Below are 229,478 nucleotides of genomic sequence, written 5' to 3'. Positions count from 1 at the left end.
ATCCATCTGACAGTCACTATAGACAGCCTTAAATGAGGGTCATCATATCCCTTACATATGCCCATAGCTGTCCAGAGCAGACAAAACATCTGTTCATTTTTGACTTCAAAAGAGAAGTGAAGATGCTTTGTTCAGAGAAACAAATTTGGCATGTGTATTAGTAGTGCCTTGAAGCATAAACAACAACAACAAAAAAGGTCCACTGCATTAGAGCCTGAATTTACCAAGATAAACCTTTCTCCTGAAGAAATTAAAAAGAGGACAGGAAAAAAGGATTCTTGTGCCAGTTTTGATGGTAGAAGAGCAGAGAGACTGAATGAGCAAGAAGGAATCTGTAGGAGCATCTTCTGAGCCCAATGTCCAATGACCCAGCTGTAGTGGTTTAGATTTGTTAATTTCAGTTTCTTGGCTAAAGTATTGGATAATGTGGTGCCCACTTCCACAATTCCAATTTCTTAAATTCCTCCTTTCAGTAGCTTTGGTGCTCATGGGGACACTTGGAAAAGCCTCTGAGCCAGGTAGGAGCTGGAACTGGCTGCAGACAAGCTAAGCCTCAGCAAACCTTTGCACATTTGCTCTTCCACTCATCTGTTCTCCAAACTTGCTTCAATTATTACTTTGAAAAACACATCCTTACTAGATGCTGGAAAGCATGTGCATTACTTGTGTAGCACTACCAGTTGCTACTAGGGCATTGCTGCAGGGCACCAGCACTCGCTGAGCTCTTCGTCCATGGAGACCTCCTTGGGTTCCCCAAAGAAGTAGCAGAAGAGGTAATTGTGAGAGAAGAAAATACCCAAACCCCACTCCTGCCCCCAGTATCCCAGTCCCACTGATTCACTTCTAGCCCGCCTCATGTTCACTCCTCCATGGCTCTTCCTATTTTCTCCACTGACTTCCCCCAGCTTCCCTTCAATCTTTCAGGCCCCTGAACCCAAACACCTTCCCACTTTTCACCCACTGGAACTTGAACTTTGTATCAAACCAGACATGAACCCTTTCTGTGATGAGTTCAGTCACAACTGAATCCAAACTGGATGGTCACACTGTTCTGACCCAGGTCCCCTCACCCCAGACCCAGCCACCTCCAGGGCCAGCTGAGGCAGCCCCAGTTTTGGTACCAAGGCAACCTGTAGCAGCTTAGCCCTGTCCTGGATCTGTCCAAGTCATCACAGCCCTCTGGACTCCACTCAGTGCAGGTTACACATCATAAACAAATAAAGTTGAGAAATCCCTGGCACCCCATGGCTGGGTGGGGTGACACAGCCTGGGTTCCTGGAGAACCTCAAACTTTTTTTTTGTCTCTTTTCTCCAAAATTCTGTTCTCTTTAAAAGTTGCCCATCTCTGCAGTTGTCCTAAGTTTCCTCATGTTTCCTTGAGTCACCATCCCATTCTGGATGGCAGAGGGGCATAGGAAGGTATGGCTGAAGAGGAGGAAGGAAACCTGGCACAGGGCCATGTGCAGAGAGCATGAAGTGTTGGTCAGTCCTGGACATAGGATGGATGTCATTCCCTGCCCTCTTAGAGACAGATGGAGGCAGCCTGTCAGCCTATTCCACTCTTGGATCCTCCACTGGAAGATGTTAAATAAGTGGCAATGAGTATGAAATCAGACCCAAGGACCAAGCTGCCTCTTCTGGCCTTTTTTCTGGCTGTCCTCAGCTGGATCCTTGCCTTTGGTTTGAAAACAGGACCCAAGATTAGCTGTTTACAGCCACCAATCTCCATTCTTTCCCAGTACACACATGCCTTCAACACCAACAGTCCAGCTTTTCTGCACTTAGCTTTTGCAGCACCTCTTAAAAATCACCTCAGAGCTCACCAAGGGGCCAATAATTTGGACCACTGCACACAGACACAGCCCCTCCTGCCTCCCTAACCCTGCCTCGTGCATTCTCCTACTTGCTTCTCACAAAGCCCCTTCTTGGCATGGTCAAGCTCCCAGGTTCTCAGAACTGCTCCCTTTTATAAGGCAAAGGGCAGATTCATCAGCTTCCCTGGAGTTGCTGGAATGAGAAGAGCAAGGTCAGTGTGGATCTGCCTGGTTTGCCAGCCCTGAAAGAGGCCTGTACACTACAGGGCACTCTAAGACTTCTCTGTATCCACCCAGGATTAGGTGGAGAATGTAGCAAGGGTGCAGCTTGAGAGCACCCAGGGATGGCCTTCTGCCTCCTCTCCTCCTCAGCTCTCTGGCTGACCACATTCCTTGTTGTCCCAGCCACACATCCCTGTGGCTACATCACTTGCCCTTGCAGGGGATTCCTGTGCTCCCAAGCTCTAGCCAGGGTTTCAGCCACATCTCAGAGTTTCTTCCTTTCATCTTGACAGTGCCCCACGTCACCCTGCACAGAAGTGCCTGGACACAGTACAAACAGGCTGCCAGAGGAGAAACTTGAAAACTGCATAGACTATCCCTGGATTTGGGTAGTTATCTGTGTGTTTCAGATGCTACAGGAAATAATAGAGACACAGGACCTCATTGTGGCTTCTTGTTTTAAGGATGTCCTAATATGCTGAATTTTTAAAGCCAAACTTTCTTCACTCACAAACAGCCTGTACACGTACATGTCTTGCTTTGACTCAAGGGAACCATTTCTTCATTAGCTTGACCAAAAACCCAAAACCAGTGTCCTCAGTAATAAAAGGCAGAATTCATCTCATGGAAATGCTCACAGAAAGTCTCTTCCACAACAGAGCAATGCACCAGGACAACCCAACACTTACAGCAAGGTTGTTTTGCTTTTTAAAGCCACATCCTTAAGGATCTGGAAAGAAACTGTATTTGAAAAATAATCTGGAGAATCCTTTCTCCGACAAACATTAGTTTATAGGATCTGTACTGCCCTCAAATCCCACCCCTTCTGTACCATACTGCACAAACCTGCAGCTTCAGCAAGTTTTGCAGTCTTAGATATAAGCTTTAAAACTTATAGATACACACAGACACAGAGAAATGAGATATCAGGTTTTTAATCCTTCTTTTGATGATAATGAAGATCTTAGGATGACAAAAGATCTACAAAAAACACCAAAGAAAAAATACTTATAAACTCCCAATGCAAAAAAGTGCAGCTGCTTACAGTGCTTTGCCATGCCCAGAGAGGATGGGAAATGAGTTCAGCTATTATGTGGGTAGTTGGACTTGAAAATATTCTACTGCTCCCACAGTTCCTCCCATCCAAAATAACCCATCCCAGAAACTCAATCTGCTGGATGTGTACCCACCTGTACGTAAGGTAAACTCCCTGCTACAAAGAACCCTGGGGAGTTTCAGGAGCTTTGTTCCTGATGAGAACCATGTACCAAAGACTCCTGAATCCAGGTTCTCCTGGGAAAAGGTGGTCTGAGGCCTTAGTCTTGAGTTTTTCTCACTGTTTCAGTTTTGGGACAGTTTAAAAGCGAGAGGCTTTCTGGCCTGCTCTGCTTCCCTCTCTGCTGACAGTTTTCTTAGGGACAGGTATCTTAGGGACATTTTGATAATCAAGCAAGGCATTTCATGCAAAGCAGAAACTCAGTGATTTTTGATAAAAGTTTCCCAGGGCAGATTGTTCAGTCAATGCAGCAAAAAACTCTGAGCTTTGTGGCAAGGATAGTGTGATGCTGAGGACACAGTGTCCCCTTCTGGCAGCAGGCACGCACTGAATCTCATCCATGCAGAAGGCCTGGGCAAGTCACCAGGAAGGAAGCATTCTGCAAAGGGACATCCAGCAGGACAGTGCTAAAACCAACCTGACAGATTCTGCTGCCCAAGGGAATTCATTCTCCATCTGTCTTTGATACCTTCTCTTCCCTACGTTCAGGGAGAACTCGGCAGTATCTGAGCTCTGGGAGTGAAATAACAAATGGCTCCTGGGAGTCAACTTCTAGGGGAAGAAACACAAATGATAGAAAAACACCTGGCACCATCCTTTCAAAGCTAAGGCCTGTGGCCGCTCAAAAAGGTTGGCACATCCCTCCAATGAAGAACTCAGGGTCAGTGAAGTTGCGGAGCAGTTATCAGCACAGAAAGCTCCAGCAGGAAGTCAGAATTGCAGTTCTTACAGTTCTTTACATTCTTGGAAATGAGCAACATTTCCACTTGCTATATATGTTTTGGGGCAAGGAAGAGCCAACACCATCTGACTTGGAGGAGGAAACACACCTGGCTCAGACACATTGTCCATCCCCATCCCAGCATGTAAACCCCCATTCTAATTTCTGGCTCATATTACCTACAAGGTTCAGCTTTTCCCTCTTGTATCTGAATCCAGCCAACAAACACCACTTCCATCTACACTGTTCCTCAGACTCTGCCCTGAGCACGTTTTTGTGTCCCTTATCCCTGTGTTTAGCTGTGTTACCCAGTTACCTTCATGGTAGTTCAAGGCTTCTCTCAGTGCTCTACAGGCAGCTTTCTTTGCCTCCAGAACACTTCCAGGCTGGCCCGGGCTGTAAATTGCAGTCTCCACAGTCAGTTGCAGGGCCCCATCCAGCACACACTGCATTCTCCTCAGCGCTCTCACTGCCTGGTCCAGCTGCTCCTGGGAGTCAGGACGGATCATCACAAGCACCAACACATTCGGCAGGCAGGGGAGGAGGTTCCTCACATCCCGGACAGCCTCCTCCAGGTGATCCCACTGCATGAGCCTTTTCAACACACTGGCTTGCCATAGCATAAAAATCAGATGTGGGGCAACCAGGTCCTCTTCTTCCTTTCCCTCATTCTCTGCCTGCTGAGGTTTGTGCTTAATGTCCACTGTGCCACACAGGTCCTGGGTAAAATCCACCAGCAATGAGGGAGCTCTTGACTCAGCATGGTCCACTTCCATCACACCCACCCGTCCATTCCGGCTCCCCAGCATGTCCAGCAGGTTGAGGAAATCCCAGGTGGTTCTGTCCACAAAGGAGGCCGGCTCCTTTGACGCCATAGTTTCCTCTCACACGTCTGTTTACTGTGCTGCTGGGGAAAGGAGTGGAAGAAGCACTTGCACAGCACAGGCAACACCTCCTGCTCTGAGCAGCCAAGGCTGGGTTGGGTGGGAGCAAAAGAATGTGAAAATTGCAGTTTTGATACAAAGATTCACAAATTGTAGCCATGTGCTATTTGGGGTTGGACCTTCCAGAAAAAGGCTTTGTACCTTTGCAGTCTGGTACAATATAAATAGGTGACAGGGGAGAAAGGATAATTACATATTTTTGGGCATCTTTTATCAAGCTCAAAAGGACTTACTAACTTCTCATCAGCAACTAACTACATCATAGTGACCACAGGCTTACAAAACTGTTGTTACAGTCAACTTTGCTCACTACATTTCTTCCTCCTTAATGCTTAAAGCTGGAAATCCCATCCATCCTTAAATCCATTGTGTCCAACCTGTTGGTATTTGTGGAAGACTAAAAGCCCTACCTGACCTGGCCCAATATCCCATAAACAGCAATTTCTCTCCACACATTAAAAAAATGCATTTTCCACTTCCTGCCGTGAAGGACAGCAGTTGAAGCAGGCTTAGGTCTCAGCAAAATAATTTCTATACCAGAGCTGAGTAGTTGGGTAAAGTTTTTTAATTCCAATTAAAAGTAAAGTTTTGATTTACCCAACAATGTATCCTGCACACACAACTACTCCACCTGTTTCTGACAGGATTTTTCAGAAAGAAGAGGATTAGCTGTGAAATACCAACCCACTGCAGGAGACCTGCAAAGCCAACAGCTCAGAGGGCTCCCTGAGACACACTGGCAGCAGGGCCAGGCAAGAAGGAAGCTCTCATGCCCTGGAAAGGAGATACTGCACTGAAATGCCCTCGAGGTTTGGTTTACCCAACAGACTCACCTGCCTGAACCACTAGGGATGCATTGAAAATGATGGAACTACTTGGTGTATGTGGAACTGCCCTCACAGGGTATCCACAGGTCATTTTGGGACTGTGACATCAGCAGCAACCATGACAACCTGTACCTGCCTCAAACACCCCTTTAATCTACCCAGTATTTTGGGGGGATTTTCAGATAGAAGAAACTCTGAGCCTTGCACTTCAAGACTGTAAACTCATTTTTCATCACCTTACTGTTGAGCAAACCTAAAAGAACTATGGAAGTGCTGTGAAGATGCTCACTGCCCTACATGATGTGCTGGGATAAGGCTGGCTGAGAAAACAGCATTAACACTTGGACACTGCAGAGCCATGCAATGAAAATGTGTTTAAAGAATTTACACAAACACACTACTGGCACACATGCTGCCCAGGTACACATGGGCTCATTATCTGGGATTCTACTAGAACTACTATTGTGAGATGTGAAAGAGGTTTTCAACTGCCAGGATGTAGTGTCTCTGTCTTTGCTGTCAACTGATACGCTACTGAGAAAGAGGTCTCTCAAAATTGGTGGAGGCAATAAAACCACAAATATACAAAAGTTAAACAGATTCTCCATTTTATTTTCAATAAAAATTTAGATCCTAGATGGATACAGCATCTGTAAAACACAAAAACAGACAGAATCATATTAGAAATCTTGTATTCCAACATGAGTTTTGCAGTTACAATCTAGACCATAAATCTCATCATCTGCTATGAAAGCAATCCCCAGTTTATACAGAAGAGGTGTGAGAATGGAAAAGCCCAACAGCTGTTCAGTGACTTGCAGGAGCACTTTGCTGGTGGCACTGACTCTGTGGAAGCCAGCCCCTCAACACCAACAAGAGTTCCAATAGCTCTGGATTTCAGGAATTATCTGTGCTGCTCCTACTGTGCTTTTTTTAAGGCACAGGAGAAAGACAGAAAGGAAGGACTGCACCCCTCTTGTAACTCCTTTTGACAACATCACTAAGAAAATATTACATCACAACTCTGGGTGAGACACCTAAAGGGACAGTCCCACTGAAGCACTGTCACTAAAATGCCAACTGTGGGAGCAGGCAGACAGGACAGCACTGCCCTCAGTTAAAACATTTGGGAGGTAAGAGAAAAATCAAACAGGTAGAGGAGCAGAAGGGTGCAAAAATACACAGAGCAGATTGGTGGAAAAGAAATCAAGGCAGCTTTAGAAAGGAGCTGAGTCCTGGAACTTGAAGAGCCTTTCCAGACAACCTGAACAAGCACACAAACCCTTGACAATGAGACAAATCCCCTCAGCACAGGAAGCCAGGAAAAAGCCCCTCCAGGCTCCAAAAGGAACAGTCACTGAGCCATGCTGGACACCCAACAGCAACAGAAAAAAAACAGAGTTCAAATGTTCGCTCATGCTAAGTGGAATTAAAAGGCACCTCAAAAATTGCCAATAATGTCTTGTTGTTAAAACACATCCACTTACCACCCGGATTCTGTGTCCAATGGCCTTGGCAGGAAGGTTGGAGCGGAACTTGGCACGAACCATGCCACTGTTCCCATGGGCTCGGGTCACCTTCCCCCAGATCACGCGTGTCCTGTTGGGTTTGCCTCCGGGGGTTACCGTGTTGCTGGGGAAAAGGAGGCAAAGAACAGCTGAGCAGGGCAGTCACAGCTCTGCTGTCACCAGCAGTGACAATGTGGTCTCGCTAAGGCACCTCAATAATTTAGCTCCATAGCCTTCTTGAACTAGACCAATGTCCACTTTTATTTAACCTGTGAAATTTTACAGGCCTGGGATTTTCACTGTAGCTTTCAAAGGGGTAATTACAGCTTGCAATTTATCAGAAGTTCCATCAGATAACTATTAACAGCTTACAAAGCTCAAAAATTTGGAAAACACTTTTGCTAATATGATTAAACTGAAAAATCAACAATATGAAATTGCCAACACCTTATTTCTCTAGACACACTGAAGACAGGAGAAGAATAGGCCATTGGGATAGATGGCAGAAATTGCCTTAAATGAAGAGCCATGTGCCACGTTGGAAATCATGGTGGTCAAGTTATCAGTCTGATCAATTTTATCCAAGGCAATTCTGAACTCTAACAACAGCATTCAAAAAAAAAAAAGGAAGTGGAAATAATAGGAAGCTGTTGCCAAGGTGTCTACCAATGGCAGCAGAGCAGAAGTGACAGAAAGTGCTCAGACATGGGCACACAAAAGTCAGAATAAAAATTCATCCAGGCTTCACAAAATCACTTTACTGTTTAAGTAACTCAATGGTTCATAGTATTTAACACAAATTCAGCCAGCTCAGTTTACTCCATCAACCCGCCTTCAGTTTTTGTCAATCTTAGGCAAAACTTGTTTCTCATCCCACTTGCTCTCTAACATATCATATAGTATCATTATCTCCTAAGCATTTGCAAAAGCCGATAATTGGAACTGGCTAATTCAGCACAAGAATAAAACATCACTTACTTTTTAGCTTTGTACACATAGGCACACCTCTTGCCCAGGTAGAAGTCTGTCTCCTGACGGGCATAAACACCTTCAATTTTCAGAAGGGCCGTGTGCTCCCGCTGGTTTCGCAGGCCACGTTTGTAGCCAGCAAAAATGGCCTTGCACCACAGCCTATAAACATGGAAAACATCTGCAAATTATAATTCACTCCAAAGTAACAAAAGTAAAAACAAATCACAGGCAGTTTCAGCAGAAGCTAATTCCACACTAATAGAAATTAGCAGAGGAAAGCTAAGTATGTGGAACATGAAGTATTTATGAGAACATTGCATTTTTTACTTATCATAAACTCCTGACATTACAGCACAGGCTTCACATTAAGTTTCAAATGCTTCAGCATTAGCAAATATTTCCAAACGTCTACTAACACTGGTGAGTAGACATTACTTTTTTTCTACACACCAAAGGAAATGTCCTGTGTTGCAGTAACTGCTGTAGAAGGGATGAACTGCCCCTAATTTGTAGCCTCAGAGGAATTACCAGCCAGAACAACAGCCTGACATCCACTGGATACAGACATTACACAAAATCTCCAGCAATTCCTCAGGACAAAGTCCTGCCTGCACTTCTCATGTAAAGTTATTTTAAGACTTGTCCCACACACTGAGTAGACAGCATGGTGCATTTGCCGGGAAAATGAAATTAGCAAATCTAAACCTCTACAGCATCCATCACCTGCCCTGGGATACAGCAGGATCAAACTGAGATATCCAGTTCTACCTGCCACACGTGTAACAAGACAAACTCCAGAGACAGATACTAAGACATAAAGCTGTGATCCACAGAACCATTAAACGGTTTGTGTTGAAGGGACATTAAAAACCATGCAGTCCTGACTCCCCTGCCATGGGCAAGGACACCTCACACTAAACCAGGTTGCTCAGAGTCCCATCCAGCCTGGCCTTGAACACTTCCAGGGACGGGACAGCCACAGCTTCTCCAGGTAACTTCAGAGCATTCGGATTTAATCCCTCCACTTACAAACTCAATCCCTACAAGCTTAAGAAAATTCGGTGGCACCACAGGAAATCTACCCATGAGAAAACCACGTTGCTTCCTTTACTCAAGGAAACAGTATATGTCAAAGCTCCACTATACACTGGAGAGACACAAACACTATCCTAACAAACCCATATGTTTTACACTAGTATTTACTGACATGCCAGGGAGAGCGTGGTACATCGTAACAGCAACTACAACCAGCTCAAGAGACTTCAGAATAGGGACACCCAACCGTGGGCGTTCAACAGCGCCCAGCAGGACACTGGGCAGAGGAACACCGCTCACTGCCTACTGCTCCAACAAACACTCTCAGGAATGTTTCAACAGGGGTACAGCACTCGGGCAGTCACTCACCTCCCGGTCATGGTGTCCTCCCGCAGACCCGGTCCCGGCAGGCCTGGAAACGACACACAGCCATGAGCCTCGGGCCAGCATCTCCGCCCGGCCCGGCGAGCGGGACCCCGAACACCCGGGGTCTACCCGGGAGCCACCCAGAGCTCCGGGACCCTCCGCCCCCTCAGAGCGCAGCCGCCTCAGCCCCGCTCCAGCCGAGGGCCCCAAGCCGCAACTGGGACCATCCGCCGCGCATCGGCGCCATCCCGCCTTGTCCCCGCCCTGGACCGCGCCACCCGCTGCGCCCCGGGAGCCCCGCGCCCGTCGGCGGCCCCACAGCGGGGCCGGCATCCCCCAGCCCCGTTCCCGGCCCGGGACCCTGCTCCGCCTCACCCCCAGCGCTCCAAGATGGCGGCGAAAGAGACCCGCGCCGCGCTGCCTGCCGGGAAACGCGCCGCCAGGACCCGAGCGGGCGGCCGAGCGCTGCCTGAGTGAGCAGCGCCGATTTGATGAAAGTGCTCCAGCGGGCCCGCGCCGCCCGTCCTGTCCCCGAGTCTCGTCCCCGCCTTCCCCGGGAGCGAACCCCGCAAGAGCGAGCCCGGGAGGGGCGGCCCCAGCCCCAGCCCCGTTGCGCAGGCACCAGCCGGACAGCCCCACGAGGCCCCCGAGCGTGGTGGTTGCCATGGAGACGGACGGCGCATCCCGGTGAGGGCGGGGGGCGGCCGGGACCGGGGGAAATGAGGGGGATCCCGGTGAGAGGTTGAGGGGAGGCCGGGCCGGTCTGGGCAGGGCTGAAGACGGTCCGCGGCAGTGGAACGAGCGGAGGAGCCCGAAGAGAGGCAGCGCAGAGGGAGAGAGCAGCCCCTGGTGTTCGGGGTGGGCTCCGGGCCCTGCTCGTCCTCCTCTGTTCTCACCCTGAGTCAGTGAATCATCTCGACATTTCTTTTACTCCCGATATGGCCTTGCAGGCAAAAACAATATTTCGACACTGAAATCCCTGTAATCAAGTCTCACATTCCTTTATTTTCCTAAATATGATTAGGAAGCATGTGCTTAACCCGTGTGCTCAGGTCAGGGTTATTCACTCCCGATTTCTGTCACTTCCCTCACACTACCAGAAACTCAGGTGCATTTTCTGAGCACTTGAAGTGATTTAGGGGAAGGGAAACCTTGAGGAACCTTGATGGTCCTTTTCTCTTTCCCTTTCCTTCTCTTCCCATCCCTTTCTTCCCCTTCCTCACTCCATTCTTCCCCTTTCCTTGCCCTTCCTCTTCTCCTTTTTATTTTTCAAAATGAGCATCTTGCTGTCCTAATATTTCTAGTAGGAGGCAGAGCTGTGTAAGGTAAGGCCACACCTATTTTGCTTTCCAAGAGACCTTTATTTGGTAAAAATCAAGTTACTTGTGATTTCTGGCTCAGTTGCTTCTCCTGTGGATATTCAGAATCTCTTTGCCAATCATTTGCCAAACTGAGCTAAAGGAGATGTGAAATTCTCAGCTATGCATTTTCTCACTGGAATTCACTGGAGTCTCTGCTTGACTACAAGGAATACTGCACAAAATGCTGCTCTTGAATCCATGTTCATTTCTCAGGCAGCAGGGTGGGAGAAATGTACATCCAGAACTCTCACACAGCAGAGGGAGTTGCAATCCCCAAAGGAACAGGAGGCCAGACCTTTTATACAGTTGTTTTAAAAATTACTTGATATGTTTTTCTTTCCCTTTAGATCAGCAGGGAAAGAATGTCATCCAAAACTCATGGGGAAAGCTGAATCTTTCACATACTCCATTTAAAAAAAAAAAAAATTGTTAATAAGAGTTTAATGAGGGAGTTCAGTAAACACAACAATGCAGGGCAATGCCAGTGGATGGTCTGAGGGCACTTTGTTGACACTAAAATCCAGAGCAAGCAGCTCCTATCTGCAGTGTTTGCTAATGCCCCAGGCAGTGGTTTCCTTCCAACTTAACACAAGCACAGACCCTACTGCCTTGGCACATGGACCTGCTGAGCAAGGATATGGATGTAAGAGAAGATACACACGAGGAGCAAAGCAGCAAAGGGGCTTTAGAGTAATATTCCAGCTGCCAGCTTTCTTAAAACATATTAATATCCTGAGTTAATTCTCTCCTGGTCAGAAGCTGCTGATGGAAAGAGGAAAAGCTGTTGCATCCTCCTTTGTTTCCAAATAAGTCCCTTTTTCTTATGAGAGCTGCACATGTTATTTCTTCTTCCAAAAATGCTGCTGTAATCATCTGTCACAGCTATCTCCCAACACATCTTTTTTCACCATATTTTTAGCATTAGGACTCCACATTAATAGATTATTCTTAGGTTGTTTAGACTCAAAATATGTATCATGGATTTCTGAAAAAGATAAAAAATGAGTAAAACATTGAAGACTATTTTATTAGTGCCTGTTGACTGGAGACACTGTCTGACTTTCTTGTTGTGAAAATACTGCATCTCCACTTCTATCACTGATTCCAAGGTTAAACAGAAATGTGATGGGTTTAGTGTATTATACAGATCATTTGCCATTTTTTTTGTTAACACTATTATCAGATTCCTCTCAAGTTGTTACATATTTTTATAATTAAGATAAAAGAGAGAAAAAAAAATCTCAGAAGCAAAGGGTTGAAATCAGTTTCTTCTTCATCCTAAGTGATCATCAAAAGCCCTACTAAGAGTAATTAGAGGTAAGTGGGTATGAAAAATACAAGTATAGTGAACATATTAATAATGTTCAGAATAACTACTTTGCTGTTATCTTTTCCTGCCATGATTTAAACAAGCTTCTTGAAATAAATCTGCTGCCTCTAAAAGGCTGTTCTGTATTTTCATCTATTCAGGAGTTAGAAACCTTATCATAACTGCCTGGCTTAGGGGAAATTACTCTCCTTTGACCCAGAGCATTATTATCCTTTAACTTAAATACCTCTGTCTTTCCCTGGTATCTGCCCTTCCTCTGGATTTAATGAGAGCAGTTCCAGTCACTGCCCTGTGCACGCTTTCTAATCTTATCTCCAGGGAGAGCTGTGCCCTCTTCCAGCACATTTCAACACGTGTCGCATTAAACAACTTCCTGCAATAGACAGGGACATCAGGAAATAAATGTGGGAAGTAAATCAGGGAAATGTGGGAAACAAATGTGTTACTTTTGTTTGTTTTACCTATTCTGTACTAACAGACATCAAATAAACCTGCTCTGAAAAGTGGCCCTTATTTTCCGCCAAGTGAAATTAACTTCATGGTCCAACTGTAAATTACATATTTTCTTCAACAGAAACAACAAAAAAGGAAGAGAACAAGTGATAACAGCTTCAGTACAGCTGTATCCAAACCTCTTTAATTTTCATAGAATATGGCCATGTCTTATGCTAACAGGGACTGCCTGGTGTGTTTCCTTGGCATGCTTACAGGTTGGGCTGTAATATTTTGCAGGCTTAGCATATGTTTATGCAAGGGTTTTATAGATGGCACAAATCCAGTTGTAGGTAGAGCAGCCAAATTAAAATTTTGTTAGTGGCTGTTGATACTTCCATTGCAATGACACTCAGAACCTCAGTCTGCAGTTGTGCTACGTATTGTACAATAAATACCTGGTTTGTATGTACGGGTTTTGGAGGGATTGTCCAATGGCATATCAAAACATTAAAATTCTGAGACATTTTCCGTTGTTGTGCAGGTGTTTTCTTAGGTATTTTTGGATTAACAGTGAATTTTCACTTTTCCTTAGATATGCTTTCACAATATTCCATCTGTAGGCAAGGCAAAGGGGTGCTCAAGTGTATGTCAGAGCAGTTTCATGTTAGAAGTGCAAGTTAAAATAAAATAATACAGGAAGTTAAAGATTGTTTACTCAGTCCAGGTATTGGTTCTTGTTTAACTTTCAGCATCTTAAGATGGTAACAGTTCCTGCTGAGAGGGGACTGGGATCACAGAAGTGTGAAGGCTACACAGTAATATGGAGGAATGATTAGAGCATGAGGGTTCATCATCTGAGACTTTATAGGACATGGATTTCTTTTTTCCTTTTAAAAAGGCACCTTTCTTCTGTTGTTTCCCAAAGTCCACTATGAACCACTGCTCTCCCTGAACTGAATAAGGAGGCACCTCACCCAGTTTGTGCCCTCCATACCCACTCCCTTCTCAGCCTGTCTACCCAGATCTGCTGTAGGAGGGACCAGGACCTCTTTGTTTTGTGAAAGCTAAACATTCCCACTGTCCCTGAATGCAGCCATTAGCAGAGCACAGCTCCTCTTATAAACATTGTATGGAAGATTATAAACAAAGCCAGGGAAGTATATGTAAGGCTGCAAAAAAGGCTATTTCGGGTCTACCTTTAGTTTAAACTACTGTTACTGACATTACTAACACCATAGCATTTTTTTGATTGGTATCTTTTATCTTTGTTCCTCCTAGTAAGAACAGACAGACTAAACAAATGGAAAAAATCACTCATCTGGAAGCTCTGATGTTTAGTGCTGTGCTGGAGAACTGTGTGGATCAACTTGCAATTATTGGATATATCATGCCGGTTCCACATGATGACAAAACAGACATCAACCATGTATGTGCCACTGCTTAAAAAGATGTATATCATATCTTTGTTTTTTCTTTGTCTTATATCTTTTACCAGCATTTAAAAAAAAAAAAAACTCAAATATATTTTCTGTTCTATATCTAATTCTGATTCTATGACTCTTGGGTGAAGAAACACAATAAAAGTGACCTAATTTTAATATTTATACTGCAGCATCACTGAGAAGCCTTGGTCAAGAATTTGTGCAAAGGACCCTTCTGATCCAAGATGAGGTTTCTGAGATTATAATTTTAAAATCTCAGTGGTTACACAACATGTAAAGAATTGGGGAGAAGGAAGCAACACACATATAGGTTCTTTGGTAGATACAGAGCTATTTTAAAAGTAGAAATGTATAGGTATTTCAAAGTACTCAAAACCAGGGTAATTCAATTCCTCTTTAAGTCCATGCCAAAGTTCCTTTTGTTCCCACAATATATTAAAAAAGATGCACTTCAAAATATATTAGTAACCACCCTTTCTCAGTGATCATTAATTAGTAGTTGATTTCTAATATGCATCATAGCTAAGATGGTTGGACAGAGATATGGAGAACAGGGAATTCCTAATGCTCGGGCAAGGGTTTGTTGCTGTGAAGGAAGGTGGTGTGACATTTCTGGTAGCTGCTAGACATAGGAATCAGGATGGGAACATCCTGAGGGGTAAATGGCTCTAAGTACTGTGGTCTATAAGTGACACAGCAGGTTCTTTCCAGTTTTAGCAGGTTTGAAACCTTTTTAAGATGAGCTCAAGAAAAAAGTTCATGATCAGGATGAAAATAAAAACTGGGATCTGAGTTTTGACATCTAATGGTGTTCACTCTGTCTAATGTACCACGTAAGAATGCCAGAGGAAGTTAAATAATGTTTTTCTACGTGCTTCCTTTCCATATTACCTTTTCAAAAAACCCATGGCAAAGCCGCATCAGCAGCAGCTGGGGTTACAGTGAATTTCAGGGCAGGAACGATGCTGAGACTGTGCCATAGAGGGCACTGCTCCCCTGAAAGACTCCTGGGAGCCGGCCTCAACTGCTCCCAGAGGATGCTTCTCCCTCTCATGTGCCAGCAGCAAAACAGAGCAAGAGCATATCTTGGGACAGCAGGAATTGTCCTCTTCAGACACACAGACTCAGGTTGACAGACCTGAAGGTACACATAAATTATAGAGAAAACAGCTTCGCTTTTCTCTTCAATCACAGATGCCCATTTTCACTAAGTCATTTCTCAGAACAAAACTTTCTCACAGGTTATAAACCCTGTGTTCTTAAAGATGTCAAAACAAATTGAGGAGGAAACATTTTAGAAACAAGAAACAAGAAAATGGCTTAGGGAAGCTACTTGCTAATTTCGGTGTTCTGTAATTTGCTACTCCTCCCTGTTTCTCAGTTTGCATTTGGCTGTTTTCATTGTATTTATACAAGATCTGTATTTGCAAAGTACCCTGGAGTTCTATCAAGCAGACAAATCAATGGTATCTTCAAAGACTGACATCTAAATTTCAGTTGATGACATTTTTGAGAGGATTAATCACAGTGTTGGCCAGCACCTCACTGATTTTCCAGACTGGATGCTCTTGCACATTGCTTCACACAGTGCATGCCCCAGAGGGAAGCAGCCTTTCTATTTGCTGAATTTTGGGCAACAGACAAGCACTTAGGAGATAACACAGATGGTAACACATACAGTTTACGAACTTACTGCTTTTACATAGTTATTTGTTGATTATTAGTGTTTAAGTCTCAACTGTTCACAGACAACCCAGTTATTGCCTGTGCTGAACTTTCCCAGACATTAAAAAACATGTATCAGAACATTCATAAAATCTACATGATATTAAAAGTTTGTCAAAATTAGTTCTTTCTGAAGTACAGTTGTCACCTACCAGCTATTTAAGCCCTTTTTTTTTACTAATTAACAATGCAATTTTCATTGGTCTGTGTATGCTTTGCATGTGATTCATTGAACATAAATTTAACGGCCCAAAAGTTAAGCACGTAGTCACTTAGCCTCCTTCTCTAGTCACTGGTGAGTCAGGCACTGCCAGAGGCTGATCCATCCCAGTCCAGAGTTGTCCGAACCACTCAGCATGAGGCAGTCCCTTGCAATGTCCTCACAGACTGCAGCAGCACCTCAGACCTCTGACAGAGCCTTGCTTGACTTGCCTGACAAGTAACTTTTTGGAAGTACTCCTGGCATCCACAGCTGCTGCCCTGACCACTTGTTTTAACTCTGCCCTCTCTGCTCTGCTGGCACAAATGTGTGCGTGGTTGTGGAAGAATCTGGACTGAGAACTGGTGCTGCTAAAAAGAACTTTTTTTTTTTTTTCCTTTTAGCTGGAAAATGTTTAATCACAGTGAGTTCTCTGTCCACTTCCCCAAGCAGCCAGGGTGGGGAGCAGGCAGCTGCAGACAGGGAAGGGGCTGGCAGAGGCTGTGTTAGCTGCAGTCAGCAGTGCTGTTGTGAAGTGTTCAGCCACAGAAATGCTGGTAGGCAGGCAAGAAAATGTTCTCTTTTAATGTTCCAGTATATACACCTGCATTTTATCCATAACACATAAAGCAGAGAATTTCCTAGAAGCAAGAGCTTAGCTGATTTTATAGTGTGCTTTTGCATTTTTGGAGGCTTTTCTTTTTTTAATGAAATTGCACTCAATCACAAGATACCTTTCCATGAAAAAGAGAGCTGCCAATATTTTGAATTTTTCCTTTGAATTCATGTTATATTTCCTCTGCCATTACTCTCTCAAAAAACCTGCTAAGCAGATAGCAGACAGAAAGTCTATCACCTTTATTTCCACACAGCTCTAGTTATAACAATAATATTGTAGGGAAAGGCTGTGGTGACAGGCAGTGGGAAATACCCAAGCAGAGAAGGAGGAGAAACAGGCTAACAGTCTTCCAGTTTGTAAAAACTGCTGCAAAAAAGGAGGGAACAACTTGTTCTCTGTGCCTACAGAGACCAGGACAACAAGCCAGGGATTCAAATGCTGTTGAGGAGAAAAAAACTTTCTTATGGTAAAGAAAGTTGTGAGGTGCTGGCACTGACAGGAGGGTGTGTAGTCTCCACTGCTGGAGGCCATTAAGAACATGTCAGATTAAGAACAGTGTGAACCATCGTCTCTTGGAGTGGATGAATTCACCTTTTTTGGCCTTTTCTAGTCCTGTCACTTTAGGACTTTTGAGCCCATAAGCTTGAATGAGCTACACTGTGTGCTCAAAACTAACCAACATAAATGTTTCTGATCTTCCACTCTTTGCAGAATGTAACATGCACTATCAGCTGCTCTCAGTATAACCTCATTCCAGTTTATTACTGATTTTCTTCCTCTCACATAATGTTGCAGAGGGCTTAGTTCTGCTGTGCAATGCAAGCAGGTCTCTCTCATTCCCTTTCCCCTCTTTCCTTATTCTCTTATTTCCCTTATACCCTTTCATTCCCATCCAGGAAATGAAAGAGATGGTCCAGAAGGAACTGGATAATAAACCCTCAGAGCTTATGTCAGCAAAGCAAGAGAGTGGGGAAACAGCTACCTCCACGACCCTGAAAAACACCGAACACAAGCAGCAGCAGGAGGAAACTGAAGATCAAAAAAGCACTCGCCATTCTTCCAAAAGGCCCAAGAAACGCACCACTCGGGCTGCACAGAGGCTCAAAAAAGTTTATGCTGACAGGTGAGTAAAGCACCTATGAGGGATGCTCAGAGCTGTAAAGTTCTCAGTCTACCTCTTGAAAGCAAAAATACAAATTCCTCACTCTCCCACTTCCAGACTACATCAATCTCTGTCTGGAAGGAGTTCCTCTAAGGACAGCAGTGGTATCTTTCATAGATAATTTCGTTCCAGCCTTTGCTTGTCTCTGGATGCTACCTAATGACCAGCAGTTATTACCAGTTTATTTTGTATGGGGATGTAAAACATTACCCCATTGATAATGGTTGCCTGGGTAGAAATCATACCAGGCACTAATCAGTGCTCACGTTCTGGTACCTGGAGTCAGGTTCCTTTAGCAGATCCCACATGCAAAGGGAGATTGGAACCTTGTTTTTGAACTCAGTCATTCTGCAGGGCACACAGAGCTTCTGTGGCAGTTACAGCCATTATAGAAAAGGTAATCTATATAAAGACTAAAAATTTTCTTTCTTTTTTGAAACAAATTTTATTCCTGCACCTAAACCAATGCCCTGATTTGCCGAAATACCAGAAGCCTTTGGTTTGACAGAGATTATAGAGCTGAATGCTCAGTATGCATTTTTCTGCATCCTGGCTTCTGTCATTTAATATCATTTCAACAATGGATTTAAAGAAGATTCTAACACAAATGAGGGAAATGCAGCTAAAATGTAAATGCCACATGCATCATGACATTCAATAAACTGGACAAGCCCATGTGTTGCATCACCAGGTCTCATTTTCTAAGGTCCACCTGTCATTACTACTGCAGGCCAGCAGCTTTCTTAATGGCAACACATTATCCAAGCACGGATATGTTTGTGCCTTTTTGCAACTTCCCTAAGTAGTATGCAGGACAGATTTTTAAATTATAAACTTCAACCAACTCCTAATATTGAGTTCTACAGACATATAATAAGCAGATACCATGGGAGAAGCACTTCTGGGTTTGATAAAACCAGAAAAGGGATCTTTTATTTCCTTACATTTTACAGTAAACAGTAATGGATAAAACTGTCAGACACTGTACTACCAGCACCTGTAAAATATTGTTGTGTTCTTTTTTTTTCCTGGCAGGCAGTATGCAAGTAATGTAATTACACTCACTATTAAAAAGATGGAGGAATTGGGAACATTTAGTAGCCTAACAGATGCTAATGAGAGAGAGAAGGCAAAAAAGAACAAGTTTTTTGACATCCTTATCAGGTCAGTGTTGTGTTCAGTTCTTCCCTGTTTAAATGCTGCAAACCATCCCCACTCAGTACATGCTGAAAAGAAAATAAGACCCAATAAAACCCAAACACAGAAAGGATACTTTTTAAAAATTTAATTATTCTGTTTGCTTTGCAAACTGCAATTTTTCCACTTCGGAAAGAAACAGTGGATGGGTCTGATACTGATCTGAGCTAGGAATTGCCTGAGCTTTGACCATGGTGGACACCAGTGGCTGAATGAGTGCAAATGCCTCATTTCAATTAAAACATAATGTGATGTAGGAGCTCCTTGATCTTTTACTCCTGTCCCCAGTGAAAGCCAGAGCAGCAGAGAATCTGTTCAAATCAGGGCCAGTAACATATGGCCTTTAGGTTGTCTGATGCCCAGGAGAATCTGCTCTGACCCATATGCTAATAGGCTTCCTCTTCCCAGCAGCAGTGAGGGGTTAGCACAGATGGTGACAGAGGTGTCTTATTTAAGGCTAATCCACCAGCCACTGTGCTGTGATTCTCTTCTGTCCCAAATCTTTCAGGGTACACATTTGTTATCATCTCAAACTGGTGAATTTTTAGCTCAAACTTCTGAGCTCTAGAGGTTTGGTGGTTTTTTTAGCATGCAAAGCTCTGGTTCAGTCCAAAGACTGTCAGAGAGAATTTCAGTCATCAGACAAATATTTGATCACTTTACCTCAGTGTAGCAGCTTGGGCCCATCATTGAGGGTGCACAGCAAAGCTACTCTCAGTCGTGATTTGTCAGGAGTCCAACCTACTGGAACAGTTCCTGGCTGCTCAGGGATCTGCCCCCAGGGCAAATCCCCAGCTTCAGTGGAATGTGTGACTTCAAGCATGAAACCCAACTCTTCCACTGCCTAAAACCAAGGGATTTATTGTTTATCAATGGAAGGGACAGAAAGCAAGAATGAGATTAGCAGTTGGCTGTGGAGTAACTATCCAATACTGAAAGGTAGAAAAGAGCAAACTAAATCAGAAAGGACATAATCCTTTTTATCCCCTTCTGTCAATCATATCTAGCCATGTTGTACTATACATTGTTTTCATGGAATGAACTTGATCTTCGTACAAGATAATAAATACTTCCCTGGTCTTGTGTAAATACACTGTTCTGAAAGCCATATGCAGTGAGATGACAGGGACTCCTTATCAGAAGCTTTTGTTCATCAGTCACCCAGATAAGGACTCTGAAAATGAAATGCATGTGTGATTGTAAGGTTGGGATAGGATACAAAGTTTCAGGGGCCAACTGTAGTATTTACTGGGTTTAAAACTAATCATAAGCATAAAAGCTTAGAGAAGCACTCTGAATGAAATAAGATAATAATACCTAGAATATTTACTACATCTGTTTTGTTTTAGACAGATGAATGCTTCTCTAGCTTTTGGTCTTCACTCAGATTACTTCATGGATCTCAGAACCTGGGACAGTGTTCTTTGGAAGATTTTAGGTCTGATATGAAAGAAACAACATTCTCATACACATAACACAATTTGGCACTCTTTGCTGCTCAGGCTTGCTTCTGCATAGATTCATGGGCATTTTTGCCTAAATCTAGAAACCGTGACTCAATGACAGGCATCTTCCCTCTCCACTATAGTAATTGCATTGTCCTCGAATTCATTCCAGGCTTTCAACAAGAGCATCCCCTGTTTTTTTGGCTTGTTCTCCCTTTTGTTCCCATCTGCCTTGCTCAGTCTGTGCACCTCTTCTTTCAGGATTTACTGACCAAGTCAATAGTTTTGGTGAGAACTCTGTTTAACTTACCACACTGTATCAGGAGACAGGAAGTTCTCCTTCTAGGTAAACAGCTCTTGTCTTTTTTGATACATTCAAGTAATTGTATTTTCCAACTTTAGGGAGGAAAAAGGAAAGAAGGAGATAAAGGCACTCCAGAAACAGCTGCAAGATGTCAAGAAACAAACTGATAATGACCTTCAGGTGAGAGCACTTAGCACTGGGCATCTTGCCAGGGGGAAGCCTGTTAGGAAGCTGGCCTCTGCTGCCCAGGAACTAGCACTCAGAGAGGCCATGGCCATACACAATGAGCCACCACTTAGGAGTACAGAAGTAGAATAATTACAATAAAGATTTGTATTTGGAATAAGCCTACTAATGAGTTCAAGAGTAGTGTCTGATAGTTTTCAAATGGGAGCTCAAAATGCTCATAATCATGAGAGACTGTGGTCAAATTAGAATATCCCCAAAACTCTGCTGGGAGTGACAAAGCACAGATACCTGCAATCAGTAAGAAAGAGGTTATCTGCAGATAACAGTATCTAAGGTTCTGTCATACTCAGTCATGGTAGATCATTTGGCACAGAAGGAAGTGTGCCAAAGGGAGCGAGAAGGACAGAAATCTATCATAGGGCAGGCCATTTTTCTGCTTACATTTTCATCTGGGGAAAGTGTTATTCTATTAATCTATTTTTTCTAGGCTTCCAGACATCAGATAATCCCAAACATGCCTACACAAGGGCAGATCAATGTTATTGCACATATGCTGTCAACTTAATCTTTCTGAAAAGCTTCAGCCCTTCTGTCTGCATCATGCAAAGGGTGTGTGCATGCAGAGTAAATTTGGGGCATTCTGGAAATGTCAGACTTGCTACACAAGTGCAGATCAATTGAATGGCTTATCACTGGTCACTTTGATGCTCACCAGACAGCTCATACTTGATGCTCATTCAACATGGAAATGTAGCCTGGCCCTGCTGAGGCAGGAGATGTGTGATAGCAAAGAAGCAGGAGGCAAGCTGGGGCAAAGCTGTACAGGGGCTGGGGGAAGGAACAAGAATCTGACACTTGGTTCAGTAGTGAGCAAGAGGAGAGCAAGGGCATCTGAGGAAAGAATTGGTGTCACTGAATTTTGTCTTTGGACAAAAGTGTGGACAGTAATTAAATCAGGATATAGCTGAGAGAAATTTTAAGCCCCAGACATGCTGGTAAAGTTTGGTTTGTAGAACACAAAAGTTTTGTGTTGGCAGCCTGGATGCACATGCAGTGGAAAGTTTAATTGTAAATACAGGACAGTTGTAAAAACACAAGGGACCTATTTGCTTCTCATATTGTCCCTTCTCAGTCGGACCCTGATGGCTCCTGGGAAGTTCCTGCTCTCCCAGGCTGGTGAATGATGAGGTAGTTCTCCATCTGTGTAGTGCTCTTCAAACCTCACCACGTCTGTACACACAATATACGGACCCAGTCCTGGTTTAATGCCTTCCCAGGGGCTGTAATCATCCTGTCTTATACCAGCAGTAATGTCCTGGCACTCCACAGTCAGGAGGCCACTTCTCTGTGTCCTGCCCTGCACCTCTCCTACCTCCTGCAGTCATAAAAATGTGTGTAGCTCCCATGCTGAGAGGGGTCTCTTCTTTTTGTCCTTTCAGTGCTAATTCAGTTTTTGGGTTTTGCCTCATCAAGTGGGATTTGCACTCATCTGGGATTTTTTTATTTTAATATTTCAATCTTAAAAGTCCTTTTCTGAGCTTCCTTATAGTTTCAGCTTTGATAACAAATCAAAGACAAGACTACTTTAAAGTACTGCTTTCCTCCTGTGCCAAAAATAATGGTGTCTCACTGTGTCTCCCAAGGGAGAATAATTTCTATTTGCTTCATATGGGATTTTCCCATAGGCAGCTTTACAGACACTTGCATGATTTGTCACCTTGCCAACTAATTAAAAATAAAAATACAGCTTTGCTGACTGTGGAGTACTTTGAACAACAATAATAATGCACAGACCTGTAGACAAAAGCCTACATGGCTGAGAAAACAAAAGCGAGCAAATCTAATCCTAGAACCAGAAAAACACAGCTTTTGTCTCATTCATGTTGCTGTGAATTTGTATTTTCAGCCTTTCTACCTCTTAATAAAATGCTAATTAATAGTGTATTAGCCTGCTCAGCTCATTTTTCTTTCTAATGGGACACAAATCAAATGCTAAATATTCCTCTATTTTGTTTTCTCTTGGAAAGCACTGATGCCTCTAAAGGAGCTGAAATGGTACATCTGGTTTTGCTCTTACCTCTCTATGCAGAAGCAGCACTGGTAGCTCAGATTTGGCTGCAGGGGGTCTGTTTGCTGCTGCAGTGTTCATTTTCTAGTTTCTATAAAAATACTTTCTCTGGTTTCCTGGACAAGAAACAGCAGTGTGTGTGGGTTCTGAAGCGGATTAATATCATATAGGATTATATGGCTTAACATAAAAATTTAGGAATGTAAAATGTAACATTCATGCATTGCTCTTCATCTGAAGACTTTTTATGTCCTGTAGGTTTTGTGGTGTACTCATGTCATACATGTGTGCAGGTAGTGGTGTAATTTTATAATAAGCAGTAATATTACAGCTACCAGACAGAAATCCAAGCCATTGCACCACAGTACCAGTGAAAACAGGTCTGTAACTTTAATTGTTAGTTGTCATAAGACACCCAGATCCACTGTATCAGTGCATCACTCAGTCATGCTTTTAGAAGAAAGATTAAAACCTACCATGTTTCTTCTCTTTTCCTCTCCCAGGAGGACAAATGCATCAATGGAGTGTTCTGTGGAATGTTTTAAACACATATACACACCCACTGGTGCATGTTTCTACTGGAGATATGCACAGGATGATTACAGTAAAAGGCACATGGTTTGTGATGGTTCTTCACTGCTGGCAGAGCCCTAAGGAGCACTGTAGGACCTGGAGCTGGTGCACTAGATCCAAACCTGTCTCCAGAGGGGCAGGATTTTCCACAGGAGCGCTGTTGCCAACAGGTCTGCCCCCTCTGCCAGCAAACTGCCCCTCCTGGGGCTCTCCTGCAGCTGCTGGCATCAGCACTGCGCTGCCCAAGGGCTGCAGGAGCTGTTCTGTCAACGCCAGGTGACAGCCAGCCCCGCTGTCCCTTGGGCACAGACATTCCTTGAGGGTGTTCTGGAGCTGGGACAGTGGTGCAGGCAAAGCCTTATTGAAATGCCTGCAGGGCTGCCTGTTGTGGTTTCAGGGGAGCGAGCCCAGGCTGCAGCAGGTGTGTGGATCCAAGCACATCTCCAGGCCCTGCAAGCTGAGACGCCACAGCTGCCAGGAAGAGCCTTGAGCTCTGAGCACTCAGCACTCCTGCAAGGCAGAGCAGGGCCCTCTGTCAGCACAGAGCACAGCACTCCTTCCCCTGCCAAATGGGCAGCATGGGACTGCTGGAGAATTCCTCAGACTGTTTACTCCTGTGGGCTATTTTTGTAACCAGCTGTATTTTATGACTGTAAACACTAATTGCTGTGGAAGAGCTGGGAGATCTTGGTGGCACTTACAAGAGAGATAAATCAAAGTAAATGAAAACACAGGAGCTTGGATAAGGTCTCCAGCTAAGTGCAGCTGCTTTTGCAGCCAAACAGCATCTGCAGGGAAAAATCTGTGGTACCAGGTGACAACAGACAGGCCCCTGAGCTGATGTCTGTAAGCTGAGAGATCAGAGAAAATCAGCTTGTTTACCTGCTTGTGAAGCAGACTGGCTCCTGACAACTATTTCCTGGGTTTTGATCTTGGTCTCTGCCAGTTTTCTGATAGTTTTGGACATGAGGGATGGTTTGGCAGATTTGATGCTGAAGTCATCCCAGACAAGCAGCCCTGAGATTTACTGCATCAGCTATGAAAGCATTCCGTGTTCTGGCATGGACCTTTGCTATGATAAACCATAACGAATAAATACTAACTCATTTTCCCAGTTACTGTCCCGTAAGTTCAGGGAACAGCACACTCTGCAGATGGTACCCACAGCTTGTGGGCACTTATGGCTGCATTTACTACCTTCAGCTAAATCCCAAACGTGCCCCAGCTCTGCAGCACCAGGTCCTGCAGCAGGAGCTGCCCTCACGTCCTGCTGGCTTTCCCTGGCCAGGCAGAGGCTGCTGTAAACCAGCAGTGGGTTTTGTATTTCACTTCCTGTCTGCTTTGGATTGCGTAACCAAGCCCCCAGACTCCCCACCTCTAACCAGGATGTTTTACAACACCACAGACCAAATCCAAACCACACACATGCCATTCAACAGAGAAAACAGAGCAGATGGGCCCCCATCCCAGCTGAGGCCTCGGGCACTCAAATCAAAAGCACATTTTTTTTACTAAAATGTGAAATGGAAAAGAAAATAACCTGGTGAGAAGTTCATGCTCTGCTCCAACTCTCTGAGTACCTTGTAACCTAGACTGAACCCTTATTTTCTGGCCAGTTTGCAGATCTTGAGCAGATAGCAGTAACACACTGACATCAGCAGTGTTTGGCTTCCCTGAGCCACAGCACCACAAAAAGTTGTGGGTTTGCTTTGTTTTAATTAGCATCTCCTCGGTCTCTCTGCTGGTTCTTCAATTTAGACATGATTATGTGACACTATGACACAGGAAGACAATCTCAAAATAGAGTGGTACACTCACATCCCCTGTCTACTGACCAGGAACACAGCTCCTCCCAATGGCCACCAAAATTCCATGCCAGGGAAAATAAAGGCCGTGACCAGAAACCTTAATAAGGCACAAACATGTCTGTAGCTGTCTGCAGTCATATGATGATATGGCCATAAAAAAAATAGTATCTGGTTTTGAAACCTTCAAAAACATGTGAACACCTTTGAACCCACAAAACAACATCAGCCAAGGCTCCAATTATCCTGAGCCTCATAAATTTACTCTTCCTATGTATGACAAGGGGTGCAGAAGGAAGGATTTTCGTTTTAACTGTTCCAAACTCTTCTTATAAGGAGACCTTTTCCAAATGAGTCATGCTGCAAAGGCTTTCAAACACAGCACTATTGAGCTGGCTTCCTCCTGTGACATTTTTCCATGTTTACACAGCTAAGGAATGTGAGGTGCTTCAGAGACAAGATATGTGGGCTTCAAAAAATGCCAGCACTTTGGTATTTCATCTTCAGAGGTTTGGCTGATGAATATCAAACTCACCACAGCATGTCAGAGAAGCAAAGAGAAAGGCTGTAATGGAGCAGTTGGGTGCATTCACATTGATCTTGCATAATTACACAGGAAGCTTTGATGACCTTTTAACTTGATAAAAACCTCTTCATTTTAGAGGCATTTGTCCCAAGTTCCAACCCCAGGGTAATGCACCTTTATCTGTTATTCAAATAAATTAATTAAAAATAAGTAAACAAAATAACAATCCCAAATCAAGCAAATGCACTTTGCTTCCTAAGCATGCTCCAAAAGCTGGACAAACCACTCAGGATTCTGGCCTATGGTAGTACTCTAGGGAACAGAAAACTTGAGTTTTCTGCCCCAGGAGAGCTCGGCTCCGTTGCAAAGCAAGGCATGGGGAGAGGCTGGGACCTCATAGCCAGCTTTTCCTTGACACTGCTTCCTTGCCCTGGGTGTATGTTTTCATAATGAAGTGAGCACCATCTACCTGGTAAGATTTCAAGAAAGAACTGTTTGAAAATATTAGCAAGTCAGGATTAGATTTGCACCTGTTCCTAAGGCTGTGTTTATACAGTTGCTGCATATCTAGAAAAAAAATAAATCCAAGGAATAGAGTATGCTTTATTATAACAAACTTTGGCTTTTGTGGGGCTGATACATTATCCTCCTCTTACAGATGCTCCCTCACTGAGATAGTCTTATGCAAGATGTTAGTAAAAGTAAAACCCAACTTTAAGTGGTTAAAATTCTTTGGCTTTTTTAATATTTATCCTAAGCGTGACTGAATCAATTTCTTGACCAGAGAGCAGGCCTGCCTTGTCCCACTCTGTTCCTCACTCTGCCCCCTCCAGAGGCAATCACTCCTTGCTGATGGGTTTATTGCTGTCTATATGGGTTACAGATCAAACTAACCTTTGGAATGCTTCCTTGCAATGGAGCAACATTCAGGGAAAGTGAAGCCTATAGCTTTGTCTCTTCTGACCTTATCAGGGAGTGGAGAGATTAAGAAATGGTGAGCTGACCCCAGTCTTCAGGCTTCCTTTTGTGCTGCTTTTGTCTCCACTAGAACCGAGATAAGGTTATTGATCACCTCAAGGATAAGCTTCAAGAGATGACAGCCAAATTGAACACAGAGAGTAACTACATGAAGAAAAACACGGATCTCCAGATCCAACTAACCCAGAAAAAGTGCAGCAGTGCAGAGGATGCCCTGGAGAAGGAAATCCAGGTAAGCCTTTCCCCGTGGCCCATACTGGAAGGCATCTCCATCTAGAAAGGGAAAAGCCCTCCCTCACACCTCAGATGCCCTCTCTGTTCTGCATTAGAGTCACCAGCACAGCTGTTTGAACTGGATCAGGAAACTCATTGGGGTTAGAAACCTTTATCTCTTCTATTGTTTCTCTGTACATTGCTGCAAACACCAACAACAAGGATGGCATGGCTTTAGGAGACGGGGAATGCTTAAAGTAATGCCATGATCAGAAAACCAGACCCAGAAGTATATCCAAAGGGGTGGTTACAAAGGTATTAGCAATCTGAGCTCCCAGCAGATTATACAGATAGAGCTGCTTATGTGGCTCTAAGGTGAACTGGACTAGAAGACTGTTCTGGTTTTGCAAGCATCTTTCTTTGACTGATCAAGGTCTGATCTAATGGTTCCTTTTTCATGGATAGTCCAGGAGCAGGGACTGCCTCGGCTGATTTTATCACTGGAAAAAATGTCTGTGGACTACACAGAACTCCAGCATTTTTACTCAGCTTTCAGCAGCAGTGTGTGCACACACGTACACTCCAACATTGTCTCACACATGTTCTGTCTGCTCTGATCACAGAATTTGAAGAGCAAAATTGATGAGGAGATTCACCTCCACATGGAGACTGATAATTTCCTCACACAACAGTATGAGGTATGTGTGATTGTCAGCTATTGCTTAAAAGAGCAACCTATAAACACCATATAATTGAGAAGTGTCTAAAGGTAACCAGTTATTGCTCCATCAAATGTACCAGGTTAATGACTGCTGCAGTATGAATGATTACTTGTCCTCAAATCTTAATTAATTCAGCTGTCCCAGGCTTGGGATTTGCTACATATAGATATATTTCCTTAAAATTAGGGTTCATGTAATTAATAGCATTGTTTATTCAGGTGGTATGGATTTTTCCTCTCTCAGATAGTTGCATTTGGCAAATTGGACTTTATTTAGGTCCTCCTTGGCAGTTACTGGGGCTCCCAGCAGCGCAGTGAAGAGCTCAAAGTAAGGGCAGCAGCTTCAGAGACCCAAGGGCTGAGCAGAGGGGAGGGACACTGAGGAGGGAATGGCACAAACTGCCAGTCCAGTTGGCCAAAAGGCTGATCAGCTTTATCTGAGGAAGAACTGGGGTTGGATCACTGCTAACCCACAACTGCTGTACACATTTTCAGCAGCATGACTGCCCTTGTGGTGTTGATTCAGAGGTTCAGAGCATTCCTATCATTAACAGTGAATAACTTTACACTGCAAAGCCTCTCATAAATGGTATGATGGAAAGAAAACCTGGGCTACTGCAGGGTACCTGATGCCACTGCCAGTATAGAATTTAATAGGAAACAATAGGTTTTTAAAAATGTAATAATTTGAGTGCAAACCAGTGCTGTATCACGGGAGCAATTGAACAGTGTGCTCTGCACCCCAGAGCTTTGGTCTGATCAATGCTTCCAGCAAGGGGACTGCCTAAGTACATACTGAGCCTGGCTGGCCTCCAGCAGCCGGCCCAGCAGCAGCCCCTCAGTGCTCAGACAGCAGCTGGTGGCTTTGCAGGGGCCCCAGACAGGAGGATGACCATGCCCTCCATCCCCCTTGTGTGTCCAGCTGTGATGCCATAATGAGATTGATGCTTTTCCTCAGATTATTTTTCCATGGAAGCAATCACAGTGGTTGCTATGGAAAAGTTATTGGTGAATAGGAGGAAGTCATCTGGGTGACTGTTTCAGAAACACCTGCCCTATTCATGAACACAAAGCCAAGTTCACAACCTGAAATAGCGTGAAGTGCTGGCCCCTGGGACCTTATTCCTGGTGTGCTGAGCTTAATCCAGAAAGTGGGTAGGGATTCAGGCAGAGGATAAAAGCTCTCCCACTGACAAATTGTGCTTTTTAATGCCCCCTCCTTCTGTATACACACAAAGAATGGCTTCTGGCTGTCACTTGCTTCATCAGGACTGACTGCACAGAACTAGCCCTGCCGTAATTTATGAGTAGTCTTAGGGGTTTGATCCTTTCAAAATGAGAAGGAAACACTGACCATGCACAGTTTACAGGACTCTCACCACCATAATGAAAGCAGGCCATATAATAGTAGCAAACCTCTGTGCACTCCTTGCACCATGCTGAGCACCACTCTCTCCCCATGCAGAAGGTGAAAGAGAAACTGGAGTACTGGATGGAGAAGTATAAAAAAGACACTGTTGCAAAAGATGAAGAACTGGGTGATCTAAGGGCATTAAAGGCAGAGAACTTGGAAACGATGCAGAGATTTGCCAAGGAGGTAAGACATCAGCAGCATCACAGTGTTCAGCCATGCAAAATTGCATTGGGCTTTTTCCTACAGTCATTTGGATAAGGAACCAGGACCACGGGAAAAAATCAGTAATTTTGAGGCAGAGGCTGTGATTATAGCACTTGTCTCAGGAAGACAATGGCTGAGATGTCATCTTCTATTTGCCACCTGTGACATCAAGGAGGGATGATGATGTTTCTCCTCTAGCAATTTTCAAATACCAGCAAGTAATGAGAGAGCTACTGACAGCCTTTGTGAGGGGCAGAGGTACTGTCCCATCCCATCAGTATGCCTCACCTTACTTTGCTGCCTGAGTCTGAACAAATCTGCTCCTTCTAGGAAGATCAGGGTAAGACAGGCTGAGACTGGAAAAGGCAGTTCATCCCTTCCTGCAGACACACATTCCCAGCTGCACAGAGCTCTGTTATCATCTGGGTAGAACCATTCCTGCCCTACTGGGCTCTTGGTTAACTGCTGGGCTCTGATCACAGCAGAACAGCAGCACAGAACAGAGAGAAGCATCTAGAAAAATGTGTGTTTTAAAACCAGAAGGAATTCACTTGTAAACATTCCTTACCATCCGTGGGTTGGAGATGATGGGACTGAGCTGGATGTTTCCCTGCTTGTGGGCTCATTTTTCACTCTACACTGTCACGTCAGTGTCTCCAGTGTGTTCGTACATCATCTGCTGCTTAGCCTGGGGGACCAAGTGTCCTCCCCACCACCAGCTGTTGCCTGGGAAGCCATCAGCCAGCCCTTTTACAGCACAGGATCAGGGGTTAATTACACCCAGGCCGTGGTGAGAGGTTTCACTTTGGCAGCAGCTCCAAGTGCCTGAGGACTGACGGTGGTAATGAGCAACATTTGCCATCTGGACTTAGGAAAGACCAAATAATGGAGGTGGGGGAGGAAAGCCCCCACTCACACATTATCCCTGGGCTGCCCTGGAGCTCCCTGGTGCAGAGGGACACCACAACCCACGGGCCTGAGCAGTCCTGGCAGGGCTGTGGGAAGTGTGTAGCAAGGATGAGACCTGTCGGCAGCAGAGGGAAAGAATCCTTACACCAGGGTCCAGGTGAGCCCTGCCATGGCAAATGGCTGGACACAGTGAGCCCTGAAGGCTGGCCTTGCAGTTTAGGGAATATCTTTGTCATGGCTTTTGCCACCACTGTGCTTTCTTGCAGTGCCTGATGTTCCAGGCAACCATCATCATTGACCGGACAGAAAAGGAGGACAAGAGAAAACAAAGAGAGCGGGAAGCCCTGGAGCTGAAGAGTGCTGTGAAGGTAAAGGGGAGCAAAGCTGAGGCAGTGCTGCTCCAGCAGCAGCTGGGAGCTAATAATCTGTGCCACAGGCTTTGTACAGGCAGAAAACAGCCCAGGGAATCTGGCTGGTGTGTGGTGGCACAAGCAAAGGACAAAGCTTGTTCCTTTTGCTGGGGCACACTCAGAGCTGGCAGCTGGCTGCAGCTTTGAGATGGTAAATGAAAGGGGAGCAGCCAGTCTCCTGCAAATATCACTGCACAGGTGATACAGGGAGGGTCATGGGCTGGTGGCCCTGCTTGTCCCTTGCCACCAGCAACAAGTGCCCTCAGCCCAGCTGTGGATGCCTTCAGCACAACCAGCACAGGCCCAAAGGCTGCTGCATGGGCTGGGGATTCCCTTCTGTGGATGGGGAGTACAGAAAAGACTCTCCAGGCATTGAATTGTATGAAGTACCCAAGCAAGTGATTTCCCCTCAAGCCTCTCTCTCTCTTTCAGGTGCAGGCCTGGTGGAAAGGTACAATGGTCCGCAGATTCCTTGGCCGCTACAAGGAGCTTGAGAAGTATTGGAAGGCACAGTTAGCAGAGAAAGAAACAGGCAAGGAAAAATCTGGAAAAAAGAAGTAAGAAAGTGGCCACAGATGTGCTCCAGGACTGTTGCTGGGCAGGGCACTGTGGTACGTCTGACAGGACAAAATAAACCATGTAATGGAGCTTGGGCAATTCTGGAGGACACAGTTCCTGCAGACACAGTTATGGTGAAAGCTGCACTAAGATCTCAAAGCTGCCCTTGTACAGCCTTTTTCCCAGCAGAAAGGGGATTTGCATCAAAGCAGTGAGAAACACTATATCCCGAGAGGTGCTTTATGGAACCAAGATAGTGGGAGGTAATCCTGTTACCGGCCCCGTAACTCACCAGCATGGGATGCTCTGCACCCAGAACCGCCTCTGCTGCCCCCAAAGCACCGGCCCTGGCACCCCCAGCTGGGCTCTCTCTGTGCTCTCCATGCCTCCAGCGCTGGCATCAGGTCAGCAGGGGAGAACATGAGCAGTTTGCAGTGTAAACACAAGTGCAGTCAGAGCACACAGGTTTCCATTCCCACAGTCCTGCACAGTGTCAGTGCACAGACAGAACAGCTCCACATACCTTCTGACCAAGGGAACAAAGGGGAAAGGCAGCCAGCCACGCTGCCTACAGGAGCTGGTCTGTCACAGCCATCCCCACCGCCCAGCCAGCGCCACTGCACAGCGGGATGGGGCTGAAGGCAGGGAGCAGAGCTGCTTTTCAGCCAAAAGGGAGTCTCTGCTCCTCACACCACTGTCAGTCCACATGCAGGTCTGTGCACAAAGCCCTGTGGCTGAGCTGCCCGGTTTCAGACTCTCCCATGTGGGAGATGATCTCAAACCACAGAGTCTGCCCTGCTCTGTGATCAGGCCGTGCTGGCCCCATCCAAACCTCCTTGTGTCCAACCTAACCGGGCCAAAAGCTCTGAAGTTCACATGAGATGGCTGAAACAATGAGCAGAGAGCCTGTGGCTCAGAACTCCCAACAGAAGGTGCTGGTGCCTTATCAGGCAGACTTGGCTGTCAGGGGAGTGCTGAAGTTTCAGATGTTCCAAACAAACTGCATTAAAAGTGCCAGTGTTCCCATTGGAGCATGGACACTTGTTTGAAACCTGAACAAATTCCCATTCCAGCACTGGTACTGAACAAATTCCCTTGCTTCCAACGCTTCTCAGGCAGTGCTAAGACCAGGGATTGCTCCGTCTCAGTGCTGGTAGGAACAGAAGCAGGACTGTGCTTACAGCCCACTGCAAGAAGTGCCTCAGTGCAAACCTGGGACTTAAGTTCCTAATTTTAACTCTTCTTTTTCATCTGCTGCTGACTCAGTACTCACCCGAGACTTGTGTTTTCTGTATGTGATGGGGGTGGTAACAGGTGACCTGCTTGGGTGGAAGGAATGAGGTTGATCATAAAACTCTCCAGAGGCTTTGATCTAAGGAAAAACAGGATGAGATGGAGGGCAGCAGATCTCTGCTGTTTATGTCAAACTTCAGGCACATTTTATTAATGCAATCAAACAACTGAAATCTTACACTGGGCTGCACTTGCTTCTCAGCAGAGAATGAATTAGCTCTGGAAAGAAAGAGGCAACAGTGGAACAGAGTTTCCCCATGAAGTTGGGGTGCTGAACCTCAGGTTCCCACGAGGCCACTGCAGGGTAGTGATGGGGGCACAGCTGTGTAACCTGTGACCTGCCACACACTCTGGGCTGGGGGCTGTGGCCACAGTGCCACCCATCCAGCTCATCCCAGCGTGCTGCTCTGTGTGAGCCTCCCCTCGCTCCACGGAAACCGCAGTGGAGTTTGTGTCTGGGCAGTGCAACTGCCAAGCAAACAGCCTGGCAGAGAGACAAACCCAGCGCTTCTGAGGAACTGTGCCACAGTCAGTAATGCTGCATTTTTCCAGCTGTGGAGAGATGGGATCAAAATGTACATCCATGGAATTTTCTTCAGGGAAATCATATGCCCTTTGGAGAGGGTTTTCTTGGGAATTAAATGCAGAAGAAAGGCTGGGGATTGGGAAGCTGGTTAGGAGGAAGCTTTAGAGTGGAGAAATAAATACCTGAAGAGAGCTGGGCAGCCTTGAGAGGCAGGAACGGAGCTGACAGAGTAACCAGGTCAGACAAGGATGCTGGAGCAGCCTGGTGAGCAGGGAAGAGCATCACAAGGGTAACACAAAGCAGGGTGGGTTTGTGTATCTCTGGCAATTTCTAGGCTTTGCATTTTTATATTTAAAGAAATAATTAAAACTAGTGATGAGGAGGGATGAAAAGAGGACTGAACATTCTGGCTAAGAATAAAACTTTCATATGCAGCACGGTCAGGAGGCAGGGGTGAGTTTTGCACTTCAAACCAAAGACAGACCAAAAGCAAAGGACAAGAACAAGGAGCAATAGGACCAGCAGCAGAAAACCCCAACCCAGAATGTATTTAATTTATGTAGAGAAGGAAAAAACAAGGGGCTGTGTGGAGGGATAAGCAAAGGATTCTGTACAAAATTGGTATCTGTGAAGGTTAAAAATACCCCCAAGAAACAGCTTCTGATGTGGCTGCAAAATATGTGTAAAAATACTGGGATTTTCCTGTCCCAGTTAACTACGAAAAGTAGAAAATCAAAGTAGGTCCATCAAATGCCAACTGGGATTATGTAGAAGGGGAATAAACACCTGACACAGAGGATGTGACATCTGTTGGTACAACAGAAAAACAGCAGGAAGAAATACTGCAATTCATGTAAGTTTTAAAACTTTATTTCAAATACCCATGGTTTCCTTTTATATTATCAATGTGCTAGAAGGTCACACTACTGGCAGAATACAGGCAATTTAAAATATACAATATTCAGACACATTTATATGTAACAGAAATTATGGAATGTATTTACAGACATACAGCATGGGATGAAGCTTTAAAATCCTTTACTCTATTACTTACACGTTTACACTGTTTTCAGAAATAACAAAATTAGATCACTTTGTAGAACTTCACAATATCTATACAAAAGAATTTTTGATGTCCAAATTCACCTTACAAGTCCTCTGTTTCTAAAACAGTTTTTCCAAGAACCATTTATAGTCATGAAGGAGTAAGAATACCATTTGCCATCCTGCTGCTACCAAGAACAACAGAGGTGCTCTGGTGCTGTAGAGTTGTCCCTGGTGGATTTGAAGCAGGGGAGGGGCCTTTACAGGGGAGAAGGCCTCTCCTTCAAAGGGGGGACCCCCAGCTCCACCCTGGCCCCCAGTGCCATTAGGGGCTCCCAAGTGCCTGGGCCGCTCCACCTGGAGTGTGTGACCTTGCAGAGCCTCAGACACTGCTCAGGGCTCACCAGCTTTGAGGATGGAGTGTGACACCATGGAGTCAGAGTAAGAACACCAGCAGCACGAAGGTTGAGGTGGATCCCTCCCACATCCTCCAACACAAATGCCCCAAAGAGGAAAGACCGTCTCTTCTTTGCTTTAACACACGGAACAGACCTTTATACATGTTTTATTTCAAATACTCTTTTCATGGGACACAACAAAAATTGCACATATCTACACTGAAAAATCCCAACCTATTTTGCAAGAGAGAACTGAGGTGGGTTTGGTGTAACACATTAAATAAACCGTATGATGAAACTTCAGGTTTGGATTTTTGTCCTAAGCATCTGGACAAGATTTAGTGCTTGCCAGCCTGAAAACATAAGATTACAAATGTCAAAGGAACACAATTAACTACACTGAAACTGCCAGAGTGAATGCTGCTCACAACAAAGTAGCCTGGTACCAGGGGCTCTCTGCCTGCCTGGCCTCCAGCCACCGGTGGCCATGAGCCACTCAAGGCTGTGAGCCACACATGGCAATAGGAAATGGCTTTCTTTCAGGCCACACTCAAACCCCTACCCCATTAAAAACTACTGTTAATCAAATGACAAAATTTCCACCAACCTGAGTACTGACTGTTAAAGTTTCATTTTCCTTAAGTGCTGGAGCAATCGCCACACCCGCACAATTCCATGAAGGGAATGGTTTTCTTCAAACAGGGGTATTTAAATAGCCCATGATGGGTGTGCTGCTAAATGCAACTGTCCCTGTAACAACAGGTGACCTAATGTTGGAAACTAAGATGAAGTCAATGCCTCCCTCTCTCCAAATTATGTGCAGAGACAAACACACCAGGAACACTGTCTGTGCCTGTGGTGTTGCCTGCAAGTGGCAGCATCTTCCCCCCAGCAAACTGCAGCAGACACTTCAGACACCTCTGTGTAACCCTGTAGGAATGACCAACACTCCTCACCAATGGCATTAAGTGAAACACAGAAACTACTTAAGGGGGTGAGAATGCCTGTGTGGAGCTGCTCTTCCTGTGGGTACTGTGAGTTTCTGGCACTTCCATTCCCTGCAGGACTCAGGGCACTGCATTTGCCCAGCATGAGGAGGTTTCTCTTTGCATCTGGGCACTCTTAAACACCTTCCAGATGTTCTTCACTTCGAATGTGACCAATCAATGCCAATAAGAAGCAACTGGAATAATTATGAGAAACAGGGGATTCACCAATCACCACAATGGCCCTTGAAAGAAATACATGAAGCAAAACAAAATGGAAACAAAATCAAAAGGGGAAAAATGCAGCTAAGACCAGTCTTTGGCAGCTCCCACAGCACGTTTTACTTCTGCAAAAATGACTTTTAGCTAATTAGTTCCTATTTCTTCTTCCTTTATCTGCATAAAATCCTCTCGCTGTATTCTGCTTCAAATAGACCCCAGAGAGAATATGGCTGATTCCTGGAGTTGTTTTCAGGACCCTCATGTACCATGTATTAGTAGCATAATGTTCAGGGATGCTTTAAATTGGGCAACACCTGACAAAGGAACTGCAGGGGTGGAAAGCTGGATTTTGTGAGGCCTTTTTGTGGGGGAGGAAAAAAACCAACCTGTTAATTGATCTAGGTAGTGAACTTGGCCTTGTCACTAGGACCAAAGCATACAGACCTGTCTTTAATCTGCACATCAGCTTTCCAGGAAAATGCAAAACTTGTCAGCTGCCCCCATTCTGCACACTGAATTTCCATTTTTATGTTAAGGAAAGAGGAATGAAGCAATAGCAGTTCAGTAAAACCAGCATATCTCTCTACATAAGCTCCAACCAATAAAGGGCTTTATTGAAAGCCTTGTCTAACCCTTCAGAACTTCAGAGCTGCCTTAGCACACACTTCTCTGACAACACCCAGCCCACCTGGGCAACTTGAGAAGCGTGCTCTTAACATGATTCATTCTGTGCCTGCAGGGGATGCTTCAGCCCCTCATAAATATGTTAGCTCGAAGGGCTTCTAATGACCAGCAGGGCAGCCTGGCACTGTTCCCACTGCAGGGAAGTGCACAGGATTCTGGTGATCCCACAAAACCACCACAAGGGGACAGGGGAAATCTCCCTCCACTGCTGTTGGAAAAATGTTCAGATAAAGACATGTTAAAACCCAAAGAGAAAGTGAACCCAGCAAGAATGCTGATGGGATTAAGCCCATTTGAACAGATCTGACTTAGTATCTTTTACCAAGGTGTTTCTGGCAGAGAAAACATGCTGTAATTTTTCCATTGGGGGGAAAAAAAAGTGGGTTTTTTTTTTCTTCGACTTTTAGTAATGAGGACCTGTCAGAGCAAGTGACAGTTGTGTGAGGTTCAACCCTGTTATTAAACACTGCAGGTTAAGATAGTGTGATGCAATTAAAAAAAAAATAATAGAAATACCCACTCTTTGGAGGCAAAGAAATTCCATTTCTTTGCACCCTGTGGGTAAGGAAAGAAATTTAATTCCCTGTGTGCCCACTACACAACACCTTTTTTTTTTTCAAATTTCTCTAGGAATTGCTTTCCAAACTCTAATCCATTTCTTCATCCTGCAAGGTCAGTTTCCACAGCTAGCTCCAAATAGCCAGCCACTGGAATTCCCTGCCCTCCTCCCAATGAACTCTCATTTTTTTAAATAAGGGGCAAAAATATTAGTAATAAAAAATGTTACTGGAAACTGTTGTGATCTCCAAAAAAATGGAGAAATGAAGTAAAACATTCCTGTCAGGAATCACGGAAACTCATTTCCTTAGAACAGAGCTCTGTGTGTTTGGATGCACTGCATGGGCAGTAAAGTCTTCAGGTCCTTCTGCTTAGCCAAGGTAACCCAAAAGGTCCCGGAGGTCTTTACACAGCAGACAAGTGGTGAAGTGGCTGCTGCTTTGGGGGTGCCAGCTCCAGGAGCGCCTGGACAGTCACAGCTACCTGTGTCAAACCCTTCTCTTCTAAAATATGCAGAGGCAAACATAATTGCTCCTGAATGGGGAACAAAACAAAGACAAAAACAAAATGGATGAAAACCACTCAACTGAAAAGAAAAAAAAAAATTAAGCAAAAGGTGACTGAAATATGAAATGTTATGGACAGGCAGCACACACATACAGGGGTAGGACATGAGACTTCTGCTTGTGACAAAGGAACCATGACCTTGACCACTCAAGAAAGGTGGCCTTGGGCTAATCTCTTGTGTTCTTTTAATAGAAAACTCTACAAATAAGAATTTGAAAAAGGATTGTGGGAGAAAAGAGGAATAGCAAATTGTCCTCCATCTCTGCCCACACTGAGATGGCAGCGGTTTATGAAACCAAAGTAGATGAACTTGAGGAGGGGGAAGCTTTGCTTCAATACGATCAATGTGCTACAACACAGAGCAGGAAAGGAACCACAGCTTCCTTTCTAAATCACACCTTTTGGAGAAAGTCCTCCTGGGACAAGCCTGTTCAGCTACAGCCACGAGGGAAACCCTGGTGGGGAGCAGGGAATGAGTCACTACCACTCATTCACCTCCCCAAAGTGCTCCCACTTAACAGGTGACCCCCAAAATCATCCTGAGGATTAACAGTAATACGCAACATGCAAAAAGAGGTTTCAAACTGTTTATTAATACTTGTGCTATTCTCAGTCTAAGATGTATTTAAAGCCTCATCCTACAGAAGTCCTTGGCACCTCCTGGCCATCCTCACTCTACAACAGTCAGGATACATATCCAACAGTTCTCTGTATCTGCAGAAAACAACCCAAGTGTGTCCTTCCTAAAGACCTACAGAGACTATCTTTCATGTGTTACTTTCACATCAATTGGCATTTCACCACTTGAGTATTTACTGATTTTTGAGGTTAAAGAAATCCTTCAGCACAAACAGCAGCCAACACTCCTCCCCCGCAAAGCTCCGAGCAGAGAGAAAACAAGCGAGCCCCGACTGCAATTCTCATAGAAAGCCATATGCTCAGGCTAAAATACATTTTTCTTCCAGCAAATGTATACTACTTTGAAAAAGTGTGCTTTTTCAGAAAATACTTGTAAACTTGAGGAAATATGCCTTATCTTTTTTCTAATGTATGCAAACAGATAAGGGGGAAAAGCTTTGGAATGACTCCATACCACACACAGTAATGACAAACAAAATTTAAAAACTGGAAGGCACTATTAGTGTAAAACCCCTTGCAGCTTTTATCACAGTGTTCATTAGAAGTTAAGAAACACAGGAACCGAGTTCATTTTAGTTCATACCAGTAAACAGTACAAAAATAGCTTACTTAAAAATAAAACAATCTCCCCCTGTCAAAAGTCCCTTCTTTACTCAGTGATGTTTGGCTTGGACAGAACATTTTGTGTGACTTGGACAGAAGGCAGCAGCTCTTACTTGCTCCTTTGATAAATACTCATTTCATGGTACAAGAGCTTGTGAAACCCACATACAGATAACACATTTTTACTGGTAGTGACCCCATTTTCAACTGAACTCCTGTGTACCTTAAATTGTGCTTCAGAGGTGTTCCATGTTATGGCTGGAATGCCAGCATCACTTGTACTGGGCTTCCAAGCCATTTACTGCACTTGCAGATATAACAGAATTTTATTGAAGACACATTTGGAACAGCCATCTCCTGAACACTTACCTGTCACTGGTCTCTGAGCAGAGCTCCCTGAATGGATCTCCACTCTGAGGAGACATGGTCTGTTACACACATGGGGAGTGCCCTGAAGTTCTGAGGTGTCCCTGAGACATTAAAGCACCAGGATGCTTTCCCTGGGGAGGGAAAGGCTGTGAAGCTTTATGGAAGACTACCTGAGTTTTGTAAAACAGTGAAGAGTGCTTGTGCAGCCAAGACTTTTATTTGTGCAACTGCATGATACAAGCGTTTCTGAAAATGACAGGTAAGAGGAAGAAGGGACTAAGCATGGAACAAGCTTGGGTTGGGGTTCCCAAGATCAAGTGACAATTCAACACATTTTTGGTAAGTCTTATCCAGATCACAGTAAAATGCTATGACATTCTGTAGCACCTGACAAGATCAAAGATTTTTTATTCTGTTCCAGAACACTTTTTTCTTAAAGCTGTTGAAGAGCTCAATTTCTCTGAAATTTTTCTGCTTGAACTGCTATAAAGTTCAAGTAGTTCAGGATTCATTGACAGTTGTTCTAAAAAATCCTGACTCAAAGTAATACAGCAGAGTCTATAAATTTGAGAAATCAAATGCGCTCAGAAGCAGGATAAAGGACTGGGGATAAAAAACCAAACCAGTTAGAAAGCTCTGTGGACAACACCAGACCATGTCTCCTAAGACTGTGAGATCGCAACAAGAACACTGACATTGAAAAAAATACTTCACATTGTTAACATTTTTCATCAGATAATCCTCAGGCAATTTACCAAAGTGGTTGCATTTCCCATTATACAGATGGGGGAACAGAGGCACAAATAGACACTGCAGTTTTCACTACACCACTGGTCAGCAGACTACAGCACGCACCACATGTCCTGACCTCAGCCCTCACTTGAGCCCAGGGACAGCACCTCCTCCCTTGGAAAGCATTTAATCTGCTCAATGTAACACAGCAAATACAAATGGGAATTGGGTCACGGATGGTGGTGTGGGTGCACCAACATGTTTCCACATCGTACTTGTCACCTCTGTCCCATCCATGGGAAACAAAGCACTTCATACACACAGTCTTGGCAAAGCCCAGAATCTGTTCCCAAGCACTGGAGTGACGAAGGGAGGAAGCAGCACCACTATCCTTCACTAGAGAAAAAAGACCCAGCGATAGAACATACAGAGCGTTAGCATTAGAGTACAGTAAAACACCACAAAGCCCCAGAGCTGAACGGAAAGAAACACGAGACTGGATTCTTCTGAATCTGTCCCCAGGGAAAGAAGAGTCTCAACTGTTCTTTTAACGCTGAGGTTTAGCTGGAGAATGTCAGAAGGGGAACAAAGATTGTCCTGTCCAGAGTGTGTGAGCAGGAAGGGAAAACAGACAGAAAAAAAAGGTCAGTCAGTTAGCCATAGCAACATCCACGAAGCAGTTATCAGACATCTCAGATACAACCTACACATTTGAGAAGCACATCACAGCTGGTTAATTTTCACATAGAAATCTGCAAGACTCTTATTGCAAAGAGCTCAGTGTCAGTGTTTAGTGTTCAGTGAGGTGCCTGTCACCTCTCCAGCTCCAACATGTAACTACTTGTTGTTAAAAACAGCAGTTTACACAAGCCTTAGTGAAACTAATTTTTCTCTAGAAGTGAAGATGTTACAGCTATCTGAGATGCTGCTGGCATTGAGTACTCACCAAAGTTCAGCCTCCACATGTAACTTAAGGAAAACAGCAGGACAAGAAATTATTTATGTGTAACTGATGCTTGTATGCAGCATTCTGCAGAAATATCTGTTACTAATTAGAGTTTAAGAGCTCTGTAACTATTCCCATTGTGTGTCTCTTGTGTCCCTTTCCCACAGGTAACTGCTAATAATCAGTGAAATCTAGATGCATGGATCAAACTGTTCAGGGTTTCCTTTGATCCAAGGGCTTTAAAATCACCAAAGTCCTACACAAGTTGGTTCTCTGTTGTGGTGCCTGTAATTAGCCCTTTCTGAAAGTAGCCTTCCCCTTAAAAGGCAAGTATTCCTACATGGATCTATGCTTTCAGAAATCCTATTATTTTTGTAATTAGAATGGAAATTAAATTAAAAACCTGCAGGCAGTTTTTCAAGAAACACATACTAGGCTGCCATGCCACTTTTACATGCAGGTATCTTATGTTCACATCTCAACAGAGATGTAATGCAGACATATGAGAGCAGCTTTGGAGTTCAGGGAGGGTATTTTCCTAAGTTTTCCCAGACAGACCTTCCTTGAACTCTTTCACATTAAAACAAGATATATGAGAAAACTGTATAGGGCCCTACACAGTAGGGCTAGCAGATTGAGCAGCCTGGGTTTACAGGGGACTTTTTCTTGATTTGCCTTTGTGTTTGGTTTTGTGTGGGTCATTCCAGTGATCTTCTTTGTACTGCAATCCCATAAAAATTTTATCTTCATACTTGAGGGAGCTATAAATAGGGAAACTGGGATGGAATTGCACAATGCCCCAAATGAATTTATATTGTACAGTTCTGCTGGGACTGAAAGTCCAAATGTTTTTAGAGGACCAAAGCAGTGCAGGATCTTCCAGCATTAATGATCACTTACAACTCCCCAGCCCCTTCCAACATGATTCACCACAGAGCCATGTGAAATTGCCAGGCAGCTCAATAAGTAAGTCATCCTAAAACCCCAGTGGCTCAAATGTCTGCAAGTGATCTGAAAACATCAGAAAATTCTACATGACTGACTTAAGAACTGCCTTTAGATGTAGCTGGGAAATGAGTCACAGGGTCTACTTCTCCCTTTCAGAATACAAAAAAAACAGCACCTACAACAGAAACATCAATGCTCAGCAATGTAAAAACCCAAATCAATTAGTGCACTGGAAGGGAAATTAGGAAAAATATAATATAGTAAAACTATTTGTACTGAGACAGCCACTGAATAAGACAAAGTGCAAAGGACAGGACAGCATAAAACAGGATAACTAGACCAACAGGATAAAGATGGACTCTAATATGTGTCCACCTCCTAGATCTTTCAAGTTTCAAAAGGGGACAAGGAAGACAGACTTTTTACCACCGGTACATAACAAAAGAAGTAGGAACTATGCAAAGACAGCTATCATCAGAGAAAGGCAAATAATTCTGTGACTTGCTGGTAAGATGGAAGAGACATTCATGTAAGAGAATTATTGTGAAGGAACATGAAAAGCTTTGGGATAAAAAAAAACCCACATGCAAACCATCGTCCAGATTTTATCCCACTTTGAAGCTTTCACATACCTAATATTGAGAAAATGTAACTGCCAGTTCTAAAGGCAGACTTGAAGTCCATCAGCTTTTATGAATTTGATGCTCAGTATTTAAATGAATCTGTACTAAAATATAAATTCTATCAACTATACTCTGATAAACTGTATCTGGCTTCATTTTGCTCTGGAAGACCATGCAAGGTAAGTCTGATCTATACTGCAGGACAGCCTGTACCTGAACCTTCTAAACTTTTAATAATTTTGTTTTAATCTAATGCTCCAAAGAATGTTTTATTTTCTGAAGCACCAGACAAAACTGCATTTGAAACATTTTATCAGGACAGCAGAAATACATACCTGAGGCACTCCAATCCTTCTGCAAGCTTCCAAGAAATTCTCCACGTTTCGTCTGCACTTTGCCATTGTAAGTTTAGGCTGCAAAGGAGCAAAGGCATACAGTGTTCTTAACTGGCAACGTTTTAAAAGGTTTTGATTTTTTTATTTAAATAAAACTCTTAATAAATCTCTTTGCCAAAAACACTGCGCTGACATAAGCTCATCTAATTCAAAGCAGGCTCTGCTGAAGTTTGCTTTTCTTAGAAAACCATCCCAGTTTTTAAAGCTGTTTTATGAAAAGCTAAGTTATGAATGCTGGATGATTTAAAAAAAAGGACAGTTCTATGTTCAATATTTATATACATGGTGTTATATAAAACTGGCTATCACTTTTAGTGACTATAGTATAATCATTAAAAAAACGTCTTTTATGAAATGCACATCCATGGCTTTCATGCTGTGATTTCAGAGCAATTTCAAGACATGAAGCATTCTAGAATCTGTTCTTGATTACTATAATGCAAAACTACATAAATATCAAACCATATCTCAATTAACAAAGAGGTAAAAAAGTAAAGGCTAAATGAAACCAAAAAAATAATGTCAGAAGACTGAAAGTGAAGCTTGCTGCTTGTCAGCCTCTGGTAGATGTGTTTAATAGAGCTGTCTGAATTGCACTCATTGGCATTTTTTCTACTAAGGTTTTTTCCTGCAGCTTTCACAGCTCTTCAGACATACCACAGCACAGGCTCTGTCTTGCCTGCTCTCCAAGCTTATTCTCTTCTGGTTCAAGAGACACTAACTCCCTTCGCTGTGAACATGCTTTGGAGCAGCAGGCAGCAGCCTCCAGGTGTTCAACACTTCCGTAAGTGATGGGGTTTCTTCTGTCCCCTTCACGTGCTGTGTTTCCCCACCAAGGAAGCAGGTTAAAGGCCAGCACTGGCTTCTTTCTCCCAAAGGTGCAAGGGAGTACAAAGATCACACTGTGCCTGGGGCAGGATGTGATGGCCTCTTCTGCTCCTGGAGCCATGTGACTCCAGGCTGCCTCTTCCTTGGGATTCACATGACAAAGCCGTGATTTAACACAGAACATTCAGCTTCACATCAAACCAGGCCATTGAAAAGATCTCACTGACACAAAGTCTCCTGAGCAGTGGCACCCTGCCTTTGCTTGGAATGATCCCACAGTCTGCCTAAAATGTTGGTGTGTCCAGTTCAGTTGTTCTCAAAACAATGGGCCATCTGCCTGGTCACATCAAGTCCCAGGGACACAACCACAATGACACACTTCTCAGCCTTGAAAGTGCCACTTCAGATTCCAACCAACATGAAGACTCACTTCAAACGAAGAGTAAGTGAAGACCATGTGCATGTTTCAACTTCTTCCCCAAGGAACAATCTTGTTTTTTTTCCTTATTCATACAATTTAAAGGTGCATAACAAGCAATCTGCCTGTCCATATTACTTTCAAGTAGCTGATCTGAAACATTTTCATTGAACTTCCTGACTTCCACAAACACAAACTGAATAAATAATCTGTTGTTATCTCACAGATTTTGACCTTTCTCTAACTCTGTGCTTTCCCTACAAAATAGACTGCAATACTTCCCTGCTCTCAACAGTCCCCTGACACAGCCACCTTTTTTTCCTGTTATCGCAAAGGTATGACGAGATTTGTTTTGTTCCAGGAGATGGTGTTTTCCAAGTATCTTGAGTGTGTTCTGCTAAAATTCCTAAGCAGAGGAATTCATAGTGCTATGAAGTGGACACAGGAATCAACTTGGTCTCTGCCTGGTTTCACTGTCTTTTGTAGTGAGATTCTACTTGTAATTCCCTGCTATGTTTTCCTGACCTTCTCAGACATTTTCATCTTTTAAAATATCCTGTTTCAGTTTTCATGGTGAACTGTCTTGTATTTCACTAGTTTTGAAGTTAATGTGCTTAGGTAGCACATGAAAATGTTAACATTTGCTTAAAAGCTGTTAGAAGTAACCTCCTTTAAATGAAACAAACCCAAACAGAATTTCATTTAGTGACACTGCAGACCTTTTTTAAACAGCACAGATGGTTAGTTTTTGTCACGTACATTCACTGAGGAGAACGCTGAGTTTAGCGTCTGCCTGATTACAGGACTGTGCAGGATGTCACTTTGGACAGCTCTAAAGCAGTGTCAGTGTTACACACTTACAACAGCAGGTGAGGGCACGTGGATGCTGGGGACAGAGCGGGGCCGCACGTGGTTGGCCAGGTGGCACAGAACGACGCCGTCGGTGAGAGCCGCCCCGAGGTCGCTGGGCAGTGACACCTTCAACCGCGACTCGATGTTCTGTGGGAAACCAACAGGGACACACACGGGGGAGCTGAGAGCTGCATTCTTCCAGTTGGGGCATTCTGCACAAGCTCGTATGGGGCAGAGTTCCTGCATCACAACTCTGTCTGTCCTCATGGCATTTCCAACCAGCTTTCTGAATAAGCCCAAGGAAAGCCCTGTGCCTTACTGTGGCCCAGGGGTGGCCACAGTCTGGGAGCAATTGAGTTCAACAAAGAACAGTTTTCATTGTACAGCACAGTGGACTAATACAGCCATTATTCAAAAATAATGGAAATCAGGATCTAGAAACAGTATTCCTAACCTTACATATTCTCAGAGAACGGTTCTGCCAAGAGAAGTGAAAATAATTGTCTTTGTGGGTTGGAGGAAAACACAATTAACAAAAGTCAAGACAATATTTTTGCCTTTAAATAAAAACTGAATTATTTAGCATAAGCATTCCTGTAAAAAGAAGCTAGCAAGCATTTTTTTAAGAGAACGAATATAAATTCAATTCAAGCTTTCAAACTAATTTAAAATGCTGTGTGAATGTCACCAAGTTGTAATACTGTATCTAATTTTTTAAGTATTATAAAAACAATAAAGCTTAGCTGGGGAGCAGAACAAGAGACAGACTACACAGAAAACAGTCTGAGATAACATAAGAGAGGTTTGCAAATATCACCAAGTAATCTTTCTCCTTTAGAAAAAGGAGACTGTCCTTACTTCAACACCTCCTCCCAAAGAGAGGGAATTTTCTCTATCTGGGACGCTTATGGCTTTTAAGATTAGTTTCAACAAGTATATTCTTTTTACTTGGAAAATTCAAACAATTAATTACAACACCTCAAGAAATCCCTTCATGCTCTGCAGAAACAAGTCTGGGGCAAAGCAGAGCAGTACCTTAATGCCATGTAGCATTTCCAATATTCCTGTTTATTGTCATTGTACCTGGACAAAAACCAGGAGTGTCGTGCCCCTGGGCAGACAGAAAGCATAGAAACATTTGTGGCTCAAATGTTCTGGACTTAACTCAGTATAAGGCAAGACAGATCTAGAGCACACGAGGAAACCATGATGGCAGCATGACTGGCAGCAGTCTCTGCACTCCATCTGCTCTCCTGTCAACTTCATAGCAAAAAAGAACTTAGAAAAGATATTAAAAGGGGACAGTAAAGGCAACTTTCCAGGGAGCTCCTTACTGAAAGCTGATAAGGAAGAAAGGAAACACACATAAAAGCAGAGTTCACTAGACATTCATGAGCAGGAGTTGACATAGTTTTTATACAGAAGTTGAAGCTGACTTTATCTACCACAAACAACCAAATGAACACCACTGCACCCATCTGAAAGAAGTACATAGACTGTACCACACCATTTAATTTTGGTCAGTTGTGCCCCATATTGGTTCAGTGAAAGTGGTCCATAAGACAACTTTTAGGAGATTTAGCAGGGTCACAAAATGCATTTCCTGCTATATCCACATTCTGGCTCCTGCAGCCCTTACCTTGCGTAGCTGCTCTATCAGCTCCAGTTCTTCCTCCCGCTGTTTGGAGTTTTGTCTCACTCGAGGGTCTGCAGAATCATTAGCAGGAGACAAGGCACAGGTAGAGGATGAAGCAACAGCTAAAACAGCAGCACGAAGGAAAGAAAATCACTAAGCACAGTTTGGCTCTGTGTTGTTTGCTACTGCACACAAAGTTCCAGAATGGGGGCATTACATTCCTTTCCACAAATCTCTTTCTTACCTTCGATTATTTATCAAACTAATGGTCTACCAACCTAAATGAGATGTCAACACAATTCCCTCACTGTTTAGATTCTGATCTTTCTGTCGGATAACAGTCATGCACAAATGACAACAAAGTTTTGCCACATGGAGTATGTTGAAATGGTTCTGTCTTTCTCCAGAAATTCCAATTCTGTTACAGGCTACTGGGCGATGCAAGAATTATCAAGTTGCTGAAGGCTAGTGTGGCAAAGGTGTAAGTGCAGACTGGTATGAGTGAATTCTCACACTTCCACAGATGTGACAAAAGAATATTAGACGGCTCCAAATAAAACTCTGTTTGTTCTCAACGTATATGATGTCATCTATCTACAAATGGAAAAAGTAGTTTTATGAGAAAGACCTGAAGTAACAAAACACTGCAAGCCCTAGGTAATGCAGATGTCATTATAATGTAGCAAAACTAGCTGATTTCTGAGCTATATAACCTACCTTTCTTGGCTTCATCCCTGACAGCTGTTCGGAAAAGGAAACTCTCAGGTCGCTGGGAAGGGTTTCTATAGGAAGGCGGGGCTGCATGGCCAGGATATGGAGGGGAAAGGTGGACTAAACAAATGTGGAAAGGCACAGGAAAGGAAGGAGGAAGAAGGAAATGGTTAGAGTTTAAATAGGAAATGGGTACAGCAATGTGGTAATTAAAAAGAACAAACCAAAAATTTTAATGCAATGATGACAAAATAAATTACAGCCGTGCATGATAAAAGCAGAGCAGGAAAAGGCACTTCCAAGGACACTTGCATGCAAAGCACATTCCACATACCAATTCCAACAACTGTTCTGACTCTTGCTGAATGCATCTGTGTGCCAAAGCCTCTATGAAGGCCTAAACCAGCCGAACCCTATGCTCTGCCTAAGGACATGCTTCACCCGTCTTGTCTCTTCCCTTGTGTTTTTTTCTAAGAGGCCCAAGTAACTGGGTAAATTCTTGCACACAGCAGTGCCACAGAGGCAGGAACAGATGCTCCCCTCTATTCATAGGACAAATAAGCAATCAGGCATTTTGATCTTATTTTTCAGATTTTTTTTTTCCTGTCCCTGTTACCTGTCTGAGCGGTAGGTGAGCCAGGGGAGATGGTAGATCTGTCATCACTCTGTGAACAAAAAAGCAGAAGAGTGTGAATGGTCCTAATCTAGAAAGACTTCGACTATATTTTAATTTGCTGTGTTTTAAGAAAAGCTCCAACCATCTAAATGTGTTTCAGAGAAATAAGAGAAATAAGAAAAACCACTGTATGCTGACCCAAGTCTTATCCCTGCAGAGACAAAGTTTTTTTTCTTTTACAGAAATTACACAACTGCTTTTTTTTTCCTTAGGAAAAAAGAAAAATGAAACAACACTGACTATGCAATGACAGATCATTCTTAATTCTTCCTTCTAACCTGAAGTGAAAGGGGACACCAAAAAACAGGTCTTAAGCAACAAGCAGAATTGACAATACAGCAGCCCTGACAAAGATACTCCTCTGACACCTTTGCTAATGCAGAACTGCTATTTACTGAACATCTGTCCCCAGTGAAACACACTGTGGCTTCATCACAGTGCTTACACAGACTAATGATTTCTTGTGAGGAATGCATTCAGCACAGCAGTTTCCACAGAAAAGAAAGAAACAGGAAAATAACACAAGTGTACTTTCGATGAACTCAACTTGATCAAGAGTAAATAATCTTGTACAGAAAAAGCAACATCAAAGACAACCAAGAATCCCTTAGAGCAGAGACTGGTTACCATGTTTTATAGATCAGGCCTCCTGCAGACACAGCCTAAAGCTAAGATGAGGTAATACCTACTACAGCTTAATCAGGTGAATCAGGTTCATACCCTACCTGAACTTTTGATTAGATGCTGACAGACTAACACCTGTTAAAACCGATGAGCGGATCCGAGATTTTTTTGTTGGCTCTAGTGGTGAATGATAATAGCAAGAGATACCTTGACAGGACTGAAGGTAGAGGCACTAGGCAGGGTAGTAGCACAGCTTTCTTGGTTCAACCCTGAAAGTGACTGAATGCAGAAAGAAAGAGAAGGCAGCAGCAGAGTTAGTGAGTAGCTGACAGGTCGTACACAAAGGTGGAATGCAGCCAAGTTAAAAATTAAGAGGTGATCACGATCACTCTCAGAAACACTCAACAAGCAACACATATAAATGCTTGCTGAACTATAGTCAAAGCCTTCCTACCCTCCTGAACTTTCTGGGAGGTACAGTGCTTCTTTTACATATAATACAGCGACATTAAAAACAGAATTAAGAACAGTAACTGAGGCAAAAGCTTCTTTAGTAACACCTATGCCATCAGAAAAAAAGGAATTTTACCCTACAACAGTTCATTCTAGGCCACCATTAAAAATAAATAAATTACTTATTTTTTTAATGTTTTGAGGATGCTATGCATGTCTGAAAAATCAGAGAAACCCACATACAAGAGGCTCAGTAATATCCACTTTGTATCTGCCACAAACACAACTGGTCCTTGTGGTTACAGACAAAGTAAATGAGATTCTGTGGGTAGAATCTCACTCTTAGGGAAGATGTCAATGTCAGGATTTACAGTGTTGCCACAAATAAAGTGCAGTCGCATTTCAATTATGATCAATATCAAAACCAGCCAAATAAACAACTTTTCCTGTTTATAGAACAGGGGCTGTAGTTGTGCCTATTTGTCACTGACAGGTGGCTCTAGAAGGCCAAATCCTGTGTCCCACTGATAGCACCATCAAAACTTTAACATTTGAGGACTGAATGGCTCACTATGGTTTCTGAAACAGCACTCAAACAGCTAAGTGACATTTCAGCACAGGAAAGAACATCAAATGACACCTAGAAACACTACAGGGAATGGAAGACATGTAGGAGTTAGTTTTTAAAACATTTGCAACTATTCTGCCACTTCAGAAGAGCACAGCCAGAATGAACTAGAAGGGAAAGTTTACACTCATGGCAAGCCTTAAAACACAAATGTTTTTAGGCTCTGTACAGACTTACAGCTGATCTTCAAGACTGCCTCTTTCTCCAGAGCAGTGTAGAGCCAAAATGGTGGGGATTTTTTTATTTTTTAAGAGTTTCAAATATCACTTGACTTAAACAACACATTAGCTAGCACATGAGAACACTAAAACAATCCAGAACTAGGTGGGGTGTAACAGCTGCTTATTCCTGTAGGAAAAGAGCAGGGCAAGCTTGACACAGACCACCAAGAAGTGGTCACTATGCACAAACCCAGCAGTGAGCAGAGGGAAGGGAACACAGCACAGAGAGGGACAATCACAACACCAACACACCACATGCTCTTCACCTGTTTGCGAGTGCCTGGCCTCCTTTTAATGGTATTGGTGTTATTGTCAATCTCAAACACAAAGAGAGGCTCAAAGCCATTCTGTCAGGGACAGCAAGGAAAGAAAGAGAGGGAAAAAAGGAAGAAGTGAGGCAAAGAACGACTGTGAGGAAAGGCAGCCACAACACAAGGAGCCAGGATGCTGCAGTTCAGACTGACACCACCCTCTGCACATGCTGCACGCACTCTTTAGGTCTAGCACTGAAGTCATAAAAATTTCCCTGTGCCAGAAACAACTGCAGATACAGGCAGTGCCAAAGGAGAGCCCAACCAGAACTCTGCATGGACCAAATAAGGATATTATAAGGGAATTTGGTTATTAAACATTTGAATACACAAATGAATACCAATGGTCTGAGAGAAAATTCCAGGGTACAAGTTTGCATAAGTCAAGTCCTGCTTACTTTACCCATACCATTATTATTTGTAACACTCTGGTGCTTAACTTAAACTTAGTCTTAACTTAAAATGTTTCAGAGATCCTATGTGCTAACAGTAATATGACATCCTCAGGCCACATTTGAGACCACCACAAGAAAACAACACAAGGAAGGGAGCACAAGGCAGCAATGACACAAAGATTGTGAGAGCAAGAGGTCACAGCATCTGCCTGATGCTTCTGAAGCAGCTTGTGGGCTTCACAACAGAGAAATGCAGCAGCAGTTAGAGAGGATGTTTTGGGTATTTCCCCCCCTTTAATAGTACTAACCTTGTAAGGGACAGTATAGGAAAAACAAGAAGATATTTGGAAAAAAATGAGATTTAGAAGCAAGGAAGGCTGAAATCATCAGTCAAGTCTGAAAAAGCCTGATACCAGCTCTACAAGTAATCTCTGCTCTAATGAATGGAACTATCCCTGTGAGAACAGCAAGAGGTTCTGACTAACACAAAACTTATTTTCTCAGAGAGGCCAGTGACTACGTTTCTTCAACAACCTTTTAGTCTGGTTATCTATCACAGGTCAACCCAAAGGAATCTACCACAGTGTGCAATGAAGTTCTACAGCCAGACTCCACTTCAAATCACAAGTATACAGGAGAAACTACAACTAAACTGAGCCATTAACATTCACAGAAGGTATGGGCGATGATTCTGAGACTTCAAACCAACCGTCCTGACATTGTTTATAAACAGAAGGAAAAGGTCAGAGTAACCTGTGCAACATGAATACATTTTAATTTTAATTAGTGATTAAAGACAGCAACAAGATGACCAAAAGAAACACTAAAGATTCTAAAAAGGAGATTCACAACTTTGATTTTTTGTTAAAGCAGTAACAATGCCAGAAGAGCAAAGCAGTAAAACAAAAGCTGACTTGCTTTCTAACTACATATTAGATTTAGTACTTTTAAAAGCTTTTCCTTATTCAGAAATTCAGAAATTGGACCTAGCTAAATTTCAAACCTGTAAGGATAGGGAAAATGTCAAATGAAATGCAATAGAATATAAAAAAGTAAAAGCAATGTAAACCCTTACTTTTTTTTTAAAGCAAACTGATGACTGTTTCCTTGATGCTGAACAAGTTTTTACCACATAAAATACATTTGTGTAAACAAAAGATGGTACAAATTCATGAGCTAGTATGGGCCTGATGTTCCAGTTACAGTAATTGCCAGAAACTGCTGCCCTGACATATGTGATCATTACGCACAGTGTGGATTTCCACCATAGAAGAGAGCTGCAGATCAGAAACCGCAGCATTTTACATAATACTGTAACTTAGCGCTGCTGAAAAATGTGAGGAATCAAAAGAAAAATGAAAAGAGAAATTATTGCTTTCAATCCTTCCCTGCCAGCCTGGCCACTCTTTCTGTGAAGTTAGAGAATGTAACTTGGTTAAAGACAAAAAAGGAAACAAATAGCAATGGAAGCCAGTTTCAGGGTAGTTTCTGAAAATTCTGTATCTTAATTTGCAACAAAAGTAATGTGCTCACGCAATCAAATAGAAATGGCGTTCTTACAGGTGTGTTTAAAGTATGTTCCAAAGACAAATTCACTGACAACAGAAAATCATCTCAACCCAAACTACTGCTGTTCTCCTGCTTTTCATGACCTAACTATGAAAGCACATTTTAATATGCTCATTGATAGGGAGTTCTCTAAACAGCAACATGATTATTAAATTTCTCTCTAACATTTTAAGCTTTCTTTCTCACCCACAAAGTGCTAGTCTTATGAAAGCAGAAAACCCAAAAAGTCTGAATAAAGACATAGTAAACATCTTGACCAACACATTGAGGAGAGAGACACTCTAATCAAGAGCACTGCCTAAAGAAAATTTAGGCAGATAATGGAAGCACATAAATCAAGAAAATAAATTCTAGGCATGCACTCATGCAACAGCAGGCAAATCAGGTGTATTCTTAATTTTCTAGACATGGATTATGACATTAATTAGATTTTTAGTCATGCTACATTGCTAAGATGCCACAAAGGAAGAAATAGCATAAAACATGAATTATGTGCATACCTGTTTTTATTTTTGATAAGTGTTCAAAAGAAATTATTTTAAGACATTTGCACTAATAAACAATAAAACTGTATGAGGAGTATTTCATGATTTGTAGTATTCACAAGCAGAACACTTCTTTTCTCGTGCCAAGTATTTCTAACCCCCATGTGCAGGACACCGACAAGTTAAAATAGAAGGTTGTATTCTATAAAGCATTAAAATCGCTTACTTGGCACTGAAGAGCACATCAAAAAGCAAGCTGGATGGAGAAGAAATCGAACCAGAACAACTAGAGGTGAATTTTTCATTTTAGAAACTGTTCCTTACTATCAGTAACTTTCTTCTGCTCTTAAACAAAATATAAGCTTTAATTATATTGCAGAAAAACATCATAGTATTATTAACAAATGTCTGACAGCAAAAGTGTCGACATATTCATAACATCATAGTTAACAGCTAAGCTACTTTTCAAAGGAGATGGTCATGTTTTATGCTATTTAGATTAGCTCTAAAACAGTTGGTCTAATCTGAGACAATCATAACATGCTGTCATTTCTATGCTCTAGAATCTGCTACAGAAAAAGGCCATTACGTGCAGGATCTTACCACTAACAAGGCACTATCATCAGTATGCTGAGACCTTCTGGATGGAAAGGGACACTGGGAGGTGGGAGAGATGGAGCAATGTCAGAAACACACACAATGTCAGAAACACGGTATGTGAACAGACAGACATTTTGGAACATGTACTGCTTGCTTATAGCACTGTGAGGCTCTTTAAAACAATCCATGAAGTATCTGTAACTCTGTAGGAATACACAGCCACGTGACCCAGGAATTACAGCGCAGTCGTATTGCTTAAGGAATCAATTATTCTGCTTTCTGTCTTGTGTCAAGCAAATACAGAACACTATGCATTCACAGTGCTTACTCTGGTAGAACAAAGAACCTTTTAGAAGAATAAATTAAGAACAGAAAAACGTTAAGAAGAAAGAGGAGCAAAAACTATTTCAATTACCCCATGTTTTGGTAATTTTTTAACATGAGTTAGTTGGAAAATGCTGCTGAAGAACTATCATATTTGTTATTATATTAAAAGTTTTGATCTGATTAACACTACCAAGTGAATTATCTTTCTCTGGATGAAGGTGGGGATGGCAACCAGTGGAAGAGCTGTCACTATGCAGAAATCTGATGCAGAGAGTGAACAGATGTCATTGGCTCAGCTCTGTATATTCTAGAAGATTGAGCTTTGTATGATTTGTATTCCTGGTTTTGATTATAGAAACTATATTATTATAAAACTATAGCAGAAAAAAAAAACTTTAAAAATATTTATTCCTTTTTCTGATAACCCTCAAAATTCTAAAGCTTAATATTTCTGGGACAACTGGTGATCTAATAACAGGAAACCAGGAGAAAAACTGATCCGTGAAGGATGACTGTAGCACAGCAACTTGACTGAACACTCCTGTTAGAATATAAACTGTACTGCTCACAAGGAGCAGGTTAAAATGGAACATTAAATGTATTTTCTGCAGAAAACATAGAAAAAGTACAAAAACCAATAAAACAACACACTTGGACAGGCAATCTACATGAACAGAAGAAAAGTAGACTGACCCCATTAAAAAAACCCAGCCAAGGCTTAATAATATGTGAAAAAACTATGCTATAACCCAGTTTTGAGGTGTTTTCCCCACAATGAGGAAAATAACTGTGATGGAGAGCTAAGAATTTAAGTGCTGACATCCCTACTAATGCTCTTATCGGACTCTTACCTCACTATCCATTGGACTTTGTTTCTGAGGACTTAAGGAGGCTTTTTGCTACACAAAAAGAGAAAAAATTAAATTTAAAATAATTTCATAAAGAAACAAAAGCTAAGAACAAACCATCATAACTTAAAAGTGTTTTAAACCAGAAGTCTTAATTTTAAAATAGAACATGCATTGGGAAAACTGCAAATTTCACTGAGCTGAAACTTCCCTGATATCAGCCTTTATTCCACATTCAAACAACCAAAAATTTCTAATTATGCATATGAAAGATGCATAATGAACCCAAAATACAACCCAAGGGAGGAATTTAACTGCTGAGAATAAAGCAGTCATGAATAAGAAAGAAACAGATGAAAAATACCCAAAAATCAAACCCAAACCAAAAACCCCAGGAGACTCATCAATGAACAACATGCATCCTATAAGCTTAATCTTTAACTAAAAGACTGAGCTGAATCTTTAATAAGCAGCTTTACTACAAAATAGTGCCAGGGGCTTGGTAATAGTTGTTGCTATGAAAAGCCTAGTTTCAGGCAGCTAAGACCCTTTTTCTAAACTAACTTTATACATTAAATATAAGCAATAAACCATCCTTTGCCTCTCTGCAGACCACCCTAAACCCAAAATAAATATTAACCATAACATTTCTTACATTTGTGATGGTGAAATTCAGGTAAGTGACTAGAGCAGCAATCAGTAAAACAAATTTAAATCAACTATCATATAAATAAACTGGCATGTTAAGCAGAAGACTTCATATTGAATGCACAGATAGCGAAGATAGAGTGCTCAGAGTGAGTGCCTGATGTACCACAGGTCTGCACCCACACTTTACAGAACTTATTTTATTATCACAAAATAGCAGAATAGATGAGGCAGCATTATATTTCTGTGTGTATGATTATTTACTCCCTGCCAAATCTGTCTTCAAAATTAAACTGCCTCTGTGCCTGCTCAGATAAAGGCCTCTTCTTTCTTAAACCAATCCCATCACATCTATGCAAATGAAAATTGAGAAAATTAGGTGAAATATCCAAAATCAGAATTCTTTTCAACAATCACATTTTGGGTAAATCTTCCATCTTCTTCCCCAGTTCTAGCTTTGCCTGTGTTAAGCTACAGCATCAACACTTAAGGGACTTAAATGCTATTTGTCCAAATTCCTTATAAAGTACCAGGAGCATAACATACAAGCAGTAATTACCATGGCAATTAGTTATAATTAAGGGATTTAGAAAAGATGAAGTATGAAGTAGGTACTACAAGGAGGCACCTTAACAAAGTCAAGGACAGCTTCTCTCTGAATCTGCTTAGTTCTCATCCTCTCCTCCTCGTACTGAAGGGCTGCCAGCTGGGCCTCCCGACGGGTGCGCTCGATGTGCCGGCGGTGCAGCTCAGAATCTGTGTTGGGCACCTGCAATCAAACAGGGCATCAGGCTGTGAAGTCAGAGCTGCAGATGGGTTATGGAGAAACACCCCGTGTCTATGGATAACATCAGTTCGGTTTTGCCACAAACTCATTTAAAACTATTTCAATTCTATGTGTTACCTGGGTGTGGTGACTTGATAGCGAGAGAAAATAAGGTGAATCAGGCAGGGGTCTGACAAATGCAAAAACAGAGAGTAAGTAGACTTTTAAGCTTAAATATAAAAATTTTGCAAACATGAATTGTCAGTGACATACAAGCATCTGATCAAATCAGAAGAGTAACTGTCTACTAAAAGCTGTGTAGATGATTTAACTCCCTATGAATGACAGATTTTGTGAAGTCATTTCTATTTCTTCTCCTGAATTGCAATAACATTTTTTCACAGCACAAGATGTACCAGTGGGATTGCACATTTGGCCTACTACATTGAGACACTCAGTACTTTATACCCATTCTCTAAGAATAACCAAAGCAGGAATTTCTCACATGATCCTCATTTAGAGGATAGTATGGTTATTTGAGGGAGGGGAAAATAATAAAATGAATCTGCAGAAACACTCTGTTTCTTTTTCCCTACCTCTCTGTCCTGTCCACATAATTCCTTAGTACTTGGTGATGCTCTCTGTCCTGCATCAAATTTAGAGTTTCAGGTCTTCGTAATTCATCTGTATCCCTGCAGGTAAGACAGCAGGTGGAAGGGGATTTGGCCACTGATGCACATAGACTACTGCCAGGTTAATTCCACTATAGATTACAACTGCTTTTGTGAGAGAAATGCCCAAACAATTAGCTTCAGATAATAACAAAAGTGAAATTTGGACTAAAGAAATCACATTGTGATACCAAGTCAGATCACAACTACTGCAGTTTGTAACTAAACATAACTTGCTAAATTAACAATGGTTTCAAAATACGCAAAGATGTATTCTCTCTTTTAAAACAATATTTGTATTATTTCAGGCCTTATTCTGCTCTGGAAAGACCAGAATTATTTTTAAACATCAGGACCCTTTGGTATTTTCAGCACAAACCTGCTCGCCTCAACAATCAGGTGACTGCCAGGGACACAAGCACTCAAAGCCACAAGGTAAACAAAAACCCATCTGACTCTTATCCATCGTATCAACAGTAAGAGAGAAATTTTGCAGTCAGTTCTTTGCTGGAAGGCAGACGTTAGCACTGAAACAATTCCCAAGGTCCACAGCCTACAGCATGTAGCCTGACATGTTGCTGCCTAGAAAGAAAGTTGATGTAAATCAAGGAGCTTACTCTTGACAGCCTAAACTCTGTGACCTTCGCTCCTGGGGCAGCCATGGAACACAGACACACTTAACCATGCATTTCCAACACAGCTGACTGTGCGCACACTTAGGGCCTCTTCCTCATGGAGATGAGATGTGGAAGACCCATATGTTACATGTCTCTTCTGTTACTTAAATTAGCACTGAAGCACATGACAAACCCATTACTTAGAGCTGTTTTAAACAGACAGGACTGGGTTCAGCTCAGTGCCAAGGAGTGTCTTCAGAGCAGAGTACACACAGCTTTGTTGCATCAGGAATGCACCACAGTCTGTCCAGAGGCATAAACTGTATTTATTTAATTGAATCAACTAATATAAGTACACTAGAGATGAAGTCTGTGTTACATCCAACTTTCAGAGTTTTAATGGCTCCAGCATGCTAAAGAAAAAAAAAAAAAAAAGAAAAAGAGGCTGCCTGCCAAGGCATTTGCACAGAATAACTGTGGAAGCATTTTACCGCTTGTGGTTGCCACAAAATAAAATATTTGACTAATACAGGTTTAAAATACAAAAAATTACTCATTGTCATATGTCTGTTTTGACACAATTTTGAAGGCAATAACAACATGTTCTGGTTTTAGTGCCTTAAAAATTTCACTCTGCTGCAGCACAGTAAGCTACAATTCATTCAGATCGCTGATTAACTACTTATGCATGGAGATCTGCTGCTATCCTTAGGTTAAATTTTGAAATCACTGGATACCTTATTGAACTACAACTTCCTGTATCATTAACATCTGTCTGTGTAAACAGCAGCTCTCCCCAGCTAACCAGCCTTCTCCTATTTCCTTCAGATTTATCATGGAAAACAGTGTTTGTAAAGTCTAATTATTTCCATGTTGACATTTGAACAAATGTTCAAATAAAAAAGTAAGTAAACAAACAAGTAAAAAAATCAATCTTTCAAACCAAGAACACTCACTTTTTTGGTGGAGAACATGGCAGAATTGCTATATCACTTTATACCTGACTTGTGGACAGAGTAAGGAATGCTGACATGCTGAAATAGTGACCCTCCCTTGTATCAGTACAGGTACTGTATCTGCACATTTTCTCCACGTTTCAGAATGCCTATTAAAATGTTGACAAAATGCTAGGAAAATTTACACACTAATCTTGGTTTCATTTGTTCTCTCAGTACCATTTTAGAATCCATTAAAAACTGGTTTCTACTGACAGCATAAGTAATGACATACATAGGACTACCAGTTGTCCTTTCCACCACTCCCCTGCCCTCTCCCCCAAACATTCCAAGTACAACTGGGCATGTTTTCTGTTGAGTCCCTGCAAATTCACTCTCACTCCACAGAACACTGAAATGCCTCAATAGTATAATAAACGTTCTCTCAATTTTCATTTGCAAGAATTTGCTTTTTATCTTTTATTTGCTTATTTACTTTTCTATTAACTAGACATCCAAAATTCTTTTCAGAAACCTAACCACCCCTCATTGATACTCTGTCCAGTTCTGACCTTTATTTTACACATAAGCATTCTCTCCAATAAGCCAAGTAATCATTAAAGAGCATGGGCATACTTCATCAAAATAAGCAACTCGTCTTCAGAATTGATTTCCATTCTATCCCTTCTGCTGCTGTAAGCCCATGATTATGGCCAGAAAGATACTTTTTAAAATAAATTAATCTTCGACAACACCAAAACCAGCAGGAGTCAACCAAGAATGTGTCCTCGTGGCACATTGGATATTCCTTAGTATCTCTATCCTTCCTGCAAGTACCTTTATCCCTTCTGTTCTCTATGTAATACAGCTTAAATCAACTATTTAATCAAAGCACAAATGAGATTTAATCAAACCACAAAAAGCAGATATTAAATCAGTTTAAAAATATGTACTTTAATTATGCAGATTTCTTTAACCAACTGATTTTAAGTCAAGCACTGGCATAGAACAGTTATGCCTTTTGCTCACTGCCATTATTAGAATCCCAATTCCTAATTTGGAGCAGTAACTTATCAAAAAAGTGCCATACACATTCCCAGCGAAGCAACAGAAAACAATGACATTTTATAAACACGTTCAGTAAATACATGCTCTGCATTCATCATGAAATTCTGGATAAAATTACTGTAAACACAGTAATTCTTACCTGTTTTGATGTAAATGTCGTCTTGTATCCTCTGTTCTCTGAAATTCTCTGATGGATACAGGTTTTACTGGTGAGCTCTAAGCAGAAAACCACAAAAGACTGTACATTAATGCCAAACAATCTCTTTGTAGAGCTACATCTGTAACTACTGGTATTTTAAACATCTGAGAAGCACAAAATACAAGTTAGGGATGTTAATTTTCAACCAACCAAGCTCACTCTTATTTTTTTCTCCAATTTAAATAAATAATAGTTTCAATATTAAATATGCCTGCTGATAACTTCAGGAGTTTTAAACCTCCAGAATTAAGAATCATGCAGAGAAGTTCATGTAGGTATACAGTTTCTACTGAAATGTAAATACATTCTTTGGAGTTTAACTCTCTAAGTGTAGAGCAGTGAAGACTGGATTCTTAGAAAAAGAGAACAAAGGAGCTGATGGTCTTTTATGATATTCTAAAGACAGGTCCCAGAAGACCTAAGAAAGCAAAACATGGGATTAATAAGAATAAGAAGAATTTAGGTTTAACTTGAGCAATGAAATAATTTATCCTATTGGGAATAGAGACATATTGACTTTGGTGTTATTCAAAAACTTCCACTGACACCCATTAACGCAGGAAAATAGAAACTTCTCCAGATTAACTTGCTAATTTTCACTCATGCCTGCATGCATGCTGCTATACTGCAGTCAGCCTTCTTAAGTAGTAGAGTATTTTGGACTTTTTAGAGAAGTTACTCATTCAGCTAAAAGCAGTTGAATTGTTAAGACTAGACAGACCCCAAGAAATAGCTGTTGTGAGCTGACTTTTCCCTATCTACAGCAAGGAGTCCTTAGGTTGCATTGCCTACAGTTGACTTTTCTGAGTTTTGCTCTAGTGTCTGTGCTTCAGTTTCTGTGATCTGATATTGAATTTGTGAGCTTTGCAAAATGAATGCATCTCTCATATCTGTGTGACTGATTTTAAACACAGTACTATGAAGCTGACAAGATAGGGACCAAGCTCCTACATAAAAGCTAAAGATCCACCTTTTTTTTTTTTCCTTTCTTCAAACAGCAAATATCTTTCTGCTTCAAAACACGCAGAGTTTTTAAAGGACACATCTGAATCACGGCACCACAGTTACTGTTTAAGCAGAGGAGCCACGAAGATTTTTTTCAGACAAGTTATTCATGTAATCTGTACAGTGAACCACTGAATTGTGTAACTTTATACATAGGTATTAATTAAGACTGACAGAACACAGAAGGAAACATGATGTGGCTAAAACTCTGCTTCTGTAGGTTCAGTTTCTGAGGACTCTCTCCAGAAGTGTAAGATCCAAATGACTTAACTGGGGAGAGTTTTCACAAGGCTTTGTTGGGGTGTGTGAAGTGAAGAAATGCAGTAAAAGCACCACCTCATTGGAGATCCGCCGCTGGTCTATGTATGCCATGAACTGGGAGCTGAGGCTGTCTGATTCCACGCACTTGGGCTGCCTCACCTCTTCCTCCTCCTCCTCCGTGGCACAGCTGTCAATGTAGTCGATCTGATCGAGATCATGTTCCACTTGACAAACATACACAGAGAAAACACACACAATTAGGTAAGCCACGAGAGAGGAAAAAAACCAACAGTGCAGCAAGGTCAGGAACTAAGGCCCTGCTTTTTCTACCATCTGGGAAAGCCCAGCCTGAAAGCTCTTGGATTTTGCCAGGCCCACTAACATTAGACAAACAAATTTTGAAATAATGAGGAAATTTATGCCTTTTAAAAAGCAACAAGGAACACGTAGCAAGTAGGTAGTTTTATATTGCTGGTTGCAGATACTTTTGCAGTGACTGAAAAAGTAAATACTGTGATTTCCTTTTCAAAAACTATATATCAAAATCTTTCAGCTTTTATCAAGACTGTGTAACGACCTGTGTACAGTCTGGGATAATTTCTCTTGGTTCTCTGTCAGAAAAATCAGAATGGACAGATCCTTCTACTAGTATTACTACTACAACAAAATAGAGCAGCATGTCTAAGTTATCTGAGTGCAAATACAATAAATATGAGAAGTGTATGTGGAAATAATGAACAACAGTACAGAAAACAACAAAATCCCTCTAAAACAATATAAGGCACCTGCAATTTTATTTTAAAAGAAGAATGAAAAAATAAATTAGGAATCACTGAAATGAGAACAAGAAACAGCACAGTTTGGCTGGTATTGATTTTCCTTTGTGTGGGAGATACTATGTAGGGCAATTTTTTCACTTGTCACTGCTTTTCCACATTCTGCCCAGGGATTCTGAGAGTCATGACATTGAGCAAATGCCTCTGGTGAAAAATACTGCACTGGGGATGCAGGGGAAAGCGTAAGTTCCCTTTCAGAGCACTAGAGCTTTCTTTTATTCTTAAAACTCTCCCCAAACTTGCTCCAGACTCTTCCAGACATTCTTCTTTACTCCCCCACCCCTTTCCTGCTTGTCTGAAACAGACTTCTCTTTGCCTCACCACACAATCTAGCAACTGTTACTGCCAAAGCCACCCCCTCTGCTACTACAACCATCCAAAACTACATTCCTGTACACTGTAGCTTCATTAAATCTCCATCTCAGTTTCAAATCTTAAAAGAAAACCAAACTCCCCTTCTTTCCAGGCTTGCTTATTAAATAATGATGATGATAATAACAACAGTAATACAGAAAAAGGTGAAAGACACTAGTATTTATCTTAGGAACACAAAACTGCAAATCATCTGGATCTCTGATAGCCACATGCTACGGTTTGTGCTCCTCTCAGATAGACCTACTCATGAACTCATCATGCTCCAGCTTAAAAGTCTGCTAGGCATTTTGAAATCCCTGGTGTACAAAACCCAAAGAATAAAATAAAGTTAGTCTTGGAGGTAGAGCTGGCAGCACTACCTGTTATTAAGGTTGCCCAGAGCTCCCCATGACACCATGTCCTCAATTCTTTTAACTGCCAGAATTTAACTGTTTGAACTGAATTTTTTCCCCATTAATGTGTGAAAGAGCGTGAGACAACTAAAGAGTTTCAGGTATTTCTAGAAGGTGGCAGAGAAAACAAAAACTTGTGGCACATAAGACTAAGACCAAGAAGATGACAAAAGATAAAGATGGGGAGGAGGAGGGAAGAGAGAAGAAAAAAGTAGGAGCTGGGCACAGAAGATTAGATGTAGCTGAGAACAGCAACACTTAGAAAAAATGAACAGTAGCCATCAGGGAAAATGAAAAACAGGGAGCAGCTGAGAAAGAAGAATCAATTGAAGTATATGCAGATGAGATCTAATAAGTGGTGCAGAACAATGGAGAAGAAGGAATGATTGAAATAACAAACCTGAAAGACTTAAAATTAAGGTATATAAACAAAAGGAGACATTGGTAGAAGCAGATTACTGGAAGTCAAAAGGAAGGACGACTGTGGAGATCAAGAAACATGGAAAGCATGATCACCTTTTGAACAACTATGAAGGTGATCCTGTATGACTGCAGGACACCAATTGAGAGAGTTTGACAAAGCACTGCCACTCACAAAAACCAGCGCTCCTGGATGATAAGTTTGGATTAAAATCCCAGACTGGAACGAGACACTTGTACTAGTCAGAAATACAAAATTCCCTGACAAAACTGCTCATCTTGTTCTGACAGCAGTCAGCACAGAGCACTGACAATTTACTACGGCAGTAAATTTTCCCCAGAAGCTCAAACAGCAAAACTCCATGCACTGAAACCAAATATTCAAAAATACCATTTGAGGCAGTTGGAGACTTTAACATAGGATACAGGCAAAAGCTGACAAAGTTTTCAAGAAAATACCAATTCTGCTATTTGATTTTGCTTTTAACATCCTTAAAACAACAGTATTTTTACAGTTTCACAACATTGTTTTTGTGTAATTACACCTAGATGTTTTGGGCTTTTTTCCTCCTTAAACAAGTTACTATCCATAGGAAACATTCTGGAACTTTTATAATGATGACAATAAATACTTTTAGCCAAAGGTCACTACTTACCTCCACCATTAGTTACAACTGCACCCCCTCTGTTTTCTTGGTACTGACTTTCTCTCCTCAGTCTCTGCTCTTTGGTGATCTCTGCCACACGCAACGGGAGATCTGAGAACTCATCTGTTGGCTTTGGAAAACAAACAGTGAAGTCTGGAAACATTTTTCTTCAGAAACATAATTTTGTAATCTATTACTTCTTGATTTGTACTTCAATTGCCCTGTTTTACAACCAGGAAACACTAATGTAAAGCAAAATACAGCTATAATGTATTATTTTAAAAAAAACATATAGCTTTGTTTAGAAACCAGCTGCCTACAGTTTTGATTACAGTAACTGCATGTGACTGAAAATGTCCCAGGACAGAAAATCCTAGCACCTTCTCTAAAATCAAATTAAGAGTGCAAGTATGGAGTACAGCTCACTGCGACACTTTAGGTCTTGGCTATTTTCTAGCTGCCCCAAAAGGAAAAGGGAACTTCTTCCTGGCAATAATAACTGACAATCTTTTTGCTAAAAGATCTCATTTTCCTGCTTCTAAATAGCAAACAGATTTTAACATTTTAAACAAAGGAAGAAGACAAAATTTCCAGCTGATTTCCAAAGATGAATTTTCATATTCAGATTTATTTTATGGAAACAACTTTTCATTAATAATTACTGTTGACTCAGCATTGTAATACGTTACTGTTACAAAGATTTTAAAATGAGGAACCCTATTCTTCTCATTTTCTATGCTCCAGTAAATTAATCTCTCATTTTTATAAAAGATCTGTTTTATAAATTTTTGTTAATACTTCCAACTTGGGGTCTGTCCCATATAAAATTAACCTTGTTTTTACTCCAATAAAACAAGTAATATTGGCTCAAGGCAACCTGCACACCAGTACATGCATGTTACCTGTGGAATGTACTTCCAGATGCATACATTTAGTTCTCTTTCCTGTACAATACTGCACTCAACAAAAATAAAGCTGCAACACTTACTTCATTCCCTGACCACCTTTTGTCTCCGCTGTCCACGCTATTGAAGCCAGAATCGAGTGCTCCATACGGACGACTGGAATAGAGTTCCTCGTGGCTGTCAAACACAGTTTCAGTTACTGTGATATAAACACCACCAAAAGCTTCTCAGCTATTACAGAACAAAAGCAGAATAAGCCACCAAGCACACTTGCAGCGTGTTCAGCATGTCTGAAAACCTCACACTGCACTTGCTACAATAGAGCAGGAGGCACATGCTGACAGCTCACCAGCCTTGTCAGTCAGCTGTCACCTGCCACTGGCCTTCACAGCTAAGCTGATTCAAAGGATAGATCCACTCTTCAAACATTTCCCTAAGAGAAATTATGACAAAGCAAACTGCAAAGTGGTCTCATGTTGCTCTGTTTAGCAAGTCAAACTTTCATTTTCTACTACTCACATGTTTCGGCTGAAAAACACCATCAAACAAACTTTTACATAAATAAACATAAATATGTACAAAAACATTAAAAATAAAGAATATACCACTTCTACTCAAAACTATGCAGCATGTATTACATAAATGTCTTCTGTGTCATAATTACATAAGAAACTGCAGTAAGCTGAACAGTATTTCAGATAATATAACTGTAGAAGTACAGTTTTCATTTACAGAGCTTTGTCAATGACATGTCTAGACAAAGGCATTAGACATTCGCCCAGTGTTACAACACATATAACCAAACAGCCATACAGTTCTTTAAATTTCTGGGCTTAGAAACTATGTAATTCAGCAGTATAGCCATCACAGATGTCAACTCTGGCAACTGCTGCAGATAGCTACAGTAAAAGAGACAATGGGACTTGTCTGATGCACTGCAGATGGCATTTCACAATGGCTCAACTGTCCTACTGGTACTCGATGCCCCAGGGAGAACTGCAGCAGTAATTACTACATAATGCACAAGGAAGAATGAATTTCAGAAAGCTAATTGCTTCACCCCATCGTAACTAAATTGCAGGTCATTTTCTCACTGACATTGCTCTCAAGTTGCTGCTCTCTCTGAAACTCCACTTTCAGGAAACACTTATTTTCAAATTATTACTATTATTATCATCATCATCATAGAAAACTGGCAGACTACTATCAAGTCTATTTTAGTTTTCAGGTAGACATGAAATAGCAAAGAAGTACCAGGAGGGATGGAGGCTACAGATGAGAAACATTAAGCTGTGCATCTGTTTCTATGCAGACATAGACTAAAAGACAAGCTCTTGCATCTGCATGGAGCTTTGATTAACTCAGAGGAGTTCCACTTTTACAGCCCTGTATTTGAACAGAAAGATCATCTGCATAATAAACTTCCCTTCTTCTGGGTGGGAATTAAAAAGAACGACCATGAAGTCACCCAGTGTAGTTAAAGAAAGTTACTAATTTGAGTAACTGACAGTAGAACTATAATTTTACTAAACGTTCATAGAACTTACATATATTTTTAAAACACGGGTCAAAAAATATTGATTTGCAGTATAATTCCATTTTAAATTAATCAATATTTTCAGCATCTCCTAAGCACCCTGCTGTAAATTGAACAATTACTGAAAATTAAGGGCTCAAAAGTGAGGAAGTGTTTTGATACAAATTTTCTTTTAGCCTCCCTTTTCAATTGGAGAATTTGAAAAGCTTTACATCTAACACTAAAATTAGCTGGAAGCTCAAAAATATGTAAACACTGTCCCAGGACTTCTCCTTTTTACTGAGGAAGCTGCTTTCTGTCTTCCTGACTCTCACAACTAAACCCACCTATCCAATCCTACACACTTTACACATTTATAATCATACAGCAGCCATCCTAAAATCAGCCGAGACTTAAGATTTTTATTCCTCCCTGACCAACAAGCCACAAGGAACAACCATTAGGCACTTGGACAGATCATAGCATTTTGGGGCAACTACAGCTTATAGGAAGCTGTGTAAGGCATGAAATCAAAGGATGAGAAGCCAAATGCCTGCTAAAACCAACAATGAAAGACAATACTTGCTGCCATTTCCAAGTCACACTAAAAGCTACATCTTTACGTCCTGTAAGCCAGAACAGTCACAGAATATTCACTATAATGGTTCACCTGTGAGTACTTGGTATTTTAAAGCTTCAAGTTCCAGACTATACCAGTCTGCCAACAATTGCTACACAGCTTCCACAGATCTGCCTCCTTTCAATCTCATCCCCTCCAGCACCAACCTGAGATGCTCTGAGTTTCACTGTTGCAAATGAGACCGGCTTGTTGCAGCTGAACAGACTTGCAGCAAGATAAATTTCACATAACTTATGCTTAGAAAAGGACTGAAACATACAGTTTCTGGTTAAACAGTTTGATATAAATTGACAAGGCTAAAACAGTCAATTAGCTGTGCTAGAACCTCCAACCCACACTTACTGCCATGATATTTCAGAGTATCTTGTTTTATTAGAAGTATCAATAGCCTTGCTATTAAAAATGCTTGATCAAGAGTGAACTGACAGCATGACACAAACTTCCTTAAACTTTAAGAGTCTCTACCACTTAAGACTCTCAACCTGCATGGTATTACACCAAGCTGATCTGATAAACCAGCAACAAAGTCTAGGTGGACTGACTGATACCTTAGTTCTACTCGTCACCTTTAAAGATTACAAACACAAAGTTCTTGTGCCTTGCCTGGGACTACTAACAGTATCACAGCTGAAGGATTTTATTTCTTTCATCACAAATTACATAAAAATATAATAACTGGGAATTCTCTCTTCCACTGGGTCATTCTATAATTTTCTCCTAATACGTGCTCTGCTTCACAGACAGTTCTTTCATACGTACATGAAGATGGAAGGAATCAGCTGCAACACTAAATGCCCTAAACAGCACAGTAACAACAAATAATTCTATCACCAACTCTTATCTCCTCTTGGGTACAGAAATACAGCTAAAGAAAAGCCAGCTGAAGCTCATTTCATACTGCTTAGTCTGGTAAAAATTCTAAACAAAGCATCCTCAACTAGTTCCTTCATCCTTCTGCCCTTATTTTTACACTTACAATTCCAAGCTATGATTAAAATATATTAATTCTTCTCATTTCACAAAAGCAATTTATGAAAATTTCCAGAGCAATATACAACTACAGACAACAATCAGTAAAAGCATACAGCTTGATTTTGAATTTCTCTTAAAAATTAACAAACTATTTTAGAGCTAAGCAGATCATGACATTTTCTCATTTAGAGCCTTTTCCTTCCAGAAAAAGGACAGTTATCTTCAGTATTATGCAGAAACCATCTGCACCAACTTGTACTGGAAATCGATTAACCCTTGACATGCTCATATGTTGACCTCATCTAGAACAGGAATTTATGACATTCAGTGCTGATGAGGAATCACTCTGTCAGTCCCTCATGCAAATTCTTCTTTCATAAATCTGACTCATGATGATTTATTGTGCAGCTCCCTGATTTGTGTTCTATTGCTGCTAAGGCAGCAGTTCATACTTCAGCAACTTACTCCTCCACATGTTATTACTACCTTCCAAGATGACTGAAGTAATTTTTATATATATTCAGTTTCATACTTCACTGACTCCTGTACCATGTAACAGAAATAAATCTTAACTCCTGCTTTTTGCTAGACATCTTAATTGAGTAGCTGATATGGCTGACTGTTCCAATATTTGTGTTACAATGCCAAGCAGCAGTGCCAAGTGAAAGCTTGCCAAAAATAACAGTTTACTAACAGGGTGAAGATCAGCATTTACACCTGCAGTTTGAGCACAGCCATTGTAAAATTCTGTACAAAAGGTTAAAAATCACAGCTGGGATATGATTCAGTAAGTCTGTGGAAAATTTTAAGATCCTGTAAACTAAACACACAGGTTAACAACATGGGAGCATGCCCCCTGTATTGTTTATTATTACTCTCTTTTCACTGCATATCAGCTCTGACACTGCCTTTCACATCACACTGCCCAGGTCATCTCCTGAACCACTTCTCACTTCTTGCACACTGGTACGGTGCTATAATGCACCATGAAATACCATAAACAATATTTTCAAAGCCACCTCAATGCACTTGCCAAAAAACAATCCTTGACTCTTTTTTTTAATAAACTCAGGGTGGACTGACAAAATTTTCCTGAATGCTATTAAAACTGGGAATTGTGGCTTGTGCAAAACTTACCATGATCCAAATCCCATGGGTCTCCTATCATAATCAGGCAAGTCTGGAGCTATCTTGCATGCTTCTATGTTCAGGTATTTAAATATATGAATTTTTCCTTTTATACATATCTGGAAAAAAATTAAAAAATAATGTAAGTATGACTTGACAGTGCATTTTCGAAGTCCACTACAGACATTCAAGATGCAGTTGAGAATAATAATAAATGAGCACATTTACATCAACCAGTGTATCTTTTATTCCAAGCTCATGGCATTTTAGAGGAACAGCTATAGTGGAGTATCATGGGATGCCTGTAATAGACAAATGGAAGCTGTCTTCCAAGTACATCTGGTCTGCAGGCTACTCTGTAAGCTGGATGCTGAAATTTCATCATGCAAACAAGACACAAGCATTTACAAGTACTAGAATTTATACCCTTGGCATCAGAACAGATGCATCCCACCCTTACCCAGATTTGAATGGCAGTGGCAGACTGCCAAAGCCAGCTCAAATTTATAGTCAATGAAGGCAGTAACAGCTGTCTCTGCTTTCACAAGGAAAGCAAAACCCCACTGAAACTGCAAGTTTCATCAAGTGCCCCTCTTGACTCTGGGGCAGCAGCTCACAGTAGAACCTGTAATACTCAGAGGCTCATATACCCACATTGAAAATCAAATTAGTCACTAAAAATATTGCAGTTTCTAGCTCAAAGGCCAATTTAAATACTCTGCTGCAAAGTGGACCAGCAACCTGCATCACCAAGGCCTCAGTCAAAATTTTGACATTTGAGTGGCAGAAAATCAGTCTTGCCTAGCAGAGCTTCCTCTCCCCTATGCTGAAAGCAGAAATATTCAAGCCAACATTAACAGAATTTTTGTAATACTCCACACCAGAAACTATGAATACAGTAAAGGGATTTTTCAAGCTGTGCTGCATATTTAACACTTACAGACAACAGAATTTATTTTAAGTCCTCTTGTTCTTAAATAACAAATACGTAATATAATCCTTCAATTTATGACTTAGTTCTGCCCTTGCTAGCTGAACTAGTTTTCTGATTTTGTAGCTGCAGTTTACCTGTGCAGGGGGGGACTGGAGAGGGTTGTTTTCTAACATGATGGTTTGAAGATGTCTGAGGTTCCTATAACAAACTGGTATTGTTGTTATTTTATTGCAGGAGAAATCTAATCGAATCAAAGGCAACTCAGCAAGCTCTGGAGATAGAAAACAAAGATAAAATTCAGAAGGTTAAAAGAGTGTGAGAAAAAAATGAAAGTATAAAAATATGTGTTTCACAAAACAACTAGCTGCTTTCAGCTCTCAGAGGAAAAAAAGGGAATGAAAACAGAGAAGTTTGAAGTTTCTGCTGCTATAACTGACAGCTGTTTTCTCACCTTCAGGTAAACGCACCAAATTATTTCTTCTGACATTAAGGTCTCGCAAGGATTCCAAATTGCCAATCTGTGGAGGTATTGTCTGTATTTCATTACAGCTCACATCCTACAAAGAAGAGCAAAAAATGAGTTACCACTGTCTGAGTGCCTGTTAATTAAAATATGCAGCTCTGTTTAGGAAGTGAAAGGAAAAGGCAGCTATTTCTCTAACACCTCAGATCCATATACTCATTCAATCTCACTTCTGATATGAAGCATTGTTCTCATTTAAACACAAGGGGAAATAAAACCTTTAAAATATTAAGCATTCAGATTTATAGAAATTTATTTCAAGTTACTCCATAGTATTTCAGACCGCAAATCTTGCTATATAAAAGCTTTCTGCCAGAAACAAACATATCAAGAACTCTAATTCCACCAGGCCTTCCTTTCTAGAATAGAGAAGGCATTTAAATTGACATGGATCATTTGCTCTCCAGTGCATCTTTCCCTCACATAAAATTCTTTTAAAATCTCTGAGTATTTGAAACTCTTTTCTAACACCTCTGTACAATACCAAACACAGTTAGAGAGACACCGTGGCAGAAACAGATCATCCTTCGGCCAAGAGCAGAATAATAATAGTTGGAAATCAAGTGTATACTCACAAGCTCTGTCAGCTGTCTGAGCTGTCCAATTTCTTCAGGTATTGAAACCAACTTATTATTACTTGCTATCAAAACTTTTAGTGGTAGACTACAGAGGTGTACTGGCAATGTTGAAAGCTGGTTTCGACTTTTGGACAGAAAGAAAACAAAACAATCAGAAGTCTAGTGAGAAATATTCATACAATGTAAGACACATAAAAAAAGCACACTCTACTTAGATGATCAAATCAGTTTTCATGCAACTACTTCAAAAGTAGCTCTATGAGGCTGTTCTTCATTACTTGCTTTATCTAGTCATGTGTGAACAAACTCTGAATATCAAGTATCAAGGCTGATCAGAGGCTTCTGAACTCAGTGTGTAGGAATGTGATGTTTTTGTGCCCTTTCAGGTGCCTCTGATAACTGGCCATGCTCTGTCACAAAGGAGTATGTTTGGATTGAGTGCAAAAGCTTTCCTCATGGGTAGCACTACAGGTCAGCACACATGAAATGCCACAGAGAAAGTCATGAGACACTGAATATTTGAAGTGTATTTCTGATTAAGGATAATAATGGTACTGTACCTACTAGAGATACAGCACTAGAAAATCCATATCTGATTCACAACCTATTTGTACAATTTTCACATCAATAGAAAAGAAAATAAAGAAATATACTTTTGTCAATTTAGTCTGCTTATAACAGCAGAAAGAAATAGCCTGAGAGTTTTTAATTGGTATCTCAGCCAATTTCTGAAGAGAAACTTTCCACATCTACTAAAAGACCCTCTACAAATGGAAGATGCTGTACATATTTGGATTTCATCAAGAGGCCAAGTTGCAGTAATTTGCTTGTAATGCTGGCAGAGAAGTTTTAATGCTTGAGAAAGCTCTTCCAAAGCCACCAGTACAGTGAAGGTAAAGGGATATTGCATAACCCTTATTCAGCTGCTGAGAACAGCTTTGCAAAGACTATGCATAAGCTCTACCACAATATTTCACATGGAAACTAGTAGAATTTATTTATTCCTTCAAGCTGGAATTAGCTTTTTTTCTTCATACTCCTCTTCTACAAGCTGCTGCTTAATCCTCATATTCCCTGATCCACTTAAGTGGGTAAGACTGGTTCAGGTTGCTTTGATCAAATTATATACAACACAAAAAGTTAGCATTACTTATGGATGCACCAAAATGTATATCATCATGCTAAAGCAAAATTTTTGAGACAACTTTTACCTGATATTTAGAAATGTTAAAGACTGTAAGTTCAAAACAGCCTCTGGGATATAACGAATGCAGTTCTGGTACAGATTAAGAGTCTCAAGGGAGACAAAGTGACAGGCTTCTGCTGGAAGCTCCGACAGTCTGTTCCGTGACAAGTCTGAAGGGAGGGAAAAAAAGAAAGATTCAGTAAAGCTGCCTTAGAACTTTGACTAAGTTCCTTGCTTAGCAAGGTTGCTTTGGTTAAAGAAGTTTAACCAAAATACCTACCAAATGTTAATACTTGAAGAATCAATATTTTTCCTTGGACAGTTCAAATTACCAGTCTATGGGCACAAAATATCCATGAGCATTACTCTCCTTCACAAGCTGCACTGTGATAAATAATGCTTGCAAAGGGCTCTTTTTTCCTTAAAGATCAAGGAAAGCTGCTGCTTATAAATGCCAAAGGGCAGTTCTTACAGACACACACCTACATTCCCCACTTCCTGACACTCCCAGCTCTGAGCTCTGATAGAAGCATTACCCAACCTCCAGCTATGACAAAAGCTCGGTACAGCAGGGACTGTGCTGGATATAATGTTCAGCAGGGTACACACAGGTAAGAAAGCATGAAAGTAATGGAAACTTCTAATCCACCAATACAAAAAGCTCGTGCGGAACATAACGAAACCCCTTGTCTGTCCACCAATAAATTTTTAAAAGAAGAAATAAGCGAAAAATTACACCCCCCATACACAAACACAAAGTGCTTCTTTCCAGCTGGTATCAGGCTCAAACATGACCTCAGCTTCAACATGTCTAAACTTGATTTCAAAAAAAACAACATTTTAAATGAATATTTCCGACAGCTCTAATAGTGGGAGTTACAACAACAAAATGATAGAAGTCAGCAATAAGTTTGCATTTCATATCTAGAATAGTTTTATTATTTTATGATAGAAAGCAGTTTGATATCTTAGCCCTACTTTTCTACTTTTTGTGACAAAGAAAACATTTTTCCCTTTTTTTTCCCTTTTCTTCCAACAGTGAAGAAAAACCTGCACTTACAGATTGCTAGACAGATTCTATAAACATTCTGATCTTACCATTTGCTAATCCAGATAAAATAGCAGATAAATGCATCAGTGCAAATAAAGATCATTGTGATGGATCCTGCTTCCTGCTACTGCCAAAGCAGAATTTTCCTATCTCTACAGCTTGTCCTGGGTGTTTTGCACTGCCAGTGTGTGAGAGAACCTGATCAGAAATATACTGGTTTTCTGATCACCTCTCCCACAAACCCTATGCCAGAACCAGGGAAAAATGCTGGTGCAGGCAGAAGAATCCCTATTTTGCTGGCAGAGAATATTTTCGGCATTTTAAAGTACTCACTGAACTCCAGCTTAAGTGGAAGCAGCAAATTAATTGGACTGATCAGAACCTGCTTAAGAATCTATAGGTAACAAAGGAGTCAATAAAGTAATTGTATATATCCTGCAGAACACAGCATACTCTTCCAAGAATTTAAGCAGTGAATACTTATTCTGCACTATCTCCCAGAGTGCTCTAGCATGTCCTAAGTTCCCTATTGCTTTACTTCCATAGTTTAATTCTAATTAATGATTTACTGAAAATGACAGCCACTCTAGCCCTCCCCTCCAAGCTGTAGAGCTTCAGCAGATTTAAAGCAGAGTTTTAGCGCTGCGCTACAACGTGGTGTCCAAAATTGCGCCATGCCTACTGGGAGCTCTGTGTGCCAACATTGTTGTAAAATGTAACAGGAGAAGAGAGGTTTCAATCATACTGTCCCAACATAAGCCATCCTGAAACATTGCTACCAAGCGCAGCTAACCACATTGGAATTATCTGCCATCCCCACAACTTGCTAAGAGGTTTCACAATACAATTGTATGTGCAAGAAAGAGAGAAGAATGCAAATTATTTCAGAGAAGACAAGAAACAAGCAAGAGAAGTTTAGAAAAAAATACTTATTTCCCACATTGACTTGATGTTTAACAACCTATTTAAAGAATTATTACAACACTGGTTTACATTTAAGTTGTAAAATTTTCTGAATTCCAGCACTTCTCTCACAACATACGAGCACCCCTCAGCTCACAGCTTTATCCCTCCTTCACACAGCTGTGCTGGCAAAGGCAGTTTGAATTCCACCCATTTTACCAGAGAAACGGGCTTCCCAAGTAGTGAGCCCTATTTTCTGGCAGAAAAGTGACAAAAAGTTTCTTTCTACTCTGTTTTGGAAAGGGTTTAACCACAAATATGAGAATTCTCATTTGCCTTACCAAATTCACTTTACCTTACCAAAGAACATTTAAAATCTATTTTTTACACATTGTGCTGACCATAAGGCATGAATCAGTCAAGAACTTCACATATTCTGAACCATGATTTAGTACTGCTACAGAAATAACTCCCTGCAAAAATAACGCTAGGTATGAAGAAATGAAAATACACTTTTTTAAGCAACAAATGAGCTCAGAGTGTGATAGAAGAGAGACACCAAAGCTGGTTAGCACCAATGAATAGGTTTTTCCAGACTTCTCTCACTCTACAGTGATTTTAAAAACTTGGCATTCTGTTTTAAAAGTAGACATTCAATGGAAAACAGATTAAATCAGCTGAATTTTGATGTGGCAGTACAGTCTCTTAAATCATTCCAAACTGGTCTATCCAGTTACAAGTTTGGTTAATAAGTTTAAAGCATTTTTACTCACGATGGCCACGAGAATGCTGTCTTATACACAGCATCTGTGATTTCATGTGCCCAAACAGGGAACCAAGAGGGAGGGTCAGCCAGGACCATAAAAACAGGCAAGCACTAGGAAAAGAACAACTAAACGAAAACAAGAGTTGAGAATTGATTTGAGAATTAAACAGAAGCAACATATGACAAAACACAGTGTGAATTCAGAATCTGCGAATTGAAGAACTGCTTTTGGTTATTTGCAATCCCTGCCTTGTCCCCCCACAACCTTCAATAAGTATTTGAATGTCCCAAAGTCCAGAACACTGCATCCCTAAGATTCAGTGACATTTTAGAATTTTGTTCAATTTCTCCAGAATCCTCCCCATGCCAGAAAAGTAGACCTTAAATGTGACTAGAAACAGGGCAGAATACAACAGTCATGAAACAATTCAGCAATTCCATCCTCTCTCCCATCATCTTCCTCAAAAACACCTGAATGAGAGGCACAGCTATAACAAAACGAGAAGATAAGGAAAACATTCCACTGAGTGGTTATTCATGTATTTGTTGCTCAGCAGCACAGCACTAGCTGGTGTTTTTTCAAAAGAGAAAGTGGAAGTGAGGTAAAGGAAAAAACTAAGGTATTTTATTTAAACTACCAATTAATACCCTGATTTAATTAAGACTTATTTTGGTCATTTTTCTGCTAATGTGTGCATGAAAGAACTTCAACAACCAGAAAACAGAAAGGTATTACAGCACAAATTATTGTGTAAACTAAAATTTCTGTGAAGATTTCTATTTCTCAGAGAAAATAACAGATGTTGTAGTGAGATATTATTTAAATTTTCATATTTTTCAACAAGAAGTAATTGAGGCGATGCAGGTTATTTTTTTTTTAACATGTAGGTGCACACCCTTGCTGCTTCTCATATCTTAAACTACAAAAAACAAATTACTACTTCCCCCCTTAAAAGCACAAATACTGAATTTAATTATGAATAATAATATGAATGAAATACAGCTGTTATAATTTGAGCTAGGATTAACTCATTTGTGTCCACCTTTCGTGGTTAAAATCACTGTCATCTGAAATATTTTTTTCTAAAAAAGGCTCTCCTAGTTTACTAAAAATGGATGTGTTTCCTTGAAGGCAAGATCATGTGGCATTTTGGCAAAGGGGAAGCATTCTTTGGAACTAAGCTCTTTGTGAAAGATAAAAAAGCCAACAGTACAGATATAAAATGAAATCTCAGAACAGTCAGATCACTAACCTTTTCCATCTTAATTGGTATTCTGTGGAGAAAGCCAGCAAATCCAATGTTAAATGTGACTAGAGATACACTATGCTTCAAATTCCATCATTTAGCATTAAATGCAAACTCCTCCTGTTCAAAGAAGAATGTTCCTCTAACATAAAACATTAGCAGGGCTCTGTTCACACATTTTTAACTTCAGCTGTAACACAAATCCTGTCTCCAGAGGATAATCAGTGATGCATAAAGATGCAGTGTGCAAGGTATGGGGTATGCAGTGTTGCTGGCACTCACACCAGCTGGGTGGTGGTGAATTCCAATTCACCACGAGATGTTAATGGGATCAGTCCACTAATCCTGTTGTGACGGGAATAGGGGCTTCTGCTCTCATTCCCATTAGATACGACAAAAGCAGACAGCTCTAGACCTGGGCTTTGATACAAAATTTTGTTGATAAAAATCTGCATTTTATCATCAGAGATCTGCACGTGTTTCCCACACACAATGAATTTCAATTTTTTTTAATTTTAAACCAACAAAGCCCAGATTTTGGCTGTCTATTCAAAACCACAACACCCACTGGCAACACTGGTGTAGCCAGAGAGATTGTGACACTGTCAGCTGTGGGCTCCCACCCATGATGTAAGATGGCTCCAAAACAACCCCTTTTTAGCTGTGTGATGTCAGCCATGAACTTGCTGCAGTGATGCAACAACCCTGGTATCTGTGAATTAATCTGAATCCCAATGGTGACACTGATGGCTATAGACTGCCCTCAGCTAGAATGACTTCATTTGTATTGCAAGTAAATGTTCTATTTTCCCAAAAACTATGAGATGTGTTGTAGCATGAAAGCACATTAATGGTTTTCCTTTAATAACAGACAAATCTAAGACATATGAGCTGGCAGCTGACAGAGGAAAATGTATTTTTTTATGAATAATTAAAGAAGCCAATCAATGACCAGGAGGCTGACAGCCAATACAGTGACAGAAGGCAAAAGGCATCACAAACAAATCACATCCATTTTAGGAGGAGAAGGCACAGCTGTTTAAGAAAACATACCAGAATCCAGAAATCTGTAAACAGCCTTTTTTTTTTTTCCCACATACACAACTTAAAGACCAGAAGCCAACTCCACAGTTCCACACTGATAACAACAAAAACACCATCAAACCTAAGAATATCCTTGAATTGGGTGATGTAGTCTCAATGACATGGAAAGCAACTCACTAGAACAGCTCATTTACAGCTACTGCTCCCTGGAAAGTGACTGCTTAGGTTCGGCCCAGATTATGTCACTAAAACAATCTTTTGAGGAATCTGATGCCATCTGATTGCTGAATTCTGACTTTCAGAATCAAGTCTATTAGAACAATATTTCCAAATGGAATTGAGGCACATTATTATTCAAGCCTCAGCTCCACTTTTAGTCTGTCACTCATTCTACTAGCTAAATAAATGCATGCGTATTTATCCTGGTTTTATGAATTGGTTTTTTTCACTTCTCAAACACTTGATAACCTAAGAGCAACAATCCTTATGATGCTGCTGACTTTTAGGAAACAGTCCCATAAAGCTAAGAGAAAATGAATATAATGAAAGCATAGCCCCAGGCAGATGAGCTACTGGTATTATGGTAGTGACTTTTCTTGCACAAGGAAACCAGAAATCATCGTAAGAGAATACCTCTGTGATATACTTCTGATGCTGTTGGTCCCTGTACTCAGTTACTGGGAATGTTTTTCTTTCTAAACACTGAAAATGTTGGCAACCTTTGAGCTTCATTTCACACCTGTAGGATTTCCTGACACAGGAGGGATGACTTTACCTCTTCCTGCCTGCTGTGATACAAGACTACCACTTCTGCCATACCCTAATTTAAAACAAACCTCAAAAATGTCATCTCCTGACTCACCTTCTACCTGCCAGCCCTGTCAAACCTGAACTTTTCCCAATTATTTTCCCAGGTATCAAGATACCATTTGTGTAAACTATTACGGCGGCATTTACTGTAGCAAAATGCATTTGTTCCTTCTGTGTTTTCCCCAGGTAAACTGCCAATGACAGCCACACTGCCCAAGCCAGAATACCCACAGAACAGATTTAATGAAGACTCTTTTCACCATGATTATTTCTGTAGCCCTGTAATGAAATATAGAATTTCCAGTTTCAATTTCCAGCATTTCATGAAGGAAGATTAGGTTCAGACATGATCCATCCTTGATACATTTATCACATTTCAGTTTTCAGCAGATCCATGCTTGATATGCATGATCAGATTCCTACTCAGCAGCAGCACCAGCAGCATTAAACTGCACTTTAACCATTTCCATGAACTAACAGTTTGTAACCAAGAATCTCCAACCTGCTGGTTTTGGCACTATGCCCAGGCTGTGATTTCTGCAGTTCCAGAAAACAAGGCAAAGGTTTCTTCCAAATGTTGATTTGGTGGTGCTACATCTGGAATGCAGAGTGACCACCAAAACTTGTTCCACCAACCTGAGAATTCACTGCATGACATGCAACACACATGGAAGATTACACATCACACTGAAATGGGTCCTCTGGATTTCCTGCCTTGAGTGCTGAATACAAGGTTTGTAGCTTTTAACCAAGGTTGCTAAACTGTCCTTTATAAAACCTGCTTCAAATCACTGCCAAATCATTGTCAATTTTCACATGTGTGAATCAAGGTTTCACAGATGCTATTTCCTCTGGCTACGTTTTTATTTTGGAACATTCAATACAAATAACAAAGCTTCTTGCCAAAGCTTTTAAAAAACAAGAAAAACCCTCACTTCTCTAAAGAGCTCCCTCAAATCCCTTGCTTGAAGCAATTTTAATGAAGAGAGAAGTATGGCCAAATCCTTTACCTTTTCTTTTCCTTCAGCACCTAGATTACCAGATGAAACCTGGGTGGCTTTTTTATTTTCTAACACAGGAGCATCTTAAGAACAGTCACACAAGGGAAATTTGTAGAATCCGGTTTCCAAGTTACTTGAACTACACTAGGGTATTTTGGCAACCCTTTTCTGTTAAAACACATCACATAAAACCAAAAAAAAATTAAACAAGTACAACTCTCTTACCTGGCCTAGTCTCTGCAACATTCACCATTTGCTCTTAAGACTAGAAAAATCGATATACAAAGATCTGTAAGAACTTTCATTATACTAAATAAGAAAACTCAATTAGACCTGGGATCAAAGAGGAAAACAGAAGATTATGAACACCACTCCTGTGGGAGGTTACTTAACACTCCCACTCCAACACCAACTCCCTTTTTTCTCTCCACATGATTTTAATGCATATTTGCTGTAGTTTAGCTTTCTCTTTTACACATAAATGAAAACCTCACAGGTGTCACTGTAAAAAACACTGACTAAATACACACACATATTTTACAATCCTGCCCTTAATGTAATCTGCTGTATAACCACTGACAAGAAAGCACATTTCCAAGGAAAGCATGATGTCTCACTGGAGCCACCTGAATACTGCAAGAAGAGGATAAACATTCTAACGAGGGTAACAACCTAGAATACAATGCCACTTCCTCTGCAAAATTATTTCATTTTCCTTTTGCAAGGAATGTTTGTTTATTGAAAACAAAAAACAGACAGTGATAACTACAGAACACCATTACATAGTCGTTCTTGTGTGGTTACTGGAGAGTAGGCAAGCGTGACAAGCTCCAGGCTCTGCAAGGAACTGAAAACTCTTCATATTCCAACTCCAGTTGCTTTTTCTCTAGTGGGCTCCAGAGCAGAAAAATCTGTAGCCTGAATGGATCAAACTGTTACTTTAACTTTTACTTATTCATTATTCAATGAAGACCCTGGCTTCAAGTCAGCCACTGGAACCCAGGGAGCAACTCCTCACAGGCTGTGTTACCTCCTCTCCCTTGCACCAGCACTCCTGACTGTGCAGCCACACTGCCAGTTGGGTCTCATGACTGAGAACAAATCCTGAATAAAACCAAAGCCACAAAGTTTTCAGCCCTTCTGAGACATGATCCAGCTCCTGCTGCAGTTGAATAATCTCTAACACCAACACAATGGAGAGGATGAGAATGTGGCTTTACGAGTATCAAACAGTAAGACCAGGACTTGTGGCACTAGCTAGGATTTGGACTAACTGGTTAGTAACAACCACGAAACTGCTTTTATTTTTTTGTTGTTCCGTAATTCACAAACACTTCTAATAAGGTCTAACGGTCTTCTAACAGGTCTTTTCAGAGTAGCAAATACAGGACTGTGATCAGGGATTTATTCCCAAATTTTGCTCATTATGGTACATACCTCAGTACACAGCATGGTATGTCCTTGTGTGCACACCATGGTGTTTTAAGGATGGCACACAGTGGAACAAAGCAAACACTTTGAGAGTGAGATGAAACTACTTTTTAGATGAGCAGGGCGAGATTTTCAGTAGCTTTAAAAGGGAGGCAGAAGGAAGTCAGGTGACCTGCCAGCTGGGCCTTATGACTGGCCAGTAAACAACAGGACAGATTACAGACTGAATACAAACTGCAACTCATCTACTGCTACAGCAGAGATGATGCAAAGTGGAACTGTTTATCCATGTCTGAAAACAGGAATTAATTCTAACCCCTTCACATGGGGTTTGTGATTAAAGAAGTTTTCACATGTGCTCTGCTTCCAACTTCCCAGAGAAACGTACCCCCCCCCCCCAATCTTCTCTCTTCTAGCAATTTCACTGCCTTTCCTCACTAAACTTGGCACCCAACCAACATCAAAATCACGCCTATCTTTCAAGTAGCTCCAAAACTTAAAGCCAAGCAAACTAAACTAAGCGAAAGCTGGAGAAGCAACGTTGCAAAAGACCTAACACTGAGTAAATGAACTGGAGTCTCCAGCTCACCAAAGCTGGTTAAATTGGGGAAGCTCAGTTCCTCAGTGTCCAGCTGCAGCGCAGGCCCCTCTGCTTTTTTTATGCAGAAACACAGACACGGTACTTATCTCCAAGGAAAGCAGCCTTTGGACTACACTGACAAAGCTGGTATGGCAGCACACACCCCTTCATTGATAAAACTGGTTTAAAAGAAGCTGTTTAGGTTTGACCCAAAACTACTCCTTGCTGATTTAAAACTAAAACAACAACAAAAAAGTCAAATCATAACATGAAACCCTCATGTCTGGCCTTTTAGACAGTGTAATAAGGACAGTTTAATGATATCTGAAAGCTGTGGAGATCCCCACCCTCTGGGATCTGACTTTACTGGTTTAAAACTATCTCTTCTCCTGGGTCCTCCCTAGTGGCCCTTTGCTGTGTGCTACTGATTCTGCAATGCTTGTGTGAGCATTTCACAATTCACATCAGGAAGAAAAACCGTCAAGCTAGCTCACATGATTTTTGAAGTTGTTTAATCTACTCTTGCAAATTCTGCCTGAAGCTAACTTGGGGAGGACTTAGATGAACTGTCTCTCTAGTGAATATACGAGGGCAGTGGCTTCCTTTGGCAGCACAATTTCCTTAAATTATCTGTTATCAGCACTTTGACAAATAAGTTGAAGCCTTGCCTTAACAAAGAGTTGAGAAAAGGAGAAGTAAGAAAACAACTTTTGAAATAAAATCTTTCATCAGGATTTTCTAAGCAGACATTACTTTGAATTGAATTAGATCAAAGTCTTCATTATTTAAGCATTCAATTTTCTTGAAGCATTATGCAACCATCTTGGCTAAAACAAAGGAGACTAAGCTTGTTTTGTGTCTCACTGCAACACAATCATTTAAAATCATTACATGGTTCAGACTTGCTGCTTTGATTCCCAGCATACAAAAAACAAAATTTACCTCTTCTGTATTTCTTCATCATCTATTTTTATCTAAAACATCTGCTTTTCTCAGTTCTCACACTCAGGACCACGGAGAATAAATATCACTATATGGACTTGCTCCTCCAAAAACATCAACGTATCTCCCCCTTATATGGCCTCTCCCAATCAGGAAACAATTCCTCATATTTCTTGACATCTCTTCACTTTTCAATGAACACTTCAAGACAACTGATGGCTCAGGACTTGAGCATAACTTGTCATGTCCACAGGGGCAGAACTAACCTGGCTGTCAGTCTGTAACTTACAGCAACTTGTTCTTAGTGATCTGGTTTGTAGTGCAGGGGGGAGCTGAGCTGTCATGCAGAAACAGGAACTAATGTGGCAAGGTGCTGAGAAAAAGCTTGGTTTAAGACATTCTTTTGCAGGCTCGAGTTGGAATGATGAATTTGAAAGTCAAGTCAATACATATTTTTTGTCTTGTTTTTAATTAAAAGCTTGCTAATGTTGTTATGCTTGTCCTCACATCATGGTAAGTTGTATTCAAAAACAAGCTTTAGTACAAGATACAGTGCAAGCTGCCACCTCCAGAGCAAGGGCTGAGCCAGTGAACGGGGAGATAGCTGCTCTCAGCAAGAGGAGAGAAGGCTCTGTGCTCTCTGGGCAACTTTACATTTCCTTACTTCTGCAAGTTAAAAGTACCACTTTTTTCTCATGATCCAGAGACTGGTCATGTAAGCACTCAGAGGGCTTCAAGGTCTTCACGCACATTATCATCTCCTCAAACCCATTTCTCTCTCTTTTCTGATTTTACATGGAAAACATAAGAGCATGCAGTATGAATGAAAGGCAATGCACAGAAGCAGATATGAAAAATAGAAAAGACTCCTGCCAAGAAACTATACTGCACATACAGCTTCTCACAAAACAAAGACAGGAAATCAAGAATATGATAAATATTAGTTCCTCCATTCCATGATAAGACTTTCAGATACTATGCTAGATACCATAGTCTGTGGTTTAAAATCCATAGCCAAAATTCAGTTTTTCATAAAAAGGAGGGGAAGGAAGGGTCAGATAACCAGGAAAAAGCAATACCACAGGTTAATATGAAATCTAATGCAGAGTGTGCAGCCATAGGCAATGACGTTGCTGACAGAAAGTGTCAAGGACCTCTAGGAAGGACTGAGCCAGGCTAGAAAAACCCTGCAAGGCAGTGCCTTTTGAATACATTTACACTGTCCAAGGTGGTCCTTCCACACCCAGCTTAGGCATCGCAGGTACACTGACTACATTGATAAATGACCCTCAGTAATCTGTTCATGACTATCAGAGTCACACCTGAAGAGACTGTGAGTGAGGAAGCTTGTGTGGTACTGTCACATTGCTGGATGTTCTGCCCTGGCTTTCATCTCAGTAAATCAGTAAAATATCTCATATATATTCAGCCATTCTAATGGCTCTGTGAGTAAACTGTAACTTGGGGAAGGACAACCTGGCATGGAATAAAAGCAGGAGGAATGTGTCAGTCAGGAGGGCTGGAAACACAAAATGCAACTAACAAAGACTTCTTATTTCTACCATTAATCTATTTATTTTACTAAAAGATTCAATTCATCTTAATACTGGACATAAGATTCTCCATCTACAAGCATTTTCACATATAACTAATTCAGCTAATATAACAGCTGCTATTTACTTATTGTCACATTAATTCTGCATATTCCCCCTACATATTTCACCAATCCAATCAGTTCAAAATGTATTACTATAGTACTTTTTTTCCACAACATTTTAAATAGAATTATAGAATAAAGTATGCAGTAGATGGACAGACAATAAAGAAAAAAACGCTAGCTGTGAATACATTTCAAAATGTCTTAAGGGAAGAGTTAGAAACAAAACAGAACTGAAAATTCAAAGGTCCTAAAAAGCAAAGTGAGTAATTTCACATAAAAAGACCAATTACTTTCAGAGAAAGACAAGCATTTCTATAAAATTTTATGCCAGTTATTACTGCATTTCTCTGACACTCTTAATAGAGTGACTCTGTATTTATAGCACTCAGATACAGCTTCATCAGTCTGCACAGTAAAAAGTCACCAAATATGTCTCATACCACTGCAGACACTGATCCGTCTTCTGCAGAACTGTATTTTACTGAGGAGAAAAGTCAATAAAGTCCAACAGTCAAAAGTCCTATGTTCTTTTAATGGCTCCTTGAGGCCATCTCTCATGCTGACATCATCCCTAACAAAAAAAAGCCTGTTACACTTTACACAAGCAGTGTTTCAATTTCAATAGGACAATTATTGCCAGAATTCTAGAAAGAGAGCTGGAGTCTTACAAAGTCATCTGTGCAGTACAAGCCATTTTAGTGTCAAGAAATAAAACAACAGTATAGGATATGCATGGAAAATATCCCATATCAGAGGGAACAGTCAAACCAGGAGATAAATGGCAGCAATTGCCAAAACATATGTTTAAAATATGAAATAAATCTTGAATCTGGAATCCATAAAAGTCACCTTCAGTCAAAAATACACCATGCAGACATTACTGGGGATCAAGGCCTATAGGACCGGTGGTCACCATTTCATACATCTTCATTTTTTTATAAAAAAAAAAAGCTAAGGTTGCTAAAAACTAATAGCAAGGCTATCAAAATGATTGTTACATTCTCCAATTAGTATTTGAGGTGAATTGTATGCATTTCTTTCCGCAAAATAAAATTAACATTATGAATGTTGGAAGCAAACATATCTTATAAAACAAAATCCAAACTCATCTGACCACAATAATTTTTTTATTTCTTTTTTTCAAATCCAAACCAAACTGATTCCTCTTCAGGGAAATGCTTAAGTTGAGGTTTAACAGTAAACATTGCTCTTAAGCCGTAATGAGAATTAATCTCTAACTGCAGTAGTCACTTTGAAAATTTTTGGTTGGTTGGTTCTATCCCTCCAGCTCCTCCAGTGAAACAGTTTTCTGCATGTGACAACTTTTATCTATACCAGCTCAGTGCAAACAGATGAAAATGAAAACTTTTTGCCCTACTAGGAAAATTCTTGACAAACACTGCACCACAGAAGAGAAGCTGCACAGCCACTGCCCACGCAGCACAACAACGAGGAGAATTCCACTTCCAGAGATCTCTATTATTCCATTTCATAATGACTATTTCAACTGCTGGTATTTTTAGCTGTACATGTATATAAAACTGTAATTTAAAAAGTGTTCATTTGAAAGCATGTAAGAATTTCAAGTGGAAAAATCTCCAAGTTACAGAGAAACTGCCTCACCCCTGCTAACACAGGGCCACAGGCACGACACTCAAGATGTGTGAGAGCATTCACTGCTCCTCGGCAACACGACACTGCCTTCTGCCCGCTGCTCCTGAAATACTTGACTGAGTTCCAGCAGAGCAGGGTTTCATTTTCCAAGACTGCTTCACAAAGCTAACAGTGAGGGGAAGTGTGCAGTAAATGAACTCATCCCCCTAGCCCCTTAGATAAAGCTCCTTCTGGCACAAAAGGAATTACCCAACTAAAAAAAAAATCAACTTTTAAAAACATCAATTTAAAGCAAAACACATAAAGAAAGCTTTGAAAATGGAGCTAAAACTATTGGCAGATTGTAAGTCCATGTGTGAACCTCTGGATCCATCTATTATTTTTTCTTATCAAAAATTATGAGTATTGTTAAAACATACATTTGATATTTATTCAATCCACTTACTGTTCCCAAAAGCTCATTAGGATAACAGGCTTGTGTAGAAAGAGGCTAAACAGCCTCCAACTTGGGTGAAAAGGAGGCAAATTAATAGTCAGAGACTGCAAAAAAATCCCAAAGAAATCCAACCCCAAACAACAGAAAATAGTCCCAGTACAAAAATCACTCCCTGAATTTTAGTCAATAGATTTATTGGAAATAATTTAGCTTTAACAACTTCCTGATGTCTGCACAAGCTGTGAGGAGGTAAGAGGAAAAGGACTTTGATGCAGCAAGGGTACTGGAAAACTTCAGAGTCTTGAAATCACAGATTGGATATTCACTTATTTGCATAGCAAATAAGCCATTGAACCACACACAGCAAACTGGAAGGACTGATTATACACTGAAAATAATTGGCCCTGATATGCAATATTTGAACATCATAAAAATGGCACGGTATTAAAAGATTAATCTAACTTCAGTATAAATATGGAAGTGATCAGCAAAAGAAAAAAAAAAAGAAATGAGTAGGAAAATGTGAGTCAAGCAGGATATTTGAAGTTATATTAAAAAAAATATGATAAAGCATTAACAGTAGTGGCAGTACAGAGTATTTCTCTTGCTCTGAAAGTAATATTGAGTTCATTACTGTAAGCACAATCTGATGAAGAAATGCATCTCTATCTCTAACAGAAGTAAAATAAAACTCCCTGGCCATTATAAAGAAAGAACGAGAAAGTTGTGAAAAGTCTCATCACAAACTATATTTGAAAATAAAACTATTTTAGTGTGCATTTCTTGTGATAGTATTTAACAAGATTTTTTTATTTAAACAGCACCTACAGCCAAGGAAGAAACAACTGCTGTAACTGACAAGGAACAGAGTAAAGAAATAAGAAAAGTAAAAAGAAATAGTACTCCATTTCACTGATGCAGACTAAGATAGCAAGAATGGCAAGATCATAAGACAAGTTACCATAAATTGAGAAAAAATTTGGTAATGAGTTTGCCATTGGAGTTTGACATCACCTGAAAAAATTAATACCAACATTACACTCAGAATGACAATGTGCTATTTTATAATATTACGTAATGTAGTCACATAACTTCAAATGGCAATAAAATAGCAAGGCGTGTGAAAAACCTGTTTCAATGAATTCACTTATATCCGATATAAAACTTGAAATGAGATTAAAAAAGTCCCCCACATTAGATGGATGGCTTATAACTTCTTTTTTCCTCCTCTCTTCATGGAGCACAAACTGCGTTTTCCAGCTTTAAAATTATATGCTTTTGTCTGAGAAGTAAAACAATACACCAAACAAGGTCTTCTCTAAATGCCTCTGACATAAGGACGTGTCGTGGTCCACACAGGAAGGAAGCAGAACATGCCACACAAAATAGAGAAAGCAACACACAGAGTTGGGAAATGCTGTGATAGGAGGATTTCTTTATGGTCCAAAGCAGAATGGAAACGGAACAGGCAAATCTAAAAAGCATACTATAAGCATGAACACACTTTCTTCTAATAGGATTAAAAACCAGACACCAGTGTTCAGCAGATTGAAACACTTCCAGCTGAGGAAAACAGAAGTATAAAGTGCTTCTCCAAGGGTGAAGTGGCAGCCTGGCCGCAGATGGGAAAACAGAAAAGCTCAAGGTTCTACTCAGGCCTGTTTGTTTGCTTCTGTTATCCCTAACAATAGTCAGGTACCAGACACATATCACTGAGAAAGCCCCAAGACATGTGCTGTAGACATTCATTAGAAGAGGAAACCCCTTCCCCAAAACAAAGAGAACACCTCATTTGAGTTATCCGAGATTCTGCTCATACAGTTTGCAATGTATGCTTCTAAAATCCCTTGTATTTCTATTTATAACATTTTTAGCATGGCTAAGAATTGAAAAGAACTGTATCATATGGCAAGGATACTGCTGAAGCTATTTTTTTAAAAAAAATAAAAATATTTCTGTATGAAAATCTAATTAGAAACAATAATATTCACTATTAAAACTGTTAATTTTTTTTTTCCATTTATATACTGCAAATCTGGCAGCACTGGGGCAAAAATTGCATTGTTGATGAAAATCTGTATTTTTGCCTTTTGTTTTATGTATCCAAAGAGGAAAAATGTGTTTTAGGTGAATGGAATATGAACTGAATAGTATCTCTTTTTATTTATACATGGAAAGCTACTTAAGCAGTCTGGTTTCAAGCTGACATCATATTTTTCAAGTCGAATTTCCACAGACTTATTTCTTAACCACTACAGGGCAATACAGGGTCTGTGAACAGAAACTGCAGTGCAATAATGTTGATAAAAGAACCTAACAGATGCATTTCTCATTTCAGTGTACTTGTGAAAGCAGAGATGGCAGATGTTTAAAGTATCACATCTGCATTACTCAGTTACATAATTCACAGCCAAATCACAAGCACTAGAAATGCGTGTGTGTGTGTGTGATTTCCTTCATGCTCAGAACTCAACACTAGCTCTAATCACCAACACTGAGCTAATCACCAATGAAGGTTTGATGACTGTTACCAACAGGGAAGCTCCTGGGATTTCCATATTAACTTTTAATGGTAATTATAACTATCTTCTGACACACAGCCATCCCTGAATGATGTGACACAATTTGCACCCAGCAGAACAGAGCCATCAAACATTTAACATCTGAATACTTGCAATAAGTTTACAGCTCCAATGGCTGACCTGCTGTTTTAGCATAGATGGGTTCCAAAGATAATTTTTTTACCTTGCTAAGCACAAATCTCCATAGTCCTTTGCAAGCCAGCAGAATGAAAGGAAATAGCAGATATTTTATGGCTCATAACCACATTCAGTCGTGGCCCTCTACAAAAACATTTATTCCACAGCTGAGCTTGGGACCAATGTAATGACAAGCTCCTAACTGTCCTGCTATTGTTGTGCTCAGTGACTCTCAGTCCCTGAGAACAGTGTGACTGACACCAGCTCAAAGACCAGTAAAAGCCTTGGTCTATGACTGAACTAAAGGGTAATATATGCGACCATAAATAATAGTAATCATGAATTAAGCACGTTCAAATTATTACTGGTCTCATCAGCATCCCAAAATTATTTTTCTCCTTGGCTTTAAAAGGTATTCATTCATCATTTTATCATGCTGACAGCTTGGATGCTAAGACTGGAGTTGGTGATGAGAGAGGCATTTGAGACCAGGCAAGGTTAACAGGAAAAGAAGAAAGTGTTAAGACATGGAAGCTAGGATAAAGGAGATGAAGAAAAAATGTGGGCAACAAGAGACAGAATTGAGATAACAATCACTGCTGGGAACAAGACACGTGACAAACACAGGGAGGAACCTGTGTAGAACATAATCATCTGGTAGAGCATAATCACCTCCAGAACACCCAAACACAGAACCTAAGATCTGCTCAAACCATCACCTCTGCCCTCAAACATCTATACAACTTCGAAGTACAGCATCCCACCCTACAATCAGTTTCCAGGGAACAACCTCCTGCTATCTTGCTGGCTCACGTAAGAGAAGAGTAAAGGTTTGAACTGTCCTGATGAGTCACACAGATGCCAGCTTTATTCCATTTAACCATTCTAGAAAACTGAGACTGCATCTCTGACTAAAATTCAGTCTGAATTTAGAATTCAGCATCAGGAAAGCAACCCAGAAAACACATTAATATTTTGTAAAGAGAAAACTCAGTTAAAAACTGACATAACACTGCTAAATCAAGCACAAGCACGATAAAGTCTATCATCAGAGATGCCCACAGAACTTCAATTGCTCGTTTCCTGTGCATATCTACTGTTCACATGTCTTAAATTAAAAACCACACACCACTTTTCATTCTTCTTCAAAAGTTTTCTGTTCAAACAGACTTTTTCAGACATGATGAAATTACTGTAAGAATCAGGACTGATCACAGTCAAAGTCCTATAAAAGAGAATGCTGAAGAAAAATCATTATGGAAAAAACCCAGGGAATTATACAAAGAAAATTAAACTAATAGAAGTAGTCTAATCTAAAAAACTAATCTTTCAAAAATATAGTAATAAATCACATTTTTTTCTAGTTGTTGGGCTTGATTCCCAGTATTTTTAAACAGTTATTAAAAGCTACATTTAAAAATAATGCCTCTAAGTTCAGGCACTAAGTATTTTAAATTTTGATACCCCAAATCAGCAGATGCTTTCAAACTCTGTACCATTCCAAGCTTCATATATATAAAATGCAGTAACATTATCATGCTTCACTGCACAAAGATTACATGAAAAATAGTGTTTGAAAACTTTTCAACAGTCTGGAGCACTATCCAAAAGCCCAAGGCAACAATAACACGTTTCTATATTCAAAGCTAAGTTTCAACAATAAGGTGAATAAAGAGACTAAAATTCACATGGGTCACTGAACAATGTGAGAGTGGTGGGTGGAACTGAATAGATGCTCCCTAATCCTCCTGCCCTCTGCACAGACCACATTATGGTTACAAACCATATGCTCCAGCAGCCAACACCTGGGCTGTATAGCAAGTTGGGGGGTTTTGGCATATTCTCATTCTGAAGTGCCTGAAGCTCATTGGGAGAAGGCTATGAGTGTAAACACTTTAACTTTCAAATCACTAACATTATCAGCTAGAAGAGAACAAAGACTCCAGAAAGACATGTGGACTGTCAATGGAAGCAGCAGTTTGTAGTGTAGAGCTGTAAGTGAGGCTGAAGTCAAGGGCTATTGGGACAGTTTTGGGGACTTCAAGCGGAAACATTAAACCCTCTTCCTGCACACGTACAGCAGTACTGACTTCGGCACAACAGTCCTGTAAAGAAAATACCACAATGTTGTACCCTTTGCATCTTCTCTAAGTATCTGTAATTCAGAGAATTAAGGCAATACTTTTAACTCTGATGCACTGATAAATCTAACCACAAGACATTTCTAACATGAATGGATTTCCACCCCTCCACTTTGGAGAGAGGGACATAGCAGATGAAGAAAGCACCCTGCACAGCCCATGGCTTCAGATGAATACACAACTGCAATTCATTCAAGCTGTTTGGCCAACATCAGAAACCATGAGATCCAAGCCTGATTAGTTATTAAAGAGAGAGAAGAACCCTTGAATTGAGTTATAGCATTTTTGTTAGCTACTAAGTAATTTTATTTTTAACACATGCTACATAATTTGCAGTGTTTGTTGTAACTAATTCTTTACTTCTGGTTCTTCTCCTGAAAAAACTAATTACATCTACTGCATCAAATTACTAAAACTACTTACATAAAATAATGTATTTTGCCAAATGAATGCACGAGAGCCAAACCTATCAGTAATAAAGTTTCACTGAATAGAATTCAATTCTACAAACCATACTATAGAATAAAAAAATTCTTACGCTCACTGAGTCAAAGGCCAGCACACTGTTTGACAGAAAATGATTACCAAATTTACAACAGGTCAGTGGTAAAAGGTTACAAAACAGAGTTAAGGTGTGATTTCACAATTGGCACGAGTCATTTTAAGCTTACACATCTGCCAAAACAGACCTTCTCATTATCCACGCATTGCTTCCATCCTTTCCATCTGCTGGCATTCACACGCACCTGAAAACCTAGCGAGCTGTCCAGAGATTTTCAGCCAGGTAAGTATGAAACAGCTTGCTGGAAGGCACTAGGATTGCTGGTGTTGACTGCGTAGCAGGAGATGAAGACAGAACTTTCCCTTTTGGCATCAGCATAGAACTTGGATCACATTAGGCTGTGTATTTATGATGGTCTTCAAGGAGTATTTACCAGGATAAATTTTCTGCCTCCAAGCACAGGTACAACCATGGTAGAACAGGGCCAGAAACACCATGAAAGTAACACAGACATTTCCTTTTTTCCTTAAAATCTAATTTGTCCTTCATATGACTGCAGGGCTCAATATATTCAACTATGTATCCCAACCCTCTTTATTTTTTATGTAGTTATAGTTATATTCAAAAATATAACTACAAGAGCATATACAGACAGGACAGTATTAAAAAAAAATAAATCTGATAATGATGGAGCCAAGGAAGTGAAGTAACTAGAAACACATGCAACAGCACTGAACACTACTTACAAGAGCTCACTGGTAGTAAAATTTGATGGTGGGACTTTATTGTTTGTTTTAAAAGATAAACTCACTAAACAAAGGTATTCTGAATGTAATGTATTGCTTTTATTACCACAAGGATTAGAAACTACAGGCTCAGATTGCATTTTCCAGTTGCCATAAAACATTAGGCAAAAAGACTTCCTGTGTGCCAAGAACAGTTGAGCATTACTGCAGTCCTCAGGTCTCCATCCAAACCCAAAACATCCAACAAAAATGAACCATAAACTACCGCAGTCTACTGCTCTCCATGTTTTCAGGGTAACAAAAACAACAAAAAAAAAAAAAGCCAGAGAACTGACCTGACCTCAATTTAGCAATTTACCAAAGCACCACTCTCAGACAACTCCATTAGACCAAGAATTGCCAGTATTTATACACAGACCACACGAGATCAAGACTTCCCAAAAACAGAAACACAAGAACAAAGAAAAAGGGAGCAATAATCAAATTAAACAAGGACTGACACAAGTAAGAGCTAAGACCAAAAAAATGCAGCTGAATGGAACAAGCTAGATTACAGGAGAATGGTCGTGATCCTCTCCCCTTCTCACTCCTACAGCTACTAGCACCTATAGACAGGGCATTTCTCTTTGGGTTTTGGTAAGGGTAGACATAAGGACACAAATGCAATCATAAGACTCTGAACAACCCTACTGACATATTAGGTTTTGGGTTTTAATATTGAAACTTTAGATAATCTAAGTATCAAAACTTTAAACTCTGCTGACAAATAGTCTGAGGTTTGAACAAACAATACCAATTCCTTCCAAGTTACCTTAAAGATCACTATAAGTTTACATTCAAAACACAGTAAACCCAGAGAGATTAAAAAAAATAAAATACTTTTAGGCTGGTTTTGACTGTGCTGTTGTGACTTTAAGAACAGATGTTTGGGTAACAGGGCCACTGCCATCTCAGCCATGCTGTGCTTCTCAAGCCATTTCACATTTCATTAGGCAGAATCAACTGAACTTCCAGCAGGAATGAAAAACACCAGGGCGACCCTTTACTGCAGAATACTCACATACTCGCTGCAGTCCTTCTAGATGCATGCAAGCACTTGGCATATTGAAATTTTACTGACACTATGGTCAGATTTTACCATTTCTATGGAGAGCTAGTAAAATCAAAACTACAGAAATGCCTTACTGGCACAGCCATTAAAAAGGCACAGCAGATCATTTTATTCTTCCCGTTTTTTACTACTAATATATTCCAGAAACAAGACATAGTGAGCTGCATGTAATTATCTTACTCAATTTCCATACAACGGACATTTCTTTTATTGCATAAACCCACATATTCCCATCTTCTCCTTTAAAAATGGAGACAGTGAGTGGTTTAAGTAATTACAGCTGTCATGGATGGTTTGACAAATAACTTTTCTGCTCAATGTATGCTTTAGGCCACTGGGAAAGCTGTCAAATAATGACATCAGACCTACATTAATGCTGGCAAAATGCAACTGTGCTTCCTTTCACATTTCACTCAGGTGGTTTATAGCCCTTCCTTTTCCTATCCCGTGGTCAAGAACATGAGTGGAATGAACAAGTGGGTTATAAGTTAGATAAAATGAGGAGAGATAAAGAATGTTAAATGAATGCATGAAAGAAAATTGAAAGAAAAAGTATGAAAGCATGTTGTCCATTTGATAATGAAGGAGCTTGCTCATTCTTCATCATCAATGAGCTTTGTAAACCTGAGTCACTTCCTAAAAGTTCAATTAAGGGAGGAATATAAAATAATGAGATACTCTTTCAGTATCTTAAGTTATTACTATACTGAATTTCTTGCACATCCCCCACATATGAGAACATTAGATTTATTATTGCCACAAGGATTATTAGCATCACACACTGTAGGGACTTACCTTCCTGCTAAACCATGCCAAAGCTTTCCAGCACAGACCATCCCATCTTCAATTTGATTTTATCTGTGATCTTAATTCCAGTCGAAGTACAAAACAACTAGAAACTCACTACTGCTTTTACTACCTGTGGAAGTTATATGGTCCGTTCTGAGAGTAACCTTGAGCATTGATCTAGGTTTTAAAGGTCACATGTGGGTTTTCATCATCTGGATGATAGTGCCCAGAAATAGCCAAGGCTCTGACATGACTAGAGAATCTACTTTCCAGTGAAAAGTTTAGGGACTATAGAAAATTATTAATGAGGAACTTAATTTTTCCGCCTAAAAGAAATGCTGTATTGAGTTCATAAATAAAGTGCAGCAAACCTGACCTGGTTTTGCTGCTCTGGTGACTGTTTAGTGAGTGGTTAACAATGGTACCTAGAAGCAGTTATGGCCTGAGCACCAGGGTTAGTATTAGTCAAATCTGAACCCATACAAGGTACAAAGAAACGTGATCTTCCCATTGATTTAACATCTGAAAATGCATCTTATGGCTGACATCACCCACCATCAACCTCAAAATCCACATAGAGCACCCAACTAAACTTGATCAAACCTCTGATCTCTAACACCCTGTTCCTACTGACCCCCTTTGCTGGTTCACCTGCATTGAGAACAGCTTCCAAGCAAGGCCAGTGGCTCTGTTGGGGCTTCAGGCAGTGTGAGATCCTGGTTTTCCAGAAGGATAGTTAGGTTAACAAGGGATGTGATTCATTCCCACCTCATAAGCATCAGGGTGGTTACACTGATATGCAGTTACTTTTATTGCTACAAGAATGGGATTGAGCTGTATCAGTATATGATTCACACTAGAGAGGTGTCTATTAAGGTACACACGGAGGAAGGATTCTACATCATTGTTTCATCGCCAGTTTTGTAACTGAATCTGTAATTTGGGAGCAATTCCAGTCTTTTTTATGAAACACAGACACGCATGTCTCATGTGCTTGGAGTCTGTGGCACAGCATGTAGGAATGCTCTTGGGAGTCTAAAGTGTGGGCTGTTGTTTAAAGTGTTTACTTTAAGTGTTTATAACACCTAATACACAAATACATTATATCATATTATTTGTGGCTAGTCCCATACAAAAGAATTGTAAGCCTCCCATGAACAAAACTCTGCCAAGCATTATTTAAAACAAAAAATGCCACAGAACAGACCATGCTAAAAAAAAAAAAAGCAGCACAAAATGAAGTTATTCACAGCAGCCTTCAAAACAGAGAATTTGAACATAATGTGTGTCCTCACACACACTCAATAAGCTTTGCTTTTTACAACTTAAGAACAGTTCTAGCTTTTTTCTAAGGTTCATTGTGATGATAAATGCACAAAAGTGTACGCCATGCACTGCTGCTTATTAGCATTTAATGCTTCTTGAACAACTACAATGCAAATATTCATCACAATAGATGGGAACCTTGGTGGGAACAAGAATTCCCACAAATTGTTTAAGAGTACAGTAAATGAATAGTATTATAAACAAAAAGCCCAAACTCCTCACAAATGTGTATGCTGCATTTGCTTACAGATTAGTCCCCTACACATTCATTGTGCAACTGTACTCGTTCACAAACAAAACAAAAAACACCCCAAAAATTTATATCCCAACAAGAAGTGTTTTCTATGTAGAGATACGTTCAAGACAAGTAAACCACTGTTGTCTCAAGGTTTGCTTGAGTTTCCATGAGTGTTTGTTAGTGACAGATTTTTGCATAAGTAGGATGCTACAGGACAGAACATGAAGTCAAGACAATTTCAAAGAAAGTTCCATTTTGAATTACTTAACTTACAGTGTAACCAACACACTTACTAACAAACATGGTAACATATAAAAAAAGTGATGATGGAAGGTTATTTCTAAGCTTTCAAGCTACAACTCAATACTAAAAAGTCTAAATGACTAGATTTCAAAGCTACAAACAGATGGCATGCTGACACCTTTTAGAGTTACTTTGACTTCACTTATGCAACTGCACAATCAAAATAAACTAAATCTGATCTATATCATGTATTAAGATTTCTACATCCTGCACAAACTCTCATTTTCCAAGTCTCACCTCTCTATTTAGTACAGTAATATGCAAACACAAATATGTTTTCACTTCTGATCAAAGTACTTACAAAGTATACATTTTTTAGTCTATTTGTATGAATACTTTTAAGGAACAGAGAGGACAAAAGCCCTATTGCTTACTATACCTTGTAAAGTAATTAATTATCTTTAATATCCTTAAATCCATGTTATAGAGGAGAAAAAACGAAAGGGCTGTGATTATATTCACAGTATCTTTCATACCTTCTTATGGCTGTTTGAAATTACAGTAAGAGATGCATAAGAGCTTATAGAGCTTACAATAAATAGTTTCTTTGGCACACACACACCTGACAGCCCTTCTTGGAAAGCTGTTTTCCCGTGTCAGCAGGACAAGATGAGAGATTGTAAGGGTACACATATATGTGTATACACCTTCACGTATAGATGTATCAGAGCAAGACTGGCTTAAACCACAGCAGTAAGCAGCAATACTGAGAAAAACTTCACAACACTTTTTAAAACAGTTCCCCATAAAAGAAACATTTTACAGCAGAGATAATAAAGAAAAAAAAAAAACACCTAGAAATGGGAGAGATCTCATCAGACGGGCAGAGGAAGAACCCTGCCACAGCTCCTCCATCCTGCCTCAGCCGAGGAGAGGAAGGGCGGAGAGCGAAGGAAGGAGGCGAAACCAGCTTCACTTTAACGAAGAGACAGCAAATCGGTCACCTCAGACTCAGTCCTGAGCGGGGGGCTGGGTGGGTAGCCCAGTCCAGCTGGACCCCCAGACCCTCTCGGAGAGCCCCTGCTCCCCTTCCCCGCTGCCTCGCCCCCCTCACGCCCTGTCCCTCACCAGCCTGGGTGGTGTCGCTCAGATCGTGATTGGCGGCGCTGGCCCGCGGATAGTCCCGGAGCTTCCTGCCGCTCAAACTGAGGGTCCCGCTGACCGCCGCTTCTTCTAGGGCTCGGTCCAAGGAGCGGCTCCAGGAGCCGGGAGCCGAGGGACCGGGCGGAGCGGGACAAGCCGCGGGCATCGCGGCAGAGCCGCCCTCCGGCGCCGCCATTTCCCCGCCACAGCCCGGCCGGACAGCGCATGCCAGAGCGCGCGGCAGGGGCGCATGCGCAGCCGCCGCCCGGCGGCCCCGGGACCGCGCGGGCAGCGCGTCCGCCCGAGCCCAGCGGAGCCGGCCTCGCCTCAGGCCGCGTCCTGCCGCCCGCCTCGGGCCAGCCGGCGTGCCCCGGGCCCCCGGACACACCTGGGCACCTGCTGAAACTGCTAAAAAATGATAGTGGTCCCGCCAACGTGCGATGTCACAGGTTGGTTTCTGGGTGAGCATCGCTCACAGCTGCTGGGTGTCGGGTCCGTTCCAGCAGCAAAACAAGGATAGAGCGCGCAGATCTCCGCTACGTGGGAAATGTAACAACTGCTTCACGTTTTTTAACTAAAGGATTGATGACATTAAAAGGCCACACCCTTTGCGACATGTTAATAAATGCCATCTTTCCCAGCTGCTTCCACTGAACCCACCTGATACTGCAGCCAACACACCTGAGCTGATAATGAAGAACAAAGGCAATGCAATAATCAAGTAACAAGACAATAACAATTTTTAACGCATTATCAAATATATTTACAGGCAGTATTTTGTCCTGCACTGACAATTAATAGCAGCATTTCCACTGCTTTGTGCCTCCTGCTGGCACAGCACTCCCACAAGGCGTTGATGACAGCGACTCTCGCCATCAAGACATGTCCCAGCAACAATCGGTGCTTAGGCTGACACATCTGGTACTCTCACCACACCAAACCACTGAATTAGGCAGTGCTACTGAAACATTAATTAATAGCTGACACATTTAAATACAAGTGAGCCTCTACAGTGACACTCCAAGAAGTGCTCCCTTGTCAGTGTATAAAGCTGAGCAAGGAGTCCGAGTCCCCTTTTAAGTTAGGTTGCTTTCTGCTGTATTTTTCAGAATATTTACTAAGAATTTGATCGGTAAGAACCCCTTGCAAGCTATCAGAAAATTCACATAACCAGTATATTGCCCATGTGGTTATAACAGGAACAAGACAATATGAAACCTGTAACTTTTTATTAAAAAAAAATTAACAGCTTCAGAATAGATCAAATGTAATAACTTCTCCAAAAAATACCAAAAGGTACAGTGTAAAGCATCTTCTCATTAAATACAAATTAGCATTTTTGATGCACTGCATCAATGTTTTGCATCTAGGCCGATGCAAAAGAATTTTTTTTGTTGCATCCTGGCACATGGAAAACGTATACACTGAAACAGGATGACTGACTACACTTTACCTACTTAAATTTTAACAGTGGGACATTCATTAAAAAAAATAATTCCTACTAGTCATTAAGAAAGAAACCTTAACACCATTACATTTAGTTTACTTCTGCTAAGGTATATTTTTCAACATTGAAAATATGGGTTTAAGTCCTATTTAGCATCAGAGTGCATTTTGACTTCAAAACTATACAAAAAAAATGAAAAGCCCTTCTGCTGTCAAGTGCTCTTCAAGGTTGAAGTTGCCAGTATATGCAAGTTAACTTGGAATATGAGATAAAAATGCAAGAAAACCAACTCTGTTCAAATGTAAATTCTTCAAGAATGTGAAAATGAGTTAAACCTGCTTCAAACACCATAAACATTCCCGGATGCAGCAAGCCAGCCACTCTTCTACCTGACTGTACCTAACCCTCCTCACCAAAGAGCAGTGTCAAGATCATCAGTGCCTGGTCTCAAAGCAATTCTGAAGATGTGCCTCAGTTTTGGGGATTATATAAATATATATTGAGGATGCCCCAGTTGTTACTGTCCTGCAGATTCTGATACACAGAGCTATGCTTAAAGCAGGTGGCTACATGTTCCTGCTAACACCTTACATGTGCTGGCAAAATGAGGGCTTTTCTCCAGCAACATTCCTCAGTTTCAATTTCCAGATGTCTTACCACTTCAGATCAGTTTCACATCTTACCTCTCTTTGGTACAAACAAACAAGTGCCATGAGGTTGCTTGCCTCCAGCTACTTTTAAGAGTTAGAGAAAACCCTCTGGGGCAAGGTATGCAGAATGAGAATCCTGTATCTGGGAGGGTAAGAAACTCTACTGTACTGATGACTTCCTTGTGAATTGCTATTATTTTTTCCTATTGAATTATTCATGAAGTTATTGCATTAAGTTTGTAAAAAACCTTTCAAAAAGAAATAAAAATCAAAAGTTCAAGAAGGAAAGGAGACAGAGAAGGATGATGCAGTTGAGCTATTTAGAATATAGAGGACTCTCACACTGCCTCTGCAGTATTCCTCCAATATGGTATATGATCTGGACCACTTTTAAGGATAAGAGTAGAATAGTCTCCATCCCAGTTACAAGTTTTGGGTCTCAGCTAACAGCTTTATTTGTGAATGTGAGGATGCAAAACAGTTTTCAAGAAAGGAAAAATATGGAACTTTAAAAGCACAAAGAAGTACAGAACCAATGCTCCCATGAAAAATACCGCTACATCGCTACCAAAGTATCCATGGACTGAGGCTCTGTGCTAAACTGGGGTCTGAAAGAGAGCTCAAAGGCAGTCCCTAAAAAACCCTAAAATGGGGTTTGTAATTAAACACTTAAACAATCTTTACCATAACAGAGGGGTCAAAGAACTCAGCTGGGCTACAGAATCTTTTCCAACCAGGTGATGGTGCCACTATGCTGGATCAGTTTCTCTCCACTTTTTCTCCCTCAGGGTATCAAGTCTTTTACCATTCCAAGTAAAAGTAATAGACATAGCTCTGCAACCATCTTAACAAGATGTCTGGAGAATTCTTGTGACATATGCTGTATTCTTCTGCCCACTTTTATCTCAGGGTTCTAGGTAGGTGGGTTCAATGCCCAAGTCCATCTGCCAGGTTAGCCCACTGTTACAAAACGGCTTCCTTTGTTCTGAGACAGTGCTGTCCTCTGCTCCTTCAGGATCCCAAATCGTTCATTCAATGTCATCCCTGTCTGAAAAATAAAGTAATTTAACAAAAACCTTAAAGGTGTTGGGTTAATTTAATCAATGTGATGGAGACAGAATACTTTTTTCTTCTGTCTGTATCATGACTTGACTCTTTAATTTCCTCACTTGGATTTTTTGTCACTTCCCACACCACTTAAAAATCAGATTGGACACATCAAGAACTTGCATTTTCAGAATTCATTAAGAGCACAAGGTATGTAATGTCAATACTCAAAGCCTACTCAAAATATTTTAAGTTCAACTGAGGACAGACAGAAAAATGGAACTTTCAGTACACATTTCCCCACACAGATTCTATGCAACTTTAATAAATGCAACATGTTCACCATTTTAATGCAGGTTGCTTTCCAGTTTACTCAACTAAGGGAGCAGGCTGGAGTCTAATCAAGAAGTTCGATAAATTTTACACTACAGTAGTAAAGTATTTTTGAAACAGTTCTTATTCCTGGGTGGAACAAACAGAGATCAATGCCTTGACTTCCATGCAGTTTTCTACAGCTGGCACTAAGGAGCTGATTACAAGAACAACAGCAAACTCTGTCACCCTGTAAGAATTCCTTCAATGACAGCATTAGGATTGCTGCACCAAATCACCTGTCTTCATGAAACTCGTGAAAAATTGCCCACCTTTCAAGCCTTTACATGATCACATTATTATTATTTTTCCTAGATGGACAGCAAAAGTTGCCTTATAAATTTGGCTGTCAGGGTTCCAGGTAGGTCTCACAGCTGAAAGCAGCTCATCACTGAATTATTCACAGTTGCTGATGCAAATACAGCAGGAACACCAGAAGCCTTTTAGAAATATTCAACATTTTAAATCCCATTTAAATCATGTGGGCATGCAAGGCATGAACTAGAAGAACAGGAACAGTGAGTTTAGCTACTTGCTTGAAGTTACACAGTGAGTTAGCGGAAAGACTGGAAGTGGAAACAAGAAGTAGTCACTAGTTCTCTCTTTCTGTCACTTGTGAGTCTAGGAGGAAAGTGCCTCACTGGCTTTTACTGGTCATGAAACTACTTCCACAGTTATGAGAGGAAAATTGCATTTACCTGTTTTCCAACACTATTTATATCAAACTGCAATGGAACCCCTTTTGGAATCTTCTTCTCTTCAGATTGGTCCCTCTTCATCAGAAATGGTGGAACAGGACTACGAGTTAATCGTAATTTCTGGGAACTGTAAAAGAAGAACGTTATAAAGGACATGATGAACATGTGTTTTATGCAAAAAAGACTTAAGGCTCACAGAGGTATGAATTTTTCATCAAAATATTTGATCAGGCTGGCTAAAGAGCTGGAGGGCACAAATTCAACAAGGTAAGTCAGGCTGAACTAAAAAAGGGACTATTTGTTATTGTTATCAGACAGGAAGATCCCAGCAGGAAACCATCTTACTTTTTATCTGCAATTCTACTGACAAATGTGTAATTTGTGGTTAATTAATCCTATAAATACAAAAAATAAAAATTGGTACAGTATTCCTCACTGATAAAATGCTACCAAGTAAGTGCTACTCAAGACATTTTTAAAATATATCACCTGTTAACAACAGTACCATCAACTTCCCAAACACAACACTCTCTTTAAGCACAAGTCCAGCAGTACTTTTCTGAATCAGGGAGGAACTGTTACCATCATTCATCAAGTAGGTGCTCATTCATTTCCACTCAGAGGCAGAAAACAGCTGTGAAATGGCCTGATTTGGAAAGGACAGACAAGGTGAAAATCTACCAGCCCACCACTCTTTCACTCTGTACATATCCAACTCCCAGCTGGGAGGTGACGTGTAAGATCCAGCTGTGATATTCAAACACTGCTCAGAAGTACTCAGAAAGGGGCCAGACTTAGAAGCTTTCACAAGAAGCTGTGACTTTGAGGTCACCTGAAACATGACTTGTAAGGAATGTACTAAATGATTCAAAGCAGCAATTTAATTTATGTTCAGAACATTTCAGAACTTATCTGAAAACTCACATTGGGCTTATGATTGCTCCTGGGTTGTCAATAGACACAGTCAGGATCCCTCCACTTGTGCTAGAGGTTCGCCATCTAGTTTGAAAACACAAAAATCACTTACAAAAATTGTGCAGAGATTTCAGTCACAGTATCTTTAAAGGTATGTCCAAAATATTGGCCAGCAATGAATGTGAAAGGTTTCAGAATTCTGGCCAGTAAAAAGACCACATGCAGCTACAAGAAACTTGGCTACTGATTCTTGTACCTTTTGCATTACTCACACCTATTCAGGAGAGCACTAAATCACATGCTGTGGAATGCACCAGAACTACAGCACTGACCCAAGAGTTCACTCTTTTAAAACATTCGGTTTCCGTGCCACAGGTGGGGCCAAAATGGCCAACAGAGCAAATTCAAGAGGTGACAGACTGCACTCTGTAGCACCTGCTGCTTTCCTCAGCCTGCTGTGTTCCCAAGAAACACCCTGCAAAGAGCCCAGCAGGCAGAGAATGATATGGGAAGAGCCGAGTGGCCTCATTTGGCTCTGCCTTTTTCATTTCTAAACTGCTTCACAAGCTTATATCCATATTAAATAAAAGGAAAATTACAACAAGAGCTCAGGAGAACACTGTAATTTGAATTTTTTTTCCCGTCTATGCAGTATGCATGAGGGCTAGAGATTAGTCTGATCCTCTTACCACCTTCCCCCTCATTCCTACCAGTATCTTATGCAAACCAACTCCTCCTGGATAAATTAGAAGATAATTTAGGAAATAACTGAGAATAGGGGGAGGATCACTGTCACTCTAGTTGATGCGCCTAGAGGGGAAAAAACCCACCCCCTTCTATTATCATAGCCAGGAAGTCTGAGCTAAAATGAGAATCTTATGTGTTACAAAACTGAAATTCTCCAAATTAGATACTTACTGACGAGTTCTCTTTACTGTCTGATTATCAAGATCATCTGCTGACTGCACTTGGGCCTGCACCTGAAAACACATCAATACAGACACCAGATTTGAATACTGTTTCAATTCCTATTGCAGAAGCTGGAAACACGGAAGTGCAAAACCAGAAATTTAAAACTGTTTGTACACTCTGCACAAACAGTCAGAGGGACTTCAAAGACAAGAGTCCTGTTACCTCCGTAAGACATTTTAAAGAAATTACTTTAAGAACACAAAATTATTTAAACAAAACTGCCAACAGAGCAATAGCAACATTTTGGAGGACTATGTCAGCCTAAGATACATCAAAATGTTACTACACTAGCAAGTAAAGTCTGTCTAGCTTCTGATCCCATCTGTAATTTTGCAATCCATCTGGAAGGACAGCTACTTACAGTCACAGCTATGGTAGATGTAGAATGAGGGCACAAATAAAAACCAAAACCACCACTCTTCATTCACTGTGCACTCTCTAAGCTCTTCATCCTACTAAAAGTAACTAAGAAATCCTTAAGTAACCAAAATAAATGAAATAAACAACCCCAAAATAACTAAAAAATCAAAGCAAAGCAAACCATAATCAGATTCTAAAATGCGCTTCTGCTCTATTATTCACCTGAAGGCAACTTCTGAAAGCTGGACAGTGCTAACAATAACTTTTAAAATGAAAAATTACTACCTTGCAATTGCCCTCAAACACTGACAAGTTCCATGCCCTCAGAATTGTTCAATTAAACTGGAATGTGAAGCAAGACTCAATGGATTACAGTAACTAAAGAGAAGGAGTGAACTTCCCTAGAAGAACCTGTAGCTATTTCCCAGTGCAACTAAAGTTTCTGCTCAGATCTGATATTTGAAGTTGATTCATTAATGTCAGTGTTACAGGTTAGCTTAAAACCTGTGGCCTAACTGCCTTGTTCTTTTGGGAATTTGTATTACCTACCTTCAGGCCCCTTCTAAACAGGAAAGTTGCTTGACGAGTATCTTTCTGCTGATTGAGTTTGTTTCCAATTCTGACAAAAGTGGATGGCAAGTTATTCCTGTAATATTTATTAAAAAATATAGTTATAAAAGGCTCCACAGGGAACACCTTAGAGAGACTACTATGGAAGTCAAAAAAGTGCCCGAAACACCCATACAGAAATCTGTAGCACTGACTCTTCAAGGCTCAATGCTTCAGTTGGGTTAAGCTCATTGTCCACTAGGAATGAAACACATTACTCATAAATGGTGAAATCACTGCTGGTACATAGAGGCCTAATGTTCATAATCACAGGACAATATGGTAATTAGTTTTGCTTTTCATTTTGCTCAGTAGCCTCCAGAACTTTAAATATTGTTATGAATATTTATATTTATAAATAAAAATTTATTTATATACATAAACATATATTATATCTAATATAAATATATAACAAATATAAATATAATATTCATGAATATTATATTTATAAATATTAGATGAAATAAAAATTAAAATTGCTATGTATAAAGGAAGTTTGTTTACAGTTTTTACGATACAGTCAAATAGTGAAACCCTTTATCATGGAGACCATTTCAGTTGCAGTTTATAACATGTTAATTCCAACACAAACAAAACATGCAATGGCTTCCCTGAAGCTGCAGATGGCACCAGTTTCCACAAAAGTGTTTAGAAAGTTCACTAAACCATGGCTGACACTTCTGAGATATCAAAATCCACAGCAGCCATTTCCATATAGAATCATAAAACACAGAATGGGTTGGGTTGGAAGGAATGTTAAAGATACTCTAGATTCAACCTTCCTGTCATGGGCAGAGACACAAGATCAGGTTGCTCAAATAAAGGCTGCCTGTGATTGAAGGCAGAATACCAGGTGCTTACAAATAGAGGTACTTCCTGAGTGCTCTACATCATAACAAACATCTGGCTTTGTATCGAGACCATGTTTGTCACATTCTTGGCTTCCAGATTCGTAGAACTTCACACACAAGGGAGTCTTGGCCATATTGCTACTGCCAGTACCTACTGTCTTCTCTGAGCCTCAGTCCTGTCAAACAAGATTCACTATGCAAAGTTGCCAAGTAGTGTTCAGAAAGCAGGCTTGGTATTTTACCTCCTATTTAGCAGGGTAGGCCTCCTGAGGGCAGGAGCTTGTTTTCTCTGCACTTCAGATTGTCTCTGCAGGTTTGTTTTCCTTTTCAAGACCTGGTAATTCCGCTGTGCATTCTTAAAAAACAATAAACATATACAGCATTATGTATACTGTATGTACACAAACACTTCCTTTTAGTTTCCATTTACAGACTGTGATTAGAATACACATGGTTTTGCCTACCTTTCACAATCTAGTGTAATTTGAAAATACCTTCTTATCATTTCATGAATTCTATATTCTCCACATCCTCAGGAGAAAACAAAAAGCAGCAGACCTTAGCAGTCATTTTTTTTCATTATCATATCTCCCTAAACTGACAAAAATCCATGCTTAGTCTTAATCCATGTCTTAAAATTAGTCTTCTTCATAAATCCAAAGGCAATCCCCATTCTACAATCCTGAATGAGGTGAAGCAGGCAACAATGCACTGGAGCAGTGCAGACAAGGGACCCTACTGATGGAGTTCTAGTATTCCACAAAAACTTTCATTTTTGTTAACAGCAAGTGATTAGCACCTGCAGGTTGGCTGAATCGTTAGTCTCTAAGAAAAGTAATTTTCCTTGTAAAAATACAGTAACTCAGACATATGTTCACACAGAATATACTTCTGTACTTCAACTCTCATGACTTGCAACCCAATTAAGTGTTAGAAACTATTTTCACACCTAGTCGTTATCCAGCCCACTCAAAACAAACAAGAACTCAGCTAACACATTCCCAGTTTGAGAAAAGCTTGTACCATTTGTCTCCATTTCATATTTCGGTAGTCCTGTACTGAAGCACTCATGTTTCATGTTTTTAACCTGTTCTGACATGAATCACCAGGGTTGCATTAATTACCTTCTCACTCAGTGGCTGTCTGTTCAGAGGACTGATTCCTTTGTGTGAACCCACAGCTTTCTTGGCTGCCAGGCCAGTTATGACTCCATAAGAACGCTTCTTCCCTGCTATCTTCTTTCTGCGCCCCAAACGATTCTTACCATAACCTGCAACAAGCACAGAAAGCTCAACAAGTCCTCCTGAAAGAAAAAGATTAATGCTTTAAGATGCCTTGCATCTTAGCACAGCTTATAACTTAACACAAGTTATTTGGCTGCACACTTCAAGCTTTAGGGCAGAGGCCACCACTACACTTGAAGACAATTTGATCACTCAGTTTTTAGCAACTGGCCCAAGCCCAAGCACAACAATGATCAGCTTCTCATACAGAGCACAGTTTTGCTCTAATTAATTACATTAATTTCTGTTGAAAATTTCTTATTTGACGTGCCTGCAGGAAGAACTTAGGAGTCTTCCAGCACAGAAAACTACTAAAATACTCTGAAATAGAACTTCATCAAGTAATGAACAATATAAAACCAAACCAGAGAGTCCCTTAGCTTCCTACCCATTCAGCAAACTTCAAATTACCAGTTTAATTTAAAAGGAAAAAAAACCAAAACAGCTTCAAAGATTATTTTTTTAAACCAGTGGTTCCTAAGACATGACTTAGTTGGAAAGAACATAGCAATTGGCCCACAAAAGCACATCAAACAGCACATGAATTATATCACATTTGAAGTGTTTTCAATTAGAAGTCTGCATGGCAGTGCAGCCAAACAGAGGACTGAAAGCAGCTTTTGAATATAAAAGGCTTCTAAGTCTGAGGTCTGTAGTATCTCCAGTTACCAGGGCTTGATTTACCCTGTCTGGAGTCATTTAGCTTCATGCTATGAATACAGACCATGCTCCAATTTTGTCCCCAAGCAACCTCCCCTCTAGAACCTCAGACTGCAAACAAATTTAAGACTGAGGAGTCAGCTCTCCAGCAACAGACCCATTTAGTTTTAACATATCTGACTTAACAGCATTGATAATAAATCTGTGCTTCCTCATGAGATAGGAGCCATGACATGAGGTAAGCCACTGTTCAGAACCCAGCTCAGATCAATTTGCCATGGAGAACTGCCGTGTACACACATTTTTTGTGTGGTTAGCAAATGTTCTTTTCCAAGAGAAAAGCTGAGAAACAGGGTTGCTTAGGCTGAAAGGGACCTCATGAGTTCTATAAACCAACCTCTGACTGAATAAATGAAAACCTCCAAGTTAGCTCAGGGTGCACAGGGCTTTGTGCAGTTGCATTCTGTGTATCACCAAGGACAACTTCTATTTAAATGAACAATGCTCATCTCTCTGTTTTTACCCCCAAATGCTGAATACAATCTCAGCTCAAGTTCCTCACTTTCCAGAAAGTTTGGCAGCCACTTCTAAAACCACAAGGAACTGAACACTGTTGGTCATTTGTAATTTCTGCAGTTGTCCACAGAGGATTTGCTCCTTATCAGAGTAACTTCAATAACAGAACAACTTCAATAACTTCAACAGAATAACAATAAATCTACTGGTAAGCTACTAATAACTAGAATGCTCACAAGAACTGTTTAATGACACCTTCTGCTTAAAAACAATGTAAGACATTTGTTTTCAATGGGAGAAAATATGCCAAGCTATATAGGAGGGAGCAGTTGAAACTATTCACAATGTTTCAAGATGTCATGAATCTGGCAATTTTACAAAGAAATTGTTTGCTTTTTCCTAGAACACAGGCAGGCAAGCTGGTAAAGTTCCAGTAGAGAAAAGTAACTGCCCAAGACAGTAGTACTTAGAGTCTCCTGTTTATAGATCAAGTTTCTCCTAAAATTCTAAATCATAATACTTGTTTCTTTTGTGCCCTTTTGGTGGTAAACAACTGCACTTGACAACTGCAGTCATAAACAGAGCCTACATGTTTGATAAGCTAGAACTTAAATTCACTTACTCTTCACCCACACAAATATCCTCACACTTGGGCTGAGAGATGAAAAATTTTTTCCAGCCCTGCGACCAATTTACTGGAGATGTACAAGTAACACAGTTGTGTGGGCCTGCATAGATACCAAAACTCCTCTGAGTCCTGAGTAACACAACATTCCACTGATCCTTAAAGACATTTATGTCTAAGACACAAAGGAGGAGCTGCTGCTACAACAAACACTAAGCAAGACAAAGATAACATAGGGATCATTACGAGTACACCAGACAGTTGTGTCTTTGTTTTAAAGGAATGCTACTAAACAATAAATTGCACGTATTAACCTAAACACCTAATTAGCACATACTGAGGTGGTAAGCTTTCTTATCAGGCAATATTCTTCCATATTTTGTTCATCCTGTACTAATTAGACACTTTTCAAAACTAATTGCAAACAAAACCAGCCTGCACTTTAAGCAGGAGCTATTCATGTACTGAACTAAAGCCTGGGAGTCATTTTAAAACATCTCCTCTTTATCAAAAAAACCCACGAGTTACTCAGGGGAACCTACAGCCAAGCTGTTATTGCACACTATTCCTCTTCTCACTCTCTGCCTATATGACTTTTTCCCCTTTTTGTATTCCGTTGTTAAAACACTGCCTTCCCCTTTTTGTATTCCACTGCAAAAACACTGCCTTAAGAAGGCTGACACAGTACTTCCTTTGCATCTCAAGCTCTTACCAAGAAAAGCCAACTGACACTCACTCTGCACTATCCATTTAAATATTCCTGAGCCAGGATCACAGTCTGCAGTAACAGATACTTTGGGGAGTCCTGTAAAGAGAATTCTACCCAACAAATATGAATATGCTTTTCTTTTGCACAAAGCTTTGAGCTCTGGCAGGGCCTCCACATCTCCCAATAAACAAGCTTTGGCATTAGCACTTGTTCTGTCCGTCTCTGAGAAGGGGCAAGGTATCATCACAATTTCCAAAATTAAAATTAATTTGAAGAATCAGAAAGCAAGCAAATTCTTCCTTGAGTCAAAGACAGTCCCTCAAGCATCTAAGCTCCCTGGTGGCCAAATACATCAATTACTTTCTCACACTGAATCAGAAACAAAACCAAGTATAAATAGATTTAAAATATTCCTGAATTATAATCAGAAGGCACTGTTTGAAAGACACATGAACTGACATGTCAATCCACACATTTCATTATGCCACCTTTCAGCTCAAAATAGATAATGTGGATTCCGTGTTATGTTTGGCACACGCACCTTTCTGCTGTTGGATTCCCCACTTGGAGCCTTGTGAACTGAACTGTTGAGCTCGATTCTGCTGAACACTTCTTTTTACTTTGGGAGAATATTGCTTTCTCTCTTCTTTCTTGTTCAGCTTGATTATATCATCTACAAGAAGAAAAAAGAAAAACTGACATACTGTATAAAATTTGACATAGTGAATAAAAACCCCAAACAGCCTGGAGTCAGAGGAGACAGACCAGTCAATCCTGCAAAGGCAGCACATACAAGTTAAGGTTCCAAAAACATTAGCACTATAAACATCCAGTCCCTGTTCCATCTTATAGAACTTACTTTATAACACAATGCCCCAGCAAAAGGGAAGAAGTTGCATACATCCATAAAATGCAAGACGCGTGTAAGGTCGTGGCATTCAGCCCAGCATTACATTTTAATTTGAATGACTCCATTAGTTTTTGTACACTGTTAAAGAAAATGTAAATCCAATCTCATGCCCAGACTTTGCAGAGTCCTGATAAAATTCCAGCCTTAGTTCCTTCATCCTAAGCTATTTAAAAAAGATCACACAGAGACAACTTGGGCCATCAGTTATCTTCAGATGTTCACCAAGACTGAAATGACAGGGAAAAAGCAAGCAAGACATCTCTCCCCAGGAATCTACAATCCAAAGCAATCACCTAATCTACAGTCCAGGGGAACAATCTCGGACAAGTTATTCATTAGTTCAAAAATATGTGCATGAAACAAGCTAATGAAAAGTGAACATCAGGTCTGTCCAGTGCAAATTATGCTACACCAGTTTGATTTCCTTCACTAAGCTGGTAGCCAGCTCAGGAAAGAAGAGTAAAGCAAGAGGTGTGGCAGCTATTATCTGTCAGCTTGTTTACAAGAACACCTTAAAGGAAACTGTCAAACTGTGTTTACTGCATCTTTATCATGAGAGCACAACTGATAAAAGACGTCATGTTTCAATAGGGAGCCACCCCAAATATGTGGATAGTCTTTTTTCAGTCAAGGAAAGATGGAAATGGGGTTACTGTGTTTGCGGACGAGTTCAAATGGACTCATAAGGGGTAGAACACAGAAAAACAAACCAACAAAAAAGTATAAAAAACAAAAACCAACAAAAATCACAACACTGTTATCCAATGGTTTGTATGCTGTCAAAGGAAAGCTAAGAAAAAAATGAATTTACTTTGCCACAAAAATCTACTAGGACAAGAATACTGGTACAGTTCACTCAGGCTTTGATATCTACACAGTCTTCTTTACCAAAGGGGTTGTCCCTGGAAAAAGAATTCCAAACTCTTTTTATACACAAAGGAAAACCAAAGCCACTTCAAACACTGATTCATGCTTCACAGTTCATCTGCTTCATCTTAAATCAAATTTTTGCAAGTTGCTGCACATGAGGTTACAACTGTTTAAACGAAAGGACTTAAGTTTCAGCTATTCTCTTATATGGGTAAATGAAGGACATTTGGGACTTCATGCATTAGTGGAGTCACTAATGTCACACAATAGTTAGTGGAGTCACACTGAAGCAGTCTTCTGTCTTGCGTGAGATCAGAGACTACAGCTAGAACAGCAGAGTTATCTGGGAACAGTATCAAACTGGAAGCTCAGCTGCACATGAGCTGCACATAACACAACCAAAATGTGTTTAATCTTTATTACTATATGAGAATTTACTCAACATCATGATATCAATCTTAAGATTTCCTAGATTAAAGTCATGTCAGCTTCTTTGATATCACACTAGATGTGGGACTGCATCTTCTCTTTGTTTATACCCGACACAAAGCTTTTACTTAGGGACAGCAGCTGGGGTGACAATGGTCTCATAGCCCCAAAGAAACTTAGAGACACATCCACATCACACCACCACTTTAAAACAACATCCTCATGACACTACAACAGTCCTTTGCAGTCTGCTATTAATTAATGCATTGCTACAGGACATGTAGCAATGACTGACTGAAAGGTTAACTCAGCCAGGAAACATTAGAATATGTGAAAATACAACAAGCCAGGATCAGTAACTCTATTAGCAGCCCTGAAAACAAAGATTCTGTGCAATAGGTAAAAACAGATTTTGTTTTCTATGAATGCTATAGCACTAGTCTACATTCAGACAAACTCTAAACATCATTTCACAAGTTCTCCACTGCCCAAAGAACTCCACTGAATTACTTATAGAGGGAAAAATTGTACAAATCCTCTTATTTTACTGTGGCCCACAAAGAGGCCAAGTCCACCACTAATAATTTCAGTTCAGACTGTGATTCTGCTTTTTGAAGAAAGTCTCCTGATAACACAAATCTATCATGCTCTGGTAGTATCACAGAACAGTCTTGGAGTCTACAAAATCAATTAAATTTTTTTTTCTAATAAAAGTAAACTGGAAGATGCAGTCCATGAACACACCAAATTGTCCCTGACTGTTAAGGGGACTCAGTACACAGCATCACAACAGAATTCTCTGAGATACCTCACTGAAGTATCTACTGTGTGGATATCAGCTTCTCAGACACACTTGAGAGACACAGCTCTGCAGGTTTGTAATGAGTCTGCAACTTCCTAACACACACACACCCCGCAATAGGAGGGCAGAGGACAATGTGGTAGATTGTCACAGGAAACTACGTGGTAGAGGCGATGTCATGCTTGGTGTGACTGGTCTTACACAGCAAAGGGGTTAGACAGGAGACTTGCCACTGCTGACTTCCAAACCTGAGAAGAATAAAAAGGCCAGGCCAGCTGAGAGACCACCAAACCTCACCCATCCCTGTAGCTATGAACGCCAGGTGAGGCCCTGGGACGCTCCCCGAGAGCCACACAGCCTGAGGCTTGCGTATTGAGGGCCTCACTGGACCGAACGCAGGCAGTGTCCCCTTTTTCGGCCTGCTCAGCCCACCAAGCGACACAAAGAGGCCCTGGCTCTTCCCCGCCAAGGATCGCGACCCTCGGATCGCCGCTGTTCCCGGTGACACGCCCGAGACTCGCCCCCGTGCCCAGCCCCCGGCGCCACCCTCGCCCCTCCTGCGCTCTCGCTGTGGGAGGGTCCCGTCCTTTCCCCTCCCCCCCCCCGCCCTCGTTGGTTCCGCCCGCGCCGGTGCCCGGCACAGCCCCGTTGGTTCGTTCCGCCCCTCCCCGTCCCCGGCGCTTGGTTCAGCCCGAGACCCCCGCCCGGACGCCCAGAGCGGCCGCCCCAGTCCCGCTCCTCACCCAGTGACATGTCGATCTTCTCCAGGCTCTCTCCGCCGCCGTGCCGGGCCCCCGCCGCGGCCGAGGAGCCCGGGAGCTGTGCCGCAGCCCCGAACGCGTTCATGGCCGCCTCCCTCAGACCGGGCCGCCCCCAGCCGGGCCCGCGCATGCGCAGCAGCGCCGCCCAGCCCCGGGCACAGACGCCCGCGCCGAGGAGCGGCGCAGCCCCGCTCTGGCACCGCGCCTCCTGGCGGCCGGGAGGAGCAGGTACAGCGGGCGGGGGGCGATGATGCCGGGGGGCGATGATGCCGTGGGGCGATGATGCCGTGGGGTGATGATGCCGGGGGGCGATGATGCCGGGGGGCGATGATGCCGGGGGGCGATGCCGGGGGCGCGGGGACCAGCTGGATGCTGGCGGCCGCTTCCAGAAGCGGCTTGTCCAGGGACAGTGTCCTTGAGAGGAGAGAGGGCCCGGGGAATGGCGGGGGGCGCTGGGAAGCAGAGCTGCAGGCAGGGTGCGGGGTGCAGGGGGCTGGGGACAGGGAAGTTGTGCTGTAGGACACGGAATCCTGGGCTGGCTGCAGACCTGATGGGTGCTGAGAGGGGCCACGGAGGTGACTGGAAGCCTGGAGCACCTCTCTTATGGAGACAGGCTGAGGGATTTGGGGATTTTCAGCCTGGAGAAGAGAAGGCTCCGGGAGGTCTCATTACAGACTTCCAGTACTTGAAGGGACCTCTAGGAAAGATGGGGACAGATTTTTCAGCAGGGTTTGTTGCAACAGGACAAGAGGAGATGCTTTAAACTGAAAGAGGGTCGATTTCGACTGGATATAAGGAAGAATTTTTTTACAGTGAGAGTGGTAGAACACTGGCACAGATTACCCAGGGAGGTGGTGGATGCCTTATCCGTGGAAGCACTCAAGGTCAGGCTGGATGGGGCTCTGAGCAGCCTGATCTAGTTGAAAATGTCCCTGCTCATGGAAGGGTGGTCAGAGCACATAATCTCTAAATGTCCCCTCCAATCCAACCATTCTATGTTGCAGGGTAAGGAAGAGTGTTCAGCTGAGAAGCTGACTGTTGAGATGCCTTTGCCTATGACCCCCATGCAGTTGAGAGAAATAATCTGTTCTGTGAACAGCAAAACCAATGCAGGGTAGTTTTGAGCAGAATTATGTTTTCAAATGTCAAACAGCTGAGTTCAAACTAGGTTCCTATTTCAAAATACCATGTAAAGCTTCAAATTACTATTTAAACCCAGAACACTGTGTCCATAGATATGTTGTTCTCTTGGGTTCCTTTCAGAGTTGTTATCTTCACCAGTTTTTGGTCAGACTCATGTGATTGAGAAACTCAGAAGAGAAATTGTTTTTTGAAACAAGGAATCTAGCAAAGCCTTTCCCTCCTCCCTGTATATTTGCATTCTTTGGAGCTCTGGGTATTGGCAGGTCTGCAGTACACAGGTGCCTAGTTGTCAGCTGGCTGCTGCTAAACAAGTTATATGTAATAGAGCTTTTTTACACAACAGCACTTTCTTCATTTGATACTCTATTAAAGGATAATAATTATCTCTGAAATCTCTACATCTTGCTCATGGTTGGTTGAAATTGGTCACTGAGTTCCAGAGACAGAAAAGGAGGGAGCATATGGGCTGACAAGGTGATCACAGAGGACAAACTTCCTTCAGAAGCCAGGCAGTAAACGCTGAAAGGAAAACCCACATCCTTTTCCCCTGCTCACAACGTTCACCTGGCATTACTGTCCACATCTCCCTGAGTTTTCTCTGGGACCTGTGCTGAGGCTGCCCTCCGAAAGGTGCCTTCCTTCACCATGACTAAAAGATAACTTGTTTTAGGGTCTGCCTGCTTGCCTCCAGAGGGGGAGCTCCATACCAAGACTGCAGGGACTACTATAAATGCCCTTGGGTAGGGATAATTATTTCCATACATGACCTTGCACACACCTCCCACATTTCTTTAATTACCCACATATTCCATATGCGCATTTGCTAAAATAAACATTCTGGGGCAAGTGCAATATCCTGAGTACCTGACACACAACGAGCTCTGATGTGTGTAATCCCTGTCACAGCTCTGTCCTGCTGTGCTGGGAGCTACCTGTACTGAAATACTGTGCAGGCCTTAAGAATGGGAGATCTTTCTAGCACTGTTACTGTGAAAGGCAAGAATGAGAGGAATGAATTGAGGCTTTCTGTCCTCAGCTGTGTCCTGTACTACAGACTGTTGACAAAGCCTTGCTCTCTACATTTACACTCTTTATCTGTCTCTTTTTAAATAGGGCAAAAAATGTGTTTCTGGATGTTCCTCTTGCTGCTCCCTACTGTCTAGAAGAGAATGGCTCAGTTACTGTCACAGGACACCTCCAGCTAGTGAGAGATTTTCCCTTCAGGCAGGAGAAACTCGTGACCACAGTGCTGGAGGCTGACAGTTCCACCCTGTTTTCTTCTCTGTGTTCTCCATGGGCAGCAGAAGTTCAGACATGGAGTTTTGGAGCCACAGATGTAAAAAGTTTTGATAACATATTCCCCCAGGTGAGATTGGATGACAAGTGATTGATGACGAGTAGGAGGTTCTTATAATCAGTCTGTGTTTCTAAAGCAAATATGCTATTGCCAGATAACCAAGAACTACTAAAAATAGAGGTGCCAAAAGTATTTTAAAAAAGTATTAAGTCAAATTCCCATGAGGCTCTAGGGTCCAGCTCCATCTGGGGACTGTGTCACACCAATAAACAAATGCTGTTTACCCCAAACAAACACACAAACTGCAAAGGTGGCAGATGCTACTTGTCCTCGTGACAAGTGGAAATCTGACAAAATCCAGATTTTACCACATCCAGGAGTTGTGTTTATTATACAAACAGGACACCAGCTGTCTGCTGCTCAGCGCAACAGAAAACCAGGCACAACTTGTGATCCTGAAGAGTATTTTCTTTCTGTGTTCAAAATGCCTGCGGATCACAAAGGCAACCATGCAAACATCAGCTCTTGTTTTGCTGTGTGGCTCTCGGGAGTGTGTCAGCATCCAGCCAAGTGACAAAGCTTCCACGTGGCACTGAGAGCTATAAAGAACCAATATTTTAGCTGTATGAAGTCCAGTATGACTCAGCTGTGCTGAGTGTGTAACACTGTGTGTCTAAAGCACTCACAGGCTGTAGTAAATTTTGGGGCTGGTTCTTTCCTGGGCTTTTCCCACACCTTTCCTAAGCACCAGTTGTCTCCTCACAAAAATGAGACTTCTTGGCTTTTCTGCCCAAGTAACCCCTGCTGTTTCAGTAGGAGGAATTGCAGAGTAGATTTTACCTGCTGAACACGCAGAAATTCCCAGGATGAAGTGTTAAAATTACCAAGCAGAAACAGCACCCAAAGGATCAAATGCTAGGTGTACTCAAAGATTTAAAGCCAGAGGGGGACTGTCTAGTCCAAGCTCAATGTTGTGAGCTGTGGAATATCACACATGCTTTGATCCCGTATTTATAGATATATGTAACATACTTTACAATTGTTGACCTCTATTGGCACTCCTTAAATTTTACACTGGAGGATTAATGTCCAGTTTAACCTCAGTGCAGACCCAGTAGTTCACATGTCTGTGTGTGACCACAAGCTTTTTATTGATGTTTTTTTATATGCTCTCTAAATTGATGTGGGTATTGACAGGAGTTAAGTAAACAATGACTATAAGTAATGTATACAAAACAACATAATGAAGCAGAGGAAATGGAGATTTTTCACCTGAAGAAATTTAAAGTCACCACTGAGCAACATGCAGGCTATTTCTAACTTGTGGAGCTAGGAGAATCTTGTAATTCCTGATGGAGGAGCTAAATTAGATCTGTTAGCTTTATCTGCATGCTTCATTTCACCAGACATTACCATCCAACAATCACAATAGTCTGGATGACTTGATTTCCTCCAGTGTTTACTGTGAGAGTCAACACAATCTGATGGCCTGAGACCTAACATGCCATGTACAGGCAGTATTTTCAATCAGTGCAGTAGGCTTCATGAAAGGAAATTTCTGCCTGATGACTGGATTCAAGTTGTTGTTTCACACTTCTATACAATTACAATGCATGAGGAGTCCTGGTCTCTTCATTAAACACCTTCTGAAAAATACATTATCGTTGTTGTTATCAAGAAGAGCAGTATAGAACCTTGTGCTGCAGAAGTACTGTGCTGGTAAATAAACCACATAGAAAATGTCAGGTCAAGAGGTACTTTTTCATGTATGCAGCACATAGTTATCATTTCAAGTAACAGTTATAGGGAAATTCCATTGTACAAATGCCTGGCTTTGGTTTCTGAGGCATCAGACAGCTGAGACGTATCTAGGTTTTATCTCCAATAATAATTTGTCATTGACTATTCTCAGTCGAAAGACAGCAGCATCACTTTTTCCTTCTTGAAGTTTCATTTCACTGCATTTCGGCGGAAGGCACATCTTATTCTGTTGCAATTTTCACATCCTCCTTACAGTGGGCGATAGAACAGAACCCTCTTTCCATTTCTGTCTCTGCAGGTGCGATCAGTGCATGAGCTGTCCCCCAGGGACACGTTGGTTGTTTGCTTTTTTTCCCCTTGCCATCGCATTTTCCTCATCAAGTCCAAGGCAGGATTTAGTGACACTTATCTCAACAATCACTGTGCTTTTTCCCAGCGCTTTGAAGCCGGGGGGACCCCGAAAGCTCCGGGGCGGGGGAGGCTGCAGCGGACTGCCCGTCATGGCGGCGGTGCACGCTGGGAGCTGTAGTCCGCCGCGGCGCTGCGTGCGCCGGCGAGGCGCGGTGCACGCCGGGAGCTGTAGTCCGTGGGCGGGGCGGGGCGGGCGCTCGCCCCTCCCGAGTGACGGCGTCGCGGTGGCGGCGGCGGGGCCGCGCGCGCCCGGGATGGAGATCGGGCCCCACGCGGGGCACGCGGAGAGCCGGTGGGGCCGCGCGCGGCGGGACACGCGCGGGAGGGGCGGAGCGAGTGCCCAGGGCACGGCCCGCAGGGGCGCCTGATGGAGGCTGGCACCGGACGGGTGTGGTGCGCAGTGGCAGTGCCGGGGTGGGGTGGGGCAGCGTGTGTGTCCCCGGGAGCGGCAGGGTCCCCTGTGTGCCCCCGGGAGCGGCAGGGTCCCGTGTGTGCCCGCGTGGGGTGGCGCACAGCCGCGTGTGTGTATCTGGGACGCGGCTCAGGATGTGCGTGCAGGAACGCGGGTGGCAGCAGTGCCAGCAGGCGCGTGGTGCCCGGGCAGCAGTAGGGATGGGCAGCGGATGCTCCTGGAGAGCTCATGTCCTGCGTGGGAGTGTGTGCACAGCCAGGGCACAGGTGTGGGGCTACCTGGGGGCGAGCAGGGAGTGAACAAACCCCTCGTCAGTGGGATCACCGCTTGCAGGGCATGACACTGCCCCCGGCTCGGTCTCTCGTGGGAGGAAGCACACGTTGGGTCGGGCTATCAGAGCCATCAACCACCCGAGGCCAGCACATCGCTTTACCCATACCCTGGGAAGGAGTCTTGGTCACTGAGGGGGCAGTGAGGGCCAAGGATGTGCACCCTCGGTAGCTGGTGCTCTGTCCCACAGCAGCTGCCAGGCCTCTGCTTCACCAGCCTTGAGCTTAAGGGTGAAACCACCCCGCCCTAACGCCACGCTGCCACCGAGCTCTGCAGCTTGCTGCTCTGGGATCCTATCTCCTCTCCTTCCTGGCAGATATCTGCATCCCCTCTTCTAGGTGCTGAACAGAAATATCCTTATTTATCTCTTTATTCCTGATGGTGAGGCCCCGTGTCTGTGCATGGCTGGTGGTGAGCATGGTGACCTTGGCTGCAGGGTCTTCGTATGTGCTTCAGGCCTGGCTTTTCTTGTTAGCATTTATGAGCAGCAGAGGCTGTTTCCTAGAGCTGTTTTGATGGCAAGTCCTGTTTACTTCATGTTTTCACAAGTGCATTGGTTTTGCCCTGGTGCTCACAAGCGTGGGGTGAATGTTGGATGGAAATTGAAGTGTTGGCTGGGGAGGAAGGAGCAGCTGAAACTTGATATAGGAAAGAAGCATTCCTTATCTGAGGGGCTCAGCCATTCCTGCCTGCCATATCAGCTGGGAAAATGCTACCGGTGCTTTTAAAGCTATAGCACAGGTTTGGGATGCCTTCTGATTTGCACAGTTCGAGCTGTTCTCCCTTTTCACTAATGCTTCAGGCACAGCGGGTTCCAAAAGGTAAAAGGAATTGACTTGCATTCACTGCTTTGTCTTTCCAGGCTCATCTTTGTGTGTTTTCTTGCATTTGCAAGCACAAGTCGTGCACTGCCAGACTCTGCCTTCGTGTGACTAATAGGGCTGGGGTGGTGCCACCCCCAGCACTCCCCCAGGGACATGGAGGGCATCATCCCCCACCTGTGCTGGCTCATGCAGGTGCCTGCTTGTTCTCCTGGCTGGCACAGGGAGGATCCCGCATGGGCCTTACACTGCCTTGTCCTTTGTGTGAGGCGCTCGGCATTTTTATTCCCAGTGAGGTGCCATTTCACACTGGATTGTGGCAGTTACTGATAGTGATAAGACAGAGATGACTGGATCCATCTTCCTGTGGATTACAGAAAATGCAGAAGCAAAAGTTATTTTGCTGAAGTCCATCCTGCCAGCACAGGAGAGGAAAATGAGGATCTTGTGCTGGATTTTTCCCTCCTAGCAGCAGGTCTGAAATGTATCGAGTGGCAGGGTTGTAATGCCAGTGTCCAGGAAGGACGTTGTCCTTGGAGGCAAGAGGATTAGTGTTGTCCTGCTGGGCAGAGAGCAGGGCTCTTGGGGTGGTGCAGAGAACACAGCAGTCCTAGGGGGAGCAGATGGGCCAGTGGTCAGCTGGGCAGATTAGCAAAGAGCTGCCACCTTTGTCTCTGGCACCAGCAAGACCCTCAGGGACAACAGGGCCAGAGGAGAGGGTTCCTAAAGGGAACCTGTGCTATGAGCAGTGGAGGGATGTGAGCAGCTGCTCTCAGAGAGGTGGGCTTCTGTGGTGCCTGTCCCTGCCTCTGGCTGCGTGCGTGCTTGTCACAAGCAGGTCCTGTGCAGATTGAAGTCCAATGGACAGTACCCTGGGTCCACAGATTGTGGTCATCTGCTTGTGAGAGACTTAGCCAGATGAGCAGGTAAAGCTATCTGCCATCGGAAGGTTGAAAAACACCTTTAATCCCTATTTTCTTCCCTCATCCTTTGCCAGTGTGGAGCAAAATGCATCAGCAAGCAGCACTTCTGGGCTTTGTTTGCTGGAGGCACCTTTAATGGTTGTGCCCCCATTTTATATCAGTAGCAGCTTTTAGTATGGATGCAAGTTACCCTGCATGCCCCTTTTCCAGCCAGCCCACTCAGCTATTCCTGCCCATCCCTGCTAGGCTGGCAGAGCTCTTCTGGCTTCCTCTGCCTCGTCAGCCACTCCCTGCGACTGCAGATGAATTGCACGAAGCCTGGCTTTCTTTAATCCCTTTTCCCAGCAGTGCTGAGCCTGCCGGAGGAGGAGCAGGCGGAGGAGTCCAGAAAAGGGGCTGCTGGTTGTCTGGGAGATCTGGGGACAACGAGGCGGGAGCAGGCTCTGCGCAGGGCAGGTTATGTGACATCTTTGTTTTCTGCAGGAGGAATTGACAGCCAGCACAGGAATGAGTGTCCTTGGAGATTTGTCAGAAGTCCCTCTATAACCTCAGCATCCTTAGCCCAACCTCTTTAGTGTGCTAAGAAGGATCAAGAGAGTCTTCCAGGTGGAGGTCAGGATTCAAGCAGCCATTGCTTGGTGCCTCCTGCAGAGCACAGGAGATACACAGCAGATGATGCTTGCAAGAAGGATGAGCTTCATTTTTATTTTTAATTTTTGAACACTGGCTACCTGTGTGATTCTCTTTCGGAAAGTATTCCAGGTTTGGTTTTATTTTAAATGAAGAAGTCAGCAGCATGGCTCCCTCCCTTTGCTGTGAGTCATGTTTGCTGACTTCGACTGAGAGAAGTTCCTACCCTTGCTGGCATGGAGGGGCTGAGAAAGCCTTGGAAGAGCAAGCAGCATTCCCTGTTGTCAGCAGTGTCAGCATTATACCATTTTTTGCTACGAGGCTGGATTCTGTCTTTTATCACTCCAGTGCAAAAGGTTCACTTATGTTTGGGACTGTTCCTGATGGCAGGTTGATGTTGCTGTGCTTCAAGATGGGTTTGTTGTGGAAAAGAAAGGAGACCCACTGCCAGGTCTGTGGAGCTGGTGATTAAAATTGGAGGCTGGATCAGAGGTTGTCTTTAAGGGAGGAGAGGGATGCAGCTGAGATCTCACTGCTGCTCCATGCTCCTGCAAACACCCTTGGCCCTTCTGGCTGGGGGAACCAAGCTCTGCTAGATCAGGGGAGCAGAAGCATGTGTGGTTCTTGCAGGGGAAGCTCTGGTCTTGTTCTGGGGATATTACTCACTTTGCTCTTATTGTAAATTGGGGTGTTTTCATGATGTAATATGAATTGGCCTTACCCCATGCCAGGCTTTCTATAGCACTAGCAAAGGAAAGTTCTTATTCAGGTCTTAGTAATCCTCTGAACACCAGCAGAAAAGGGAATTTGGGCTTTCTCCGTCCCTCCTGGCAGCTGAAACCCAGGCTCTGTCAGTGGGAGGGGAGCAAACCCTGCTGCTAATTCAGGGTTGCCCCAGAGTCCAGTCAAAGCTGGAATGTGGTTAGCTGTGGTCTCTCAATTTCCCTGGCATCTGCAGCCAACTGTATGGGTTGTCATTTCTTCAGCCTTGTGTCGCTGTATGCTTTTCAGCAGAAACGCCAGAAGCAGCTGTGGTTTGGGTATCAGAAAGGTCTTAGGTCTTGTGTGTTCAACTTGTGAACTGCTTTGGGCCAACAAGTCCCATAGGATACTTACTGTCCTACCAGGATTTAATTCACTTTTGGTGGGTTCAAGATCGCCTCTGCAAAGGTGCTTTAATTATGTGGCTTATTTTCTGTGTGGTTCTGTGTTCAATGTTTTAACATTTTGAGATTACTTTGTTCAAGGATTGCTTACCCTTAGTTTCTCCGTGCTAGGAAAGAGCCACGGATCCTGGTTTCCTGCCTCTTCAGATGCACAAGTTCTTTAATGAGACCGTTCATTTGGAAAGGCATATCTCTGCGTGTGCTACCCTCACATCCTTGTGTGCATCACCTGCTTTTTATAGCATGAAATAACATGGGAGGGAGTTCCCCGACTCACTGACTTGGAATATCAGTGGCGTGGCTGAGCTTTCACTTGCATTTCCAAACTCTGAGTGTTAGAGGTATCTTAGGGAGGAGCTGCTGATGTTTTGAGCTCAGTGCTACAGGTGCTCTTTGACCAGGCACTGCTGATTCCTCTCTGGGCATCCACAGACAAAGAACATCTGCATCACTCAGGGCAGAGATGGGAAAAGACCATAAATTCAGCAGAGCTGGATAATTTCTTCGTGTCTCCCCAAGCTGTATCTCTTTCAGGAAGCTGCCTTTGATTCATATCTGTGCATTTTTTTTCAGTCTCTTCTGAGATAAAGCCCTGTGCCTATTTATTAGTCTAAGTACAGCATAAATGCACACATGGTGCCAGATGCACTGCAGGTCTGGTTTAGAGCTCTAGTGCCGTCAGGGTGACAGGCTTTGCTGGTGGAATGGATTGGATTCTGTGTGGTTTAAGCTTAGGAGGGCATTGAAGGTGGTGATGTTTTCCTCATGAGAAAGGGAAGTGAATGGGGAGCTTGAAGTAGAGCCAATAATTAATGATCTGCTTGTTCAACTAATCAGTTTGGCAGTAGTGAGCAAGTCTCAAAAAGAGAATATTGGTGAGAAAATCTTTGTTTTAATTACCAGAAATATGCAGCCCACACTTTGATCCCCAAGGGATGAAAATGAGAGCAGTTTTAAATAATGTTATTTATTTTAAGTTTTTTCGTTCTTTTTCCCCTTGTGCTTTGGAAATCCAGTTTGGCTTTGGCTGTGGGAGTGACTAACTGCTGAAACACCATCTTGTTTCTTGCCAGTTAAAAACCTGAACTTTCATGTTAAGGTGTCAATTACGGTGCTTTTGTTACGAACTCTGCAGAGACTTTCTTTTTTTTTTTTTTTGCTATTTACACTCCTAACTGTATCTTGCAGCATTCCTGTTCTTCTGAGAGGGTGTCTCCTACTTGAATTTGTTTTTGACAGCTGCTGTTCATCTGGCAGCATTGTCAAGCAGCTTGCATGGGAACCTCAGTCATCCAAAGCTTCCTTCCCCAAAGCTGCTTTTGCATAGTCAAATGATGTTACCTCTCTGCACCATCGCTCCTGCTTTGTGGTAGATAATGGTGATTTCTTGCTGTATGCAGGGCAGCCAAGGGAGATGATACTGATGAACTGTTGTGTACACTCTAGAGTTCACCAGCAGTTTTTCAATATCTGTCCATAAGATGATAATGCTTTTGCAAGTTATGCCTACAGCAGGTCAGCTACAGAGAGTGGTACAGCTGGAGATGCAGATGAAGTGTCACCTCCCTGGGAGAGGAGCAGCTCTGCATCCTGACAGGGCTGGAGCTCTCGAGGTGGTGTGCATTGCTTAGGGAATGCTGCTCTGTAAACACAGGGTCTGCTTGATGTGGTGGCCCTCACACCCTTCCATACAGCTGCTGTGCTCCTGAGAGGCTGCTGCTCTCTTAGAGAGAACATGTCAGTGAAGCAAGAGCGTGCTAGAAAGTTAATCCCCAGCTTTTTTGGCCCAGACTGGGCACGTGGTACATTGCAGGAGCCATCAGTCTGTTTGCCTCTCTCCTGGTGGTGGCTACCACTCAGAAAAATCATTACAGTATGGCTTGTTGTCCACAAACCATGTGTGGGAGACCACAGGGATGCACAAAGTGCTTCAGCTCACCTTTGCTAGCTCCTGGACCACCAAAGGTTTCAGCCTGAACAGAGTTTCCTTCAAGAGAGTGCAATACCATGTTCCTGTTGTGATGTACCTTAAACCTTGTTGTATCTCTGATATATGTTGCTGTGTTCCTCTGCAGGAAGGAGCACTGGAAGCTCCTTGGCAACCTGAAGACCACAGTGGAAGGTTTGGTGTCTATAAGCAACCCAAATGTCTGGTCCAAGTATGGCGGCTTGGAACGGCTCTGCAGAGACATGCACAGCATCCTCTACCATGGGCTCATGCATGACAAGGTGTGACTGTCCTGCCAACACAACTGTCTGTCTGTCTGTCTGTCATGGCCTCAGTGCCTGTCACAAGCAGGTGCTGCAGCTCACTTCGGTGCTCACAGCAGAGTGGGCACAGTGCTTGTAGCAGGGTGGGAAGTGGTCCAAGCAGGGACTGAGCTTGCCTGGTAAATGTTGTGGTTGTCAGAGAGACCTGGAGTTCTATCTCATCTACGTTCAATATGGTTTTCCTATGTACTTGTGCCCCCTGTGCTGAAGCCAGCCCCTCTCTCCTTTCTGCTGCAGCCAAGTGATTAAATTGCATTTGCAGTGAGTCAGCCCCGTATCATCTGCACTTGGACAAGTCCCCAGCGAGGCCTGGCAAGAGAAACCTCGCATCTTTACTGTTTCTGGTTAGCTGTGTTAGTAACAGGAGCTGGCAGCCAAACCCATGCTGTGCGTGAATGGGATCACTCTTTCCAGGCTCTTGTTGTGCCTGCAGTTGCTCACCCAGCCTTCCCCCCTTCCATGGCTGCCTGGAAGAATTTCTCTTTCCTGCTTGTGTGCAGAGGCTTGAAGATCTCCCCTTCAGCTTGCAATTACTAGTACAATTAATTTACAGTGGAAAGATGAAGTAAGGCTGCAGGGTTTGCCTGGGGACAGGCTTCCCATCAGCGGCTCTGCCACACAGAGAGAAGAGAACAGCACAGAGGAGCCCCAGGCAGTTTGCATGGGCCAGCTGGGTCCCAGATCAGGAAAACTGCATCTATGCAGTCCTGCACCCAAGCTGATAAACTTCCAGGAAGCACCAGACTGGCAGGTTGTCCGAGCAGGGAGCTTTGCTCCCTGAATTTATTAAGTTTGCAGACAGCATTAGTTGAGGTGCTGCTCTGTTCCTGTTAGTCCCCAGCTTGCATGGACCAGGGACCTTCTCTGGGAGATCAATAGAGACAGGAGTTACCTTTTCCATGTGAGGAGTGCCGTGCTCCCTTCTGACAGACCTGTTATTCACAGGCTTCTGGAGTGAGGTTAAAATGATTTATGCTTGTCTGTCTGTCGGTAGCAGTTCATGCCAGACCTGCAAAGCAGGATGGTGCGTTACCTTCCTCAGTGCTTTTACTATAGGCAAAGACAGCTCTTCTACTCAGGAACATCTCTCATCAGGCATGTGTGACACCAGTCAAGCTATAGGAGTTGCAAAAGGAGGCCCATAAAAATACAGCTTCCTAACAGCAGTTGGCTCATAGTTGCTCCAGCAAAACATTTCCATTTACTTTTTTATTTTCTTGGCAACTTTTTCATCTACGGTTGGGAATTAAAAAGAAAAAAGGTAAAAAAATCCATATGTACACATTAAGAAAACTAGGGTTAGAGGTTTTTAAACTTTTGAATTAATTTTATTCGTTTGTCCAGAGAACCGAGTTCAGTCTAGAAAACTAAAATTGTCATGTTAGTTTTCTAGTCTTTTAAAATGAACTACTGCCCTGCCAAACCAAATAAACCACCAAAACAGAAGCCATTCCTCTGTCACTTGCGAAAGAGGAAATAGCAATGGAAGTAAAAATAATCAGATTTTTGGTGAAGAGACACTTTTTGGGTCTGTGTTTACGACCAGTAGGGTGGAGAGGAACACAGAAACTCTGTTGCAGTTCCTCTCTAAAGGGAAGAATAACTAAGAAAACCCTTCATTGTCTGAATAAAGCTCAGGCAAACAGCCTGCTGTGGCAGCAAGGGACTAATGGGGATGTGCTCATTTAACTGGCACTTGGGAGGTGGTACCTGACTATGCCTGTCCTGGGCAGGTGTGCTGCAGACAGAAGGATTACTGGCACTTTGTGAAGGACATTCGCTGGCTGAGTCCAGGCTCTGCTCATCATTTGGAGAAGGTGGGTTCTGGTGGGGTGGTCTTGTGTGCCCAGTGGGAGGGCAGAGGGCAGCTGGGCAGGAGCCCGTGGGACAGCAGTGCCTGGGTTCTTGTGGTTAAAGTGGCTCCATGGCTTGTGGAGGCTGACACAGGTCTTGGGTACAAGCTGTGTCCTGGGACCTCAGTGTGGCTTGGGCTGAGACAATTGGCTGCTTATTTGTCCCAGGCCAGTCTCCAGCTCTGCAGGGCGGGGTGCAGCAGGCATCACCAAGGGAACTGGCACAAGCAGTTCTTGTGTATGTGCAGGGGTAATTCATGTGTCTCTGCAGATCTCTAAGGGTCTGGGCTGTCCCATTTCTGCGTTGTGACTTCACCATGCATTTATTCTCCCATTCCTTACGCCAGCTGCTGGTGTATGGGGATGCTCCTGGTCCTCGGCTGCCCCGTGCTGACACTCATGGTTCCTGCTGTGGATAGGCACAAAGAGCTGGCCACTGGTGATCCCTGTGTCCAGCCTGCTGCTGCGGGATCAGGGGTGTAACTCCAGTTACTGCAGGCTGCAGCAGCTCAAGCATTGCCATAGCCTTTCCCAGTTAATGTGTCAGCAGGAAAATGACTGTCACCACTGGGGTCAGATGGGATTTGGGAGCATGCGGTCCCTCCAGGTCATGGGGGAGAGAGTGTGCAAGAGAAGTTCATTGTGCTGGTGGCTCTCAGAGGACTTTGGTCACTGGCTGACCTTTGAAGCATTTTTCCTGCCTGGTGCTTTTGCCTCCCTGGTGGCTGGGGAGCTGCTGGGACATGCCTTCTTTCCTGCGACTGGCATGGGAAAGCTGCTGTTATCAAGGGGACCAAAGCCATGCGTTGGAACAAGCCCTGGTCCCCTTCTTGCCTCTGCCTGCCTTAACCTGTGCCTGACATCCCTTTCCAGTTCATCAGCCTGCAGGAGAGTGGCCAGCGTGACCCCGAGGGCCCAGGGGACCAGGCCATTGCGCAGCTGTGGCTGCAGCACAGCCTGCAGTGCCACTGCCTGTCAGCGCAGCTGAGGCCGCTCCTGGAGAACCGGCAGTACATCAGGAAGTTCTACACAGGTAAAGAGCAATGGGCCTTTTCCTTCTTACTAGGAAAATACCTAGCTGGTGGCATTTCAAAGCTGTGGGAGTGAGGGAGGACAGCAGAAATGTTGGTTTGCATGTGAGCAACCGGTTTGTCAAACTGTGTGGGTGAGAGGGACTCCCTTGAGCAGCGTTTTTTCTCCCCAGATACTGCCTTCCTGCTCAGTGACGCCCACGTCACGGCCATGCTGCAGTGCCTGGAAGCTGTTGAGCAGAACAACCCCAGGCTTCTGGCTCAGATCGACACTTCCATGGTGAGTTGAGGTCCCAGATTTTACATCTGGCTCTCTCCAGATGCCAACTGGTTGTGGCTGCTCCCTCGAGGTCACATTCAGGGCATGCAGAGCCCTTGGACAAGGGGCTGGACTTGGAACTAGTAAAAGTTGCTCCAGGAGAGGAGGAGAGTGGGGAACTGGTCCTTGTCCTGCCAGCATGACCAGGGTGGGTGAGATGGCTGTGTGGAGCCTGTAGTGGGGCACTTTGGTTAATGCTTGCACCAAGGATTTGAGTAGAGGACCTGAGGACCAATTTCTTGTAAGAGACATCTTTAAAGCTCTCTCCAACAGTCCCAGGCTTCAAGGCCAGCACACAGAGCTGCCTGGTCATGAGGGACAGTCACCCTCTTGAGGGGATGGGCAATGCCTCAGGACACCTGGGTGCCTATTCCTGCTCATTATACCAGTGACCCTCTGTGCAGCCCTGTGCCAGCTGCCCCCTCTCCAGAGGAGGGAAACAGCAGCTGCCTTCTTTGCACAGAGTCCCCAGAGGAGAGCAATCAGTGAGGCTTCATTAAATGGGGGCTGTGTTCTTTCAGCTGGCCGGCACGTCACTGCCGTCCCTGTGCGCGTCAGACCCTTCTGCTGGGACAAGAGAGATGTGTGATCACAGTGGTGAGGGACACAAGAGCCATCTGCCGGGAGCGCTGGGCTGCCTGGATCATTTCACTGAGAGCCTGGTAATTTCCCAACGGGAATCTGTCCCATAGCTGTGCACAAAGAGCTGCTTCCCTTCTGTGCTGCCGTGTTTTTCCCTCCCTACCCTCGCGTTCCCAGGGCTGCCACATCGTTTGTGGTTGGTGACCAGGCATTTGAAGGCTGATCCCCTTCTGTTGCTGCTCTTTTGACATGTAGCCCCATAGATGCTGATTTATTGATGGTGTCACCTCTCTTCAGCTTACCAGGAAGAGTGACAATCCATCTCCAGTGACAAAGAGTCAGAGCCTGACTGCCCTCCCTGCATCCCCGAGTGTCCCTGCTGCCACCTGTGCACAGCAGCGCTGCTTTGGGTCCTTCTCCAGCCTCCAGCATCCAGCCTCCTCTGGCCTCTCAGGTATCAAGGCTGGGTTGGAGAGCTTAGGGTAGACCGGAAAAGCCTTTGCCTTTTTATCTGCCTTTGTATTTGTTGGTGTGGATGGGTATGGAAGACTTCTGCCCATGATGGGAGGGAGGGATTTGCCTGTGATGGGTGAGCATGTTGGTGTGAAGCCACGATCTTATTGCCACAGGATATGTCTCCTTGTGCCAAAGTGTGTGAAATCATGCTCCTGCCTCTGTCCAGACAGGAGACCAGTGAGTTCCTGTGGCAGCTCCAACTCCAGCCAGCCCCAGGAGCACTGCCCGTCCACCCGGTCCTCCTCCTTCAGTGAGGGCAGGTCCCCTCTGGAGCAGCCCAGCTCTGTCACCCGCTTCCACGTCCCCTCACCCAAAGACCCCGTCTTTCCAGCCAGCGAGATGAGCTCCAGCACCACCAGCCAGAGCGAGGACACTTGGACAGGGAGTCAGGATGATCCACAGAGTGATGTTAATGACGGGCCGGAGTACCTGGCCATTGGGAACTCTGGACGCCGGGGCCGGGCATGCAGCAGCACCAGCACCAGCAGCACCAAGAGCAGTAGCTCCAAACTCTTCTCCTCCAGCAGCTCCCAGAAGCTGGACTCAGTATCATCCCTGGGGGAGCAGGGAGCAAGTGGAGGTGGCAGCAGGGGCCTGAGCCTGTTGCGCCGGTCCAGCTTCTCAGAGGGACAGTCTTCAGCTCCACAGGGCATCCTCAAGAAGAGCCATGTGCGCTCACACTCTGACACCAACGTGACTTCTGGGAAGTTGCACGGTAATGGGACAGCTTTTCTGGGAAGCCTTTTGGGCATGGGCGTCCCTGGTAACAGAAGGCTGATGCTGGCCACCCCCTTGATTGCATGGATCACATTGGAGAGAGGGACAGTGGGCAAGTGGTTGGTCTTTTCCCTTAGCTTTTCAGCTCCACACTGGAATGATGGGATGACATCTTATTTCCCAGAATGCCCTGGTCTGGACTGTTACTGGTATTGCCAGCTTTTACTAAAATCTTAGAAAATGGCAGCAATGCTGTGGCATCAGCTGTTCTTCTCCACTGGCCTTGCTTGGCTGGGATGTGGGACTGGGGCCTGGGCTCATCCAACTGGTAGGCTGTTATCCCACTGGTGACCTGCTGGGTTCTCCTGTGGTCTTGAGTGAGTGAATACATGGGGCTGGGGAGAGTGGGGTGTGAGGGGACAACCAGTTTGTGGGAGTTTGCCCTGATGCTGCCTTCACTGGAGAAGTGGAGGTCCTTGCTGAATAGTAACTAGTATGTCTCTGTTTTCTCTCCCTTAATGCTGCCCTTCTCCTCCTCTGTCTGCCCAGGAGGCCTCAGGGATATCACCATTATAATAGAAGATCCAGTGGCAGGTTTGGGAGACAGTATAACAGCCCTTCATTAGTGATCATTGCATCAAGTTCAGGATTGCCATCAATCCATTAGTGTTCATTCAGAAAACCAAAAAAATCTTTCTTTGCTGTGTCCCAGCTGATGCTTTCAAGTGTGGTCTGGTTTATGCATGTGACCTGACCGAAGATTCCAGCTTGGTTTGCGGAAGCAGTGGACCAGACCCAGAAATGTTTCCAGCTCCCCTGCATGGCATTAGGGAGTGCTGGCCACCAAGTCTCTGAGCTGCATCCCCTGCCCTTCCCTCCATCCACTGCCTCAGAAGCCAGGAGAGGTTTCATCTCTTACCTAAAGAATAAGGGCTGGCAGTTAACCAGGCATGGGCTTGAACATCTAATTTTTCCTTTTATTTCATGGATCTGTGGCACAGGGAGGTTTGATATTGACTGATTTCCAGTGTGTGTAACTACAGGTGAGACTCCTGGATGCTCTTTTGGGCTCAGGACAGGTTTTACCCCAAACAGAAATGCTGGGGTGCTACCATCCCTTTGCCCCATCTGCAGAAAAAGTCAGCAGCTCAAAAAACCAGGCTGTTTTGTTTTGCATCCACTGAACAGTGGCACTGCATTTGTTGAGCTCACATCTGGGTGCTGAGGGTTCTGCATCTGGGAAGGCTCATCCCTGGGGGTGCTGAGTGTTCAGAGAGATGTGTCCAGCCTTGTGTCCTGCTCCAACAGATGATGCTGAGCACTGCCTCACTTTACCTTTCAGCAGTAGGCTCTGCTGTATGTGGCATCCCCAGGCATCCACCCCATGAGGTGGTTTCTGTGTTGAGGTGGCTGCAGGACGCCCTGTCAGGCTGCAGTGAGTAGCTGTGAGAGTCTCCTATCCTACCCTCTCGTCTCCCAGCCTGTGGGGTGGGTTGATCCCAGACTCCATCCTGGTGGCTGCTGCTTCATGGCCTTGACAGGGAGAGGCTGGTATTGGTGGGCTCAGGAGCCTCCAGCCACATCAGTTATGGTAAAGCTGGGAGCAAAAATTAATAGGAGGTTGAGAGGACAGGGTTGCCCTTCTGTTATGCTCAGGATTGTCAGCTGGCACCTCCCTGTATCCAGAGCTGTATGCTCCTGTCCCACTCCAGGCAGGGTGTTTTCAGTCTCCTTCAGCAGTCCTCTGTCACCCAGCCACTCCATCCAGGTGCTCCCTGGGGCCATGGCTCTCTGTAGAGCACCACCTGTTCTTGGTCTCTGGTCAGGCCAGCTCCTGGCAGTCTCCACTGGCTCAGTCTGGCAGGGAGTTGCACCACAGTGTGTGCATGGGGCAGAGCCCTGCCCACAGCCCGTGTAGGTCACCTTGAGTGCAGTGTGTGGGGAGTCCTGGCTTACAGTGGAGCAGGAACATGTCCTTCAGATGTCTCCTTACACTGGTGTCCAGGCTGTTTTGCAGGGTAGAGACCCCCACAGATCCTTTGACTGCTCATGTTTCCCTGCATCTCCTGTTCTTTGTTCTGGGGCATAACTCTGCCCTCAGAATGCTCCCTCAGGAAGAAAGAGCTGGCAAGAGGTACTTGCTGGAGCCTGTTGTGTCCCCCAATGCTGCTTTGGGGTAAACTGAGGAAGGCTCAGGATGTGATTGTTCCATGTCTTTCATGATCTCTCCTTCATTCCCCTTCTCTTGCCTGAAATGCCTTTCTAGTTTTGTCTCCTCCTGGGCTTGCCCTCAGCTGTGGCATGGAGCAGGAGGATGTCTCTTTATTTCATCCATTTGTGCCTGTGTGTGTGATGCCAAGCCCCTTTCATTTCACCCTGTGCAGTGGCAGGGTGCCTCTGAGGTACTGAGGTGTGCCTGGTGTCTTCTTCCTTTCCAGAGTCCCATGGTGATCCAAGTGGAGGGAGAGGGCCGGTCTCCGCTTCCACACAGAGCAGTGAACTGAGTACACCCAGCTCCCTCTACATGGAGTATGGTGAGTACAGCCAGCCTCAGTGGGGACACTCAGCCCTGCTCAGGTTCCTCCATGGGCTGCAGTGGCCTCAAGTGCTGGCACCTGCTTGTGGGATGCTGGCAGGGTGCTGGCAGGGCTTGGTGGCATGGAGATAGCACGTCCTTCCCTCATACCTGTGTCCCTTGCTTTTCTAGACTCTGGACAGTACCTGAGCTCAGGGGAAGGGATGTTCAGGAGACCTTCAGAAGGGCAGTCCCTCATCAGCTATCTCTCTGAGCAGGACTTTGGCAGCTGTGCAGACCTGGAGAAGGTGAGGGAAGCAGCAGCAGCCTGTGTGCATAGGGGAATGTGTCTTACTGCAGGCTCAGGGATACTTCCTGTCGTGGGGACAATAATGCTGTGTATTCCCTGTTGTAGAGCTGTGCACAGAACTCCAAGGCTGAGCTCCTCAGTGGTGTACAGTAGCTGGGATTTGTCCATCTGTCATATGCATGGCAGCTTTGCAATATGTTAGGGCCCCTCAGGGCTGTGTGCTGCCCCTCCAGAGTGGATGTGTTGCACATCCTCTTTGTAGGATGACTCTTGTGTTTTGTGGGTATTCTGATGCCCAAGAAGGCTTTGTTTTCTAGGTCCTTATACAAGAGTCGTATTTTGACAGAGATTAACATCTTTCTGCCACCATCCATGAGTAATAAGCTCTTTCCTGGGATATGTGGGGAACAAAATTTTACCAAGTCTTGCTAGTGTGTCCATGCAGAGCCTTGAATGCTTTTGCTCTTGCAGGAGAATGCCCACTTCAGCATCTCAGAGTCCCTGATCGCTGCCATTGAGCTGATGAAGTGCAACATGATGAGCCGGCAGCTGGAGGAGGAGGAAGAAGACAGTGACAAGGAGATCCAGGAGCTTAAACAAAAGATTCGCATTCGGCGCCAGCAGATCCGCACCAGGCACCTGTTCCCTACCTGCCAGGAGATGGGCTCAGACAGTGGGTGATGTGTTCTGGGCTCATCAGCTAGTGGGATGTGGGTTTTCTGTCCATTGCCTATCCTATAGCTGTTGGCCTTCCTGCCCATTCCTTGGAAAGAGTTAAATTGCTGCCAAGGTGGTGCCAAGATTAGTGAAACTGCTGCTATTGAAGACCATAATGTGACAGATACCATCCATTGATAACACTGCTGGCCCTGAGCTATGGAATGTAATTTCATATTGAACCCACAGTGTTTTCCATCCTTGAGCTCCATCCCTCCTGTATCTATCTCCATCTCCCATAGCTGTCAGTGGCTTTTTGGAGCACTTTCACTGATGACCTAGCTGTGATGCCTTTCTCCCAGGTCTCGTGGCAACAGACAGCGGGTCCCAGTTCAGCTCCCATGGCTCCATGCGGCTCTCTGACTCTGGCTCTGCAGAGGATGTGGAAGAGTACGAGATCCGAGGTAGGAGGGAATGGCTGTGTTGCCTTCTTTCATAGAAATAACTCCCTGGTGTGGTTGTGTTGGGATCAGTCCTGCTGAAGAGGACCCTGTCCCTCCGGCCTTCAAGATGGCTTTTCCCAAACAAATGGCTGAATTCTGAGTATAAGCAGAGCAATCAGTTTCCCTCATGTGGTAGCATGACTGTCCTTCAAAATCTTCTGTAACCCTGTCACATTCTGTGCCTCTGGCTGGTAGGTGGTTTCTATTTCATTCCCTGGTACACATAGCTGCTGTCACAGCTAGAGAGGTGGGAGAGCTGCCAACCTCTCTTCTCCTCCCCAGGCAGAAGGAGCCATAGCTCTGACCACTTACCTCTTGGATGGTGGGTATTGGTCACATCCTGACCTGCAATACCTGTGGTGTCTGCTCCTGGCAGCTTGGGTGGCTGAGCTTGTCACCCACAGGAGACCAGTGCAAGTTCCTGGGTATGCATTTTCTTCAGAGCCTCGTTCATCCTCTGAAGTGGATGACTGACTTCTCAGCAGTACCTCCATCTCTCTTACTTAAAAGAAGATGGAGTTGTACAGTCTTGAGCTTTAAAACTGCTTGTCTCCTGACTGTTGATAGCAACTTCTCCTTTCAGTCCATGTGAGGGTAAGGTTTTGGGCTCAGTTTTGTAGCCCATGGAGGAGTGTGTGAATTCAGTTCTGGGCTCTCCTCGTGTGAGTGCTGCTCTTGTTTTATGCCCTTTCTCTCTGGCCTGGCTGAAGCACTGAAGTCAACTGTTTTGTCATCACCATGTCATACAGATGGTAACGATGGATCTAACCTGATTCAAATGTCCAAGAACGGCCTCTCAGTGTCAATGGCTTCCTTGTTCTCAGGTACCCTGCAGTGCTCCCTGGGCACGCGCGCGTGTGTGTGCAAGGTGTGTGTGTGTGTGCACGGGCACACTTCTTCAAAATCTGCCTGGCTTCAGAACTGGGAATTAGTTCCAGTATCATGCAGATGTCAGCAAGGAGAGCTGTGGCAGGATGATGTGGCAGGATTGAGTGGAGCAGATGCAGAGGAGTTCTGCTGTGGGCTCCGTCTCCATTTTGCCATGCAGTATTCTGGATGTATCAAAAGTGCCTGCTGTGGTGAACACCTGTCTTGCCTGGGGTAGGACTTCACAGGACAGTGAAGCTCTGTAGGTGTTGAAGGCTGAGCCTGGGCTGAATGAGAGCAGAGTCCTTCGATGTGGGACCAGGTCTCCATCCCAAGTGCCTTGGAGAGCATTATCCTGCTTGACTTGGCAGAGCTGGCATGCCGTAGCTTTGATCTGAACCACAGACTTCCTGTTCTGCTCAGACTTGACTTGGAGTGGAACCCTTCTAGAAAGAAGTTCTAGAGAGAGAATTAGTGAGATCAGACAGGGCACAGGCAGTTTGTTCATGCTGGAGGTCCTAATCACTGGGATCACATGCAGCTTAGTGTTTTTATTGTTTACAGTAGTACCAGGTAATCCTTCTGGTCTGCTGGCTGTGTTTAAATAACCTTCATATGCTCCCTGTTTGCTTTAGCAAGGGAACAGCCTGCTGGGCTGCTGCTGATCTCTACTGTCAGGTGTTCAGAACCAACATGTTGCTCCTGATGGACTTGCTGGTGCTCAGATCTTTCCTGTCAGCCCTGTTGTGTTCACAGACCAGGCTGTGATCCTGGCTGAAGCTTGGCACATGGGGTGTGGGGTGATGCCCTTAGATTTGGGGGCTGTTCTCAAACTTCCTGGGGACTACCCCACTTGATAGCATTGGCAGCAGAGATGTTTTGGGTAACTAATGAGGATTTGGGGAGTGTTTGCAGTTGATGTTGGGAAGCGAGTGGTGTCAGGGTCACAGTGCTAGCTCCCTTGGAATCCTAGGGTCAGATCTGGCTTCCTCTGCCACCTCTGAGACCATGTCACTGCCTGAGTGTGCTGGCTCTGCCTCCCCATAGCACCTGGCCCATTCAGTGCTGTGTGTGCCCCATCTGCTCGTGTTCATCATAGTCTAGGACCATGCGGGACCTTCCTGTGCAGAGCCGAAGGCACCAGAGCATGGCAGGTGTGTCTGGCTGGTGCCCTACGAGGTTGTGAGGCTGTTTGCCTGAATTTCTTGTTTTCTGCAGCTGGAATTCAGTTTGCATGACATAGGTATGTGGATTCCTTAACATTAGGACGCTTTCCTGTGCCTGTTTTAGCAATGGATGTCAAACAATGAAGGTCAAGTGTCCAAGCTGAATTCCAGTAGTGTGAGTCTGTAAATTTGCAGGACTTGCTCCCTTTGTTGCTAGGGCAGTCCGGCTCTCTGTAGAAAAGCTTGGGGCAGGGGAACACTCTTTGCTCAGCCTGTGATTCCCTTGCATCACAGGCTGTGATTCCTTTGGCCTCAGTGTGCAGTTTGTGCCTGGCTGGGATCGTGTGGGCTCTCTACAGATTTGTGTTAGTCAACCTACTTGGGGTACAGGAGCAGGAACCCTGAGCTGTGCCTCCCCATGCCAGGCACTGGGGCAGGGGAAGCTACAGGCTTTTGTTTGGGGGTGGTGTGGTCACTGCAGACCATTCCTAGAGCTCTCCAGAGGTACAAAACAGCAGACCTATTGGAATAAAGGTTGTGGCTTTGGTCACTCTTCTGTCCTGACCTGTAATACTTTCCCCTCACATGCCTTCTTCCCTTTTCTGGGAGCCTTATCAGCCATGAAGCAGTTTTCTGCCTGCTTCTGTCTGCGCTGTACAACTGAAAGTGTCCTGACACAGGAGTCTTGTACTGTTGAGATGGATTCCCTGTTAGGGTTTAACCTGCTGGAGTGAAAGAAAGATGAGTGGTGAAGGTACCACTGCCTGGTACCTGAGCTTCAGGGCAGCCCAGGGCTCTTGGGGAGCTGATGGAGGGGTGTAGGGAGCAGGACTGCAGTGTCCTGCTCCTTATCTTGAACCCCTCCCTCCTCAGGAGATGAGTCTGTGACCTCTGCAGAGGTCATGGCTGCTGGCCCTTTCTCTGCAGGGATGCTGATGTGTCTGGGCAGTGCTGGGCACAGGCTGCCAGCCCTGGCTGTGCAGTCTCTGACAAGCTGTCAGTGTGGCAAATGTCTGATCTTACAGGTTACAGTCAAGTAGAGAAAAGGGCTCTGCATCCCATTGCTAATCCCTTCCAGCATCTGTACTGTGTGTAGAGAGCTACTAAACCTTGCTAACCCTGCAGTCCTGCTCTCCAGGCTCCTGTGTGTGTTCTGTTTCAGGCCATGTTACTGCTAGGACTTGGTGTGTGACCTATACCAGCAGCCACTCCCCCCAAACTTCAGGCTGGCTGTCCACAGCATCCCACCATACCTTTCCCTTGTAATTCTGACAGCTGACTGATTAGACTGACACCCCTCCTTGCTGCTCAGTACCACTGGTAGAAGTTGATGCTGTAGTTCACTTGCTTTTGAACAGCTTGATGAGTTTTACCTTGAAGCTTTGGTTTGAAATGAGTGTATCCCCCTGCCCTGTCCCATCTGTTCCACCTTGTCTGTTTGTGATTCAGATGCAGACATCAAGAGGAACCCAGACTCCAGCAGGAAGTCCTTTCTCTCCTCAGACTCCATGTACGTCTTGAACCTCAGGGTGACACATATTGGTACCATGTTCTCTTTCCTACCCAGCTCTGCTCTTCCATGTGCATCAGCTTCTGTTTTGCAGTGGAGTAGATATGTGTCCCCCCCTCCCTCCCTGGGGACCCCTTTGCTTCATGTAGTGAAGTACAAAGCTGTGTCCATGGTTGGCAGCTGCTTGGGTGGGTTCATAGTGGGAGGGCAGTTGTTTCTGACTTATACAGGCACTGGCTATCACTTTGCAGCTTCCCTTGCAAACAGGTACAGGTTTTGCCAAGTGGGTTAAGTTTTGCTTGCTCTTCTGAACTGTTGTTCTGGTGCCATTAGCCAGCTTTGCTTGGGGACAGCTGCAAAGACAGAAATCAGTCATGTGTATTAATTTTAAGCCTGTGTAGCAGTGCAGAATTAAGGTATCAGAGCTGAAGGGAGGATCTTTGACTTGAGCTGGGACTACCACGGGGCTGCAATAACGGCACAGCTGTGACATCCAGTAGTAACCATTCCTTTGCTGTCTAGATCCCACTCCTTCCTCAATTCAAACTCGGCAGAGGCAGTGGCCATGGGCTTGCTGAAGCAGTTTGAGGGCATGCAACTCCCAGCTGCCTCTGAACTGGAGTGGCTGGTCCCTGAGCATGACGCCCCACAGAAGGTAAGGCTGTGAGTTCCTGTCACTGATTGCATTTGATCTTCCCTGAACCCTTGGCTTCAGGGCACTGGTGAGGGGGCTTTGCTTATCCCAGTGCTCCCTGTGTGGAGCTTGAGGAGGGGGTTTGTCTGGGCTTTGGAGATGGATGCAGCCAAGCAGGGCTGTGCCACTGCAGCCTCCTACACTGGTGTCTGGATCCCTGGGGACACTGCTGTAGCCCTTCTTCAGCCACAGTTCAGCTGGAGGAGTGTCCTGGTGCCTGGCAGTTTTCCAGAGGGCTGCAGTTACAGGATTCTGGCAGTCCAGCCAGGTGCACTGCCTTTGCAGTACAAGATAAGGATCTGACACTCTTGCCTGCCTCTCCCAGCTCCTGCCCATCCCTGACTCTCTGCCTATCTCTCCCGACGATGGAGAGCACGCCGACATCTACAAGTTGAGGATTCGGGTGCGTGGAAACCTGGAGTGGGCCCCGCCGCGACCGCAGATCATCTTCAATGTTCACCCAGCCCTAGCGTAAGGACCCGTGTGGCTGGGGGCTCTCAGGGGACCTGCCCTTTCCATCGCTTTTCCATCAACACCAAGGTTGATTATCCTCTGGTTGCTGGGGTTTCCCTGCTCTGAGCCTGGTAAATCCACAGTGGTCACCACTGTTAGGTGGTGAGAAGGAGCCAGGGCCTAGGGTTAGTGCCTTTGGTGTGACCCAGGACACTGCAGGGCTTTTTCCCTTGGATGTGTTGTCCACATAAGCCTCCCAGGCCTGTGCTGGTACCCATCTTGTGGTGCCAGGTGCTATCAGGGCTGGGTCATGCATGTTGTCTTCTGTCTCTGGGCAGGAGGAAGGTGGCTGTGGCCAAACAGAATTACCGGTGTGCAGGCTGTGGCATACGGACTGATCCTGGTGAGTGCTGGGAGCCTGACCTATAGCTGGAGTGTGGTTGGGAAGAACCTGCACACAAATGGGAAGATGCTGAGTGAGTGGGTGGTGGTAGAGCTCAGTACAAGGTCCCTGGAGCAGTGCTACATTGCCTTTGTCAGCTCTGTGGTGCACACACATTGATGTGCACCATCCACAGAGGAGCCTCCTCTTCTAGGAGGTCACAGAGCTGGTGGAGGCAAAGAGCCACCAGCCTGTCCTTTAGAGGGCATTGCAGATGTTGACTCTTGTAAGGTCAAGTCTTCTGTTGGGTCCTCAAACTCCCAGCAGGTTCTGCAGCTGCAGAGCTCTTCCCTGAATATGTAGGTAGATGTGGCTGCATGAGACTGGACTATTGGTCCCAAAGGCTTTTGCGGTCAGAGGGTGCTTTCAGACCCCAGTGTTGAGCACTCTGGGCTGGCAGAGATGCCAGCAAGGCAGAGTTCCTTGCTTGTTGGAAATGCTGAGCAGTGTTGGGAGTGCAGCAGAGGTCATGCCTAGGCTGACCCTGCCTGTCTGCCTGCGTTTGGCCAGATTACATCAAGAGGCTGCGGTACTGTGAATACCTGGGCAAGTATTTCTGCCAGTGCTGCCATGAGAACGCCCAGACCGTCATCCCCAGCCGCATCCTGCGCAAGTGGGACTTCAGCAGGTACTATGTGAGCAACTTCTCCAAAGACCTGCTGAGCAAGATCTGGAGTGATCCACTCTTCAACGTGCAAGCTATCAATCCTGCCCTGTACCAGAAAGTGAAAGCTCTCAACCAAGTGCGGGTAAGACCCTTTCCATGCCTTCCCGAGTGGAGTTTGGGTGAGGTGGATGGCTGACAACTGTAAACCCTATTTCAGGGAAGCTGGGGAGAAGAAGATATTTCAGTTTTGGAAGCTTAAAACCTCATCACTGTGTCTTTCCATTTGCCTCTTCTGATTTCTTCAGTGGCACAGGAATGTCAAAAGGAATTTTTGGCTGGTATCCAGCTGGGCTTCAGTTTATCTCCTGGAGCACATGATGATGGCTGTGCTCGCCTTGCCCTGTGTGATGTAAACACTTTGGAAACAGGAGAGCAGCAGCTGAGCAGCAGTTATTTCAGCAGCACAGGGAAGGGGGAAGACCTGTTGGCTGAGGACCATGCTCTGTTTATTGATTCTTTGTCCCCTCTTCCTCTGCAGCTGCTGCGAATCCAGCTTTTCCACATGAAGAACATGTTCAAGACATGCCGGCTAGCTAAAGAGTGAGTTCTGGGCTGTTTTGCTGTCCTGGTTCTGTCCCCTGGCAGTTTGCACTGGGAATCCGTGCAGCTTCTGCATTGAGTTCTGGAGAGAAGAAGGGCTGGAAGGGGAGGGAGAGAAAGCATAAGGAGTGAAGCAGGGGGTCCTAGTGGAGTCACTTTGCTCTGAGCTCTGGTTTCTCTGTCCTTGCAGCCTCCTAGACTCCTTTGACACAGTGCCTGGCCACTTGACAGAGGATTTGCACCTCTACTCGCTGAGTGACTTCAGTGCCATCAAAAAAGGGGACCTGATGCCTCGCCTGACAGAGCTCCTGAAGGCAGGCAGCCTGCACATTGACAAGTGCATGGTAAGGTCTCCTCTCCTGCCTCCCGCATCGCTCTGGACCCTTGGGAGCAGGCTTTGCTGCAAAGATAAGTGATGGGGAGGCTTTAATGTGCCAGGGCAGCCACCAAATTAACTGATTCAATGCTAACTGTTTCTGCCTGCTTCACAGAGCTCCTACCCAGCACAGATAGGATATTTGCTACCCCATTTTAGCTCTCCCCCAGCCCTGACACATGTTGATTCAGCCTTCCTGTGCTCTGTGCTGGGGAAGGGCTGTCCCACATGGTTAGAGCAGGGCACTGTGGCTTGCTGTCCTCTACCTTCTGTCCTGCTTGCCATGGAGGTGAACATTTAGCTGCTTTTTTCTCATCTTTTCTCCTTCCAGTTGTGCCAAGCCAAAGGCTTCATCTGTGAGTTCTGCCAGAATGAGGATGACATCATCTTCCCCTTTGAGCTCAACAAGTGCAAGACATGTGAAGGTGAGATACTGGGGAAAAACAGGGGCAGACCCTGGGGCCACCAAGGTCTGCTTCCAGTTTGCGTGGCATTTGTGTTAGCAAGAGGTACAGGGCCGTAGCCAGCCAGACCAGAGTGCCCCTGTGCATGGCCTGTGTCTCCACCATGTTAGCATAGCAGCAGATGATCATTGTTACAGTGTTTGCTGGCCTGGTAAAGCATGTAGGCCCCTCCTGACCACACTGTGTGCTGCCTGCCCTGGCAGCTGTGGGCAGTCACTGCAGTGAGTGGGTGTCTGGGAGCCTTGTCCCTCCTACTGTGGTTACAGGACAGGCTGCAGCCTGCACACAGCTCCCCTGCCCCTGCTTGGATGGCTGGAGCTGACCTTGCAGAGCAGAGAGAGCCTGAAGGCTTTATCTCTGCGCTCTTCCAGCCTAATAAGAAATCCCTAGGCCCTTTCAGGAGACATCCTCAATAATGCCCACTGTTAATGACTGAGTAGAGCTTGGGACCAGACTCTGAACCGGCATAAAATGGCTCCTGACAACATGCAAACCTTGGTTTGGCAGGTGCAATGCCAGAGAAAACTTAAGGCAAAGTCACTGTTTCCTTTGAGTATCAGGAAAGCTTGGGGAGGGACCTTGTGCAGAGCAGAAATCCTCTGTCCTGTGCTTCCAAAGCTTCATGTGCTGGTGCAGGGACCTGGGTTATGGAGTGTCAGGCGGTCTATCAGCCTGTACCAGCACTCAGCCATGCTCTCCCTCACAGAGTGCAAAGCATGCTACCACAAATCCTGCTTCAAATCCACCCGCTGTCCCCGGTGCGAGCGTCTTCAAGCCCGGAGAGAGCTGATGGCCAAGCCAAGCCTGGAGTCCTACATCTCGGACTACGAAGATGAGCTGGAGCAGCCGGAGGCAGTGGCAGCCACATGAACATGGTGCAGCCAAGGAGCAGATCATGAGTTTATTTATGTGCATGGCCCTCATCACCAGAGACTGAGCCACGCAGATTGGGGATGAGGAGGACTGTTGGGAGGCCTGGAGCACTGTCTTGAAGGGATCTCTTTTTCCCTCATGCAGTAGTGCTGGGCTGGGAAAGGAGCATATTCCACCATGTGGATCTGCTCCAGGTACCACTCCCACTTCCTGATGCCTTTGCTTGGGGGGAGGCAGCTGCTCCTGCCTTCACTGCAGGCAGAACAGGGACCTTTCCCAAGCAGTTGTTCCTGCTGGACCTGGCAGGGTTGTGCTGTCCATCCCTGTGCCCTGCTCTGAGCTGAGCAGGATCCCCTGAAGGGTCAGCACGCTCTGGTCACCTCTGCTCCTTGGAGGAGAGAATCAGATCTCAGTCCTCTGATCCTCCATTCTGCTGCTGGGGGTTGTGTGCATGGAGGGAGGGTGGGGTTTGGGGTATATTTAACAGCTCCCTTTCTCAAATGTGCTGTGGGACACTGCTGGAGGGCAGTTACTGTCACTCCAGGATCAGAGCAGAGGAGGTAGCAATGATGAAAATGCCAGATTTCCCTGTGCTACAGAGGGACATTGCTCCTGGAGCAGCTGCACAAGTGGATGTGCTGATGGACTTTTGGCAGGCAGATGCTCATGGCTCCATGGAAATCTGCCTCCATGGGATGTGAGGCTTCTGACCCTACTTCCTTCTCATGCTGCCAATGTATCCTACCAGGGAGATAATGTCCTTTAAGGATGACATGGGACCTCACTCTGGTGGCACCAGGACCTGCCTTGTGTGGAGCTGCCTCTGCCTGAGACCTGTCAGGATGCAGGTGAAGGCTCATCCCTCCAGCTGCATCCCTAAGCCTCTGTCTCAGTTTGTTTTAGGTTTTGGGGTTTTTTTTAATCTGCTGGACTTGGTTTTATTTTTTTAATGTGGTTGTTTGTGTTTTTAACTGTGTGTTCCCCCGAAGGAGGTGCTGCTTGAAATGCCTTCTTAGCGGGCATGTGATCTGCTTGGGACTCAGCAGTATAAAATCTCCAGGGCTGTCCTGCTTCTGGTTCCTCACCCCTGGATGGAGCTGGTCCCCTTTCCCAACAGGATCTCCTGCTTGCCTTGGGGGAGGAAGGGTCCCTGAGCCGGGCAAAGCCTTGAAGCTTCCCAGCTGTGTTGTGGTGGGATGGTCAGACAGACTGCTTGCAATGGGGATACCTGGAGGGGAGGGGTTTGGCACTGGGGTGCTGCCAAGGACTGGTTCCTCACTGATGCAGAGCCACAAGTGACAGCTCTGCAGGGTCAGGGTCAGAGCCAGTGGGACAAGATGAGCTCTATGCCCAGTTAAGGAGGTGCCTCTGCATCGTGGGGGGATGCTTTGGCCATGGCATGTCCAGCACCACCTCAGCACAGGTGGGATGTGGAGTGTTAGGAAGGATGGAATGGCCTCTGTATGTGCAAGGAGGGTGTTGAGGGACCAGAGCAGGAGGCAGGAGGCCTCAAGGGCCAGGACTCTTTCAGCACATGCCCTGATTTCCAGGCTGGGATGTGACCCCTCATGGGCTCTTCCTGTGGGGACAGCAGGGTTGGAAAGAGGGGAGGAGGCTGGGACCAGGAGAGGTGGCTGCAGGGCTGGATCAGGGAGGGTGGCTGCAGGCCACAGCATTTCTGCCCTGCCTGCAGCATCCTGACCAAGTCCTGGAAGCAAGGTTCACTTCTCCACTTGCTCCCCTGGGGTTTGTGCTGCCTTGTGTCTTGCTTCTGCTTTTCCCCAGCAGAGCAGCTGCTCTTCTGACTCTGACAGCCCTGCTGCTGCCAGATGTTGGTCTGCCTTGGTCTTCCCTGTCCCCAAGCTGAGCCCTTCTGCTGCTGCTCAGACCTGGGGCCCCCTTCCCTGGATTTGACTGGCAGCACACCTCCATCCACCCTATTTTGTTTGAAGCACTTTAATGTCATGGGACAGCAGCTGAGAGGCTGCCCAGGTCCCTTTCTAGAAGCACTGAGTACTTTTTGAGAAGAGGGAAGGAATTCTGGCTTAGTTATGGTTTCCACCCTCCCGCCATGGACAGTGTGTGGAAGCAGTAGGACTCACAAACCTGGCACAGGTCTCCAGGGCAAGATTGTGCCCAGCACTGACACTGCTGCCCAGCACTGACCGCTACAACTAACACTGGAACTGGCCAAGACAGGGAGCCCCTTGGGATGGAGAGCTGGGGGCTGCTCTGGCTGTCAACTGGAGTCCTCACAATGGGATTATTATTGCACAGTAATTAAAATGCCGTCCTTAAATAAACTCAGTTAATAGGGAGTCTGGTTGTGTTGTGACATTGTTTCAGGTGGGGTAATGGCATGTACTGCACTGTGATGGGGCAGGCAGGTGTGCTGCTGCTGGCAAGGAGCGAGGGCAGGGACATCTTGTGCAGCTGGTGATGCAGTCACTGGGAGGGAGTTATTGTTGATACCCCTTGACTAATTCATCTGGTCTGTGGCCTGGTACAACTGCCCCCTGGACTCAGAGCCACAGGTACAAGCTACTGAGTGAGGGGCTCTCTAATGCCTGTCCCCTTCCAGAGCCTGCCTTTGCTCCTGGCAGAAGGGCCCAGAGGCCTGGCCCTGGCTGCCCTGTCCCCATTCCATGCCACCCAGCTCTTCCTTCACAGCAGTGTTGTGCATCTCCCCATAAACACCATCAACACAGGGGTTAGAAACTGTAAACTTTAACACAACTGTAGAAAGATGTGTCTGACAGCCCAGCACTGTCTCCACAGAGAGCCTCTTCCCGGGGGCTTTTCCCTAGAAACAACGTGCTCAGTCCAAATGTCAGCTGTGGTTACCAGCAGCAATAGTGACCTGGGCTACTCCTGAGGACAGTGGTTGTAAAGAAGGTCTGTCAGGAACAGGCATGCCGAGGATGGGCTCTCCCAGCTGCCAGCAAACCTGTGGCAGCAGAAGGGCTCCAGCAGCTATCCCAGCTCAAGCAGCGGATGATGGCAAAGACCTGCAAAACACTGCAGCGTGCTGCTGCTACAGGGAGCCCTTCAACATCCCAGGGCACTCCCTGCAAGCTGGCAACTTGGCAAAGGCACATCTGCCCCAGCACAGAGGGTCACTGGGAGTGTGTGGGGGCATAGCGACGCTCAAACTGGTCGACGTCAAACTTGCGCTTGCAGCCGGCGTAGTTCATGTAGCGAATCTTCCCAAAGATGGGCCGCTCCGCCCAGCCCTGGTCGTGAATGCCGCAGATGGACCACAGGCAGCCTGCCAGGCACAGGGATAGAGGTGTCAGCTCTCCCCCTTGCTTGAGGCACCCAGAGAGCAAGTGGGATGTGGGTGCAAAGCAGAATGGGCTGGAGTTGCCTTCAGAGAGCCCCCACTGAAGCCTTGGCCATCACAGCTAAGGCCTCCCACCCCGTGTCCCCATCCTGCAGCTTGCCTACATATCCATTGGGGTCCCTCCCGTCCAGCTCGTAGCGGTCGTTGAGGTAGATGGCAAACTGCAGGGCCTCCTCAGGGGAGTGTGTCCACTCCAGGATCTTCTTGGCCCAGTACATCCGCAGGAAGCCGTGCATCTTGCCCTCCTGGACCATTTGCAGCTGTGGGGATAGAGACAGCCATAAGGGTCAGCCCATGGCAAATCACCTCTGCACCTCGGAAAAAAGTTCAGCATTTTGTGGGGAAGATGTAGGGCAGTACCTGGGCAGCGTTCCAGAGTGGGTCATGTGTGGTCCCCTGCTCCAGCTCCTGCAGACTGTACAGATAAGGCCTCTTGTCTTTGGCGTGGAGCTTCAGGGTGGTTTGTGCCCAGTCATAGGCACCTGTGAGCAAGAGATGAGGAGCAGCACTGAGCAACCTGTTCTGAGAACGGGGCTACTGAGGGCACTCATCAGCTTCTGTCCTACCTCCAGAAGAGACCAAATGGTGGGACATTAGTGTCCCCACAGCCCTTCTCCCAGCAGAACTGGGATTGCCAAGTTGGAGTGACCAGTTGGGTACCCAGCATGGCCCATGTGACCCAGGATGTTACCCTGCACACTGTCGTAGTTCTCGTTGTAGTAGCAGAAGTTTTCAGCCAGCTCCCGCCGCACCACAGCCTCCTCCACAAATGCATCCACTGAGTCCTTGTAATTGCGCCGGTGCTTCTGCACCTCCAGGATGGCTCTTTGGGTAGAAACCTGGCCTGAGGACATGGGGAAGGAGCAGGTCAGGATGCTGGTCCCAGCCACAATGCTCAGTCCTGATGCAGAGTGGGAAGCCTGGGATACTCACCAAAGTGAAGCCATGGGGACAGGTTGCTGAGAGCCGCCTTGTTGGGATCATTCCTGTGGGTGCTGAAGGATTTCAGCCGCTCTGCAATGAAGGACTTCAGCACAGCCATCCCTGCAGCTGTGCCAGGGGTTGCCCACTCCACCTCCTTCACGGAGTGGTCTACCTGCAAGCTGGAATAACAGGCCTCCCAAGCGATGGGCTGGGTGGCGACCAAGTGGTGAGTGCATCTGCAGAATCTTTTCAGCAAGCCCTGACTGTTATGTCCCCAACCAGCCAAGTCCCCAGTCCATGCCAGCCTCCTCCTCTTAACTAGGCCTCTGCACAGCAGAGATGTGGGAATTGAAAGAATGAGGTGGGAACCTCCCTTTTCCCAGGGCATCCTCATCTCCACACCATCTGTGTGTGACCTCAGGCAGGTCACTGTCCTCATTCCCTGCCAACCCCTCCCAGGATCACAAAGGACCTATGAAACTCTCTGAGACCTGGCCGTGAATGGGTTTGGAGTGTCTCCCACTGGTACCTCTGCTGGGCAGGAGGGCGGATGTGGGTGACGAACAACAGGGGGAAACTCAGTGAGGAACTCGGGGAGCTGAGCGTGGATCTTGCCCCGGATGGTCCTGGCACTGTACTCCTGCTTGGGGGAGGCGACCCAGCAGGGCACGATGTTGTGGGCATCAACCTGGGAAGCAAAGCCGTGGAGAAGGATGTGAGAAGCAAACAATCCTGTCAATATGACACACCTGCTTTCTGCTCAACTCCAGTGCACAAGACACAGGAGACAAGTCTGTCCCACATCTCAGCAGTCAGTTTTCTATTCCCAGAGTGCTGGCACCCACCTGTGCAAATGGCACATCCTCTGGCAACCGTTCCCTGACGTCCTCTACCCACTGCCGGGGGAGGCGGAGGGGACTGAAGTCTGTCACCAGCCCACCCACGCCATGCTCTGCTACAAACGCGGGCAACACATCCTTGGCATAACCCAGCAGCAAATGGAAGGAGATGTTCAGTTCTGCACACTCCTGCAGCGACAGAGAAATGGCTGTGGGACAGTTCATGGCTCTGCAAACCCCCCCCAACCACCATCTGCTGAAGGGAGGGATCTGCCTCCCGCCTTCCCCAGGATCCCCGTCCCACCTAGCGTGGGCATCCCCTGGTTGTACCTCTGCTACCTCCTGCAGGCCCCTCAGCATGAACCTGTAGTGGCGGATGGTGGCCTCCAGAAATCTGGGCACCAAGCAGAAGCAGACGTGCAGAGGCAGCTCCTGTTTGAGGGCCAGGCGCTGGGCGTAAAGGAAAGCCCAGTTATCTGGGAGGGAAGTAAACAGGGCAGCGTCAGGAGGGTGCTCCACTGACAGGATGGGAATGGGGTTTCACAGGGGGTTTCCCCTCAACCCCTCCCTGTAGAGAGTGGGACCAGCACCAAAGTTACCGAAGGAGGGGACCAGCGCTTTTACCACCCATGAGAGCCCCTTCCACCAGCTGGTACCTTGCACTCGCTGATCCCGGCACATCCAGTAAAGGATGCACCGAGCATCATCCTTCAGGTCCGAGCCCTGCGAGACAAGACGAACGCGCTTTTTGTTGTACTTGAACTCTCGAACGGACGGGGCCGCCCTCCGACGGGCCTCCTGTATCGCCTCCTCTTCCTCCGTCCTCCTCCGAGACACGCACGACGCCTCGGTGACCTCGGCCTTTCGCTTCCCCTGTCCCCGCCGCATCCTCAGCACCGCCCGGAGCAGCGTGGCTGCGAGAGGAAAACGGGCCGCACTCAGCCCCCGAGCTTCCTCGCGAATCCCGGGCCGCGGTCCGCCCCCGGAGCCCGGGGGATGCTGGTCCCCTGCCCAGCCTGCTCCTCGGGAACCGGGGAATAAGGATGATCCGCTCCGCTCCTGGTCCCGATACCTGGGATCCGGATCCCTACCTGGCAGCCACGCGGCCCCCGAGTGTTACACAAGCCGAGGGCGGGTGCGAAGGGCGTGCCCATGGGTGTGGCCGTGTCCCGAGGGGCGCGGCTCCGCCACCGGCACCGCCCCCCGCACACGGGCGCAGGTGCTGCAGCGATGGCCCCGGGGCGCTGCACCTGCCCCGGGAGGGGTGTCAGTGAGCCCCTCCCTGTGCCCGGGAACAAGGAAGCAGCTCCGACTGCCTTCAGCCATCACTCGGTAGTTCCCTGCTGGCACCTTCCGCATGCCCTGTGTCCTCAGGTCCCCCACCACTCAAGGCATTGGGCTGCTGGCTTTGGACATGACTCGGGGCACGGGAGGGCTGCCCCTGCTGCTGCTGCTGAGCCTTGCTGTGCTGGATCTCCCGCTGGGTAAGGGCTGAGCGGTATGTGGAGCTATCCATGGGCTGGGGGTTGAGTGAGAAGCATCGTTCTCCAGGGTGGTGGCTGGCCCTGGGGTGACTTCACCCACAGAGGGGAAACACTTTGGTTGCTGTTTGCTCTCCAACATCTCAGCCCTGTCCTAGTGAGCAAACAGGGCAGTGCTTTATAGAGCACAACCAGCAAGCTCTATTTCTTTTGCCTCTGATGTGGGTCTCCATCTGGGGAGAGAAGATCTTAGGCCCAGCTGGACCCCCTTGCTGAGCCTTGGGCCTTGCTGGGCTCATTGCCTTTGCTGCAACCTGCACAGTAGCACCAAATGGCCCTGCTCAGATGGCAACCTCACTGGGATGGACTAGGCCTGGAAAACTTCAAATGCAATCCCAACATTTGCACTTGATACAAAGTAAGAGCAGTCTTGAATGGAGCACTGGGAATAAACCCAGTTTGAACCTCCTGAGAGCCTTGAGCTCCTGCTGCACCCCTCAACCCCCTCCCCCCAGAGCTTCTGTGGGCTGCAACAAGTCTCTCATAGACTTGCCCTGAGCTGCAAGCTGGGATTTTTTCCTTTGTGGGCCTAGTTCCACAAAGCATTCCCCCTTTGCCGTTATTTACACCCACCGCTATCAGTTCCTGACTATCTGCAGCACAGAGGGTTTGTTTAAACTGCTGCTGCTGCATTTCCAGACCGTCTCACGGTCACCAGTTCCTGCTCGGCTCTTCCTGTCAGACGGGTTTGTCTGACTTCCTCCAGGGATGGGTGAAGATGGTGGAATGGGTCTCAGGACTGGCGCCTAGAGGAGTTTCTGCCCCGAAACCAGTGATGGCCATGGCTTGTTCCTGCTTTGTCAGGCTGGGCATTTATGTGGTCTGCCTGGCTGATTGCCATGTTGCTAGTCAGGGAATCCATGTGCTTGATCCATACAGGACAGGGAATCCCCACTCCTGATGATCCATGGCTGATGCAAGACTTGTGTAGTTCATGGCGATAGCACAGCTGTGGGCCCAGCCTTCCACTGCCAGCCCTTGTGTGCCCTTTCCCACCTCTTTACAGGGACCACTGTCAAAGATATGACAAATCCTACATCCCTGACTCTCCCAACCTCCTTGACACCCACAGAGACCATGGCACTGCTTCCCAACACCAGCTCAAGCGCTGCAGCCACCTTCCCTTCCTCTCGTCCTGCAATCTCCACCCCAGAGATGCCAATGGATGCCTTCACATCCAGTGCTTCTACAGCTCAGCGGAGCAGCCCGGTAGCATCCAACGTCACCACAGCACAGGCAAGGGGCAGCACAGCTCACAGCACTCCTGTGTCACCTGGGCTGGGACCCACCACCAGCAGCAGTACCCCAGCAGGGCTGGGGGTCACCACCACCAGCACACCAACTCCAACCTCTGTGGCCATGACACCCAACTGTGACAAGACTGCCACTTTCATGTCTATGGGGACCAGCACAGCCCTGGCTGTCAGCTCATTTGGAGTTGAAATGAGCATGCTGCGTCCCCCCACCTCTTCTCTTCTCTCCTCCACCGCCACCAGCACCCATCAAGGGCTAGCCATGACCACACTCCTTGGCAGCACATCCCCAGGGACCAGCACTGCCTCTTTTTCCACGACCTCAGGAGTGACAGACACTTCAGATAGGCCCTTGATCACCCCATCAGACACCGTGGCCTTCCTTGTTACCACCACAGAGGTCCCTGGGAACACGCCTGTTCCCCACCAGCCAGCTGGGATCACGCCTAGGACCATCCCTGGTACCTCCACCCCAAGAGAACCAGAGACCCACAGTGGCACTGCAGGTGAGTGCAGCTACGGGGCACCCAGAGGGCAGGTTCAGGGTGGTAAATCCCCATGGGATCTCCCATCTTGCTCAGCCAGGCACTTGGCTTCTTCCCCTAGGGGCCACCCAGTCTCCAGGGTCTGCAGGCCAGTGGGTGGGTCCCAGGCTGGGGACCTGTGCTGTGCTGTGACAGTAGTGCCGTGTGGCTGTGCCCTCGGCACTGGGCCTGTATGAACACACCCTCTGGACAGTCTATGGACCCTGCACCCCAAGGAGTGTGACTGTCCCCCAGCAGACCTGCTGTATCCTCACTGAGTACCTGCACCCTGGCCCGATGCCTACGGTGTGAGAGCACCTCATCAGAGTGCCGGTACCCTGGTGATGGCCTCTGTGTGCCCGTGCCCTGGCAGTGCCCCCATGTAGCTGTTCAGCAGCAGGGTGCCTATGCCCTGACAATCCTCCAGCATGCCTGCCTGCCTGCGGAACACCAACACCTGGCCCAGGGCCTGCAGCCGCCTCCAAGTGTTCTTGTCCCTGACCCTGTGAAGAAGGAAGCAGCCCCAGCTGTCAGCAGTGCACTTCAGCCGTGATACGCCGTGACACGGGGAAGTGATGCCTGTACAGACAGCCCAGGGGACAAACCCTCAGCCTGGAGCACGCCCTTCCTGAGCTCCGCCCGTTCTCTTGGCCAGTTCCTTGCGCTCAGACAGAGCTGACTGCTGTCTCCTGAGGGCGTTGGTGCTGGGAGCCATCACCAAACATCACCCCTGTGGTGAAGTGCGGGGTTCCAGGCAGCCTGGCTCATCCCTGGGCTTTTTTCCCTTGTCACCCCTCCACAGCAGGCAGAAGACAGCCACGGGAGCCAGGTCTGTGGTAGTGGTGGCCTCGGTGGCCTGCCCTGCCCACTTTTTGTGGCTGTTCTGGGTCCAGCTGTGCAGTTGATGTTTGCTGGGCATTGCACCAGTCCCTGGGAGTGTCCGTGTCAGGTGGAACCCACTGCCTCACTGCCAGCACCTGGAGGGTAAAAGGACCCACCTGGATGCTCCTCTGCTGGGTGAAGGAGACGTGGAAACCCCAGTGCTGGGGCTGTGGGGAGCACTCAGAGCAGTGCCTGCGGGGGTTTGTCAGCTCCCGCTCACCTGGACATGGCTGGGCAGAGAGGGGGGCTGCCCCTGCCCCTGCTGCTGCTGCTGAGCCTCACCTGCCTCGCCGTGCTGCACCTGGCTCTGGGTAAGGGTGAGCGGGATGCGATGCTCTCCACAGGGTGGGGGGTGAGCGGGGAGCATCATTCCCCAGGGAGGAGGGGTGGCACCTCTGGGGTGCACGGGTGGAATGCTGTGGGGGCTGTTTCCTGCTTCTTGAATGGGAAGCAGAGGTGGACTTGCTGCTTCTCCTTTTGTGATGATGAGGCCCTTCTGTGCAGACACTCACCTGGCAAGGGCTGGGGCCAGACCTTTGCCCTTCTCTGTATTTTCATTTAACCAGCAGCTGTGTGCAGGGAGGGCATGGCTGCCAGGGGCTTTGGAAGTTTCTGGCTGGGTTGGCTGAAAGCAGATGTCAGCTTGTGGTTTGGTTTCCTGTCCTCATGTGAGCAGAGCCTCAAACTCACGGGGTTTGTGCTGGGATCACTGGGGAATCCAGTCTGCTATCCCAAAGCCACCACCTCACAGACACCCCTTGACAAAGGTCCAGGCAGCCAGGCTGTCCTACCTGTCCTTTGGAGAGGATTACTGATCCCTGGGCTTTTCTGGGGACAGCACACTGCTCCAGTACAGACCTTAGTGGAAGACAGGACAGCCCTCCTGCATCCCACCCCCTCCTCCCAGAGCTTTTGTGGGTCACAGCACGTCTCTAATGGCTCATCCTGAGCTGCAAGCTGGGATTTTTTCCTTTGTGGGGCTGCTTCCCCCTTTGCCATTATTTACACCCACCGCTATCAGTTCCTGACTATCTGCAGCACAGAGGGTTTGTTTAAACTGCTGCTGCTGCATTTCCAGACCGTCTCACGGTCACCAGTTCCTGCTCGGCTCTTCCTGTCAGACGGGTTTGTCTGACTTCCTCCAGGGATGGGTGAAGATGGTGGAATGGGTCTCAGGACTGGCGCCTAGAGGAGTTTCTGCCCCGAAACCAGTGATGGCCATGGCTTGTTCCTGCTTTGTCAGGCTGGGCATTTATGTGGTCTGCCTGGTTATAGCCATTGAAGAGATCTGAGTGTTTGATCCATGCAGGACAGCAAACTCCCATTCCCAGTGCTCCATAACTGATGCAGCTCTGAGTTCCTCAAGGAACTCACTGTGGTGGTGATGCTGCACCATCCCCAGCACAGCCACAGACTCAGCCTTTCACCACCACCCCTTGTGCATCTCATTGTCCCAACTCTTTGCAGAGACCACTGCCATGGGTGTGACAGCAACTGTGTCCCCAGCTCTCCCTACCTCCTCAACACCTATGGAGAGCTCAGCACTGCTGCCTACCACTGACTCCACCACCACAGCCACCCTCCTTTCCTCCAGCCCTGGAACAGAAGCCTCCACCTCAGAGGAGTCCAGCACATCCGCAGAGACTGGCAATACCTCGCCTCCCACTGTGCCTTCTCCCACCACAACTACAGAAGATTCAGCCGAGTCCTTGGCAACCCTGGCAGATACCACAGCCAGCCCTGTTATCAACACATCAGACCCCGTGAGCACTCCCTCTTCAAGCTTCCCAGACGAGACCACCCCTGAAATCTTCCCCTCAACTGTGGAGTTGACTCCAGGTACCCTGACAGTATCTGGGACCCCCCAGTGCAGCCACGGGTGGGTTCAGCTGGGGGGCACCTGGAGGCAGGGACATGGTCAGGGTGACAAATCCCCATAGGAATCCCAGGTCTTTGGGTGGCTTCACATAGGCAGCTTCACTTAGGCCTGTCCCCATCTGCAGGAGCATCCTGAACCTCTGCAGACAGCACTAACCTAACATTGCTTTTCCCAGGCACTGAACCCACTTCCCCTGCCACCAGCTCAGCCCAGACCTCAGAGGCTCCTACCCTCAGCACACCTACAGACCTGCCAACGCTGCCACCAGTCTGCCCCTCTGGCTCGTCCAACACCAGTAAGTGCAGTGCCCGTGGGCATCACCACCCCAGCATCACTGCTTGGGGTCAGTGCAGGGGGTCCTGGAGCCCCACTCTTCTTGCTGTGCCCTCAGTGTGGAGGTGCTGATGCTTTGGGGTACATGTGATTTGCTGTACAGTGAGAGGCTTGTTCTGACAGTGTAGTGTGTCCATGACACAATTAACCTGGGAGGACGTTCTGTGTCTGTGCCAGCAACCCTGGGGAGACACCCCCAGGCCCTCTGGCACAGCTCAGGGCTCAAGGAAAATGACCATAGTCCTATTTTCAATCCCTAGGTGCATCTCACCTCTTTCTGTCTCTGCGGCTAACCACCCCTCTGGACCTGGGGAACACCACGGTGCAGGAGCTGGTGTTGTCCAAGGTGAGGTGTGCAGGAGGAGATCCCACTCTGCATCTGCCAGCTGTGGTTCACTCAGGGAGGGGGAATGGCTGCATCTTGCACTGAATGTCATCCAGAGCCCTTTCAGATTAAGGGGAGACCCTCCTTTGTCTGCCATAGTCCAGGATCAGGCCCCTTCTGTGTGGGGACAGGGATTAGGAAACGCCCCTGGCACAGTTTGATGTCTGTTCTTTCCCCCCAGCTCCGTGAGGACCTGCAGACAGCATTCCCGTGTGCTGGCCTGGCACTGGCGTGGCGAGGGAAGAGGAGGACTTGACCGCTGCCCCTCGCCCAGCCTGCTCCCGCCTGGATTGCTGGGACCCCTGCTCCCAGCTCCTCACTTCTTGGTGGTACAGGCCCCTGGGGAATCCCATACAGCTCCTCCTGGACCTGGAGCCTCCTGTTCTTCACTCTGTACCCCGAGAGGACCCCCAGTGCCCCTCCTGCCCCATCCCACAGCCTGTCTGAAGAGCCTGAGCCCTCCCACCACCCTGCTCCAGACCTGATTCCTGTGGTGGGACCCCCTCCAGGTCTGCTGGGGGGCTGGGAGAAGGGAACCCCACGGGACTGGGCTTTTATATCTGGGAGTGAGCTGGCTCAGCCATCAAAGCCACCCTGGGGACAGAGGAATGAGAGGAAGGAGACCTGAAACCCCCAGTACTGCTGTGCCCAAGGCTCACCTGTGATATTGCTGAGAGAGGAGAACACCCATGCTGGGCAGTAAATAGAAATTCCATGTTTTTCTGTGTTGAAGTAATGACTTCTTTATTTTCTAAGTTGCCTTTCCCAATTTTCAGCTTTGTCATGTATTGGAAGTAACGGTGAGGAAAGCTGAGTCCCAAAAGCTTTGCATGGCTAGACAGGCTCAGTGTTGGCTGATGGCTCAGCACCCTGGCAGACTGGTGGCCTCTGCTTTGGGGCTCTCTGCCCCATGACACCCCACAGCTGCAGGGACAGCCCTGTGTACTGTGGAGCTGTAGAAATCCCATGGGCAGTGCTCCTTCCCTGTTTTTTCCAGTCCCCAACTAAGGAGAAGGCTGCAACATCTGTCCCCCTGCAGCAAAGTCATTTATTAACTGATTAATTAGCCAGATAAAATCCAACTGAAGCAATTATTAGCCTAAACAAGCCACCTCACCTGGAGATTGAAAACTGAAATAATTAGCAAAATAGCCTTGTTGCGTGTCAGGGGTTGTTTTTGGCTGATCCCTGCTTCTCACTGGCAGCCCTCATTGCCCCGGCACAGGGAGGGCTGGGAGGGGGTGTGTGGGGCTGTGGGATTCCTAACCTGGGGACTTCTCTCAGGCTGCCTGGATTGTCAGCCGGCTGGGAAGGAGCCAGCAGCTGGACAGGATGGGGAGAGACACTGTGGGATCACCCAGCTGCCTGCCAGTTCACAGGGCCTGGGAGAGGCTGGGCTGGAGGCTGTGCCCAGGCAGCTTGTCAGGATGCTCCCATTTGGGGTTCCCCTTGCATTCCATGGTGGCCCCTTTGCTCTTTAGGATGCTGCCTGGCTTTTGTGGGCTTGTTGGACCCATTGAGACTGAGAGAGCTCCCTTAGCAGCTGGGCAAGGAGCCGGGGAGTAGGGCAAAGCCTGTTGGAAGGGGTCCCTGTGCTGGCTGTCTGGTGGGGTGCTGGGAAAGAAATCCTTGTGGTCTGCCTACGCCTTGGAGCTGGGCCAAGAGTCCTCCCACGTCGCGTCCCACTGGGCTGTTTTCTCCGGCTGTTGAATCCATAACTTCAGACCCCGGGACATGGCTGAGTGCCAAGGCTGGGGTAATGGAGCCAAACTGCGTCACAAAGGGAGGAAAAGGTCCTGAAGTGCTGGGATGAAAAGGTGACCAGGGTACTCACTGTTCTCTGCTGGCACAGCTGCCTTCCACCGTAACCGTGGTTGGGGGGGTTGTGTGGGGAGGAGATGCCCTGGTCCCCTGTCCTAGGGGGACACCCTAAACCAGGACATCCACTCTGCCACCAGCCTGGGAGGGACAAGAGGGACACAGTGGGAGGATGTGGCTCCCATGGGAGTGGTGTCACTGCCCAGGCAGTGGTGGCACAGAGCTCTGACAAGCCCCTGACACTGCCTGTACTCTCTGTGCCTGCTGTCCTTGAGGTGCCACCTTCACCCCGTGGCTGCTTGCCTGCCACAGACTGCTGACCAGAGGGGCTTGGGAGACTGGAGCCAAGTCCTGCTGCTTTCCCAGTCCACAAAAGAGTTCTCAGCCTCTCTGCTGTAGTACACTCCAATCTCACAGCATTGTCCAAAGGAACAAATCTTGTGCCCAGCGTGACTGTCACTTTTGGAGGACCTGGCAGCATCATGGGGCATGTCTCAAGTCCCTTATGACTCAGGTGTCCCTTCCAGTGCCCCCTTCCCTTCACCCTGCTGCTGGCTATAGCCCAGCTCCCACTCTTTGGCAGGAGGGTGTTGCAACACACCCAGCATGCCAAGTCATCCAGAACCTTTGGGGTTGATGGATAACCTGGTTTCCCCCATTGCCACCCCTGAGCTCTCTCCAAATGCCCTTGCCAGGAGGCTGGAGGGGAGCCAGTAGGAGATGCTGTGTTCTCCACAGGACTGGAACAACCAGCCCATTAATTCCAGGAAAGCTGATAAGGCACTGTGCTGGGCCATGCTCTGCCATGCTGGATGGTGCAGAGCCCCTGGGTGCTGGGATTCATGGAATTGCCCCTTGGCTACAGGCTCCTGAAGGGTTCCAGTGCCCACATGATGCTTTGGTCTTTGGTAACAGCAGATTAATGACTCTTACAGGAACCAGCACTTTGCCAGGACCTTGGTTTCAAACATAGCAAAAAGATCAATAAAAAGCCCCTTCCCAGAGTGTTATCACCAGACTGATAACAGGGCACTGTCCTCAAGATGAGGCTTCCCTTGGTGGCTGTAGGTATTCTTGGGATGGTGTGCCAACGCCTGACAGAGGGATAAGTTGGGTTTGTCAGCCCCGTGACTGCTGGGAGATGAGCACTTCTGGGGGCCAGCATGGGCAGGAGTTGCAGGCATGAGGGTCTCAGAGTGTTTGCCTCTGTGGAACACAGGAGCTCGCAGGCAGGCTGGGGCCAGCACCTTTCTTCAGCTGAGTTGTTTTCCTCTATGCTGAGCAACATGTTTGCAACAATCCCTGTGGTTCCCACCACATTTTGCACCTCAAACACCATCTGGAGCAACAGTCTTCAGTGTCAGCATGTATTCCCTGTTGGGGTTGCTTTCCAAAGTGATACAGCATCGTCAGCACAGGCAGGAACTGCTCTCCCACGGCAGGTTTACATCTCTCAAATGCTTCATCAGCCCTGGTGTGGTCACTGCTCAGGTGGTCACTGATGGGTCAGTCACCCCATGATCTGCATTGCAAGACCCCCAGTGCACTGTCCCCCCCCAGCTTCACACCCACAGTGGCATTTTTGGTGGGCAGGTGTTTAGTTCCAGGTGAGTGGCGCTGCCCCCCAGTTTATGGTGTGTGCCCTGTTCCCACTGCCGGGGGTAATGTGTGGGTGTTACAGGATGGTGTTTGATCAGGCGTGACTTGGCCTCCCCGGGCAGTTCCCCATCCATGCCGCCCCGTGGTGGGTCGGGGTGTCACTTGGTGTGCTGTGCCCGACTCCAGCAGGACACTGTGTACTGCCTAACACCCCTCATAACACTTTGCAGGAGTTGCCTGGGGGCATTTCTGGTTAAGGAGTGTTTAATTGACTACAAAACCGTGTAGTGGTGGGAGTTTGCATAATGCTGTTCACAGGGGAGCTGGCAGCAGTTCTCAAGGGGGTGTGCAGGAATTGCTGCTCCAGGAGGAGGGGGGTGAGACATAGGGGTGAAGTGACTCAGGGGATCCCCACAGCAGAGAAGGGGGTCTTGGTCTGTTCCTTCTCTTGCTCCATCCTCTGGAGATGCTGGTCCAACCTTGCAGAGAAGCTTCCCTGGATCATTTACCCGCTCCTAGCACCCCAGCACTGCTGTGCCCAGGCTGAGGTGCAGGTTTCAAACCCCACTGGCATGTGCTGGGGCTCTGAACCCAGTGCTTCTGGTTGCAGCTGAGCACTGTGGAATTCCACTGACACCCCAGGGCCTCCCCCCAGCCATGCTTCTCCCTGCTTTATAACCTGCCTCTGCTCCCAGGGACCCAAGTGGAGACTTGTGTCCTGCCTTGCTCTGGGCTGAGACGTGGCTCAGCTGGTGATTTTAGTGTCCATGGTGTCCTCACAGCTGACACCAGCTGGCATTGTCCTGTCACCACCACATACTGCTCTGTGGCCTCATACCCTGCATGTGGAGCAGGTTCTCTGGGGTCTGTGGGGTGAGTGCCATGCCACTGTTGGCAGTGCCACACACTGCTCTGGGCTCAGCTTCACCTTCAGGTGCTGGCAGCCCAGGGAGCTGCACCAGCCTGCACCCAGCTCCCTGGGGAGACAGGGGTCCCTGCAGGGTGGGCTTTGGGCACACCCCAGCCCATGCCCCACCTGAACAGGGCATCCAACCCTTGGGAAGGGGAGGGCTCCACCGGAAGGGAAGGGTGACAGGGACATTGGAGGGAAGGGAGCGGGGGCGGGAGAGGACGTCGGCAACCTGCCTCCTTCTGCCTCCCTATAAATAGGAGGGAGCAGGAGCACCTGTGGGACTCCAGCTCTGCAGGAGAGGCAGGCAGGGAGGGACAGAGGGAGCTGCACCTTGCTGCTCTCTCCTCCCTTTGAGCTTCCTAGTGCTCTGCCTGTGTGGAGGCCTGAGGCATGGGGACCAGGGGATGGACACTTTCCACCTTCCTGGGATGCTGCACATGGATTCTGCACGGTACGTCCTATATTTTTCTGCTAGCCCATGTGCTACCTGAGCCCTGTCAGGGTGCAGCAGGTACACTGTGAGATGCCTTTCACTCCTGGCTGTACTGGAAACTCCTCTTTCGACCAGTCCTTTCAAGTCATTACAGCCAAAGAGCTGGAAAAGCATTTTACAGGGCAGGCATCACCCCAAGGGGCTGGCTGCAGGCGTGGAGCTGTGGGAGAGATGAGAGCCCGGCCCGGAAGCCTGCAGGCAGCTGTGTACCCCTCCAGCAAAGGAGCCAAGGGAAACCAGCCGGCAGAGCGGGACCCAGGGATGCTCCCACCCCTCCCACATCCCAGGGAAGAGCAAATGCTGGTGCTCAATGCTGGGGCCCCTCTCACACAAACTTCCCATGAATGGGTGTGTGGGGAAGATGGTGTTTCCTGCTCCACACTGAAGAATTAAGATAAAACAGGGATTTACCCTGTTTTTAGGGTGAGAATTAGGGGTGAGTGGGCCAGACTGAACTGGGTGATTTGACTGATGTACTTTGTTTTCCCTGAGATGGTGACAGAAGCTGCTGTGTTCCTTTGGCTGAGGGGGCTGGTACAACGAGCCTTTTCCAGCCAGGGAAGATGACACTGAAGCAGCCTGCCAGGAAAGGGAATGTGGGTCTAGCAGAGGATGGACCCCTCGAGGACTGGTCTGGCACAGGAGCTGATGTTCATTAATGACCCTGCACAAGCTACCTGGGAGCTAATGAGCTGAGCTGGTGGTGAGGTTGGAGGCACCTCTGCTGCAGGGAGATCTGGCTGCCTGTCAGGGGGAACCTGACAAACTGGAGCACCAGGATTGGGAACAGGCTGGGGCTGTCAGGCTGCGGGAAAGCCCTGCTGGATCTTGCCATCGGGGTGCCCTCCATCTCTCCTAATTGAAGCTCCCTAAAGCCAAGCGTCAGCAGATCCACCCGGCTCCTCACGGAGCCAACGGCGGCAGCCTGGTCGCCCCAGAGCCTGCGTCCCTGTCCTAAAAATAAGACCGTGTGAAACGCCACCCATGGGTGCCAGTAGGTTCTGGGAGACACGTCTGGGATGTGGGCAGGTGTCTCCTCCTTTCAGGAGAGCTCCTGGATGTGGGTTAGGATTTTGGCAGCAGGAAGAGAGAACTCTAAGCAGGTCCTGGGAGATTGCAAATATTCCCTGGGCAGGGAACCCCTGGTGCCTTCAGTCAGCTGGAGGCAAGAGGGATGGGGCAGGAGCAGGCAGGTGCCCAGCCCAGGAGAGTTTTATTGAACCTGCTTTAAGTGCAGCAGATCAGAATCCGTCTGCAGTCAGGGAAGGCTTCCCTAAGCCTTGGCTTTTCTGTCTGACAGTGGGCTTTGGGTAAAGTTATTTAAATGTCCCTCAGACACCCGAAAGGTGAAAAAAACACAGAAGGCCCCCAGGCTGTGCAGAAGTGATTGTGCTCAGAGCTGTCCCTTCAGCGATGGAAAGAGGGCTGAGGGTTGCCCTGAGGTGGCAGAGCTCCACAGACACCCCCAGGGCTATGAACTAGACTTACTGGGCTCCAGCTCTACCCAGTGGCCGGGCATCCCATGTCTGGACTGGGTTTCAGCAGCTGCTTTTGCCTCCATGCTTGCACCAGTGCCTCTCCCTGACCTGTGGTGAGTTGTGTCCTGTCTCAGCTGCCAGCTGCTGATGCTGAAGATGCAAGAGATGCTGTGCAGTGCTGTACCCAAGGCAGCCCACACTGCACTCCTTGGCTTTTAAATCAGGGCCTTGTAAGGCTATGGGATGAGGCAGAAGAGGTTTAAGAAGTGGTGGGAGCTTTGTGATTCTCACAGAGAGGTGTCTGAGCCTGGCAGGCTGCCAGCTCCAGCTCCCACTGGAACATTCCACTTTGTGCTTCTCTGCAGGGCTCGGGGCTGTTGCTGCTGTCCCTGTCACTACCGATGGGTCCTTTACTGTGGGGACAGCTTTCCCCATGACAACAGAGGACGAGTGGCCCCATACTACCCTCACAACAGAGATGAGCTCCACAGCAGCTGATGCTGAGACCTTCCCTCCCTGGACTGAGACGGATCCAGTGACGGTGACAAGCGAACACAGCTCCTCGGTGCCAGCTTCCGTGAATGGGACCCAGGCTCCTAACGCCACTCAGAGTACTGAGGGAAATTCAGCTGCTCCCAATATGGCCACAACTGCTGCTGCCATCACCCCACAGCACCCCGCTGTCACCCCAGAAGCAGTGCATGATGAGCTAGATGTTCCTCCTGATGTTCCTCTGGGGACCACCCCTGTCCTTGAGGATATCAAGGACATCCCTGCAAACAGAGGAGGAGACACAGACCTCAGTACTGGCACTACATCCCTCCCCACCACGTCTCCACTGGCAGTCACCTGGGTGCCAGAGCCAGCTGCTGGTGTCACTGTGCTGCTGAGCCAAGGGCTGACCACAGCCCAGGAAGCAGTTGAGGAAGGAGTAATCCTGCCTGAAGCTATTCAAGGTGAAGCCAGTGCCAACTCCTCAGGCTCCAGTCCTGATGCCAGGGAGCTGCTTCCAGCCCAGCAGGATGGAGCAGCGGGCAGGGTTGAGGGCATTAACCCAGAGCCAGCAAGAGAAATGGCCCCAGCTGGTGAGGAAAGTCCTTTGGCTTCAGAATCTGGAGATGCAGGAGATGCACTAAATGATGAATTCAGCACAGCCAGCCCATCCAACCTACCTCCAGAGAGCCCAGCGATGTCAGGAACAGTGGAAAACCCTGAGAAGTCCTCCCTCCTCCCTGGCCAGGCACTGAGCCCAGACATTTCACTGACACCATCCAATGGTGGGGATGGGGATGGGGATGGGCAGGGAGTTCCTGGGGTGTCATCAGAGCCTTCTGGTTCAGCCTTGTCACCTGCAGCCAGCAGGGCACTAGTGGCACCTGAGGAAACAGAGGACACTGCCACCTCACTGCTGGCCCCAGGGGTTCCCACTGAAGCAGAGACTGACACAAATCTCCCAGTCTCAGCCACTGCACTGCCCTCAGCTGACGTGGCAGCTGTGGATCTGGCCAGTCCATCTCTCCAGCCTGCCCCATGGCAGACCCAAACTAGAGAACAGCCACCGCTGCTTCCTGATGCTCTGACATCCTCCACAGATACCCCCAGTGCTCCTGGGGCTGCTTACCCAGCCCCAGAGGCTGGAGCCAGAGCCCTGCCTGACACTGATGGTGCAGCAGAGACACCAGCAAGTCCTGACCTCACTACTGGCCCAGAAGCAGCTGTGTCTCCGTCTCTCGGGGAGTCACAGCCCGCTGGGATGCTGGCTGGAGCTCCCCAGGAGGCTGATGGACTTGGCACTGGCTTGAGCTCAGATTCAGATGCCCCCAACCCAGAGCCTTTTGTACCTGATGGACTGGCATGGCCCACTGCTGGGAGCCAGGGTCAGGGAGCTCAGGGGGTAGGGGACACGGCACAGGCAGGAGGTCCAGAGGATGCCAGTCCCTATGAAGATATCCAGAGTGACATGAGTGTTCCAGCCCTTCAGCCCTCAGTATTTCCTGCTGATAATGGAGAGCTGCTGACTGGAGGGACACAAGACTTGGCAAATGCTGAACTTTCCCCCTCATCAGCACTTGGAGATGGAACAGGAGGAGCCCCAGCACTGGGACAAGGGTCCTTGCCTGGCTCTGCACCTCCCAGCAATGCTGGAATGAAGCCTGATCTCTCAGGAGTTGAAGGAACAGGGGACCTGCCCAGTGAATCTGCCAGTGCTCCTGGGGCTGTTTTCCCACCCCTGGCATCTGTGGCTGGCCCTGTGTCTGAGGCAGAGACACCAGTGAGCCCTGACCTCAGTGCTGCCCAGGGAGCACCTGGGTCTCCATCCTTTGGTGGGTCTCAGCCATGGGGAACAGCAGCTGGTGCTCCTGTGGGATCCGGCCTCCCTGGAGCCAAAGGGCCAGACACCGACTCGACTTCAGCATGGGATACCTCCAGCTCAGCAGTCCATGGACCAGTAGGACCCCCATCACCTGGCCTTGGGGACCAGCTTGGCACAAATGTGGGACTGCCAGCAGCAGAAGAGCAAGGAGCCAGCACGACAGAGCCAGCAGTGGAAGGAGCAGGCAGTGGGATTGAGTCTGAGCCATCCCTGAGCTCCGCTGCAGGGAATGGAATAGCAGCTGGGATGGATCAACTGCCCAGTGCTGGTTTCCCATCCGATATTGCCTCTCCCAGTGATGTGGTGGCACCTTCTGTGTCAAGGGGTGATGAGGCAGGACCCATGTCATCTGCAGCCCCTGGCCCTGACAGTCTGTCCCAAACTTCTCCAGATGGTGAAACTGTCCCAGGGCTTGGCCTAGTGCCGGGGGCTGAGGGTGCAGGGGATGTGGCTCAGGCAGGAAACCCAGAGAGTGAAAATCCCAACATGGAGACAAGTTCTTCAGCTGTCAGCCCTCAGCAGGATCTCACTAACATCGGAGAGCTGTCACCAGAAGAAACAGGGGACATGGTGCATGCTGAACTTTCCCCCCCATCAGCACTTGGAGATGGAACAGGAGGAGCCCCAGCACTGGGACAAGGATCCTTGCCTGGCTCTGCACCTCCCAGCAATGCTGGAATGAAGCCTGATCTCTCAGGAGCTGAAGGAACAGGGGACCTGCCCAGTGAATCTGCCAGTGCTTCTGGGGCTGTTTTCCCACCCCTGGCATCTGTGGCTGGCCCTGTGTCTGAGGCAGAGACACCAGTGAGCCCTGACCTCAGTGCTGCCCAGGGAGCACCTGGGTCTCCATCCTTTGGTGGGTCTCAGCCATGGGGAACAGCAGCTGGTGCTCCCGTGGGATCCGGCCTCCCTGGAGCCAAAGGGCCAGACACTGACTCGACTTCAGCATGGGATACCTCCAGCTCAGCAGTCCATGGACCAGTAGGACCCCCATCACCTGGCCTTGGGGACCAGCTTGGCACAAATGTGGGACTGCCAGCAGCAGAAGAGCAAGGAGCCAGCACGACAGAGCCAGCAGTGGAAGGAGCAGGCAGTGGGATTGAGTCTGAGCCATCCCTGAGCTCCGCTGCAGGGAATGGAATAGCAGCTGGGATGGATCGACTGCCCAGTGCTGGTTTCCCATCCGATATTGCCTCTCCCAGTGATGTGGTGGCACCTTCTGTGTCAAGGGGTGATGAGGCAGGACCCATGTCATCTGCAGCCCCTGGCCCTGACAGTCTGTCCCAAACTTCTCCAGATGGTGAAACTGTCCCAGGGCTTGGCCTAGTGCCGGGGGCTGAGGGTGCAGGGGATGTGGCTCAGGCAGGAGACCCAGAGAGTGAAAATCCCAACATGGAGACAAGTTCTTCAGCTGTCAGCCCTCAGCAGGGTGAACTGCCTGGTGCAGGTTCCTCATCTGGTTCAGCCTCTCCCAGTGGTGATGTTGCATCCTCCTCTATTTCAAATCCATCCAGCCTGGGTGCACTTGAAGGTGCAGAGAGTGCTGCTGAAGGTCTTCAGCCCTCCCTGGGTGCTGGCACTGGGGTCCTTCCAGCTGCAGAAGAAGGGGCAAGTGAAAGGGCTGATGATGGAAGGTCCATGGGGCAGTCCCAGACTCCTACTGGAATGGGACTAGCTGGTTCAGAAACTCTTGGTGGAGAAACGGGAGGTGTGTTGCAGTCTGCATCTTCTTCCTTGTCTACAGAGGGGTCTTCATTACCTGGATGGACAGGTGAGGCTGCTGATGAAACCAGCCTTCCTGGAGCTGCTGCAGCTGGTGGTGGCTTGAACACAGGCTTGGAGACTGCTGGCCCTCAAGAAGCCTCTATGTCCGCCCCTGGCACTCAAAGTGGTGCCAATACTGAACTTTCTGATGGAAAACTGAGCGAAGTCAATGTGGTGGAGGTGCCTGGAGGAGCCTCAGTGAATGGGGGACCTTCCTCTGGTGCCAGCCTGGTCCCAGCAGCTCCAGACAACAGCGGTGTTCCCAATGGCATGACCACCTCGGTGGCTGCTTCTCTGCTTCTCCCTGGACATGGGCTGAGCTCGGGGCTGGCACCCAATGGGGAACCTGACTCTGCATCAAGCACCCAGAGTGGGAGCAGCCCCCAGCTGCCAGGCTCACCAGGTGGGCTGTCAGAAGAAGCTGGAGGTGCTCAGTTGTGGTCTCCTGAAGATGAGGTGGCCTCAGGCATGCCGGCACCTTTGGGAGAAGCGTCCCCTCATGCTCCCATATCCCCCAACGCTGCCCCAGTGCTGCCTTCTGCTCCACAGAGAGGAAATTCTGCAGAGGGGGTGGCTGCCAGCCCTGGGCTTTCAGCACGTGAGTCAATAGTGGGGTCTTCTGCAGGGGGAAAGGGACAGCTGGGGACTGCTGTGCCAGAGGGGCCTGCCTTGCACCTGCCTCCCTGCCAGCCAGGAAGCCCCAGAGCCCCCTCTGGGGATGCCAACAGCCCTGTTCCTGGAGAAGGGAGTGCTGTGCTCCATGGAACCACGACAGGGCTAGGGGATGTTACCCATCCACTTCCCAGTGCCACTGGGTCTGGGGCACATATGGAGACTCCCTCCCCACCTGGAGGGAGCCCAGGGCTCCCTGGCCTTCCTCCCGCTGGGATCACTGCTGGCAGTCCTGGAGCAAAAACCCTGGGGCCAGGACCTGCTGGTAGCTCATCACCCGCTGCCCTGCAGCCGTTCCTGGGCAGGGAGCTGACCACCAGCCTGGCAAACAGAGGCCCTGCCACCTCTGGGTCAAGCCTTTCTGGAGCCTTCCCGGGCCAGGGGGGATCCCAGGGCGGGTCCCCAGCCCCTGCCAGCCCAGCTCCACCAGCCCCCCTGCCCAGGGGCAGGGAGGTGCTTCCCAGGCCAGGAGCAGCCACTGTCACCTCCCATGCATCGTCCCCCGTGGTTCCAGCTCCACCAGGAGTGCCAGCAGCTGCCCCAACCCTGCTGCCCAGTCCTGCAGGTACGTGATGCTCGCAGAGCAGCCTGGGTGGGACTAACACATCCAGTTTGCTGATGGACCGTCCTCAGGGACATTCAGTGCCCAGAAAACAAGGGATGTACTTGAGGTCAGGATCCTGGGGGTAGATGCAGCACGAGGAGCCCCTGCACATGAGCTTGCACAGTTGGCAGGCTGAGCCTGCCTTCAATAGAGTCCCATCAGGTGGAAAACACATCCCCTCCAAATATGCTTTTTTCTTTTTTTTTTTTTTAACAGTCATAAATAGGGTGTAAAATGGAGGCTGTAAAAGTCTCTAGAAAGAGCTGTGGGTGTTTAATTCTGTGCTGTCCCCTGCCACAGTCCTTGTACAATGTTCTTCCCTTCCTAATGGCAGTCATTCAGCGCAGTGTCCCAACAGGGCTGGTTGAAGCAGGGGACAGTGACCACAAAGGCCATCATAGCAGGTTTAGGGCAGCTGTGTTCATGTAAGGCAGTGAAAGGAGGGGGAAACAAGCTCCTGCAAGGGAAGGTGACATGCAGAGTGTCCCTGGAGGCTTTAGGTAGTGTCCCCCCATCCTTCTGCTGCCCAGGCTCTGTCCCAGTAGAAGCTGAAGATCATTTCAGCTGTTTAAAATTTTTGATACAGACCAAAGGCTTTGCTATAAATGTGGTTTGCTTTTATTGTTTGTTTATTTGTTTTCCAGTTCCAGCTGTGCCCCTCTATGGGTATGGAGCAAGGGAAAATGATCAGGAGTACGTGGAAAGGAGAGTAGATTTTAATTCTCCACTTTTCAAACCTGAGACTGGATTCCCATTTGGGAAAACCCTGCGCAGCTCTCTCTATGTGAGTCTACTTGGGTTTGGCTTCTTGGGCAAGTGGCCACCACCCAAAACCCTGGGAGAGACATCACAGAGCAGGTGCCTGGGATGGGACTCTTGTGGGGCCAAAGCTATTGGGATGCTGCTGTGATGTATTTGCAGCAGGAGGTGACTTTGTGGCCATTTCAGCAGTGGCAGGTGGTGGCTTTCCTTGGGCACTGCTCAAAATGGACTTGGAAATGGGAGGGCTGCCACTCCCATGCCAGGGAGTGCTGCTGGTCCTGATCTCAGCTGATGGAGGGATCCCTCTGCTCAGTTTACAGACAATGGACAGATCATTTTCCCAGCCTCAGACAACAATGTCTTCACATACCCCAACCCTCCTCCCAGTGGCTTCAATGGCCATGAAGAGGTCCCCATGATCGCTGTATTTTGGGACAACGCTGACTTCTCCAGAGGTGTTGGCACCACCTTTTACCAGGTGAGTGAAGCCACCTGGGAGCACGATTGCACAAAACACCTTTTGATCATAAACCCATCATCTATTCTGTGGATGCCTCTTGAGATGTGTAATTGATGGAGCCCCTGAATGGTTTTTCCCTTTCCTGAGCCAAATCTAAAAGCTGATGGTTCTATGTCACCTCTTGAGCTATCCCAATCCCATCCAGCGCTTTGGTCACAGGGGTCTGAGCATGACCCCAGTCTTGGCCTGTTTTGTCCCACTGGGAGCTAACACAGACCTGTGTGTTCCCACCCCACAGGAGTTCTCCACCCTCAACACGGCCAAGCCGCCGTTCATCCGTGACGTGGAAGCGAAAGTCCGGCGGTACCTGAGGTCCTCCTACTCTGCAGCCTGGACCCTGAAGATCACCTGGGAGAAGGCACCTGTCTACGCAGCATGGACTGACACCCGCAAGGTAGGGGACTGATGGAACACAGGTGCTGCTGAGTTGTCAAAAAACCCCGAGACCTGCAGGCAATGACCTTCTCTGTGCCTGAAAATAAGAACCAGTTTTGTGACAAAGGCCAGTCTTGAAGCATTTTGCCAAAAAGGACTGGGCTGTGCCCATGTTTTGGTGGTTTTCAGGTTTTTTTGAGGGACACCTTTAGTTGGACTTCCCCTGTTCCATAAAACTTTTCTCTTTAAGGCGGTGGGGGTTTATTGCACACCAGAAATTCTGTTTTTCAAAGGCATAAAATTGGTCAATTTGAAGCTTGTCATGGAACAGTTTCAAAGTAAAACCATCACATTTTCCATGTGAAATGTGAACCAGGCCTGGCTGTGTTTGCCTTGTTTCTCTCCAGACCTCAGTCTGGCCATTCCCCAGCAAGCACTGCCCCACACCCTGAATTTTAAACCCCACATCTTCACTCCCTTTCTTACCTGTCTGTAACGCTTCTCCACAGACAGTCACATACCAGGCTGTCCTGACCACTGATGGCTTCAGGTCCTACATCCTGATGCTGTACCAGGATGGAGGCATGCAGTGGGATTACACCAGGCTCACTTCCACTGATGTGCTCATCGGCTACACCAGGTAAAACAGCTCAGCACCCCATCCCTGCCTCCTCTGAGCACTGGGATGCATCCCACCCACAGCTCCCTCTGGTCACATCCTTCCCCCATGTCCCAGGGAGTGCCCTACAATGAGGACAGCCCAGCTGAGGTCTGCATGCCCATATATTCTAGCATACAGGGCCTCACAAACAAGTTTGCCCCATTAGGGACTGGATCATGCTGCAGCATGCTGTCTTGCTGGGCTGTGCTTGTTGCAAGATTCACAAATCCCTCTGGAGTCCTGGGCCCCCAGCATCCTGGCGGTTTGGGTGGAAGGAGTGGGAAATAGGGGATGTTTGCTGAACTTTGCACCAGCCGAGGGAAGGGATTTCCGTGCTTGGCCGGAGCAGTTGTTTCCTGCCTCCTCGCATTACGTCTTGCCCTGTACACGCTGTCTCCAGGGTTTTCTCATTAGCTGCTTGCTGCAGCTGGGTAAGGAAAAGGTGGCCCAGATGGGAAGCGCGGCCGGCACAGGCGTGTGTATGTGCCTGTGCTTGACCACTCGTGGGTTTCTGCTCCAAATCACCTGGCAAAATGCTGGAAACCTTGGAAGCTGCTCGTGGGGGTCTTCAGATGTCGGTGGTCTCAGCCCCTGAGGCAGCAGGAGTGTTTGCAGCACCCAGAAAGAACTATCCCTATATACTGTACCCCATATAGAGGAGGAAGCAGGCTGGGGCACATCATGCCTCTGCCCTCCTGTCCCAAGAGCTGCCATGTGGGTGCTGAAATTCCACTGGCATGGGATCAGGATGACTGAAGGGCAGGCTGGGGCTGGGGCTGGGATAATCCCACCCAGGAAGAGCAACCCTTGATTTTTCCTCTTTCTTCTTCACTCAGTGGGGATGGCTTTTACTACAATGATGACCTGACTAAGAGACCTCCAGCTGCTAAATATCGCCCTGACCAGTTCAGGGGCTACAACACAGGTAGTGCCACAGAGCTGGGGTGGGTTCAGAAGGAGGGGAATATTTCTAGGGAATGAAATCCAGCCTGCCACTGTGGCAAGGCTGTCACTGAGTTCTCAAGACCAGGCTTTCCCCCTCAAGCACATTTCCCCTGGGTAGCAGCTATGCCCTAAGGCTGAAACATCCCATGGTCACTTTTTGTGCCAATGGCTCTGTCCCAAGGCTTTTTTCTTTGACAAGAGGCTCTCCTTGTTTCCCTTCTATTGAGCGGCTGTTGAACATGGGGTCCCATGGCTGGAGGTTGATGTGGGCTTAGCTTCCAGCATCAGCACCATATGACCCTCACCTTGAGACAAAACAGCCCCTGTGGTCCCCTTGGCCAAAGGTGACAGCTCATGGTTTCTCTCCCTGCTCAGACCTCCGTGGGCTGTGGATCTACAAGCTGGAGAGCCGAGTGGGCAACAACTACCGGCTGAAGTGCCTGGCATGGACAGGGCAGCAGCAGGAACCCAGGGCATGGAGCCAGGGCCTGCCCACCTGCCCCTGCTCTCTGCAGCAAGGGCAGCAGGACCCACGCTTCAAGAGCAGCCGTGGAGGCAAGTGGACATGCTGCTTCCTCACCCTTCTCATCCCCAAGCTGTCCTTCCCCACCTTCCCTGTGAGGGTGGCTGGGGTCCCAGCTGACAGGGTGGGCAGGTGACCCTAAGAAGGTGAGGGGGACTGTCCTACCCTTCAGAGACAGGAAAAGAGAGGATTGAGGGCTGACCTCCTCTTGCCTTATTAGACAGCCAGAGTTGGTCTGACCTGCATGGGGATGCTGGGGACCAGGGTGTCACCCTGGGGGACCACTTGGGTGGTCTCCATCAGTTCCTCCAAACCCCTATAGCACCGTGGCTGATGTGGTGGGAGTGGTGGATAATGAGGAGCCAGCTCTGGCCCGATCCTTGCCCCAAGGCAGGTGTGCTGGCTGGGCAGAGCTGTCTGAGGCTCACTGTTGCCCCATTTCAGGCAGGTGGGGTGCCCGTGTCTCCATGCTGCACTCAGCCTCCCCCAACCAGCACGGTGCCGGCGTTCGCTGCCTGTATGACAGCCAGGACCAGCTCATCGAGGGCCGGCAGGAGAGGTACTGGAGGTCCTCCAGGCAGGCGTCACCCTACCGTGGTAAGCACAGCTGGCCTTGGCATCCCCTGGCTGAGGCTGGCATTGTTGTAGCCTGTAAATTTTAATTTTAATCTCTGTGCCAACCTGTTTCCTGACATGCCGTTTCCCTTGGAGGGAGTGTGGAGCTTCCAAAAGCTGAGGAAAGCCTTGCCTGGAACTGGTCCATCTCCCTCCTCTTCCCTTCAGCCCCTTACTCTCCTTTTTGCCTCCAGACCAGGAGCTGAAGCTGTACGACTGGTGCTGTAATCGGGCGGGCAGTGCCCACCTCTGTGCCCGCTACAGTGAGAAGAGGCCGAAGATTGGCTGTGATGGATACCAGTCACCCAGCATGGGTGGGTTTGCAGCTCATGTGCACTGGGACGATGCTGTCTTGGTGCCCAGGGCTGACAGGGGAGTGAGAATGTCCCAGCCTCCCTGTGGTTAAGGCAGCAAGAGCCCTGAGCAGATGGGGGAAGGGTTTTGGGGTGCCCATGTGCAGGTTGTGCCATACCCTGGGCTGTGCAGGGCTGTGGGGGCATCTCCCTCAGCACATAACCACTACATAGTCTGGAGGTAATGGTGCTGGGAGGTGAGGAGGACACAGCAAATGTGGTTATGGTGTAAGCTGATATGGGGCTTTCTTGCAACCCTCAACAGATTCCTCGGAGGAGGCAGAGAATGACTCAGATGAGCAGATAGGTGAGCAGGATTGTGGGGTCTCCTTTCTCTCTGTCCCTGTGCCCCTGCAAGAAAACACCCCGGGGCTCCCATCTTGCCCCACAGGGAGAAGGTGGCTGAGCAAATCTCATTTCTTCTTTGCAGATGGAGAGGACAAGTAACTGTGAGGTTGCACACCCGCAGCACGTTCTGGGCCATGGCTGATCCTCCAAGTGCTTTGATCTGCTCTTCCCCAGTGTTCCCCCACAGAACCCATCACCCCTGCCCACCAGGCAGGGCAGCTCACTTGGCCAGTGCCTGCAGTTGCCTGCCCTGGCACAAGCTCACATTTCTAACCCAGACTTCTCCCAAGGATTCAGTTGCTTTAGTTGCCCTTTCCCAGTTGTAGCTGGGGGGCAGAACTGGAGGGGAGGTGGGCAGGTACCCCCCACTGCACACACCACCCTTGTTCTTCCTACATCCCACTGTGCTCCCATGCTGCAGGGTGAGGATGGACCCCTGGCACCCAGGGAAAGGGTTAAACACCACACATGGGTTGACTGTGGCCAAGCCCTTAAATACCAGGGTGCACCAGGCTTGTCCTGTGAGCCAGTCCTGTCTTGTCCTCCACTTCTGTTTCACAGCCATCCCTGAGTGGTCCCTGGGCCCTGTGCTCGGGAGAAGGGACAATTCTCTAGATCATGCCAGAATCAGATCAGTGTGTCTGCTGGGTGTGTGAGGGCAAAATGCAACCCCACGATGAGAGATGTTGGAAGAAAAGTAATTTTTTGTGTGTAAGAGAGCATCTTCATTTCTTAAAAAAAATAAATCATTGTCAAATCTCATTTGTTCAATAAGACCTTGAAAGAGTTTGAGCATCACTGATCTGCAGTAGCCATGTCCTTTGCCAAACTGGAGTGGGAAGCTGTGACAGGGCAGGCTTGCAGCAGCAGGATGACAGGATATTTCTGTTCTTAGCTTTAGTGCTGGAGATACAGCTAAGACAGGGCTTAGGGCAGTGAATGGGGTGGAAGTTGGGGGTCTGATGGGGTCTGATATACCCTCCTTGGATCAGCAACTCCCACTCACCAGGGTTGAAGGGTTGTGGGATGTTTATGGGGACCAAAGCCTGACCTGTGTGATCTGAGCCACTGTAAGTAGGGTCCATGAAAGCAGTGTGAGGAGACTTGCAGGTGTGTAGGGAAAATGAGGGGATGAAGGCACTAAAAAATTTACATTCATTTTTTCACTTTGGCTCTGTGGATGGGACCAGCAGAAAGCAGGGACTTGAGGGCTCAATGACAGTGAAGCAGGGCTGGCGCAGAGACCCTTGAGGTGCAGACAATTTAACAGCAAGCCAACATTTTTGGTTTATTCTATTTGGTTCCTAAGGGATTACAATCACTGCATTGCCCCACCTGACCCTGCTCTCAGGGGCTCTGCAGGGTCTGGTTATATTGCACCAGAACATACCCTGGTGCAGACACATTCAAGGATGATCCCAGGTGTCTCTGCAGGTCCTCAGGGGAAGGTGAAATCCTCCTGCTTTGGTCACCCAACATAAAGACACATTCAAAAAGCACCTCCTCCAGAGTGAATCCTCCCAGAACCCAAAAGCAGCAGCTTGTCCCCTCCTTCCATGCATTGCTGCTGCTGGAGAGCTTGAGAGCGAGCGGCGGAGCAGGCAGCAGTGTCTGGCTCCTCCATGAGCCTGGAGGTGCCAGGAAAGGACCAGTGGCAGGTTAGGGCTGCTGGGGGGACTGGCTTGGAGGCATAATGTGGGGCCTCTGGATTTTTATCTGTAGAGGAGGAACAGGCCATGCTGTCAGCATGGCATTGGCTCTGTGCTTTGTGCTGAGCTCAGACAGGGACGTGGATCCCAGTGCTGGCCAAAGCGGTGCTTCAGGATCAGGCACAGCTCCTGAGCACCTTTGAGGCACAGGGCCAGGATTCAGAGCCCAGCCCGAAGTTCCCCACCCCAACACCCCATGGAAACAGTACCCCAGGGCAGACCTGGACTGAGGGGTCAATGGCCTGGAGCTGCAGTTTCCAGTGCCTTTCCAGAGAGTGGGAGATGGTGGGCTCCGCTTGCTCTCCTGCCATCGTTAAAGCTGGAGCAGGGAAGATGAGCAGAGCTTGGGGACTGGGGTGAAGCAGAGCTTTAGCGGCGAGAGTTTTACAGGCAGGTACTCACAGGAGAAGGGCCGTGTCCTCCACAAGGTCTCCTTGGCGCTGAGAGGGGGGAACAGAATAGAGAGAACATGTCAGCAGAGGCTGGGAGAGCCCCTGCCTGATGCTGGTGTCTGGGTCAGATGGCAAAGGGGAACAGTGACTGATTGTACGGGTGAGATGGGGCTGTAAGAGGAGGAAAAGCCCCAGTTGTGCACACACAGTTTCTTGCCTTGCCACAAGTGCAAATGAAACAGAGGAACTTGCCAGAGACCCCTGGCTCCAGGGCTGGCAGGGAGCTGGGAGCAGGGACAGGACACAGCTCCAGCCAGAGACAGAGACTTGGGAGATCCCCTGAAAGTCCACCACAGGACCAAGGGCTGGGAAGGGGGGAAGGAGATTCTGGTTCTATGACCCCAGCCTTGCACTTTGCAAGGCTTCTGTTAACCCCCTGCAGAAGAGCAAGGTCTAATTCTTAAACCACTTTTTCTCACTCCAGGCCAGCTCTTTCCTGACCCATGTGCATTGCAGTGGAAATCATCTGGGTGGTATGCAAATTAAAATTAAATAGAAAGTCCATCTGTAATCAAGTATTGGGTGGGATGATGAAGAAATGCAAACACTCCCTAACATGGGAGAAAAAGGAAAGCTAACATTCAACCCACTGACGCTATTGCACTCCTGAGCAGCAGATATCTGGAAAAGGGGCTGGAAGATATTAAAATGTCACCCAATCCCTCTCCCAGGGCAGGGTCCCCCTGCTCAAACCAGAGGAGTTCTACCAGTGGTGGATCTTTCAAATGTGGATTTTGGATCAGTTTTCCTCTCTGACACCCAACCTGCCACATGCCCAGCACCTGCCCAGGTCCAGCCCAGGGCTCACCCCTGTTGCTGGCGGCGGCGCTGGCGGCAGAGGTGCAGGGCCAGGCAGGCGATGGCAAACAGCAGGCAGAGCAGAGCCAGGGCTCCCAGCAGGATGCCGAGGAAGGCAGCCAGGCTGATGGCCAGCCACTCACACTGGACACCGGCCGGGGAGTAGATGGAGAAGGGCAGGCAGCTGTGGATGGGGAGGGAGGAGCCGTGATGCCGTGGGAGAAGCAGCTGTGCAGGGTGGCCTTGTCCACCCCGGGGCTGCTGCTACCTGCATGTGGGCCCCTCGGGCAGGTGCTGGCACTGGCCACCATGCTGGCAGTAGCCCATCTTGCAAGGGGAGATGCAGATGAAGCCCACGGTCCCCACGTAGCGGAGCTGGTAGCCTTTGTAGCCGTACAGAGAGCAGGGGAAATAGTCCCTCAGCTCATCCACTGTCACTGGGGAGGGACAGTACATGGGTCCGGCCTTGCAGCAGCACCCCTGGATGCTTCCCCAAGCTTCCCCAGGCTGGATCTATGCCTGGGGTTGGGAGGCTGCCCACCCACGTCCCCCATGGCTGTGAACCGATCCCTGGGGCACACAGGGTTATGGGGACAATGGGGACAGGGGGGTGCTCCTCCCACACTCGCCAGCTCAGTGCCAGGAGCAACTCACGCTTCACCAGGTCAGTGATGTTGTCCCGGTGCAGGCGCTGGAAGAGGAGCCCCGTGCCAGCCTGCCGCCCCTGCCGCGCGTTGAAGGCACCGGTGATGGCTGAGGGCAGCTCCTCGTTCAGGAAGCGGATGACGGTGCCGCGGCTGTCATAGGCAAACTCGGACACCAGCATGAAGGTGAAGCCATCGCTGTCTGTCCTGCAGGGAAAAGAGAGGGCTGCTGGAGGAGCTGCTGCTGCCTCTCAGGGTGACTGAGACTCACTGTGCCTCAGTAGTCCCATTTGGGCAATGGTAAAGAAGCGATGAGGCAGGAATGGAAGATGCCAACTGGCTTGTGTCTCCAAGGGTTTACCAGCATCAGGGCTGGAAAAACAGACTCTGAGCTGGGGGAAAATGCCCTTTGTGCATCAAACTCTCTGGCCCACCAGTTCCTTAGAGTGGTCATGGGCTGCTGCCCATCTGACTCACATCTGGGTGATGTTGGTGTTGCTCTGGAAAGCCTTTACCTCCAGGGAGTCCAGGATGGCCGAGACCTGCAGCAGGGGGAGCAGGAAGGCATTAGGGGAAGGCAGAATGACACCAGCATGGGGAAACATTGAGGAGTGATGCAGGCATTGTGGCCAAGCCCCAAGGGTTGCTCTGGCCTTTGGTTCATTTGCTGGGGACTTGGCACAGGGCCACAGCTGCAGACATCATCATGCAATTGGTGCTTCCTCCCTCTGGGCTTGTGGATCTGCTGGACCCCCAGAGATCCCATGGGAGGGCATACAGAGGCATGGGCACCCCCAGCTGCCATGCTGCCCAGTACTGGCAGTGTGTCCCCTGCTCTGAGCCCACCCCCTCCAGTGACATACAGTGCTGTTGACTTCCTCAGCAGTGGTGTTTTGCAGTGTCTTGACCCTCATCTGGATGCTTCTCCGAGGGAGACCTGCTGAGGGAAAGCCACAGTGGTGGTTCTGGCATCCCAGGACCAGGGTGAGTGGGGCTGGGTTTCACCCCACGCTGGGCACAGGCGCCCACCTGTGCTGGGCAGAGGCTGAAAGTCCCCTCCTGCCACCAGGCAGTGCTGGTCGGTGAAAGCCGGGGGACAGGTGCAGGTGGGGGCACAGGTGATGGGGTGAAGGTGGCAGTGTCCCCCGTTACTGCAGTAGCCCTCAGGGCAGGAGTGGTAGCTGCAGGCTGAGCCACAGACTGGTCTCTCACCTGTGGGATGGAGAGCATGGTAGAGGCATGAATCTGGCTGCAGAGCAGAGTCCCAGCTCTCTGAGCCATCCTCAGCTGCTCCATAAGGCCTTTCTTCCCAGTTTTGTTTTTCTTTTATGTGTTAGGAGTTTTAGTATAAATTCAAGAAAAAGCCCCACTCCCCCTCCTTCCAGCTGGAGCCATTTGCCCTTCTTAAATCCCAGCATTAGAACAAGAGCAAAAGCCATCAACTCAGCTCCACCAAAGCAATCTGAAAACAGGGCTTGATCTAGCCCCCAACCTCCGCATGTGCATTTGAACTTTGCTGGGATGAGAATTTTTCTTTCTCAGGGAGAAAAGCTGCATGGGAAAAATTTCCCTTCCCAGTGGATTAGTGAGATCAACAGCCTGGGAACACGAGTGTGGCTGGACTCTGGTCCCTTCTGCTAATGACAGCAAGGGCTTGGGCACAGAGCTCAGCCAGCTCCCCCTCCTCTCCAGCCAGCCTGGGTCCCTCAGGAATTCTCTTCCACAGAGCCTGGGGGGGATGAGGACGAGGACTATGCCTGCCAGGGACCCCATACTCACCCTGCTCACTGGCCAGGCAGGAGCAGACGTAGCTGCCCACAGTGTTGGTGCAGGTGCTGTTCCCCGGGCACTCCGTCCCCTGCGCACACTCATCGATATCTGCCGAGGCAATGCACCATGGCACCGGGACAAACACCTTGGCTGGGGTCCCAGTGGCCATGGTGTGAGCTCTTGGCACCTGAGCAGTGCTGTCCATCCCCTGTCAGGCCAGCTGGACAGGGGCCACAGCCACGGAAAGGGTCACATCCCACACCAGGGAAGCATCCCTGGGAGCAGGGGTCCGGAGGGTCCTGGCAGAGGGGACCTGAGTAGCCGCTCTCACATCTGCAGGCTGCCAGCTGGGAAGGGGATAGTGACACTGGCTTAGGGAACATGAGGAGGATGGGTGGACAGAGAAGACAGCACATCTGGCATGGGGACAGGCACAGTGTGTCACCAGAGGAACTTTCTGGCACGCTACCTGCAGGGAAGACTCCCTGAGAGTGACAGTGTTGCCATAGTCACACTCCTGGCTCCTGCTGCATCTGCAAAGGGTGAAGCGGAGCTGGAGGAGTGCAGAGATGTTGTTGGACCCAACAGCCTCCAGGTTGATGGTGAATGGGGCTATCTCACGGGGCTTCCATATCAGGGTGCCATTCTCTGCCAGGAGGAGAGGTGGGAGTTAGAAGTGGCAGAGGCATTCCACCCCATTCTTTCCCATCCCAGCTGCTCCATCTCTCCTTCCTTACCCGATATGTTGAGCTCTGGTGAGAGATGGGGAATGAAGCGTGCACCCGCCCCCAAGGCACGGTACTGCCTTCTGACCTTCTCTGTCCTGAAGGCTGTGATTGATGCATCACCGGTGATGACGGGAGGGAAGGCATCTGAGGAAAGAGCAGCCCAGCACACATGTGGCCTTGTCACCCCTTGGCTCTGAGTCCCTCCTGGTGAGGATGGGACTCCAGGCAGATGCTGTTGCACAGCATGGTGGCATCTCTCAGGTTTGGAGAGAAGCCAGAAATACAGTTCCAGGAAATGCAGTTCCAAAACCTTGATGGCAACTGTCCTGCTGTTGGCATCTCCCAGGACTGGAGATAAGCCAGCTGGGCAGTGCAAATCCAAGACCTTGGTGACTTCTCTTCTGTCTCATATGAAGCAAGAGAGCCCAGGAAAGGAGCAGGGCACTGCCCAGTTACGTCCAAGCCATGCCCTCTCAGAGGTGAGGATGTGCTCCACTTACTGAGTGCTGTCTTCCTCTGCTGGAAGTCGGCTGCAAGGCTCTGTGTGGCCAGGCCCAGGGCCAAGTTCCCTGTGCTCAGTGAATCGTAGATGCACTCCTTGCTGCCGTGACACTGCAAGGCTGCCAGCTGGTACTGGCTTTCATTCTCCTGCCGCAGCCGAGACAAGAAGAAAGGTGTGAAGTTCAGTGCTGGTGAGTCCAGAGGCTGACTGAACAGGTGGTGCTCCCCAACAGCCCCTGCAAGAGAGCATGCCATAGGTACAGACCATTTTAAGGTTTGTTGTATTTTAGGGTTCCTTTTCACAGAGCAGTGAGGACACCAAACACCTTCCCTTGGCATTGCTTTTGATCACGCAAATATTTAAATATCTCAAGCCAACCTATGGCCAGAAGGTGCAGGAAGGAGGAGGATCATCAAGGGGGATCCTAAGCCTGGACTTACAGGTCATCCCATAGCTGTAGATCTCCTCTTCACTGCTGTTCACAGGGATGCTGGTACCGTTTGGCATCTGGAAGTCATCTGCAGGGTCATGGTCCCACACACCTGGTGGAGCATCACCAGAGTGCTGGAATCCCCCATGCCAGGGTTGACCTCCTCTCTGGTGCTAGCCAATGTTTAGTTTAAACCCAGGTGTCCTTGCCCTCACAAGCACAATTCCCCAGTTTTCCAGTCTACTTTAGAATGGGAAGAGAATTTGCACCCCAGCTCTGCAGCAGTGCCAGAAGCCCTCACCCAGGAGGCCCCTGGTGCTGTTGCGGTACCAGTCGGGCAGGCTGCAGACCACGCTGAGGATCCCAGAGGTGGCTGAGACAGAGACAGCGATGGTCCCATTGAAGACAGCCGTGACAGAGGAGGCATTGACTAGCAGGACACCAGGGCTGTAGTAGACCTCATCACCCAGGTCTGCAAGAGAAGGAGAGCACAGAGGGAGAGTTTATGCAAGGCTGGGATCTGAAATGACAACCATGGATTCCTGGATGGGAGTGCTCCCCATCCACCCCACCCAAATCAGAGACAGGTGCAGGAGAGAGACATTTAATGGATCTCAGGCTGGCTGCCCTCGCACTGGGCAGGGCTGGTCCCATGGGATGGGGACATCTCTGGTCCCCCCCACATACATTTAGCACTTAACAGCAGACCCTACTCACCTTCGGAATAGGAAAACTGGACGGTTCCATTGTTCAGGAGAACTTGGATGTCATCCTGGCTCCCCAAGGTCCACTCAACCTGAAAATCGTGGTGGATGTCAGCCCCTCTGCTTGTCCCTTCCTGCTGTCCCTCCATGCTGGGAACAATTATTAACTCTGTTCTCTTCCAGCCCAGGAAGAGAGGCTCAGCCCTGGGGTGTTGGTCACACAATACAGCAGCTTTCATGTTTGCACAGAAGAGGACAGCCAGCTGCCCGTCACCGCTGGCAAGGGGCACGCCCAGGCCACCACCACTGCTCAGCTAACCCAGCTCTGACCCTCCTCCTCATGCTATTCAATGCCTGTTCCTGGTGACACCAGGCCATTCTATTTAATGAAGCTAAATGGGTGTGGGGAGCAATTCTGCAAAGTCAGGAAGAGCAGTCGCTTGTGCTAAAATGTCAGAACAAAGAATGTGCAATGAAAAAAGTGAAGCAGACCATGTTCCTGCAGTCTCCAGCCCTTGCTGGCCTGTTTGCAGGAGGTGTTAGACCTGTGCCTGGTGACTATTAGTCCATCCCACCACTAATAGTACTTTGTTGGAGTGGAGGGAGGTGGCAGGAAAAGGAGAGGGGATGCCTCTTGTGTCCCACCCACTTGTAGGTGATGCAGAGGTGACTCCAGCTTGCTAGAGTCTCTCTCATTAAAGGCTCAGATTCATACCTAGGACACTCCTACTCACTGTTGTGGTGGTGGTGGAGATGTATTGGGCAGCGAAGGCCACAAAGTTGGTGGCCTGAGCCATGCCAGTCTGTGCTGTGCGCCCATGCAAAATGAAGCTGGTCTGGGCATCACTGGCCAGCAGCAGGACAAAGTCCCCGAGCCCATTGAAGGTGTAGGTGAGTCCATCCAGGGTGGTGATGTGAGGGTCCCCAAAGGCACCAGCTGGGGTCCAAAGGAGATGGAGATGTTTTGGGCAGAGGAAGAAGAGCAAATGCTAGTGTCATTTCAGGGAGGAGAGCAGCCCCTGAGCTACTCAGTGGTGGTTCAGCAGTCCCCACTGCATATTGCAAAGTGTGGCTAATGCTTGGGTCCATGCACAGCTCAGGGCCCTGGCACAGCAGGGGCAGAGCCTGGGGACTCACCAGGAGTGGGTGGCACATATCCTTCACAGCCAACCCTTGGTCTCTTCTCAGCAAACCTGGCACAGAACAGGGGCTTCCCCACACGCCGGCAGCACCAGTCGAATGCTTCCAGCTCCCTGTCTGCGGAGGAACGTGATGGGGTGTGCTGGGGCCTTTGTTCTGCCTGTGCTTGATGCTTGGGGTATTTTAGGGCTAGGGAATGCCAGTTCCCACTTACCAGTGGTGGTGTGGAAGGGGAGGCTCCATGTTCTCTCCTGCCAGCCTTCAAGCAAGCTCCCACCTCGGTAGAGACATCGTACCCCAGCTCCAGCTGGGCTGGGGGATGCAGTGCGCAGCATCCTCACAGAGGTGTCCGCTGGGCCTGGAATAGTGGGGGGGATCACAGCTGCCCCCAGAGCAGAGGGGGACCATCCACCCTCCCTGCAGCTGGTCCTGGGGAGCTGTCCTTGGCTCTGCTTACCTCTGCTCCAGCGGTAGCGGGGATCCAGCTCTGCCTGGGGCCGGGAGCAGGGGCATGGTGGCAGCTGGCTGTTCCAGGTGGCCGGTGCTGGCTCTGTGTCCAGCCACGCCAGGCACTGCAGCCTGTAATTCACCCGGGAGCGACTGTCCAGCCTGTAAATCCACAGCCCACGCACATCTGGGGGAGCAACCAGAGAACAACACCGCTCAGCCAGCGTCTTGCCTTGTGCTGAGGGATCCCGTGGGACAGCTGTCCCTGGCCACTGACATCACACGAGGTCTCCAGGCTCCCTCTAGAGCCAGCAGGGCTGTGGCAAGCCACAGGACATGGGACACCCACAGTCTGCTCTTGGTGGCTTGCCCAGTCTTGCCCAGTGGCTTCGCTGGCCCATCACCTCCCAGGGATGGGTGCTGGGGACATGCTCCTGGCACAGAGCACACAGCTCCTTCCACCTCCACCCACCCCAGGACCCCTTGGTGCCATACCGGAGCCGGTGCTGCTCTCCTGGTCTGGTCTGTACCTGACAGCTGGTGGCTTCTGAGTCAGCTCATTGTTTTGGGCATAGCCATTGCCACTGTGTGGAGAGAGGAGATGTGAAGTCATCCTTCCAACACAACCCTCCTCCCCTCCCCATAGAGCAGCTGGGGTGAGAATTGCTGCAGTTTGCAGGAGAAAGGGTTTAAATGGGGCAGGGTTGCTCCGGGAGTGGGAGCTGGGCTTTCCTGGGAGTAATGCCTCTGACAGTCTCAGCACAGTGCTGGAACAAATCTCTGCTGTCCCAAAACCCAGTGACAGGCATGCAGCACCTGGAGAAGCCGATCAGCACGTTGGCTGCAGCCAGCTTGGTGTAGTCCCAGCGCATTCCACCGTCCTGGTAGAGCAGCAGGGCGAAGGAGCGGTTCCCATCGGTGGTGAGCACAGCCTGGTAGGTGCTCGTCTGGAGAAACCCAAGGAACACCCTTAGCACTCCCAAAGCCTCCCCTGCTCTCCCTGCAGCGCAGACTGAGGCAGCAAGACTTGAAACAGCCATCAGCAGTACTCTCTGTCACCTGGGTCCTGTCCTGCTCACCTGACTGTCATCCCTCCGGGATGGGTATGCTGGAGCTTTCTCCCACGTCACCTTCAAGGTCCATTTTGCTACATAGGGGATTTTCAGGTATTTCTCAATCTTTGATTCCACATCTTGGACAACAGAGTCTTGGGTAGAGCTGAGTGTAGAGTACTCCTGCCAGGTGGCAAGAGAGAGAATTAAATGAGTGAGCTGGGAACTGGATTCTCCCAGGAGACCACATCTGGTGGCCCTCACCTGGTACCAGGTGGTGCCAACACCCTTGGAAAAGTCTGCATCATCCCAAAAGGCAGCCACCATTGGCAAGCTCTCCCGGCCGGTGAAGCCCCGGGGAGGGGGGTTGGGGTTGGATGGGACGTAGTTGTCCGTGGGTGGAAAAATTATCTGTCCATTATCTGTAAACTAACCAAAAGAACTTGTTACTTCTTGACTGGGATAGCTTTTAGCCTCCATGGGTGAGCAGAAACCAACCATTTTAAATGCAGAAAAAAAAAGATATCTAGATGAAATTTGGTTTCTGCTCCATTTCCATGTTTGTTGTTTTTTACCAAAAAGGCAGCCCATCCATTATGTGCTCACCAAGGGGGGCACTCACATAAAGAGCATCATGCAGAGACTTCCCAAAGGGGAATCCAATTTCTGGCTTGAACAGGGGTGAGTTAAAATCCACCGTCCTCTGGATGTATTCTTGGTCCCCTCCTTCCACGCCAAAGGGATAGAGTGAGGTTGCTGGCTCTGTCATGGGCAGGAGATCAATGAAAAAGATGTAAAATATTAATGTCTGATTAATCCATCCTGCAGCCAGGACAAACCCACCTGCTTGCTGTCAGGATGCTGTATCTGTGCTCTGATGAATTGTAACCGTTTCCAACCCACTTTTGGGATGCTCTCAAATGTCCTATTTTCCCTTTTCCCATGAATCTAGCAGCCCAGTGTGCAATGCAGATGAGATACCCTGGACCAGGCTGTACCCTCATCCATCACAATGCTTGACTGGCTGAAAACCCCCTTCCTACTCTTGTCTTTGGGAAAATTTACTTACTGATAAGCTCATGGGTGGGTTTGGGTTCAGGTGCAGGAGTTCTGTGCCCAGTGGTGGTGTGAGCAGATGTGCTCAGTTCGGTGGATGGTCCTCTCTGTGTCCCAAAGGCATGAGACAGGGTGGTGGCAGGGCTGTTAGTGGCTGCTGGTCTCACTGGTGCCATGGTGCCTGGGGCTGGGAGACTTCCCACCCCCTTGGCTGGGCTCACTGGGGCTGTGGATGCAATAGCCGTGGTGCCTCCTGCAGTGATGGCAGTGGTGCTGCCTGCAGTGGTGGCAGCAGTGGCAGTGGTGGCAGCAGTGGCAGTGGTTCTGCCTGCAGTAGTGGCAGTAGTGGCAGAGGGGTTCCCTGCAGTGGTGGCAGTGGTGCTGCCTACAGTGGTTGCAGTGGTGGCACCGATGTTCCCTGCAGTGGTTGCAGTGGTGCTGCCTGCAGTGGTGGCAGTGGTGGCACCGATGTTCCCTGCAGTGGTTGCAGTGGTGCTGCCTGCAGTGGTGGCAGTGGTGGCACCGATGTTCCCTGAAGTGGTGGCAGTGGTGTTCCCTGCAGTAATGGCCATGGTGCTGCCTGCAGTAGTGGCAGTGGTGGCAGCAGTGGCAGTGGTGTTCCCTGCAGTGGTGGCAGTGGTGTTCCCTGCGGTGGTGGCAGTGGTGGCAGTGATGTTCCCCGCAGCGGTGTCAGCAGTGGTAGCAGTGTTCCCTGCAGCAGTGGCAGTGGTGCTCCCTGCAGTGGTGGCTGTGGTGCTGCCTGCAGTGATGGCTGTTTTCTCCTTCCAGACAGGTGCCCCTGGAGATGTCTGGAAGGCAGGAGGTGACGTGCTTGCTGCTTGTCCCATGTCGTGGTAGCTGGTGGATGTAGAAGTGGTGCCTGTTGCTGACTCGGTGCGAGTCTGTCCAGCTGCTGTCACCCCAGTTGCACCAACACCAAGCAGGGACAAGGGGGCTGTTGTTGTCTCCTCTGTTGGGCTGTGCAGGCTGGGGAGGGGAGAACCTGACACTGCAACAGCAGTGCTGGGACCAAGGATGCCCCAGGATCCATGGGTTGTCTCCACCAAGGGGGTACGTGCTGCTGGGGATGGGACACGCTGCCCACCTCCGCTTGTCTCGCTGTGTGTTACAGCAGGGGATGGGGCACTGCTGGTGCTGCTGGCCCGTGCAGTGGCAGGTGGCATGGCTGTGGTGACCTTAGTCACAAAGGTCTCCCAGCCTGTTGAGGTGGTTGGCAGGTTAGCGTTGCTGGGGAATGCTGTGGATGCTGTGGCAGCCAGGCTTGTGCCAGCGGCGTTGGAGTTGGGGACGTGGGTGCTGCTGGTGCTGGCTGAGGGTGCTGCACCCTCAGTGCTGCTCTCAGAGCGGCTGGTCTCCACATGGGCAGTGGTACCTGTGGCACCTGCCCAGGATGCAGCTGTGGCCTCCTGCACATTTGTGTGGCCAACAGCCAGCGAGGTGATCCCAGCTGTGGGCTTGTCCTCAGTGGCAGGTGGCTCTGGTGATGGCCTGGCAGTGACAGTCACGTGGCTGGGAGCTGGCCCCACTGCACTGGCACCTGGGTTCTCCTCTGTGCTCACCTCCAGGAACCCCATCCCCATTGCTCGCCCTGTGGTGCTGCCATCGGGCTGGGGGTCACCTGAAGCCCCCACTGCTTGCAGTGAGGCAGCCAGGGACAGTGGGGACATGACTGCTGCCATCTCTTGAGGGATGCTGGATGGGGACACCTCCAGAGCCATCCCTACATTGGCTCTGCCTTCCAGAAGAGAGGGGACGTCTGCTTGTGATGCCATGGGGACAGTGACTGCTCTGGGTCCCCCTGGGGTGTCTGATACAGCTCTGCCAGTGGCTGGTGCAGTGCTGGGTGATGGCATCTCTGTCCCTGGAGCTTCCACGACTTGGGGCCCAGCCCAGAGCACTGAGGTTAGTGCAGATCTGGGTGTGACACCAGGTCCTGGGGCTGTTGAGCCTGCTGTGGGACCTGGCTGGCTGTGGCTGAGGTGTGCATCAGGCACAGGCACGGTGGCTTCGGTGTCCCGCGGCGTTGTGGTGGCACTGCCACTGGCCAGTAATGCTGATTCCAGCCCTGCTTCACTAATTGGAGTGCTGCTAACAAAGGAGGATGGATGGGCAGCTGGCACAGTCCCAAACGCAGCAATGGAAGGTGGTGGTGCAGCAGCAGCAGCTCGAGGGGCCCTGTCTGGCTTGGCTCCACTGGTGCCTGTGAGGGACAAAGGCGTGGCCATACTGGGAGTGACTGGAGGAGATCTGCCTGCAGCTGCCTCTGCTGTGGTGGTTCCAAGGCCTTTTGAGAGGGACTGAGGGAGCAGAGAGCCCATAGAATAAGGAAAGGGCCTTGGAGGGGGACCATTAGGGTCATTGAGAGCTGCATGGGGGGACAGACTCATGCTGAGCCCTCCTGGTGTGTCCTTGGTCTCCAGGATGGCAGTGCCTGCTGTGGCTTTGGTACTGGCCTCTTTCCTGATGGATACCAGCTCAGCACTGGTGCTTCCCAGAGGTGGGATGTGTTCTCCAGCTACGATATCCATCACTGTAGCCAGTGTGCCTGCAGCTTGTGTGGTGGCCTGGGGCTGGGTGACAGCGTTGTCTCCAGGCAGCCCATGTCCAGCAGTGCCCGAGGCCACGCTGTGGCTGAGGGGAAGCATCTCCCCTGTGCCCAGCACAGCATCATCAGGAAGCTGGGGCAAAAGGGCTAGAGGCAGCTGAGTGGGAGGCCCAGGAGGGTGCTGTGAGGCATTGTGGTCAGCACTGGGCAAGGTACATGTCCCTGGCTCTGTAGCCTTGCTGGTGTCAATGGTGGCAGAAGAAAAGGTGACCTTTGCCAAGGATGCACTCGGGGGGTCTGCAGGCGGTGGGGCTGCCATGCTGGCTCCCTCTGCAGCTGTGCTGGGGGGACTGGCTGCGGCTGCTGCCATCTTCATGGGGCTGGCCCTGTCCTGAGAGAGGCTGGCAGCTGTGGCCAAAGGTGAGGTGGCCTCATCCAGCTCCAGTATGACCTCCTGGGACAGGAGCATGGCAGTACTGTGTGGCTCAGCAGAGCTCCTGCTTGTGCTGGGGGTTGACGTTGCTCTGCTGTGCTCATCCTGGAGGAGCAATGGCCCCGTGGTCCACGCTGTCACTGGCATCTGCTCCACGGTGACAGCACTCAGGGCAAGACCCACTGTGTGCCTTGTTGGCTTGAAGGACAGAGACTGCATGTGCCCAGTGGTGGTGGGAGCTGGAGGGACGATGATTGGGTGGCCGGCAGCACCTGGAGAGGAGACCCCAGCCCCTGACCCTGCCTGGGGGCTGCCTTGCATTGCTGGAGCCCCAGGGAGAGCTACCGGGCTGGGAGGCCCCTCCTGCTCACCACTGCTTTCAGCTGGGACCAGCCCTCTCGTTGTTGCCTGTGGCACCAGGATGCCTGTGGAGCGAGACAAGGCAGCTCCAGCTGGATCAACCCCACCGCGGCCCCAGCAGGCAGGAACCTGCCCGCGGCCAGCAGCCTGCCGGCCTTACCTGAGCTCTGGCTGCCCGCGGGGGCGGTGGTCGGGCCGGAGGGAGAGGGGAGCTCCTGGCACATGCCCAGGTCTGAAGGCAGCTCGGCGCTGCTGCTGTCGGCTCCATGGGAGATGCTGCCCGACTCGGATGGGTCCAGCGTGGGGACAAGGGGCTGCCCCTTCACCTCCCCGGCTTGTGCAGAAGGTGGGTGAGGGAGGATGAGTAAAAAACCAGCCCAGAGTCGCCATCGCCCCCACCCCTCCTCCCTTCTGCAGGAGGACCAACATGAAGAGCAGGACAGGCACCTTCCCGCAGGGTGAGTCTCTCCATTTGATCCACAATTCCCGCCACCTTCCCCTGCTGTAACTGGGGACCATGACAAAGCTCTGGCGCCCGCAGACAGCGACCAAACCCCGGCCGAGCACTCGGGCTCAATCTCGCAGCTTTGCAGCAGCCGGAGGGTTGTTTGCAGCCCATCACCCACATGGTATGAGCCACCTGGTCAGCCCGCTAGCGGTGCGAGGGGACCCTGGCACTTACCTGGCAGCACCCAGAACCCCCACAGCACCCAGCTCCAGAGCGGCCACGGGCCCCGGCACCCCATAGCGCTTCTTCGGCGTCAGGGAGGAAGGAGACAGGGCTGCCGCTCTCACTCTCTCAAGGGAGAGCGCAACGGGTGGCTCCACCGGTGAGCACTCCCCCAGGTAGGGGGGGGACAGGGACACCACGTGCCCTGCCTGGGGCACTGACGTCTCTGTGTCCTCGCAGCCTCCGCTGAGGTGGCAGCGTCCCAATTCTGGGGACCCACTGATGCTGGGGGCCACACCCATTTTGCCACGGGAAGCTTTAAGGTCCTTCCCAGGCTGACCCCACTGTTGACAGCCCACGGCTGGGGTCCCCAACCCCTGGAGAGCAATCAGGGGGTTCAAAGTCACTTGGCCTAAAGGCACCAGGATGGCAGGTGGGGACAGGGGTCCCAAACATCTCTGGGACGGGTGGGTCAGTCCTGGGCTCTGCACCCCCATCCACCCTCTTGGTTGTTGTCAGGTCCCTCCACACTTGGCTGCATGGCCAATAACCCCTGGCAGGGGTTGGCTCGTCACCAAGGAGGAAGAAGGAAGGAGCAGGCTACCGCTGGTGCCTTGGGGTCCCGCATATTGACCCTGCCCTGTCCCCCCTTCGGCACTGCCGGTCCCAGGCGTTATCTGCACATCGCGGCAAACGCCCACACAAACCCGGATGGAGTGGGAGAGCTGTTCCCGCATAGGTGGCGGGGCCGGGCATTGCCCTGGGTTGCAGGTCACCTTCCACCAGAGACAAGAGGCTGGATGAACCCAACTGCATGAACGGACCCAGTGAGGCCACTGCAGCAAATGCGTTTGCTTCTTCATAGGGTCTCACCCAGCTCCAGGGTCACTTAAGGAGAGGGAAGTAAGTCAGTGATGGTGTTGTGCCTTCCCCGCTTCACTGACAGCCCTGCCATGGTGGCTACACCTCACATAGGAAAACAAAGTCCCAAGCAGCAATGCGTGACCGTGCTCACAGCAGCACCAGCTCCCTGCTCCCATGCTCAGGGAGGGCCAGGGGACCGGAGCTGAGGGAGCTGTGGATGGGGTGCACAGGATGTAGCCAGGGATGGATCCATGGTCATGCCAAAGCAGCCCTTCCTCACTGCGTATGGCACGGTCTCTCCCCTGAAGCCATCAGCTCTGGAACAGGGTCTCCTGGGGAGCAGGTACCACCACTATCAATGGACCTGGTGGGTTTGGGCACTAAGACCCTTCTCCACCTGATCCCAAGATCCCTTCCTGATGCTGCTAAAAGGCAGCACAGCAGGAAACCCAGCTAAGGGGCTCCGATAGCCACTTGGAGCAGGGAGCGAGCACTGACACCGGCTCTGACCCCACAGGAGCCACCCCTCCACTCCCGCACCTGCTCCCGGCTCCATCTGCGGCAGAGGCACCCGGTTGCACAACACCCCTCGCGTGGGTGGGGGCGACGCCGGTCCCGCCACTCCCTGCCCGGGCATGAGTCAGGCGGCAGCCGGGAGCCGCGGGGCACCGGGCAAGGGGGGCTCCCCTGCAGGCAAGCACTACCCACTCAGAGCAGGCAAAGCCATGCCCAGCCTTCAGGCATCAGGCCTGGGGGTGGGATATACTGGGACTAACTCCAGCAGCCCTGGATGGGGAAAACTTTGCACCCTAAAGCAGCCTGGGAGGACTGAGCAGGAGGTTTTATAGGTGCCCATGTCACACAGCTTTCTGGGGATTCCCAGAGTCCTTGAGTCCCATCTGGAGCTTCATCCCACAGCGCATCACAGCTGCAGCTGCCTGCAGGGAGGAACCAGCACCCACGGAGATGTGGCCTGTGCCTGTGTGTCGGCAGAGATAAACCTGGGAGACGGCCACAGGCACCCTCCTCCTCTCCATAGAATATTTTTATATATATACATAATATATATATTAAAATTACATTTCTCTTTACAAAAACAATTCAACAAGGGGCCAGGGAATGAAGCCCATTGCCAAGGCCAGGGCACAAGCACCCTGGAAAGTCTGTGGTGCTAGGCAGGGTCCCTTTTGGGGTGTCTCCACCCTCAAGTGGGGGCTCAGTCCAGAGTCCTGCAGCACGTTGTGTGGGTGGAGGTGGCGGGATTGGCCCCATGGTGAGATGCCTCCTCCAGATCTGACACAGCTCGCCCCATCCCCGCTGTCACCACCTGTAAGGAGAGCACAGGACATGAACTCAGGAGGGGTGATGGTGCCAGTCTGCCCAGAGCAGTGTGGCATAGAGAACTGCCCCCTCAAAAACATTGATGTCCCTACTTCGGGCGGGTGGCGCTGTAGGTATCGAGGAGGTGGGAGCTGGCCTGTGCCAGGTTCCAGTCGAACATCTCCAGCACTCGCTGGCACTCACCACGGGACTTCAGCCCCAGGCAGAAGAGCTGCTCCACCTGCAAGGGGACAGGGCATGGCCAGAAGGGTGACAGGAGTGCCACCACTCTTGCTGGAGCTGTGATGAGGGAACAGGGGTGTGCTGTACCTTCAGGTACTGGACAGCCCTTTGGATGCTCCAGCCATGGTTCTGCAGGGCTGCCTGACACTCCTCGGTGGTCACACCATGCACCGTGTCCTGCACCTGGGGGGAGCTTGTGGTCACTGTCTGCTGCCACCCTTGGGCAGCAAGAAGCCTGTGACTGAAGTGGGGACTACTGGGGCTGCCCCCCATCCCTGGTTCTGTCTTCAGGGAGCACTATCAACCTGGAGCTGGGATCATTCTCATCCCTGGGATCTTAAATCTCTCCTGGGCTTGGGTGGGCCACAATATCCTCAGCCTAGAAAGACCAGGGGTACCATAGCAACAGCCACCCTCCTCCTCCCCAGGGCCTTCAATTCCCATTTTGGAATTGCAGTGACACTTATGTCCCCCTGCACATCTGGGGTTTCTTCTAGCCAATCTCCTGGGGTTGAACTTGCAAAAACTGAGGCATGGGGTGGGGAAAGCTCTTGCCCATGTGAGCCCACTTCTCATGGATGCTGGGGGGTGCCACTTACCAGACGGATCTTGTCAGCAGAACGGCAAACATCTGGCCCATCGTAAACGATCTTCTGGAGGCTGCAGGAGGCTTTCACCAGGCACTTGGGCCCAGGGTTGCTGTTGTTGGAGGAAAAGTTGGCCTTGCAGTCTGGCAGTGGCTGCTGCACCATGGGACGGACGGTGGCTGTGGTGACCTGGCGGGACGCTGGCACCTCCTCAGGGCTTTTAGCCTCCTTGAAAAACTTCTCATACTTGTCCAGATAGGCAGGGCGCTCGGGCAGCAGGTAGTAGTGGGTACTGCTGACCTTCTGCCCATCCTTCACGATGGGCAGGATGCAGGGTCCCTTGGAGGAGTCCTTGCCCTGCGCCTGGATGACCTTGGGGGTGGCGTACTTAGGGTCGAGGGCGAAGCTCTGTGTGGTGGGCATGGGCTTCCCTGGTGAGGTGGAGAGGCAGGAGCAGAGGGCAGCACGTTGCTGGGGGGAGCCCACCTGCAGAGCCATGGGGCTGGGTGTCCGGGAGGTGGGCTGGGACAGTGGGTCCCGTGGGGGGATCTGGGGCGGCCGGTCTTCCTCACCCCCCGAAGCTGGGGAAAGGTCCCCTGACCAGCGCCCAGGCTCATTGCGGCGAAGGGGCCGGGGCGGGATTGGGACACGGGGAGGGATCTGGGGCTTGTCATCAGCTGGTGCAGCCGGTCCCAAAGGGACGTTGAGCCTCTTCATGCACTCCTGCTGCAGCTCCTCGAAGAGCTCGGTGGTCTGTGTCATGCTGGGCTGTTTGGTCTCCTTGGGGGGCAGGAAGAGGTTGTCTTCCAGTACCGGTCCCCGCTCACTCTCATCCACAAATCCATAGTTGGTCTTGCCCCGTCGGCTCGGGGGGCTGGTGATAGAGCAGACCTCAATATCGTCCTCATCCTGTGCCACGTCATCATAGGCAGGCGGTGGGGGCAAGGGCCGGGCATCCCAGTCCACCACTGGCGTGGGGTGGAGAGGCCGAGGTAGAGCCCGTGTGGGGCTCTGTGGTGGGGTCTTGTCCAGCAAAGAGCAGGCCTCCATGGCCAGCTTGGCTAATGATGGGGCTGTCAGCTCCCCCACTGGAGAGGGGCTACCCTGGGGCACTTCCTCCCCAAAGTCAATGAGGGTCACCTCGCTGCTTGCTGGCCCCTCGCTTGCCAGCCGTCCGGGCTGCCGCTCGCCCACCTTGGTGCCCGGTACCCGTGCTGATGGCTTGACAGGCCGCAGACCCTTTCCTGTGCCTGGCTTCTTCAGGCAGAGCTTCCGGAGACCCCCTGGCAGACCCTCCTCCTCCTCACTAACGGGGTCATAGCAAGGCTCTGGAATGGGACAAAGAGGAATGGTGAGGGTCCCAGCACCCATCCCTAGGGTGCAAGAAGGGGCATCTGTATCTCCAAGCCCCCAAAACACCCCGTAGTTTCAGCCCTCTTTGCTCCCAAGGCATACCAGGGCACCTGCCCCAGGCCAGTCAGGTAAGAGAGAAAAGAAAGAGGCTGTGAAGAAGGAAGAGCAGCACGCAAAGAAGCCAAACTTACTGGTGAGCAGGACGGTAGGCTGAGGTGGGCGTGGAGGAGGCTGCCCTGCAGAGGAGAGAACCCAACAGAAGGGGAAGCACAGGGTGAACAGAGAAGTGGCAGCCAGGGTGCTTGTTAACAGGGTGCATGCTTTGTTGTGTCCCACTTCCTGAATGGGGCATGGGGAGGATGCTGTTGGGAAGCCTCCCCCCAAGCTGTAGGTTTATGGGGATTGGGACATATGCACAGCATCCGAGTTCCCTCCCCACGGCAGCTCCACTGAGATCCCCCACCTTGGGGAGCCCAGCTGTGGGAGGCTGGGAGGGGACAAGGGACTCGGATGAAGGGCAGCAGAGCAGAGTCCAGCCAGGCAGAGCCACCAACTGCCCATGCTGCTGGCAGTGGCATATGGCCAGGTGACAACATGTCCCATCACCCCAGTTCTCCCCACTCTGCAAAAAGCAAGTGCCAGCAGAGAGACAGAAAGGAGAGAGTCCAGCTCATCACCCCGGCAGCAGGGTACAGGGATGGAGGCTTTGTGCAGCTGGTGGACAGGAGAAAGGAGAGAAGCCACTCACTTTTAGCCCTCCCTGGAAGCTGTGTAGGTCTGGCAGCACTCGGGTCCACACCTAAAATGTCAGGAGGGTCCATGGGATTTCCCAGGTACAGCCTGTGGGGAGAGAAGAGAGTGCCTAGAAGTCAGCAGGGGCCATGTGGGACCCTCTGCTTCCCAGGCTTGTGCCTTGAGACACCCCACAGCTCCCCCACCACACAACCGCGCCTGGTGAGTACCGTTCCTGTGAGTGCTGGGGCAACACACCCAGAGGCTTCCAGTGCTACAGCACAGAGCCTGGTGCCGTCCCAGTATCACCCCACCCATCTCCGGCTCCGCATGCGTCTGTGGTTGCCTGCGCTGTGTCCAGGATACTTGTGCAGCATGTGGTGCCCAGGACAGCCCTCCAGCACCGGGGCGATGCTGTGCCCAAGGCAGGATGCCCCGGTACCGCGTGCCGGTGGGTGCCGGGAGGCCCGGGCGAGCCGTCGCAAGCCAGGGAGCCGGCGGGAGCAGGCGCAGCCCGAAGGCTTGGGCGTGTGCCGAGCTCGGTGCGTTCTCGGCAGCCCGGGCAGCACGTACCCAGCGCCCGTGCCCACGCAGCGGGGCGCGGGGAGGCCTGCCGGGGCACGAGCCAGATCCGTGTGCACGGCGCCTCGGTTCAGCCCTCCGAGGGCCGCCGGCACAGCCCATGACACGGGTGCTGTGGAGGGGTCAGGCTGGGACTGAGGGCACCGGCAGAGCTGTTCCAGGCCTTGGATAACAAACAGCAGTTGGGATCATGGTCACAGGGGATGGACCGAGCCTAGCGCAGGAGCTGGCCCTACCCACCAGGAGTCTTCCAGTTTTTGAAATCCTGTCGTGTCCCCCACCACATTGACCTCCCTCATCGCTCCAGCCCAGTGCTGGGAGAGACCCCCACATGCTCCTTGACAAGGTGCTCCTGCTCTCTGTCACACAACCAATCCCACCTGGCAGAGAGTATGTGGGACACTGGAAAACAAGCACCCAGCCCCCCTTCCCCCTGTCACAGTCCAGCCAGATATCTTCTGATAGAGCAGGGTGGAGAAAAAAATCATTTTGGTAGATTTTTTTCATGTTTTGCTTTCCAGAAAGACTCATGCTGTTAGAAGCGTGGGGACAGGCTGCAAGCTGCGCACATTTAGCAGCCCTGGGACACCCCAAAAGTGTTTTGGGGTAACATGGCCACCTCTGGGGTGGTGCTTACTGATGTCTCCCTTCCCCAGGACAGCCACAAAGGTCTCCCCCCTGGGACAGCCACAAGCACAGCAGCCCCCCACGTCCATAAGCCCATTAGTAGGAAGAGGCAAGGAAGTTAGTCCAGCTGCAGGGACTGTACCCACAGGCACCATTCCCAATACGGCAGAGGCAGAAAGAGATGCTTCATGGGGGGGAAAGGGGGGCAGTAGCCAAGCCGCGTCTTGCTCCCGAGCCCAGTGGGCAGCAGGGAAGGGAGGGAGCAGGCAGAGGATGCAGAGAAGACAAAAAGTTTCTTACTCATCAATTTTATCGGGAAACCCCCAGCAGTGCTGCGGGTTGGTGTCTCCATGGCCTGTGTGGATGAAGCTGTTTTTAAGCGGCTGGCTGATGTCGTGGGCTGACAGCCCTGCCACCGAGGTCACCGTGTTTCGGGGAAATTGGCCCACTTTTAGGGTCCGTTTATTCTGACCCCGCCACCAGTAATTCTCGGCCCTAAGGAATAAAAAGGACCTTGTTACTGATGAGGGGATGGGAGGTTGACAAACACCTGCTCCAGTGGTGGGGAGGAGGCAAGGTGACTTGTCCAAGTGCATGAAGGCATGCAGTGACACAACTGGGAAGGGTCCCTGGGTGCCCAGGATCCCAACCCTACACTGGCAGTATGCTTTGGCTCCTACCCAACATGGTCCCTGCACCTGGTGGTGCTGGAAATGCAAGAAGTGGGGAACAAAGCTCCGTGCTTGTGTCCCAAAAGGTACGCCACTTCCTCCTCCTTGCTGCCTCGAGCTACGCAGGAGCTTTGGGGTGATGTCTGCAAGCTCTTTGTCACCGATCCCTCTGTGCCCCATCCACTAAAGGATGGCACAGGGAACACCCTTGGTGTCTGATGGGGGCCCATATGGGGGACAGACATCTGTGGAGTTTTCCTCACTCCCTTCCTACGTTATCAATGGGCCCTGTGCAGGCTTGTGCAGGCAGGGGAAGATGGGCAGAAAGACAGCTGGTAGGCTTAGGCTGTCAGTCTTCCTGGAGCCACCTCAGTGGCCCAGGCCACCCTGAGGTACTGCTCCCCACTGTGTCCCCAAGGAGTTGCCCAGGATGCAGCCACTTCTGGGGGGGATGAGGTGGTCATCTAGCCCAGAGGTACTGGTGGGAGGAATAGGGATGGGGCAGGGAAAGGCATCCCAAGTGGTGTACCCCACCCAGCACTGTGCCAAATAAATGGGGGGTGGGGGGCTCTGACCCTAAGCTACCCCCCTGCCTGTCATCCATTCCCCATGGGCAGGGTGTGCTGTGGGCAGGGGGCAGTGGCAGCGTGGGTGCCAGCCTGGCGAGGCTGGCACGGGCCCCACAGTTTCCTGGAGTCACCTGTGAGTCACCCCCGGCCACCAGCTCAGCCCTTTTCCTGTTTACCTTCCCGCTGCCGCCAGCCAGCCGCCTTACTCAGCGTCGGGACCCCTCGGCAGAGCCCCGGCAGTACCGGCTATCCTCCCTCACCCGCGGCAGGCTGGGGGAGGTGGGGGAACAGCTTCCCTCCCCGGGAAGTCCCCTCCACTCGCCCTCCCTGCGCCCCTCACCGCCACGTCCCGACGAAGGGATGCTGCAGCCGGGCCATCCCTCCACTCTCCCTGCTCCCAACCTCGGTCACACCGAACCCGAGCTCGGTACCCCGGCACAAACCCGCTCCGCTGCTGTCCTGGCTCCTCTCCCCACGACAGCCCCCTCCCACGAGCGGCTGGGTCCCCGGGGGGCTTTCAGGGAGGTCCCTGCCCCTGCCCACACACACGTACGCACACCCGGCGCCCGCCGAACGACAGGCAGGGGCTTGAAAAGGGGTGGGGGGTGTTTACGGTGCCCCGGGCGGCCTCGGCAGGGCCGGATGCGGCCCCCGGCAGCAGCCCCCTCTTCCCCCCGCCAGCTCTGCCCGGGCATCCCCACAAGCAGCGCGACGAGGGGTGGCTTCTGTCGGGGAAACTGAGGCACGGGGAGGGGGCTCCCACTACCGGAGAACCGGCAGTCGGTAGGGCTTCTGCCACCCCCCGGCTGCTGAACCCACCGCGTGTACCCTGAGTCCGCACCCCCAAAACCTACCCACCGGGGGTCACCAAGGACCGGAGTCCCTCGGGGAAACTGAGGCAGGGGAAGCTGCGCCCGAGCTCTACTCCACTCCCGGCAATTCCCGACCCACGGGCAACCTCCAGCCCCTCTTCCCTCCGCGGCTCACCTGGGGCCGGCGGTGGGGCGGGGGGCGCGGACCCGCAGCCCGGCCGCGATGCGGCGGCAGGGACGATGTAGGCGCTCTGGCGCGGCCGCACCGCCCTCCGCCGCTCCTTCCCTCCCTCCGCCGACGCTGCTTCCCCTCCCCTCCCCTCCCTGCAATTAAACTGCCAGACCCTGGGCAAGAGTCATCCCCGCGGCGGCGGACCGGGAGCAGCCGGTCCCTGCAGACACACAAACCCGGCCTGATTCACCCCGGGTTGTGACTAACCGCGGGGAGCCGGCCCGGGGCGGGGGACAGGGAGGGACAAGGACAGAGCCCTCCTCCTCCTCCCCTCGGGGTTGGGAGGCCAGCTCTAGTGCGGGCACACCGAACTCCTCTGGCAGGTCCCCACTCTCCCCCAGCTGGAAGGTGACAGGCACATCCTGGGATAGAGATGCAGGGACAAAAAGGCCTCCAGTCCCAGGTCCCTGGGGCGGTGGAGGGGGTGGCTGTGCCCTGGCGTGGTCAGCAGGAGCCCACAGTACAGCAGGTTCTGGCAGCATGGTACCGAGTGCCACGGTGCCCCTCCCGGCCCGATGACAGCAGCACGTCTCCGGGTGCTGGTGGCACGTCCCCACCACTATCAGCAGGGAGCGGCCCTGGGGCGTGCAGTTTCCCGGGGCAAACCCACGGGCACAGTGGGGTGAGTCAGCAGGGATGGTGCGGGCAGGGCTGTGGGCAGGGCTGTGCCCCCCACACCGGGGTGGCCCCACGATGCTGTACTGCCTGGGGGACTGCAAACATACCAGCTCTGCCCAGCCACGGGGTACATGGCCAGAGCAGAGCCGGTCTGGGGGCAGAGCCACCCCTTCCCCGCCCTGCTTCCCACAGCTCTGCCAGTGCCCAGTCTCCCCATTCCCTATCCCGATGCAGGCTGGCAGGCAGGGCATTCCCCCCCTCTACAATACCTGCCACCCTCCCATGCAGTACCTGCCCTCAATGACAGTGATGATGTCGTTCATCTGGATGTGCAGCTTGTCTGGCTCCTCAAAGTCCTGCAGCGCTCTCATATCGGTGGGCTGAGCCTGGGGGAGAGGTGGGTGAGGATAGGGGACGCAGCCCCCACGTGTCCATCCTCTTTTGAGGCCAGGCCCAGCCCAAAGGAGGGCAGGGAGGACCCAAAAATGGACAAGAGACAGCATCACCACTAGCCCCTCCTCAGCTGTCACATCCCTGGAGTGTGTGATGGCAAGGCAGCAAACAGATGCTTCCTGCTGCAACCATGTCACCACCCTCCACCTCCCAGCCTGCAGGGCTACCTGGCCTGAGCTCCCCCATGTCACCTCCCACCTCGGCAATATTCTTAGTTCTATCCATGCTTGAGCAGAGCTGGCAGGACAGGGTGCTGGGGCTCCTGTCCCCCTCCCTGCTCACCCACCTCCACCAAGAAGTCTCGCAAAGCCACGAAGGTGGGTCGGTCCTCAGGCTTGTGTGCCCAGCACTGCAGCATGACGTTGTAGATGTCCTGGGGACAGTCCTCAGGCCGTGGCAGCCGCTCACCCTCCTTGTCTATCTTGTGTAGGATCTGTTGGACAGGATGTCCTGTCAGGGTGTCCCAGATCCCACTCAGCACCAGCAGGGTGAGGCGAGGGGGCAGGTCCCTGCTACACCTACCTGGCTGCCATTGAGGCCAATCCAAGGCTCCTGACCATAAGTGAACATCTCCCAGAGGGTCACTCCGAACATCCAGGTGTCACTGGCATGGGAGAAGGTGCGTGTCTTCAGGCTCTCAGGAGCACACCTACAGGGGGAAAGGACATGAGCATCAGAAGGTCATGGGTGCCGCACCACCAGGCCTCCTTCTCCCCAAGGCTCACCAGGCAAAGGGGACCTTGCGATGCTCCTGCATCACGTAGTGATCATCATTTTTGGGCAGTGCCCGCATCAGTCCAAAGTCCCCAATCTTGACGAGGTCATTGGAGGCCAGGAGGATGTTGCGGGCAGCCAGGTCGCGGTGGATGAAGCGCTTGGACTCCAGGTAGGCCATGCCCTTGGCCACTTGGATGGCATACTGGCACAGGGTGGAGATGAGGAAATGGCCCTGGTTCTTCCGCAGGCGGTCCAGGAGGGAGCCCAGCGGGGCCAGCTCTGTCACCTGGGCCATAGGATGAGGACAGCAAAAGGGTCAGTCCAGGGCCACCCAGTTGGGCTGTCTTCCAGCCCTCTTATGCCTTACTGAGGATGCCAGCAGAGCACTTGGGGTGCAGACCCAGCCTGGCTTTGCTCATGCCATCATGTGGGACCTCCTCATGGGGGTGTCATTGGGGTGGGCCCCATCTCCCCACACTCACCATCTTCATGGGGTGGGACAGCACCACGCCATAGAGGCGGATGAGGTTCCTGTGGTCCAGGGAGTGCATGGCATTCACCTCCCGGATGAAGTCGTCCAGTGCCTCCGGCTGGCTCAGCACATCGGTCTTGAGGCACTTCACTGCCACATTCAGCTATGGCCAAAGAAGGGATGAGCTCTGGAGTGTCTTCCCCTGTGCGTGGCTCCCCACCCCCCAGAGCAGCCCCTCACCGTCTTGCCAGCAGGTGTGCACCACTCGCCACGACGCACAACACCAAAGGAGCCGTCGCCCAGCTTCTCAAAGATTGAGAGGTCCCGCTCCCGCACAAGGCACGTGAGGGAGTGTTGGCCCCCAGCTTCAGGGGGTGGTGGTGTGGGAGGCTTGCGGAAGGTACTCTGGGGCTGGGGCGGCAGCTCCGACTCTGGGCGCTTCCCACTGAACACCTGTGGGACATGGAGGAAGGTGAAACGTGGGCATGGAAACACCCCAAGCCCTTGGATCTGTAAGTGAGAAGTGCTGGCACAACCCCTTGCCTCGGCTGTAACACACCGGAACCTAGTGATGACCCCTAACTGGTGATGACCCAAAGAAGGCTGGTTGTGGGAAAAGTTCCATTCCTCCTGCAGACAGCACACTGAACTGTGATTATCGTGGAGGGAAGGGGTTGTTCCTCTTGCAGCAGCTCTGCAGCAGTTCCCCAGCAGCCACAGCAAACCAGGCTGGTAGCCAGAGTGCCCTGGGCACTCCTTGGCCAGGCTGAGGCCACACAGTGTGCCTGGGCACAAAGCCAAAGGAAACCTCCAGCTTGGGCTGAGTGTGGTGACACATCCCTGCAGCGATGTGGGCTTTGCAATGTGTGTTGGCTACCACCACTCAGAAGGGATGGGCTCTCTTTCCATCTTCCTCAGCTGGAACGGATGATGTGCCCCATGGGACAGGGTCCATCCCAGCCTTGACGCAGGGTGCGTGGGGGCTGGGCCCAGCATGTGTCTGGGGTGGGAGGTGGCATTTCTGCTATTTGTTCTTTAATAGAAGTAGCCTTCTATTAAAAGCCCATCCTCATCATGTCTCAGCACAGACAAGTCATGCAGGGGAGAGGCCATGGCCCAGTTCCCAGCTGGGAAACTGGGCTCTACCAAACTCTGCTCTTCTGGGCTGCCAGGTGCTATAGGGTGCCAGCAGTACCAGCTTTGGATGCAATCGTGTCAGGGCATACGTGAGCATCCCAAGGTCCCCTGTCACAGTGCGTCCCAGCTTGCAGGTACAAGGCTTTGCCCCCTTGCTGTGAGGCAGAAGGGTAGGCAGTGTCTTGGGCACTGCTGCCCACAGAGCTGTCTGGAGCAAGGCTCTCTGGTTCACTCACTGCAAATAAGTTTCCTGACAAAGAGGCAAATAACGTGAGGGGAATGAATTTTCCAAGTGCTGTGGCAGCAGGGCTGTCCCAGCTTTGCTGGGAAGTGACCCAGGAGCCTGAGGGGGACTGGGGCACACAGTGGCAAGGTCCCACCACAGGTGAGGCATGGATGGCAGGGCCTTCAGCTCATTTCCCTGTCAGCCTCCAGGGATGTGGGGGACCCCTGAAAGGTCCTGCTGTTCCTGTCTGCCTTATTTTCTCTGCCACACCTGTCCTTCTCCCATCCCTACCTTGCTCATCCAGGATTTCCGCTTGCACATGGCTTTCCTCCGTTTCACTGCCTCCCACAGCCGCCGCTGGCCTGCAGGACACAGAGACTGTCACAAGTTGGGGTAGGAGTCCCCTCCAGCCCCATATGCTCCTGTCAGCTTCTCAAAAGATGCTGCACATCCAGCCACAGGTAAGGGGAGAGGTTTGGGGGGATGTACACACCGGGGCGTCCCATGCCGATCTTCTCCAGATCCTCATTTTTGACGTACTCGAAGTGGGAGAGGCGTGTGACGTTGAGCTCGTCTCGGATGCGCAGGAAGTACTGCTGCAGCTGCAGCTCGGTGAGCAGCTCCAGCAGCCAGTCTGTGCCCTCCTCTGCCTGCATGCTACAGCTCAGCCTCTGCTGGGACACAATGCTGGGTTAGGGGCAACCCTGCTCCACTCCCCTCTGCCCTGTCCCCACTGGGGAGCCACCCAGAGGAGCTTAGAACCAAGGCTGGGGCTCTGCTGTGAGGGATACTAATGGAAGCATCTCCTGAGCGTGTCACTACCTCTCTGGAGGAGGCCAGGAGAGGCACCCCAATCAGCAAGACCCTCAAAGATAGGAAAGGCCCTCCAGTCTGCCCTGTCCTGCCCACAGAAATACCAGCCCACGCCTGCATTTCCAGCACAGGCTATCCCCTGGTCAGGGGTGCCAAGGACACAGAAGGCAGAAGCTCAGGACAGATGTGCCTGCCCAGTTCCCTCTGCTCAGCTGGAAGCACTGAGTAGGGAGGTGACAGCTGTCCCCAGCAGGGACCTTGCCCCCTGGCATGCCCGCACACTTGGCTGAGTTGTAGTACAGACTCACAGAGGGTCTCCTCTGCCATAGGTGGTGACACCTCAGTGAGAAGACACAAGGAGGGGACAGACAGGAACATCTGGGCCTCTGAAGGGTCCTGTTGCTCCAGCGCTGAGGTACAGGGCACCCCAGTGCTGCCGGCATCAGCCCCCAGCCATGCCAGGGCACAAAGAAGAAGGGCTGGAGCCCCATGCTCCCCCCACTCCCCATCCCTGCATATTGAGGCTCTCCCTCACTTTAACCACCACCTTTCTGGAAAGGGATATGGCTCTGCCTCCTCCTGCTGAGAGCGAGCGGGAGGCTGGGACAAGCCATCCCAGCTCCACAGCGCGGCAGCTCCCTCCATCCTCTCCTCTTCCCTGGGAGATGACATGGCCCCTGGCGTCTTCACCCGCTGTGCTCGGCTCCCTTGGCCGCGTCACCGCAATTACAGTCCTCGGCACTGGGCTAAAAATACGGCGGGCGCGGCGAGCAGCTGGGCACGGGGGCGCATGGGGGCAAGCGGGGCCACACGGGGCGAAGGGAGCTGCGGCTCCCCTGTCCGCAGGCGATGGGGACAGAGCCGGGCAACGGCCAGCGTAGGGTCTGCCCGAGGGTCGGCACTTACTCGGTAGAGGCGGAAGCGGGTGAGGAAGGGGAAGGATCGGTGCAAAGCCTGGAAGCGTCGCATCCTGCCTGGCTGCCAGCCCCTGGCACCGCCGATGTCCCTTCCCCGGTGCTGGAGTCCCACGGCGGAGCCCGCTCACTGCAGCCGGGGCACCCGCAGTCCCTTCATTTGCGCTACAGAGATGTCCCCTGGGCTCGACCGCCCCACAGACACCCCTGGAGCGGACAGGGGGTTCGGGCTGTCCGTCGGCCGGACGCGGGCTGTGGCTCTGCCCCTCCTTCCATCCGGCTCTCGATCCTCTGGCCGGCCGGCCCTCCCCTTCCCCAACGCAACGGGGCCGGGGCGGGGGGTGGCGGCAGGCAGGGCTGGGGGTCACTCCCCCGGCTGGAGCCGCTTCCTGGGGACCCCTCGCTGGCAGCGGGGTTCGGTCCCGGCCGCCTGCCCGCAGCACTGCCCAGGAGGGTTATTTTCAGCCGGGCTGGGACGCGCGCCCAAGGGGCCGGGCTCCCATCAATGTCCCGCTTTCTCCCTTGTTCGGCGGTCGCCGGCAGCTGGGAGCCCGGACCCCCGCTCCCATTGCCATGGAAACTCGCCCCGGCCTTGGGAAACGCTCCCAGGCCTCAGTTTCTCCCCCAGGAAGCAGGGAGGGAGGGAGGCAGAAGAGACATCCGGCTCTCTGCTCCCCAACCGAGGCCACAGGCATGATGCCAGGGCGATGGGCACTGCGGGGGGAGGTTCTGGCTCGGCAAACATATCCGCTGCCCAGCTGCCAGCCCCCACGGGGCTTTGCTGTGGGGCGCCACCAGCACCCTGGTGCTCGCTCCCCTTCCCTGGTGGGGCTGGCACCCAACCCCAGCAGTGGTGTCCGCCCGCGGGCTCCCCAGGGAGAACAGCTGGTCATGCCGGCAGCCACAGCGTGAGAGAGGAAAGACCCTCAGCAACCTCTTGCCTCAGCCCCCACCTGCCTGGCCCCCCAAACCGTGGCCATTGCTGTGCCACGGGGGCGGCTAAGAGGGAGTTATGTGTATCCCCAAGAGGAGTCTCTACTGGGGCTTCCACTGCTACTGGGATCCCAGCTGGCACCCGGCAGCAGAAGCACCGGGCACAAGAAGCCCATTGACTAGGGACAACTGGGCACAGTGCCCTCGGCACCAACCTCTGCCACGCGCCAGCTTCCCCCGTCCCAGCTCAGGGGACACCGAGGATGGGGACGGTGTCCGCCCTGCCTTGACAGAGCATCACCCCCATCACGCAGAAACGGCACCCACTGGCACCGGCACCCCCAAATGCCAGGTGAGGCTACCCAGTTCAGTGCTCACATCGGGAGTACAGGTTTCCAAAAGGGAATGGGGAACCCAGCTTTGCCCACCATGCCAGGGGAGATTCCGTGCCTCAGTTTCCCTCTCCGCAATAGACCCACAGGCACAGGGAGTGATCCCACAACCTCGACTATGAGTTGGGCAAGGAGTCCTGCCAGCAAGGTCCTGCCATCCTGAGGTGAGGAAGTCAAAAATCCCCTAGACCCGCTTCACAGGTACTGCTCGGCCCTCGGCGCCCTTCACGCCCCTGCCATGCCAACCCACCCCTGCAGCGCCAGGGACGCACCCTACGTGCACCCTGGCTCACTCACGGTGCGCGGTGAGGACGCTCACGTGCAGCCCAGGACCACACAGGAGCGATCTCCCCCCGCCTGCCTTCCGCCACCTGCACAACCGCAGCCGCCCCCCACGCACGTCCCCTCCGCGGAGCCCCGGCTGCCGCCCTGCCCGGCCGCACGTGTGCAAACACCGCGGCGCCGCCGGCACCGGCCCGCTCCCGCCTCCGCCCGACGCGCACCTGGAGCCGCCGGCCCCCTGCGCGCCCACGAGTGCCCACCCCCGCTGTGGCAGGCTCGTCGCCCTCCGCGCTTGCCTGGCAGCGCGCACGCCCGTCCGAGCTAGCACATGGGGGGGTCAGTCACCCACCTTTCCCCCTTCCCTCCCCCCCGTTACATCTATTCCTAATGACACCTACACACTGCCCACGTCCATGCAAAGCCTGACATCCCCCAGGGACACCCCCATATGCGGACGGCAGACTGCAGGGCCACCGCCTGGTTGCAGTGCTGCAGCTGGGGAACGGCATCCTGCGCTGGGCACCGTGCCCCCCCTCCACGAGCTGTGCCAGGCTTAGCTGAGTCTCGCTGCCTCACACCGTTTCCCCAGCAAGAAGCAGCAGGCAGCCCCCCTCCCGTGGGTCAGGATGGGAGCACAGCCGAATAAGGGGGGGTGTCATGCTGCCCCAGATGCTGTGAGGTACAGCACATTCCAGAGGGGAGATGGCATGCAGGGACCCCCTGTGCTCCATGTCAGCTGCCAATCCAAGCCCATCCTGGTGCCATCAAGCTCAGCCAGGTGCCTCCCGTTGCTCCCCTCTACCGATTCCCCCCCACTGACCCGCCGGCACGGCATGCCCGGGGCGATGTCCTGCCGGGGGGGTGGCGTGGGCCGCCTGCTGCCCAGCCGCAGGGCCCGCTGCCCGGTGCTGTCCGAGAAGCTGTGGGGCAGGGGGCCGTGCATTTCCTCCTCCTCCTCGGCGCTGCTCAAGCGCTGGTAGTCGCATCTCTCGCCCATGGCTGAGGCGGCGGCTGCGGCGCAGCGAGTGGGGGGCTCTGCGGAGACGCCCGCGTCTGCCTGGGGGCGGCGAGGGCTGGAGCCGGGTTTGGGATCACATGGCAGAAAGTTGCTGCAGTTCCGGAAAACAGCGAGAGGGTGAAGGTGACCGCGACGGCAATGATGGGGGTTGGGGGGGAGGATGGATGGAGGGATGCAGCCGAAAAGGGAAAAAAGAAGGGGGACAACCCCTTGAGCGCTTATTCTCACCCCAATCCCAGCCTGGCACCACTGTCTTCCTCCCGGCGCGGCAGCCCAGCCGCACACCTTCTGTCCCTGCTCCGGCTCCTGAGTGGAGAGGTGGTGGCATCGCCGCCAGCGCCGCGCTCGCAGCCCCCTTCTCCCCGCAGCCCGGCGCGGTGCACCAGGCAACCAGGCGGAGGAGGAGGATGAGGGGGGACCATCGTCAAGCAGCCGGGGCTCTATGGCAGGCAGGATGGGTAGGGAGGCACCTGCAGAGGGATGTGGGGGCTCTGGCGCTGGCAGTATCCCCAGCATCCCTCCCGCTTCCCTGCGCAGGCAGAGGGGGATGGGATGCACTGGGAAGATGGCTGCTCCGCAGCGACCGGCAGCATTGGCGCAAGCACGGCAGGGCTGGGACAGCAGCCAGGCCCCGGGGGTGCCGCTGGGATGGGGGTCCGAAAGCAACGCCAGGATCAATCCTCTCCCGCCACCCCCTCGTAGGGGGCTGGGGGTCTCCTAGATCTCTGCCAGGCGCTGCTGCAGCTGGCACAGCTCCCAGCAGGAAGCCACCCCCCTGGATGGGGAACCCCCACACCTGCACATCGGGACTGGCACCCCAACGCTGCCCAGCCACAGTCCCTCTGCCGCCCCCGGGCCAGAGCTGTAAGGAGGTTGAAATCGGGGGATGTTGGGATGCTGCAGCCCCGTCAAAGACCCCTGTGACCTGCCTGTCCTTTGGGGCACAGCAGAGTCCCCAGGGACCAATCTGCTCCTCATGCCAATGCCACAGGGCATGATGCCCCATTCTGACCTCCAGAAGCACCCTCACGACCCATCACTGTTCCGCCCCCCAGAGCTCTGGGAACCTGGTGTAGTCAAAGGAGTGACACCAGGCTGCCAACGTGCCAAGGCAGGGGGCAAGAGCGTGTCCTGCCCCCCCTTCCCTTCTCCGTGCTCCAGAGAAACAAACACCCCCAATCCCGGTGGGCATCTGCCCTGGCTGAGGGGCCGGGCGGGGACAGCCCCTTGGCGACTCCTCCTGCCATACCACGGAGGTGAGCTCAGCCGTGGAGCCGAGGCGGGCCGAGCCTGCGGCGTGGGAGCAGCGAGCCGCCCCCGCGCACGGCCCGCCGGCGTCACCGCGCTGGCACGCCACAGGACGGTGACTGATGCACGTGCTATGTGTGCCACCTTCCCTCCGGACCCAACCGCCCTGTGCTACCTACCCCAAAACCCTCACCAGCCTGCCCTGTCAAGGCGATGCTGTGGGGATGAGTAGGGACAGCCCCCGTCCCCACAGCCCTGGGCATGGATTTGGGTCGCACCCCCACAAATCGGGTCCTCTTGGCTTGCCCAGGCTTAAGTGACGCCATAATGCTGAGGTACACTACAAGGGGAGAAACGGCATCGTGCCCTGCCAGCCTTGACTCGCCTGCCTGGAATTCCCACACTGCGGGGGGGTCCCACCACAACGACAAGCACTGGATGGGGTGCGCTGTCTTCTACTCTCCAGGGTGTGACAGTCACACTGAACACAAGGTGTCCCTCCCCTCTGTGGGGACACTGGCGCTCCCCAGCCCTCTGGGACACCACATTTGGCCCCACATCCCTGGGACAAGTGCCACAGCATCCCCCACACCCACCGCCCTTCACAGAGGGCCCCATAAACTGGTGGGTCCCCAAAACAAGCTCCCAGAGGGCGATGGGGTTCCCCACTCACCTCCATCACATCACCCTGCTCACTGTCACGGCCCGCCTGCCACCTGCCTGCCACCTTCCTGGCAGCTGTGTCGCCTGGAAGTGATCTCACTGACTGCGGCGGCAGCAGGGCAGCCGCACCGTCACCCCAGGCTGGCTTGTTCAGCCCTGGCAGGGCCCCGAGGGCGGCCCCAAATTGTGGTGACACATTCCCCAGCCCGGCTGCCATGGCGCAGGTGTGCAGACACGCACATATCCACGCGTACAAACACACCCTGCTCCCACCAGAGGCAGGGCTGCCACCAGCATCCCGCCCATCTGTGGGATGCTGCTGCCACCCAGCTCCCCAGGGACCGTCCCCAGCCCCTCGCTGGACTGTGCCACCCCACGTACCCCCACACCAGTGAGTGCTTTACCTCCCTCGGTGCTGGCACCTGATGCTGCTTGGTTGGCTGGATGGAGCAAGCAGGAGGTCTTGGGGGGCCAGCACAGAGAGCTGGTGACCCCTGTGGTAGGGGTGGCCGGGGAGGCCGAGGTGCCAGGTTCCTCCTTGCTGCCATCTCTGGGCTCCCAGAGCCTGGCCCCATGCCTTGATCCTGCTGTCCAGCACAGAGCATCGCCTGCTCCGAGCCCCTGCCTGCAGCAGTGGCTGTGTGGGAAGGAAAGACACAGGCATGTGGGGGGGCCCCCCCATCCCAGCACAACCCCAATCCCCTCCCTAAGCCTCTTTCCTCTGCTAAATCCTCTACGCAGGTCGAGCTGGGGCGGGCTTAGTTTGTCTTTCACCTCCCAGCTCACTGGCACGGGCAGCAATTGCTGACTCCATAACTGATCCTCACCTCAGTCCCAAGCTCTCCCACCAAGGCAGAGTCACAGTGCAGTGTTTTGGGGACAAACATGTAAACCCACAGTCCCAGGCACCCTCATTGCTGGGAAGGTGGAAAGGGCAGCAGGCTTGGCATCACTGAGCCCTGGTGTCATTGCCAAAGTAGTGACCCTGTCACCCTGCCCTGCTGCAAGGCTGGTTTGTGCTTGCTGGCCACCCACATTGATCTCACCTGGGCCACAGGGACAGCACTGTGGGGGTCCCTGAGCAGTGCCAGCCCCAGTGTCACAGCAAACTGGGCAGTGTGTGAGGGGGCAGAATGTCAGGGCTTGGGTGACACCAGCCACAAGGTCCCCCTGAGGTGAAGTGGGAGAGCTCCAAATGGGCCTCCCTGCCTGGCACCCCCATCTCTCCACTCCAGACGCTCCAGATTTCCTGGGGGTTAATGTCTGGGAAGTCTCTCTGCATCCAGAGTAATGACCCAGTCTACCAAGGCAGTTGGAAGAGCCTTTGTGAACTTGCCCCCCAGGTGAGCTTCACCCCCAATCCTGCCAGGGAAGGGGGGCACCAGGATGCACCCTGAGCCCTGGGTCCAACCGGCCCCTCCACCCCGGGGTGCTGCCAGCAGTACCCCCATCTCCACCCCAGTACAGGTTGTGTCCTTGGGCCAGATTGCAGCTGGCACAAAATAAGTTTGTCGGGTCTCAGGCCAGACTGGCACAAAGCCACATCCACACAGCAGCATCTCCCCTTCGGGCTGGGAGCAGGTGAGTTGTGACCCCTAGAGCTGGAAGGGGGATAAAGGCTCAATCCCCGCAGTTCCCCAGCAGCAGAGCAGCACATCATCCTGGCCAGAACATTCAGTCTTTTGCCAGTCATTAGCACTAACTGACTGCACCCTAATTAGCCAGGCTGCAGAGGGAGCAGTGGCCCTTCCCCAGGGCTGCTCAGCAAAGGGATGGACCAACACTTTCTTCTAAGTCTTCCTGTCCTGGCAGGGGCTGTGCATGAAGCAGAGCCTCCTCCTGTCCCCCTAAACCCACACAAGTGGGCAATGCTCCCCAGAGCGCTTTGCCCCTGAGAGCTACCATTCCTCATGGACACAACTGAAGTCAAAACCCAGGTGGCTCCAGGGGCAGGATGGGACCTCTCCGGGGCAAAGTGTCAAGTCTAGCCTGCAATTGTTTAGGACCTTGTAGCTTGGCTACAAGCTCACAGTAGTTCATGGTCCCGTGGGGGCTGCTCTTCTGCTTACGAGGGCCCCTCTTGCCCGGCGGAGGCTGAGTCACGGTGGGACTGCAGGCTGGCAGCTGCCCCAGGAGGAGGAAGGCACCGCCAGCCCCCTCAGCCATACCCACTACACCCCACCCTGCACTAACAAATACCTGGCTAACGAGGCTCGGGTAGCTCCAGGGGTTGGTAACAGGTTGCACAGCCTGCACAGCCCCCACCCTGCAGCCCCAGGCCTCGGCGCGGCCCGTCGGGGGATGCGGAAGCTGCTCCTACCCACCACTCCCTGCGGGGAGCAGCGGGCTCGGGGCTGGCACTGCGGGCAAGGCCGCGGCTCCGGATGGGTGCGCAGCACCCGGGCTCCGTCCTGGACCCTCAAGAGGTGCCTGGTAGCACAGATCTGCTCAAAGACACCCCATGAGAGAGATCCTGTTTTGGGGAGACTTTTGCAAAGCCCAGAGCCCAAAAACTTTGTTCACAGCTTTGCCCTGAGCCAGCTCAATGAGCGGCTGAGTAAGAGGGGGGGAATGCACAACCTCCAGAGCCCACAGCACCTGGCAAGAGGGACACCCTTTGCAGGGTGTTGAGCCGGTGCTTGAGCCCAGCAGCACCGGGACACGCCGGTGTTCCCGCTGCACCAAGCGGCCCCAGGGCGGTGAGGGTGTGGGGAAGTGCCAGCGCCAGGCTCTGCCCCAGCCTGTCCTGCCCAGACAGCCCAGCCCCAGCACTGCCGCCGGAGACACTGTCCCTGCCCGGGCTCCTCTGGCCACTTCCAAACCTCCTCCCCAGCTGCTGCTTCAGAGAGGCCAAGGGGTCTGATCACGCTGGGAAAAGCTGAGCAGGATTTGCCCAGCACGCTGGAAGCCTTGTCTGGACTGTCAGCACCACCTTACCAAGTTTAACTTCAAACTTTTATTAAAAATAGCAAAACCAACAAAGACCAAAAGTACCCAACGGTCCTGGACTGTTCAGAGAAAAACTGCCACAACACAGCTGGGCACAGCCACGGTGCTGCACGCTGGGCCGGCGGTCAGAGGCTCCCCGCACCTCACTGCTGCTCGGGGTTTCGGCCACAGTACAACACCCCGAGGCGCAGGGCTGGCCCAGGAGGACAAGGATCCTCTGTTCAGTGCCACAGCTCCCACGAGCCCAGGAAAGAGGAAGAGCAAAGCTGCCTTTTCTCCAGGAAAAAAAACAAAAACCAAAAAACAACCTTCCCCCAGCTTCCGCTGTGGTTTAGGAGAGTTCAAGGGCACCAGGCACCCACTCACACCAGACCCTGCTGCCTGCTCTGCCCTGGCAGCTGGAGCAGGAGGTCGGGCATGCTGCCGGCCGGGACTGAGCAGTCCCGCAGTGCCTGGGCACGAGGGCAGCACCGCAGCCCGCAGTACTGCGGGGCACGGTGCCAGCACACCGGCACACTCAGATGTCAACCGGGCAGCAGCAAAGTGCCAGACCCTGAACCCCCCTGCCCCTCGCAGCACCCCCAACTACGGGGTCGCGCCTCGTTCCTTACCTCTGCGCTCACCACCACTGCCACCGCATCCTGCGCCGGGTCTGCAGCGTCACCGGAGGGCGAGGACGGGCACGGCGGCACTCCAGACAGCCGGCATGCCAGGCGGGACGAGCCCGCACACCTGCTGGGGCGGGGTGCGACGATCGACGCCGGGGACGTCCGGGACGCGGCTGGGATCACCCCCGGGGCAGCGGGCACCGGGCACGGGCTGCGGCCTCACACCCGGGCGGACCTCCTGCGGCTCGGGCGGTGTGCCGGGGTCCGCGTGCCGGGGTTGCCGCCGGGGTGCTCCTGCTCCCCCGGGTAGAGCTCGCCCTCCTCCTGCACTCCGCCCCGGGCCTCTCCCTCCTCCTGCCGGCCCCGCCGCACCCACCAGCGGGCGCGGGCCGGGGGGCTCGCCGCGTCCCGCCGCCCCCCGCCGCGCTCCTGCTGCGCCCGCCGGGCCAGGCCCTGCTCCTGCCGGACTTTGGGGCCGTGCTCCTGCACACCCCGCACCGCGCCCCGCGCCCTCCGTGCCCCGGGGCTGCCGCCCGCCGCCGCCTCCTCCGCGCCCCGCGCCCGCCGCCGCGCCCGCGCCGCCCCCCGCTCCCGGGGCCGCCGCGGCTCTGCGCCCGGCTTGGGGCTGCCGAGGGCGGTGACGGGCCCGGGCCGCTCGCCCCACTCCTGCAGGCTCGTCCGCTCGCCCAGCGGCACCCAGTGCCACCGGCCCGGCCCCCCGCCGCCCCTCGGCTCCCCGCCGCCGGCCACCAGCTCCTGGCCGCGGGGCAGCGCCCCCAGCCCCGCCTCCTCCACGCCGCGCGTGAAGCCCCCCTGCTCCTGCACCCCCGGGGCCACCCCGCCGCCCTCCGGCACCGCCGGGCTCAACCCCCCGCCCTCCGGCACCCCGTTCGCCCCCTGCCCCCGGATGGTGCACGCGGTGCGGGCCCCGCCCCGGCCCCGCACGCTGGGGAAGCCCCCCCGCGCCGCGCCCCTAGAGCTCCGGCTCCGCCGCCCCTTCCTCCCCTCCTGCCCCCCCGCCTCCTCCTGCCGCCGCCGCCGGGAGCCCGGACGGCCCCCGACCCGCCCCCGGCCCCGCTCTTAAAGGCGCCGCCCGCCGCTTTACGTAACGGCGGGGGTGAGGACGGACAGACGGACAAGCGGATGAGCACGGGTGACAGACAGACTCACCGCGGAGCAGCGCCAGGCCCCGGGACAGATCCGCTGCACCGGGGATGTGGGCTGCCCTGCGCTGCCAAAAATCCCTGCTCCCAGGTGAGTTGGGACGGGCTGTTCCCCGTTCCCTCCGTCCCGGCGGGGCTGGCGCTGCCCGGCCGCAGCAGGGCTCCCGCAGCCCCGGCCCGGCCTCTCGGGCCAGTTCGCACAGCAACCGCAGGGAGAGAGCCCTGCCAGGAGCGGACAGGAGCTGCGGGAAACGACGTCTTTCCAATAAGTAAATCATCCCCGGGGGAAGAGGAGGGACCAGAGCTAGGCCGGGACAGCCCATAAAGTGCGAGCTGGGATCCTGGAGAACCTGCCACTCATCCAAATAGTGCAACTTCTCGGGATGTGGTGTTTGTAAAGCAGAAGGTGAGACTGGCATGACGGAGTGGGGAGGACAGCAGAGAGAAACTGAACATATTTAAATGCAGAGCCCCAAACCCGTGCAGTCTCACCTGGGCAGACCTCTGGGGCTGAATAAGCAGCTCCTGCCCTTCCAGAGCTGCCCTAGGCTCTAAGCAGTATCCACATCTGCATCTCTTGCTTGGCCACAGGACCACCAGGATGATGAGGGGCAGGGACAAAGGCAGGAGGAAGTGCTGGCTTCCTGGGACACAGCCACCCACAGGCTCATCCAGCCACCTTCTCACCAGAGACCTGCAAGGCCACAGCTGGGGAAGACATGACGTTTCATGTGTACAGCACAGGCTTTTCAGAGTCAATGCTGTGACAGAGACAGGAAGTAGGACTTGAAAGGAGGGGAAGGTCTGGGGGCTTGCAGACAGTTGTGCTCCTCCATCTCATTACCAGAGTCATTATTGCAGTTGTCTGTGGTAAGGCAGGGCTCAGCTGAGCAGCACTGCTGTTCAGACTTGCTACTGCACATGAGCTAAGTTCCTGGAGCTGCTACATACCAGCCCTGATGGAAACAGGGCACCAGCCTCCCTCCAGCTGCCCAAGCTCACCCATGGCCACAATACCACAACAGCATCATGGCTTTGCAAGAAGTCACAAGAGAAGGTGAATGTTCAAGTTTCAAAATCTTTATTAAAGCAGACAGCAGGTAATCCAGAACGCCACAAAAGAAGCTGAGTGTTCAAGCTTCAAAAATACTTTTTCCAAGCAAACAGCAGAATATCCAGAAACATCCAGAAACAGTTTAGCACCCCACAACAGTCAGATGCCAGCACTGAGTGAGGCATCCCAACATCCCAGTAGTCACGGCTGTGCTGCCTAGCCAGGAGACAAGCTGTCTTTTGTCTCTCTCTGCTGACTACAAAGCACAAGATTAAGTCTGACATCAAGATGCATGCAAACACCACCGTGAGGATTTCCAGACAGCAGCTCTTAGATGCCATCCAGGGAAATGTCACTAGGAAACACTTAAAACAGACAGGGCTGTAGGAAATTAGAGAGTTAAGAGAAGTTAAGGAAGAGCAACAAGTTGCACAAGCCTGGGCATCAGGTTTCTAGAGACTGATGAAAATCCAGCCCTCCAAGCTGGTGAGCACTGAGCTCAGTAACTAGGCTGGAGGCCAGTCCCTGCCCATTCCTTGTGGAGCTCCAGCTGAACGGTGTTCTTTCCCTCAAGGACTACTGCTGGGGCTCAGGTCACTCGCTCACATTAGATTTAAATGCCAGATCAAATTGCAGAGTTTAGGTTAAAACTAAGCTGCATGTTAGGTTCAAATGCCAGATCAAACTGTGAAGTACAGGGCTGGCAACAGCCACTGGGATCAAGCAGCACAGTTTAGCAGGTGTCACACATCAGCAGTGCTCAGCTTCAGGTCACACAGCAGAGCGGCACCATTAGAAAGCTGCCACTGATTTTCCTCTCTCCATGAAACACCCAAGGGGGCAAGACTGGAATTTCCAGCCAGAACTGGAGAGTGAGCAGCCCATGCACACACACCAGCACCCTCCCAGTGCCACAGCAGGTTAGCCTCTCAAAATGTTACATGCACCCATCCAGAGCAGTGACCAGAGCCCTCCGGACAGCTGTCAGCCCCAAGCCCTACATTCACCTTTAATTCCTCAGGTCTCTGTCACTAATTTGAAGGAAGTTTAGCACACCACAGAGCACACAGTCTAACTAGCCTAGTTTCCACTAAACACTCAAGCACCACTCCCGTGACTAGAGGCAGGAAGCCAATTCAAGACAGCATAGCTATTTGAAAAAGTTCAGCCTATGGAGAAGGAAGAGTCTAAGGATGTACTTAACAGACTGACGTTTATATCTGCATCACCACAGGAGAGTGAAAAAATAGGACTGCAGGAAATTAATCCATGTTAGATACTAACCATCAAGCTTCGCAGATGACCTTGCGTGATAAGCATAGAACAATTATGGGAAACACTGTCCCCGATAATTACGTACACCCATAGTGCAACATATGGAGGTCACTGCCTCCGATATAACACTGTGGTAGGCAAAAACTACCTTGTTCTTTACACATTATGGGAGACACTGCCCCCGATAATGTCAGTTAGGTTTCATGATACATAAGGTACTGGAAGTTTGCAGGAAGCTGCCATTTAAAAATCGTGCCAATGCCTAATCTGAGGTACAGGGAGTTTTTGTGTGTTGCCACAGGTGGAACTAGGGCTACACAGCAAGGCCCTCTGCTGGGACCAGGGCCAGGAAGGAAGCTGTGCTCCCTGGGAAAGCACATGGCATCCAGAAAGGGGAGCAGGAAGAAGTCTGAAGCCCACAGAGAGGCACAGACCCTGCAAGGAAGACACATTTCTAGTACTGGAATTTCCACCCAGGTTTTCAGTATTTCAAGGATTGCTTTGGAGCACAACCTGGAGACTCACTACCAGGTTTGCAAATTCAAGTTTCTTCCAGAGGGGTGTTTTTGCCACAGAAAGCTTAATTGCTAGTTTTCCAAAACTTTTTGAAGGGCTTATTTTGATTATTTTAAATGCAAAGTTCCAGTATCATGTTCGATTGTAATAGCAGATGCTGCTTTATTCAAAAACGACAGTATAACTGTCATAATTATGGAAGGCACTGCTTCCGATAATTATCTTCTATAAAAAAAACACACCATTTATAGTGAACACTGTCACTGATAAATAAATAAAGAAATAAATATCTATCTCAGTGCCAAACAAGAGCCAACCTGCAAAATGACATCAGTCAAACAGGGTTTGGCGAGCAAGATACTCGATTTCACACAAGGCCCCTGAGCAGCAAGGTCTGAAGTGCCAGTTTAAAGCCATTTCTCAATGCTGCAGGACTTGCTGAGGTGCCAGCTGAGAGTATCAAGGGGACATGGAATCATCTTTGGGTCATTTTTCCCTGGGTATTGATAACCTGCCTTGGCAGAAGCAAGATGTCACTGGGACCCTGCTGTTGAGTAAAGGCAGGCCGAGCACTTCAGAGCTTGCTGATAATCCAGCACTTGTGGGCTATTACTACATTGTTTAATTTTTGAACTGCAGCTCTCTGCAGCTTCCTGCCAGAGAAGGGATCCTCATTATCAGTGTTCAGAGGAATCCATTCCCTGTTCTGTTACTAGGTTTAGGTGGCCAACAATTAAAAGCCTGAGTAGATGAGGTACCTCCCCAGTCAAAGTACCAGTTCAGGAAACACCTGAGCTCTTAGTTTTTAAGTACACTGGAGGCAGGAAACCCCATAAGCAGCTGTACATGACCGGTTTGGACTGTGGTTAGGTGAGAGCCTGGTCAGAGAAGACTTCATGGTAATCTTAGTAACAAATTTAAAACTGCTTCCTGCGAATTTTTCAAGGTGAGATTTAAATTTTATGCTCAACTTTGGTCAAAAACGTTTTGTTGCCAGAATATCTACAGGAAAGTAATGCCATGTTAGCGAGTGGGTTTCACTTAGGTTTCAGGGGGTTTTGTTTAGGTTTCACAATATCTAAAGTACTGGAAGTCTGCAAGAAGCTGCCATTTAAAAATCATGCCAATGCCTAATCTGAGGTACAGGGAGTTAGTGTGTGTTGCTACAGGTGGAACTAGATCTACACAGCAAGGCCCTCTGCTGGGGCTGGGGCCAGAAAGGAAGCTGTGCTCCCGTGAGAGCACACAGCTCTCCTGTACCTTAGATGGGTAATCCAGGTGTTTGCTGTGTCTAGATTTCATTGTCTGTATTCCAGATATCGCCCACTAAAGCATTGGCAGCTCCTTTAATGGTCCAGGTCGCCAGGGCCAGCTGCTCTTTCAGCTCGTTCACATCCACACTGGTCTTGTTGACTGCCAGCTGCTCCAGGTTCTCCAGCAGACTCTGCAGGGTGTGGCTGCCTCTGCCGAAGAAGATGTGGCGGAAGGGAGTATCTTTCGGTGAGAGGTATGGGGAGAGGAAGTCGTATTCCACCTGAGTAGAGGCACAAATTTAGTGTTAGACTCCCACCTCCCAAGCTTTTCTTTCCTTATCTGCCCCAACACAAGCTGCTAACCTCTGATCCCCACTAAGCCCTTTCCCACAGCAGCTCAGCAAGGGCCAGACCCTCTCTCGTGAGCAAGCCATCATGTTGCCACTATGCAAGTGAAGAGACACCAGTCTGCACAGTGCCCATAGCCCCTTAGGGAAAGGCCCATCCCAGCCAGCACTCTCTTCCTTTGTGAAGGAAGAAAAACCAGTTGAAGATACCCACCTTCATCATCCTGTCATTCAGGGCTCTGCGGACAATCCTGTTTTCCCTGTCACTGTTTGCGATGTCTCTTCTCAGTGCATCTGCAGCTCGCTGGAAGTCTCCACGGGCAAAATACAGCCAGTTCAAGGTCAGCCCCAGTGCCTGCAAGGGAGGAGCTGTTAGCAAACCTGATTTTCTTCTTTTGCTGCTCTCTTAACAAAAGAAAATGTTGGGGTTTTTTTTGGGTTTTTTTTTGGCAGTTTAGCCAAGTAGCAGAACAAGCTCCTGGCAGGCTCTTCTGAGGTCACTCCCTACCCACAGTTTCTTGCAGATTTTCAGCAGACCTTTAAATGAGATGCAAAGCTGCACTATGCTGTGAATGATAACCAGAGAAGAAACTGTTCACATCCATTTCCTCAAGAGCTCATGACATCCAGATCAGCTAAATCTGTCTGCCACAGCTGCTCTGCCTGCACTGCTCCATAAGGAACATCAATTCTGTTCACACTTCACTACCGTTTTACATCTAAAGGGGAAAAGTGTCCACCCTGCTGTATCCACTGGCATGGGGCCTTATTAGCACATGGACCCATGATCATCAGGGATTTGGTGAACTCAGAGTCCTTCTAACCTTCACATGGGAATCGAAGTGCCAAAGCTTCTCCTGGAATGATAGCAATTCTTCACTGTATCTATCAAAGTCCAGGAAGAGCTCATGGTCATGGGTCAGCCTGAGAGCTATTTGTCCAGCAACTTCTGCAGCAGAAAGCATGAGAGGATACAACTTGTCAGTCTTCTCTTTCAGGTTAGCCAAAGTGTCCATAGTAGTGCCCAAAAGGAAATATTCATCATCCTCCTGCAAGAAAGAAGGTATTGAAGTTAGCCAAAAATGCTTTTCCAGTTAGACTTTTTTAATCTCCCACCATAGGTAACTTGTTACCTCCACAACATCCCATCTCCCTGTGCTGCTAAGCAGAAAAGACTCAAGTGGCAAAACTCCAAAGCACTGGGAAGGGAATGGAGCTCTTGTACGTCATCCCTGACAGCTTCCAGTGACCAGCAAAATGTTCTGCATGTTATTTAGACCCAAAGACAGACAGACCTTTATCCCCTCAGAGTTCACTGCAAAAATGCAGGGGGGCAAATCTCACCACTTGGTCTGATATGTGCTTGCAGCACCCTCCAACCCTTCCTGTCAGGATAACTCAAATGTTTTTGTGAAACTAGTCTGACACTAACATACCCCAAGCATTCCTAAGAGAGGCAGCTGCTATCACTATGGCTCCCAGCTGCACACCTGCAGTAACAGGACAGGCTACTGCACTGATGTTATCCCCAAGCTATAGCAGCAGGCTGGAACAGTTTGATGCAACTACTTGCTCTGGGCAATGATATTGCTTCCACAATGCCCTTTGCTTGCTCACCAGCAGGCTGTAGAACAGTCTTTTACTGATGCAGCAACAGCTTGACATCTTTCTATTGCTTTTAGCTTCTGATTCATTGACATGCTAGCCTCCAGAAAAGCAAGTGACCCTTCTCCCCAAAAACCTGCAAGTATTCAGTACTTTGGAACAGAGTCTGTAGGCCAGCCTTGTCCCAGGAGCAGTCTTGAGAGCAAGTACTGCCACAGCCACCAGGTCCAGAGGCTGCACCTCCTCCCTCTGAAAGGGTCTTGCCAGGACATTGAGCTTGGACAGAACCTTTTGCTCTGCCATCCTGGAGAGCAGATACCCTTACAGCAGTCTGCATGGAATGAGCACACCAGGCAAGCACACATTACTTACATCGTAGAAACCAAAGGAAACCACTGGAATTCCCGAGTAGGCCAGAAAAGGGAATGCTGCATTATCCAGATCAAGGGGAACACTGCAAAAGATAAGCACTGAGTAGTTACTAACTGGTTTGGACATCCTAGGAGAAAAGCTACAAGCCCTACAATTGAAGTTCTGAGCCAGCAGAGCTCTAGACAAGACTGAAGGAGTCCCAGCCAAATCCCTGGTCCTACTTGTCCATTCCCTGCCACTGGACAGGGAACAAGGTGCAAGGACAAGGACCTTAGTACAAGGCTGTTCCTGTCCTGCAGGAAGGTGTCTGGGCTGCCTCAGCCAGCTTGGGGCAACACAGTTAGTGCTGTACTGTTCAGGCTTGCCTGACCCCACTTCAGAAGGTAGAGCCCACCCCAGACAGCAGAATCCATATTGTTTGCTCCTTTATGGAGATCTGCTTTCCCAAAGAGATTGATGAGAATACTTACACTCGCTTTATCCAGTCAGAGCCAACTCTGCTATACAGGTATCTCGAATCATTCACGGGGTCCTTTACCTGCACAGAGATGACAGTCACTGCACTTGTTCTGACCTCTGCTTGGGCTTCCAGACCCATCCTGGAGCTTACACTGCTGTGCAGATGCCAGAGTCAGGTGTGCTCCCCTAGCACTTCTCCACACTGACACATCTGCCATTGAGCTGTGGCATTTGTTGTTTTTAGACTCTGCATGTGTGAACTTCAATTTCCAGAGCCCAGCTGATTTCAGACAGGGCCCTTCAGAACATCCCAGGTTTTTCTCCTAAATGGGTCTTTCTCCTCAGAAGGTGTCAAGTGGGCAAAGTGACCTGGCACAGCTCTGTCTGCTTTCAGTTCCTCCTTAAAACCAGAGTCACCTTGATCAGACCAAGGTCCTCCAACTCACCCTCTTCATAGTTGCCTCCAGCAATGAATACAGCAACGGGCTAGCAGAAATTTTCAAGTGTCTGGAGCCTGCAAAAATGAAAGGGCATTTGACATACTGGCACAATCAACCACTACTGCTAGAGCTGCCTGCTCCAGTTGTTCAAAGGACTTTCAACAGGCACAGGACAGTCTACTGGGATTTAGCAGAGCTGACTCCTCATGGCTTAGGCTGTATCAGCCTCCCAGCTTCAATGATAGGAGGAGAATAAATGGAGTCATGCCAGTCTTCAGCCAAACACCCCCCCCAGCCACCTCTGGCACAGCCCCATTCCTAGAGATTAAGGGACGTCTGTTCAAGCTATTCTAGTCCCATCCAATTTCAAGAAACTCAAAGAGTAGCAGGTTACCCAGGACTGCAGTATCCAAGTTGATGTAAGTGAAGGCTTTGGCATGCAGCGTGGTGGAGTACCCCTAGAACAAAACAAGTATTTTAATAATGAGCAGTAGCAGTCCAACACGAGAATGTGTTGGAACAACTGCACAGCCATCCTGCAGAACTCTATTAATAAATAACCATTACCTCCAACCACTCGGTAGCACCCACAGCTCCATACTCTCCCGCACTCCAGCTAGCAAAGATAATGCTGCGCCGTGGTTTGTAGTCATCTGTAAAGACAGAGAGAGACTGAGATGTCTGCCCTTCTCCCATGGAGATGCAGATTAGCACTGCGGGCCTGGGATGATGAATTGCCCACTCCTCAGACAGCACTGCTGCAGAGAAATGCGCACATTGCATGGACACTGTACCCTGCCCCCACATGCTGCAGAGCTGCGCAGGAGAACAATGCTGTCTGCATTTTCACTGTTTTGTTTAGCTGCCTAAGCCCAAAATTAACCCTGGAGACATGTGTGCTCACACTAATTGCCACCATGCAGTCCCCACTGCTCCAGCTGGTCAGACATTTCAGACACTTCCCACTTCAGGCCTGCCTGTCCAACAGACAGCTCAAGTTTAAAGTCTGTGTCCTGTGTTATCCAAGGACACTTGTATTTGAGCCACACCAGATATAGGCAGGCAGTCCCAGGGAAGCAAATGCTCACTGCAGACAAGTTGTATTGGACAAGTAATGGCCTCTCAGGAAGCTTTGTCAGATTCCCTACACCTTCTTAAGGACTGCTTTGAAATTGGGCTCTCCAGTGGTAACAGAGAGCTGGACCTGCATCTCCTCCCACCCTTGTGCTTTTGTTCACAAATATTTACCGTTTTTCACCATGTCCGAGATCACCTGGGCAAGCTCCAACAGGATGGCAGTGCCAACACCAGCCTTGGCTGCTCCTGGCCCCCAGGAGTCTCTCTGGGCTCCGATCACAACGTACCGATCTGTAAAGGAGACACCATCAAGACCTGAGCTGCAAGCTTCAGACTGCAAATACCACTTATGAGAAGAGCAGCTTTCAGCTTCTGTGCTAGGGAGAGAGTCTGCAGTCTGATCCCTGAATCTGGCACACTCAGTGCTTTCATTTAGCCTTTCCCTGGCAGCACAGTTCAGATTTCTCTTTGATCCTCAGGGGCAGGCCTTGGATCTGCTGAGAAAGAACTGTCATCTGTCTGGGAGCAGCTGTCACATTCCAATGACCACAGAAGAGGAAGGGTTCCTTTCAAGACTGAGCCACAATACAGCTCCTGTTACCTGGTTCTTCAAATCCCTTGATAACACCAAAGATGTTCAGAATCTTCCTATCCACCATAATGTTGTTCACAGTCAGTTTCACTGTCATGTTGCTGCTGCTGCTCACTGTCACCTTACATCCCACGATACCAGATGTCCACTCCTGAAGGCATTTTTCTCCATCCATTTTTCTGAGAGAAAAAGGAAGATCCTTTGAACTCATTATCCAGCTCTGACCTAATTTAGCTGTTGTGTGAAAAATGCACACCTGCAACTGCAGGTGCAACCTTGTTCAGGGCCTGCCTAGGAGAGAGTTTGCAGTTCTGTACCACTAATTATGCAGGGAGGGGTAGAATATAGAGGCCAAGAGGAATCCAACACTAGATTAAGTTGAATCTTTAATACATGAGACATGGACACAAGTGACTCTTCTCCAGCCAGTTCCAGAACATGCTCCCTGCTACACACAGCAGAGAGCAGCAGAGAGCTCTCTGTCTCACAGCATCTCACACCACCCTCACTCCTGCAAGAGGCCACAGCACCTCAGCCTGCAACACAGGAGAAACACCTACCCGAATAATTTGGCTGCTGTTTCTCTAGAGATAGTTTGAACAGGAATATGAGGTAGTCCAGAAGATTCCACTGGTGGGAACTGGGTGTGGTTGAAAGAAGGGAAGCCTGGGGTGAAAGGGTCTCCAGTTCCAAGGTGGGCCTGTGAGAAGCAAGAGAAGACCTCATCTCACCAGAATCCCACAGTTTTCATCTACACAAGGATGCTGCTGAGCCAGAGGCCTGCAGAACTGCCCCAGGCTGCAGCCCACAGCCAGAGGTTCTCCAATACAAACAGGGGAAGCAGTTACATACTCACATGTCCAAAGGGGACATATGAATCTGCCTTCTTGCCATTTGAGGGGTCCAGGTACATCAGGGCACCAACTGCTCCTTCCTTTCTGGCATTTGCAACCTGTAGCAAAGAGAAACAATAACTGCACATCTGCACTGCAAGCAAGGGGAGTCCAGGCAAGAACATGGAGTAACGGTGTGAAGGGTTGTGCTTCTCAGTGCCCAACTCCACAACAGATTATAACAGCTACCTGACCGGTACATAAGGCAGCTGAATCCCAGCAGCTCAGCCCTACTCCAGGCATGTCTAACATTCTTCTGAATAGTTAGGACACACCACAGTGTCTCAGTCTATGATTCTTTCAGCTCATACTTGCTCCTGGAGCAGCTTAAAATTTAATGTTATTTAATTTTGATTATGCTCCATCTGTTTTCCCAAGATGACGTTAAGTCTCAAGACAAGCAGCCACTGGAGGCTCATCTTCACATGGAAAATAGAGGCAGAGTGGACCAGCCAGGTCCCTTTATAACACACCTACAGCCCAGCTCTGGTATGCCACTGGTACAAACACTCTTGTAAGGCTAGACACCACTTCAAAAAGTGGGAAAGGGACTGAAGAACCAGTGATCACATTTTTTGGAAGCACTTTCCAGCACTGCCTCTGTCAGATGCCTGCAGACAGTCTGAGTCCAACTGCAAAGGGTCCTGTGCCACAGCCCGCCCAAAAGCACCCACTTGAGGGGCAGCTCTTGATCAGGTATGGAACAGGCTTGCATACAGAAACACTTGGATCCTTTAGGCTACTTGGTTCTATTCTCTATAGAGGGAACACTACAGCAGCATGCAAGGTGACCAGCTGCACACACAGTGCCAGTACTGCCATGTGGTCCAAGGGAACAGTCAGCAAGGGCCTAAATGGCACACTACAGCCAAACTTTGAAAGTACCTGGTTACAGCAGCAAGGGGTGTCCTGGAGGCAAGGCTGTCCTGCTTTTAGCAGCCTTATGGCTGTATCTAGTGACATTAGCCAGCTCTGCTCCCAGGCTGCCTCCCAGCCCCACCACTCCAGAGGCCTGGTTGTTCCAGCAAACTGCTTGAGGCCAAGAAGAATGGCACCATGAACAGCAACAAGCTTGGCTCAGCCTCAGTATCCAGACCTGCATGTGGAGCCTTAGTGCAAACAAGCAAGACCAGGCCTGCAGAACAATCCTACATACATGAGTTCTACAGACCTGAAGACAGACATATCTCTGTGCCTCAGAGTAGGAAGCATAGCTTCCTGTTGCCAAGTCTAGCCAGGCTTTGGGTCAGACACTGCTTACCTTCTCAGCAAGGGTTATTTTTCCAGCTCTGAAGATGATTATAGTTCCTTCCATTGGAATACCCACATTTCGGAGCTTCTGAAAATCCTCTTTCTGCCCGTAGTTCACATAGATGGGTTTGCCCTGCAACAGAAACACTGGTTATGAATGCAGCACTCCTAAGTCAGTAAGATACCTGAAACAGCTTACAGAGTCACTGTAAACAGTAGGGAGCTGAAGCTCACCAATGTAAACTGATCCAGTACAAGATGCCTGTTGGAGCAGCACTTCTGCCAAGGTTCCTGTCTGGATTCCAGCAGGGAAGTTTAAAGTTACTCCTGCATCTTGCTGCAGTAAGAATACTGTGTGGGCCCATTCCTCTCCCCACTCTGACCACCCCACTCAGCTCTCTTAACTGGGGAGGGCTTTATACACTCTGTATCTTCAAGGGACTTATTTTTCAAATGTACAAACACATTTCCAGGATCCTCCTGGAGTCACTTACAGTAACTGTGCCGCTCTTGCTGTATGCCACATATGCATCAGGGCTCTCCAACAACTCTTCTCGACCATTTTCTATAATGGACACTTGGTTGTTGCTACTGTTAAACATAGAGAGACAGCGTTATACTCTTTCACCCAAGAACTTAATTAGCTCAGTATTCTGAGTGTATTCAGTCTGTGCTCTAACAATTCTGATCAAGACAATGGAACCTGAAACAGGCAGACTCATCCCAGTACTTCCATGCAAGAGTCTCTGGAGTTGGTCAGAGACATTAATGAAGGCCGATTTCTAAGACAAGTAGTGGAAAGAATTTCTGCTTCCAAGTCACCTCCTAAAAGAAGCTAAGCAAACTCATTTCCCCTGACAAAAAGGGGCAAGCAAGACACGAAGGTGTGAGCTCTCAGACAACACAATGCCGGTTGACACCCTCCTGAGCTACTGGAGGAGCCACTGCCAGTTGTGCAACTCTGTCTGGGTGACAAGACAGAGTCACCCGTGCTAGCAGTTTTAGACACAGGAAATCTGCCTTTCAGCCAAGTTTTCACTCAAGTTTGTTTTGTCTCCACTTCCTAAGCATACTTGGAGGAAACAGCTGCCCTAGGAAACATCCAGAGTGTTACTACCAGACCCTCTGGATTTATAAAGCCTGAGAAGAGGCAGGAGCAGTTATTCCTTGGCTAGACTGAGGTTGACTTTGTAGAGTGGTAACTGGCTCACAATTTTCACATCATTTTCAGCAGGAATCACACATTTGCTCAGGACTCCAGGTACCCATGCTATACGGACGAGATGTGCATCTCTTCATTAACATACCTGCCTTTATCCTGCAGCCTAACGTAGTGCTCATCATTCCACACATCATCCAAACGGAAGCTGGTGAACTGGTCATGAATGCGTCTGGCATTGTTCTCATCTTCAGTCTTGCCAGCTTCAAAAGAATTCTTACCTTCTCTCTGCCTGTAGGCAACAGATACATGTGTAGCTTAGTCTACAGCACCAGGCTGCACTGCAGCGTGCAAAGCCATTTAAGCCCGAGTTTAAAACATGCCACCCTACATCACCTATAAGGCCCTTATTCTCCAAATAAGCTCAAGTTCTGTTCACAGGCTGCACCTCTCTCAAAGCTCTAGATAAACTTTCTGGAACTGTTACCTCAGGTTGTTCTCAAGACGTGAAGCTGACAGTTTAGCTGTCAACATGTTTCTGAGATCAGGCCAGTATAAGATACGTGGTCCAGGAACCTCTTCTTCCTCTGTTCCATCATCTGAGAAGTAAGATGCAGTAGGAGTCATCTCGCAGTTGCCACTTCCATCCAGACACCTGTTAACCCTCTGCATTCGTCCACGATAACTCAAGTAGCCTATCAGAAACCCTGTGGAAAGAATAGGTGTTTCTTTGTGCTGCAGAAGATGACTGAACCCCACCACACAAGCTTCACAGCTTAAGATGCATGCTCTCACCATTTTTGATGAGCTGGCTTACCCAAGGACAGATAGAAATATGCAGCCTGACATTTTGCCTGAGCTGGCATGTTTTAAGGGCACTGTAAATCTGATCCTGCACTTGGCAGCTCCTCCAGCACCACTTGGGAAGGAGAATGCTCACTTTAGGCCAGTGGCATTGTTAAAACCTTAAGAGACAAGTACCTAAGGCTTTACTCATCTGTTGACCCACATCTCTACAGATGTGTTAGGAGTTAATGGAGGGAAAACCAAAACTTTGACATGGACCAGTTTTCACTTCAGCTAAGTCACAGTTACACTATCAAACATCACAATTCTTTCTGCTAATGCTGTACCATAAGTTTGAGCTAGACATACTTGGTGACAAGAGGCTGTGGCCTGGATCCCAGTTGTTGAATTATGTCCCAAAACAATACAGATTCATATCAACAACCTCGGATTATGTTCAATTCCAGAGTCCACTTCATGAAGTTGTCTCCCTCACTTCCTTACCAATCAAAAGGAGGAGAACAGCTGCCATGATTATGAAGCAGAGGTTCTTGCCATTCCTCCGTGGAGGAGGCATGCTGGCATGCAGGTGGTCTGGTCTCCCAATTTCCCCTCCTTCCTCCTCATCAGCAGCCAGCTTCATCTCCACGTGGCTGTTGTCTCCATCCATTTGCCGGGCAATGCTGAAGCGTGTGTATGATGTTGGCTCGCCACCAAACTGTGGAAAGGCAGTCATGTGATGGAAGAGTTGGCTATGCCAGCCTACAGTCCCTGCACCTGTGCTCCAGCCCAAACTCTGCTGGTCCATCTGCAGCTGCTCCAGTGCAGTGAGCCTTTGGTCTATCAGCAAGTCAAGCTGGATGCTTTAAACATAGTTAAGACTCAGACACACTCAGGCTCTCCAGAATCTATTTAGATTCCATTTACCCTACACAAGTTTGGAGCCACACTGATCAGAGTCTAGCCTGGAGTCTGTTACAGATATGAAGCAGCCAATGGCATCGGCATTTCCCATGTGACCCCACGGCTGAGGCCGATTCAAGCAGAAACTCCTGGTCTCAATCAGCAGAGCACAGATCAGGCTTGAATGTGGACAATTTACACTTTGATGAAGACAGGAAAGGGGAAGCAACCGTCCATGGCTGTGCCTTTCAGCCACATCCACTTTGATGTAAATACTCTCATCCAACACCCAGATAATTTTGTATTAAACTCCCTTAAGGCTACCCTTAAATTACACTATTACACATATGGTAGTATTACAGAGCAGCCAGGTTGAAGAGAGATGACCCATGGGCATTATGCTACCTCATGAAAACTGAGGCTACATCTCTTGCACCGACCAACAACCGGCACTGTTTGACAGGTTTTTACCAGTGTCCAAGCAGAGCTTCCAGTCTGGAGCCCACTTTTCTAAACAGGTGCAAGGCACAGCCCAGCCCCCTGCAGAACAGCAGCCTGTGCACGAGGCAGCTGCTCAGATTAACTCAATTCCAGGCATAGCCAGGCACTGGCTGAACCACTCAGCTTCCATTAGAAACGCTGAAATTGCCTGCAGCTATGGTTGTGCTGGGGAGTAGAGTGAAACTGGCTAAAAGGCCAAAGGAATAGCTTTGGGAACAGCACTCTCCTCTGTACTGGAGAAGCAGCTGGTAACAAGCACCTAAGCCCTGTTACAACCTCAGCAGGTCATCCACAGTTCTCAGCAGCTCATCCACAGTTCTCAGCTCACTCTCAAACTGTGTGTCAGAGCTAGAAGTGAAGAGACCAGGTATCTGCTTGCCTGGACAAAAGAAACCAATGTTGTTTCAGACCCACAGCTCCACTCTGACCCACACCACCCACAGTGAAGTGGCTGCCTGCTCGTATTTTGGAAAGGGCAACACCGAAGTCTGTCCTAACACTCCCCCTGCTCAGCTGCTCCACAACTTGGCTTCCCTCACATGCCACTTGAGGAGGCATGTCCTAACACAGAAGACATGCTCCAACCCCACATATCCTCCATTCTTGTTCAGAGACCAAACCACCACACTTGCAGTCCTAGCCTCGGGCCATTTCACAATCCAACTTCTCTAGGACCTGCAGGCTTGGCTGAACAAGTTCAGAAGTATCTCCTCCTGCACATTTGTTTCAAGCACAGGTTGCTTTCAAAAGGTGGACTTTTGTTTGAATTCCCACCACCCAAGTAACAATAGAACACATGCTGATTGTCCCAGTAGACATTTGAACGGCTTCCTCAGCAGCACTTCCTTCTGCAACTTTGTTCAAGGTCTGCCCCCCCTTTCTTACCAGCTCTCAGAGATCCAAAACACGATAGCAGTTGATAACCCCACCAGCACCGAACAGCTTGAGCCACTTCCTTATCATGGCCAGCTATTTGCAGTGACATTTGGCTCACCACCCACACAGCAGCACCTAACACTGCTTTGGATTCATCATCTTCTCCAATACTGATAAGTAGTGATATTTTTTGAATAAATATAGCTCACTACTCATCAAGTATCTTTCATACACTTCCATCAACACAGCCACCTGTTGCACAGGATAGCTATACTCAATTCTATAATCCATGCATGTTCAAGTAGATAATGAACTACACATAAAAATATAAAAAGAATATTAGACAATCTCATACACAGATGTTATTGAACCTTTCTTCTGCAGTATCGTCAGCCCACCAAGAGACAAACAGCATCGGGGTCTTATGTCTTACCAAGTTAAAGATTGCTGCTCTGGCATGGTCCATTGCCTTCTGGACAAATGCAAACCAACTTCACCAAATCCCTAGAAGTTCAGAATATAACAAATCAGGTTAGGCTGCTCTCCCACCACCACATTACATATGGCTGAGGTCAGTTACTGCCACTGCTTGCCCGTGGATTTTCTGTACAAACTTCCACAAAAGTCACTACATTAGTGAACCTCCATCAACCTTGAACGCAACCTGAAAGTTCCCACGGCAATTGTAAGCTCCAATGAACACATCAACTCTTTCTGTTCAACTCTGGGCAGTGATAGGTGTATAAATGAGGAATACAGTCTCCAATGGCTAACTTCAGCCAAGGGTCTTATTAATGGTGGGAACATCTCCATTCAGGGAGTGCTGGCAAGAGGCATTTACTCAACTGTGACAATGGACTCCAGATATCTAAGGTGTCTGGGGTCTGTCTCAATGTCAGGAAGAGTCCAATTGGCAGAAGGAAGTGTCAGAAGCCCAAAAGGCAAAGCAGCACAAACTCCAACCCTGACCAAACACTTTTAACATGAACATCCCTCCTACATGGCTATGTTCTCTACAACTTTGCAAAGGCAATTTCTGTTTTGAAAAGTCCCTGAAAATCACTAAGTGCATCTCTCCAAAATAATTTCAGCAACTTTTAAAATTCTAAGTTCCGTTCTCTGTAAACGGCAAACATATCTGAAAGATGAATTGCAACTGATTTACTTCTCCATTTCTTCCTGAAAAGGGTCTGCAATTTAGTGAGTGACTAGACAGATGCCGAGGTTGGGAACAAGCAACCTGAGTATGCCCTCAAGCAGCGCTGCTAAGTAATGGCTCTGGTCTTCAGGTGTACGTGGATTAGCTCTACACTTGGGAGTCTGCAAGGTTCTATTCAGAGATCAAAGGTTAACAGTGGCCATTTCTTATTTCACCTTTTATTCAGTGCAAGAACACGTGGAGATGAAAAACCCGACAGATTTGAGAAGCCTTTCCCAAGTGACAACCTGAGGCCGCAGGCCCCCACCAGGGCAGGAGTGGACTGAGCATGTGGAGGGTCTGCTGAAAGGAAACCCGGGAAGGCGCAGGGAAGCACAAAGGGCCTGCGGGCATCGCACCTGGCAGGGATGCTGGCCGAGTACGCGATGCCTCCCCGAGGCCCTCCAGCAAGGCCCCAATCTTTCAGAAATAAGGCAAGGAGAAGAGAGAACAGCGAGCACGTTTGAGCAGCCGCACCGCGAGGCTGGGCGGCCCCGATATCGCTCACAGGGCCCAGCTGCGGACCGCCAGATAAGCGGTGCGGGCGATAGGCGGCCGGCGACGGGCACGTCTGAGCCGCGGGCGATGCGCGGGGCCGCGCTCCCCTCAAGGTCAGCGGGCACCGCCACATGCGGCGCGGCCGCGTGCCGCCGCCAGGGCCCCTGCGCCCGCCGCCGCTCCTCCGGCTCCGCGCCGCCTCCCCGCGTCCTGCCCTCCCTCCGTCCTGCCCTCCCTCCGTCCTGCCCTCCCCGCTCCCCGGCCTGCCGCTCCCGCCGCGGCCCCGTGCCCGCTCACCCGCAGCCGCTCCCCCGCCGCGTCGGGCTCGATCTGCGGCGCCCGTAGTGTCAACGCCTTTCGCGGCCGGCCCAGGCCCGGCCCACGCCGCCCGGAACGCCCCAATCTCCGAGATCGGCAGAGCCGGGCCCCGCCTCCCCGCTCCGCTCCGCCACTCGGCACACTGCAGTGGGCACGTCCCTCTCTCTGGGGCCGCGGGTCCGTGTGCCTGGCCGCGCTGCCCCCTCAGCTCAGGGTGGCTGCTCTGCGCCCTGCCTGGCCCTGCTGCCCAGAGGAACGCAGGGAAGCACAGAATCATAGAACAGACCTCCAAGATCATCCAGTCCAAACATCAACCCACTGTAACCCAGCACCAGATCCAGGCACCTTTTAAGCACTTCCAGGGATCATGAATACATCACCTCTCTAGGAAACTTACTCCAGTGCCTGACCACCCTAACAGTGAAAAAAATTTTTCTAATACCTAATCTGAATCTCCCATTTCAGCTAAAGGCCATTTCCTCTAATCCTCTCAGTGTAGGCATGATAGAAGAGACTGGTTCCCTCCTCGCTATGACCTGCTTCCTTTATAAAGAATGAAGCTGCATGCTTTATAATTTGCCTTTAGGTACGGTGGAGGAGCCACTTGCCAAGTGGCATGTGTTTCACTGGGTGCACACCAAATCCCAGCTTCCCCACAGGAAGGGCTGGAAGTGGGGCAGAGAGATGAGGTTAACAGCTCTTTGTGGGAAGGCATGCTTGTACCGCAGTAGGAGTGGGTCACAGATTCAGCATTCCCATCCTCTCAGCATTTTCAGGGATGAGGACAGGAAAAATGTTTTCCACCTTGGGTGGTGCAAACCAGACAGAGAACTTGCTCTGGCTTGGGAAGCTCTCAGCATCCTCAGGTCCCAGCAAGTCACACGTGCTCAGGGCTGCCTTTTTAGATCTGAATGGGCAGATATGCCTGAGGTGCCTTTCCTTGTGTTGCTATTTTATATTATATATTATTGCATGGCAGGTATTATGACTTCCAGCCCCTAACCACAAGAAGTATGGACAGCCCACATCAGGACACAGGCTGCCTGTGGCCCACTGTGAGAGAAGGTCACTGCTTCCAGCCTCAGTCCTTCAGCTCAGAGCATCCCTCAAAAGCATGTCACAACTCGGGAATGCTTCAAGGTTCGTGTGTGCACGTGTCCTGCAGTACTGTGCTCATTTGTTCTTTGCTCATTAGAAAAATTAATCAGTAGGCCGGGATTATTGCCTCAAATCCTCTCCCAGGAAAGAAGGATGGGAGCAGAAAGTTTGTAGTTTGGCAGAACACATGATTGCAAAGAGGATTATGTTTGGTGAAAAGCAATACATTCCTGTGCTGATAAAAGGGGGATTAACTAGACCTGAAATTCGGCATGGACGTCTGGAGACACGTCTGTAAAGCGTCTCTCAGGCCAGATGTGCTGGCAGACCTGCCAGCTCTGTTTACCAGAGGAGGTCTGAGCCACTGCCCAGGCTCTCTCTTCTCCAGGTTCATCCCTCACCAGCTGTGGTGATGCCAGTCATGGGAGGGAAAACTCTTGTCACTTGGCATGTGGCTGGCCCGTGGGACGTAGTGCTGGCTGGTGCCTTGGTGGAAGCCCAAGGTGCAAGAGGGTTCAGAACAAAGTTTAGATCAGTCCTGCAGGCTGGATGCTCTGATCATTTCTCATCAGGACAGCCTGGATGCAGCCTGCTGCTCAGCAAAGTGTAACCCGGGGAAAGCAGCTCTGCCCTGTATTTTATGTTCCTCCTGGGCTCCCCCCACCAAACCTTCCTTTACCTGTGCACACCGTGCCAGGCGCAGGGCAGCGATTCCACACTGCGGTCCTGCCAAAGGAGTGACACCTGCAGGAAAGCTCAGGTTCTGGACGTTCCCTGGAGCAATGCTGCAATGCAAGAAAGGAAGGCGGCAGTCGGATTTGTTTCTCCCCGTGGTCTCGGTTCGCTGTGCCTCCCTTCCGGCTATAGCAGGGGAGGTGCTGCGCCGCGCCAGCCCCGACCTGCCCTGGCAGAGACTCGCTGCAGGTGCTTTTCTCTCCCAATCACAACGTGCGTGTGCTGAGCAGTCAGTTCCCCATTTCTACACGTGCCAGGAAAAAGAGAAGAAAGCTGACATTCTAGAAACTCAGACATTTTTGCACCTCAGCTGGTGTTGAAAGTGAAATACCTTAAAATGAGGTTTCTTCAAAGGCCATGTTGTGTACCCGTGAGCAGTGGAGCACCCTTCACCTTGCAAGTGACTGGGACTTGGCTGGTTATCGGTGCTTGGTGGCTGGTGCCACCTCTCTCAGGGACACCTGCTGTTCACACAGCGGTGCCTCTACTACTGGTGATGCCGAGCCCAGGTGCTCAGACTGCCCAGCCCAACCAAAAATTTTTTGCTCTCCCAGAGAGCAAAAACTGGGAAATAGATGAAGAGGAAAGAGGATGTAGGATTGGTTACTGCTGACTTCTGATCTGTCTTCCCAGCATCAGGGTGTTCCTCCTCATTGTGGCTTGGCTTGGCTATTTTAGGAGATGTCCTTCTGTCTCCTGAACTCCTGGTGGGCTTGTGAGTCCTCTGACTCGACTCAAATGACTCCACATGCTTTTGTACAATATCTCATGATATGCCAGTGTCCTTCCTCTGGGATTAATGCTGAGAACATGAGATCAAAATGTGGGAAGGAAAACACAGTTTCACTTCAGTTTTGCAGCATGGGGGACCCTTATGTGACCAGTTGTGTAACCCATGTTAAAAGCAGCCAAAACACATGCAGCTCTGAGGTTAGCTGGTTAGAGAATGGTGCTAGAAATGTCTAGGTTGTGAGTTTGATCCCTACATAGGCCATTCACATAAGAGTTGGATTTGGTGATCCTTGTTGGTCCCTTCCAACTCAGAATACTCTCCTCTTTTCCAGCAGCTTATCATGAACAATGTTGTGAGGTGACTTGAGCACTTCTTTAGTAAGAAATACTGCAACTAACATGCCTCTTCAATCTGGAAGGGATGGAAGAGCTGAGGACCAAGTGCTGGAGTGTGGTGCTAAATTGGATCTGCTGTTGGGCTGTGGCCAAGGGTTGTGGGACATGCAGTGGTCTGTGGGGTCACAGGCACAGGGCTCCCACTGGCAGTGCACTCCATGGAACAGGGGCTGTGGGGTGTTCCAGGCACCCCAGGGTACAGGGCCAGAGAACCAACAGGCATCTGGGGACAAAAGAAAGACTTTGATCTTCTGCCCTGAACGGCAACTGCTTCCTCTGGATCCCAGCCACTCAGAGGAGTGGCAGTGCCAGCTCCTGCCTTCCTAGGAGCAGGTTTGAGGGATACACTGTGCTCCCTGGTCACCTCATGGGTTGTACCTCATGGGTGCAGTCAGCTATTACAGGTCCCAGGAAGCTGAGAAATCTAGTTTTATTTCACTGTCAGAATCATCCCTCTACTACGCTAACCTTCCAGGTTAAGGCTGGCAGGCATGGCTCCCAGGAGAGCCTGCCCTCTCAGCTCCTGTCTCACCAAGCCAAGACTGCAATAGCCAAGAATTTCACAACACCATGAGTACCCCCATCCTCCAGAAGACCATGTGTTTTGGCCTTTGCTGCTGCATTTCTCAATTGCCCTGACAAAAAGTGGGTGAAGTAGTTGGGTATGACCCTTTCAGGAAAAGCCATCATGCTGCCTTGGAGGATGTCATTCCATCCTGCCCTCTCCCAGCAATCCAGGTACACACAGCCATACTTGGGAGCTGTTGTTCCTTGGCCACAGCCCTCACAGGTGCTGCCATGCAGGCTGAGGAAGGACAGGGATTGTGACAGGCACTGGCATCTGGGAGAGGATCTGCTGCCTCTTGTCCTGTAGCAAAGAGGCTGTGCAGGAGGTGAGGAAAAAGGCACTTGAGAGGATGAAAACGCAGTGGGTAAAGCTGGCCATGGCTTTGTTGTCCCTTCAAAATAACAGACGTTTTTGCATCCTTCCTGGGGAAGCACCTGGGGCTGGCCTGGCTCTCCACATTTTCCACAGCTGGCCTGGTGCTTCAGCCAGTTAGCTGCAGAGGAGACAGAGCACCAAGTACCTGGAGGAGAGATGTGGGGCTGAGGACTGTGTGGGCTCTTGCTCCTATAAAGATGCTGAGCTGGGGTATCCCATGGACCACCCTCTCAAAGTTCTCTGGGATTTTTTTTTGCCCTCCTGCAATGTGGAGGCTCATCTCTCCGATCTCTCCCATCACACAAGAAGGGATGTGGATGCAGTGATGCTCATTACTGCTGCTCTGCTTGCCAGGGGTTGGCATGGAGGCCCAGCAGAGAGGCTTATGCTTGGACACTGCCCCAGTGGGACTAAAACAGTCTGGCTTTTTTAACAGGGCTTCCTTTCTTGCAAACACTGGGTTTCCCTGGGATTTTAAACACCAAGTCCTCGGGATCCCTCAGTGCTTCTTGCACGACCCTACCTTACCTACAGGGAGGAGGGTGGACGGTTATCCCGCTTTATGCCTGCCCAGAGGGCATGGAGAGATGAGACGATGATCAGAGAGCATTTGAGTGTTGCTTCCCGCCTGGCAGTTACCTCTTTTGGCAAGATGCTGGCCCTCCCCAGATGCAGCTGAGGGGGAGAGCAACAGCACAAGGACATCCCTTGGCGTGCATGGCACTGATACCGCTCCTGCCAACAGCCCCAGTGCCCTGGCAGCCCCATGGCAGTGGCCACGGCCCGTGCAGGTCTGTGGGGCTGTTGTTGACCTGGAGCCTTCACCCCTGCGGGGTCGGCTCCTGCTATCTTGGCAGCTGCACCGTTTGTCCCTGCTCTGATAG

At 48.5% G+C, this 229,478-nt stretch overlaps 11 protein-coding genes across 36 annotated transcripts; 4 read left to right on the top strand and 7 right to left on the bottom strand.

Moving 5' to 3' along the window:
* Positions 1–6,395: 6,395 nt before the first annotated feature.
* RPL35A (ribosomal protein L35a) lies at positions 6,396–10,168 on the bottom strand. Its single transcript, XM_058843546.1, has 5 exons — positions 10,061–10,168; positions 9,689–9,731; positions 8,291–8,443; positions 7,292–7,436; positions 6,396–6,454 (listed from the first exon to the last, which is right to left on the bottom strand). The coding sequence occupies exons 2-5, from the start codon at positions 9,697–9,699 to the stop codon at positions 6,431–6,433; spliced, it is 333 nt and encodes a 110-aa protein (XP_058699529.1). The 5' UTR covers positions 9,700–9,731; positions 10,061–10,168; the 3' UTR covers positions 6,396–6,430.
* Positions 10,169–10,258: 90 nt separating this feature from the next.
* On the top strand, positions 10,259–31,563 carry IQCG (IQ motif containing G). The gene is made up of 10 exons (XM_058843532.1): positions 10,259–10,372; positions 14,090–14,249; positions 17,693–17,919; positions 18,994–19,122; positions 21,003–21,084; positions 27,114–27,275; positions 27,880–27,954; positions 29,443–29,574; positions 30,771–30,872; positions 31,347–31,563. The coding sequence occupies exons 1-10, from the start codon at positions 10,350–10,352 to the stop codon at positions 31,473–31,475; spliced, it is 1,221 nt and encodes a 406-aa protein (XP_058699515.1). The 5' UTR covers positions 10,259–10,349; the 3' UTR covers positions 31,476–31,563.
* Positions 31,564–34,148: 2,585 nt separating this feature from the next.
* LRCH3 (leucine rich repeats and calponin homology domain containing 3) lies at positions 34,149–96,486 on the bottom strand. 13 transcript variants are annotated; one of them, XM_058843478.1, is made up of 24 exons: positions 96,218–96,484; positions 71,835–71,979; positions 70,621–70,747; positions 69,974–70,079; positions 69,657–69,793; positions 68,598–68,707; positions 64,416–64,509; positions 63,437–63,557; positions 60,833–60,981; positions 59,432–59,508; positions 56,598–56,693; positions 56,140–56,191; positions 55,864–56,004; positions 54,591–54,638; positions 53,416–53,469; positions 50,319–50,399; positions 48,958–49,029; positions 48,067–48,115; positions 47,457–47,570; positions 46,743–46,861; positions 45,113–45,250; positions 42,946–43,023; positions 41,040–41,062; positions 40,518–40,690 (listed from the first exon to the last, which is right to left on the bottom strand). In XM_058843478.1, exons 1-24 carry the CDS (start codon positions 96,426–96,428, stop codon positions 40,654–40,656), a joined length of 2,379 nt encoding a protein of 792 aa, XP_058699461.1. In that variant the 5' UTR covers positions 96,429–96,484; the 3' UTR covers positions 40,518–40,653. The 13 variants fall into 13 exon arrangements, with proteins under 13 accessions (XP_058699458.1, XP_058699456.1, XP_058699455.1 ...); XM_058843475.1 differs by lacking the exons at positions 40,518–40,690; positions 41,040–41,062 and adding an exon at positions 34,149–37,717 and having other exon boundaries at positions 96,218–96,482; XM_058843473.1 differs by lacking the exon at positions 41,040–41,062 and having other exon boundaries at positions 37,601–40,690; positions 46,743–46,810; positions 96,218–96,486.
* A 958-nt stretch (positions 96,487–97,444) lies between these two features.
* Positions 97,445–111,863, bottom strand: FYTTD1 (forty-two-three domain containing 1). Of its 2 annotated transcripts, none has more exons than XM_058843530.1 (9): positions 111,701–111,863; positions 108,488–108,619; positions 105,278–105,456; positions 104,396–104,508; positions 103,243–103,339; positions 102,280–102,341; positions 101,371–101,445; positions 100,447–100,573; positions 97,445–99,377 (listed from the first exon to the last, which is right to left on the bottom strand). In XM_058843530.1, the coding sequence occupies exons 1-9, from the start codon at positions 111,846–111,848 to the stop codon at positions 99,282–99,284; spliced, it is 1,029 nt and encodes a 342-aa protein (XP_058699513.1). In that variant the 5' UTR covers positions 111,849–111,863; the 3' UTR covers positions 97,445–99,281. The 2 variants fall into 2 exon arrangements, with proteins under 2 accessions (XP_058699513.1, XP_058699514.1); XM_058843531.1 differs by having other exon boundaries at positions 105,278–105,423.
* A 28-nt stretch (positions 111,864–111,891) lies between these two features.
* Positions 111,892–140,711, top strand: RUBCN (rubicon autophagy regulator). 6 transcript variants are annotated; one of them, XM_058843465.1, is made up of 22 exons: positions 111,892–111,946; positions 122,688–122,841; positions 124,617–124,700; positions 125,610–125,769; positions 125,941–126,047; positions 126,608–126,748; positions 126,966–127,122; positions 127,351–127,899; positions 130,340–130,435; positions 130,609–130,724; positions 131,198–131,399; positions 131,746–131,847; positions 132,636–132,710; positions 135,369–135,429; positions 135,952–136,084; positions 136,449–136,594; positions 136,915–136,979; positions 137,529–137,767; positions 138,164–138,225; positions 138,416–138,569; positions 138,933–139,026; positions 139,772–140,711. In XM_058843465.1, exons 2-22 carry the CDS (start codon positions 122,803–122,805, stop codon positions 139,933–139,935), a joined length of 2,946 nt encoding a protein of 981 aa, XP_058699448.1. In that variant the 5' UTR covers positions 111,892–111,946; positions 122,688–122,802; the 3' UTR covers positions 139,936–140,711. The 6 variants fall into 6 exon arrangements, with proteins under 6 accessions (XP_058699448.1, XP_058699447.1, XP_058699443.1 ...); XM_058843464.1 differs by lacking the exon at positions 111,892–111,946 and adding an exon at positions 114,115–114,227; XM_058843460.1 differs by lacking the exon at positions 111,892–111,946 and adding an exon at positions 116,490–116,622.
* Positions 140,712–141,385: 674 nt separating this feature from the next.
* On the bottom strand, positions 141,386–146,117 carry LOC131581362 (deoxyribodipyrimidine photo-lyase-like). The gene is made up of 9 exons (XM_058843511.1): positions 145,701–146,117; positions 145,375–145,520; positions 145,051–145,233; positions 144,735–144,893; positions 144,215–144,413; positions 143,973–144,125; positions 143,642–143,763; positions 143,382–143,541; positions 141,386–143,206 (listed from the first exon to the last, which is right to left on the bottom strand). The coding sequence occupies exons 1-9, from the start codon at positions 145,930–145,932 to the stop codon at positions 143,055–143,057; spliced, it is 1,506 nt and encodes a 501-aa protein (XP_058699494.1). The 5' UTR covers positions 145,933–146,117; the 3' UTR covers positions 141,386–143,054.
* Positions 146,118–146,239: 122 nt separating this feature from the next.
* LOC131581367 (mucin-2-like) lies at positions 146,240–152,992 on the top strand. Of its 3 annotated transcripts, XM_058843518.1 has the most exons (6): positions 146,245–146,528; positions 147,658–148,344; positions 150,712–151,083; positions 151,299–151,418; positions 151,717–151,802; positions 152,023–152,989. In XM_058843518.1, exons 1-6 carry the CDS (start codon positions 146,402–146,404, stop codon positions 152,095–152,097), a joined length of 1,467 nt encoding a protein of 488 aa, XP_058699501.1. In that variant the 5' UTR covers positions 146,245–146,401; the 3' UTR covers positions 152,098–152,989. The 3 variants fall into 3 exon arrangements, with proteins under 3 accessions (XP_058699502.1, XP_058699501.1, XP_058699503.1); XM_058843519.1 differs by lacking the exon at positions 151,299–151,418 and having other exon boundaries at positions 146,240–146,528; positions 152,023–152,992; XM_058843520.1 differs by lacking the exons at positions 146,245–146,528; positions 147,658–148,344 and adding an exon at positions 148,381–149,555 and having other exon boundaries at positions 152,023–152,986.
* A 9,906-nt stretch (positions 152,993–162,898) lies between these two features.
* LOC131581359 (mucin-4-like) lies at positions 162,899–169,420 on the top strand. The gene is made up of 11 exons (XM_058843507.1): positions 162,899–163,517; positions 164,201–164,340; positions 164,632–164,796; positions 165,077–165,232; positions 165,723–165,853; positions 166,711–166,799; positions 167,195–167,378; positions 167,791–167,939; positions 168,152–168,271; positions 168,576–168,617; positions 168,741–169,420. Exons 1-11 carry the CDS (start codon positions 163,109–163,111, stop codon positions 168,755–168,757), a joined length of 1,602 nt encoding a protein of 533 aa, XP_058699490.1. The 5' UTR covers positions 162,899–163,108; the 3' UTR covers positions 168,758–169,420.
* Positions 169,421–169,920: 500 nt separating this feature from the next.
* Positions 169,921–183,546, bottom strand: MUC4 (mucin 4, cell surface associated). 2 transcript variants are annotated; one of them, XM_058843622.1, is made up of 27 exons: positions 180,104–183,546; positions 179,657–179,796; positions 179,299–179,463; positions 179,062–179,217; positions 178,799–178,929; positions 178,478–178,566; positions 177,993–178,169; positions 177,750–177,893; positions 177,533–177,652; positions 177,130–177,332; positions 176,409–176,487; positions 175,993–176,163; positions 175,702–175,803; positions 175,260–175,496; positions 174,769–174,903; positions 174,501–174,679; positions 174,219–174,378; positions 174,041–174,139; positions 173,291–173,473; positions 173,125–173,198; positions 172,739–172,803; positions 172,272–172,468; positions 171,886–172,054; positions 171,628–171,801; positions 170,770–170,807; positions 170,589–170,686; positions 169,921–170,374 (listed from the first exon to the last, which is right to left on the bottom strand). In XM_058843622.1, the coding sequence occupies exons 1-27, from the start codon at positions 183,408–183,410 to the stop codon at positions 170,318–170,320; spliced, it is 6,849 nt and encodes a 2,282-aa protein (XP_058699605.1). In that variant the 5' UTR covers positions 183,411–183,546; the 3' UTR covers positions 169,921–170,317. The 2 variants fall into 2 exon arrangements, with proteins under 2 accessions (XP_058699605.1, XP_058699606.1); XM_058843623.1 differs by having other exon boundaries at positions 173,125–173,201; positions 180,104–180,389.
* Positions 183,547–186,007: 2,461 nt separating this feature from the next.
* TNK2 (tyrosine kinase non receptor 2) lies at positions 186,008–207,584 on the bottom strand. 5 transcript variants are annotated; one of them, XM_058843628.1, is made up of 16 exons: positions 207,325–207,584; positions 196,828–197,005; positions 196,626–196,696; positions 195,212–195,424; positions 194,982–195,134; positions 194,508–194,785; positions 194,305–194,431; positions 194,069–194,215; positions 193,621–193,715; positions 190,728–190,922; positions 189,235–189,326; positions 188,678–188,722; positions 187,146–188,461; positions 186,634–186,729; positions 186,417–186,544; positions 186,008–186,310 (listed from the first exon to the last, which is right to left on the bottom strand). In XM_058843628.1, exons 2-16 carry the CDS (start codon positions 196,988–196,990, stop codon positions 186,304–186,306), a joined length of 3,126 nt encoding a protein of 1,041 aa, XP_058699611.1. In that variant the 5' UTR covers positions 196,991–197,005; positions 207,325–207,584; the 3' UTR covers positions 186,008–186,303. The 5 variants fall into 5 exon arrangements, with proteins under 5 accessions (XP_058699611.1, XP_058699612.1, XP_058699609.1 ...); XM_058843629.1 differs by lacking the exon at positions 207,325–207,584 and adding an exon at positions 200,489–200,512; XM_058843626.1 differs by lacking the exon at positions 207,325–207,584 and adding an exon at positions 198,054–198,265.
* Positions 207,585–208,381: 797 nt separating this feature from the next.
* TFRC (transferrin receptor) lies at positions 208,382–224,817 on the bottom strand. The gene is made up of 19 exons (XM_058843630.1): positions 224,670–224,817; positions 223,110–223,180; positions 220,901–221,114; positions 220,098–220,317; positions 219,759–219,902; positions 218,946–219,042; positions 218,462–218,584; positions 217,164–217,259; positions 216,868–217,007; positions 216,317–216,486; positions 215,887–216,006; positions 215,206–215,291; positions 215,033–215,096; positions 214,645–214,712; positions 214,210–214,277; positions 213,740–213,821; positions 212,587–212,811; positions 211,977–212,117; positions 208,382–211,696 (listed from the first exon to the last, which is right to left on the bottom strand). Exons 2-19 carry the CDS (start codon positions 223,140–223,142, stop codon positions 211,454–211,456), a joined length of 2,334 nt encoding a protein of 777 aa, XP_058699613.1. The 5' UTR covers positions 223,143–223,180; positions 224,670–224,817; the 3' UTR covers positions 208,382–211,453.
* Positions 224,818–229,478: the final 4,661 nt, after the last annotated feature.

Source organism: Poecile atricapillus, chromosome 8 (assembly GCF_030490865.1).
Source record: "Poecile atricapillus isolate bPoeAtr1 chromosome 8, bPoeAtr1.hap1, whole genome shotgun sequence".
Lineage (NCBI taxonomy): Eukaryota > Metazoa > Chordata > Aves > Passeriformes > Paridae > Poecile > Poecile atricapillus.
This window is presented reverse-complemented; position numbering and strand designations above follow the sequence as displayed.

What these genes read in the sequence shown, in the direction of transcription:
- RPL35A (XM_058843546.1), bottom strand. An exon ending in TATGTGTACAAAGCTAAAAA is followed by an intron (nt 7,437 to 8,290) that starts GTAAGTGATGTT and finishes CCTTTTCCCCAG; the next exon opens with CAACACGGTAACCCCCGGAG. An exon ending in TTGGACACAGAATCCGGGTG is followed by an intron (nt 6,455 to 7,291) that starts GTAAGTGGATGT and finishes TGTGTTTTACAG; the next exon opens with ATGCTGTATCCATCTAGGAT.
- IQCG (XM_058843532.1), top strand. Translation starts at nt 10,350, where the DNA reads ATGGAGACGGACGGCGCATCCCG. An exon ending in TCAACCATGTATGTGCCACT is followed by an intron (nt 14,250 to 17,692) that starts GCTTAAAAAGAT and finishes ATTCCCATCCAG; the next exon opens with GAAATGAAAGAGATGGTCCA. An exon ending in AAACTGATAATGACCTTCAG is followed by an intron (nt 21,085 to 27,113) that starts GTGAGAGCACTT and finishes TGTCTCCACTAG; the next exon opens with AACCGAGATAAGGTTATTGA.
- LRCH3 (XM_058843472.1), bottom strand. Translation starts at nt 96,428, where the DNA reads ATGGCGGCGCCGGAGGGCGGCTCTGCCGCGATGCCCGCGGCTTGTCCC. An exon ending in CCCATGGGATTTGGATCATG is followed by an intron (nt 64,510 to 68,597) that starts GTAAGTTTTGCA and finishes TGTGTTTGACAG; the next exon opens with CCACGAGGAACTCTATTCCA. An exon ending in TATGTGGACAGGACAGAGAG is followed by an intron (nt 56,192 to 56,597) that starts GTAGGGAAAAAG and finishes TGCATTTGTCAG; the next exon opens with ACCCCTGCCTGATTCACCTT.
- FYTTD1 (XM_058843530.1), bottom strand. Translation starts at nt 111,848, where the DNA reads ATGCGCGGGCCCGGCTGGGGGCGGCCCGGTCTGAGGGAGGCGGCCATG. An exon ending in GACAGCCACTGAGTGAGAAG is followed by an intron (nt 104,509 to 105,277) that starts GTAATTAATGCA and finishes TTGTTTTTTAAG; the next exon opens with AATGCACAGCGGAATTACCA. An exon ending in CCTACCCTGCTAAATAGGAG is followed by an intron (nt 103,340 to 104,395) that starts GTAAAATACCAA and finishes TAAATATTACAG; the next exon opens with GAATAACTTGCCATCCACTT.
- RUBCN (XM_058843460.1), top strand. Translation starts at nt 116,585, where the DNA reads ATGGAGATCGGGCCCCACGCGGGGCACGCGGAGAGCCG. An exon ending in TTTCTCTCCTCAGACTCCAT is followed by an intron (nt 135,430 to 135,951) that starts GTACGTCTTGAA and finishes TTTGCTGTCTAG; the next exon opens with ATCCCACTCCTTCCTCAATT. An exon ending in AGCATGACGCCCCACAGAAG is followed by an intron (nt 136,085 to 136,448) that starts GTAAGGCTGTGA and finishes TGCCTCTCCCAG; the next exon opens with CTCCTGCCCATCCCTGACTC.
- LOC131581362 (XM_058843511.1), bottom strand. Translation starts at nt 145,932, where the DNA reads ATGCGGCGGGGACAGGGGAAGCGAAAGGCCGAGGTCACCGAGGCGTCG. An exon ending in AGGATGTGCCATTTGCACAG is followed by an intron (nt 144,894 to 145,050) that starts GTGGGTGCCAGC and finishes TTTGCTTCCCAG; the next exon opens with GTTGATGCCCACAACATCGT. An exon ending in CGCCCTCCTGCCCAGCAGAG is followed by an intron (nt 144,414 to 144,734) that starts GTACCAGTGGGA and finishes GTCGCCACCCAG; the next exon opens with CCCATCGCTTGGGAGGCCTG.
- LOC131581367 (XM_058843518.1), top strand. Translation starts at nt 146,402, where the DNA reads ATGCCCTGTGTCCTCAGGTCCCCCACCACTCAAGGCATTGGGCTGCTG. An exon ending in TGTGCTGGATCTCCCGCTGG is followed by an intron (nt 146,529 to 147,657) that starts GTAAGGGCTGAG and finishes TGACACCCACAG; the next exon opens with AGACCATGGCACTGCTTCCC. An exon ending in GACCCACAGTGGCACTGCAG is followed by an intron (nt 148,345 to 150,711) that starts GTGAGTGCAGCT and finishes AACTCTTTGCAG; the next exon opens with AGACCACTGCCATGGGTGTG.
- LOC131581359 (XM_058843507.1), top strand. Translation starts at nt 163,109, where the DNA reads ATGGAGACTCCCTCCCCACCTGGAGGGAGCCCAGGGCTCCCTGGCCTT. An exon ending in CCTGCTGCCCAGTCCTGCAG is followed by an intron (nt 163,518 to 164,200) that starts GTACGTGATGCT and finishes TTTGTTTTCCAG; the next exon opens with TTCCAGCTGTGCCCCTCTAT. An exon ending in GTGCTCATCGGCTACACCAG is followed by an intron (nt 165,854 to 166,710) that starts GTAAAACAGCTC and finishes TTCTTCACTCAG; the next exon opens with TGGGGATGGCTTTTACTACA.
- MUC4 (XM_058843622.1), bottom strand. Translation starts at nt 183,410, where the DNA reads ATGCAAGGCAGCCCCCAGGCAGGGTCAGGGGCTGGGGTCTCCTCTCCA. An exon ending in CCCGGAGGGATGACAGTCAG is followed by an intron (nt 178,930 to 179,061) that starts GTGAGCAGGACA and finishes GGGTTTCTCCAG; the next exon opens with ACGAGCACCTACCAGGCTGT. An exon ending in CCATTGACCCCTCAGTCCAG is followed by an intron (nt 170,375 to 170,588) that starts GTCTGCCCTGGG and finishes CCTCCTCTACAG; the next exon opens with ATAAAAATCCAGAGGCCCCA.
- TNK2 (XM_058843626.1), bottom strand. Translation starts at nt 198,116, where the DNA reads ATGCGACGCTTCCAGGCTTTGCACCGATCCTTCCCCTTCCTCACCCGC. An exon ending in GCCTACCGTCCTGCTCACCA is followed by an intron (nt 188,462 to 188,677) that starts GTAAGTTTGGCT and finishes GTCCCATTCCAG; the next exon opens with AGCCTTGCTATGACCCCGTT. An exon ending in CTGCTGACAAGATCCGTCTG is followed by an intron (nt 186,730 to 187,145) that starts GTAAGTGGCACC and finishes AGCTCCCCCCAG; the next exon opens with GTGCAGGACACGGTGCATGG.
- TFRC (XM_058843630.1), bottom strand. Translation starts at nt 223,142, where the DNA reads ATGGACCATGCCAGAGCAGCAATCTTTAACTTG. An exon ending in GCAAGAGCGGCACAGTTACT is followed by an intron (nt 218,585 to 218,945) that starts GTAAGTGACTCC and finishes TTTCTGTTGCAG; the next exon opens with GGCAAACCCATCTATGTGAA. An exon ending in TGAATGACAGGATGATGAAG is followed by an intron (nt 211,697 to 211,976) that starts GTGGGTATCTTC and finishes GCCTCTACTCAG; the next exon opens with GTGGAATACGACTTCCTCTC.